The sequence below is a fragment of the Alnus glutinosa genome, chromosome 10 (genome assembly GCF_958979055.1).
Source record: "Alnus glutinosa chromosome 10, dhAlnGlut1.1, whole genome shotgun sequence".
Classification (NCBI taxonomy): domain Eukaryota; kingdom Viridiplantae; phylum Streptophyta; class Magnoliopsida; order Fagales; family Betulaceae; genus Alnus; species Alnus glutinosa.
The window spans coordinates 24,095,211-24,383,568 of record NC_084895.1 but is presented as its reverse complement, the minus strand read 5'-3'; the positions used below and the strand labels follow the sequence as shown (position 1 = coordinate 24,383,568).

The 288,358-nt window shown below is 35.3% G+C and overlaps 19 protein-coding genes, 1 long non-coding RNA gene and 2 pseudogenes across 27 annotated transcripts; 12 read left to right on the top strand and 10 right to left on the bottom strand.

Annotated features, from left to right (window-relative positions):
- Nucleotides 1-25,285: 25,285 nt before the first annotated feature.
- On the top strand, nt 25,286-26,358 carry LOC133880513 (cytosolic sulfotransferase 15-like; annotated as a pseudogene).
- A 7,771-nt stretch (nt 26,359-34,129) lies between these two features.
- LOC133879231 (uncharacterized) lies at nt 34,130-36,505 on the top strand. The gene is made up of 5 exons (XM_062317762.1): nt 34,130-34,636; nt 34,778-35,069; nt 35,424-35,564; nt 36,058-36,064; nt 36,235-36,505. Exons 1-5 carry the CDS (start codon nt 34,130-34,132, stop codon nt 36,503-36,505), a joined length of 1,218 nt encoding a protein of 405 aa, XP_062173746.1.
- A 3,872-nt stretch (nt 36,506-40,377) lies between these two features.
- LOC133879414 (uncharacterized) lies at nt 40,378-43,232 on the bottom strand. Of its 3 annotated transcripts, none has more exons than XM_062317978.1 (3): nt 42,794-43,232; nt 42,016-42,051; nt 40,378-40,812 (listed from the first exon to the last, which is right to left on the bottom strand). In XM_062317978.1, exons 1-3 carry the CDS (start codon nt 43,089-43,091, stop codon nt 40,772-40,774), a joined length of 375 nt encoding a protein of 124 aa, XP_062173962.1. In that variant the 5' UTR covers nt 43,092-43,232; the 3' UTR covers nt 40,378-40,771. The 3 variants fall into 3 exon arrangements, with proteins under 3 accessions (XP_062173962.1, XP_062173964.1, XP_062173963.1); XM_062317980.1 differs by lacking the exon at nt 40,378-40,812 and adding an exon at nt 41,326-41,511; XM_062317979.1 differs by lacking the exon at nt 40,378-40,812 and adding an exon at nt 41,607-41,650.
- Nucleotides 43,233-51,495: 8,263 nt separating this feature from the next.
- LOC133880013 (cytosolic sulfotransferase 15-like) lies at nt 51,496-52,747 on the top strand. Its single transcript, XM_062318868.1, has one exon. It carries the CDS (start codon nt 51,496-51,498, stop codon nt 52,579-52,581), a length of 1,086 nt encoding a protein of 361 aa, XP_062174852.1. The 3' UTR covers nt 52,582-52,747.
- Nucleotides 52,748-56,881: 4,134 nt separating this feature from the next.
- LOC133880191 (cytosolic sulfotransferase 15-like) lies at nt 56,882-58,140 on the top strand. The gene has a single exon (XM_062319090.1). It carries the CDS (start codon nt 56,914-56,916, stop codon nt 57,949-57,951), a length of 1,038 nt encoding a protein of 345 aa, XP_062175074.1. The 5' UTR covers nt 56,882-56,913; the 3' UTR covers nt 57,952-58,140.
- Nucleotides 58,141-59,953: 1,813 nt separating this feature from the next.
- Nucleotides 59,954-61,624, bottom strand: LOC133880693 (uncharacterized). The gene is made up of 3 exons (XR_009902365.1): nt 61,454-61,624; nt 61,275-61,359; nt 59,954-60,797 (listed from the first exon to the last, which is right to left on the bottom strand). It is a non-coding gene; the product is annotated as an uncharacterized LOC133880693 (long non-coding RNA).
- A 182-nt stretch (nt 61,625-61,806) lies between these two features.
- On the bottom strand, nt 61,807-82,709 carry LOC133879230 (uncharacterized). Its single transcript, XM_062317761.1, has 9 exons — nt 82,599-82,709; nt 79,090-79,188; nt 76,932-77,075; nt 74,396-75,313; nt 71,427-72,396; nt 70,990-71,285; nt 66,844-66,950; nt 64,723-64,873; nt 61,807-61,983 (listed from the first exon to the last, which is right to left on the bottom strand). Exons 1-9 carry the CDS (start codon nt 82,638-82,640, stop codon nt 61,807-61,809), a joined length of 2,904 nt encoding a protein of 967 aa, XP_062173745.1. The 5' UTR covers nt 82,641-82,709.
- A 1,295-nt stretch (nt 82,710-84,004) lies between these two features.
- LOC133880044 (DNA-directed RNA polymerase III subunit 2) lies at nt 84,005-133,833 on the bottom strand. The gene is made up of 38 exons (XM_062318909.1): nt 133,676-133,833; nt 133,457-133,562; nt 132,884-133,005; nt 132,456-132,548; nt 125,162-125,234; nt 124,998-125,088; nt 124,832-124,884; nt 124,029-124,093; nt 118,967-119,072; nt 118,715-118,825; nt 114,181-114,240; nt 112,880-112,918; nt 112,573-112,623; nt 112,376-112,474; nt 111,999-112,058; nt 111,792-111,884; nt 108,167-108,268; nt 106,989-107,099; nt 106,717-106,833; nt 106,260-106,376; nt 106,102-106,182; nt 104,996-105,100; nt 104,839-104,919; nt 104,621-104,752; nt 104,428-104,472; nt 103,380-103,457; nt 103,173-103,312; nt 102,945-103,035; nt 94,840-94,964; nt 94,622-94,757; nt 94,401-94,531; nt 93,455-93,580; nt 93,313-93,368; nt 92,672-92,742; nt 91,659-91,743; nt 91,470-91,573; nt 87,513-87,641; nt 84,005-84,460 (listed from the first exon to the last, which is right to left on the bottom strand). The coding sequence occupies exons 1-38, from the start codon at nt 133,723-133,725 to the stop codon at nt 84,410-84,412; spliced, it is 3,486 nt and encodes a 1,161-aa protein (XP_062174893.1). The 5' UTR covers nt 133,726-133,833; the 3' UTR covers nt 84,005-84,409.
- A 644-nt stretch (nt 133,834-134,477) lies between these two features.
- Nucleotides 134,478-137,997, top strand: LOC133879310 (uncharacterized). Its single transcript, XM_062317839.1, has one exon. It carries the CDS (start codon nt 134,646-134,648, stop codon nt 137,610-137,612), a length of 2,967 nt encoding a protein of 988 aa, XP_062173823.1. The 5' UTR covers nt 134,478-134,645; the 3' UTR covers nt 137,613-137,997.
- A 2,493-nt stretch (nt 137,998-140,490) lies between these two features.
- On the top strand, nt 140,491-143,510 carry LOC133880352 (annexin D8). The gene is made up of 6 exons (XM_062319307.1): nt 140,491-140,856; nt 141,497-141,642; nt 141,788-142,006; nt 142,430-142,642; nt 143,033-143,122; nt 143,198-143,510. Exons 1-6 carry the CDS (start codon nt 140,784-140,786, stop codon nt 143,402-143,404), a joined length of 948 nt encoding a protein of 315 aa, XP_062175291.1. The 5' UTR covers nt 140,491-140,783; the 3' UTR covers nt 143,405-143,510.
- Nucleotides 143,511-146,707: 3,197 nt separating this feature from the next.
- Nucleotides 146,708-154,586, bottom strand: LOC133880745 (probable choline kinase 2). 2 transcript variants are annotated; one of them, XM_062319736.1, is made up of 8 exons: nt 154,400-154,586; nt 152,727-153,163; nt 149,927-150,048; nt 149,570-149,765; nt 148,303-148,420; nt 148,145-148,192; nt 147,708-147,808; nt 146,708-147,170 (listed from the first exon to the last, which is right to left on the bottom strand). In XM_062319736.1, exons 1-8 carry the CDS (start codon nt 154,554-154,556, stop codon nt 147,030-147,032), a joined length of 1,320 nt encoding a protein of 439 aa, XP_062175720.1. In that variant the 5' UTR covers nt 154,557-154,586; the 3' UTR covers nt 146,708-147,029. The 2 variants fall into 2 exon arrangements, with proteins under 2 accessions (XP_062175720.1, XP_062175721.1); XM_062319737.1 differs by having other exon boundaries at nt 152,727-153,158; nt 154,400-154,530.
- Nucleotides 154,587-156,559: 1,973 nt separating this feature from the next.
- On the bottom strand, nt 156,560-160,830 carry LOC133879921 (protein MAINTENANCE OF PSII UNDER HIGH LIGHT 1). The gene is made up of 3 exons (XM_062318735.1): nt 160,439-160,830; nt 158,633-158,767; nt 156,560-157,189 (listed from the first exon to the last, which is right to left on the bottom strand). Exons 1-3 carry the CDS (start codon nt 160,619-160,621, stop codon nt 156,809-156,811), a joined length of 699 nt encoding a protein of 232 aa, XP_062174719.1. The 5' UTR covers nt 160,622-160,830; the 3' UTR covers nt 156,560-156,808.
- Nucleotides 160,831-162,822: 1,992 nt separating this feature from the next.
- On the top strand, nt 162,823-163,433 carry LOC133878870 (putative RING-H2 finger protein ATL69). Its single transcript, XM_062317424.1, has one exon. The coding sequence runs from the start codon at nt 162,860-162,862 to the stop codon at nt 163,403-163,405; it is 546 nt and encodes a 181-aa protein (XP_062173408.1). The 5' UTR covers nt 162,823-162,859; the 3' UTR covers nt 163,406-163,433.
- A 17,263-nt stretch (nt 163,434-180,696) lies between these two features.
- On the bottom strand, nt 180,697-182,486 carry LOC133880629 (carboxylesterase 15-like). Its single transcript, XM_062319611.1, has 2 exons — nt 181,981-182,486; nt 180,697-181,440 (listed from the first exon to the last, which is right to left on the bottom strand). Exons 1-2 carry the CDS (start codon nt 182,423-182,425, stop codon nt 180,878-180,880), a joined length of 1,008 nt encoding a protein of 335 aa, XP_062175595.1. The 5' UTR covers nt 182,426-182,486; the 3' UTR covers nt 180,697-180,877.
- Nucleotides 182,487-183,341: 855 nt separating this feature from the next.
- On the bottom strand, nt 183,342-195,096 carry LOC133879229 (uncharacterized; annotated as a pseudogene).
- A 31,198-nt stretch (nt 195,097-226,294) lies between these two features.
- Nucleotides 226,295-228,789, top strand: LOC133879867 (WAT1-related protein At5g07050). Its single transcript, XM_062318663.1, has 7 exons — nt 226,295-226,607; nt 226,745-226,807; nt 227,029-227,145; nt 227,251-227,503; nt 227,727-227,888; nt 228,000-228,151; nt 228,280-228,789. The coding sequence occupies exons 1-7, from the start codon at nt 226,405-226,407 to the stop codon at nt 228,512-228,514; spliced, it is 1,185 nt and encodes a 394-aa protein (XP_062174647.1). The 5' UTR covers nt 226,295-226,404; the 3' UTR covers nt 228,515-228,789.
- A 12,920-nt stretch (nt 228,790-241,709) lies between these two features.
- LOC133879856 (65-kDa microtubule-associated protein 5) lies at nt 241,710-251,813 on the bottom strand. Of its 4 annotated transcripts, none has more exons than XM_062318643.1 (11): nt 251,625-251,813; nt 249,398-249,601; nt 248,938-249,180; nt 248,621-248,836; nt 248,352-248,507; nt 248,100-248,259; nt 247,208-247,359; nt 245,147-245,234; nt 243,233-243,306; nt 243,078-243,152; nt 241,710-242,174 (listed from the first exon to the last, which is right to left on the bottom strand). In XM_062318643.1, the coding sequence occupies exons 1-11, from the start codon at nt 251,691-251,693 to the stop codon at nt 241,911-241,913; spliced, it is 1,701 nt and encodes a 566-aa protein (XP_062174627.1). In that variant the 5' UTR covers nt 251,694-251,813; the 3' UTR covers nt 241,710-241,910. The 4 variants fall into 4 exon arrangements, with proteins under 4 accessions (XP_062174627.1, XP_062174628.1, XP_062174631.1 ...); XM_062318644.1 differs by having other exon boundaries at nt 248,938-249,175; nt 251,625-251,765; XM_062318647.1 differs by lacking the exon at nt 251,625-251,813 and adding an exon at nt 249,705-249,719 and having other exon boundaries at nt 248,938-249,175.
- Nucleotides 251,814-255,252: 3,439 nt separating this feature from the next.
- LOC133879591 (cytochrome P450 71A14-like) lies at nt 255,253-263,748 on the top strand. 2 transcript variants are annotated; one of them, XM_062318212.1, is made up of 7 exons: nt 255,253-255,643; nt 257,243-257,442; nt 258,459-259,103; nt 259,837-259,987; nt 261,859-262,029; nt 262,520-262,662; nt 263,186-263,748. In XM_062318212.1, exons 1-7 carry the CDS (start codon nt 255,346-255,348, stop codon nt 263,291-263,293), a joined length of 1,716 nt encoding a protein of 571 aa, XP_062174196.1. In that variant the 5' UTR covers nt 255,253-255,345; the 3' UTR covers nt 263,294-263,748. The 2 variants fall into 2 exon arrangements, with proteins under 2 accessions (XP_062174196.1, XP_062174195.1); XM_062318211.1 differs by having other exon boundaries at nt 255,254-255,643; nt 262,493-262,662.
- A 2,221-nt stretch (nt 263,749-265,969) lies between these two features.
- Nucleotides 265,970-268,925, top strand: LOC133878785 (cysteine proteinase inhibitor 12). Its single transcript, XM_062317317.1, has 4 exons — nt 265,970-266,164; nt 267,196-267,418; nt 268,106-268,251; nt 268,624-268,925. The coding sequence occupies exons 1-4, from the start codon at nt 266,057-266,059 to the stop codon at nt 268,759-268,761; spliced, it is 615 nt and encodes a 204-aa protein (XP_062173301.1). The 5' UTR covers nt 265,970-266,056; the 3' UTR covers nt 268,762-268,925.
- Nucleotides 268,926-269,756: 831 nt separating this feature from the next.
- Nucleotides 269,757-275,343, bottom strand: LOC133880260 (uncharacterized). The gene is made up of 6 exons (XM_062319176.1): nt 275,060-275,343; nt 273,060-273,132; nt 272,869-272,962; nt 271,295-271,417; nt 271,145-271,202; nt 269,757-270,628 (listed from the first exon to the last, which is right to left on the bottom strand). The coding sequence occupies exons 1-6, from the start codon at nt 275,090-275,092 to the stop codon at nt 270,131-270,133; spliced, it is 879 nt and encodes a 292-aa protein (XP_062175160.1). The 5' UTR covers nt 275,093-275,343; the 3' UTR covers nt 269,757-270,130.
- A 3,353-nt stretch (nt 275,344-278,696) lies between these two features.
- LOC133880319 (L10-interacting MYB domain-containing protein-like) lies at nt 278,697-282,679 on the top strand. The gene is made up of 3 exons (XM_062319267.1): nt 278,697-278,803; nt 281,349-281,704; nt 281,877-282,679. Exons 2-3 carry the CDS (start codon nt 281,351-281,353, stop codon nt 282,441-282,443), a joined length of 921 nt encoding a protein of 306 aa, XP_062175251.1. The 5' UTR covers nt 278,697-278,803; nt 281,349-281,350; the 3' UTR covers nt 282,444-282,679.
- A 3,321-nt stretch (nt 282,680-286,000) lies between these two features.
- Nucleotides 286,001-287,621, top strand: LOC133879228 (zinc finger protein 8-like). The gene is made up of 2 exons (XM_062317760.1): nt 286,001-286,271; nt 287,020-287,621. The coding sequence occupies exons 1-2, from the start codon at nt 286,001-286,003 to the stop codon at nt 287,619-287,621; spliced, it is 873 nt and encodes a 290-aa protein (XP_062173744.1).
- The last annotated feature ends 737 nt before the right edge of the window (nt 287,622-288,358 follow it).

The following is a 288,358-nucleotide window of genomic DNA, read 5'->3' as shown; positions in this document are numbered from 1 at the left end:
AAATGGTATTGAAAGATTAGAATTAAGATACAAGATTTTGAGTTATCTGTAGTTGTATTAATTGATACAGGTGCAGATCTGAACTATATACAGGAAGGACTAGTTTCTACGAAGTATTACAGTAAGTCAAAAGAAACTTTGCGTTCTACTAATGGTAGCGAGATGCAAATTACTTTTGAAATAAGTAAAGCCCATGTATGTCCAGACAATGTTTGCTTCAAAACATCATTTATCTTGGTTAAGAATATTACTGATAAAGTCATACTAGGTCTACCTTTCATTATTCTGTTGTACCCTTTTACAACAGATGCCATGTTCCATCAGATCCTGAGAGCAGATTATGATCTATCAAGTCTTTTGGGTCCAAATCTGTTTTAATCCACCATCTTCCATTGCTGTAGCGGTAATTGCTGCTTTCTATATTCTTCATGCTTACGAGACTTCTTATGCTTCTTTGATGGTGCTACCGAAGGCAGACCATACTGCTCACAGAAATTACCCATTTCATACTTAGACTTTTTCTTATCCTTATTGACTTGGTTTGATATTTTCATATCAATACACATCTTAAGACCTTCTTTTTTTGGATAGTACTTATGATATTCCCGTAAGTGAGATTATCATACTCTATCACATTGTTCTCATTAACTACGACTTGTTTGATCTTATGGGTAAAGAGGTGAGGCAGACCGTTTATGAACTTTTCTTTCCAAAACGGTTGGTTGCTATCATCTCTTAGCATGACTCTAAAGAGGAATACATCTTTGTACCATCTAAAGTCACTTAGAGTTGGACATCTTAGGTTGCTTAGCTGGTCATGGACTCTAGACGTAAGATGACTTAGTGTGCCAATAAAATGTTCTACAATTGTATAAAACAAAGTATTGACATCATCAGAATCTCCTAATCCAACTTTCTCATTGAATATAGGAATTCCTTCCTCATTGGTTTTCACAGCACTTCTTATGCTGGCTTTGGACTCATCTGTGAGATGCTTTTCCCACCAGGTTTGGAGGGTTCCTGTGAAACCCGAGACCAAGAGATCAAGAACCTCTGGTTGACTTAGGCCATGGTTCATAGCATAGCTGTTGGAGACCATGGTCATATGGGTTAACTTATCCAGAATTTGCTGTTCTGCTAAACCATCGACATTCTACTCGTATAATTTATCAGCAGAGACTGCAAATTGGCTTTGGAAATTTCTTTCCTCAAATTGGATGTCCGGAGGGGTTGGCCTAGGATACCAATTCTTGGTGAGACTCATTGGAGGAAACTTAGGCTTGTGAATCCTATTCAGTTCTAAGGCTGAAAGGGCTTTTTTGACTTTTCTAATATTTTCATCAGAATCAGATTCTGAAGAGAATTCTGTGTCAGATGAATTCTCAGAAGACTCAGGAATATTAGCAACAGACACGGTATTGGATGGACCGGGCTAATCTTATTTGGCCTTAACCAATTCCTTAAGCATTTCCTCAATTTTCTCAACAGACTTATTCTTACTAACCTTTAGGAAATGGGCAAAAAAATGGACAGTTATTGGCAGTTGTTCTTCTATACACTTAAGGCTCCTGAACTACCAATCATTTTCATAAAATCCTCACAAATTGACAGATGTAACACTTGGATACAATAAACTACTATTTTGTGTAAAAAAAGGCCACTCCATTAGGGTTGACCGTTAGAATGGATGGAAAAACAAAATCTGACCGAAATCTTCTGAAAATACCCTTACGTTGACCTTAAAATAAAAAATCTACTGAAAATTTGATATTAAAAAACTGGTCAAAGTGAGACTATTTTCAGAAGATTTTGATCAAATTTAGTTTTTTCCATTCATTCTAGACACTATTTGTTCTCTCTTGCTTTCTTCTTCTGCCCCTACCTCATTTTCAAGTGATCATGAAGCCACTCTCACGGCTATTACAGGCTTTGTGTCTCTTTTTCATCTGCTACTTTTGTATATTGCAACAACAAGAGTGTTATTCAGATTAATTGTCCATTGCCTGTCATCTTCTTTTGGGCTCATTAGAACTTCATTCCATTACGTCCCATGATCAACTCGCATAGATCAACCTCTTCACAAAATCTCATCCTCCTTGGTGGTCTTGCGATCTTGTCTCCAAACTCAAGTTTGTCTCCGCACTCCACCTTGAGTTTCAGGGTGGCTGTTAGATTATATGCCGTGTATGTCTCACATTAGTTATATATGTATGCATGTATCTGTATTTTGGCCTATATATATATAGGCTCATTCTGTATAGTATTTAAAGTGATTCAAGATACAACCTTAATTTTCAACTACTTATTTTAGATTAAATAAAAATGTGTAATTTGGAAATTAAACTTACACATTTTCACTTGAAAGATAATACAATAAATAATGTCCCTTTAAAAAGCTTTATTTTCAACCAATGATGCGTATTACATATGTAACGAACCAAAGAAAAATACTAGCCACATCTGCACTATCACTCCAAAAGGACTAGTCAATTTGAAGCTTCCTTAAAATCCATTATAAAGCCCAGTTTCACCTAGTAACTAGGCAATGTGGGACTTACCACTCATGAATATCTATATAAACTACTCACTTTATGTAAACTATTCATCTCTTCCCAATATAGGACCGGGGTGTTACAAACTCCCTCCATTAAACCCTTGACGTCCTCGTCAGGGCCATGTTATGCGGTGCTTTAGTACTACATGACTTGGCGTTATTAGGTGGCTTTGATACCAATTTATAACGACCCAAGGAAAAGCGCTAGCCACATCTGCGCTATCACCCCAAAATGACTAGTCAATTTGAAGCTTCCTTAGAATCCATTATAAAGCCCAGTTTCACCTAGTAACTAGGCAATGTGGGACTTAGCACCCATGAATATCTATATAACTACTCACTCTATGTGAACTATTCATCTCTTCATCTCTTCCCAATATGGGACTGGGGTGTTACAATATATGTGCATTTTATCCCTAGGCAATTCATCTCCAATTGAATTTGCTCATGTTGCTTCTCATTCACATGCAGTCTATATTTTGCCATGCCATTTAAATTCAATTATAAATTTAGTGGTAAATTAAGTACCAAATAAGCATCGCTGTATTTCTATTACATATATTTTGATAATGGCTTCAGGAGCATCCAATAATTAAGTTGTTGTTGGCACTTGGCTGCGACAATTAATTGCAGTGGATACGTTAACAATGAAGCTTGTCAATTCTTTAAAGGCATGTATGTGATACGGAGACGATTTTTATTATAACCTAGACACTAGCTTATAACCCGCTCGATGAGCAGGATTATTAGTATTCAAATATTTTATTTTACTTTTACTCATTTAACTAATTGCTACCAATATATATATAAAAATTGTTTATAAGATCGTTGTGAACAACAATTTTTTACTCAATAGTATAATCGCACGTACTAAATAAATTTAAACATTAATTAAGTTTAATCCATATAAATTGGAACATGTTAAATAATTGTTCCCATAGATGTAGTTTAAAATGAAATGAACTATGTTGGTGTACAAACATAAAAAAACTATAAAAACCAATCATAATACATTATAAAACCTTGAAAGCTAATGACGGTCATCAATTAAGAATGCAAACAATGTGCATTACCAAAAAAAAAAAAAAAAAAAAACTTCATACCTTGTAACAACAATGATAAGAATCTCTCTCTCTCTCTCTCTCTCTCTCTCTCTCCATCATATGTCTGAATTCAATGTAAAATTTACAAAAGGAAAAATAAACCATTTGAATAAAAAAATAAAGAATAGAAACGATTGTACAAAAAAAGAATAGAAACAGTTTTGAGACACCAAATAAATAATTGAGCATTGAACTTCATCTGAGTCTGTTATATTCATATCAAAAGAGATGAATTACATCTATACAAAGTGAATCGCTTTCTTTTATTGATGATCGTTGAAGAAGAACCTAAGTCTATTTTTGAGTAGAAGGAAGATACAAACCTCCATCTGTCCAACCATAATCAAGTAAATGAAACCAAAAGTAGCAAAGTACAACATATCAATAAGTAGAACACTGCAGAATAACATAAGTCTGATCTATGAATTATCCTAACAGCATTTGCTGATCGACAAATCTAAAAGAAATAAACTTCAAGTGCAATTTACTTATATAAACGCAATCACTACCATCTAAAGCACTAGTTTTCAAATTTAACAATTTATTTTGTTGAGGTAATTCAAAGTAGAGGTTTGAGGCAAATAAAATTACCAACAAAAGCATATATGTATACAAATACAATAGATCTAATTAATAAAATAATATAAATGGTTAATAAATAGGAATATAAACAACCCTTGAACTTTGGGGCTATCTACACTGAATGCTATGTATCTACATAGTCTAATATGACTTACACAAATTTAATGTTTAGCAACATTAATCATAAATATGTGAAGTAATTTAATATGTCAAGGTATTTTTTTATGGTTCCAATTTTTGTCAAAAAGATCAAAATTTACAAATAAAATTAATATTTCACAACAAACCCAACAATACACAATCTAATACATGAGAGAAGTTTATTTATAGAAAAATAAACTACAATCTTATAATTCCAAGCAATATGAGTAATTTCAAACCATTTGGGCAATACGAAGCATATTGCTCACATCAATATTAAAACAACCCCAATTCATAATGTAGAAACCAAAAAGTTTTCACAACATACACATATATACACAATACATTTTCCTAATTTCTGACATATTTGAAATCAAACATCATAAACATACTATTCAAAAATTGCTTTCTTTCTCTTTCCTTTATGAGCAACCGAACAAACAAAAAATGATTACTTTCTTTATTCAAATATATTGACAAATCATATAACTACTATATCAAACGCACAAAAAAAAGGACCTAAAAACCTTAATTTTCTTAATATACCCTCCAATTCCTCACCAACCAAACAAAACCCAAATTTTCACTCACCGGAAACATAGCCTTCCAAAGACGCACATGCAACTGATAGTGTTGAGCTCAGTGACATGTACATGAATGAATTATGAACCTTCTTGAAATCAATTATCCAACAAATCATTCATTGGCTCATGTCATACTAAATTGCATGTAAAGCTGTAAACTAATGCATAATTGTCTCTTAACAACTATCAAATCCAAGGTAACAGAGAATATATGACGATCTTTCTCACCAACTAAAAGTTTAGAAGAACTTAGTGCAACACACCAAACATTGGTATACATGGTGATGACTCTGAGAAGCATATGAGATTGTCAGCAAAGCAAGTGCTAAAGCCAGGTAAAACAGAAATTGAGCCTTTTTTTGTCTTATTAAAATAACAATTGACACTGTTATCATAAGAAGCTTGACAAAAAGAATCTTAAATTTTCACCCACATCCATAACTATTAGTGGTTGGCAACATGGGCGCCATGTGACACGAATTTATCAGTTCAAAATCCTCTCTAGTTTGGAAAAGAGAAGTGGCCATAAGGAGTAATCAAAGAAAATGAGAAATAACCTAGGTATTGAATCAACTGAAACTATTTATTGTCTATCAATCAAATACAGCAATAAAGCATCACTATTGCCATAAATTCTTAGTCGACACAAATTAATGCTTACCAATGACTTGATCAAAACATATATATTAGAGTAACCAAAATTTTCTAAAGGACTTGACAGCTAACCAAGAGCTTGAATCACAAAAAATCTGTTACTGTTATCTCCAACATTTGTGTGGTTCAACATGGCATCAAATATGTCATCACCTTGCATCATAAAAAGCCACTGTCTGTCCGAATTCAGAACCCTACAAAGCAAAAAAGAAGACCCGAACAAATTCTACCGATATTGATTACATTCTACTGTACGAAAATTCCACTCATTTAGTACGTGCTACTACAGTAACTGTTACACTCACCAGTTGTAAAACATGGTAGTGAGCCTTTATGTGATCTTGAAGCCATTGATCTAGTACCGTTGCACCCTTTTTGGTTGTGGTTACGATCTTCTCCTTCTCACTTTCATTTTCTTTTTCATTAGCTGACACCACAACATACCAATAAACGCCCCAACTCAATCAGAACCCCAAAAGGGAAGGAGGAATTACAGGAGTCCCCATTTCCAGGGGTGGAACTCGAATCCATCACCTTTTTTTCGCCGACGACAGCCTATTGTTTTGTAAAGCTAACCCTAGAGAGTGGAGACATATTGAAGAAATTCTGGAGCTCTACGAACGGGCTTCAGGGCAGAAAATCAACAGGGAGAAAACGTCAATATTTTTCAGCAAAAATACTTCTCCAGGGGCCAAAAAGGAGATTCTGTCAAGGGTAGGTGCTGGCCACGTACAAAATTTTGAGCGGTATCTAGGACTTCCGGCTTTAATTGGACGTTCTAGGATCTCTTCCTTCAACCATATCAAGGGAAGGATCTGGGCTAAATTGAATGGGTGGAAGGAAAAATTTCTCACGCATGCAGGGAAGGAGATTTTGCTGAAGGCTGTGATTCAAGCGATTCCGACGTACACGATGAGCGTCTTTTGCCTTCCAAAAACTCTAACCAAAGAGATCAATTCTATAATGGGGAAATTTTGGTGGAGTTTCAAGGAGAATTTCAACAAAATTGCATGGATGTCATGGAAAAGGATGGGCCGAAGCAAGGACATTGGGGACTTGGGCTACAGAGATCTTGAATGCTTCAATAGGGCTATGCTAGAAAAGCAATGCTGGAGGCTGCTGAAATGGCCTGACTCCTTGGTTGCTCGTGTATTGAGGGAGAAATACTACCCGGGTATGGACTTTTTGGAATCCAATTTAGGGAAGAAGCCATCCTATGCCTGGAGGAGCATTTGGCAAGCTAAAGGCCTTCTTCAAGAAGGTCTCATATGGAGGGTGGGGAATGGCTCTAGGAGTGAATTGTGGAATGACAAATGGATTCCAGCTATCCCTCATAAAATCCTCGATCCCGTGCGGATTATTTCAAGGGATGCAAGGGTAGCTGAAATCATCAATCGAGAAGCCAACTGGTGGGACATTCCCCTAATTGATCAAATCTTCTCGGAGGAAACGGTGGAGCAAATTTGCAGTATCCCTATTAACCCTCGGTCTCAGGAGGACAAGTTGATTTGGGCAGGGACCAAAAATGGTAGGTTCTCGGTTCGTAGTGCCTATCATCTCGAAGTGGAGAGAAGAAATATGGGAAATTGGAGTACTTCCTCGGTGCAATCTGCTATTCCTATCTGGCGTCGCCTATGGAACCTAAAGCTTCCCCGCTACATTCTAATTTTCCTATGGAGAGCATGCAACGATATTCTTCCGACAAAAATTAATCTTTGCAAGAGAAAGATAGTTACTGACCAGCTTTGCCCGATGTGCAACTCTGAGGCAGAATCCAACAGGCATGTCCTCTGGAGGTGCGACTCTGCCAAGGTGGTGTGGGGCTGCTGCAGGGGTCCCATTCAAAAGACCTCGGTGGAGGTGGAGGAGTTTTTCGACATCTTCGCTTTTCTCTGCGATAGACTAGAGGATAAGGATCTGGAATTGTTTGCCTCTATCGCTAACAAAGTCTGGGCCCGCCGCAATAGGGTGGTTTTTGGGGGCGCAGTGTTGCCCCCTTCCATCTTGATTCGAGAAGCCACCAAGATTGTCAAGGAATTTAGGAAGTCCCGAGAAGCCTGATAAGCGTCGAATGTTGCACATTCAAGCCCCTTAACTTATATATGTTAATTCCTTAGCATTGTTATTTGTTTGATTTTGTGTTGTTTTAATGTTTTCAGGTTTTAAATAAAGACAATTAATTCCATTGATTTTTGGCTTAAAGCACACTTTGAGAAGACTTGGAAGATATGTTTAAGCTTAACCAATCATAATAGAATACCTATATGATGTGGTTAGGTTTAATCAAATCAAGTGAAGGATTAAATCGGAATTTCTCCATTAAGAGTCAAAATCGGATTGGATTCAAATTTGGATTCTGCATATGTCTCAGTGTTTGAATCATAACTTTTGCGTCAAATATCAGATTGTAATAAAATTGGTGGCATTGGAAAGCTAATAAAATATCAACAAATATGTCAGAAATAGATTTTCCTAAATTCGGACGTTTACTATGCTAAAATCGCCTCGCAATAAAATACCGCAATTCTGGCCGAATTTGGAATCCTTTTCCTACTTGGATTAAAGTTTCAATCTCCTACTTGAACAAGAAGACTCAAGAGACGATTTTTCTGAAATTCTAAGGGCTTCTAGGACTTGTGTGCTCCCTATAAATAGACCCCTAAGCTTCAAGAGAATATGTGCTTGGTGCTTGAGCTTGTGCTTAGATTTAGACAGAAAATTCTTCTTGGAGACCTAACAAGTTGAAGAGGAGAATACCATGGCAGGAGGCCATCCCAGCACCATGATGAGCGGTTAAATTCCAAGTAACAATGGTTTAATTGTATTTTAGTTTGGGATTTTCTCTATGCATGATGGTTGTATAACTATGAGAATTGATCTTAATTTTATATTCAATCATTATGAATTTCTTATCTTGTCTTAGAAAGTCTTTTATATTGATTGAACTCAATCCTTCATATTTTCTGTGATTATGTGAATGATTGTTATACAACGGTTTTAATTGATATATAATCAAGAGGATTAGATAGACCATGCCTAGGGAAGACGGATTGTACTACACTCTAGTTTAGTGTAATTTAGGTAGACAGTCCGTGCCAACCGAAGATGGGTTATACTATTCCATTGATTATGTGTATCCTATTAAAGACGTAGCTAGTCCATGCCTAGGGAAGACGGGTCGTACCGCATCTTAGTGGTTAGGTGGACGGTCCGTGCCAACCGAAGATGGATTATACTTATTCTTTAGAGGTAATTTCTTGACTACTCGAGTGAGACGAGCCCTATATCATGCATAGTATGAATTTCCCTTGTTAATTTATGATTGACCATTGTTATGCGGTGAGTTGTGAAATCAATTCCCTATTCTTTATCTCATCCCTACTATCTTTACTTTTATGTATTTCTTTTTATAAAACAAAAACCAAATCACACATCTTTTTAATTAAGTTATATTTAATCTCGATAAGCTTGATAATAATACCTACGCAGTCCTTGAGGTTCGACACCCTCAACATAGCCCTATCCTATAAGGATTCGTACTATTGCGAGTGGTAATTTTATTATTGATATATTTTGGTAAACAAAAGACCACATCAAAGCCACTTCAGCTTTAGGGCCAGGGGGGCAGATAACGCATGATAGATGGTTGAGACCGGCGGTAAACAGCATCAAATTCAACTGGGATGCCGCGCTGGATGGCCGGAAGAAAATTATGGGCATGGGTATTGTTGCAAGGGACTACCATGGGGACGTGAAGGCTGCCATGTGCGACGTCATCCCCTATATTAGGGATCCATCTGTAGCAAAAGCCATAGCGGCCCGTCGAGCTGTGCAATTCGCCCATAACATGGGAGTCCAATCGATTGAGCTGGAGGGCGACTCCAGTGAGATCATCTTGGCTTTGGGGAGCTCTGCGGAGGCCGATTCCAGTGTCGGGAATTTGGTCCTCAAAGCTAGGCAGATGCTGGAGACTTTCCCCTCTTGGAGAGTCTCTCACGTGAGGCGAAATGGGAATAGGGATGCACATTTACTGGCAAAATTTGCTATCTCTTAGCAGTCCCAACATGTGTGGTTTAATTTGTGCCCCAGTTGGTTGGTGAACGTTGTAAATGCGGACTTTGCTTACTGGAATCATCAGTTTCCTCTCAAAAAAAAAAAAAAAAGTCAGAAGTTTTGTTTTTATTGAAACACATAAATGCAAAGTTCTATGGGTTCAATAAACAGTTCAGCCTTTCAAAATAATTGGTTCATACCACGTGTATAAAATTTAGTCTCTCTCCAGAAGAGAACTCAACTTTTATATATATATATATATATATATATATATATATATATATATATATATATATATATATATATATATATATATATATATAAGATAAGATAAGATTCCTTACAACTTAACGTAACAGCTTATGTAAAACTTACTACATCAGCTATTTACATTGGAGTTCTTTACAAACCCAGGGTTGCCCCACCCACCAAGGATGGAGTACTTTATTAGAAATTTTTATCGAAGGGGTCAAAGCATGAATGGGAAATATATTAAGATTAAAGATTAAATTAATATATATATAAAATAAAATTAGTATCCATTCTATGTTAACAAAAAATAAACAAAAGAAAAGAAATAATTTTTTTTTTCTTAATATATTTCAATTTTCAACTCAAACACCAATCAAAATGGAACCGGCGTTCTTTTAGATCTCGAATTCATTTATGATTATTGAATCTTACTAAATTTCGTGGCAATTTTTCTTTCGATGTACAACATCAAAGAATTGGTCAGAAACTCATCTTCAATTTTGTTGCGAAGCCTAGTTTTGACAATGTTCATTAGGATTGAAAAGACGGACGGTTCATAACCACTCCAAATATAAGTTGAATGAGATCGAACTTGCCGTGGAAAGATTTAAAGAAATGGCAAACTTCTTCAAGCTTGAAGAAATGTTGAAGTTTACATCAATTTTAGTTTCACAACGAATCAAAATATTCTTAACAAAGAATCTGCTACTGATCATAGACTGTTGTTTAGATATATCAAATGGAAGACAATGGAGTTAAGACTTTCTTTCTTTGAATCCACTTGAGTGGAAATGAAAGTGGAAGTGGATAGGTTAATGTTTGTGTTGGGTTTGAGTGATTGAATTTTTATTTATATGTTGAATGTGGGTGTATGGACTATGGATATGATTGTCTTCAATTGATTGTGAATTTTCATTTATATGCTAAAGTAATTAAGCTACTTATTTATGATTAAGCTACTTGTAAAGATATTTGTAATCTTTCTAGCAAACTATTGAAGACTTGAATCCAGGGATATTTAGTTAGCTTTAATTATGTTATTTTTTCTGTATATAGGTTACTATTGGCTATTTAGTAACATGACCTTTTCAGGCCAAAAGAGCTCTGAAAAAGCGCCAAAAAAAAAAAAAAGAATGAAAAGAAACAGTCGAATAAGACCATAAGTTTATTGGGGCTAAATAAGTACGGAACAGTACACCTTAATCGAGCCAAAAAAAGAAAAAAAAATGAAAAAAAAAAAGAGGTGTGATAAGTGCGTAGGCTTATTTGGCCTGATAAGTATTAACGAGTGCACTTTTTCAGGTAAAAAAAAAAAAAGGTCCTTAAAAGGCGAAAAAAAAAGGGACAAAAAACATATAAAGAGCCCAAAAATAGGCTCAACACTCAAAATAGGCTAAAAAAGCGTAACTTTTAAAAAGCAATTATTGGTTTTATAATCGCTAACCGCCTACGGCAGTGCGGAGGCGATTAACAAATTTCATTAACGGCTGTAGGTGGTTATGGTTAGAGGTTTGAGACGATAATCGCTAACTGTAATTGCATTTTCACCCTTAGTATTCATGGATGAAAATGTTTGTTATGTAGTTGCGGTAGAAATACAGGTGGGCATAGGGCGGTTATCCACCCTTTTTGCCCCCACCCTACGGGTTGCATCTTTTGGACTCGTAAACCACAATTTTTAAAGGATGGAGGGTACGTACGGGGCAGGGGTGCAGGTTTTTATGGGGTGGGGCAGGTCCTGCAGAAGACCAACGCTCTGATGGAAGAATAGGTAGTGATGGTGAACTTGTGGTCACTCTGGTAATCCTTGTACAGAAGATCTAAACCCAAACAAAATATAACCAAAACAAAATTTAAAACCTCAAATTAAACCACAAAACCCTAACATTACATATACACACAAATGATTCACAGTTGAATACCTCTGGCTTTCTTCTTGATGTTAGAGTACAGGCGAAGATGGAAGAATTGAAAAAGAAGAAGAAGCGAAGACGGAAGATCGGCGCAAGGGGAGGGGAGATTGTGATTCTGTGAAGAGAGGAGAGCTGGAGAAAAATGAAGAGAAAAAGAAGGGCTGCGGCGCTAGGAATATTCTGGTCTCTGGAAGAAAAGAAATGAAAAAATGAAGGGGGGTGCTGTGGCACTAGGGCTAAGTATAAGGAGGCAGGGTTTTTTTTTTCTAGTTTTTTATTTCTTTAGGTGGGGCAGGGCGGGTCCCCGATTTTTTTCAAAACCCCAACCTGCAAAATGCACCGCATGCATGGGTTGAAGGAAAATGAACCGGGAACCGAAGGTAAAATGCGGATTGCATAAAGCATTGGGGTGAGCTGGTTTCGTCAAGTCAGTGCAGGTTCATCGGGTCCTGCACACCCCTAGGTAGGAACATGAAGAGTAAGCCTACATTACTGTATTAAAAAAATAAATTCTTTTACATTGATTTTGGAGGCTATTGCTCAATCCTAATTTTTTTTTAATGACAAATTTAGGTTGTTGTTCATGATAAATTTGGGTTGTTTAAAGTTTAGGTTTTTCTTATAATAGGGCCAAGATCCTAGTTTTTTTTTTTTTTTTTTTTGGGGGGGGGGGGCATGCACTAAGTTTAATTATTTTGGTCCAAACATGTTAAATTAACTATCTATATACTATAATAATAATATAAAAAATGGGGGTAATTACCTTTTTCCCCCATCAACTACCAGCCATTGTCAACATGCCCCCATCAACTGACACATCGACCAAAAGAGAGCATCCAACTACCAACTTTACATATTTTGCCCCCTTCCGTCAGTTTAATTCGTAAAAAGACTTAAATACCCTAACTCAAATTCAAAAAAGATATAAATACCCTCAACTTTTTTAAACATATTAATTTTATTTTTTTTTTATTAATTACTGTTGAAGGGCATTTTGGTCTTTAAACCAAAATTAACGCCCAAAAATGGAATATTCCGTCCAAGTTAACGGGATTCCCTGACAGAGTGGGGCAAAGTATGTAAAGTTGGTAGTTGGATGCTCTCTTTTGGTCAAAGTGTCAGTTCATGGGGGCATGTTGACAATGGCTAGTAGTTGATGGGGGAAAAAAGTAATTACCCCTAAAAAATTCAAAAGAGGGGGAGGGAGGAGTCTAATATTGGCCTCCCCGTCTGTGGCACCCACCAATAGCCGGGGTGGTGTCACCCCATCCTCCCACTAGGGGATAGCTCTGTATAGATCGGCCGCCTGCCGCCCACCGTCTGTCACCGCTCGGACACCGAGTCACCATCGACATCTAGCGGCCGGTAGGCGGTACAGATTTCACCTATCGAAGCCGGTTCGGCCTGTAGGCAAAATTAGTTCCATGAAATCAGTTTTTGCATCGATTGAACCGACAATCTTATATCCTTATAATAATAATAATAATAATAATAATAATAATAATAATAATAATAATAATAAACGACACAGTTTTTGTGTTTACAAAAAGTAAAAACACACCTTCTTTGTTCTTCCATCCTATATATTCATCATACAGAAGAAGAAAAAAAAAAAAAAAAAAAACCTAATATAACTGAAACTTTCAAAAACAAGTCTTCTCCATTCTTCCATTCTCTCTTGCCATTGCCATCGTCAAACTCTGAAACTCATTCTCTCTTAATCTCTTGCCGAGCCGTTGAAGGGTAAACTAAACAAAAGCCTTTTAGTTGTATTTGGTTATTGAAGTTTATTAAGTTAACTATGCAGCTTTTTAAGACTGACACGTTATAGATTAATACATCTTAGGTGTAGGCTCAAGCTTTGAAAACACGACTAACACGCCATTGTGATATGTAAGAACACGTCTTAGTCTAGGGCTTGAGAACACGTTTTAGTCTAGGGCTTGACTTGAGATTGAGAACACGATTGACATGCCATTGGACTTTGAAGCTGTGCGGTGTGGGCATCAACTCAATCACTGGACGTGTGCAACTGTGCAAGGCTTAAAGTATTTCCACTTTCCACGAGCTATGCAGCGTGCAAGTCTTAAAGTAACTAAAACGGCTACAGATATTTTACAAATGTAATTATACTTCCTATCTAAAAAGAAAAAATCTAGTTACACTTCCTTTCCCTTTTTCTTGAGGAACCAAAAGCGTCCCCCTTCTTTTTTAAAAGGAAACTGGACTTTTATATATTCATTGAGGTAAACTTATCATTCCAGAGACTTCCTGATAAGAACTCAGGCCACGTGTCAACCCAAACCTGGTTGAGAAATTGAGAACCAACCATTCGGTCAATTAAGGACATAAGCAACTTGATTTCCTTGTCCACGCACAAAACCCACCTCCCTGTAGCCAGCTTGCCACTTTCCAATTTCGATGCATCTTTCATCTTCTGCTACAATGAAGCTAAGGAAAGGCTCAAAGGCCTGTGGTCACCTGGGAAGGATGAGAAGCTTCTCAAGCATATTACTAAATATGGTCATGGGTGTTAGAGCTCTGTATCTAAGCAAGCTGGCAATTTGTTTTCTTGCCCTTTAAACTAACAAGTCTTTCTGCATTGTTCAGAAGAAATGGTGAAATTCTAATGGTCCATCTCCATATGATGAATTGGTAGGTCTGCAAAGGTGTGGAAACACTGGGAAGAGCGGCAGATTGAGGTGGATCAACTACTTGAGGTCTGATTTGAAGAGAGAACCTTATCAACCAGCCATCTTCTTCTTATTCTTCTTCTTTCTTTTAATCTAATCTAGATGTATATGGTTTAAGATTATGTTTCACATTATCTGAATGTCTAACCTCCCTCTAACCGATTGCCGACCGTTACTGTCACCGGTTTAACTGGTGACGGTAACGGTCGAAATATGAGATATCAGAAAGAAGTCGGTGAAATTACCGACTTCACTGACAAAGTCAGGGCGGTAGGCGGCAAAACCCCTACCGTCCCTGATTCCTCCGATACCCACCCTTACTGGGGGATGACGTGTGACCCACCCACACTTTTAATCACTAATACTTACCATTTTGGTTTGTAGACCAGTATTAATAAGATTGATGTGAGCATTAATATTCATATATTCACATATAAAGACATGTAATTCACACTGCTTAACCTTATTCTTTAAGGATATAAATTAGTATTCTTAGTTGAAGGGTTAAATATACTTTAACCCCTCAACTAACTTTCATTTTTATTAAAACTTTATGAACTGATAGTTGTGACACTTAGATACGTCAAACTATCATTTTGTTGTAATTAAGTCTTTCTATTAGTGTTGACCGTTTGTTTGGATGAAAAAGTCATATTTAACCAATGTTTCCCAAAATGCCCTCGTTTTGAAACTTAGAAAATTAAATTTACCCCTTATAATTATTAATCAACAAAAAAGATTAAGGGATAATTACACTTAACCCCCCTGATTTATCCACGATGTGGCGATTTACCCCCCAATGTACCAAAATTGGTACATGACTCTCCCGAACTTGCCAACGTGTGACAAAATTGACCTTTCATCCAATTGTCCGTCCATTTGGACGGAAAGTCGATCACGTGCAAGTCACGTGACCGTTGGAGACGGATTGCCTCCCCAAAATACCCCCGCCTCATCTAGTGTGTGCCTGCCTTAGACATTAGATAGTTTGTGCGTGAGGTCCCCACTTCCATTTAGCACTTTCGAGGTCCCCACTTCCACTTAGCACTGCTACTTTTGAAGGTTCTACACGAAGACTGACCCACCCACACCTCGTCTCCAAAATCCACACCGAATTTGAAGGATTCTGAACCTCTCAACTCTAAAAGGAGTTCATAATCGTTGTTAAAGAAAGGTTAGTGCTTTTTTAATGGAGAAAGATTTTTTTATGTGTAGGCGATTTGGGGGTTTTTGTTAAATCTAGGGTTTCGGATTTGGGGGTTTTTGTTAATTTAAGGTTGTCAGCTTTGGGGTTTTTGTTAATGTTGTTTGTTTAGTCTCATTTTTAATGTAGAAATTGACTACGATTTGGGTTTAAAAAAATGTTAGGGTTTGTCGGGATTTGGGGGTTTCGGTCCATGTGTTTTATAATCATTCATGGTGATTGGAAGAAGTTTGCTTTGCACGTGGTCCCAATTTGTATCCTTTTTGGCTTTGTTTGTGGTCTGCCGAAAACCTGATTGGTTTGTTAAAGTGCATTGGGTTTGGTTTGTTTACTTTATATGCGTTAGGTCAATGTGGTTTGTTTTGTTTACTACTTTATATGCAGTGGGCTCCGATTACAATTGATTTTGGAGCATTATTGGGTCCTTATTTAATATGTCTTCTGCATTGGTTAATGTCTGTGTACCTATCAAAAAAAAATTGGTTAATATGTCTATGCATTGGGCCCTCATGTTTTTGAGTTGTGCTTTGCATATTAGTTGCAGTGCCTTATTATAGTGGTCCCCTTGTTTCATGCATGATATATTTTTTTGTTTGCATTTGTAGAATGAAGCTGGTCTTTGAGATAAACTATAGGGGTAGGTTTGACAGAAAATATAGATGTATTTATGTGGGGGTCAAGTGGATGTTCATCCGGATAACGTTAATCTTGATAATGTGTCATTTATCCTAATAAAGTCTATTGTGGGACAATATGGGTATAGTCCAGGTGATTTGATTTACTTTAGGGACCCTACCAAAGACCTAGTGGATGGTCTACAACTAGTACCCTCAGATTATGATGTAGCTTATATGGTTGCCAAACATGTGGATACTCCTATTGTAGTCCTTTATATTGTTTCTTTCCAAAATGGTAGAGGTGGGGATGGGGACGATTGGGAAAATGATGAAGAGGGAAAATTTAGAGGTAGGGTTGATTTAAATGATCCATGGTGGGATGATAAAATCAGTGATGATGACGATGTTTTTGAAGAAGATTATCTGGTGGATAATGCTGGCCCCTCAACAATGCCAGAAACTGATGAAGTTGTGGAGGGTGATGGGGATAGGGATGGGGATGGGGATGGTGATGATGGTATTGAGGTTGAGGGTGGGGGTGAGAGTGGGGGTACTTTGGGTGATGGTGATGGCCAAAATGGGCAATCTGGTATAAAAATGTCATCATTTGAGGATGTTGAGATTGGTAGAAGTGACATCCTATTGTCACCACCTGTAAATAATGAAGAAGATGGTGGGATTTCATCTCACCCTGCTGTGGAGTTCCATGAAGTTGACATGGTCAATCCAAACCTGAAGCTTAGAATGAAGTTCGCTAACATTCAACTATTTAGAGAAGTTGTTAAGCAATACAATGTGAGAAGGGGAAAGGACATAAGGTTTGAGAAAAATGAAAGAGCCAAGTGTGAAGCAGTGTGTAGAGATCCAAGTTGTAGTTATAGAGTGTATGGTAGACAGATGGCGACTAAGGCATCATTCGAAATAAGGTCCTTAAGACCTAAACAATCTTATACTCGAGTATACAAAAGCTCAATTGTCAATTCGAGGTGGATAGCAGATAAACTTTATGAAAAGTTTAAGGTTCAACCAGACATGCCACTATGAGTAATACAAGATGAAGTCAAGAGGAAATGGAATGTTGAAGTCAGCAAAAGTCAAATGTATAAGGGTAGGAAAAAGGCAGAAAAGAAGATATACGGTGGTCTGGGTGAACAGTATGGCAAGTTGTGGGATTACTATGAGACTTTAAGGCGTACTAACCCAAGTAGCTGTATAATGATGAAGGTTGAAAGACCAAACCCTAATTTGTCTGCCAAGTTTCAAAGACTCTACTTGTCCCTTGCAACCATGAAGAAAGGGTTCTTGGAAGGTTGTACGCCTGTCATAGGCTTAGATGGGTGCTTTCTTAAAGGACTCTACAAGGGAATACTATTGGCTACGATTGGTTGAGATGCCAACAACAACATATACCCAATTGCAATCGCCGTTGTAGAATCTAAGACAAAAGACAGTTGGACTTGGTTCTTGGAGTGCCTTGTTTCAGATCTTGGTCATCATGAGAGGCACACTGCTCCTACATTCATTTATGATCGGCAAAAGGTTAGTTATAATACTTGTATAATTTTACATATCTATGTAAGGCATTTATAAGCCAACTTTCAAGATAAAGGATTTCGGAGGGTGGCCTTGAAGGAATTGTTGTGGAGGCAACATCGTCTTATACTGAGGTCGACTTCAAATTTCAGATGGAATAAATTAAGAAAGTCAGTCTTGATGCCTTTGACTACCTAGACAAGACTGACCCCAGCGGATGGTCAAGAGCATGGTTCAGTGACTATCCTAAATGCGACCTCCTTGTCAACAATATATGTGAGTGTTTCAACTCATACATCCTGAAGGCACGTGACAAGCCAATTCTAACAATGCTTGAGATGATTAGGAAGCAACTCATGAGAATGTAACAACTTAAAAGAGATGGCATCAACAAATTGAAGGGCAAGTTATGCCCTGGAATTGTTGAGAAGCTTGAGGCCATTGGTGAGGATGCATCGAAATTCCTATCCCGTTTTGCTAGTGATGGCATATTTGAAGTAGAGCAGGAAAGAAGGGAATATGCTGTGGATTTGAGGAGGAAGACATGTGGTTGCAGAAAGTGGGAGGTGACTGGGATCCCATGTGCACATGCACATTCTGCCATAACATTTCATGGGCATAAATCGGAGGATTATGTAGATCTATGTTATAGCATTGAGATGTACAAGAAGGCTTATGCTCCCATCATATATCCAATGCCTAGTGAGGAACAATGGGTAAAGACCGCGCATGATGTTTTGGATCCTCCTAGATAGAGATCGATGCCAGGCAGACCTCGAAAGGCTACAGTAAGAGGTCCTGATGAGTCGAGAGTTCCTCAGAATCCTTATAGAATGAGAAAGTTTGGATTGAAGGGTAGATGTGGGCTTTGCAAGCTGGTTGGACACAACAGCAAGACCTATTCAAAGAAGGAGTATGCTTCTAATTATAGGCAGCCCTCGACAGAAGTTGGTTTGCCTACTCCACCCCCAGCTAGTTTGCCCACTCCACCCCCAACAAGTGTAAGTTTCACTAACCAATATAATTGTATAATATTAACAAGTGCTATTTATTTGGGTATTGTATTATTTAATGTGTTATTAATGTTGCCCTTCAGACCCAAAGTGTTGGATGCAGCAGTAGTACAAGGGGAGTTGCACAACCAGCCTTTAGACCCAAAGAGTTGGATGTAGCAATAGTACAATGGGAGGTGCACAACCATCCCCCAATAGTCGAAAGAGAGGAGCACAACTAAACCCCAACAGTCGAAAGGGAGGTGCACAACCAGCCCTAAAAATAGTAGGCAATTCATTACAAGCAAAAAATTTAGGTTAATTACTTACTTGGGGATGATACTGATTAATCAGCAACCCACTGCCTCACCTATTGCAACAGTTGAGAGAAATTTGGTACTTATCTTACTTTAGTTTAGTCCTTAAAATGCATCGTATTGTTTATTTATCAATCTCTCATATTTGAAACTTATGGCAGGAAAATCATGTTGAACTTAGACCACCGCTAGCACCTAGACCACCTCCACCTACTGCAACAGTTGAGAGAGAATTGGTACTTATCTATTTTAAGTTTAGTTTTTAAAATGCATCATATTGTTTATTTATCAATCTCTCAAAGTTTAAACTTATGGCAGGAAAATCCTATTGGACTTAGAGTGCCCAGCTGGAACAGGCAACCGCCAGCACCCAAATCACGCATACTAGTTAGAAGAGTGTCTAATCGAATCAGGGTCATAGGGCGGAGTATTCCAATTGAAAAGGCTCCACCTGTTTTGATTGACCTCACAGCTAGGCCTAGTACTGATGGAGGAGGGAGAGTATTTGTGTTAACCCCAAGAACCCCACAAGTTGCAAAACATGGTGCGGCGACAATATCCTCAACACCGGTGAAAGGAAAAAGGATTGCCCATACCATTGAAAAAGGATTACAAATTATTGAGTCAAAGCCGAAAAGGAAAAGACCAGAATTGAAGCATTGAAGTTTCTGATATTGGTCATGTTTTTGTTTTTTGGAATATAATAGTATTTTGTATATAGGAAAGGGTTGGACATGTAGTTTATGTAAGTTGGACACTTTTGGTTTGGCTTATGAAAATTGGACAGGTTTGGTTTATGGTGTAGTAAATGCATGGTTTTCGTATGTTTGGACAGATTTGGTTTATGAATGCATGGTTTGGTATGTTTGGACAGATTTGGTTTATGGTGTAGTAAATGCATGGTTTTGGTATGTTTGGACAGATTTGGGTTATGAATGCATGATTTTGGTAGATGGGTTTGGACAAATTTTAGAGTGAATGCATGGTTTTGGTATGCATAGTATTGGTAAATGCATGGTTTTGGTAAATGGGTTTGGACAGGTTTGGTTTGTGGTGTGGTAATTATGCTTAACTCAAAATTAGAGTGGACATGCTTGGCTACAATATCATACAACCGAACTCAAATAGGTTCAACACACAGACATTTTTCATTTCCAAAAACATCATCCATTATGTACCAATTATGGTCTACATAAAGTAACATTCAACACCACCCTAAACAAAATCACCATAAACACATACAATTATTGGATGGTGTGTACAAAACAAAATCACCATAAACATCACCATAAACACATCACCCTAAACCCTGCCCAAAACAACATCACCCTAAACCCTAAACAACATCACCCTAAATCTTCATGGTAACAACATACAATCATGTTTGCAATTGAATACACCCTTCGATTCTGATCCAACCATAATCAGATACACAATCATCAATATCCATGTACATATAATTATTGTCTTATAAATCTTCTTCATTGTTTGGTAATTGATCCCCTGAATCTCAATTTCTGTACGAAGGGCGGCATTTTCAATCTCCATATTTGCCCTCGGTTTTTCAACTTCAGCTTCAACTATAAGTCGGCATCGTTCGGCTTCTTCTATCCCCATATTCGCCTTCAACTTTGCAACTTCAGTTTCGACCATTGTACGACATCGTTCAGCTTCTTCAATCAAACTTACATGCCATTCACGCAAACGACCTACCAACCTCTCTCCATGTGAACACATTTTGGGATCAACCCATTGCCAAAAACCACAAGCTCGGTTTATCTATAAAACGATAACAAAAAAATAAACAAACAGAAACAAAAGTTATTTCTGGCTTATGTTATTTGAAAATTAATCGTCATAGGTTCTTTATGCACTTTTCCATAAAACTCATTGATCTTCAGAAAATTATCAAGGGATAATACATGCTCCAAAAAAAAAAAAAACTACAATAGTTTCCATAAATAAATCCTGTAAAAATGTACATTGTATCTCTTAGCACAATAACATTTTCAACTAAAAATTTGAAACGTTACTGCCAAATAAAAATCAACTTAATTAAGTTTCATGGGCACCCCAAATCTGAAGAACAGATTTTGAAGTTGATTTTTTGGGAAGTTCGTATTAGAATGTCTGGCTCAAGCAAATTTAAGAAAACTTGGGAGAATATTAGAATTTGTCAAATCTGGAATTTAGCTTGTTACGTTCTGTATTAGTTCCAGATTTGTTTCTTTGTTGTTTCTAGTTTGTTGTTTCTTTTGCTTTGTTGGTTTTTGTTGCTATTGTGATATAGCTGGCTCTGGTTGTATTGTTGTTTCTTTGCTCACTTTTTTGGTGATTCATAGTTGTTATTAATATTGCTTGCTTATTCGTCAAAAAAAAAAAAATCAACCCAATCCATTTTTTTTTTATTTTTATATAAGTACAGTAAAATGAAGAATTGAACTAAGCAGCATTGCTCTTCTTAAAAATTGTTGTAGATTTTCGGTTAACAGATATGCGACATACCCAGCTGAAAATACACTTAAAAGTCTAAACCCTAAATTACCTTGTAATTCTGGCATTTTAGAAACCTTCTACAGAAAATATTTTTCGGTGTAGGAGGTTAACCTACAAGCCAGACGCTCGCAATAACAGATCGGCTTTACTGCAGAAGTTGCCCCACTCCTTGTCGACTCCGACTCTGTAGAAACAGTGCCTGATGGTTGCATCTTCAGGAAATTGTGCGAAACTGGTTAGAAATGTCGAAAATCGGAAGGCCACCCCTAGCATGATGGGATGGTTTGGCCACCATTTGTGTTTGAAGCTTTTTTTTTTTTTTTTTTTCTAATATTGGAAAAAATACAATTTAACCTTCCAAACTATTACCCTCTATTCAGATGGCCCACCAAACTATCAAAGCTTGAACTCTGACCCTCCATACTACTAAAATCTATGAAAAATGCTCATTTTGGTGAAATATTCTCATAATACCAATGCCACATGTCATTTTTCTATTAAAAAAAATTCAAAAAAAAATTCAAAATATTTTAAAAAATTAGAAAAAAAAATTAATTAATTTTTTTTAAAAAAAAAAAAAAAAAATTAGTCATCATGGCATAGCAAACGGACGGTGATCGGAGGGGTGTCGAGAAGATCGGGTTGCGGTTGGGAAATAACGCCACCACAAACACCCATCTTTTTTGAAAAAAAAATACATAAATACAAAAAAATAAAATAATAATAAAATAAAATAAAATAAAATTTTAGTTTTTTTAAAAAAAAATTTTGAATTTTTTTGAATTTTTATAATCTTATTATTTTTTTTAATTGAAAAATGACACGTGTCATGGGTATTATAGGGATATTTCGCCAAAATAGACATTTTGCAAAGGTTTTGGTAGTATAGGGGGCAAAATGCAAGTCTTAGTAGTTTAAGGGATCATCAAGAGAAAAAAATAATAGTTTGGAGGGCTAAATTGTATTTTTTTTCCATTATTATTTTATTGTTTTGGTTTTTTTTAAAAAAAATGAAAGGTGTTATCGAAAGGCTAATATAAAAGTGGTCATGTGTCTTTAAGTGCATTAAATTGATAATTTGATGAGTTTAAGTGTCACACTTGTTAATTCGTGAAATTTTATAATAATGACTACTAGTTTAAAGGGATAAAGTATATTTAACCCTTGAGATTTTATAGGGTTTAGACCCATGATGTCACAGAAAGCTACCATAAAATTAAGGGTAAATGTCTCATAAATCTTTGAGTCAATGAACGATTTGATCACTCTATAATTTTTTAAAAATCAACTTTCAATCTTTAAGTTTTTCACGAATTTGAAAAAAATGGTCAATCCGTGAGTTTTTGGTCCAATTTTTTTATATCTGTTAGTGCCATGTCAGCCTTTTTGCTACCTCACTTTAAAATAATATCTTTTTAATAGTTTATAAATTGAAATCTAAAAACCAAATTTTAAAACCAAATTTTAAAATCTACAAAATAACAGCCACCGAAGAGCATTCACACCCAAAAGGTGGTTTCCATTAACACTTTCACTTATTGTTTGTCTGTTCAATCTGTCGGCAACGATCACAGTGTGTGTGTGTGTCCACTTGTATCTTTGACGGCCTGTCGATGCTGAATGACAAGACAGACTTTAATACCGAAAATCACATGCCAACGTCAACCAACATGTTTTCCTAGTAACTGATGATAAGGTTGTCCATCAATTTTTTATCCACAACATGTTGAAGAGCTCACATCAATTTTATCTAATCTGCCAAGAAAGAATCAAAATTTATTTGGATACGTGAGTCTCGTATAGCCTTTTACATATAATGTGCTGTTAAATTGTTAGTAATTTATACAATAAATTACTGAAGATCTCAATCCGTAGGTTTCAAGACCTGTCAACCTTAAAATTCATAAACAAAATGTAAATACTTTGAAATTTAACATGTTATATGAATTACCACATAACAGTTCACATTTTATTTGCATTACTCCTCAACTACTAAAATGTGAACCGTCATGTGGTAATTTATATAATATTTATCAACATTTATAAATTAATGTGACAGTCCTCATCAATCACTACTTATCCCCCCTAAAAAAAAAAAAAAACACATTTTAAGCTGTTTTGTTTGTTACTCTCAACCTTGATGTGGTTGTGATTCAGCCCTCTAACACCCATTAAATTAATTAATTAAATTTTATTATTTTCTATCAATTGAAAGACTAATTAATTGCGGCCCCCTTAAATTAGATGGAGGATTCATAAAAATACATTAATGATATGTTTTTTTATAATCTACATTTATATTATACAAAGTTTTTCCAAAGCATGTGATTTGCAGTTTGATACAAAAATAAATAATCACAGATACACTCAACCAAATAAAAGTCTAAAAGTCACCCGCCCATTGGATGGAAAGCTATTTTATAACTAAGTGTCCATTGCATGGCAAAAAATCAAGAAATATTATCTAGGGACCACCCCAATCAATCTAAGCATAAAAAAGGACACAAAACCTGTAAAAAAAAAGTATGACATCCATAACTCAACACGTATTAGTCGTCTTTGGATGAAGCACGCCTTTGAATGGGATAGGATTATATGAATTTGAATCTAATTATTTGTTCGAATGAGTAGATGGACAGTTCAAAATTTATTTAATTTGGACAAAAAAAACTTATATAAACTCTCTTACATTATCAATTTAAATAACTACAAGTTAAAACTCTAGTCTAATTAATTTTTTTTTTCTAGTTGTTTATTTTTCCTATCAACTTACCAACCAAGGCATGCAATTTCATAAATGAAAATCTCTTCTTATATGACATTCAAAGTAAAGACATGTTGATCTGCATGTCTTTAGATTAGCAAATACTCTTTTTTCTCTCAACATGTTGCTCTTTACTCTATCTCTTTGAGACTTTTAAAGTTGACTTTCAATTTGTTTGAGTCCCCAATCTTTTTGTTGATATATATATATATATATATATATATTCTCGAAGTTAGAAGGCTGATTCACGTCGTTTCACTGTCCGTTAGTCTCTCGAAGCCTAATTGCGTTTCAAAACGTCATCATACACGGTCACAATAGTTGTACAATATTGCTTCTTTTTATTAGAATGGACACGTCGTCGTTTCACCCTAGTCCCTAGCTAGAAGTATATATGGGACCTGAACTTGTGAAACCAATACTACATGCTAGCTACAGCCATCAAACTACAATGTTGACTCAAAATAAATAAATAAATTCGAGTAGTAAAAGAATTACAACAATCATGACAGACGTGAAGGTACAAAAATCTACATCATGACAGTTCTAAACCTTGTATAATGGAAGGAACTAGCCTCGGTCTAAAGGCATTTTTCTCAAGGAAAGTAGTGTGGGGGCAAAGGAATTCAATTAGTCGATTTTGAGAAAGGAAATGCAACTCTAGGCAGACGTGAAGAACTAGGAAACCCAAGCTAAAATCCAATTGCACTTGTAGCCCTCAATTGATTTTGTGATAAACGTGCTTAACAGTTAACAATTAACATGCACAAATAGCAAATATTTCCAACTATACAGACGTAGTCTTTGTGAGCTAATTTTCGTGACAATTTCTATCGACAGTACTGCTTCAATGGTTACCACTCATTACACAAAAAACCCATCACGGGATGGAGAAGCAGCAGCAGCAGAAGGAGGAGAAGAAGATCAAAAACTAAGCCAAGAATGCAAGGAACTTCTTCTTTCTCTTCCCAAAGAGAGAGGATGCAGAACCCCTCATATCTACAAGTTCCAAGGGTTTTGGTGCCAGCCAACGGAGATTCAAGCCATAATCTCCTTCCATAGGCACTTCCAAGCAAGTGACACGGACGTGGTGTTGGCCACCATACCAAAATCAGGCACCACATGGTTGAACGCCTTGGCTTTTGCTGTTGTGAATCGCAAGCGTTTTGCTGTCATGTCAAACAGCCATCCTTTGCTTGCATCCAACCCCCATGATCTTGTACCTTTCTTTGAGTACAAGCTCTATGCCAATGGCCAGCAGCTTCCTGATCTTTCAAACCATCCTCAGCCTAGACTTTTTGGCACCCATGTTCCATGTTCTTCATAATTACCTAATTCCATCAAGAAATCTGATTTCAGGGTTGTTTATATTTGCAGAAACCCACTTGATACTTTCATCTCCTCCTGGCATTACATGAACAAACTTAGGCCAGGATCTCAAGCGCCAATGTTGCTAGATGAAGCCATTGAAATGTACTGCAAGGGGATTATAGGGTTTGGACCCTTTTGGGAGCATATGTTGGGGTACTGGAAGGAGAGCATAGAGAAGCCTCACAAGGTGTTGTTCTTGAAGTATAAGGACATGAAAGAAGACATCACTTCTCAGTTGAAAATTTTAGCAGAGTTTCTGAGATTCCCATTTTCTTTGGAGGAGGAGAGAAGTGGTGTCATTGAAAAGATTGCAGAACTGTGCAGTTTTGAGAATCTGAAGGAGTTGGAGGTAAATAAATCTGGCAAGTCGATTAAGAACTTTGAAAACAAATATTTGTTTAGGAAGGGTGAGGTGGGAGACTGGGTGAACTATCTGTCACCTACTATGGTGGAGAAATTAACCAAACTCATGGAGGAGAGGTTAGGTGCTTCTGGTTTGTCATTCAAAGTGTTCTCTTAGGACAAGCAATAAATGTCTTCAGCCTTGGTTACTGGAACTTTGCATGAATGTATAAAGCCCAAAATGTTACTATTATAAGATCCTTAATTTTAGTTTAATCCATATAAATTAAAACACGTTCAAATCTTTATTCTTATACGAGTAGTTTAAAACGAAAACAAGTATGTAAAAAAAAAAAAAAACTTCAATTTACCCCCATGAAGTTGTCACCAATTTGCAATTCTACCACAAATGTTTCAATTTTGTTAATTGCACCCCATTAAGTTTCAAAAATTTTCAATTTAGAGAATTCGTCCAAATTAACCGTCTGAATTAACGAAATTTGCCTCACGTGCCTGTTAGTGATGTAAACGGTTGAGAATGCCCTTACTTCTCAACTGATGAAGAAAAGCCGTGCACGTGTGTCTTTTACACTTGTGATGGAGATCAAGGCACCGCTTTGAAGGATCTCGTTCAAGTACCAATTGGGCCGGTTACGAGAGCACGAGCAAAGAAGTTCAAGGATGTGCTCAACGGACTCATCCAAGAGTTATGGGCTCAAGCAAATTCGGGGAGGCCCATTGAACATGATCCACGTGGGCAACAAAGAATTGTCACCTTGATTCAAGTTCTAGAAGGATCCGGTCAAGGCTAAGAACTGCTGAGATTGTTCGTTAATTTAGAAGGATCGGATTGCAAGTCTTATTTTCTTTACCTACCTAAGATCTTTATTTATTTTCTTTCCTTGCTAGGAATTGATTTGGACTTTATTTTCTTTCCTTGCTAGGAATTGATTTGTTTACTTATTAGGATTAGAACTACTTTTTCCGCAAGTAATTTTCTTGTATAAATAGGTGTACCTACCATGTAATCGAGGAGACATTGATGATTCATAAAACTTGTGAGGTTTTATTCTCTTTGGTTCTTTGAAGAACTACTCGAACTTATCGGGATTTCCCGTGGCGTTCATCTCAACTTATCAAACGGAATTTCCACCACCGTTTGTGGCGTCTTCCTTATACCGAGGTTCTTGTTTGTCATAAACAACGGGTCGAGGTTTTTTTCCATTCGAATCTGTCCTTAGAACGGTCTTGGGTTCCCTTTCGTTGTTGGGTCTCGTTATTCTTGACGGGGTTCACATCATTTGGTATCAGAGCTCAGTTTCTAGTTCAGGTTTGCATATCCCTTCACATCACTATTTTGAAATTTTATTTCATTATTCTTAAAAGCCAATTGCTAATCATAAAAAAAAAAAAACAAAAACAAAATCGTGTCAAAATTCAGATTTGTGATTTTCGCGAATCTTTGCTTTAATTTTTCAGATTTGAAATTTTCAGATTTGAATTCCATTCTTAATTGATTACGCGAATCTTTGCTTTAATTTTTCAGATTTGAAATTTTCAGATTTGAATTCCATTCTTAATTGATTTGAATCTTTGCTTTAATTTTCAGATCAATAATTTCAAGATTTGGATTTTCTTTCCATATCTGCAACTTCCATCTTTGAATTACATGTCGCTTTCAATTGTCCTTTGTATAGTTTCATGTGCTTGTTGAAATCTGATCAATCGTTTTTGGCAATTACAATTATTATTGCTGCTTGTGACTAGAAAAAAAAAAAAAAAAAAAAAAAAAGTCCAAAAAAAAAAAAAATTCATTATTCTGTGCTTCCAAAATTCCAAACTGTCATATTCCTTCTATTTCTAATCTGAAAATTTTCATATTCCTTGTGTTCAAATCTGAAATTCCTTGAGTAGTTCTGGGTGAATTGTTGCTGGAAATTTTGAGTTGTTTGTTTAGTTTCAAAAGAACTAAGAGAGAATTATCGAGTGGAAAAAGGCAAGAGTGGTGAGAACATCAGAGGGTAAAAGCCATATTATTTTGAGTGAAACACAAGTGGAGAGTGATCCACCTTCTTGAGTGTAAACACGTAAAAGAGTGATTCGTGAGGATCTTTTTTTCTTTCTAACCTTTGTTTTGCAGCAATCATGTCTCACGATAGTGGTAAGAGCATTGTCGAAGGTGATACAAAATTGGCCGATCCGAAAATGTTTATGGAGGCCATGATGAGTGAGATGAGGCGAGTGATGAAGATGGAGATGGAGCAGGTTCACGAACGGATAGATCAGATGGAGAATAGACGTGAGGAGCAACCACAAAACGGTCGTAATTTTCGTAGAAGGGAAAGAGTTCCACCGAGGGAGGAGGATGAAGAGCGTTATGGGTCTGGTTTTGATGAAGAAGAAGATCGGGGTTCCATTGTTAACAATAAGAGACCTGGAGGAAGATTTAGAGAAGCTAGGAATCGTGAAGATAACAACTTGGGTGGTATTAAGATGAAGATTCCGTCCTTTCAAGGTAGATCTGATCCTGAGGCATATCTTGAATGGGACAAGAAGATGGAGTTCGTGTTTGATTGTCACAACTACTCCGAGACAAAGAAGGTAAAATTAGCTGTGATTGAATTTTCTGAATATGCTATTACTTGGTGGGATCAGCTTGTGATAAACAGGAGGCGGAATAGAGAACGCCCAATAGACACATGGGAGGAGATGAAAGTAGTGATGAGAAAACGGTTCGTTCCAAGTTACTACTACCGAGAGTTGTACAAAAGGCTACAAGGTCTTAGATAAGGGAGTCGAAGCGTAGAGGATTACTACAAGGAGATGGAGATTGCTATGATCCGCGCTAATGTAGAGGAAGATCGGGAGGCTACAATGGCTAGATTTTTACTTGGCTTAAACCGGGAGATCCATGATAAGGTAGAGATGCAGCATTATGTGGAATTGGAAGATATGGTGCATATGGCTATCAAAGTGGAACAACAACTCAAGAGAGGGAGTGGGACACGTGCAGGCCATAACTCTAGTTCTACCTCTTGGAAATTGAGTCAAGCCAAGCCGCTGGACAAGTCACAAACGCCCAAACCCGAGCCCAAGTCCGTGACCACCAGCCACGTTCCTCAAGGTAAAACCGAAGCCTCTACCTCTAGGAATCGTGATATTAAGTGTTTTAGATGTCAAGGCAGGGGCCACATAGCAAGTCAATGTCCAAACAAGCAAGCCATGGTGTTGCAAGCCAATGGAGAAATTGTGACCGATAATGAAGATTCCGACACCGACAACATGCTGCCATTGGAGGATGTTTCCGATGAGGAATATTTAGCCCCTGACGCATTGACATTGGTGGCGAGAAGAGCATTAAGCTTGCAAGCAAAAGGAGTTGATGAAGTACAGCGGGAGAACATCTTTCACACAAGGTGCTACGTTAAAGACAAGGTATGTAGTGTGATTATTGATGGTGGTAGTTGTACTAATGTTGCAAGCACAATTATGGTGGAGAAATTGGGATTGCCCATGATAAAACATCCTAGACCGTACAAGTTGCAATGGCTAAATGATAGTGGTGAGATAAGGGTGAACAAGCAAGTGTTAGTTGCATTTCGAATCGATAAATACGAAGATGAAGTGTTGTGTGATGTAGCACCGATGCAGGCAGGACACTTATTGCTAGGGCGTCCATGGCAGTTCGATAGGCAAGTGAAGCATGATGGCTTTACGAACAAGTACTCTTTTGTACTTAATCAACGATCAATCACTCTTGTACCATTGACACCGCAGCAAGTATACGAGGATCAAGTGAGATTACAAAAGGAGAGTGATCAAAAGAAAAAGAGTGAAAAACAGAGAGAGGCCGAGAAAAATGAGAGAGAGAAAGAAAATCAAAGTTCGGCCCTTGAGAGAAAATCAGAGAGAAAACAAAAGAATTTTTATGCAAAAGTGAGTGAGATCAAGCGGGCAATGTTTTCAAAACAGCCGATGATTGTACTTTTGTACAAAGAGGCACTTTTAAACAATAACGAACTTAACCTTGCTTTGCCTAGTTCTATTGTTTCTCTTTTGCAGGAGTACGAGGATGTCTTCCCCGGGAAACACCACATGGGTTACCTCCAATCCGAGGGATTGAACAACAAATTGATTTAGTTCCCGGTGCAACCATCCCAAACCAACCAGCTTATAGGAGCAATCCTGAGGAGACAAAGGAGCTTCAACGACAGGTAAGTGAATTGTTGGAGAAAGGGCACGTGAGGGAGAGCATGAGCCCATGTGCGGTTCCGGTCTTACTTGTACCTAAGAAGGATGGGACGTGGAGAATGTGCGTTGATTGCCGAGCCATCAACAACATAACGGTAAAGTATCGTCATCCTATCCCACGCTTAGATGATATGTTAGATGAGCTGCATGGTTCTTGCATATTTTCTAAGATTGATTTAAAAAGTGGTTATCATCAAAATAGGATAAAAGAAGGAGATGAATGGAAAACTGCCTTTAAAACAAAATATGGTTTGTATGAATGGTTAGTTATGCCTTTTGGTTTGACTAATGCTCCGAGCACCTTTATGAGACTTATGAACCATGTTTTGCGTGCATTTATAGGCAGATTTGTTGTTGTCTATTTTGATGATATACTCATTTATAGCAAAAACATAGACGATCATGTAGTACATTTGAAATCCGTTTTAGATGTGCTAAGGAAAGAAAAGTTGTTTGCTAATTTAAAGAAGTGCACTTTTTACACACATAAGCTTGTATTTTTGGGATTTGTTGTTAGTGCACAAGGTATACAGGTTGATGAGGAGAAGGTACGTGCAATCCAAGATTGGCCGAGCCCCACAAGTGTAGGTAATGTTCGTAGTTTTCATGGACTTACTAGTTTCTACTGGCGGTTCGTGAAGGACTTCAGTAGCTTAGCCGCACCGCTTACCGAAGTGATCAAGAAGAACGTTGGATTTCGGTGGGGAGAAGAACAAGAGAAAGCAAGACTCAACATTGAGCGAAGAACGGAACAATATGCCACACAAGCCAACAAGGGACGTCGCAACCTGGTTTTTGAACCCGGAGATTGGGTTTGGCTACATATGAGAAAAGAAAGATTCCCGGTGAAAAGACGTTCCAAATTGCTCCCAAGAGGAGATGGCCCTTTTCAAGTCCTCAAGCGTATCAATGACCACGCTTACAAGCTAGATTTACCTGGTGAGTACAATGTCAGTACCACTTTTAATGTTACTGATTTGAGTCCTTTTGATGTAGGTGATGATTTGAGGGCAAATTCTTTTCAAGAGGAGGGGAATGATGGAGATCAAGGCACCGCTTTGAAGGATCTCGTTCAAGTACCAATTGGGCCGGTTACGAGAGCACGAGCAAAGAAGTTCAAGGATGTGCTCAACGGACTCATCCAAGAGTTATGGGCTCAAGCAAATTCGGGGAGGCCCATTGAGCATGATCCACGTGGGCAACAAAGAATTGTCACCTTGATTCAAGTTCTAGAAGGATCCAGTCAAGGCTAAGAACTGCTGAGATTGTTCGTTAATTTAGAAGGATCGGATTGCAAGTCTTATTTTCTTTACCTACCTAAAATCTTTATTTATTTTCTTTCCTTGCTAGGAATTGATTTGGACTTTATTTTCTTTCCTTGCTAGGAATTGATTTGTTTACTTATTAGGATTAGAACTACTTTCTCCGAAAGTAATTTTCTTGTATAAATAGGTGTACCTACCATGTAATCGAGGAGACATTGATGATTCATAAAACTTGTGAGGTTTTATTCTCTTTGGTTCTTTGAAGAACTACTCGAACTTATCGGGATTTCCTGTGGCGTTCATCTCGACTTATCAAACGGAATTTCCACCACCGTTTGTGGCGTCTTCCTTATACCGAGGTTCTTGTTTGTCATAAACAACGGGTCGAGGTTTTTTTCCATTCGAATCTGTCCTTAGAACGGTCTTGGGTTCCCTTTCGTTGTTGGGTCTCGTTATTCTTGACGGGGTTCACATCAACTTGTATGAAAAAAGATGAACAAAAGCCATCATTTTTAAAAGTTAGAGCCGAAAAGCACAGACCCGTTCGTCATCTTCTTTAGGGTTTATACACACCCTATCCATGTTCCTTTCGGCCTTCGTGATTTCACCTTCCTGTGTGGGTTTTCTTCAACTAGCAAAACGAAAATTGACACTGTTGGTGAAAGTTTCGTGATTAAATCGAAGTGGTGTTTTTTTTCAAGGTATGTTAAAAAGACTCATCTTTTCAAATTAGGGTTTTGTGCAATTTGAGATTCCATCGTATTTTGTTATGGAATATCAAATTCCTTTCGAAGTTAGTTTATTATGCCTTTCTTTTAGCTGCAGATTTTGCTTTCAACGATTGGGTGTGTCTTTTTCAAGCTCAAAAGTTGGTTTCACTTATTGGGTCCGTGGGTCCGTGTGTTTTGTTTAGGGTTTATACAGTTGCTAATTTCTATGGTGTTGGGTCCATGTGCTTTGCCTTTACTGGGTCCGTGTGTTTGGTTTTTGTTAGACATGTGCTGCTCTGTGTTTTGCTTTGGTTGGTTACATGTGGATGTAAAAACCGTAGGTCGTCCCCATAGGATTTTATATGCATATATATTGGTTGATGTTATCAAGACTCCTGTTTTAGAATTTTGTTTTGGCTGCTTCAAAATTAAAGTGCTTTGTGTTTTGTTGGTTGGTGACATGTGGGTGTAAAAACTGTAGGTGGTCCCCAAAGGATTTGATATGCATATATATATTGGTTGATGTTATCAAGAGTCCTATTTCAGACTTTTGTTTTGGCTGCTTCAAAATATGATGCTTTGTGTTTTGTTGATTGGTGACATGTGGGTGTAAAAACCATAGGTGGTCCCCAAAGGATTTGATATGCATATATATATTGGTTGATGTTATCAAGACTTTTCCCTTTTATTTAATTCCACTATATATGTGACTTATTGTGTTTTATATCATTGACCTCATAGGATGGAAAGTAGTGAACTGGTGATTGAAGTTCATTATAGGGGTAGGTTCGACCAGAGGTTTGGTTGTGCGTATGTATGTGGTGAAGTTGAAGGGCATCACGAGAAGGTTGACCTTGATAAATTATCATATTTTGAAATTGAAAGTATATGTAAGAAATATGGGTATAGGTCAGGGGATTTAATGTATTTTAAAGATCCTAGGAAGAGTCTTGTTAATGGCTTGTATTTAATTACTTCAGACCATGAAGTGCTTTCACTGTTTGCTTGCCATACTGGGCATGTAATATTGGAATTATACACTGTGTCTTTTGGGAATGAAGAGGGTGATGAAGAGGATGATGAATACGTAGGGAGGGTTAATTTTGATGATCCTTGGTGGGCAGATAAGCTAAGTAATGATGAAGACTTATTTGATGTTGATGTTGTTGTGGGTGTTGGACCCTTTAATGTACCAACCTGATAATCCTAGGGTTGAGAGTAGTGAAAAGAGTAGTAAAGAAGGTAGTGATAATGATAGTGAAGATGATGGGACTACACTGAAGCTAGCCAAATGACATATGAAGATGTTGATGATGACTATAACTTTGATATGGGTATAAGTGACATTCTTGTCTCACTAGTACCTAGTGATGAAGAATGTGAAATAACCTCTGCTCTAGGGCCTGAGTTCCATTCAGTTGACATGGGAGATCCAGTTTTGGAACTAGAGATGAAATTCTCAGATATACGGACATTCAGGGAGGCTGTTAGGATGTTCAATCTTAAAAGGGGGAAGGACATCACATTTAAAAGGAATGAGAGACAAAATTGTATAGTTGTGTGTAAGGAACCAAATTGTAATTATAGGGGATATGCCAGAAAGCTGCCTGATGAAGAGACATTTTAGATAAGGTCTATGCAAAGTGAACATCTGGGTTGCAGGCAATTTAAGAACTCAATTGTGACATCCACCTGGATTGCTGACAAACTCATAGACAAGTTTAGAGTTTAGCCCAACATGCCTTTGGGTGCGATTCAGAATGAAGTGAAAGAAAGGTGGAGGGTGGATGTAAATTCAAGCATGATGTATAGGGCAAGAACAAAGGCTAATAGACAGATTTTTGGAAAGCATGAGCTTCAATACGTGAAGTTGTGGGACTATTGTGAGACATTGAGATCAACCAACCCGGGAAGTTGTGTTGTGCTGAAAGTGGATAGGCCAGTGCCTGAGGTCAATCCAAAGTTTTTAAGAATGTATTGTTCCCTGGCTACCATGAAGAAAGGCTTTCTTGAAGGATGTAGACCTGTTATAGGGGTGGATGGGTGCTTCCTTAAAGGACCATTTAAGGGGCAACTCCTAGCTGTGGTTGGACGAGATGGCAATGATAATATGAATCCAATTGCCTATGTTGTAGTCGAAGCTGAGACCAAGGACAATTGGATATGGTTTCTGGAAACCTTAGTGTCCAATCTTGGACACCATGAGCGGCATAGCAGGCCAACATTTATTTCAGATCGACAGAAGGTAAGTTATGGTACATGATTACACTCCAGTCATTTTTTATTTACTTGCACTTCATCCCTTTTTTATTTACTTACACTTTATTCATTTTTTATTTACAATGTTGTACAATCTTAATGTAATATATTGTTATAATTTTTGTAGGGGCTAATGCTAGCATTTGAGGAGGTCATTCCAAATGTAGACCATAGGATTTGTGTCAGGGACTTGTATGCCAACTTCAGGGACATCAGGGGGCATCAAGGAATGGCCTTGAAGGAGAAGTTATGGGCAGCAACTTCTACATACATTGAAGGGGATTTTATGAGTGTAATGGATGAGCTGAAGAATATGAACAGTGATGCCTCTGAGTACTTGCACAAAATTGACCCAAGTGCATGGTCCAGAGCATGGTTTACTGAGGATATAAAGTCTGACCTTTTGCAGAACAACATTTGTGAGTGTTTTAACTCTTACATTTTAAAGGCTCGTGATAAGCCTATCTTGACCATCTTGGAGATGATAAGGAGAAAATTGATGCGGAGATATCAAGCCAAGAGGGAGGGCATTTAAAAGCTGACTGGAAAGATAACTCCTAAAATTGCAAAGAAGTTGGAGGCATTAGGGTATGAATCAATGGACTGTGTTGCCCTATATGCTGGTGATGACATGTTTGAAGTGAGTGGTCCAACTGGCAAATAATTTGTAGTGAACATGAGGAGAAGAACATGTGGCTGTAGGGTTTGGCAAATGACTGGAATCCCATGTGTGCATGCATGTGCTGCTATATGACATAGTTGTAAGAATGCAGCAGATTATATTGATGACTTCTATTCTTTGGAGATGTACAAGAAAGCATACGAGCCAGTTTTATATCCAATGCCCAGTGAGGAGCAACGGATAAAAACCCATCATGACATGTTGGAACCCCCAGTGGCTAGAGCGACCCCAGGTAGACCAAAGAAGTTAAGAAAAATGGAAGTTAATGAAAGTAGAGATCTGCAAAATAAATTCAGAATTATGAAGTTTGGAGCAAGGATGACATGTTCCAACTGCAAGGGAAAAGGGCACAATAAAAGGGCATGTCCAATGAATATGAGTCAATTAAGTCAAGAGTCACCTACCCCACCTCCAGCAAGTGTGAGTTTTGCTATTGGTCTTATTATCCTTGTTATTGTGTAGTACATGCAAACTGATTGGCTCACACCTTTTGCTATTTACTCTATGCAGACACAAAGTACTAGCTCCAGCATTCGTACACATCCCAAAATCAGAGGTGGTGCCAGTCTAAAGCTACTAGCATTATTATTATCATTGATTTCTGTGGTTTTTTTTTTTGGTTTTTTCCTTTGTTTATTGTGTTTAAATAAATGCTATTGAGTTTTGTTATTGGTCTTATTATCCTTGTTGTTATTGTGACACCTTTTGCTATTTATTCTGTGCAGACACAAAGTACTAGCTCAGCATGCGTACATATCACAAAACCAGAGGTGGTGCCAGTCTAAAGGAACTAGCATTGTTATTATCATTGATTTCTGTGGTGTTTTTTTTTTTTTTTTTTAGTTTTTTCCTTTGTATATTATGCTTACATAAATGCTATTGTGTTTTGTTATTGGTGTAAGGGTGCAAGAACAAATCCGATCTCAACACTTGCAATTCGTTCAAGGCCGACAGTCCGAAAGGGTCAAGAGTATTTTTTGGATTAATGCATCCAAACCCACCATACATATTGATCTAATTGAGAGTGGGTTAGATAGTGGGGCAGCAACAATAGGAGGTGCAGCAACCCGAGGTGGACATGCAGTCAGAGGTAGGGCAGTAACAAGAGGAGGTGCAGCAACCCGAGGTGGACATGCATTCAGAGGTGGTGGAACTAGTGGGGTAGCATCATGAGGTGGTGCAAATCCAACAGCTGATTCGGCAACCAAAGGCAAACGTGTAGTTGTAACTATTGAAAAAGCAATTCAAATTGCTGAAGAGAAAAGGAAGAGAAGAAAGCCAGATTGGAAGATAAAATTTCATAGACAGTCCTTTGAAAGTTTTTTTTATGAACAACACTTTAAATGTTTGTCATGTATTTGATACACATCTACTATGCAATTAGTCTTTTGTTTAATGCACATGTCATGTAGTTGAATTTGGTCTAGTGTGCAGTTGTTCTTTTGTTTAATGCACATGTCAGGTAGTTGAATTTGTTTTTGAACTTTAAATGTAGTTGGAATGTTGGTCTTTTGACATGCAGATGCAGTTAGATTGTTTTTTGCACTTTAAATGTAATTGGAATGTTGGCGATTTTGACATGCACTTGGAATGTACAGCCATTTATGCACGCAGTTTGTGTAACACATATCATTTATGTGCCCAATTTGTGTGCTTTGAAAGTGACATGCTTGGAACGTTTGGCTTGGAATGATTTGTGGTTAAATGTATTTGTGCATTTTAGGTTTAATAGAGCACAATTGGATTTCTTTCAAAATAATTCAGTTGACAGACAGCACATCACAAAACAACTTGACACATCACTTCAAAAATTTATGAGTGTTTGATACCACAACATGTTCCAACTTAATACACCACAACACAAAACAACTTTAAACAAAAAACATGCACTGATCCACGCTTGCATCCATCATGGCAACCTCAAACGACCAATTATACTACCCTGCTAGTTTTGGGCTGCATATCCGAAGAAAAAGCACAGTGCAAACATAATCCATGAACACACAAGCATTGTATGGTAATTCTTCTTCATTGCTCCATGTTTATATCCAAAATTTCAGTCTTCACAACCTCAACTTTTTTCTCCATTTCGGCCTTCACCTTCCCAACTTCTACTTCAACCATGCCTTCTCATTGTTTAACTTGTGCCACCAAACCTTCATGTCACTCAAACAATCGATCGACAACTCTCTTATTATGTTCACACATTTTGGGATCAACCCACTCAAAGAAACCACAATCCCTATTAATCTGCCAAAAAACAACACAAATCAAATTTCAAAAGTTGACATACTAGGTCCATCTACATATCAAGGTTCAATATTTCAGTACAAGTGAAATAGAATTGGGATGACAAAGCCAATACTATTGCAGTATCAAAAACCCAAATCACATTCTTTAATTATTTCTACAAACACTTTAAAAATTTCAGCAGAGACAAAACCCTAAAATTTTAAAAATTGTAACAAAATCCGAAGTTATTAACTCAGTTTTATAAACCCTAAACAAAATCATACTATAAGGCTGGAAAAAACACACAAAAAACCCTACAATTTTTTGATCACCCAAATGTATAATGAAACCCTAAAATTGAAGAGAATAATTAGCACTTGCCTTACAATTTTCACAACCCATAAACCTTCTTCTAAAATTTTTTTCTGAAGTGTGCCATTTTCAAGTTCATAGGCCGCTCGCAGAAGCATATTCGTTGCCGTGAAAACAATGCAACAATTTGGGTGGACTCCGAGCTTGCATCTATCCTCTCCTTCGAATCCCCATTGGGGTTGGTTGTTGGGTCGCTGGACGAGCCCTGCTTCAAGCCATCCACCGTCTCCTTCAACTAGCTGCGGGCGAAACCCTACCCTTTTCCCCGATTTTTTCCCTTCTTCTTTTCTTTTCTCTCCTCTCTTAATCTCTCAGGAAATTTGAACCAGTATGAAATAAGGGCACGAGCGGGGTTGGGTTTCTATAGGTATTTGAGAAAAAAGAACTGCTAAAAAAATGAGGGCATTCTCGTCCGTTTACATCACTAACAGGCACGTGAACGGCACGTGAGGCAAATTTTGTTAATTTAGACGGTCGATTTGGACGGATTCCCTAAATTGAAAATTTTTGAAACTTAATGGTGTGCAATTAACAAAATGAAAACATTGTGGTAGAATTGCAAATTGGTGACAACTTCATGGGGGTAAATTGAAGTTTTCCTAAAAACAAAATAACAAGAAGAAAACTTGGAAATTAAATGTTCTTCTAAGATACGTTAGTGATTCACTTTCCTTAATTATGATGAATGGGTATGTACAGGGTTACAACAATCACTTCTCTAGGATACAAGTGCCAAGTGCGCCATCAAGGCACTGCTAGCACCCTGCAGTCCACTGCGCACGCGCATGCGTCTGATGCCTCACTCCGTATTAGAGCATATATACAAGTACATACACTCAAACATTGATTGCTTTAAAGCAATAGTTGGGCCTTATAAGTGCTTGCTTTAATTTATCTTTTTCTCATGCGGGACTCTCTTCTTTCAAAGCTCTTTAAACACCTTCCATTTCAAAATATTCCCAAATATGTATATGGGTTAAATACACTTAAGGCTTCTGAACTACCAATCATTTTAAAAAATCCCTACAAATTGACAAGTGTGACACTTGGATACATCAAACTACTATCTTGTGTAAAAAAGGCCACTCCATTAGGGTTGATCGTTAGAATGGATGGAAAAACCAAATTTGATCAAAATCATCCTAAATACCCTTACGTTGACCTTAAAAAAAAACTGGTCAAAGTGAGAGTATTTTTGGAAGATTTTGATTAAATTTAGTTTTTCCATCCATTCTAGACGTTCACCATTCGTGCTCTCCTACTTTATTCTTCTATTCCTACCTCATTTTGGGGTGAGGCCACTCTCACAACTGTTACAAGATATGTGTGCCTGTATGTCTCTCTTTCCTCTGCTACGTACTTCTGTATATTGCAACAACAAAAGTGTTATTCAGATTAATTGTCCATAGGCCATAACAACGTTTTTCATGTATGAACCAAAAATATTGAGATTGATTCTCATTTTGTCTGTCATCTTCTTTATGGCTCACTACAACTTCATTCCATTACATCCCATGATCAGCGCATACCTCTTCACAAATTCTCATCCTCTATGGTGATCTTGCGATCTTGTCTCCAAACTCAATTTGGTCTCTCGCACTCCACCTTGAGTTTGAGGAGGGTTGTTATTTTATATGTCGTGTATGTCTCACATCAGTTATATACGTATGTACGCATCTGTATTTTGTCCTGTATATATAGGCTCATTCTGTAAAATATTGAAAGTGATTCAATATGCAACCTTATTTTTAACAACTTCAATTGAGTTTAAATAAAAAAGTGGAATTTGGAAACTTACACATTTGATCACTTGAAAGAAAATACAATAAATAACGTCTCTTTAAAAGGTTTAATTTTCAACAAATGATACGTATTATGTACATTTTATCTCTAGGCAACTCATCTCCAATTGAATTTGCTCATGTTTCTTCTCATTCACAGTCTATATTTTGCCATGCCATTTAAATTCAATATAAATTTTGTGGTAAATTAAGTACCAAATAAGCATCATATCGTTTTATTTCAAATATCGCATTCACTCATTTTCTGATCAACTCTTAATTATTTTGATAATGGCTTCAGGAGCATCCAATAAGTTGTGGTTGGCACTTGGTAGCGATAATTAATTGCAGTGAATATGTTAACAATTAATGAAGCCTGCCAATTCTTTAAAGGCATGTCTATGATACCGAGACGATTTTTATTATAAATTCCTTACATATTAACGTAACAGTTTACCTAAAACTTGCCACATCAGCTAGCTATTCACATGGAAGTTCTTTACAAATCCAAGGTTGCCCCACCCACTAGGGACGGAGTTAGAAATTTTTATCGGAATGAGCCAAAGCATGAATGAGAAATATATTAAGATTAAAGATTCAATTAATATATAAAAAATAAAACTAGTATCCATTATGTGTTAACAAAAAATAAACAAAAGAAAAGAAAGAAAATAGGGGAAACTTCACAAAAGGGTATCAAACTATCGCGCTTTTTCAATTAAGGGTACCGATGTAGCAAAACGTTCAATTGAGTGTATGCATTTATCAAAACCGTGCAATGTAGTGTATTTCGTCAGGCTCCGCTGTTAATCCTTGACGAAACCTCCATCACATGCTATCACACCCCCATTTTGGGATATAAGGGGAAACGTGAGTTTGAGTGCTAAAACCATTTAAAAGGAAGCGTACATTTACAACATATGGATTGTAACTTCTTATTATATTATTCCTGTCTGATAATAAATCTTTACAACGCCATGAATTTCAATAAGAGACATACTATACAAAGTAAAGGTTTGGTCGATCCACAATGAACTATTGCTTTTAGCGAGGTCTACGCCATTACAAAGAAATGACTCAATCTTACTGTGTTATCTGAAAAGATTTGGGGAAATAAGGGGTGAGTTTGACAAGTCAGTAAGGAAATCACAACAATAAAAGTGAAATTTTCTTTTTCAGGAATTTTAAATAAAATTCAAATAAGGGGTAATTACCTTTTTCCCCCATGAACTACCAAAAAATGCGCAATGCCCCCATGAACTACCAACTTGACCAAAATAGAGCATTCAACTACCAAAGACAACCATTTTCCCCCCTTCCGTCAGTCAAAGGGGTTAAAACAAACGGTCAACGGGTCATGTGCCGTTTTATATGGGGGCATGTTGGAAGATGATGGTAGTTCATGGGGGGAAAAGAGGAAGATGGTGGTAGTTCATAGGGGGAAAAGAGGAAGAAAATGAGGGTAAAACGGCGTGTGACTGACGGAAGGGGGGAAAATGGTTATCTTTGGTAGTTGAATGCTCTATTTTGGTCGAGTTGGTAGTTCATGGGGGCATCGCGCATTTTTTGGTAGTTCATGGGGGGAAAAGGTAATTACCCCTTCAAATAATTTAGCAGATAAAGAAACAGTTAAATAACATGCAAATAGATCAAATGCAACATGGTGCTTGAATCATTTATACATTGTGTCAGTTTTACCCTCCACCGGCCCACCTCTACAATTTAACCATGTGCGGTACACGTTATGTTTGGCACATCCAAAATGACCGATCCCGAAGGACCTAATCGCTCATCCTGTCGTCACAGAGAAGAGCCGACGGATTAGGAACTTCCCTAGGTGAAGCCCTTCCGACCGATAGCCCACACTTTTGATGTGGTTGCCACGCTACCCAAATGGATCCGGATCAAAACACGATGTAACCGTGGGGTAAAACTTTGTGGAATATATGCACATATAATTACGATAATATCATCATTATCCGCTCACAATGAGCACATGCAACATATACAATATGATGTACAAATACAACTATACAGAATCTCATGAAATCATCATATCTCATATACATTTTGAGAACCATAGTTCCATTATCTTAATTCACAATTCATACTTTGAAAGCTATAATCATATAATCACATGATTTCCCAATCACATTTGATAATAAGAGTAATATCATGACAGAATTTAAAGTGATAATCAATATAGAAAAATGAAGGAGTTTTAGGAAAATCCCCAACTTTTTCTTTTGAAAAGTTTTATTAAAATTTTGCCAAGGTTTTTAAGTTGTTTTCCCTTACCTGAACTAGCCGTTAGCATCGGAGTCGAGCTTTTACCTAAATAAAACATAAGGGTAAACTTAGTGGAGCGTTCTGAAATTTAAGTTCTAAGACTTAAATTAGACTATCTTATATGTATATTCTATATACAAAATCTCTATCCAATTTACAGCATAATTTATATTCATAAATCAACATCACTACTTTAATAGACCAAATCCTCAACCCTTAGAAATTTCAACAAAAACACCGCCAACACCCATAGCCAAAAAAATCAACTAAAACTATTTTACCCACTAACTCACCAAATTCCTCAAACGACATCAAATCCATAATATACCCAATCCAAAACCCTCACTCCAAAATTATTCCAGAATCCTTTTAAACACTAAAATCATAATAATCCTTTACAATAAAATTTGTCAACAAAACCACTGCTAGTAAATTATCCACAATTTTAATCCACAATTAACAATCTAAAATACCCAAAATCATCCAACTCACTGCCAAAACAGGAGATCCAACATCTCTTTGCATAACCAAGTCTCAAACACAAAACACACAGCCGGACAAGAACCCCAAAACACCCAATATCAAAATACCCATCAACAATATCATAGCCACTATACATAAATTCAAACACTACACACGGTTATTACCCACATACACTGCCGAAACCCATTTCAAAACGGGAAAGAAAAACAACCAAAATACCCAATCCAAAGTAATTTAGAACTAAATCATTGGTAATCACAATAAATCAATATACTAATTTCCTCCTAAAAATTACAAGATTTACCGAAAATTTCACCGGAATTCGTCCTTCCGTCGAACCCACCGAAAAATCTTGCTAGAAATCGCCAGTGGAAGCCACCGGATCTCTCTCTCGGTTCGGTCTGGGCAATGGGTCTCACGATCACAGGTCCAAGCTCCTGGTTTCTACTGGAGTCGACCCACCGGTAGCACCGGCCGGAACTCGAGTCACCGGCGTCCATCCATGGAGGATCGGCCTCCCCTGGGTCATGGGCTCGTCGGTTCTCTTCCCCCCTCCGGCTACCTCTCTCTCGATCTCTTGGTCTCTCTCTGACTCTTGGCATCTCTCTCTCCCGTCGATCTCTCTTTGCCTCCCGATCTCTCTCTCTCTGTGTGCATCTCTCTCCCTGTCAGCATCTCTCTCTCTCCCTCAGCCTCTCGCTCACTCTCTGTTTCTCCCTCTCCGTGTGTCTGCGTGCTTAGGAAGCATAGGGAAGAAAGAAGAAGAAAGAAAGAGTAACGAAGAAGGAAGAAGAAAGAAGACCAAGAAAAAGAGAGAAAAGAAGAAAATTATAAAAGAATAAATCAACTTGCCGTGCAAGTTCTTCTTTTTTTTCTTTTTTTTTCCTCTTTTTTTTTTTTTTTTTTTTTTTTTTTTTTAATTTCTACTTGTTTAATAAGTTAACTAAACTTACTTAATAAGTTTTATTATTATTATTATAAATATTATTAATATTTTGTGTCTAATAAAAATCTGGGATATTACACATGCGACCCACGTGATTTTTTAAGCAAATCTTCCCTTTATGCCCCTCTATTAAGAAAAATACATTCATTTAAATCTATTAAAAAAAATATATTCATTAATCTATTAAAAACTGATCAGAAAAAAAAAAAAAAAAAAAAAAAAAAAAAAAAAAAACTGATTAGGGATTTTGCCGTCAAAATCTTTGTTAGGAATAGAGGGAGAGATTTTTGCCATCTTCATGGAGTAGACCGTGATCGTGATTTTTGCAGTGCATATCTCTAGGTTTTTGTTTTGGGCCGTTTAGGGATTAGGGATTTTGCTGTTTAGGAATTGGGTAGTGGTTTATTAGGGATTTTCGATTTCCGTTGTTCAACAGGGAAATATTCTTCCAATTCTTAATTTTCGTTGTATATACTCTATTAATTTCGTTAAGTTTTTATGATTCAGAACTTTATCTTTATTGTTCTGATGCCAAGGAAAGAATTAGAGAAAAAATACAACACAACAAGGGGATTCGATCGGGGATTCGAAACCCACCCTATTCTGCCATTGAACCAAAACACCAAAATCGGAAAAGCCCACCACATTTTTCCTCCTTCCAAATCCTTGAACCCGTTTTCTAATTTTCCGTTCTGACCCTAGTTAACGAAGCAAACCAAATCACGTCTAACCAGATTATATTGTGCCCACGCGGCCGTGTGCTGCTGCTACCCATGCGAGCTCGTGAACTTGCTGTACCTGGAGAGAGATTTTTGGGTCTAGCATCTTGGACGGTTGGGTTTGGTATTGGGGTTGAGCCAGCAAGGAAGGTGGAAGGTGACCTCAATGAAGAGGAACTCACGTCGGTGTCCCAGGCTCGGATCGAGACGGAAGGGAAAGTGGCGAGGTGTTATCGCCGAAGAAGGCGGTGTCTGGGGTGTTTTGGGGCTATTAATACGACGTCATCTGGAGCATTTTATAAGTTTTGTCCTTTATGTGTATTTTAGCATTTTCTTAAGGGGCATAACAGGAAGAACGCCCTTAAAAATCATGTGGAAGTCACGTGACTCCACTTCCGTCAGGATTTAACACCGAATCTTGACGGAATACCCTTCATTGCACGGTTTTGATTAATGCATACACTCAATTGAACGTTTTGTTACATCAGTACCCTTAATTGAAAAAACGCGATAGTTTGATACTCTTTTGTGAAGTTTCCCCAAGAAAATATTTTTTTTCTTAATATATTTCAATTTTCAACTCAAATACCTATTAAAATGAAACTCGACATTCTTTTATATCTCGAAATAATTTATGATTGAATCTTACTAAATTTTACGGCAATTTTTTTTTCGATGTTCAATATTAAAAAATTAGTCAGAAACTCATCTTTAATTTTGTTACGAAGCCTAGTTTTGATAGTGTTCATTAGGGCTAAAAAGACATACGGTTAATAACCACCCCAAATATCGGAAAGATTTAAAGAAGTGGCAAACTTCTTCAAGCTTAAAGAAATGTGGAAGTTTACATCAATTTTAGTTTCCCAATGAATCAAAATATTCTTAATAAAGAATCTGCTGCTCATAGACTGTTGTTTAGATTCAAATGGAAGACAATGGAGTTAATTAAGACTTTCTTTCTTTGAATCCACTTGAGTGGAAATGAAAGTGAAAGTGCATAGGTTAATGTTTGTGTTAAGTTTGAGTGATTGAATTTTTATTAATATGCTAAATGTGGGTGTATGAATTATGGATATGATTGTCTTCGATCGACTTTGAATTTTCATTTATATGCTTAAGTAATTAAGCTACTTGTAAAGATATTTGTAATCTTCCTGACAAACTGTTGAAGACTTGAAGTCAGAGATATTTAGTTAGCTTTAATTATGTTATATTTTCTGGATACAGGTTATTATTGGCTCTTTAGAAAGATGACCTTTTCAGGCCAAAAATGCACAGGAAAAAAAAAAAAAAAAAAAAGAAAAAAGAAAAAAGAAAAAAAAAAATGATAACCCCGATAAGTACATAAGCTTATTGGGGCCTGAGAAGCATTAACGATTGCACTTTTTCAGGTAAAAATAAGTCTGTAAAATGCCCCAAAAAAAACATATAAAGAGCCCAACACTCAAAATAGGATAAAAAAATGCCCAACTTTTAAAAAACGGTTATGGGTTTTATAACCGCTAACCGCCTACGGCGCTGTAGAGGTGGTCATCAAATTTCACTAAATGCCTTAGGCGGTTATGGTTAGAGGTTTGAGGTGATAACCGCTAACTGTAACAGCATTTTCACTCTTAATATTCATAAATGAAAATGTTTGTTCTGTTGTTGAGGTAGAAACATGAAGAGTTAGCCTACATTATTGTATTAAAAAAAAAAAAAAAATTTACATTGCTTTTGGAGGCTATTGCTCATGCCTTATTTTATTAATGACAGATTTGGGTTGTTTAAGGTTTAGGTATAAAACGATTTTTCTTATAATAGGGCCAAGGTCCTCGTTTTTTTTTTTTTTTTGGCCGAGACTTGGTTCAATTATTTTAGTCTAAATATATAAAATTATCTATTTAATAATAAAAAAAATTCAAAAGAGGGAGAGGGTGGAGGCTAATACTAGTGAGTAATTCTACATGTACATTAAAAGTCCATCAAGTGTCCATCAAAAAATGAGGTGGCTTTTAAAATCACCATTTGATCAAAATCAATCACATGCCCAATGTTAATTTTAAAAGCCATCTCATTTTTTGATAAACACTTAATGTGCATGTAAAATTACTCGCCACTAGCCCTTCCTTATGTGGCACCCACCAATAGCGGGGATGGGGTCATCCCATCCTTTACTGGGGGATGGCTTGTGACCCACCCACGCTTTTAATCACTAATACTTGCCATTTTGGTTTGTGGAGACCAGTACTAATAAGATTGATGTGAGCAATATTCATATATTCACATAAAGATATGTAATTCACACTGCTTAACCTTATTCTTTAAGGATTTAAATTAGTATTCTAAGTTGAAGGGTTAAATATATTTTAACCATCTCAACTAACAGTCATTTTTAATAAAGCCTTATGAATTGGCAGCTGTGGCACTTGCGTACATTAAACTATCATTTTGTTGTAATTAAGCCTCTTCGTTAGTGTTGACCGTCTGTTTGGATAAAAAAGTCATATTTGACCAAAATTTTCCTAAATACCCTCATCTCGAAACTTAGAAAATTAAATTTACCCCTTATAATTATTAATCAACAAAAAAGATTATTACCTTTTTTTTCCAAAAAAAAAAAAAAAATGAAAGGAGCCACATGGCCGCACCCCACCCCCCCCAGTGGGTTGAGGGTGGTTACATCCAACCACCTTTGTGGCCAGCTGGGCACCCCCCCCAATATGCTAGGGATGGCCAGTCGAGTCAGCCACTCTTTACATACCAAGTTTTTTTTTTTTTTTTTTTTTTTTTTGGGTACTGAATTATTATTTTGGTTTTTTTTTTTTTTTAAAAAAAAAAAAATGAAAGGTATTACCCGAAGACTAATAGAAAAGTGGTCATGTGTGTGACATGTAACCAATTTTTCATCCAAATAGACGACAACCTTTAACGGAGTATCTTTAAGTGCAACATATTGATAATTTGATGTGTTTTTTTAAATGTCACACTTGTTAATTAGTGAAATTTTATAAAAACGACTATTAGTTAAAAATGATAAAATATATTTGACCCTTGAGATTTTATAAGTTTAGAGCCAGGATGTCACAAAAAGCTACCTTAAAAATAAGGGTAAATGCCTCGTAAATTTTCGAGTTAACACGCGATTTGAAATCACTCCATCACTTTTTAAAAATCAACTTTCACTCCTTAAATTTTTCGTAAATTTTTTTTACAAAAAATAGTTCATCCGTGAGTTTTCGGTCCAATTTTTTGACATCCATTGATGCCACGTCAACCATTTTGTCACATTACCTTAAAATAATATACTTTTAGTAATTTATAAATTAAATCTAAAAGCCAAATTTTAAAAATTTTAAAATTTAAAAAATAATAGCCACCCAAAGAGAATTCCCACCCAAATGGTGGTTTGCACTAACACATTCACATATGCTTCACCAAATCTTGTATTGGTGGTATGCCTGTTTGTGTGTATCTTTTCTATCTGTCGGCAACAATCACAGTGTGTGTGTGTGAGGGTGCGCTTGTATCTTTGACGGCCTGTCGATGCTGAGTGACAAGACAGACTTTAATACCCTAAATCACATGCCAACGTCAAGCAACATGTTTTCCTCGTGACTTTTATTGGCAACTATCACAATGCAACTGATGATAAGGTTGTCCATCAATTTTTTGTCCACAACATGTTGAAGAATAAAAATTTATTCGGACACGTGGGCCTTGTATGACATTTTATATACAATGTATTTTGAAATTGCTAGCAATTTATATAATAAATTATTGAAAATTTCAATCCGTACGTTTCAAGACCTGTCAACCCTAAAATCTGAAAACAAATTAAATGTAAATACTCTGGGATTTAACGTGTAATATAAATTACCACACGACGGTTCACAATTAAGTAGTTAGGGAATAATGCTATTAAAATGTGAACTGTCATGTGGTAATTCATATAACATTTATCAACGCTTCATATATCATATATATATATATATATATATATATATATAAAAGCCGAGTTTTTCCTTAGAATGACATAGAATAGTGACACGTGGCATGAACCCATACTTTTAGTGACTGAACCGGTCATTTAAATACTGAACCGGTCTTTTAAATAAAATTGAACCGGTCTATTTAATCTCTCTCTCTCTCTCTCTCTCTCTCTATTAATGATACAAATAGTCTCTCTCTCAATTAATGATATAAGTATGACCTTTTGGTATTTTTATATATTTGGTTGAAATCTAAATATAACCGGCCTATTTAATCTCTATCTCTCTCTATTAATGATACAAGTAGCATCTCTCTCTCAATTAATGATATAAGTATGACTCTTTGGTATTTTTATATTTTTGGTTGAAATCTAAATATGTTTCCATTTTGTTTGTGAATGTTTATGAGATTTTTTTTTTTGTTCATTTGTTTTTTTGAATGTTCAGAATTATATAGGATTGAAATATAATAGGTATCACACCAACATTAAAAAAAATTCCTACTAATTTTCTATTTTATATTTTGATAATCAAAATCGTGGCTTTCTTCTTGCTATTTTTCTTCTTCATACTTATTTTCATTCTAAACTACACCTATGAGAACAAATATTTTAACATGTTTTAATTTATATGAATTAAACTAAAAATAAGGGTCTTATGTATTAATTCATTTAAATGTTTTATATACCATATATATATAAAAGCCGAGTTCCAACTTAGAGTTGGTCTAGAATTAGGACACGTGACATGAATCCATACTTTTTAAATATTGAACCGGCCATTTGAGTAAAAAACTGGTAATTTAAGTAAAACTAAACCGATCTGTGTATTTCAAGTAAAATAAATTGTGCATTTAATATCACTAATTAACTATCTTATATTGAATAAAAAATGAATAGAAACGTCAATTTTTTTTGTCATTAAATCCTCACTAATTTCTACCTATTTCTCTTCCTTTAAGTAAAATCTTTTACTCTAACACCGCTTCCCCTCCCACTAAATGTCCGTTACAAACTAAACCTCAAAGAGTCAAATGTCAGTTTTTTTTTTCTTTGGGACATGTCAAAAGTCACTCCAATATCTCTCACTTTCTCAAATAAATATATGGAGAAGTAATGGTTTGTGGCTATGCAAAACTGCAATGTTGTTTACATTACCAGAGAGTGATGCTCAAAGCAAAGAGAGCGAAGTTTTTGCTATTGTTGGAACCTTTTTGTTTGTAATATTGCTATAGCTTTTTTTTTTTTTTTTTTTAATTTGCCTTTCAAGTTTGTCAAGGTTGTGTTCAATAGAATTGTAAATAATATGTTTGTATTTATTTTATGTGCTTCTGTTTTTCTGATTTGATTTTCTATTTTTATTATTGCATTGATAATTTATATTTTTTTATTTTTTTTTATTTTTGTTGTTTTGAGTACGCAGTATGATAATTTTTTAATTTACGTTGTTCACTGATTTTTTTTTTTTCTGTATAATGCACATTGTTAACGTGCTTAATTGATAGACAATATTGATTTTCAAGGTTTCATATGAACTGGAAAAGTATATGCAAAAGAAAACTCTAATTTATTCTTTATTTTTTTTATGTAATTAATATATTATTTTTCATTCAAATTGCTTATTTTATCTTTTGTAAATTTTACACTAAATTCAAGAAAATGATGGTGAGAGAGAGTTTCCTATGGTTTTTTTTGTACGGGGTATGATGATTTTTTAGCGTATTATATTTATTGAGTAGTTTTTTATTACTTTGTGTAATACAAAAAAGATAATACTATTATATGGACAGAAATTTCCTACAAACCGGTTTGTAGGAAATTTCTTACAATCCACATATAAGATTGACATGTGTCATTTAGCATGTGAGAATCATATGTTATTTAAATAGCATGTACGAACATAGCGTTAATAAAAAAACATGTGCTTCTCACATGTTTAAAGGATACGTGTCTTTTTTAATTGTGAGTCGTAGAAAATTTCCTATAAACTAGCTTATAAGAAATTTTTGTCCCTATTATATTATATTAGTGTTTTTCAATTTTCAATTTTTATCTATATTTTCTATGCTTCTCTTCTTCCATTTTTTTATTATATTATGAAACTAAATAATAAGGAAGAATCCCATGCATAGCACGGGTTACAAGCTAGTATAAATTAATGTGGCAGTCTACATCAGTCACTAAAATGTAAACTACCACACATCAATTCATGTGATACTAATTATTATAAAATGTGATCTGTCCCAACTATTTTTCCTTTGGGGTTGTTTTTGTTCTTTCTTTTGGTAATGAAATCACTACTTACCCAAACCAAACCCCCCCCCCCCCCCCCCCCAAAAAAAAAAAAAACACATTTTAAGCTGTTTTGCTTGTTACTCTCAACCTTGATGTGGTTGTGATTCAGCACTCTAACATGCACCCATTAAATTAATTAATTAAATTGTATTACTTTCTATTAATTGAAAGACTAATTAATTGCAGCCCCTTAAATTAGATGGAGGATTCATATTCTACATTTACACCATACAAAGTTTTTCCAAGCATGTGATTTTGCTGTTTGATACATAAATAAATAAATAATTACGGTCCACTCAACCAAACAAAAGCCTAAAAGTCACCTACCCAGGCTACCCATCGGACGGAAAGTTATTATATACCCATGTGTCCATTGCGTAGCAAAAAAAATAAACATTAACTATCTAAGGACCACCCGGCCCCCAATAAATCTAAGCATAAAAAAGGGACACAAACCCCCAAAAAAATGTATGACATCGATGACAACTCGCCACACTATCTAGTGAGGATCACTTAAAATAGGAAAATGATAAAACCACAACTCCATCACAACTCCTTCACAATCCTCGCTTACAATGGTGTGGGGCTCATACACCATTATAAATGGAGTTGTGATGGAGTTGTGCAAATGGGTTATGAGCCAATTATGTCCCCTTAAAATATTATCTAACTTAACCATCGACGTTTCCCACCTGCCACCGGACATACACCACTTTTAGCCATATTCTCTTTCTTTTGCTGGGCACTGGTGGTCCAGTCGGACGGTACAAAAATCTACATCATGACAGTTCAAAACCTTGTATAATTAATGAAAGGAACTAGCCTTGGTCTAAAGGCATTTTTATCATGGAAAGCAGTGTGGGGACAAAGGAATTCAATTAGTCTATTTTGAGAAAGGAAATGCCGGCCACTCTAGGCAGACGTGAAGAACTAGGAAACCCAAGCTAAATTAATCCAGTTGCACTTGTAGCCCATAATTGTTTTTTGTGATAAACGTGCTAAACAGTTAACAATTAAAATGCACAAATAGCAACTTTTTGCAACTATAAAGACGTAGTCTTTGTGAGCTAATTTTCATGCCAATTTCAATCGACAGTACTGCTTCAATGGTTACCACTCACTACACAAAAAACCCATCACGGGATGGAGAAGCAGCAGCAGCAGGAGGAGGAGGAGGAGGAGGAGGAGAAGAAGATCAAAAACTAAGCCAAGAATGCAAGGAACTTCTTCTTTCTGATCTTCCCAAAGAGAGAGGATGGAGAACCCCTCATATCTACAAGTTCCAAGGGTTTTGGTGCCAGCCAACGGAGATCCAAGCCATAATCTCCTTCCAAAGGCACTTCCAAGCAAGTGACACTGACTTGGTATTGGCCACCATACCAAAATCAGGCACCACATGGTTGAAAGCCTTGGCTTTTGCTGTTGTGAATCGCAAGCGTTTTGCTGTCATGTCAAACAGCCATCCTTTGCTTGCATCCAACCCCCACGATCTTGTACCTTTCTTTGAGTACAAGCTCTATGCCAATGGCCAGCAGCTTCCTGATCTTTCAAACCTTCCTCAGCCTAGACTTTTTGGCACCCATGTTCCGTTTTCTTCATTACCTAATTCCATTAAGAAATCTGATTGCAGGGTTGTTTATATTTGCAGAAACCCACTTGACACTTTTATCTCCTCCTGGCATTACTCGAACAAACTTAGGCCAGGATCTCAAGCCCCAATGTTGCTAGATGAAGCCTTTGAAATGTACTGCAAGGGGATTATAGGGTTTGGACCCTTTTGGGAGCATATGTTGGGGTACTGGAAGGAGAGCATAGAGAAGCCTCACAAGGTGTTGTTCTTGAAGTATGAGGACATGAAAGAAGACATCATTTCTCAGTTGAAAATTTTAGCAGAGTTTCTGGGGTTCCCATTTTCTTTGGAGGAGGAGAGAAGTGGTGTCATTGAAAAGATTGCAGAACTGTGCAGTTTTGAGAATCTGAAGGAGTTGGAGGTAAATAAATCTGGCAAGTCGATTAAGAACTTCGAAAACAAATATTTGTTTAGGAAGGGTGAGGTGGGAGACTGGGTGAACTATCTGTCACCTACTATGGTGGAGAAATTAACCAAACTCATGGAGGAGAAGTTAGGTGCTTCTGGTTTGTCATTCAAAGTGTTCTCTTAGGACAAGCTTGCAGCAATAAATGTCTTCAGCTTTGGCTATTTGTGTGGTCATATATACTGGCCCATGACCCACGCTGTACGCTGCATTTTTCTTTGTAATTTAAAAGAGGTGCGTAAAAAATTTACGCTTCTTCTAATAAAAAGATATTCTAAAGATTATGCACGTACCAACCAGGAATTTACTAAGTGACACAATCGCAGAGAACTTTGCATAAATGTATAAAGCACAAAAAGTTACTGTCATAAGATGCTTAATTTTAGTTTAATCCATATAAATTAAAACATGTTCAAACCTTTATTCCTATATGCGTAGTTTAAAACGAAAATAGGTATAAAAGAAAAAAAAAAATAGCAAAAAGAAAACCTGAAAATTAAATACTCTTTTAAGATACGTTAGTGATTCCCTTTTCTTAATTATGATGAATGGGTATGTACAGGGTTACAACAATCACTTTTCTAGGATACAAGTGTCAAGTGCGCAGTCAAGGCGCTACTAGCACCCTGCAACCCACTGCGCACGTGCATGCATCTTATGCCTCATGCCGTATTAGAGCATACATACATGTGCAAACACTCAAACATTGATTGCTTTAAAGCAATAGTTGGGCCTTATAAGTGCTTACTTTAATTTATCTTTTTCTCATGCGGGACTCTCTTCTTTCAAAGCTCTTTAAACACCTTCCATTTCAAAATATTCCCAAATATGTATACGGGTTAAATACACTTAAGGCTTCTGAACTACCCATCGTTTTAAAAAATCCCTACAAATTAATAAGTGTGACACTTGAATACATCAAACTACTATCATGTGTCAAAAAGGCCCTTCTATTAGGGTTGATCATTAGAATGGATGGAAAAATCAAATTTGATCAAAATCATCTGAAAATACCCTTACGTTGACCTTAAAAAAAACTGGTCAAAGTGAGAGTATTTTCGGAAGATTTTGATCAAATTTAGTTTTTCCATCCATTATATTCTAGACGTTTGCCATTTGTGCTCTCCTACTTTATTCTTTTGTTCCTACCCCATTTTGGGGTGAAGTCACTCTCACGGCAGTTACAAGATATGTGTGTCTCATTTTCCTCTGCTATGTACTTTTGTATACTGCAACAACAAGAGTGTTATTCAGATTAATTGTCCATAGGCCATAACAACGTTTTTCATGAAGAAGAGGTGAAGACGGAAGATTGGCGCAAGGGGAGGGGAGGCTGTGATTATGTAAAGAGAGGAGAACTGGAGAAAAATGAAGAGAAGAAGAAGGGCTGTGGTGCTAGGAAGATTTTGGTCTCTAGAAGAAGAGAAACGAAAAAATGAAGGGTGGGGGGGTGCTGCCCTAGGAGGTTATTGCTCATGCCTATATTTTTTTTTTTTTTTTAATAACAGATTTAGGTTGTTCATGATAAATTTGGGTTGTTTAAGGTTTAGGTATAAAATGACTTTTCTTATGATAGGGCCAAGATCCTAGTTTTTTGTTTTTTTTTGGGTATGGACTAAGTTCAATTATTTTGGTCGAAATATATAAAATTAATTATTTATATACTATAATAATAATAATAATAATAAAATTTCAAAAGAGGGGGAGGGTGGAGGCTAATACTGGCCCTCCTCTTCTGTGGCACCCACCAATAGCCGGGGTGGTGTCACCCCATTCTCCCACTGGGGGATGACGTGTGACCCACCCACGCTTTTAATCACTAATACTTAATTGCCATTTTGGTTTGTAGACTAATATTAATAAGATTGATGTGAGCATTAATAATATTCATATATTCACATATAAAGATATGTAATTCACACTGCTAAACCTTTTTCTTTAAGGATATAAATTAGTATTCTAAGTACGTTGAAGGGTTAATATTACTTTAGGCCCCTCAACTAACAGTCATTTTTAATAAAATTTCATGAACTGACAGCTGTGACACTTAGACACATCAAACTATTATTTTTGTTGTAATTAAGCCTTGCTATTAGTGTTGACCGTATATTTGGATGAAAAAGTCATATTTGACCAAAGTTTTCCGAAACTTATAAAATCAAATTTACCCCTTATAATTATTAATCGACAAAAAATATTAAATTTTTTTTTAAAGAAAAAGAATGGGAATGAGCCATCCCAGCCACAATGGGTTGTTAGCGGCCACCCCTAGTGGGTTGAGGGCGGTTACATCCAATCTCTATAGCTAGGTGCCCACCCCCATAGGTTAGGGGTGGCCAGCGAGTCACTAGCATGATGGGATGGTTCGGCCACTCTTTGCGTTTCAATTTTTTTTTAATTATTATTTTATTGTTTTGGTTTTTTAAAAAAATGAAGGTATTATCTGAAGGTTGATAGAGAGGTGGTTACGTGTATGACAGGTGACCAATTTTTCATCCAAATAGAGAACAACCTTAAATGGAGTGTATTTAAGTGCAATAAATTAATAATTTGATGAGTTTAAGCGTCACATTTGTTAATTCGTGAAATTTTATAAAAAAAATGACTATTAGTTGAAAGGGATAAAGTATATTTAACCCTTGAAATTTTATAGGGTTTAGAGTCAGGATGTCACAGAAAGCTACTTTAAAAATTAGGGTAAATGTCTCATGTATAATCTCCGAGTCAACGCGCAATTTGAAATCACTCCATCACTTTTTAAAAATCAACTTTCACTCCTCAAGTTTTTTCGCGAATTTGAAAAAAATGGTCCATCCGTGAGTTTTTCGGTCCAATTTTTTAACATCCGTTAGTACTAAGTCAGCCTTTTTGCCACCTTACTTTAAAATAATATATTTTTAATAGTTTATAAATTAAAATCTAAAAACCAAATTTTAAAAATTTTAAAATCTAAAAAAAAAAAAAAATTGAAAAATTGAAAAATCTAAAAACAAAATTTTAAAAATTTAAAAATCTAAAAAATAACAGCCACCCAAAAGGTGGTTTGCACCAACACATTCGCATGCATATGCTTCACCAAATCTTGTATTGGTGGTATGGCTGTTTGTGTGTGTCTTTTCTATATATCTGTCGGCAACGATCACAGTGAGTGAGTGTGTGAGTGTGCGCTTGTATCTTTGACGGCCCGTCGATGCTAGCTGAGTGACAACGTCAACCAACATGTTTTCCTCGTGACTTTTATGGGCTACTATCACAACGTAACTGATGATAAGGTTGTCCATCCATTTTTAAGCTGTTTTATTTGTTACTCTCAACCTTGGTGTGGTTGTGATTCAGCCCTCTAACACCCATTAAATTAATTACTTAAATTTTATTATTTTCTATCAATTGAAAGACTAATTAATTAGGGCCCCTTAAATTAGATGGAGGATTCATAAAAAAAACATTGATGATGATATGTTTTTTATAACCTACATTTACATTATACAAAGTTTTTCCAAGCATGTGATTTTGCAGTTTGATACAGAAATAAATAACCACGGGGCCGGTCCACTCAACCAAACAAAAGCCTAAAAGTCACCCGTCCATCGGACGGAAAGCTATTACATAACTATGTGTCCATGGCGTGGCAAAAAATAAAGAAATATTATCTAAGGATCACCCCCAATAAATCTAAGCATAAAAAAGGGACACAAAGCCCGAAAAAAGGTATGACATCCATACCCTTCCCGTTTAGTAATTCCTTTCCCCTCCTCTCCCCTCTCTTTATGAGAGAATTTTTTTGTTGAGTGAAAGTAAAAAGTGATTGATGTGATATAAAGTAGAAATAATTTATATGAAAAAGTAGAAAAAAATTTGTATTGTAGTGAGTTTTTTTATTTAAATAATAATAAAAAATTGTTGATGTGATATAAAAAGTAAAAAAAATTAACAATGTTTTGAGTTGATGTTTTTTGAAAGGGATGAAAATAAGGGGAAGGGGGAGGGGAGGGGGTTATTAAACGGGGCTATCCTATTCGGGATAACTTAGAATATTATCTGACTTAATTATCGAAGATTCCCATCCGCCACCAAACGTACACCACTTTTAACCATATTCTCTTTCTTTTGCTGGCACCGATGGTCCAGTCGGATGGTACAAAAATCTACATCATGACAGTTCAAAACCTTGTATAATGAAAGGAACTAGCCTTGGTCCAAAGGCATTTTTCTCATGGAAAGTAGTGTGGGGGCAAAGGAATTCAATTAGTCTATTTTGAGAAAGGAAATGCAACTCTAGGCAGACGTGAAGAACTAGGAAACCCAATCTAAAATCCAATTGCACTTGTAGCCCTCAATTGTTTTTGTGATAAACGTGCTTAACAATTAACATGCAGAAATAGCAAATATTTCCTACTATAAAGACGTAGTCTTTGTGAGCTAATTTTCGTGCCAATTTCTATCGACAGTACTGCTTCGATGGTTACCACTCATTACACAAAAAACCCATCACGGGATGGAGAAGCAGCAGCAGCAGAAGGAGGAGAAGAAGATCAAAAACTAAGCCAAGAATGCAAGGAACTTCTTCTTTCTCTTCCCAAAGAGAGAGGATGCAGAACCCCTCATATCTACAAGTTCCAAGGGTTTTGGTGCCAGCCAACGGAGATCCAAGCCATAATCTCCTTCCAAAGGCACTTCCAAGCAAGTGACACTGACGTGGTGTTGGCCACCATACCAAAATCAGGCACGACATGGTTGAAAGCCTTGGCTTTTGCTGTTGTGAATCGCAAGCGTTTTGCTGTCATGTCAAACAGCCATCCTTTGCTTGCATTCAACCCCCACGATCTTGTACCTTTCTTTGAGTACAAGCTCTATGCCAATGGCCAGCAGCTTCCTGATCTTTCAAACCTTCCTCAGCCTAGACTTTTTGGCACCCATGTTCCGTTTTCTTCATTACCTAATTCCATCAAGAAATCTGATTGCAGGGTTGTTTATATTTGCAGAAACCCACTTGACACTTTCATCTCCTCTTGGCATTACATGAACAAACTTAGGCCAGGATCTCAAGCCCCAATGTTGCTAGATGAAGCCTTTGAAATGTACTGCAAGGGGATTATAGGGTTTGGACCCTTTTGGGAGCATATGTTGGGGTACTGGAAGGAGAGCATAGAGAAGCCTCACAAGGTGTTGTTCTTGAAGTATGAGGACATGAAAGAAGACATCACTTCTCAGTTGAAAATATTAGCAGAGTTTCTGGGGTTCCCATTTTCTTTGGAGGAGGAGAGAAGTGGTGTCATTGAAAAGATTGCAAAGCTGTGCAGCTTTGAGAATCTGAAGGAATTGGACGTGAATAAATCTGGCAAGTCGATTAAGAACTTTGAAAACAAAGATTTGTTTAGGAAGGGTGAGGTGGGAGACTGGGTGAACTATCTATCACCTACTATGGTGAAGCAACTAACCAAACTCATGGAGGAGAAGTTAGGTGCTGCTGGCTTGTCATTCAAAGTGTTCTCTTAGGACAAGCAATAAATGTCCTCACCTTATGCTATAATTGCATGGTTATGGGTATGGATAGATCTGGTGAAGAGATCATTCGAATAAATGTTTCAGTTCAGACAATGTATTGTTAAATTTCTTGTTTTTCAATGAAAGCATTTCAGTTCTAGACAACTGAAATAAAAAGATTTGATGTTTGTTTTCCGCACTTATATTTGTTTTTAGACCGAGTAATGATACTCTTCACACTCATTTCACGTTGAATAACATTATGTATTTTAAGTATCTTCTCATTTCAACTACTTAAGGAAAAAAAAAAAACCCGACATGTGTTAGCTTGTGTAAAATGAGTGTTAAGAATAGAATCACTCTTCTAGACCGGTTGGATTGTCAAAGGAGTTGCCAAAAGCCAAATCATAATTAATTGGAACTTCCTCTCCTACCTTCACTAACTTAAGCATCGGAGGTGGCTCTACCCAAAGCTAGCTCAATACATTTTGAGGCCTAAAGGCAACAAGTTTAAGTAATATATTTTCCTTATATTTAAATATTAATTAAATTTTCTCTTATTCTCTCTCTCTTCTTCTTTCTTTCTTTTTTTTTTTTCTGAACTTTTTTATATCTAGATAAATCATGCATATCTTCTAGTAGACATCTAAAATTTAAAGTATTTACAAATTAAAGAAACACGATTTGTAATAATAACAAAATTATATTTTAAAATTTAAAAATAGAACAATAAAACCTGATTTGTCAAAGGAATTATTTCAAATTCACTTTATGATAGGATTATCTAACACTTTCAACCTGCACAAAGAAAAACAAATAAGTTTAAATTTATTATTTTTAATTGTAAAAATATTTTATGAATAATAATAATAATAATGTAAGTGATTTATTGAGTATTTGGTAACTAATATTTTTCTCTCTCTTTTTTTTTTTTTTTATTTTATTTTATTTTTTTTTAAATCACTAATCAGCTGTGGAATGATTTTAATGGCTTGAAGAGTGAGTTGTTGGAAAATGATGAAATTAGAGTAAAAGACAAAAAATTGAATTTGAATAAGACTTAGAATAGAGAAATATAGAAAAAATGGATACTTATAAAGGGATGAGTTTGTAATTGATTAAAATATTTTAGGCTTTCCATCTTAGCATTTATTTATTTTGAACATCGAACTCCGTCTTTGTGTAGCATAATTTTCAATATTTTGAATGTTGGAATTTTCTACATGTGGGTTGTATGAAATTTTCTACAAACCGATATTATGTTTGTGCGTGGACATGTGTAACATAATTAACATTGAATGTTGAAGCAATCCATATCTCATGCAAATGATCAAGTTGGCAGTTAATTTATAGTTGTCCCTTGTAGGAGTGAAAATGCGGGCGGATGTATAAATAACTGTCCGCGTCTGTTATTCCTACCTAACCGCTATCCGTACATGCGGTTAGCAAAAATCAAAATCCGCATATGTAGATGCAGATAATGATTTTACCACATCTGCATTCACTATATATAATTAAATTCACAAAAACGTCATTTTAAATTTCGTTAGTTTAGGATCTTTAGATTCTGTTATGTTTTTAATTCTTTTTTTTCTTTTTCTTTTTTCACTATCATCTCAAAGTCGTACCTCATTACATTTATATTTTTCTTTTTTTTGGTAATCCAAATCTCAATTACTCTATGAGATAAGGACCCTCTATGAATGATAAATTAAAGCTTGCATATAGTAATAACTAGATTATTTAATCTTGCATATAGATTTATATAGTAATTCAAAACGCCCATTACCTCATATGCGAATAGCGAAAAATAACTGCACGGATGTGAATAGTAATCATATAATGCGAATGCGTATATCTAAAAGTAATAACCGCATTCACATTCGCATTTTCACCCCGGTCCCTTGTAAATTCTGATTGGTATATATGTTGCTCAATGCTCTCATAACAATGCCAAAAAAACTCTACCCATACCATAAGAATGGATTGCGTAATTGGAAATTATTATTAGGACAAAGATTCCCTCTATAAAAATGACTGTCCATTTTTTTTTCTTTTAAGTAAATTGGGAAAGGTTTATAGGACTCAAAACACCGAAAATGGGTGGACTCCCTAACAACATACCCAAAACGAAAATTACAGAGCAAATAATAAATAATACAAACAATAAGAAATGAGTCAAAAAATGACCCAGTCCGTTGGAGGATGGGTTCTATTTAAGAATGTCTTTGATATTATTTGTTTCTCTTATTTAATCCTATCAATTTTTTAAGCCTAATTTTGGAATGTTGGATAATCAAAGTTTTTAAGAGAATGGAATGATATTAATGCCTTTTTTTAATTACTGATTTAATATAATTAGGGTCCTTAATTAAAGAACATTGACTGTAATTAGGGCTTTGTATATATATATATATATATATATACTGAAGATATTCTTAATTGATGTTCATTAATTGGGGCCTTCGGCCTAATGGTGGTGCAGGCCCCGGCACCAAGCTAAACGGGCCTCTCTAAGGAGAACAAAAACGACCTTAACAGGAAGCCGATCAGCACCTGATCCACCCTTTTAAGCCATACCTTGAAACGTGAGGAAGAGATGAAAGAGATTATGCTCCACGGCTATTAGCATTAGAAACTGGAGTAATGTGTACGTGATCCGGAGGTAGATTCTCCGAAAACTAGAGCCTCGACTATTACGGGATCCAGTCGGCCGGAGGACTCCCTGCTGTTCTTGAGCGCAAGCAGGCTGCAGGCTGCCAGAGAAGTTGGAGCAAGCCTGGCTTCAACCTAAGTTGATGTCACTCATAGAGATCAAATCTTTGAATGGTTTTTGTCAGCTTAAGCTTTCAAGCATCCTGGAAAAAGAAAAGATGCAAAGTTCCTTGGTACCCTCAAAGCACAAAAATATACAAGGCTACAAAAAAAAGTTGCACGCCTATCATGAACAACACCAATAAGCCAAAAAAAAAAAAAAAGAGACAAAATTTATGCTAGTCATTAAGGAAAGTAGTATCTATTCCAATTTGGAACAAGATTTAGAGACTGGCATGAAACAGCAGGGTTGCCTGCCCTGGGCTTGCTTGGACCCATCTCGTTGTCAATGTTTTTCAACACTAAAGAGCTGTGAGAAACAGAGAAGTTGCATACAAGCCCCTTCATCTAAACTAATAAAAAGGTGTTTTTATAATCCTTAGTTCAGAAACCTATTTTGTCTCTACAAGCTTTTATTATTTGGATATTTTTATTCTTTTCAGTTGCATATAATATTTTGCTTTTTGAAGGTTACCAAGCCCTGTCTTTAGGCCCATAATTGTCATTCAATCAGTACTTACCTATACTTTTTTCTTCAATGGGGGGACATAGCATAGGAAGAGAAGCATGGCATTTGTCTTTATATTTTCCAATGTTAACCAACACCTGGAACAAATGTCAAATGCAACAATAAATAAATAATGAGGTTCACATTTAACTAAAAGTACAGACCAAACAATACCAATCCGCTGAAGAATACCTTTGCACTTATATTGTACGCTCCTATGTGAGAAGCAAATTTCATATTTCTTCACTCCACTCCATGGAAATTGGACCCTGTGGAATATTGTTTGTTGGCAAAGGCGAGGAATGGTTTTTCTCTATGAAAGGAAAGAGCTCTCCTGAATGTAAGCTCTTAATGATCCAGCTAGCTGGCTGCAACAAAATATGATCAAGAAGGCTTAAAAGTTGACAATTATATGAAGAAGCAGAATACTTGAGCATCTTCTTGTGCAAGCACACCAGAAATATATCTTATCCTTTTCCTAGATGCTGCAAACTTTGGGGGGATGACATAATTGCCCATCCGCCCGTCAGCCATTCAATTCAATTTCAAAGAGTAAAAGAAGTACTCGCCATTATGGGTATTTCCCGCTCCGAGACACAATGTTTCAAGTGACGTGATACCCTACTCTCGTCCTCGGCAACAATAGCACCAATATAAATCTTTTTATTGTCGAAATTCTGAACTAACCACTGAAGGGTTTTAAAAACCTTCCCACCTCCATGCTGCAAAACCCAGAAACGGAAGAACACACTGACTTAGACTACAATCAACTTCTCAGAAGGAAGAAACCAGAAACCAGATAGAAGAGGAAGAATAATCTGGAATCAAGCAAGAAATAAAGCATGTCATAGAATGGTCATAATGAAGTTATGACCCATGCAACTAACCAACTATATGTTGAAACAGCCACATAGGTGTCACTCCAGTCTGTTAACCGCATGGGAGTTGCTTACCAAATGTACATTTCAGTGATTAAGGTGCAGTTGGGGCATCCACCTATGACATTCATTTTTGGGAAGAGGGGAACCTGGTCTGGCTAACTATTTTGAAGTTTTGATGTAGCAGGCATAGACCATGAAATGTACACCATCTCCCCTTTAGAGCTCGTTGGACCAGATCAAATTCTTTTTTTGCCCCATTTCAGTTTGTTCCATAATCAAATTGCTTTCTTTTAATCCTCAAAATTAATCACCGGGACTGGATTCTTTACCAGAATTCTATGAGCACAGATTCTCTCTCTTAAAAATTCGAAAACTTAAATGTAGACCATTTGTTATCACATTAAAAATCTATAAATATGGATATAGACCATCATTTACCACATTAAACTTTAGTTGTAAGATACAAAGTAAATATGTTCATGAATATCTCAAGATTTAAGATAAAATCAATCAAGATAAAGATCACAAGCTGCTAAAACTCCATTTTAGTTAATACTTGGGTCAATGGATCTCAAGACAGGATATATCAGTGCTAGTTATTGATTTCTGGTGTTCTTTATAAACTATTCTGGGCAATCCAAAGATACCAAGGGAACTGTAATCCATTATTTAAAATGACATAGTTTGCAGGATTGCAATTCCCTTCAAAATGCATGATTGCATGAGATTCACCAAATCTTGCGTTTAAACAATCACTTGTGAATTTTTGTCCTTCAAGGAGCCAAAATTCAACCCAAGTACAGATGAAAAAAGACTGGGTTCAACTTAGATTGAATATAGGATGCTTCATATAGGCCACAGGTGGATCAAATAGCCTAATTATGCATAATTAAAATATATCAAAAAATTAATAAATCCATGGATATGGAATCACAAGATTTTAATTCCATTCTATATTCAAAATCAGAGAATATTAAATTCCTGTGGCAGGAAGACAAGAAGTGCGAAGTCATGTAGTCAGTGGAGCCTTGGTTAACTGGATGTAGGAAGGGAGCACAAACTATGCCTTTATTTAATTTTATACACATTATAGTTTGGCTTGGTCAAGGTTACCGCAACAATCTAAAACTTAGTGACCCAAAACTTAGGTGGTGTGATCCAAAATGAAGTGATTTAGAAAATTCTTTACTCCATTATCTAGAACAATGTGAAATATAACAAATCATGATGAGTTATAACTTCAAGGTTTATGTCAAACAGATACATGTAGTGTTATGTTCTTCGGTGGTGATTTCAATATAAAAGGCTTCCAAAAGAACAAAAGAAAAAATAACAATTTTTAGTCATCTTTTCATAGAAGCAAGGAAATTAATCCTGCATAACTAACTAATCATGTCTGAAGCAATTTAAATAAGCTTATTCCATTATACAGTGGCCTGGTAAATGGCATCATCTCAGTAACAATTCCATATGGTAAATAGAACAGATACTTCTATGGAGGAGCAGTGTCTGTGTCATGCCTGTTTAGACACCGACACTCAACCACACTCCTTGGAGGCATGTCTAACACTTCAATAGGATGACCATAGTTTCAAAATATACATTTAATTTTGACACATGTTGGAATTGTTCTTTCATTTAGCAATAAAACACTATGATAATGAAGAGGGAAAAACCACATTGATGGTTTATAAACAATGAAACACCTTGATATTTCTAACACAGATCAACTAGGATATGATATGGATATATGCAAGAGGTTAGAAATGCATATGTGAATGAGCATAGAAATTTTGCAACATAACGTGATATAGATGGAATAAAATATGGTATGTAGGGAAATGAATGGTAGAAGTTTGGAGGACCACGAGAGGACTTTGGAAGAGATTAAGTCTTTATTTTTCAATACATTGTCTCTTTGAACAGCTGCTTTTGTTTCTTCTTTGGTGATTAATTATCATGTTTTTCTTGTTCTTTTTACCCCTACTAGTTAGGTGGCTTCTCTTGTATACTTCCTGTGTACATGGGAGCGCCTTACGATTTTAATGATATATTGATTATATATATATATATATAAAGATAGAATAAAATATGGTTTCCTTTATGTTACAGAGTAAAATAAGTGAGGTATATCCCCCCATGTTTACATTCTGTCAAGTCTACTGAGAGAGAGAGAGAAGAAGAAAAAAAAAAAAAAAAACCACTTATAAGTTATATGTTCAGAAAATGTTGGAAACTCTTTGCTTCTAGATCAAACATATCCTACCAACATATTTCTTATACTCTTTAGGTCTAGCATCCAAACACACTCACTACAAAACTACAGAGGTTTCTGAAGTACAAATTCATACTTCATAATTTAAATAATGATCCTTGTAGAGTTTATCAGGTCGGTTAAAGCAATTCCACTCAATTGCCAGCCCCAATTATGAAAATTAACAGTACAGTTTTGCAATCATGCTGGAGCTACATGACCGAGAAAAGATGGCTAGAAAGAGGCCAATTAGTCTAATATAGTAAAGGAGATATAAGATGGAGTCTTCAACTTTGTTATACCAATTAAAGTGAACTGATCCTTACCTTGATTATTTTTGCATATTTGGTGCAGAAACTATGCTTTCCATGAAGCATGATCCCTACTTTCTCAAAGATATATTTATTGTTATTAAGACGAACTAGCTTTCCAATTCTGGTATGCATTGCATCATCTTGCTTTGATAGAATCCTGTATCTAACAGAAAGATAATTTGGAATTATAAATCAATAGAGAAGCAGATTCAACATTAAAAAAAGTGCCAGAAAACATTCACCTGCTAATAAAGGAAATAAGGTCACCACATCAATTTTTTTAAATCTCCATTAATTCACAATAAAGGCTATAACATCTGTTAAAGTAGTTATCCCAAACCGTAGGCAGATAGGAAAGCATGGATTCAATAATTTAATTTAACATTTTAACACTTTCCTTCACATATAAGCTCAAACTCTCCCTCAACAAGTGAGACTCAACACGTGAAATATTTAATTAAAATATGAGGTAAATGTAGAGTCGAGGTTCAAACTCAAGATCTTTCCTATTATATCATATTAAATCACAAATTATCCCCAAAGCTTAAATTGATAGGAGATAGTAGATTTAATAATTACATTAATATTCTTTCTTGATAAGTAATCGAAATTTTATTAAAATTGAAAGGGCTCAACCCAAGTACACAGGAATCATTTAAATTAATATTCTAATAACATTAAATAGAATTTGCATTGAAAAATGGGTTAACTCTTTTATGTTGAGAAAAAAAAAAAATTGTCATTTTCAGTTATCCTAAGTAAAGGTCTTGTGCAAAAAAGCAGTGAAGTAAAAGATAGTCAACTGTTTCACCACCCATCTTACACAAACAAGGCCAATCTACAATTATCTCCTTTCTCTCTAAAAGATCCTCTTCTGCTAGGATCTTTCAGATGAAGTTGGCACCTACCATCAGTGGCTAAGTGCTTAATAAGACAACCATTCTGAGTCGAAGGGGACACAGGTTGGCCAACTAACTAATAAGCAATAAGCATAATTGATAGTAGTGCCCCTTTATCAAGATCAAGCTTATTTAATAAGACTGACCTTCTAGTCCTGAGCCAGGACTTGCCCTTCCAAAAGTGGGTAGTTTTGCAGAGGTATTCCAATATCCGATCCTTCCTGGCTTAGGTATTCAACGCATATCCTTTCGATGTGGACTCAAGGAAAGCGCACTCCTATCCCTTGATAGCTCACCTGAGTGGCTTGTGCGAGTAAAAGTTCATATTTTTTGTTCTTCTAATAGAGTCGTTAGTTTTGAAGCTTTGGAAAGTCTTTCAAATGCATCTTTGTTTGGTATTCTAGCACTCAGAAGGGCACTTTAGCACGCTAAATAGTTTTCCATGGAAAACAGGAAACCAAAAGACCCTTTGAGTGGCTCATAATAGGAATAAAACACTGAATGTATCACTCTCACAAATACTTGGCTCAATTTTCCCAAGGGGCTATAAATGCATTCTTAACCACTTCAAAAAAAGAACAAGTCGGAAATGTGTGTTTAAGCAGGATTCTTCGCACATCATGCTAAAAACAAGCTTGACTGCTGTCACTAAAATTTGACCTCGCAAAGCTTGAAAATAATCTCTCGCATCAACACAATATATTCTTTCATAAATTCATTTCATGAGTACCACTCATATTGGCGCATAAATTTGATATATTATCTTTCTCATATTTCCCCTCATCCATCCAAACAACTTCATACGGAGTAAGCTTAATTATTTTAACATGTCTAGAACTACAACCAAAGCAGCAAATTGGAGTAATCCTTCCCGCTACTTCAGAAATAAATACTATCTGCTACACTTCTAGCATGATTGAAGAATTTCTGCCCTCACTGGAGGTGAAATCATCAACACATCTAATGGGAACACCTTCATCTGCCCAAGCCTAGTAAAATAGAAGTAAAATAATCCGAGCCTTATTCTTCAGTCCTCAACCTTTATTGGCATCGGATAAATTTTTAAAATCATAATAGTTCAATAATAAGCTAGTCAACTTCAAGATTAAAGTTCAAGCTCTGATTATGCTGGCAGTCATTAAGACATTTAAACATTATACCCAACACAAAGCAGGAGTATAGGACCAAATAATTCCAAAGCGAAGATGCAAGTCAGAAATGGAGCATAACTTACTTCTCAGGTGGTATGATGGAACCTGCTGCAATTGAATCAGTAAGCCAATCAACTTTCAGTATTAAAGCATTCACTGCACACCCATACAAGAACTTGGAAGTTTCTAACTGAGACAGAAAAAAGAAAACTATCAAAAAGTGCAACACCAAATTCCCAACAATTAAGAAACCTAGCAGTGTGAAAGATAACAAAATAAAATACTTTATTTAATATGTAAAACAAAGTGCCACAGATTAAACCTTCATAAACTTCTGAAAACATTTGTTCTTTTGGATTAAGAAGGCTTTCACCTTAAAATAAAATTTAAGAGCTCATATGACTATGACTCTTATGAATCATTCTAATGTTTGAGTTCCTTAAGCCCAGAAAAGTAGAAACTGCATGAGATGCTAAGAACTAATACTTGGACACTCAAACACTTGTAGTAGTTACCCGAGGAATATAAAAGTAACCACTAATAAAGGAAGATTATACTTGTATGTACGTCAAGAACAATTGATCAATAATATCATACATATTTCTGTTCTTTAATCACTTTTTTGGCCAGACAGCCCAGACCCAGAACCATCACCCCCCCTCCTCCCCGAACCCCCAACCAATGGAGAGAAAAAAAAAAAAGAAAAAAAAAGAGAGAGAACCTTGATTCCAAAGATGTCTAAGGATCTGCAATAGGTAATCGCATTTAGTTAATTGTTGCTATTAAGACCATCAAAAGACTTCCCAATCTTGTCATCGCAAGTTATAACACCAATAACTTTAACCTACAGAAATGGGCACCCCTATTTTGCTGGAATCCAATTCACATGTTTCTGTCCACAGTTAAATCATATGTAAGTTCACTGGAGGTAATTATTTTGAATACCTCATCACCATGTTTAACTATTGACTTCATGTTTGAGTTCCACAGCAAACAAGTAGCACTTAGCATTTCATGAACTCATCTTATATTGTCCTTGCAAGTTCTTCATAATGATCATACCATTCTTGGAATTGTAACTAGTCTAAACTAGATTGTCTCCTCTACCAAATTGCTCAATATATAGCATACGCTAACTATATATTATAGAATGAAAACCTTCTAAAATCATTATATCTTATCACAAGTTTTCCTCTCAACTAAACAACGCTCCACAGCAAAGGCGCCAGGTAGTCTGCTGGAACTCTAGGAAGTCAAATCAATAACCCAGGATTGATTAAAAGGCTTCATCAGGACTGGTACGGTTTACAGGTAGGAAATCTAGCCATTACCACCAGAAATTTAATAAAAAAAAAATCCGGATCTATCAATGTAATCAGTTAATCAAGTATGACCACAATCACACCAGCTACAAATAAACAATTCTTGTATGAAACAAAATATCTAGCAGAAGAGAAGGATAGCCACATGTCCTGGAAATCACTAAAGGAGGCTATAAGATACCAGACACCCATAATGGACAATACCTGATACCATCTAGTAATCACCTACACATTGCATTTGAGAAATATCAAAATTAGACATAAGGTCTCACCAATAGTTACACAAGTTAAACCAAAAGCAAGCTTGATAAACAATTATTGTACAAACAAAAGATCCAGCATAACTAGTATTCCTCAATCATTTTTTTTTTTTTTTTTGATAAGTAATTGTAATTATATTAAAAAGCGCAGAGGGGCGCAACCCTTATACACGGGAAGTATACAAGAGAACCCCTAAAAGGGACGAACAGAAATTAAATTTAAAAATTCTACAAAAGTAAAAGAACTCGAACTATAATGGGGCGCTATCCAAAAAAATAAAGTATTGAGCCACCGCTTCCGTAGCTCCACCATGGGTGTCTCTACATCTTCAAACAGTCGAGCATTCCGTTCCCTCCAAATACACCACAGCAAGCACACAGGAGCTAACCGCCAAACCTTTATAGCATGACCATCCTCAAGCGCCCCCCCCCCCCCCCCCCCCCCCCAACTATTCAGCAACTCCAACACCGTACGAGGCATAACCCACTCAACCCCGAATAGCATAAAGACGTAGCTCCAAAGAGCCCGGGCGAACTCACAGTGGAGCAATAGGTGATCAATAGACTCCCCGCTCTTCTTGCATAAACAACACCACTCAATTACTATCACCTTCCTCTTACGCAAGTTATCATGCGTCAGAATTTTGCCCAAAGCAGCTGACCAAACGAAGAAGGCCACCCTTGTTGGAGCCTTAACACGCCAAATATTCTTCCAAGGGAAACACTGAACCAATGGGCCATTCTTCCTAATTAACTCTTTGTAGAAGGAACTCACCTCAAATACACCTTTTTTAGAGGGATTCCACACTAACCTGTCATCCTCCCCATGTCGATTCGAAGTGGAGTATAGACGATCGAAGAAGGAAATGACCATATCCAACTCCCAATCCTGAATTTGTCGTGTGAAGAGAACATTCCACTGAATAACACCATTATGAACCACCAAGTTATCTTCCACCATCGCATCTTTAAACCTTGCAATTCTAAAGAGAGCAGGAAAGCATTGCTTCAAGGATCTATCCCCACACCACAAATCTTGCCAAAAACTAATGTTAGAACCATTCCCCACTTCAAATCGAATAAAATTTCGAAAATCATCCCACCCCCTCCTTATATGCTTCCAAACACCTACTCCAAAAGAACCCAAAGCCTCTTTCGAACACCACCCCCCATTTAGACTATCAAATTTGGCATGAATCACCAAACGCCATAAAGCCTCTCTCTCCCTACCATACCTCCATAACCACTTACCCAAGAGAGCTCGATTGAATAGAATGAAATTGTGAACTCCCAACCCACCTGCATGCAAGGGTGAACAAATTTTGTTCCAATTTACTAGATGAAATTTGGTTTCTTCACCCATGCCACCCCAAAGAAAATCCTTTCTAATTTTATCAAGACGATTAGCCACCCTCACTGGAATAGGAAACAAAGATAGGTAATAAGTCGGAATATTGGAGAGCGTACTATTGATAAGAGTCAACCGGGCACCCTTTGACAGATACATCCGTTTCCAACCCGCTAACCTCCTTTCCATTTTCTCAATAACTACATTCCAAAAAGCGGTGGACTTATAAGAAGCACCCAACGGCAAGCCCAAGTAAGTCATAGGCAAAGAAGCAACCCGACATCCAAGAAGATTCGCCAGCCTTTCGACATTCTCTACTCCACCAATAGGAACAATTTCTGACTTTCCTAAATTGATTCTCAAGCCAGAAGCTGCCTCAAAACATAAGAAAATACATCTCAGATGTCAAATCTGTTCTTCTTGAGCGCCACAAAAGATCAAAGTGTCATCCGCAAACAGCAGGTGATTCACAACTAAAGCCTCAGAATCCCTTGACCCCACTGAGAAACCTGTCAAATTACCCTGATTCAATGCAGCAGTCAGCATCCGACTCAATGCCTCCATAACAACCACAAACAACAGAGGAGAAAGAGGATCTCCTTGTCGCAACCCACGAGAACTACTGAAAAAACCGGCTGGGGTTCCATTTACAAGAATAGAAAATCTCACCGTAGAAATACAAAGCCTTAAGTCATAAGATATCACAAAAGCAGTCTATAAGATACAAGACAGCCATATCAAAGATACTAAATTCCATATACTTTTCACCCACCTATTACATATAAGAAATAACTAAGTTAAACTTCGGAAAAACTAAGCTAAATTACAAATGCCATAGAAAAATTTGTTAGAAAACATCAAACTCTTAGCAATGATATTTATCTAAAATTTCCATAGGAGATACACAAAGATGACAATGAAAGTAGACATAGATAGCAAATTAGAATGGATAACAATTATTTTTGGTGTTTATAACATATGGTAGCAATCAAGTAATGACATGACCAACTACATGAGTTGCAGTAAAATTTTCAATATTTATATATTTGAAACAGATGTGTCAGTCTGGGTTGTCCACCTCCACCACAATAAAAAATAAATAAATAAAACTAAGAAAGAGGAACAAAATAACTGATTGCTTCTAAGGACCAAAGAAGAAAAAGGTTCACACCAAGTCAATAGAGTGCAGAGAGGACCAGCTTTAGGAGCACCAACTCAAAGATATAACGAATCTCAAAGGGGGAGGGGGAACAAAATTAATAAATAAAGAAGAAAATGTCTTAATCATAAAAAGCAAACCTTTTTTAGACAAAGAATAACAGGAAAGTGCCGGCAAATAGATCTTGAACTTCTCTTTCCCCTTGACTTTGGAGGGGAAGGGATATCCCAGAGAACCATGCCGCCATATTTACATATTAGTCCTTCAATTTCCTTTCCCTTCTCACTAGAAAAACCTGTAACAAGGAATTCTATACCTTGAAAAATCAATCTCTTCCCAACCTTAATGCAAGAATTTGTGAGACAGCTTTTCATGCCATAAGCTATGGACCATGGTTTGGACAATTTTCGCCTTTTACTAGCTCTAACAGTTGAACCTACATACATTTGAACAACAAAACAAAAAGATTAGGTGATGGGACACACTAATTTCCACATAAAGAACAAAAGAATCAGGTTTGGGAAAAATGGAGATATAAATTGAAGGATGCATTAGACAATCAGTGTTCAAGTCTTACAGTTTTGGTGTAAAGTTTGTCGCTTACGAACATTCTTTGTCCACTGGAGCAGGTCCTCTGCTTTAGAGAAACGAACTCGCTTTCTTACAGAAGCATTCTTGTCATGGGAATTATAGCATTCAGATTGTATATTTTGACGACTTTTGCATTGTTGATGCTTAACAATGGATCCTGGTAGTGTACCATGCTTGGGACATGACCTTTCGTTTAGAACAAGAGGTGAAGTCCTCTGCTCCAATGGCTGAACCAAGAGCTCACCACATTCTCCTTCAATTTCATCATAGTTTCTCTTCTGATTTGCCACTTCTGCAACTGAACTCCTGTTCATAGTAGTTTTATGATTATCCTCATTATTTCTACCAGCTGCATACTTGGAAACAGACCTTAAACATAGCAACTTAGTAGAACCCCATGACTGGTTAAAGTAATGGCAACCCTCTTCCAAAAGGGGGGCGTGGTTGGGCAAAAGCATGCTATAAGTCTTAAGCGAGGTCAACTGCCTTCTAGCTGATACCCCAGAACTTTCCACATGAACTGTGTACATAGCTTGCTCATCCCCATGTTCAAGTTCAATATTTTGATCTAGTGTCCTTTGCAAACTCTCTACCCCAAGTTCTGGTGCAGGTCTAAAGCATTTTTCCCCATCATTCTGATTCTGAGCTAGTGTTGAACCGGCATTTTCGGTAGAAATACTGCACGGGACAACAGAACAAAGAGGATCAACATAAGAGAGGCTTGAAGATCTAACCACATCTTGAGAAAGCAATATCCCTTCACGAGCTTTGTCATGTAGACCTTCAAAGGGTATGCTTGGCTGTGAACCCAACTTAGACTGGGATTTATGTTTCTGCACAAAAGAGTTCCCGTCTGGGGCAATATCCGCTGATTCTGAGAGAAAGCTTGTCTCAAGAAAACACTTGGGGAAACTCTTATCATTATTCTGCTTCAAGAGTGCAGAGGTATCTACTTCCTACCAAGAGGGAGATGGAATGAGGGAAAAACACCAAGGACAAGAAAACAAAGCTATCAGATTGATGAATTCAAGTCATATACTTGTCTTTACAGAAATATGGATCAATAAATACTGATTCAAACAAGCTGCACAGAAAAATAAGTAATATATGGGGTTTGAAATGCCACCATTTATGACTCATGTGGTGCATCCAGAGAACAAAAATGAGACCAAGATTTTAGCCACTAAGTTGAAGAAGCTGCTATCAGGATTTCCCCTATGACCAGATAACAGGATCTATTAGAAGTTCTTTTCATTTGTTCTAGGAACTTCTGACTTATTAGTATTTAGGAGCTAGCTTTGTTTTTCGATTTCAGGAGTTTATCTTCTATATTTCCTATAGAATATATTGCAACTTTTTCTTTTCTTTTTTCGGGTTTCAAATAAATCTATTACATATCAGAGCATTAGATATAATACATATATATATACACACATACATGTGTGTGTGTGTGGGGGGGGGGGGGGGGGGGGGGGGGGTGTAGAAATGACATTTCCAGCTACAATGTGAAGTGGGTAAAATATTAGGTTTTGGCAATCTGCAAAAATTGAGAAGACATTCAAATTCCCATTATTCACGTAATTCAGTGGGAAGGCTAGACCACACCTTTGAGAAGATTTGATGCCTGAGTGTTTATTAGATTTATATAACAAAAATCAGCCTTTAGCTTAAACAGGGTTCGACCTAAATACACCAGTTACCTTTCTAAACTTCATAGTGTGCACATACAATTTAAAAGAAATGATGATTATGCTGGCTAAAAGAAAATGAGGGGATATATTTAAGGAAATTATTTAGATATTTTTCTTAAGTATTTTAGATATAATAATAACAGCAGTCTACAGGGCATCCTGGGATTTGTTCTCTTATACATCATGAAGCCTACTAGTTATAGTCAACGCATACCATAAGCAACAAAATTACGCAAATATGTGGAATACAGTTGGAGGGATACGTAGAGGAGAGAGATGAAGTGGAACGGGCACACACCTTCACAGTCTCACTACCTAACCAGGACCTTATGGGCCTCTCTGGAAATAAATAAGTTAGCCTATCTTCTCCTTCCACAGTAAATGAAAAAAGGAAAAGAGAAAATCATATGTAATCATGCATCACTGAAGATAGAAAAAAAGGAGGCACATGGAAGGAGAACAGTAAACTCACTGGAATTCCCTGAGTTCAAAGCATGTGGGGAAGAGATTAGATTGGTTTGAGGTTGACGTGAAGTTATATCCATCATAGCAATGCCAACTGCCTGGACACCATAACTATCTATTTCAAAGCAATGCACCATGATAGGAAATCCTAGACATAGTACGACCTAGGGTTTCATCTTTTCTACATTCAACTGATAAAGGGAATGATGTGGGACAAGTCACAAAACATAACAAAGCAAAATTAGGGCAAAGTGAGGAGAAAGAAGCTAGAATGAGAGAAGTCAGGAAAGAGAAGGGGAAAGAAAGAGAAAGAGGGAAGAAGCTATGGGGAAGGGAGAGGAGAGAGAGAATCAATTTCTCATAATTTGATTCTATCAAGGTCTGGCTGCATTGGAATACAAAAGAAACTTAAATAGATTTACGAATAAACCCTAGGGCAACGTCCATTTATTGACTTATCCAAAATGATCTAGGGCAACACCCATTTTTTGAATTGCTTAAAATCATCTAGGACAATCACCTATTTATTGAATTACCAAAAACAACACCATTGACTCTTAAAAATTAAATATAACATACAATTAAATACTAATAACTCAATTAACTAATAGAACCTAAATAAAAGTAGATGGACCCAATTAACTCTTGTATCGCCTCTTGCATTAGGGAAAGACAGCTCAAATCCCCAAACTATTTGGGATTGGAGAAAAATATTAGCATATGTTCCCTTTGTTTTTCTTTTTGGGAGGGGCCAAGCTTCGTAAGCATGGGGGAGGGCAGAAGGTGAAAATCTCCTTACCTGTGCCATAGATAAACCATCTGAATTTTCTTGGACCGACTGATGCAACATGGAATCTGCGTATCTGGCCAATTTTGAGTTATTTGAAACCAGAACAGGATCATGAGAAAGTTTCTTCTGACTCTCACAATCAAGAGATTCTAAAGGAAAGTCCTTTATTAACCCCATATCCATGTCCACATTGTCTTCTAAATGTTTTTGTGCAGGACTATCATCAAAATTTACTTGTCGAGACCTGACATCTAAACAATTCATTCTATTATCACATCTATAATGATCATCAGATAGAGGAGTCTCTTTGATATGAGACATAGCTGAATCACAAGTACACTGATGATCAGGGACACTGTAAGATAACCCAACATCTTCATATGCATCTGCCATAGCAACATCATCAAAGTCAGAAAGAGAATCACAGTTGTCAGTATCCTCGGTTGGGCAATGGAAGGCATCTTCCAAAATCTCCAACCGTGCTTTCTTCACCTGAAGGGCAACTTCAAGTACCAATTCTGTTGACAATGCTTCTGTAGTTGATCCACTCTTCACTAATTCGTGTATAACCAATGCTTCAGATGCTGTGATAGATAGTTCGACTGCTTCATTGACATCAGCACCTTTGAGGAACCTGAAACTGAATTTCTCTCCATAATGCCTCTCAGAGTCCTTGTCATTGGGGGGAGATGTTGGAGAAACATTCACCACAGTTCTTTGAATGGAACTAGGAGGCAACAAATTTCGCCCACCAGCACCACAATGCAATATGGAATGAGTCTTCTCCCCAGAACCAACAGAGTATTCAACTAGTTGCGTTGACAGAACTTTATTAGATTGAAGCAGCTTTTTTGATGTATCCAACTGTTGAGTTGGGCTGTACTGTGAGTCACCATACGAGGAAAGATGTAGATGGAAGTGAAGAACCTATTGATGGAAGATATATAGATTAATCCAAGTTCTGACTAAATAACCCCAACAAGATAATGAATATTTTCTAAGAGTTTTACTGAAAATGTCACTGTAGTTAGGTGCTTCCTGTTGTATACTGGTTGTGTACTTAGGGGCACATTATGCTTTCCATAAAATTTTTCTTTACTTACAAATAAATATATATATATATATATATATATATATATATATATATATATATATATAGAGAGAGAGAGAGAGAGAGAGAGAGAGAGAGTTTTACTGAAAAGGGATGTAAACACTTTATATTTTTATAATTAATCGAATTATCATTAAGAGCATAAGGCGCCCTTAAATACACAGAGAGTATACAAGAGAAGCCACCTAAGTAATAAGGGGAAAAAAAAAAAAAAAAAAGTCAGACGTTCAGAGATACAAAGTGTTGAAGAAAAAATATATCAACTCCTACAAAGTCTTTTTGTGGTCCTCAAAATACCTATCATTTCTTTCCCTCTAAAGACACCACAAAAGGCACAAATGCACCATGTTCCAAATAGCAGCACTCCTAGTGTTACCTGCAGTCCACCAACAAGCAAACAAATCGACTAGCCGTCTAACCCAAAACAACCCGAATCGATTGAAGAAAACATTCCATATGGTACAAGCAACCTCACAATGAAGGAGAAGATGGTCCACATAATCCCCATTCTTTTTGCACATACACACCAATCAACCACGATGATGTGGAGGTTGTCTATGGTAAGGATCTTCCCTAGTGCCGCCAACCACACAAAAAAAGGCACCCTCAAATGGGCCTTAGTCCTCTAAACACTTTTCCAATGGAACCAGAAGCCATCATGAGAATGCATGACCCTGTAGAAGGATCTAACACCAAATAACCCTCTTTTAGAAGAAATCCACCACAACCTGTCTTCCACTTCCCTTCTCATTCTATCTAAATACAACAATTTGTAGAACGAGGCAGAGACATTCACCTCCCAATCCTGAGCTGCTCTAGCAAAGTTCACATTCCACCAAATGGCACCTCCAGAAAATGCATGAGCGCCCCAATAGTAGCATCCTTTGCATGAGCAATACTAAATAAATAGGAAATGCCTCTTTAAGGGCTATATCCCCACACCAACGATCATGCCAAAAACTAATTTTGTAACCATCACCCACATCAAATTTGGTGTGACTACAGAACTTCCCCCAGCCCCTCCCTAATGTTTTTCCATAAACCCACCCTTTAAGCACCACTAGGCTCACTAAAATACCCCCCTCACCATAAACTTCCATATTTAGCGACTACCTCTCTCCACCAAGCCTCTCTCTCAAGCCCATATCACCCCAAACATTTAACCAAGAGAGCAAGGTTGAACCTCAAAAGGTTCCTAATCCCCGACCCTCCCTTAGAAATTGGTGTACACACCTTCGGCCAACTTATCAAAAGATATTTGAATTCTTCGCCTATCCCACCCCATAAGAAATCACGTTGAATCTTCCATATTTAGGAAATAACACTTCTTTTTGCAGTTCAAAATTAGAGGGGAATACCAAACTTGCAAATTCATTAAGAAAAATAGTCTATAAAATTAATATTGCTTTTCGGCCAGTATGGTTAAGAACTTACATTTCCAGGAGACGAAGATGAACTAATTGGTGAATTGTCTTCCCCGGATAAGAATAAATGACAGTTGTTAACTCTACGTTCTTCCCTTGATAAAAGATTTGCATCTTTATTTTCATTGGGATTGCCTTCAAATGATGCCAAATCCTATCCATTTCAACGAAGAAGATATATCAGTAAACATTTTAAAGAATTAAAATCTTCAAGTGTTCATAGCACCAATGGTCAAGCATAGCATAAGTTTTCTTTTTTCTTTTTTTCTCAATTGTTATTTGACCTTTATCAAAATCTACACCATCACAAGTTGAGAAAAATTCATTACAACATACTAAGAAATTGAAGACTAATAATTGCCAATATGTAGGCCAGAAAGAAGTAATTACATTCCAATTCAGCTGTTTATGGAGTCTAATTTTATTCATAGCTAGACTATGTTTCTACTTCTAAGTTAACCGTGATGGTTAAGAAAGATCTCATGTGATGATTGCAACCTAATAACATAAGGATGGGCAAAGGACTCATAGCTCAGTGATGATAACTCTAGAATGAAAAGAGTGGGTTAAGCTTAACAAAGAAAAAAGTCCAAATTGATTAGGAATTTCCTATTATAAGATGATTGCAAGAGATTTTGGATCATCAGTTTATCATGGATTAATCTGTTATTGTTGACCTATCAATTAATAGAAGTATCATCCCCATTCTTCCATGTGCAAGCTGAATTCACTGAACATAGAATATTGAATAAAAATGACCAGCAAAATGAAAAGGAATTTTGAGAAAGCGGAATAGAAGCTAGCACCATATTTTTTAGTTATTGAAGATAACATCATCTTTTCAATTTCATTTAGTGAGGTAGAAGAAGAAGAAAATAGTAATGATGAAGCTGATGATGATGTGAGAAAGTACGTTACAAGTTGAGTGCACGATACTGTACTATTCATCACAGGCACTCTGAAGTAATTTCATTAGAACTTAGAGCAAGTAGCGTGAATTAGTGCAGCTAATTAGATTCTAAGAAAGTTCTTATATAGCCTCACAAATTATAGCCAGCCATAATTGATGATTAAATCATAATTCATCAGGTCCTCTTAACTCGTGATTCACACTGTGGTTCATTATCACTTATAAAGTGTGAATCTTCACGACAATACCATACTTTGTCTCCTTAGTCTTCTTCTCCAGCATGTGTTATATGTGGTACTTTGTGGACAGGTTCCAAAAGAAAACAAAATATCCTCCTGACATCAAGAGAACTTTTGCTCTAGTTTTTCTTTTACCGGGCACAGTTCTAGATTTTTGTTGTAAAGCTTTGCCAAAGTTTCATTTCTCAGACTCTATATGTTAGTCTCAGCTTTCTAATGTAAACATTAGTTTTTGTCTTAAATTTTTTAAATAAAATAACTTTATTGGATATAGGAGTGAGCTCAAAATACACAGGGAGTGTATTAGAGCTACTCCTAAAGAATTACAATCTCAATTCAGAAGATCTAAAAGGAGGTGTAATGTAAACTGTCGAAAGCACTCATCCAATTCATCATAGCTTAAGTGTTTTTACTTTTGCAGATTTTTTAAATTTATTTTCTTTTCGCTCCTTTTAGGGGTACGCTTGTATACTTTCTGTGTATTAAGGTTGTGCCCCTCTGCACTTTTTTAATGAATTGACATTACTTATCAAAAATTATACAAAGATCTCAAAAATGAATACTTGATTGCAAGCCAAGGACACTCAACACCTTCAAAAGTCCTATATTCCTCTCTTTGCAAATTATCTACATTATACTCAAGGGAACAACATTCCCAATATTTATACTCTTATGATGACCAAACATACCTCACCAACAGCATTGCAGTTTCTTTTTTTCTTTTTTTTCTTTTTAATGAATAACAGCATTGCAAATTTTACCACCAGTTAGATCTCAATGTATTAACTTTCTTCTGATGGTAATTTGTTGCAGTCGTCCATTCAGTAGCTTTGGGTGATGGACTTCTAATCATGAACTATTTTTAAGAAGAACATGTATCTGAATAGTGTGGAAGACTACAGGTTTTAAGTTTTAACTTTTGCACTTAATCAGTCGAGAAAATCTTCTGTGTTTTCTGTATGGAATAGAAGCTGAACGGTAAACGAAAAATAAAGAATTGTAAACAAATCCTTCCAAACCTTAAATGCTAGCTCAGAAGGGGTTTGAGATTTCTTTATGTGCTCATCGAATGGTTCTGCTTGATGTTGCTGAAGCCAACCAGGAAGCCAAGCTAAATCCTGCAATTAGTAAATTTTCAAACAACACCATTGATTGACAGTTATAGCTTGCTAGCAAAAATTTTAAAAGCAAACACTTAGAAAACAGAATGATAAACTAGTTGCTTTTATTGTACACTTGGTCCTTTCCTCTCAAATTCCCGCACAAGTAATTAAAATATTTTTTAACTCCATTTCTTTTTCTTAATTTGTCTGTGAAAACTCCTTTAATGAGAAAAATAACAAAAATACACAAATTCAGAAAAGTTAGAAAATTGTGAGATATTATATGCCGCTGTCTATTTTTTTTTTTTTTTTTTGATAAGTAATTGTAATTATATAAATATAAAAAGCGCAGAGGGGCGCAACCCTTATACACGGGAAGTATACAAGAGAACCCCTAAAAAGGACGAACAGAAATTAACTTTAAAAATTCTACAAAAGTAAAAGAACTCGAACTATAATGGGGCGCTATCCAATAAAATAAAGTAATGAGCCACCGCTTCCGTAGCTCCACCATGGATGTCTCCACATCTTCAAACAGTCGAGTGTTCCGTTCCTTCCAAATACACCACAGCATGCACACAGGAGCTAACCGCCAAGCCTTTACAGCATGACCAACCTCAATCATCCCCCCCCAACTATTCAGCAACTCTTTAATATGCCGCTGTCTATTTATAAAGTGATTTGACCAAGATATTCTTTAGTTCTTCAATTGAAATCTCTCGATCTTCAAAACACCTTGCATTCCGCTCTCTCTATATACACCACATTAAGCACAAAGGGGACATCCTCCAAGTGTCTAAAGCGGAACAACTTCCCAACTAGCCTCTCCAACAAGCCAACAATTCTATCACTCTTCTAGGCATAACCCATTCTACTCCGAAAAGGCGAAAAATCAAAGTCCATAATTCTCTTGCCACTTGACAATGGAGAAGAAGATGATCTATGGATTCCCTGCTTCTTTTACACATATAACACCAGCCCAACACTATGACTTTCCTCTTCTTCAGGTTATCCAAAGGCAGAATCTTCACAAGAGCTGTTGTCCACACATAGAAACACACTCTCGATGAAACCTTGACTCTCCAAATACTCTTGAAAGGAATTGATGAACTAGCCGGAATGGATAACATTTGATAAAAACAACTTTACTTTGAAATTCCACCACTTGGATGGCATCCACCAAATACTATCCCTACCACCTTGTCTCACTCTGAAAGAGTACCATACATTAAAAACGCAATCACAAAGTCTACCTTCCAATCCTGCACAGGTTTGATAAAAGATAAATTCCACTAAAGATGTCCATTAGAAAGCTGCAAATGATCTGCCACCCACGCCTCCTCACAACAAGCAATACTAAATTCCGGAAAAGATTCCTTCAGTAGCTGATTCCCATAACATATATTTTTTTTTTATAAGTAACGAAAAAAAAAAGAAAAAAAAGTCATGCCACCATAAATTATGCCAAAAACTATTCTTGGTTCTATCTCCCACTTCATATCTAAAAAATATCGAAAAAAAACTCCCCACCCCCTCCTTATATGTTTCCACACTCCAACTTCAAAAGGTCCTACCACCTCCTAAGAACACCAACCTCCGCCCATACCGTCATTATTTGCTTCCACCACTGATCTCAACAAGGCTTCTCTATCCGTAGCATAACATCATAACCATTTACCCAAAAGAACTTGGTTAAACTTGGTCAGATTTCTAACCCCCAAACCACATGTTTGCTTCAGAGAACAAATCTTCGACCAATTTGCTAAATAAAACTTAAACTTCTCATTTATACCTCCCCATAAAATATCTTGCTGAAGTTTTTGCAAGTTTTTTAGCCACATCAATCAGAATGGGAAATAGGAGCAAATAATACATAGGCAAATTGGACAATGTACTTTTAATCAAGATCAACCTTCCTCCCTTCGACAAATACAACCTCTTCCAACTAGCCATACGCCTTTCCATTTTTTCCTACAAATGCCACCCTATATAGAGAGGTAGATTTATATGATGCTCCTAAAGGAAGACCCAAATACTTCATTAGTAGCATAGCTACCCTACATCTAAAGATTTTAGGAAAATTTTCTGCATCAACCACTTCACCTACTGGAAAAATCACAGATTTAGATAAATTAATCTTCAACCCAACATCGTTTCGAAACATAAAAAGAGAACACAAATTATTGTGTTGCCTCACGAAAGATCAAAGTTTCATCAACAAACAAGAGATGAGACACTACAATTTCTTCACTATTCTTCAACCCCACCAAAAAACCTGATATAGCCCTCTATCCACTGTGGCTGACATCATCTTACTTAGAGCCTCCATAACAACCACAAATAAAAGAGAAGATAACGGATCCCCCTATCTTAAACCACAAGAACTACTAAAGAAACCAAAGAGAACACTGTCAACTAGAGCAGAGAAACACATCGTAGATATACAATGTGCTAACCAAGCTCGCCATTTCTCCCCAAAACCACTTCTCTTCAATAAATACAACAAAAACTTCCCATTCACATGCTCGCAGGCCTTCTCTAATTCCAATTCACAACAAGCCATGGATCCCTGGTCGAATTCGACTATCAATACATTTATTAGCAACCAAAACTGAGTTCAATATTTGTCTCCCCCTAATAAACACATTATGCGAACTTAAGATGAACTTCTCCAACACCTTAGTACTTGATTTCCCTCTTATGGAAGCAAATTTCATAAAACGCCTAAACAGATTGTCAATAAGTTTTGGAATCACAAAACTAGTGCAGTGAGATTTTTACAGAGGACATGGCAGTGAAAGACCTTATTTGCTTAAATTCGAACTCTACACTACTCAACTCCTAGATGGGTTTCCTTTTTAAAAATTGGCAGATGAAATGATGTCTTTGTCAAGTGGTAAGCATACAGATACTGTCATAGAATTTCAACAGACAGCCCATAGTTAGCAAGACCACAAGAGCAGGAAAATTCTCAAAGAAAAGATAAAACACCAAAGAGAAAGCACCACAAACCCACTCATCAAATGTAAAACCAAATACCCATTCATGAAACCTTGAATTCCATAAAATCAGCATCCTTTCTGGTTCTGAGAGAACAATAATTTATTTGGACAGCTAGACCAAATACTCGAGCTAGGCGCTATGTCCAGAATAACTAAATCATTCGCAATTCATAACTTTACTTACAATTAAACCAAACCCAGTTCAGTTTGCTTGCAGAGAAACACGAAGGAGAAGGGAAAAAAAAAAAAAAAAAAAAAAAAAATTTGAGTAAAACTCATTTACTTCACATTTCAATCTACTTTTCTCGACTGAAAAAAATTAAAGAAAAAAGAAATCTACTTTTCTCGGCAACCAACCAGATCGATGGTAGTGTTGATGTTATTAGCATTGAAATAGAAGGAGGGGGAGAAGAATTCGATTACCTCGGAGAACTGAGGAGGACGAAACCCTAGGCTGCACCCCATTGGATCGGATGAAAAAGGAGGGAGAGTCCGCGCTGGAGCGCCAAACAGGGCCTTATTCACTAGGTGGAATTGGTAGTGAGCGGAGATTTTGGCGCCAAAAGATAATTAGGAAAAACTTAATAATATTATTTATAAACTTAAAAAACTCTCATTTTAATATATCAAACTTTAAAAAGTTTGCAATATCACCCATCTATTAAATTTTTCTATTAAATCCTGATATATATAACGCCAAAATAATTTTATTTACAAAATAAAAATGCTCCCAAGCTGACCCATGCCCTTTTTTTTTTATTCTGACTTTGTAAATACATGAGCATAAGGGACATTTCAGCTATACCCTACTTGACTTAATCCTAAACTCTAACGATAAGGGTGACATTGCAAATTTTTAAAAGTTTTTAAAATTTGATACAATTAAATTTAGAGTTTTTAAAATTTAGGGAATGATTGGAAAAGCGCAAAAAATTTAGGGATTTAAGTGATATTTCTCCCAAATAATAGTTACCTACCCCATGACTTGTCAGTGATATACTATCATGAGTTTAAAACCAATATATATATATATATATATATATACTGGGAAAAAAATAAAATAAAATTTAACCCTTAGATTTTTATGGGATTTCAATTTGGTTAGGTTTTTTATTTCAACAATTATGACCTTATGTTTTCCTCCTATTTCATATATATATATATATATATATATCATTTTGTTAACATATTGTTTAATTAATTAGCAATAAATTTTTGAGTTAAAAATTGTATGTGAAAGGTTGTCTTACTTTGGGTAGATAGATCTCGCATCCCCTTTCTTTTGTTTGGTTGTTAGGTTGCCAATTGTTCTTTCTAATTTAGGGCTTGGTCTGCAATTTACGAGCATTGTTGGAAAGGAGTGTGTTGATTAGTAAAGGCCCAAATGCTTCTTCTTCTTCTTCTTTTTTGTTGTTGTAAATACAAATGCTAGTCTAGAATCAGTTTGAACTTGGATTGGAATCTCATGTTATTAGACTGTCCGAAATTTGAAATGAAATTTGTACATGAAAGGTTGTAGGGCCACCAACTCTGGATAGATAGATCTCACATCTTAAACTGTCCCAAACAGGTGAACTGCACAACCGCTTTCTTTCGTTGAATATAAATAAAGTTAGAAGTTATTCTTTTATCAAAAAATGTTTAAGGCAGGCCAAATGTGGCATACGAAATGAAATTAAAGTTATTATGTTTGATCTAGTTAAATAAGACCCAAATTATTGCTATAAATAATGTTATTTAGTAAATTGTTATACGACTTGATGTGATAGTGCAAATTAAACTTCGTAAAAAAAAAAAAAAAAAAAAAAAAAAAAAAAAAAAAAAAAAAAAAAAAAGAAGCTAATTTTTCACTACCACATCATCTTAATTATAAGATAGTCGTATATCGGTCTACTAAATATTTGCTATTTGTGGAGCTTGCCTTAACACTTGGAATGCTTTCTTACGACCATATTACAACTAAAAACATGTAAGGCAGAAATTTAACACTAGAAGTCTAGAACCAACTGGAATATTCACATACATAGACATAACCAGTAAATATCTATGAAGGAGGCTTCCACTTTTGCCCTACATCGATGACATGATGTTGCCTTTGAAGAGTAAACTTTTGCTGAACATTACTACATCCCTCTAACATGATCTCCATGAAGCGGATCAATTCAGCTGGATATTAGTAGCCTCAAGTAGGAAATGTGTAGCATAAAAAACCCGAATTTGGAACATCCTTCAACTCATGCCTCTTCTAGCTTTAAGCGGGGAACAATATTCATTGATTGGAGTTCCTGAAAGAATGCCATTGAACCATGGAAATGTCACCAATAGAGCTAGAAGTTAAATAAAATATCACAAAAGTAGACAGAAGAAAAAAGGCTTTTATTGCTGGAAATACCTATCTTCTCTAAAACTGAAGGGTTAACAGGAAAAAGCCATACATACAGCACTAGATATCCCTATAACCTTGGCAACTTGCAAATTTGTGTCTGCATCTTTTACATTTACAGTAACTAAACTTTACTGACCGATAGTCACTTTATGGAGAACTTGTTCTTCTCTCCATTATTTTCCTTATTATCTTTGAAGGAAACTGCAGGTGAGTTTCCCGTAGCCTAAAACAGTACAGAACAAAAGAAAAACAGAAGGGAAGAAGAAAGAAACAAGGTGAGGATGGGCTTGGGAGGGCTACCATTATGTGTTTGGTTACGGGAGATGAGTGACTAAACCACCTTGCTCTTCTACAACTTATATCTAAGACAAACCAAACACCCATGGAGGCTCCCCAAAAAATCGTTTCACCCACCTTTGCTTCCTTTCTCATGACCAATAAAACAAGAGATTGGAGACATGCTAGTGGCAACAGCTCCGGATGGCCACAGAGAGGGTGTTGTAAGTTGATTGGAGATGGGTGATAAATGGTCTCAGGAGGTTTTGTAGCAATCATGGCTTGGGTTTGAAGTGGTCGCGGGCTTGATGGTAGCTGTGAAGCATTTTTAATGTCAGCAAGGGAGCTCTGAATCATGACATGTCGATTGACAATATTGGGCTTTGGTCAGAATGCTAGAGAGCGGTGGCGGTGGCAAAAATGGATGTCCAGTTGGAGCAATGATTTGTTTGAGCTTGAAAGCAGTGAAGGCTGTAGCACGACTGTTGGTATTAAATGAAGTTTTCTGGTGTTTAGTCAAGATCGCATATCTATCTATATTCTCTATCAACCGAGAGGAAGAAAACAACCTAGAACTGTATAAATGTTGTCAACATATTATGTGCAAATCCCAGTACTACACAGAGAACAAGCACGGATGCAAAATTTAATATAGTGTAATCGCAAAACTATATAAAAGAAAAAGAAAAGGATGAAAAGAAAATTTTAATATAGTGCAATCATAATGGAGAAAGAAAAGGATGACAAGCATCCAACCCAAGCTTTATGTTAATCTGTTGGCGTAATGCCTTCTAGTGTGTCATTCAGAGTGTTCAGATTTTTTTTGGTTCTCCTAGCCTTTGCAAACACCCAAGCAGTTGCGGAGCCAGAAATTTAAGGTTGTACAAGGCATGGTGCCTAATGTAACTAATATGATTTAGTGATAAAATAATTGTTTTCTTAATATATTATGCTTTTTTTCTTCTTCCTCAAGAAACACTAGGAGCGGAGGTGAATGGTGCCTAATGTATTTAGTCTCAATCTTATCTATCAAAAATGCAAGAAAGAAAAATTATGTTGAAAACAAGAGAGCTGAGCAGTTATGAAAAGATGAGACGTGAAAGGATTAATCAACCTGAGACAGCTCAATGAGCAAAGCTGACCGAGTCTCATAGCAGTCACCAACTAAGACAGCGTGAGCTTCAAAGAATTAGGCCCCAAATTGCCTACAGAATTTTCAAAGAAATGCCAAATCTAACAATAACTTATTAGAAATGCTACATAAATTCTCAAGTTTACTCTCTCAAATGTTTATTTTCTGACGTGGCAGTGAAAATCACTATCGATGAAAAATGGATTACTATTGGATTTTGGATCCAATATGTCATGTCAAGAGTAGCATTTTGGAGTGTAAATTTGAGAGTTTGTATATCATTCCTAGTCACTTATTCTCTTCGAATTTTTTTTTTTTTTTTTTTCTGAGCAAACAATTAAAGGATTGGGTGGATTGTATTAATGCTTAGACACCTAACCACCACAAATTTCGTGACGCACCATCATCGTCACATCTACATAGATACATCAAGCCACCAACAATTCTTGCTTTGCTTGTCCATCCATCAATCGCTAAGAGTTTAAGAAAAGAAAAAATAAAATGAAATCCCTTTTGTGGTCCAAACAGTAAAGGGATTGCATAAGAGTAAAATCTTATGTTCATTTTTGTTTGGTGAAAGAGGCCAGCATTGCTAATCTCCCCCGGAGGCACACCAAGGCGTAATTGTGTTCTGAGAAGCACCCAAATGGGGTTCAGCCAATGCTGTTGATTGTTGAGAGAACTCCCTTTATATTTCTTCTCTGAATGCGGGCTAATCGGCAAATCTCTCTTTCTATTTCTCTCAGGGTGAAAGCTTTAATGTCGAATGATTAATTAGGAAGTAGTGAGTGAAGTGGAAGTGAAGAAGAAGAAGAAATGCGGAAAATAGGAAGAAAAAATAAGGAGGAAGAGGAGGCTAGGAGGAGGAGTAGGGCTTAAGGCTTTTAAAAAAAAAATACTACCTGTAACAAAAAAAAAAAAAAAAAATCAGAATTTTCGAAGGGGCGGGCGCCCCCCCCCCCCCTTTTTCTCCGCCACTGCACCCAAGGCCAGTGCCTTTAGGGCTTTCAACAGTTCTCTGATTTCTACCAGATGTTAAACATTGCATACATGAAGTGCATGCCTCACAACTGAGATGAAAAACGACATGAAATGAGTGCCTTCGACAATGCCTCACTTACGCATCATGGCAAGCCTTTTAAACAAGTTCAAGGGTTCGATGATTTCCTTGTCTTATTGGAAGCCTTAACACAGAATGGGCAAATTCTAAAAATAGAGAGAAGAGCAGTAATTCTCCAATTAATGCTCCATATCGTTTCCACTGACCACACTGAAGCAATATGATTGAGCACACACAAGGCTTCGTATGCACATTTGAGTTACCACAAATAACTGTTCTCAATTATTGCCGGTTGAGATCTCCAACAAATCCAAAAAGAAAGGTGAGATCTCAACCACTCTTACTTAAGACATCAACAAAAAATATCAGTGCAAACTACTAACATCTAATTCACACTTAGCCAACCACTAGAACTTAATGAAAGACATTCTTCAATAGAAACATATGTGAGCTATAACCAATCAATAAAATGTGAAGTCATACCTGGAGTAAGAGCTTGCATGCATATGGCAGCTTCATAGTAGAAATATTATTCCCATTTTTACAGGATGAACAAATTCCAGTTTTCAGCTTATGGTTGTAATATCCTAACAAACCACATTGTCTGCAAACCTGTACCAAAAGGCAAACGTTGTCAGCTATATCAGACTACTAAAAGAACCAAATATTAAACACAAAAAAAAAAAAAAAAGTTCTTTGGTTACTATCACCTGATAAGTGTTGAAAATGAATTGCCTTTTAAAGATTCAAGTAGTTTTTTTATTTATACTGTACTGACTATTGGCAGCTAAATAGCAGTTGCTGCAACAGCAATAGTGAAGTCCTAAAAGTCCAAATCAACCTTTAGAAATTAAAGATAACGGCCTCGACAGAAAAACGGCATTGGGCTTTTAAACAAGTCTTGAAAGGCTCAAAGACATCCAGTTTGCAGTTAATGCATAGGCTTGGTCCCAAGCCCATAGCTAGAGGTTTTCCAGAAACAAAGAAAGTTCATCTGGGAACCCACAAGTTCCAGATATGTTCTAGAAGTTGATAGATAAAGAGTAGTATGTTCTTGAACTTCTAAAAGGCATAAAACTTAAAAAGGATGGTTTAGATAAAACTAATCAACTTCTGGAAAAAGCTATATAGATAGAAAAGAAAGACGAAGAGAGAAAAAGAATCAGATCACTATAACAGAATCTAGTTGACTGGAGAAAAGATTGATTTCTGATCAACCTCCACCAGCTTTTGCCCTAGACCAGAAATCAAGAAAAGTCTGAGAGAAAGAAAAGGCTGAAATTATGCTGGGATTTCGTCAGAAAACACTGCTCTTACTGGGAGAGTTCAGTGCGGAAACAGTGTTGAAGTTCTGCAGAAATAAAGAGAGAAACCTGAGAAAAGAAACAAAAAGCATTTCTTTTTTTGTTAAGTAAGAGAGGTTTTATTAAAAAACGCAAAGCGCAATCAAGTACACAGGGGGTATACAAGAAAGGCAATTAAGAAGAAGAAGAAAACAAAACAAGGAAATCGTTATAGCTAATCACTAGAGGTGCGAGATACGCAGCCGTCCAAGAGTACAAAGAATGAAGAAAAAAGGAAATGAGCTCCTCTATTTCTGCTGGCCTTTTCTTTTTATTTTTCTTTTTGATAAATAATCGAGATATCATTAAAAGTGTAAGGCGCCCCATGTACACAGTTACAGAGGAAGTATACAAGAGAGGCGAAAAGAACAAGAAAATCATGATAACTAATCACCAAAGGATAAATATAAGCAGCTGTCCAAAGATATAAAGTGTTGAAAAATAAAGACTTAATCTCTCCAAAGTCATTACATGGTTCTCAAAACTCATATTGTTTCTTTCCCTCCATAACCACAAAAGGCATGAGGGCACTGTCTTCCACACAGTAGCGCTCCGAGTGCTGCCGGCAATCCAAAAGAAAACAATTTCTGCTGGCCTTTTCTAAAAAGATTTGAGAAGGAAAGTGTCGAAGTCTTGCTAAACCCTAGAAGGTCTAAGAGCAAAAAGAAGATTTCAAGCATATATTATCAATGGCAAGCTGCAGGTAGATTTGGCAGACGCTCAAAAAAAGCTCCAGAGGCATATTGAGGAGAGAAAAGAAGAAAACTTTCCTTTATGTTATTCTACGTTTTTGTTATTGTGTTCATAAAATTTTCCTTTTCTTAATTCGTAGGATCTATGATCCATATGAATGTATCAAAATCAATAGAGCAGAAATTTCACTGATACTATATATTAAGATCTTATTCTTGTATTGCATTTTCTTTCACAATTGGAGGTTGCTGTTATGTGTAATTAACAATGAAGACTAAGGAGATCCCCGTCTATTCTTGTAAATGGAACCCCATCGGGTTTTTTTAGTAGCTCTCGTGGTTTGCGACAAGGAGATCCTCTTTCTCCTTTGTTGTTTGTGGTGGTTATGGAGGCTTTGAGTCGGATGCTGACTGCCGCATTGGAGCAGGGTAATTTGACAGGGTTCTAAGTGGGTTCCAAGGATTCCAAGGCCCTAGTTGTAAATCACCTGCTGTTTGCTGATGACACATTGATCTTTTGTGGTGCTCAAGAAGAACAAATTTGACATCTGAGATGTATCTTCTTAGGCTTTGAGGCAGCTTCTGGTTTGAGAATTAATTTAGGAAAATCAAAAATTGTTCCAATTGGTGGAGTAGAGGATGTCGAAAGGTTGGCTAATCTTCTTGGATGTCGGGTTGCTTCTTTGCCTATGACTTACTTGGGTTTGCCGTTGGGTGCTTCTTACAAGTCCACCTCTATTTGGAATGGTGTTATTGAAAAAATGGAAAGGAGGTTGGCGGGTTGGAAGCGGATGTATTTGTCGAAGGGTGCCCGGTTGACTCTTATTAATAGTACGCTCTCCAACATCCCCACATATTACTTATCTTTGTTTCCTATTCCAGTAAGGGTGGCTAATTGTCTTGATAAAATTCAAAAGGATTTTCTTTGGGGTGGCATTGGTGACGAGACCAAATTTCATCTACTGAATTGGAACAAGATTTGTACACTGTTGCATGCCGGTGGGTTGGGAGTTCACAATTTCATCCAGTTCAATCAAGCACTCTTGGGTAAGTGGTTGTGGAGATATGGTAGGGAGAGAGAAGCTTTATGGCGTTTGGTGATTGATGCCAAATTTGAGAGTTTAAAGGGTGGGTGGTGCTCGAAAGAGGTATCAGGTTCTTTTGGAGTGGGTGTATGGAAACATATAAGGAGAGGGTGGGAGAAATTTCGCAACTTTGTTCGTTTTGAAGTGGGGAATGGATCAAATATTAGTTTTTGGCAAGATTGGTGGTGTGGGGATAGATCCTTGAAGCAATGCTTTCCAGATCTTTTTAGTATAGTAAGGAACAAAGATGCAATGGTGGCGGATAGTTTGGTGGTTCATAATGGTGTAATTCAGTGGAATGTTCTCTTCACACGACAAATCCAGGATTGGGAGATGGATATGGTCTTTTCTTTCTTCGATCGACTATACTCCACTTCGGCTCAACATGGAGAGGGTGACAGGTTAGTGTGGAATCCCTCTAAAAAATGTGTATTTGAGGTGAGATCCTTCTACAAAGAGCTTATTAGGAAAGATGGCCCATGTGTTCCATATTTTCCTTTGAAGAATATTTGGCGTGTTAAGGCTCCAACAAGGGTGGCTTTCTTCGTATGGTCAGCTGTTTTGGGCAAAATATTGACGCATGATAACTTGCGTAAGAGGAATGTTATAGTAATTGAGTGGTGTTGTTTATGTAAGAAGAGTGGGGAGTCTATTGATCACTTGTTGCTTCATTGTGAGGTCGCCCGGGATCTTTGGAGCTACGTTCTTATTTTAATTGGGGTTGAGTGGGTTATGCCACGAACTGTGTTGGAGTTGTTGAATAGTTGGGCGGCGGCGATTGGGTGTGGTCATGCTAAAGAGGCTTGGCGGTTAGCTCCTCTGTGCTTGTTGTGGTGTATTTGGAGGGAGCGGAATGCTCGACTGTTTGATGATGTAGAGACATCTATGGTGGAGCTATGGAAGCGGTTGCTCAATACATTATATTTTTTGATAGCGCCCCCATTATAGTTTGAGTGTTTTTACTTATGTAGACTTTTTTAATTTATTCTCTGTTCGTCCCTTTTAGGGGTTCTCTTGTATACTTCCCGTGTATAAGGGTTGCGCTTCTTTGCGCTTTTTAATAAATTGCAATTACTTATCAAAAAAAAAAAAACAATGAAGACTATGCTTGATTGGAAGTAGGATCCAACATTCAAAGTTTTTTTAAAAATAAAAAAATAAAAAAAATTGGTTGTATAAATATTAAGCCTCAAACATATATGGCTCAAATTTGGATCATCACTAACTCCCACCAAAAGCAGGGAGTAGGGGGGAAAGAACAAACAGTGGTACATACTCAGCAAACATTTACCATGGAGTAGCATAAGCATGAGCTCATACCTGAACCTCAAAAGGATCACTAGAGATCATCAGGCGCTCAAAAATTAACATACTAGCGCCATAAGCAATCAAACAATCACGTTCCATTTCTCCTACCCGTAGTCCTGGGAAATGAATGGTCAGAAGAAAATTAGAACTCCATAAGGTAAATTTACTTCAGATATATGTCAAGGAATGAGAATTAAGAACCTCCATTTCGAGCTCTCCCTTCTGTTGGCTGTCTTGTTAGCAATGTACGGGGCCCACTACCTCGAGCGTGCATTTTATCTATGACCTGGTCATCATGAAAGTATTCATTATCAAAGAAATGGATGTCTAAAATAGATAGTTACAAGCTAAATCGATGAGGCATGGTTTATGTAAATAAGCGAAAAAAAAAATAAAAAAATTCGAGGGCTTATTATGTGGAACTACAACCAAGTAAATGCATTTCTATCACACAGTCATTTGTTGAAAGGAAAAAGCTATCAGTAAAAGAGTAATAAACTAATCTGAATCCAACAAAGAAATCACTAATCATTGGGGAAGAATGACTTCCAGATGGATGGGTAGGTATTACTTCACCAAATCTGGGCAGTTTACCTCTAAAAAAGAGAATAGTGAATGATTGAATTTTAAATTGTAAGATCTTATAATTTCTGCCATTTTTTGAAGAAGATACTAATCATGCTTTGGCCTGCACTGAATGCTGGGCCATTTGTTTTTGAAGACAACAAAAAGAAAACACTAACTAGTACAGATAGGTCAACCGTTTAGTGCAAGAGTTCATTTGATTAAATGGGATGAGGAGTACATTAGGGTGATTGAATGTTATATGGGTAATTTAAATGTCCATAAATTTGTCCTTACAAGAAGAAGTATGACACATGGCTGCTTTTGACAGTTAGAAAGAGGAACAAGTTGATCCCATGTATAAACTCTCTCAAGTTAGGTTGCCAAAAGGACACGTGATACTTTCTCTTTTAGGATGTTGGGGAGTGTTGGGTGGGGAAGAGCGAGAGGAAGACTAGTCTAACTCTATTTTGAAAGTAAAAAAAATGGCATACAAGCATGTGTTGAAATCTTAGATCAAGTACTTGTTGCATCAAGGGAATGTCAAAACTAAAGCCTCAAGCAGATAAATAATCTCTCTCAGGGAGAAGGGAGGAGGGGAGGTTGAATTTTGAATTTTGATACATACTAAAATAAGCACAGGGTCTCACCATATGTTTTAATTTCTGGTAGTAAATTGGCCCCATGAAAATATATGCTTGTAATGGGCAACCTGTGATACCTGGATAACAAAAAAATGTCATAATGTTTTTCTTTATATGCAAGCGCGAGTGCACAAACACAAACACAATTTTAATTCCATTCCAAGCCATATTCTGTGTTACTGAGCCCTTAGGAACAAGCCAATTAGGCAAAAAAAGTTATTATTTTACAAGACGTGACAAAACTTGTGAAACTTATGAAAAAATAATGACTCGCTTTTTTACTGGCAGAAAAAAATTGTCCAACATTTATTGTGGGATAACATTCAAGATGCGGAAATATTTGAATTGCATAAACAGTCAAAATACATTTACAATTTGAATGACATTATTTAATTATTCTTGTTATTAGAACATCCTATTAATATTAGTGATAGTAACTTCTGCATCAATGATAGAAGTTCCGAGTCAAATTTAAATTGAAAACACGTTTTCCTTCCCCCTAGGGTTTAAAGATTCTGAACACAACCAAGCTTGATGAGAAGAATTACAATGAATGGTTGCAATAGGATGCCCAAATGACCATATATTTCAGATATAGTAATTTTCTTTTTTTGTGGTGGGTGGGGGGGGCGGCGTGAGAGAAAAACCTGAATAAAGGAAGTCTTTGCCATTGTAGCTAAAGCCTTTGTCCACAAGAACTTCACTGTCACAGAGAAAAAAAGAAAGGTCAACAAAATGAGAGCAGGAAAAATATATAGAAGGATGTCATACTGAAGATGAAGAAAGCACCTTATAGCTTCAACCGTATCTGCATGACCACTTGGTTCCCCAAAGGCACTGCCATAATGAAACCTACCACATGAAACTCCTGCCTTACCCCCAAGAAGCTCTATCATCTTGCCTACAGTCATTCGACTGATGATAACAGAATATCAAAACATTAATTTACATTTTGAGAGTTTGCTCTCAATTAGAGATTAAAAATATAAATTGCATATCAAACAATTGGAGAAAACAACAGCAAGTAAGAAGCATAATAGCAGAATGTCATAATCCTTTGGGCCATAGTTCATCCTCACAACACATCCTTATCTGCTTCAATAATTCCCAGAGCTGCTGCAAGTAGAAAGTTTTTTTTTTTTTTTTAAAAAAAAAAACATACTGTTTTTTTAGGGCAGCAAAAAGTAATCTCTTTCAAAAGCAAAGACATTTTGTTAACTTATATCTCGGCACGTCACACCCACATTCATTCACATAAACAGTCAAAAGGATAAACACACAGGAGAAAGAAGCCAAGAAAGTCTGACCCAACTATCACAAATATCATGTAATTTGAACTTGTAGTTTTTAAGTGTGTTACTCCAACAAAATCAAACTTTTGAATTCAGTTTCTAAAAGGATGACTTTGACGCAGGACAGAATATTTGCTCATCAAGTTTTTATCTTCTGTTTCACAATGAACCACTAATGACATTATTTTTTTCAAAAAAAAAAAAAAAAAGACTCCAAAATCGAGGATGAGAAATCTTGGCCCAGGAAAGAGGATTAAAAAAAGAAGATAAACATAGTCACATGCAGCCGCCTATTTCTTTATCTTGCTTTCATGAAATTGAAATCTCAAGCTCAATTACATCTGGTAAAACTAATTGGAGTTCAGCCGAATCCTTTGCACATCAATAAGATCAATCCATTAATATGATCTCTTATAAAAACTAGTTGAACCAAAATATATTACCTAGGAAACCCATGAGGATTCATAATCAAATCAGGGCAAATGCCACGTTCTGAAAATGGGAAGTCTTCCTGCTGGATAATGGTGCCACAAACACCTTTCTGCCCATGTCTGCTACTAAATTTGTCACCAACCTGAAGGGACAATATACATAAGAAAAAAAATCAAACTAAAATATCTTATGACCATAGCATCCATAACAAGTCGAGATTAGAGACCTTTACCTCTGGCCTACGTGTATGCCGAATTGAGACTTTGATACTTAAATTATTATTTTTATCATTAAAAAGAGCCACTCGATCCACAACGCCAGACTCCCCTTCAGTACCCTTATATTTTTGTGCACTGGACCTATAATCTCTGGATTTAAAAACAAGGGGTTAGCAATCTTGATGTTAACAGAGATGTATCAAGAGTTTTCTCCAGAAAGAGAATAACTAACCTATCTAGTAATCCTGCTGGAGATACCATTGGCCCCCTTGTATCGACTGGGGACTGTTTATTTATATATATGTCACCTCTCCTAATAATTTCCCCTGGTGCAGCAATCCCATCATCATCCAGTATCTACATGTGTGAAAACAAATTAATAAAAGTGATATTTTCGTAATTCTGGATTTAGATTGTTTGATTTCATAATTAGAACTTGTTTGGTTATGCATCTAGCTTATTTTATTCTTGTTAAGGCTTAGTTTGAGTTTCCACTTATTATTAGGAATCTTTTCCTTTTCAAACTAAGAGCTTTTAGCTTTTCCATATTATGTTAGAACTATACTACCATCAAGAAGTCTTGTGGTCTAGCAACACTTGGCACAACTTGACTGACAAAAGCTTCTTCAATTTTTCTTACTTTTTTAAATGAAGATACTTCATTGATATTCTTTCAAGTGAGACTGCATTCTTTTATTTTTTTGTACGCCACAACCAGACCTTGCTCACCCACCATCATACCTTTTTTATTATTAGGGAGAACTTCACTTATAACCCCTGAACTTTCACCCCTTTTGAAAAAATGTACCTAAACTTTAAAACATCTCATTTTAGGGTATCCATTTTTCAGAAAGTTTCAATTTCAGTCTTCTGTTCGAATTTTCTGTTAAATCCTGTCATAATTCCTAAAACAACCCACTTTTTTTTAGGAAAAAAATTGCTAGGATTTAGGTGTTGGTCAGAATTCAACGGAATTTGCAAAAATACTTATGCCTTATAAAATATAAGGATTTGTGTTTGTGCTGCCTTACCAAATGTTGGTAGAGGCTGTTTGTATATATAGAGAAACTAGAACATAGTTACATGAGTTTAGGAGACTACAATTCTGATAGGAATGAAACACTACAATCTAATCTGAGTATTTGAATTCAAAATATTATCTTATCACTAGTTCCTATAATCTAGGTTTTATCTTCATCTTGAGAGCGCATAGAATTAGGAACTTTATCTCGAGAAGACATATCTAGCTGAGGGGTAGATATGTCTTTAACATGCCCCTGCAATCTTAACGGTATAGGGAGAACGTTGAGATTGGTACGAAGGAAAGCAAAACGGGCGGAGGAGAGAGGCTTGGTGAGAACATCCGCTAGTTGATCCTTGCTGGAGATGAATTGAATGCGGATGGTCTTCTTAGCAACCATGTCTCGAACAAAATGAAAGTCAATTTCGACATGTTTTGTTCGTGCATGGAAAACTGGATTTGAAGATAGGTAAGTAGCTCCGATGTTGTCACACCATAGTGTAGGAGGACGTGTAAAGCTGAGCCCAAGTTCAGAACATAGAGACATAATCCAGGAGAGTTCAGCTGCAGTGTTTGCTAGGGATTTGTATTCGGCCTCGGTGCTGGAGCGTGCAACAGTGTGTTGCTTTCGACAGCTCCATGAAATAAGATTTTTTCCAAGGAAAATACAATATCCACCCGTAGAGCGACGATCATCTTGGTCTCCAGCCCAATCTGCGTCGGAGTAGGCCTCAATGGAGGCTGTTGGGGCACGGTAGAAGTGAAGACCATACTGAACTGTTTCCTTGAGATACCTTAAGAGTCTCTTTACAGCCTGCCAGTGTAGATCCGTAGGATTATGCATGAATTGAGCAAGTTTGTTCACATAGAATGAGATGTCCGGTCTTGTGATGCAGAGGTATTGCAATGCACCTACTGTGCTGCGGAATAAAGTTGGATCAGAGAATAAATCACCTTCAAAAGCCGAGAGGTGAGTAGAAGATGCCATTGGACAGTTGATCGGTTTGGCCTCAATCATTTTGGTCCTTTTGAGAATGTCCAAAATGTACCGATGCTGAGACAGGATAAAACCAGTGGAGCTTGGAAGAACTTCAATTCCTAGGAAAAAATGGAGTTTCCCGAGGTCTTTGACAGCAAATTCCTGTTTCAATGTCTGTAAAAGTGTAGAAACTGCAGATGGTTTAGATGATGTGATTAGAATGTCATCTACATAAATGAGTACTAGAGTAGTGTAAGCAGCCGACTTATAGATGAAGAGAGATGTGTCTGATTTGGATCCATGAAAACCAAGCTCCAATAGTTTACCACTAAGTCTGGAGAACCAAGCTCTTGGGGCTTGTTTGAGGCCATATAAAGCCTTTGTGAGTTTACAAACATGATCTGGAAACTGAGGATGAGGAAAACCGGGAGGCTGAGACATTTATACCACTTCAGAAATATTCCCATGAAGGAATGCATTTTGTATGTCAATTTGATGAATCGGCCAGCCATTGGACAGAGCAATTGATAGAACAATGCGTACCGTAGTAGGTTTGATCACAGGGCTGTAGGTTTCACCATAGTCAATGCCCGGTTGTTGATGAAATCCCTTAGCAACTAGCCTTGCTTTGTACCTTTCAATCGATCCATCAGCCTTCCGCTTTATCCGAAAAACCCATTTGCAGCCAATTATATTAGAAGCTAATTCAGGAGGAACCAGGGTCCAAGTCTGGTTCTGTAGTAAAGCATCAAATTCGGTGTTCATGGCAGCTCTCCAATTTTTATCCTTCACAGCTGTAGAGTGACAAGTAGGCTCAATCTCAACAGTAGAGGACTCGGCAAGCAGGGCTCTCGGGAGGGGGTACCGAACTCGACCATCTGTAAACTCTCTAGGCTTGGAGATGTTATTTCTAGCACGAGTAACCATGGGATGTGAAGAAGTAGGTGGAACTAAAGGAGGAGTTGAAGAAGCTGAAAAATCAGCTGGAAGTGGGGAATCAGCAGAGCTGGAAGATGCTGAAGAGAGGGAATGCAGTGATGGAGAGTGCAGAGAGGGAGAGGAAATTGGAGAGGAGGGCTCTAGGACTGGTTGTGGGAGCTGTGTTGCTGACTGTGGTAGGAGAATGGGCAGGGAGAGCTGGTGCCGAGTATTGCAAGAGTTTGACTCAAGGGAGGATGAGGGAGGAGTATATGGAAAAGTAGATTCATTGAAAATAACATCTCTTGAGATGTAGAGGCGATTTGTGGGCAAGTGGAGGCATTTGTAGCCTTTGTGAAGAGGACTATAGCCGAGGAATAAACAAGGGACAGAACGTGGCTGAAACTTGTTTGAATTATATGGACGTAAGTTGGGCCAACATAGACAACCAAAGGTGCGTAAGAAGGGATAATCCGGAGAACATTTGAAAAGTGTTTCAAATGGAGAATGATTTTGTAGAACTGTGGTAGGCATGCGATTGATTAGATAGCATGCAGTGGAAAAAGCATCATCCCAAAATTTGAAGGGTAAATGAGCATGAGAGAGTAGTGCTAGACCGGTTTCGACAATATGTCGATGTTTTCGTTCGATAGCACCATTTTGTTGGTGAGTATGTGGGCAAGACACACGATGCTGAATGCCAAGTTGCTTGAGTAGGTTATTGACAGGACGGTATTCACCACCCCAGTCGGATTGAATTGCTTTTATTTTGGTCATAAAGAACCGTTCAACATATAATTTAAAAGTGCAGAAAACTGAAAGAACATCACTCTTTAAGGATATTGGATAAAGCCAAGTATATTTGCTATAAGCATCAAGAAAGGAAACATAATACTTAGCACCAGACCTAGAGCTAACTGGGGCTGGTCCCCATACATCAATATAGATTAAATCAAGAGGACAATTTGCAGAACCGGAAGCTGAAGAAAAAGGGAGTTGCTTGCTTTTTGCACCAAGGCAGGCAGTGCAAACAGTGGAGTCATTTGGAGAAGCAACTGGAAGCTGAAAACGAGAAAGGACATGGCGGACAACCTTCAAGGTGGGATGGCCCAGCCGTGAGTGCCATTGAAAAGCAGAAACACGTTCACCCACCATGGCATGACGGGGATGTTTATTTGTGGGAAAAAATTGATAGAGTCCATGTTTATTCGGCCCGTGGAGGAGTTGTTTCCCCGTGCGACGGTCCTTTAAGAAAAAATGGGAAGGATGGAATTCAAAGAATGTATTAGTATCTTTGGTGAATTTCTGAACAGAGATGAGGTTCTTGGAAATTTGAGGAACATGCAGAATATCAAGGAGATCAAAATGAGAACTAGGAGTAGAGAGTCGAGTTGTACCAATGTGTTTGATTGAGAGCCCCTTACCGTTGCCAATACGGATTTGATCTGAGCCCAAGTAGTCTTCAGCCTTGATATTTAAATTGGCGAGATCAGATGTCAGATGGTGTGTAGCGCCAGAATCTGGGTACCAGTTCTGATCAGTGCTGCTGGATGGGGCAGAGAGATAGGCCTGAGCCTGAGAAGGCTGTTCTCGAGTGTATGCCTCATTGAACCTATTGTAACAATCCAAGGCAATGTGACCATAGCGGTTGCATACCTGACATAATGGTCGGTTGGAGGAGGATCCACGGCCAGATGAGGGTCCTCGGCCTCTGCCACGAAATGGCCTGGAAGTGCCAGAGAAGCCACGGCCAGAAGAATGATTACCGCGGGAACCACGCATGCCACGGTTTGAGTGTGGAGAAGAGTTGCCCCGGGAGGCAAAGTTTGCACCAGCAACAGAGAGATCAATAGAGGCTTGATGCTTCTCTAAGCGCATCTCATGAGAGAGGAGATGGCCGTAGATTTCATCCACAGAGAGTGGTTCGGCTCTGGTTGTAACAGAGGTTACAAACGGATCAAAGTCAGAGCCGAGTCCAGCTAGAAGGAAGGACACCTTCTCAAAGTCATTGAGAGGTTGACCTACGACAACAAGAGCATCACACAACGTCTGAAATGTGTGGAAGTAGTCAGCGATGGAGGAAGATCCTTTCTTAAGAGTCGCCAATTGATAATGCACCTGCATGGTGCGTGCCTTTGTCTGAGACGTAAAGAGGGTCTCCAAGGTCGTCCATGCTTCGCGGGAGGTGGCACAGCGAGTAACATGGGTCAGCATTTTTTCCGAAAGAGCTGAGTTAATAGCTCCGAGCAGCAGTTGATCTTGCATGCTCCAATGGAGGAAGGCCGGATTGGGAGACGTGGTTGAGACACCATCTTTGGTGGATGTCACAGTGGGAGGAGGGCAGGGTGTGGAACCATCAACATAACCAAATATGTTGCCGCCTTTGAGGTGTGGAACGATCTGAGGCAGCCAGACCGGATAGTTATCATTGGTGAGTTTGATAGGATTAAAATTGGTGAAGGTCACCAACGAAGGTGGTTGTGGAGGTGGGTTAGAGGCAGACATGACCGAAACTTGGGAAGGGAAAAAAAAAGAGAGGACGTGAGTCACTGTTGTGGCTCTGATACCATATAAAATATAAGGATTTGTGTTTGTGCTGCCTTACCAAATGTTGGTAGAGGCTGTTTGTATATATAGAGAAACTAGAACATAGTTACATGAGTTTAGGAGACTACAATTCTGATAGGAATGAAACACTACAATCTAATCTGAGTATTTGAATTCAAAATATTATCTTATCACTAGTTCCTATAATCTAGGTTTTATCTTCATCTTGAGAGCGCATAGAATTAGGAACTTTATCTCGAGAAGACATATCTAGCTGAGGGGTAGATATGTCTTTAACATGCCTAAATCTTTGAAAATTTTTATAAACTTTTTTTAAAAAAATAAACACATGGGTATTTTGGGAATTTTGATAGGATTTAACATAAAATTCTAACGAAGGACTGAGATTAAAACTTTTTGAAAAATGGATACCCTAAATTGAGACGTTTTAAAGTTTAGGTACTTTCTTTCAAAAATGGTGAAAGTTCAGGGGTTATAAATGAAGTTTTCCCTTATTATTATTATTATAAGTAATTCAATCTTATTAGAAAGTGCAGAGAGACGCAACTTAAGTACACGGGAAGCACACATGAGAGATACGCAACTAGGGAGAACAAGAAAACACAAATCCAAAAACACTAGGAAACATTGACTAGCCCACCATCGATTAGCATTTCGAATCTCCAAATCATACCTTTACTATTCTTGGTACTGTTTACAGTTACTGCTGCCAGCAACTTGGTGGCAGCTTTATTTATTTCTTTTCTTGTGTTATTTCAACTTGAAACCCTCGATAATCCTTCAACTATCCCTCCTAACCATAAAACTTTAATATCTTGAAACTTTAGCCCGTCTATTTTGATGAAAGAAACCCCGATTCCCGAATTGAAGGGCCATCTTTCATCACAAAAACTTAGAATCGGATTCTAGTGTCAGAAGGCCTGAATCACATTCTTATTTTATAGACGTTACTAGGATAATTAGAATAACAGCACCATACAGGACATACTTCACTTGTTATAGGTACAATTATCTAATAGATGTCGTTCACTAATTTTTTACTTTCTTGTTCGTTTCTTTCCTCTGATTAGGGACACTTTTGTATACTTCATGTGTACTAGGGTTGCGCCCCTCTGCGCTTTTTATTGAATTCTTACTCATCAAAACAAAATATTATCTAATAGATTTTTTTTTATTATTAGAAATCGAAATATGATTAAAAGCACAAAGCACCACCTAGGTACACGGAAAGTATACAAAAGAAATGCCTATCTAGGATTATCTGATAGATAAAGACTAGTTTATATCTTCAGCCAGGCTTTGTTAGGCAAATGGTTGTGGCGTTATGGAATTGAGAAGGAAGCTTGGTGGAGAAGTGCGGTAGACTCCAAGTTTGGCAGTTTATGGGGAGGTTGGTGCTCCTTAAAGCCTCCAGGTGCCTTTGGAGTTGGGTTGTGGAAGAACATCATGAAAGGGTGGGAGAAATTCTTAGGCCTTTCTAGAATTGAGGTGGGGGATGGGGGGCTAGGACCAAATTTTGGTATGATATGTGGTGTGGGGATTTAGTTCTTAAGGAAGCTTTTCCTATTTAATTTGGGATTGCTCATGCGAAGGATCAGTGGCGGACCTTGGCTTGTAAAAATGGAGGGGCCAAATTGAAAAGAAAAAAAATTGAGGGGGCAAAACCAAAAAATTGAAAAATTAAGGGGTAAAATTTTTAATTTTTTTTTTTTTTTTGGAAAAATATTTTTTTTAGGGAAAAATTTTGGGGCTTGGGGGGGCCAGGGCCCCCCCTAGCCTCCATGTAGGACCGCCACTGCGAAGGATGCTTCTGTTGCAGATAATTTGGAGCTCTTGGGTGATTCTAATCAGTGGAGCATGAGCTTTTCTAGAAAAGCGCATGACTGGAAAGTATATGTTGTTGCTTCTTTTTTCCAGGTGTTGATGTCAGAAGAGATAGAGAAGATAGGTTGTGGTGGGTCTCCTCCAAAAAAGGCTTGTTCACGGTCCGGTCTTTCTTTAGCTCTCTGGCTTGCTCTTTGGGGAGTCACTTTTCTTGAAAGAGTGTGTGGCGGACTCAGGCTCCTTCGCAGGTGGCTTTTTTGCGTGGTTGGCAGCTCTAGGTAAGATCCTTACAATGGAAAACCTCAAGAAAATGCATGTTATTTTGGTGGATAGATGTTGCATGTGCAAGCGTAACAGAGAATCGGTGGATCATCTTCTTCTTCACTGCGATGCGGCTTACGCTCTGTGGAGTGCTCTCTTTACTCATTTTGGTTTGTCTTGGGTTATGCCTAGGAGAGTCTTTGACTTGTTTGCTTGTTGGTGGACGTCTAGAAGGCCGAAGAGTGCTGCGATTTGGAAGATGGTGCCGACATGCATTATTTGGTGTGTTTAGAAGGAAATAAATATTAAGTGTTTTGAAGATTTGGAGAGGTCCTTGGAAGATAGTTTAGCTTCTTTTTTTCATACTTTGTATATTTGGACGGAGGCTTTTGTGTCTCCTTTATCACTTAGTTTTGGCAATTTTCTTGTTCGTTTTTCAATTTCTAGTTAGATGATTTCTCTTGTCTACTTCTGGTGTACTTAGGAGCGCCTTACACTTTTAATAAGACCAGTTTATTACTTATCAAAAAAAGTTTATATCTTCAGCCTAAAAACCAGCCAATTCATATAGTTTCTTTCCGTATTTATTCAAATTTCTTATAAGAAACATGGGAATAGATATACTTCCACTATAGGAAAGAGTACCGTCAACTGATGCCAACTTTAAAGAACATTTTTTTTTCTCAGTGGAGAACAATTAAGATTCAAACTATGCAAATCACACTGTAGTAGCAAAAACAGTTATACTTGTATCAATATGAATTACCTGCATCTTTCCTGCATTATCTCCCTCTCTATTGGGCCTAATAATCCTGTCCTCTGTGTTATTTTCATACCTCTGTCTCAAGGCAGAATACCTGTTTGTCAGAGAGAATCTCAGATGAGAGACCATAGTTATTTTAATGACTTGTGCAACTGAAGACATCAAGCATTTTGACATTGTAATGTGCAATAATGACAAGAAATGAAACCACTAAGGGGGAGAAATACATACCTTTTCATAACAATACAACGACCAAATCCACGATCTAAAGATGACTTGTTCATGACAATTGCATCCTCTATGTCATAGCCACTATAGCTCATCACAGCGACAGTGGCATTCTGCCCCGCTCCAAGCTTATCATATCCAACCTGAAAGAAAGGTAATTGGTTCACAGCCCATAATTGCCCGCAACACTCCAAAATAATGCATACCAACCAGCTCAATTGTTTTTGTTGTCAACAGAGGTCGTTGAGGATACACCAGTAGGTAAAGTAGTGTGTCCATCCGACATAACTACAAATCAAGAGATAGGGCTGTGTTAGCTTTACACACAACAGATTCATTACTATTAAAATTAAAATTTGTGAGCAATTATGCATGATCTACCTACACAAGAAAAAAAGGCCAAAACCAAAAACAAAGACTAGACTTTTTGGGAAGGGGCAAAGGTGTTTTGACTTGTCAACAAGGACAACACAAAGAAACAAATGTATCTGCTTTTGCCTAACAAATCATCTTGGAACAAATGTTTTACAAATTTACAACTTGAACCCAGAAAAGACCATTGGAAGGAATCAGTCATTGAAAGGGAAAATGAATAAAGAAGATCCATCACACAACGTCAACTGCAATACTTGTGACCGCCCTCAAAACTTTCATCTTTTAATTTTGGCTTCAAGTGAAGCAATTTTTAGTAGTTTTGAAATCAAAATGGTTATTCACCAAAAGCTATACACAAAAATTTTGCTGTTTTTTTTTTTTTTTTTTAGGATAAAAAACTCATTTCACTGATAAGCACTTGGGGGCGCAACATTGACGATTCTTGATTGATAGGTTGGTGGAACAATTCATGGTATCACATTGTACATCATAGCAACTTTTTAGGAACAACATGAATTTCTGTGTGCAATTCGAGCGTCAAAACTTACTCATTTAACTGAAAACCTAATTGATATTATCTTCAGTAAATCCATATACATGAATCTATATTTATATATGTACATGTATTTGCAGGCACTGTATACATATTGGCAAGCATTGAGACCAATTTATTTTGTGATTGGAATAGATCTAACATGACTGAAAAAGTATCAAAGCAGTATCCAACAGAACAACAAAGCTATCAGTAATTTCTTTATGAACAGAAGAAGCCTTACTTTCTAAAATTCAAAACCAACAACATGCTAAAAGGCAAAAGAAGGAACACTTGCACTCCGGCCAAAAAAAAATATGAAAAATTGACAGTATTAAATAAATCACTTGCCTGGTTATATGCAATATTTCCCATGGCTTGCTTCCCCATTGCACACTATCAAGATAAAGCACGTTATTTGAGTACATAAGTGTGAAATTTTCAGTTCATTGACATGCAAAATTTAAGATATCAATTATAGAAATGATGTATAGATTAAAAAATTAAAAATAAATAAATAAATAAAAAGGAAAAGAAAAAACACCTGATAAGTATTTCTAGGTGACTGATTATGATGAGGATATGGAATGAGCCCAGCGATAACACCTAAGATTGTCAAAGGCTCTATTTCAATATGTGTTGTTTCTAGTGTAGCCTCTCCCTCGTATAAAGCAATCTATGAAGCAAATAATAAACAATAAGAGGCATTGTCTATCAAGAATAGCAACACAGCAGCAAAGGAGTTTATTCGGAGTAACAAACCAAAGCATTGTTTTCCTCATTAACATCAAGATACTCAATCAACCCATCTCGTAAAAAATCATCAAACGTGCGGACTCCATCCTTCACAGAACAAAAAATTAAATCAGTTTCAAAATAACCATTTTTATTTAGGACAAGAGGCAGAAATTAGACTTACCATTAACTCCTTCATATGATGTTCTTTGATCCTTGATATGCCTTTGTCAGCAATAACAAGTGGACGACAAACTCGACCTCCATCAGAAGCAATATAAACACAATGCTGAAAAACATTTTTTTTTCCTCAAAGTGAGCTGTGCACTTATGATTATATATACTGGAAAACATTGCATGTTTTAGAGGGAAATAATAAATTACATAGATCGCTCCATTCACAATTAACAAATTGACCTAACTGATTATTAAAACCCAATCAAGACACAGATCAAAGTGAAAACAGCAAAATGAAACAAGATTATGACAGAACCAAAACATTCCTTCATTAGAGTGTCATCATATTCACTGTTTACACAATAAATTGAGAAAAAAAAGCTTCCAAGAATGCTAGATTTTCTGGAACAGATAATCAGTTACAGTAGTTTTGTTTTTACTTGACACTTTTCTTCTTGGGAACCAAAGTTTGTGGAGCAAGTGGTTATGAATTTGGGCTTGTTAGGCAAACTTCTCCATAACTCTTTTCACTTCTCAAACACTGAAAAATCTTCTCAAAACCAGTTAACCAAACGGATTTCTAGATGTGGCTCCCACCACAAACACATTTTTCAAAACAAACTACAAAATTCTTCTCAAAATTCAAAAAAAACTTATTAAAAAAAAAAAAAGAAGAAAAAAAAAACATATTTTTTTAAAAAAATAAATAACTTAATATCGTTAAAAAAAATTTGGTGGTGCTACTGCTGCTGCCCGGTGGTGGCGGCACTGCAACCATTGTGGCAGCACTACTTCTATTTGTTTTTTTTTTCATTTTTCTTTTAATTCATAAAAATATTTTTCAATTTTTAATTTTTACAAAACACTTCCAAAATTTTACCAAACCAATTTTCAAATTTTCTCAAATGTAGCACTCACCAAATCAATTCTCAATTTTTACCTTTTTCAAAACCCAAAACACTTCTCAAACCAAACAGGCCCAAAGCTTTTTACTCCCCCTCAAACACATGAATAACATATGCTTCTGTGATAAAAATATAAAAGAAATCACATAATACAACATAATCACACAACTTGGAAGAAGAATATAATGGCAGTTTCAAAAGAATTTACCTGCTTCTCATTGACAAACACACTTACAAACTCCCCAATTTTTCCAGCTCTCCGTAACTTTCTCATAGCAGAAGCAAATCTCTAAAAAAGAAATAAAAAATTAGAAGTAAGAAAGAAAAGTACTTATAAAGCTTCACCTCAAGGGAATACTGGTATACCTGTGGCCTCCGATGCTTGCCAAGGATCAGCCCATTAAATATAACTAGAAAGGAATTTTGTGTGTGAAGCTCTTCCCCAGATAGTAGTTCCAAGTCTTCAACGCCCAAACAGTAGCACTATCACAGCCAGTAATTAAGAATAAAATGGATATGCAACACAGACAAAAGGAGAAGTGTCTTTGAATATCTTCATATCAGATATATATATATATATAGTACATCAATGAAGCTGTGTGTGTGTGTGTGTGATATATGATATATATATATATATCATATAGTACATATCATATAGTACTATGCTAGAGATCATCACAGAAGCATCACAAATATTAAGGTAATATGGATAATATGACTGAAATACACAAAAACAACTAATAACAGCATAAGAGTCTCCCTAAAACTCGTGTTCACATTCCCCCATCTAAAGCCTATTAAACTTTTAGTAATTGAAACATACCAGAGAAATTAATGGGCCTTCCTCTTCATCAGTTGTAACATGAGTCATTAGTGCCAAGTTTTTTACCAGACCACAAGCTTCACCTTCTGGAGTATCACATGGGCAAAGCATTCCCCACTGTATCAAAAAAGACATAGCACAACACAAAATATTTGATTAAATAAATCAGTAAAAAAAATCTAAACAATTTAAGATGCAAAAGCGTATGCTAGCACACAACAATAATTTAGTCGTGAAAGCTTTTAAAGGCAGTGCAGACACTTCAAGCTTACCTGGCTAGGTTGCAAAGCTCGAGGTCCACTTACTTTCCTCGACTTCTCAAATTGGGGTGAGATTCTTGTCATGTGCCCCAAAGTCCCTATATAGGATAACCTAGATAGAGGCTGTCAATAGAGAATTTTCTATCAGTTCGTACAATTCGAATAATTTTTTTGATAGCCTATGAAAAACAAATACAAATAAAATTCGGTATGGATATAGCAAAATAGCTTCACAAAAATTTAGGAAAGGTTGTGGCAGGAAAAAGTTAATAACTGAATGTATATACATAACCAAAGTAATTCTTGACTAAGACATATATTAAGAAACACTACAAGCTTCAAAACATATAAAATACCAATCAGAAATTGCATTCAGGAGTAATGCCTATATTATCCCTCTTTCTAAATTTACTAAGATGCTCTCTTTGGTTGCCAAGGAACAACAACATAAAACCAAAGTTTCTGGTATCTTGACATGTCAATTGAACATAAACAAAGATTTTTTTCTTTTTATTTTCAACCGAACAAAACTTAAACTGAAAGAGAACAAACGAAAAAAAGATTAAGAAGACAGGAGAAGGGAATCTAAATCCATCAGCAACCAAATGGAGCTTGAAAAATAAAGTTAAGGAAATCTGACCCTTGGCAACCGCATGGCTTGAATGATTAAAAATTTGACAGTATTAATCTTGCTGATTTCTATTCTTGCTCTAGTCAGACACTCTCTTCCTTTTTCTTCTTCAATTTGAGCCCTAACATCTCTAGTTGAGAGGAAGAGAGAGAGAGAATCCAAGAACAGAGAGGAAGTAAGAGATGCAAGAAGAAATCAAAAGAGAGGAAATAGGGCATCAACCCAAGATCCTCCCTTTTAATTACCCACTTATTTTGACTAGTAAACATTTAAAATTAGCATCGTTACGCCCATTGAAAAATAAAGTACAAAGTCTGAACTCCAGACACGTACATCCACCATATCCAGGACATACCTACCATATTCGCTATATATCTGAGAACAATCTTACATTATTTAATGATTCAAAGATATTTGATATGTATCCCAAGCATAAATGTGTCATATACGATAAAGCACCGCCGTGCGAAAGGTGGTTTTTGAAGTATCAGAGCTTGATAGGAGGATGAAGGCATAAAAGCAAAATGAATACAAATGCAAATGATAGGATATAAACAACCTGTGTCATGCCCTTCCTCTCCATCCTGAACCGTTTGACATTGAAGTTACCAGTAGAAAGTGTCCTTTCTAGGCCAGCAGAAATACTGTCTCCAAGTATATACTACAAAACAAATCACAAAAAGAAAATGAAAAATTATCCCAAGAAGAATTCAGAAACTATTGGCATAAGATGGAAGGATAAAAACTGAGATCTCAATTCCAATTAGAAATAAGATAACCAACATCCAGTGAAGATGCAATTAGCATTTTAACAAAACTAAGATGGGACCAAAAGTTGAAATCAGGAACTGCTGTTAGATTATATAAATGTCACAGACATAACATTTCTCAGTAACGATGCAACCTGGTATTTTTTTTTATTAAATAATCGAGATATCATTAAAATTGTAAGGCACTCTCAGGTACACAAGAAGTATACTAAGAAAACACATAACTAGAAGGAGAAAAAAGAACAAGGAAATCATGATAACTAATTACCAAAGGATAAACAAAAGCTGCTATCAAAAAATACAAAGTATAGAAAAATAACGATAGTCTCAACCACATTTCTCTTTTACAGTCCTCAAAACTTGTGTCATTCATTTCCCTCTAGCAGTCCACCAACACGATGGGGACAAAATGTGGATGGAACGCGAATTCGAGGAAGATGAAATTCGGGGGGTAATATGGATTTTCAAAGGCGATAAGGCCCCTGGGCCTAATGGATTTACTATGGCATTTTTTCAACAGTGTTGGGAGGTCTTAAAGGCTGATATTATTGCGGTGTTAATAGAATTTCATAACAATGGAAATTTTGAGAAGAGTCTAAATGCTACTTTTGTTTCGCTAATTCCAAAGAAAGTCGGAGCGGTGGAAATTAAGGATTTTCGACCTATAAGTTTAATAGGTGGAATGTACAAAATCATTTCAAAGGTTTTGACAAACAGGTTGAAGTCAGTGTTGGGGAAGATTGTTTCTCATTCTCAATCTGCATTTATCAAGGGGAGACAAATCCTGGACTCTACATTGGTGGCTAATGAATGTGTGGATAGCCGGCTTCGATCTGGAACACCGGGTATTATTTGTAAATTGGATTTGGAAAAGGCATATGATCAAGTAAATTGGGAGTTTCTGCTTTATTTATTGGAGAGATGTGGTTTTGGGGAGAGATGGCGAGGCTGGATCGCTCATTGTATTTCAACTGTTTGTTTCTCTATCATTATCAATGGGTCGCCTTCAGGGTTTTTTAGTAGTTCACGAGGTCTACGACAAGGGGATCCTTTGTCTCCGCTTTTGTTTGTGTTGGTGATGGAGGCCTTAAGTTGGATGTTATCTGCAACGGTGGAAAGTGGGCGACTCTCTAGGTTCTCAGTGGGATCGAGATCTCAGGAAGCTATGATGGTGTCTCATTTATTATTTGCATATGATACATTGATCTTTTGTGACCTTAATGTTGAACAATTCCGAGATCTGAGATGTTTGCTACTATGTTTTGAAGCGGTTTCAGGGCTGAAAATCAACTTGTCTAAATCCAAGATTGTTCCTGTAATTGAGGTAGGGGATGTGGGGGAGTTGGCTAGCATTCTTGGGTGCGGTGTGGCTTCACTTCCTCTAAAGTATTTGGGTCTTCCATTATGTGCTAAGTATAAAGATTCTAATATTTGGAATAGCATTATCTAAGGGTGGGAGGTTAACATTAATTAATAATACTCTTTCGAATTTTCCTACATATTTTTTTGTCTCTCTTCCCTATTCCAGTGGGAGTGGCTAATTGTTTACTCGACCTGTACATGATTCGGAGGTGGAAGTGGTTACTAGATTTTTGAGATGTGTATTCTCTTAAAGTCAGGTGTACAGGAGATGATAAAATTTGTTGGATTCTAGCACGAAGAAATTCATTTGAAGTGAAGTCTTACTATAAGGTATTACTTAGTCCTATACAATCTTCTTTTATGAGGAAGAGTATTTAGAAAGTTAAGGTTCCCCCGAGAGTGGCTTTTTTTTGTGTGGACAGCGACTTTAGGGAAAATTCTAACTTTGGATAATTTACGAAATATGAATATTATTATGATGGAGTAGTGCTATACGTATAAGACTTGTGGAGAGCCCATCGATCATTTGTTCCTGCATTGTATGATTACTACAGAATTGTGGAGTACGATCTTGTAACTGTCTGGTGTTGTGTGGGTAATGCTGCAATTGGTGAAAGAGATGTCGGGGAGTTGGAGGGGGCAAAAGGGCAATCAGACGTTGATGCCAATTTGGCAAATGGCTCTGTTGTGTTTGATGTGATGTCTATGGAGGGAACGGAATGCACGCAGTTTTGAAGATCATGAGACTGGTTTGATTAATTTGAAGAAGTTGGTGATCCAAACTTTGTTTATGTGGAGAGTGAAGATACAGTCGATGTCCGAGTGTTTTTATTCTGATTTTCTAGATATGTGCTCTCTTTTCTCTTTGAATGAGGGGTATCATGTATACATCTAGTAAAGATCTTTCCTAGGGCTACAGACCAAACAAAAAAAGTCGTCCTTAAAGGAACCTTAGTGCACCAAACACTCTTATCCAAGGGAAACGAAAGCCATCATTGCGAACCAAAGACTGTAGAAGGACCCCCGGCAAGTTCCTTAACATTCTTTGATCTCGGTGAGTGCTAGGAAGGACCATCAACGAAGTCTGGCTTCCCCATCAATGTAAACATCTCCTCAACGAGGATTGGGTCCCGATGAGAAAGACCATCGACGTTGATCTCACCTGAAGGATCACTATACCACACCAAGTTGCCCTCCCCACATGGTAGTGGCCATTTGCAAGACTCCAGAACAGCCTTGCTTGGGCGACCCTCTAAATGACCACGGGTGGTGGGAAACCCGAGCTCTTCTTCACGCCTAAGCCCAATAAATTAGTTTTGGATTTATACTCATTGCTCTTGGTGATTGAGGCGGGCCCATCAAGGCCTTCCCCTTAAGGTCACGACCCGCATGGGCTACACGAGGCTTGGACGGGGCTGCTTTAGCAACAGGCTTCAACTTAGTAGCAACATAGCCGTGACCCAAGTCCAGCCAATCTAAACATCTAGCCACATTCTTAAAATTCACTTCAACGTCTCTATGAGAATGCACAGTTCGAGGCCTTCACCAGAAGTATATCTCTTAATCTCGGACAAGCTTTAGCAGCTGAAAACGTGGGACTACCTCCAGACCCAAACACTCCAAGCTGGCAATCAGTGTCTATCCCTTCAAGGCAAACATTTTGGAATTCCCAGGGACCTCTTCCCGATGTCCCCTCAGGACATACATTTTGGATTTCAACACCTCAGTGTACGGTCTCTTCAAGACATACATGTAAGAAGTACATGCTTTTAAAAAAACACATCTCACATGCAAGCGAAACTCTTAAAAAAGCATGTAAGAAGTACATGCTATTAAAAGAACATATGTTTCTCACATGCAAGTGACACATCACTTTTAGAAACTAGTTTGTAGTAAATTTCCTACAAAGAAATTTCTCTCCATGAAGTTTTAGCCTCCTGGAGGTCTTATAGCCTTGCCAGCTACACTTGAATTCGAAAATCCATGTATTTCAAAACAACTTGTCAAAGAAACAAAAACTTCTATCTCAATAAAATAATTTCCAGAACTTACTTGCAAAGTGTCAAATCGGCTAGACCTGCTAAGCCTCGCCAGGTTCATGTCCATCCTCTTCTTAGCTCCTTCAATCATCGACTTGAACAAATCCTACAATATATAAAAGACCAAGGGAAAAAAAGATCTGAGAGAAAATTAATAAAAGATCACAAAGTGTGTGTCTGTCATATTTCCAGCTAGGAGTACGAATCTGAATAATGGTACCTCAAAGAGCAGAGAAATTAACTGGCCAGACAACTCCAACCGCTTGTTTCCCACATAATCCTACAAAAGGAAAGATAATCTGTTTAGGATGTACTCAAACACCTACACGCTATTCATAGATATATTAGCATTACATTCTATCCCAAACAAGCAGTGACCAGAGGCGTGAGAAGCGCCATTGATGTTTCTGATCATCCTAAAAACAATTTAATATCATTAATTTTACACTTAAAAATATATTCTTTTAAAAATCTACTCAGACCACTGATCCACTGGTTGAACTGGTAATACTGAAAAGTTACAAGTCTGATAACGACGCTTATCACCTAAGGGACCAAAAAAAAAGGTTCACTTAGTTTTGGAATGGAATGGATTACCTTGTCATCCATTGCATCCTTATTCAGAATTGCATCTATCATGCGTCTTAACATTACCGCAACATATATACATTTTGCCCGAAAATTATCCTGACGCACCTAGAAAGAAAACAAAACAAAAATAATAAAAAAATATATACATAAAGCAAAAGAAAGAGAGAAGAAAAGGTGTAACCAAAAAAAAAACACACACTTACTGGAACATTAGCGAGAAATATATATCGAAGGATCGATAAACCTTTACCTTCCTATAAAAAAAAAAAATCAAGAGTAATTGGAGTTATAATTATCAAAGTGAAAAGAAAAATGGCTGCAGTTGAAAAGAAATCTATCATACACACAAATACATACATATACATATACATATATACATACATACATGTGTGTGTGTGTGTGTGTGTGTTTGTTTGTTCATATGTGCATTCTATTATACGTAGCTATACAGACATACACCAAGAAAAGTGCATAGTACACACACATACACACATATATAAGAGAGAATACCTTTTCTGATGAAGCACCGGAATACGTGGACTTCTTCACCTGCAAAAAGAAGATTATTTGGACATTAAGAAATGCATTACAACCATTGATCACAATAAGATAAAAAAAATAAAAATAAACCCATTTTTACTATAGTAGTTTCCTAGATACTCAGAAAATTTTAAAGACACTGATGCTAGTTCATTTTGAAAAGGTTGATAACTCAGAAACACACAGCAAATTCAAATGGATTTGGGACAAGAAAGAAGTACCCCGACAATTTTTATAAAGTTCTCATCAATCTAACCCCGGGTAATAATTAAAATGGTAACGTTAAAATATTTGTGTTTGTTGTGATGTGTCAAATAAACATAGCCACCGGCTCATCTTGCGCGAACACGTCCCTAGAACATCCAAATTTGGAAAGTTATGCACTTCATGATCGACAAGTCTAGAGAGTGTTAAACATTGCCTCGTGTAATTGAACTTTCTAGAATTAGGCTAGTCTAAAAAAGAATGAATTCAGTGCAGGAGTGCCCATGGTACTTAGCAACGAAGAATCAAAATTACATCAGGACCTTGAGACAAAATCTGAAAAGCAGCAGTTTTAACAAGACTGCATGGTAGATTGTTTCAAAACCACATTCAAATATTTTCTAGATTCCACTATAGGCCCCAAAAGCATGAATTTGTCTCATTGAAAATATATATTAAAAAAAAATTAAAAATAGTGATTGCCACTTAGAAAGCAATGAATATGTAGAAAGATGAGAATTAGAGGCCCTTTCATTCCCCCACGTGAAGCTCAGCTATTAAGTTAAAATGGCACAGGTGAGCATTTGACTTTGTTGACAGCGTGTGAATTTTCCTTGCAATTCATCTATAAAATGTGCATATCGGATTCTCAAAATTCCTCACTAGACCTGAAGCTCCAATAAACCTAACCAGATGTCCAACCACCAGGAAAAAGTAAAAAAAGACAAGAATCTGGCCAAAACTTTCAACCATTGAGGAGTCTAAATTGCCACAGACCAGGCAATTTTTATTGTCAAATTAATATCTTAGAATTCGCAATGAGAACCATGAGAAGCTTCTTTTTCCAGAAAGGAAGATCAGGGATCAAACAACAGGAAAAATGGTACGAACAATAGCATGTCAAATTATGATATAAGAACAGTGTTGGGTCCAAATAATGCAATAATGAACTCTAGAATAATAAAATTATGTTTTAACATCTGCAGTCCACTTTAAGTTATAAAAATCAAGGACTAAACTGCCACAATCTTGAAGTAAATTGCACTGAATATAAAGCAGTAACTTACCCATGACTCAATTAGCTCTAAGGCTTGCTGTTTTGTGTATACACCATGCTTTGCACATTCCTAATAGTTGTGCAACATACTCAAAAGTTGAGATTAACAAGGAAAATTAAACGAATTAAAAAGAAGAGGTCTGCAGGCTCGACATACAGAAACAACAAGGTCAGAAACAAATATTGCAATGCCAACTCTCAACATATACATCAGAAATTAATCAACTGCCAAAACATTTTACAGTAACTCATAGAAAAAGTAGATATCTCATTTTCAATATCAGTTATACAGATTTAAAAATAAAAAATAAAAAATCTCTTGTTTACTTTTTGGATACATGCCATGACAAACTTGCCATCCTAAACTTTGTTGGGCACTGAGGCATCTTTATTTGATAAATAAAAACTAAAGAAGAATATATATATATATACACACCTAAAAGATTGAAGGGTGGTTAATAATATTCCATCCCATTAAATCTTGTGGATAGTAGATCCATGAAACGATAGAAACAAAAATGCAAACTGCTCGTATTCCTTCCCACAAAGGTATATAGCATAATCTGACCATGTCACTGCAGCTATGTACAAAGGAGAATATTAAGAAAAAGAGATTTCTGAGGATCTACCCTACCCACCTTGAGGTCCAAAGACATCCTAACTCTACTATAGGTGCTAAAGAGAAGAAGAAGCGACCCCCCCCCCCCCCCCCCCCCCAAAAAAAAAAAAAGGAAAAAAAAAAAAAAGGAACAAAACCTACAGTGCAATTGAAATATGGTGAGGTTGCATTGTGTCTCCCGGATGGGGATTCTCCTTCCCCTTTTGGTATCTATTCCCCTGTCGTGTTGGGAGATTCCAGGTTCTCAGATTGGGCTCTGTATTGAGTTAAGGATATATGTCATGTGGTGGGGATCTCGTGTGTGGGTCAGGAGAAGACTTTGGCTCTCTTGACAGCCATCGAAAAGGAAGATCGTCGGGAGGAAGTGGATTCACTCTCTAGCTCCAAAGGCTACATGAAGCTAAAGAACTTAGAATGCACCATTAACTATGATGCTAAAGGAGTGTCTTCTAGTCGTGGAAAGAGCAAGGCTCACGCCTTTTAGCGTTGAGCGCTTTGTGTGGCCTTTAGGTGGTGTTTGGTGGGTTGGGTTTGAGGGCTACATGTGGGGTAGGGGCGCCTTGAGGTTTTGCTCGTTTTAGTTTGGTGTTTCTTGTTGTATACTTCCTATATACGTAGGGGAGTCTTTCGCTTTTTATAAAACTTTCGTATACTTATCAACAACAAAAAAAATCCCAATCCATCTTGGGGGGCCAAATACCTCCTATATATACTATAGGTAGGCTTGGCAAAACGGATTGACAAGTCAACCCGTCGGATTGGAGTGTCAATGCGTTAGGCTAATCTAATAAAAAAAATGTATCATAAACATGTCGTAAACATGTCATAAACGGGTTGACGGTTCATAAACGTGTCATAAACAGATTGGTGGGTCATAAACGGATTATAGCCTAAACCCAAACCCTATATATTCGTGTCGTGTTCATGTCGGATTCGCGGGTCGTGTCAAAATTGCCAACCCTAACTATAGGTGCCAAAGAAGAATGAAAAGAAGCCAAAGAGAAAGACAAAAAGAAACATAACCTCCGGTACAACGGAAGTAATAAAATCACATTGAGATCCTACCTGCACGACTTTGTGCTAATGTCCTTCCAAACAAAGACCAACTTAAATACCAAACATCCCAAACCTTTAAAAAAAACAAGTATCAAAGTATCCATACAATTATAATTGTCTAATATGTAGGATCTATTTTGTTAAATATCATGTTGGCTTTGCAGATCTTCAAGAATGTCTAACAAGGTGTTCGTGGGTCGCGATAGTAGCTCGCGTAGGGGCGTCTACAGGTGGGTCTTGTGATTGTGTGGCTCCTTTCCGTCGAAAATGTGATCGTCCTCTGGGTCTGCCGCTTGGGTTCCGGGTGTTTTTTGAGATGGAGATTAGTTTTACCGTGGAGTCGAAGACATTTGTCTTCTCGGTTCTGGATGGGGCGTCGACGATGAGGGTGGGGGAGAAGAGAAAAAGTTTCTCCGGCGTAATTTTCATCAGTCCCTCGTGCTCTGAGTGGTTGGCTTCGACGTTGGAGTCACTTGTGGGTTTTCCGGAAGATCAAGCTTTCATCAAATCTTTCAGGGAAGGTTCGAGAGTTCTGATGGCTCGGAGAGGGTGTAACCAAGCCGGCCGTTTCTTAGAGGCAGCTTCTTTCCGGATGGGTGGTCGGAAAGGGTTTATCCTGATTCCTGAGGGACGTGGAGGGTAGGGATGGATCAAATTCTCCGACGAGCTGAGGAAGTCCGCTGTTTTTTTCTCTGCTTCTGTGGGCGGGGGGACTGGGTCCTTGCATGAACTGGTGGAAAATAAGGGGAAGGAAGTTGAGGTTTGGCCGGGTTTGGTTCCCTTTTCGAAGGGGCCCTCCTTTGTGGAGGTGTTGAAGGCAGACTCGGTCGATGTCGTGAAGAAGGGACCTATCATGGGGGGTAATTTTTCCGGGAGTAAGGTCGTGCCAGTGGTTCACTGTGAGCTTGATTTTCTTCCGGCGGCGAGGGTGTTAGATGCAGATCTGAGGACAGCGTTGGACTGTTCTACTTTGGAGCCGTTCGATCCTTTGGGTAAGGAACAGCATCGCCGTCCGCTGGGTAAGTCTTATCGTCCACGTGCGAGTTTGAAATTTGAAATTTCAAAGTTGCGCACGTGGAGTAAGCAGGTCATAGGGTTCAACATGGATTTGGGCCGGGCTATTAACAAGCTACTGGGTCGTCTTGCAAGGAATGGACTGAGTCGGAAAGGTTTGCGCTTAGGATGCTTCATGCCGAAACCTAGTTCTTCACGGTCGTCGTTGCCGGAGACGACTTCGGTGGATTCTTCTGGGCTGTGCAATCTCGTTTCGACGGAGTTGGTGGTTCCCAGTGGGGACCTTTTGAGCGGAGACTGTTCTGGGGGTGGGTCGTCTAAGGTTGAGTCGGCTACTGCGTTCGTCTTTCCACTGCCGAGTGCGGATTTGCCGTCGCCGGCGACCTTAGCTGTTCCTCCGGCGTCGTCTGGGTCTTTGAGTGGTGAAAAGCTCTCTGGTTTTCCTTCTCTCTCAGGAGCCACTGAGCTGGGGAAGAAGCTTCGATCTTCCTCCTCCCCCTTCTTGCTAAGCAGTCCTTTTAAGTATTACTACAGGAGGGCTAGGGAGATCAGGGCAGGGCAGAATGTGGTATGGAATGATGGGTTGTTAGCTGACTCGTTGGTAGCCTCAAAGCTGTCCGCAGATCCTATTCCTTTTAAGGAAACGGGTGGAGAGTCTCATGCGATAAAGAAGATCCAGACCCCAGCTAATCAGGGGCTTTTTAGGAAGGGTTTCCTCAATCTCCCCCCGATTGTTTCTGTCCCTCACGTTTTGCGGCGTGAGGTTAAGGACGTTGGGGCGGTTGGTCCTTCCTCTCCTCTGAGTGGCTGCATCTTTCCATGTTCCATTGAGGGAAATGGTTTCTCCCAATCTCAGAGTTGGCCCATCGATTTTGATCATAACGGGGAGATTGTAGTTTGGGAGGAGGAGGAAGAAGATTATTGGGATGGTTTGCCCTTGGATTGGGCACTGGAAGGGGCTTTTGGGGAGGAGGCCTTGGCAATTAGGGATGCCATGGAAGAAGAGTTTCAGCGGGAGAAAATGATTGCGCGCCAAAAGTCTAAAGGAAAAAGGGAGCTTCTAAACCTACATAGTTCCATTAATTATGGTGATGCGAAAGATCACTCTAGGAGGAGAAAAGGAAAGGCACACTTGTAGTAGGTTTGTGTGCTGTGGTGGGTGGTGGGCTGCCTTGTTCTTTGTTGGGTTTGTTCTTTGGTGGGGGGTGGATTGTTTTGGTTCTTGTTGGTTTTTATGGGCTTTTGTGGGTTAGCTTTGGTTTCTCCTTGTATACTGCCTGTGTACCTAGGGGCGCCTTACGCTTTCATTAATAAAGTCTTTCTTACTTATCAAAAAAAAAAAAAAAGAATGTCTAACATCAGCTGTCAGCAATCTGACTGGACCAACTAAACTTCATGGGTTAACAAGGATCGGCAATGTGATCCAGCTAGGCGACAAAGAGTAAAGAAGCAAATGAATGCAATACTTGCAACGTGCCTCAAATCTAAGATGCGACATATTTTAATGAAAAATTGAAACCAAGTCTTTAAACAATCAAACACTGGACTATCCCACATAACCCAAAAATCTAGTGTATACTAGACTCCGGTGGTAATGGGTTCCATTTTAGATTAAATAGAATTGCAGACCTCTTTTACATTTCATGAATTATTAGAACCCATTAAGTAATCAAGATATGCAATAGAAACTTCATTGCAACAGAACGAATCACGAAAGCAGTTCTCACTGCCAAATCCCAAACAGTTCGGACATGATCATATTTTTTACGATTGTCAGTTAAATTTCTTGGAGAATATCTGAAATTTGCAACAAATAAATTTATTGCAGATTTTAAATCCTTCACCATATGCTTACCTCAATAGATGGCAAAAGTAGGACACTATATCGAGGATCTCTTCCAACCATCTGTACAACTTCTTGATCACTCTCCATTCCCATAGCCTTCATGACTACCATTATAGGAACCTGCAGATAATTTTGAATAATTTTAAATTACCAAAGCCTAATCTTATAACAACAATGAAAAAAAGAGAGAAGCAAAAAGCCAAAAACTAACTTAGATTGGAGAGGGGTGAAAAGAAAAGAAAAAAATGGTCACATGAATACCTTTTTTGTAAACTGGTTTAGATGCAAATACATCTTCCCTTTTTCCATCAAAATAACTGTTTTGCTCTTTAGTTCCTGAGTACTGCTTGTCACTGATGCATTTACGCTGAACCAACAAAGAAAGCCATAAATACATATTAAATTATTATAATGTACCAAAACCATAGTTAGCAAGAATACAAAGGGTTAGCTATACTAGCCAAAGAAGACATTATCCTTAAATAGTACAGTAAAATATAGAGCTAGTATAACAAAATAACAACAAAACAAAGATCCTTTACAGTCAAACCAGTTGAAAAGGCATTGCAACTCTTCCGCATAAGTACATTCATAGGGTCAGCTATACTAGCCAAAGAAGACATTATCCTTAACTAGTACAGTAAAATATAGAGCTAGTATAACAAAATAACAACAAAACAAAGATCCTTAACAGTCAAACCAGTTGAAAAGGCATTCTTACTCTTCCATATAAGTACATTCATAGGAGTCCATTGCAGATGCCCAAACTGTCTCAACAGTCGTTTTCTCCTCAATTGTTGATACCCCCACCATGTAATCAATAACATCATTCTTTATCCTATTGTTCCTATGTTGAGGTAATTCGCCTTAGAAACCTACGTCCACTATTACAATGCCCAATAGGGCTACATTTTGATCTTATTGGCTTAATTATATTATACTGTGATAAGGCCCATTTATAATTTAATAGAGCCTTGTTAGTACAACGTGTAGTACAATTATAAATAATAAAAAATATGTACTCTCATGTGATACAAGAAAATATGGCAAGAGATCCTCTGGATTTGACCCTCTCCCTCAAACTCAAGGGAAGCTTGGTCGGAAGAAAAAATTATTGGGAACATTTTTCTTCTTCGATGGCAGTGTGTGAACGACAGTAGGTAACGCATGACGTGCTGCACAAGCAGATCTCCTAGGGGCACTTGAGTGCATATTTAGTGTCAGAATAATTTCACATTTGCTTGCAAAATCATTAGGCATTGTTTTTTGAGAAATGCTAGGCATCCAAACACTTGTTTCCAGAATTTGGTTCCAAACTGATGTGTCACAATCCTATGAGATTGTGGCACATTTCCCAAAATGATAGATCTCATGAGATTGTGACACATTAGTTTGGAACTAAATTCTGGAAACAAATGTTTGGATGCCTAGCATTCCTCTTGTTTTTTAGCCGAGAAAACAACTAGAAGGTACCTGATTTCAAAAAGAAACATGTGGAGGCAATTTTCTTTTTTTCATTTTTTTTTTTTTTGATAAGTAAGATAATTCAATAGAAGCGCAATGGGCGCAACCCAAGTAAACAAGTATAAAAGAGAAAAACAACCAGTAAGTCAAGAAAGAGGAAAGAGAGCACAAAAATCTACAAAATGGGAGATATTGAGATGGGCGTTAAAAGAGATCCACGCAGAGAAAGATTTAAGAAAATAAAGTTGTAGATCTGAACTCGTCTTCCCGAAATCCTCGTAACTTTGAGCATTCGTTTCTCTCTAACTGCACCAAATTAAAAAGAAAAAAAAAAAAAAAAAAAAAAAAAAAAAAAAAAAAGAGATTACATTCCAAACAATATTAATATCATTACGATTGACTTCCTTTCCAGCAACCCCTTCTAAGCATAACTCACTCTACTCCAAAAATCCGAAAAAACATATTCCAAAAATCTCTGACAAGATCGCAATGAAGAAGAAGATGATCTGGAGTTTCTCCACTCTTTTTATACATAGAACATCAATCGATCACTATGATGTGATGCTTGCAAAGGTTATCCAAGGTGAGGATTTTCCCTAGAGACATTGTTCAACCGAAAAAAGCCATCCTCAGAGGGACCTTAGTCCTCTAAATGCTCTTCCAAGGAAAGAAGTCAACATTGGGAAGGAGAACTTTGTAAAAAAAAATTACCTATTACCTCAAAAGATAGCCATTTTGAAGAAATCCAACATAGCTTATTATCACCTCCCCGACCCATCCTGATAGAATACAACACCTTGAAAGAAAAAAAGGAGACAGAGTTCACCTCCGAATCATGCACCGATTTGATGAAATTAATGTCACAACTATGGGCGATCATTAAGGTCAGCCACCAAAACATCCCTATTCCTTGCAAAGCAAAATAACTCCCAAAAAGTGACCTTCAAAGGACGATCCCTACACCAAATATCATGCCAAACCCTAGTTCAAGAGCCATCACCCATCTCAACTCTAACTAAACTAGAAAAAGCATCCCAATCCCACCTAATGTATTTCCAAAGATTCACTCCATAAGGCCCAAAGATAACGTTAGTGCACCAATCACCCGTCAAATTACCACATCTTATATCCACTACCCGACGCGAAAAAGCCTCTCTCCACAGCACACCTCCGTAACCACTTTCCCAATAAAGCCTGATTGAAAGCAAGCAAACTCCTGATCCCCAACCCTCCAAGATAAAGAGGAGTACAAACCTTATTAAAATAACTAAATGGAATTTAGACTTGCTGTCCAAACCAACCCACAATAAATCCTTCTGCAATTTTCTAACCGATTAGCAACACCAACCGAGATAGGGAAGAGGGAGAGGAAATAGGTGGGAAGGTTGGACAACGTGCTCTTAATCAACGTTACTCAACCACCCTTAGATAAGTAGAGTCTTTTCCACCCAGCTAATCTTCTTTCCAATTTCTCAATGATTGTATCTCATATAGATTAAGCCTTAAACTGCGCACCCAAGGGAAGAGCCAAATACTTTGTGGGCAAAGAGGGAAACCCTGCAACCCATAATACAAGACAAACCATAAACCATTCACGTTCGGCACATTACCAGCAAGAACCAACTCAGGTTTAGCCAAATTGATCTTCAACCCTATATTAGCTTCAAAACATAGAAGAACACATATCTAAGATAACGGAAATAATCTGGTGCAGTCCCATGGAATTTGAGGGTATCATCAACAAAAAAGAGAAAAGAGACAGATAAAGAATTAGGAGATGACCCTATGTTTTGGAGAAAGAATTAGGAGATGCTAATGTGGTCATAAGCCTTCTCTAAGTCAAATCCATCAACTTATCTTCAAAACCTGGACAAGACATTCTTACAACTTTACAAAAACCTCTAATTCTCTCAATCACTCATTCTATAGACATAGGGTCATCTCCTAATTCTTTCTCCAAAACTGCCAACAGTTGTACATCCAGCATCTCACTTCCCCCAAAAAAACTCCTAAGTCGAATTCGCACATTAGGGAAAGGCAAGGCTCACATGCTGTAGCGTTGAGTGATCCATATGGGTTTTAGGTTTGAGAGCTTTAGGTCCTTGAGGGTTTGTTGGGTTTCTTTTTGTGGGTTATTTTGGTTGTTCCTGTGTATTTAGGTGCGCCTTATGCTTTTTTTAGTAAAAAATTTTCTTACTTACCAAAAAAAAAAAAAAAAAGGTTTACTTACCAATGGACTCTCCAAAGGTCTTACACATATAGCACCACTCTATCATAATAATGTTTCTCTTTCGTAAATTGTCCAAAGTTAGGATTTTCCCTAAAGTCGTCATCCACACAAAGAAAGCCACTCTCGGGAGAACCTTAGCTTTCCATATTCTTTTTCACGGAAATGAAGACTGTATAGGACTAAGTAAGACCTTATAGTAAGACTTTACCTCAAAGGATTTCTTTCGCGCCGAAATCCAACACATTTTATCCTCTCCCTCGCTTCTAACTTTAAGAGAGTACAACATCTCAAAAAATCTACTAACATCTTCCACCTCCTAATCATGAACAGGTTGAGTAAACAAAATATTCCACAGAATTGCGCCATTTTGTCTCTGCATACTCTCCCTCCACCCATGCATCCTTGCTACTAGCAATAAGAAACAGATCCAGAAAAATAGTCTTCCGAGGTACCTCCCCACACCACACATCATGCCAAAAGAATGAAATGAAACAAGAATGGCAAGAAGTTCATGTGACCACTTCAATTCAAAGAATGAAGTAGTTTAGAAACTAGTTATCAAGTAACTAGATTTGAATCTCCGCTTAGCAAATATAGAAGCAATTATCTGCCATACATTCCCTCTTCTTCAACTCCTTCAACAAGTTTTATAGTTCTTGGCTCTTCCATATTTTTTTTTTTAATCAAATTGTTTGTGTAGAGTGAGTTATGCCGAGACGGGTCATTGATTTGTTGAAAACAGCTGGGGCGGTCAGGTCGGGTGCAGTCCAGTTAAGGAAGTATGGAGGCTAGCTCCAATGTGTTTACTGTGGTGTCTTTGGGGTGAGATGAATGCTCAGAACTTTGGAGACATAAAGACATCGATGACAGAGTTGTGGAAGATTGTGTTTAACACGTTACATAATTGGATAGCTGCACATCATAGCTTGCTTGTTTCTATTGTTGCAGATTTTTTGACTTTTTGTTCTTCTTTTTATTTGTATTAAGGGTTCTCATGAAAACCCCTTGTATTCTAGGGTTGCGCCCCTCTGCGCTTTATTTATGATATGAAATTACTTATAAAAATAAATAAAATAAAATAAACCTCTTGTTATCCAAACAAGAGAGTAGAATCTTCTGGCCTGTCACTTCCCCATGCCCAACTTGCTAAAATGAGATGCACTGCCATTATAGAATTACTAGAATTCTTTTAAACTATGCCATCAGCATCTCACCTAGGCGCATGAATTACTCAGTTTACGGTGATGCAATTGTCAGAACTATCCACCTAGCCCTAACAGATGCCCTCCACTTATGACTCATTTAAAAATAAATAAAAAAATTAATTTCATATCTTGAATTAGACACTCTAAAGTACAAACTAAACTCCCTTAGAGATAGCTGGAGTTCTCTAGATATTGATGGTAGATGACCCTAAAAAAATTCTCAGCAATGATGCTTGACACCAACTATTGCCATTGCTGTGGCACCCACCCATTGTATGAACATTTATCATTAAAAGGACTCCCCACCAAAGATCACTTGATTTGCACCAAAAAAATCATAAGATGTACAATCATTAAAAGAAAGAGGAATACAAAGAGAATTGGAAAATACCAAGTCATATAAAAAGCAAAAAGAACTACTCACTTCCCCTTCTTGTCAGTATCAATAATAATCCTATTCTTCGATAGTTGTTCTTGTATCAACAACACCTGGAAATGGTCGGTGGTGTCATAATATGCTAATAACTAGAAACTACTAAGAAAGAAAGGTGAAACAGAATAAGGTTCAGTTAAAATTGCATAATAAATTGTATACTCCGTGTGTACTAGGGGCGTCTTTCGCTGTTTTTTTAATAAAATTGCAATTACTTATCAAAAAAAAAATTGCATAATAAAATTAAAAATTAACTGTGATGACTTATAACACAGGATAATTTGACTTCACAAAGTTCAAAAAATGAGATAAATGGAAATAGCAAGAATGCAAATTCTAAGATGCTCAAACATGTATATGAGTACCATACTATCGGATCAAGATTTTCAAGTGCTATGCAGTAAGCTTGTATTTGTAGAAATATACCAAGTCTGGTTCCTCTGAATACATATCACATTTAGTCAATAAAACAATACACTTTACCATGACAAAATGAAAAAAAAAAAAAAAAAAAAAAAAAAAATGCCACACGGATATTAAGAAAATAGTCCGACAATTTAACAAACAAATATGTTAGCAATAAGAAGGATCAGAATGACTTTTTTAAAGTGATTCTGCCCAAATTATATGTGAACAGAGATGGATCTAGCCCCATTTCATCTAAGAGGTCAAGTTGATAAACACTAGGTTGATACAATGATTCAAACAACCAATTTTCAACTTTTCTCTTCATAATATTTTTTATATTTTCCCCGTTATTAGAAAGCACTGTAATATGAGAGTCAGAATAACACCTTCTCTGTCCCTTTGATAACAAAATATCCTCCAGGATCAAGGGGACACTCACCTGCAGTCAGCAGTGACATAACAATTATATATACGTAACACAATAACATAGAAGTAGGAGCACAAAAGCAGGGGCAAGAAAGAGCCTGGTATTTGAATCTTGTGCAAACAAACCAAGTTTTGCAAGTTCAGCTTCATCTTTTTCATGTAAGACACAGCAGCAACTCCTTAACATAATAGGCATTCTTCCAATAATAACATCATCCTGCAAGAAAAAACTTCACATAATATCCAAATACGTCTCACAAAATTCAACTTACAGTCGTCTCTAGAAGTACCTTTTCCCGTGTAATCTTTTGGGTATGACTTCCTTGCATGTACTTTACTTTGACATAAATGGGAGCAGAATACCTTGAATTTGTACAATATCATCGTAACACAATTCAAAATATTAGCCATCAGTTTCCAAATAGTTGTGTGAATTACATTAGATATGGGTCCAAGCCGCGATATATGTAATATTTATAGTACATATTGCCCCACATGCAAACACATACATGATGCATATAAAAAATAAATAAAAAATAAAAAGAAAGGAAAGGAAAAGAAGAGAAGAAAAAAAAACAGCATCTAGCAACCAACATCTCGACGGATGACACACACTGTATAGACTGAAAGGACATCTCAGGTATTACTGATGCAGATTGGGCAGGTTCTCCTTCAGATAGACGGTCTACTACAGGATACTGCACATTCATGGGCGGTAATCTTGTAACTTATAAGAGTAAGAAACAGACCGTGGTTGCGCGATCTAGTGCTGAAGCAGGGAGTACAAGGCAATGGCTCATACTACTAGTGAGTTGACATGGTTACAACATTTTCTTCAAGAGATTGGGTTTTCATCTCCTACTCCGATCCTATTGCTTTATGATAACCAGAGCCGCTTTATATATTGCATCTAACCTAGTTTTTCATGAAAGGACCAAATATATTGAGGTTGATTGTCATTTTATCCGAGACAAAATACTCGATGGAAATATATCAACAGAAGTTGTGATGTCTAGAGACCAGTTAGTTTATATGTTTACAAAATCTTTATGTCGTAATCGGTTAGAATTTATTTGTTCCAAGGTGGATTTTTTTTTTTTTTTTTTGATAAGTATATTCAAAAGGCGCAGAGGGGCGCAACCCATAGTACACAAGACGTATACATGAAGCCCTTAATTCAAAGAAAAAAGAGAGCACATATATATAAATTCAAAATAAGAACACTCATGCATAAACTGAAGTTTCTCTCTCCACTTAAACAACGTTTGTAGCATCATCTTCTTCAAGTTCATCAAATCAGTCTCACAATCTTCAAAACAGTGTGCATTTCATTCCCTCTATACACACCACATCAAACACAAGGGAGCCATACGCCAAATCAGTATCAACGTCCGATTGCCCTCTTGCCTCCTCCAACTCCCCTACATATCTTTCACCGCGGCATTACTCACTCCACCCCAAACATTTGTAGTATTGTCCTCCACAATTCTGTAGTAACCATACAATGCAGAAACAAATGGTCAATGGACTCTCCAGAAATCTTACACATATAACACCACTCCATCATAACAATGTTTCTCTTTCGTAAATTATCCAAAGTTGAGATTTTCCCTAAAGTCACCGTCCACACAAAGAATACCACTCTCGGGAAGACCTTAACCTTCCAAATACTTTTCCACGGAAATGAAGACTGAATAGGACTAGATAAAACCTTATAGTAAGACTTTACCTCAAATGATTTCTTTCGCGCTGGAATCCAACACATTTTATCTTGTCCCTCACTTCTAACTTTAAGAGTGTACAACATCTCAAAAAATCTACTAACCGCTTCCACCTCTCAATCATGAACCGGGCGAGTAAACAAAATATTTCACAGAATTGTGCCATTTTGTCTCTGCATATTCTCCTCCACCCATGCATCCTTGCCACTAGCAATGAGAAACAGCTCTGGAAAAAGAGTCTTCAAAGGAATCTCCCCACACCACACATCATGCCAAAACAGGACTTTCGAACCATTCTCGATCTCATATCTCACATGAACTGCAAAAGCATCCCATCCCCTCCTAATACACTTCCAAACTCCAACCTCAAAAGAACCCCCAACCTCCTTAGAGCACCAACCACCCTTCATACTTTCATATTTGAAATCCACCACCTTTCTCCAAAGAGCATCCCTTTCCAAAGCATATCTCAAAAACCATTTACCCATCAAAGCTCTATTGAACAGAACCATATTTCTCACTCCTAGTCCCCCCGAAACCTTTGAAGAACAAATCATATGCCAATTTTTATTTTTATTTTTTTGATAAGTAAGAAAAGTTTTATTAGAAAAAGCGTAAGGTGCCCCTAAGTACACAGGGAGTATACACAAGAAGAACCAAAGCCAACTCACAAAAAGCACCCAACAAAACCCTAAAGCTCATAAGTAGCACCCAAGAACAGCTCACAAAAGAACCCAACAAAACCCACAAGGAGGTAAGCCCTAAAACTCGAAAACCTCTAAACCCACGAGGGCACAAAATCCTATTACATGAGAGCCTTGCCTTTCCCGCGCCTACAGGGAGCGCTTGCATCACCGTAATTAATGGAACTTTTCAAATTCAAAAGCACCCTCTTTCCTTTGGTCTTTTGGCGTGCTATCATCTTGTCGCAATGGAATTCATCTTCCATGGCATCAAGGATCGCCAAGGACTCCTCGCCATGAACCTAGTCCAACATCCAGTCTAAGGGCAACCCATCCCAAAAATCATCATCCTTCTCCCAAACAACTAACTCCCCATTAAGATCAAACCTGACAAGCCATTCCTGAGATTGAGAAAAACCATTGCCCTCTACGGATGAAGGAATGATGTGACAACCCAGGGGGGAGTGAAGCCTTATCATCCCAACATCCTTGGCCTCCCGAGACGCGGTAGGGGTTATCGCAGCCGGGCGAGGGTTGAGGAACCCCTTTCGAAGGAAACCCTTCTTCGCAAAACCTGTAGGATTCTTCACCGGAGGCACTGCAACTACTTCCTTTATAGCAGAACAAATAGGCGTCTTCGAAGCAGCCAAGGAATCTGCTAACAGCCTCTCATTCCATTTCACTGAGTGACCTCCCTTGAGATCCCTAGCCTTCCGGTAATATGCCAATTAAATTTAAATTCATCTCCAATACCACCCCAAAGGAAGTCTCTCTGAAGTTTTCCAAATGATTTGCGACTCCCACTGGAATAGGGAAGAGAGACAGAAAATACGTAGGTAAACTTGAAAGAGTACTATTAATCAAAGTTAACCTCCCACCCATAGGTAAACACAACCTCTTCCAGCCCACTAATCTAGCTTCCATCTTCTCAATAATGCTATTCCACATATGAGTGTCTTGATACTTAGCACCCAACGGAAGACCCAAATACTTTAAAGGAAGCGAGGCCACACCGCACCCAAGAATACTAGCCAACTCCTCCACATCCCCTACCTCACCTACCGGAACAATCTCAGATTTAGACAAATTTATTCTCAAACCCGAGGCTGCTTCAAAACATAGTAGCAAACACCTCAAGTCTCAGATCTAGTCAGCAATAGGATCACAAAAAATCAACGTATCATCTGCAAATAATAGATGAGATACCATCATAGCATCTTGCGTACTCAATCCCACTGAGAACCCCGATAGTCGCCCACTGTCCACCGTCGCATATATCATCCGATTGAAAGCCTCCATCACCAACACAAACAGAAGCGGAGACAAAGGATCCCCTTGTCAAAGACCCCGTGAGCTACGAAAAAACCCTGAAGGCGTCCCATTGATATTTATGGAAAAACAAACAGTATAAATACAATGAGCAATCCAGCCACGCCATCTCTCCCCAAAACCACATATCTTCAATAAATAAAGCAGAAATTCAAACTTTCATGATCATAAGCCTTCTCCAAGTCCAACTTACATATAATGCCCGGAGTTCCAGATCGAATCCTGCTATCCACACATTCATTGGCCACCAAAACAGAATCCAGTATTTGCCTCCCCTTGATAAAAGCAGTCTGAGTATGGGAAACAACCTTCCCCAACACTGACTTCAACCTATTTGCCAGGACCTTTGAGATGATTTTGTACATTCCAACTATTAAACTGATAGGTCGAAAATCCTTAATATCCACCGCTCCGGCTTTCTTTGGGATCAGCGACACAAAAGTAGCGTTAAGGCTCTTCTCGAACTTTCCACTGGTTTGAAACTCCTTTAACACCGCAATAATATTAGTCTTCAAGATCTCCCCATTGAAAGTCTCATTGGAGCTTCTCAATGCGATGAGCCACACTAGGAGGGATGGGAAAGAGGGATAAAAAGTACGTAGGTAGGTAGGTTGGAAAGTGTGCTCTTAATAAGGATGACTCTGCCACCTTTGGAAAGATAAATCCCTTTCCAATTGGCCAACCGACGCTGCATCTTTTCCACAATGACATCCCAAATAGACTTTGCCTTGTAAGAAGCCCCTAGCGGAATACCAAGATACTTCAGGGGCAGAGAGGAAGTCCCACAACCCAAGATGCCAGCCAACTCACCCATGTTGTCCACATTACCCATAGGAACCAAAACAGACTTAGTCAGATTAACCTTTAAACCAGAAACAGCTTCGAAAAATAAGAGTAGAACTCAGAGAAAGCGAAGATGATTAGGGTTGGCCCCACAAAAAAAAAAAAAAAACAAAGTATCATCTGCGAACAACAAGTGTGAGATATTTACGGTTGGAGGCCTAGAACCCACAAAGAAGCCTAAGAGAAAACCTCTATCAACAATAGCAGTGATCATTTTGATCAGAGCCTCCATGACTATAACAAAAAGAAAAGGAGATAGTGTGAGGTATATTGTTACATTTCTCTGAATGCCTATATATAATAATATGTGTGAGGTAGGCTAAACATCAATGTAAGCCTCCTCTTTTCTTTCATGCAAATCCTACAACACATTCAATAAAAGGGGTCTACTTATCTTCAAATATAGAAGCTCTTCACTAACAATAACTAAAAAATATAGTAACTACCTAGCAACTTTATGATTCACATTCCTTTCTCTATAGCTCAAATTAATTGACACAAGAAAAAACCAAACATGTTAACTATGTGGACATAGTTTACTAGACTAATAAGAACAAGCAACTGTAAAGGGTTAAGTGCCTAAGACCGTCCACCAAGCATGAGAGATTTTGGGACAAGCTTCACAGTTACAACATGTTTGGAATTGCGTTAAGGAGCTTAAAAAGTGCTTTTAATACTTAAAAATTTGTGCCAAGCAAAAATGAGTGTGCTTGGTAAAAAACTTAAAAAGGGCACTTTTTTACTTTTTTTGCTCTAAAAAGCCCAAAACTATGTTTTGGGGAAAGCTTGAAAATAAGGCTTTTTCTATAAAAAAAAAAAAAAAAAAAAAAAAAAAAAAAAAAAAAAAACTATTTAGAATTTTTTTTTTTTTTTTTTTTTGGTAAGTAAGAAAGACATCATTAAAAAACGCAAAGCACAGTCAAGTACACAAAGAGTACACAAGAGTAGCGTCTAAGACGGAGAAGAAAAAAGAACAAGAAAATCATGAAAGCAAATCACTAAGGGAGCTAGGAACGCAGTAGCCCAAGTGTACAAAGAATAAAAAAAAGAAAGTTATGAGCTCCTCAAACATCCTTTATTTGTCCTCAAAGTTTCTATCATTTTGTTCCCGCCACAAGCACCACATAAGGCAAGAAGGAATCATCTTCCACACAACAGCACTCCGAGAACAGCCACTCGGCCACCAACAAGTGAATAAATCTACCACCCGAAGAGGCATAACCCAAGACAAGCTGAAGCGGCTAAAGATAGCATTCCATAAGACACGGACAACCTCGCAGTGGAGAAGAAGGTGGTCCACAGTTTCCCCATTCATCTTGCACATACAACACCTATCAATCACAATGACATGCCTCTTTCTAAGATTATCCAAGGTTAGCATCTTCCCTAGCGCTACCGACCAAGTAAAAAAAGCCACTTTCAAGGGAACCTTGGTCCGCCAAATACTTCTCCAGTGGAAAGGATCTTCCTCTTTGCAAGGACCTTATAGAAAGAATAGACCACAAACTTCCCTTTGTGAGAAGGAGTCCACCAAAGCTTGTCGTCCCCTACACTTCTCACTCTAATGGAATACAACAAGGTGAAGAAGGAAGCCAAGACATCCACCTCCCAGTCATGGGCCGCTCGAATAAAGCCGACATCCCACTTAAGGGAACCACTCTCCGAAGCCATGTGGGCTACAACAAGCGCATCCTTATCACGAGCAATGCCATATAAAACCGAGAAAGCTTCCTTGAGGGTCATTTCTCCACACCACACATCATGCCAAAATCTGATCTTAGACCCATGACCTAAAATAAATCCGGTATGACTACGAAACAAACTCCACCCCTTCCTAATGTACTTTTATCTATTTAGACTTTTCCAATAGATAAAAGCTATATTTCCCAACGTAATCTCAAATAGACTCTTACCACCTAGATAATCAAGCACTCAAGCTACATGTGTTTCCCACCACAGCAAAACTAGTCAAGCTATAACAAACATCAACACTTTGTTGGTGGAGCTGGACTCAATTATGATATAATTTGTTATATGAATAGTATTACTAAAAGGTTCTAGAGTGATACAAAACCAGAGTACACGAGGTAAACACCATTTCAAACCCCTCAAAGAAAATAAAATAAAAATAACAATATGAAAAGAAACCAAATTGTATAGTACATCAAATTCTTTTGAACACAACATTTATCCAAAAGGACAAGAACTTTATAAAGGACTGGGTATTTTCCTGCTTTTATAATTTATCCTCTTCTCTTTGCATAAAGAAGCAGGGGTATTTATATTTAAAAAAAAAAATCCTCTACTCATTTTTTCATTTCTTTCTTTTTTAAAACTCTTTTCTAATTCCTTTATCCAATTAAGTAACAAGACAAAGATTCATCTCCATACCAAGTTTGATTCCTTCCCCACAAAGTTTTAGTTTTAGTAACTTCTAAATCCACAAACAAGAAATTAGTGGCAGCTTCCACGCTCCAACTCCTGAACAGGTTGTGCATGTCTTATGTTTAGACACGTATGCTTCCTCCAATACAAAATTCATGCAAAAATGTCACAGGGTGCATGTGAAATGGCTTTCATTTGCCTATCAAGCAATCAAAAATATGCAACAATGATGAATTGTTGGGGCTACGAGTTAGTTTTATTGAGCTTTATAGTATAACCCTTCATTATCAACAACATGCCTTTGTAAGTTACTGAAGAACGACAATCTTTGATGTAGTTAGGTTAGGACACCAGGAAGCAGATTCATAAAGCGTGAAACCAAAAACAAAATATGGAATAAATCAATTCATAAAGATCATTTATATGTTGTGCTCAAAATCGTTTCTATCATCTTAGAAAGACAAGCCAGCATTCCCTTGTTACATTCTATCTTTCAAATTCAGCACCAAAGCACTTACAAATCAATCAAAATAACACCCTTATGGACTAATAGCACTCCCATGAATTGCAGGGTAAATGAGATCTAAAACACATAAGATATGCATGTCACGAATGTAGCTTACGTAATATCGGATAACCGGCACTTTTGAGGAGAAATTTCTTCACTGATACCATCCCTTGGCATTGAGGGTTTATCAATTCTGACATCTGTAAACCTTCATAACAAGCACAGGGAAAAGAGATCTCTCGGTCAAAGGAAATGAAACCACTAAAAAGCCTTTAAAACATGAATCTTAACACGTCATTTCAAGCACAATCTCTTACAATGATTCATCGATAGAATCAGGCAAAAGAATTGGAAGTCATTACATCAAGTATCATGGAACACTAACAAATGTCATTTAGCAACGTGGACATAAATCCTATACCATCCTATTTTTTTCCTCTCAACAGCCTCAATTTAGATAATTGATCTCTAACCACAAAATGCAACATAAACCACAACAAAGCCAATTAATTTTAACGCAAAAGCCAAGAATGGATAACTTACTCGAGAAAAATACTCGGGTCGACGCCTGATACTATGCGATTATTAGCACGAACAATCTTCTTGATCCCGATATTCACAAAGTAATTAAACGAATCCAAATGTTGCTTCACCAGCCCTCTCACCTACAATTCCAAATAATCATTACAATGATTATGCAAGCATACACTCTTTTATACACATATATAGACACATATGTATACATACAGCCTTACACACACATATATACATTACATAAATTTGCACAGAAAAAGATACGTACTCTAGCCGGAGAGTACACGCACTCGTATACACATACACATAGTTACGTACATATAAACATATACATATACACCTTTTTATACCTATATACCTGGACATAGAAACCCACCTAGATACATAGAGTCTTACACATAAATATGTATTTTTTTCAACAAGTAATTCAATATATTTGTATTTATATCTGCACAGACAAAGATACATACTATCACATAAATATGTATCAATAAGTAATTCAATATATTTGTATCTATATCTGTACAGACAAAGATACATACTATCATGGGAGAGTACAAACGCATAAACACATACACACACCTTTAGAAACTCTGGAACAAGCTGGAATTTGTCGACGGCGGATTTTATAGGGGCAGCAAGGAACTGCTTGTCGATGCCGGGATAATCAGGCAGCTGCTTCCCATCACTGATCCATTTTTTTTTCCGTCAGGAAAAATAACAAACATATAATAGAGTGCGAATCAAAAACTGAAACAAGTGAAAAACATTGAAGAAAGAACAAAACGAAAATGGGCGTACTCTTTGTTTTTCTTTGTGGGCTCTTCTAAGGAGTCCTGCTTGAGACCCATAGTGGATGATTTGATTGATTGCTCACTTTCTTTGCTCTGTAAAAAGAAGTAGCTCTCAGAATTTGGCTGTAAACGACTGAGTACGTAACGTTGCGCTCGTCTGTGTTTAAAAACCCTTCTTAAACCCTCAATCTGCTATTTATTTGGCGGTGATATAATAAAAAAATTTAGTTTTTTTTTTTTTTTTGGAAAAATATTATAATAAGATTCGGGATAGAAGATTTGTCGGCCCAAATATTAAAGTGACATGTGTCATTTAATAATGTGAGAAGCACACATATTTATTTTTATTAATGCTAGTAAAAAAGCATGCGAGAAACACATGTTATTTTCTAAATATACTATTAAAACAACGTGTGCTTCTCCCATGCCAAAATGGGGGTGGCCAAGGAGGTGGCTCAGCCACCCCTCTTTTTTTTTATTTTCTTTTTTTAGTTTTTTTTTTAATTTTTTTAATTTTAATCCGTTTTTTAAATTTTTAATTTTTTTTATGTGGTGCCACGTGTTAACCTCGGCGGTTGACACGTGGCGAGAAGTTGAAATTCCCACGAGAAATCTGACAGGTACTACCTAGGGTTTTTTTCTTCCAAATTCAGGTACTACCTGTGATTCGAAATAAAACTGAGGTACTAAATTTAAAAACACGTAAAATTCAAGTACATTTGGGGTATTTAACCCTAAAAATAAATAAATAAAAATGAAAGCATGAACAATATTGCGTCTCGCTCTCTAAGGTAAACTCGGCCACAAGGAAGTCGGTCAAGCTTCCTTTCAGTCCCACTCTGAAGCTTTCCACTAATCTCCAAAACCCTGCTGTTTCTCCAACGGGTAAATTTCAATAACCCTCTCAATCTCAATCGCTTTCACATACACTTATTACTCTTATTTTAGTTATTGCATTAGATGAACCTGTCTAGATCATGGCCTCAAAACTTATACAAATCGCTTCCTATGAAGCAAAGAACCAAACGGAACTCTCTCTAAGGCAAGCCTTTGAGCTTCTGGAACCCAAACTAAGACCCCCATTTGCCTTAACAATCCCAGACCAAGAGGAGTATGCTCAGCTCAACAAGGCCATTCTTTACGGGGTTTTATGCGAACCCCATTTCTCCAAAACCCATATTAAGCACTTACATGCTATTGTCTCTGATGGGTATGGCTTATTTGTACGTTTGCTTGTCAAGGTTGTTCATGAATTGTATGCAAAGATCGTCGAATCTGCTAGAAAACAGTTGGTTTGGGTTGCTAAGGAGATGATTGATGTTTCGGCAGTAGGGGTTGATGGCCTGTTGGTGTGTCTATTGAGGCAAATTGTTGGTGGGGATTTTTATGAGGGGAATTTGTGGTTGTGTTTTGAGTTGGTGAGTGTCTTTTTGGCAAAATGGGATTGCTTGTTAGAAGAGGAACCGTTGGTTTTGACGAGTGCTTTGTACACGTATCTTCGGTTATTGGCTGATCATTGTAGGTTAGTGAATAGTGCGAACTTAGAGGCATTGAAGAGGTTGGAGATTGAGTTTTGTGTCAAAGTATTGAGGGAGCAGTTTCATTTGTGTTTGAGAATTGGGAGGGATTTTATTAGAGTTTTACAAGATTTGGTTCATGTGCCTGAGTTTAGAGCTATATGGAAAGATTTAGTATTGAATCCGAGTGAGTTTAAGACTCCAGGATTTTCTGATATTTCGCAGTTTTATTGCACGAGGACATCGAGTCGATATGCTTTACTTAGGATTACTCCAGAAATGGAGACCCAATTGCGGTTTTTACTCACACATGTAAAATTGGGGAGTCAGAAGCGTCACCAGGATTGGTTTGCTAAGAAGTTTCTACATGGGCTGGAGAGAGAGACTATCGTGAGTGACATTGTTCGGTTTATATGTTGTGCTCACCACCCAACTAATGAAATTATTCAGTCAGATGTTGTTCCAAGATGGGCTCTCATTGGTTGGCTTTTGAGCCTTTGTAGGAAGAATCACGTTGGAGCCAATGCCAAGCTCGCTCTATTTTATGATTGGCTTTTCTTTGATGAAAGAGTAGATAATATTATGAACATTGAGCCTGCAATGTTATTAATGGTTTACTCCATTCCCAGATACATTGACATGACTCACACCCTTCTCGAATTTTTGTTCCTTCTTATGGATAACTATGATGTGCAGCGTAATGATATCATAGTTAGGGGGGTGTCATCAGCTTTCAGTGTACTTCTTAGGAAAGGAGTGATTCAGTCAATGGATGTTTTGACTTCTTGTGATGCACTTTCTCTTTTTCTGAGAGAGAGGCTTGAAAGGGTCCTTCCAGGTATGAAAATGGGAGTTCCTAAAGAGCAGCAGTCACCCAATTTTCCTGCTCACTTTTTAACATCTGTGAGCTTGCCATACTCGTCTTGTATGGAAACTCCAGTACCATCAGTAAAAGGGCAACTTACATGCGTCCAGGGAGATGGGTTTGCCACTAAACAGTCTAAACCTGTTGATTCTTCTGTTCCATCAGTGGTGACTAGCGAACACAAAGTTGTTTCTGTTGAGAATTTAATTACAAAATTAAGAGAAAAGATGAAGAACTCATACGTGATGGGCCTTCAGGCTTTGGATGACTTATTATATGTATTTGTGAATCTTAATAATGCCGAAACAATGAGTGTTACAATTTGCCCGGAAGCTTTGTCCTCAGCAATTTCAAAGGAATTTGAGTTGAATGGGTATAAACTATTTACTTCTCTTCCATTTCTTCCAGATAAGCTTGACTGTGATGATGAAATAGGGTCTGCCACAGCATTGATTATTCGTTCCTCTATCTTTTCTCAGCCCAAGATGCACGGCATGCTTCTATCCTGGTCAAAGAATGGTTTTTCTGTGGGAGTACGGTTACTATCTTATGCATCAAGACTAGCTTACGAGGCATCCATGGCGGATTGTATAGGAGATACAATGGTTGATAAAGATTCTGCTCAAAGAAGTGATTTAAGTTTGCCTTTTCTGATATTTCATGTTGATGGTTATATTTCTTTTCTGAATGGAGAAAAGGAGAATTCTCTTACAACTCTTGCTTCAACTTCAAAGATAGACAATAAGTTAGTCTCAATGTTGGTAGATAGTGCATTTGCTGCTTACAGAGTTTTCCTTATGCATTCAAGGACTATCTTACATAAAGATGCTGATACATCTCTGACAAAGCTCCTCATTTCTGACTTAATATCTTGTACTGAATGGAGGAGGAAAAGATTGAAATTTTTATTCTGCAGTGTCTTTCGTCATCTTTCTGATTTATCCATCGGTAAGGAAGACATCATCAGGTTACTTGTCAGTCGGTTGGATCACGCCGATCTAGTTGATATACAGTTTGAAATTGGCTTGAAAAAATATTCTGTATTTGGTGAGAACACTGAAACCATTTTCCACTTAATTGAGAGCTCTCTCAAGTGGGGCTGTCTGGAACAACATAAGTTGTGGGGGTTGATTAGATCAGAGCTTGCAGTTTCCAATGTGCAACTGGAGAAGGTGATTTTGGGATTTTTCTGCACTGGTGAACTAGATGCAAAAAGAAATGCCATTGCAGTTGAAGGCCTTCTGACATTGTGTAGTTGTCGTGCACCCACACCTGAGCTTGTTGGGGCAATCATGTTATTACCTAATAATGTGTTCCAGGACTTTGCTGCTACTGTTCTGGCAACATGGGTCGTGTCTAATGCCTCAATGTTATCTGATAGCTTAGCTAATTTTTCAGAGAAACTTGATAACAAGACTGAGGATTCTGGTTTTCTCAATTCAGCTGGGATTATGATAAACCATTCTGCCGTTTTATGGTTATTCAATTATTTTAGTGCACAAGGGATGAATGGCTCCAATATCTTGAGAAATTTCTCCCTAGATATTCCAGGCAAAAAGTAATGCGGTGGTTCTGATGAATATTAGACAATGCCTTTTTTTTTTTTTATGAAAAGGTAAGCTGTAGAGCGTACTGTCTATCTGATTTTTGGATCTCAGTTCTAATGAAAACCTGTGTACTCAGATGGGAAGCTCCTCTTGAGGGATAGTGGCAAGTAAATACTGATCCTTCTTGTTGCAGAAGTTAGCCAATTTTGGCTGGCTTCTACAAATGTTCCCTGTAGTATTCTTGTTCATGAGCTCCAAGCTACATTGGAAGGCCTTTGCCTTGAACTGGAAAGAATAATAATGCTGCAATGAGCAGAGTTCCTGTGGGCTCAATAAATGCTTTTTCTCAGGGAATTAAAGCTATACTTAGCAGATTCTGCAGCTGGCAAGGAGCTTTGAGGTTTGTTTCTTTGTCTATTCCTGATAGGGCTATGGATTTGTTGGTTAGGTACTTCAATAAAGATTTTTAATTATACCAAGGTTTAAATTTTTATTTTTATTTTTAAGGTTTTGAGCTTCTGCAATAAAATTTCACCCTTTGCCAAAAGGTTTGGACAAAAACAACAGGGTTTAAGAAATCTATAGCCAATTTTGATGATTATCTGTGTGTTGCTAATCTAATGATATTAATCATGGAAATCATTTTTGGTTTTTAAAGCTGTTACTTTTCATTTTTCAAGTTTCATTGACTCTATATAATTGAGAATCCATGTTTGACTTGATCTACAAAGTATAACTGTTTTATTCAACAAATTCCACCATTTTGCTTATGCTCAAGGTCTTTTTGTTTTAGATGAGAAGATTCATCATATCTTGCTAAAGTTTCGTATTCGATATGATCTTGCAGAAAACAGTATGACAGCAATATCCCATTTTCTTTTTGAGATTTCATTTCAAGCCAATTGCAGCATGGGGGCTAGTCTGTTTTTAGATAAGGTAATTTGCTTCAGATATCTCCTTGTCACCAGGTGTTATATTTTAGTTTTATTCTTTGATGATGTGTGCAATTGTGAGATATATATGCACAATAAATAACCACTTTATGCAGCGTTTCTGCCCTTCAGCTTTTCCCTGCATGTGTTCCATTTGATCTAAATTGTGTTTCTTATAAAGGTTATATTACTGCAATATATAGGCCAGTTGAAAAGTTTGTATCTAGGCCTTATAAATAACTGCAGTGGCCATCTTTTATGGAATGTTTCCTCAGTTTGCTTTACAGGAAGGTAATTATTCAAATGGTAAATGTGTTCATGTTGACTTAATGAATCTTATGAATCAAGCACGCTGAAGAAGGATGAAGAGTTAGACTTAATTGTTGTATTGAATCAAAGTCAAGTTTTTAGTTCAAGTCTTTAAAGCTTGCTTATTTTATTTTATTTTTTTAAAAAAAACACCATTCTCTTGATTTATGCCATATTTGAAGTGCAACCCGATCCCTGCTGCCCCGATATGTTTAGTTGTGAATGATAACAGCGAACCGGTCTAACTTTTTGTTTCTTTTATGCACCTTTTGAGTTATTTGCCATCTCCTTTCTGGTACAGAACTTAGCTGTTGGGTTGAAATGTTTAATTGTATTGATCCTTCCAATTTCAATCCATTTCAGAATTTCAAAACTCCCAATTCCAAAAGTGTGTTGAATGGCATCCTGATATTGTTTCTCATTTGACAGTGGAACCTTTCATTGATGGCAAAGCTGTTCTTCATGACAGAAAATACCATTTGTAATGAGAGATAAATAACATACAAAGCAAAGAGATGCTCAATGCCTAACTGATATCCGAAGCTCTGTGCCTAACATGGCAGACATACCACATGATAGCAGACTACAAAGTTAGTGACACATGATGATGGTGCATTGACTTTCATGTTACATGGGGGATGGTGACAAAATTCCTTGCTGATCTGGATGCTCCGTGCCTAAAGGAAATCTTCAAAGAGTAATGCTATATACCACATATTTATCCTACTATGTTGACGTGACAGCGTCTAATAGTCATTGGATATATTTTTTTTTTTTTAACAATAGCTGATCTAAGGTCTACAATACCCTACCACGTCAGCATAGTGAGATACTTCTGGGATATTGGTGCCTTACACTGGTGGTGAGTCCTCCTATTATACCATGGAAATGCTAACAATGCCAGGCTGAATATGGATTGCCAGGACAACCACATTTACTAGCAGGAAATCTGAAAGAATGCCAACTGCTGGAAGAGATAAGACTAAGCTATTTGAGCTGAATGCTGATTTTTGTTCGATTGATGATTGGCTTGCTGTCCTGAATCATAAATAAATGAACAAAAATTCCTGTGTTTAAAGCTGTCATTCTGCCAAGTATAAGAGCAAATTGATTCCAACTTCTAATATAGTTTGGTTGAAACCTTTTTGATATGATTGTAATCAAATCATTCTGATTACATATCATCTCCAATCTTTTAGGAAATCAGATTTTATTAATAAAATCTGATATGATATCATAATCTGATTTGATTTGATTGTAATAAAATTTGATTTGATTTGATTGTAATCAAATATTATCATATTTGTAATATAAATCAATCAAGCAATAAGAGCAAGAATGTAGCCTCATTGAGTTATTCTCTAGTGATAGATGTAAGTGTCTAACATTAAACCACCATACTTTGTCTCTATTTTTTATTTTATTTTATTTTATTTCCTTTAATTTTATTTATCATTATGAATTTTCTTCAAGAGGAATGCTAGAGCATCTCCTTGTGTTCTCTTGGTGTTCTTCTGGAATGGCATAGATGTAATTTTTTTTATTAAAAAATTGCATCTGTGCCATCCAAAATGACATAGATGTAATTTTTTAATTACATCTAGGAGAACACCAGGAGAACACTGGGAGATGTTCTAGCATTTCTCTTTCTTCAATGCTAATCTAAAAACACGTGTAACTGAAAAGGAAAAAGAAACAGAAAATATATTAGCTTGTGTTTGTTTAGAATGAAAAGAGAACGAAGAACAGGGGGGGGTTAGAAAGTGGCAAAGTGCCATGTTTGTAACTCACATGCAAATCTATGTTATTAATTACTACAGGCCATTCCCGTTTTGTGAATAAAATATATTGAGATTATTAATTTTGAAACGGCTGCTGTAAATGTTTGGCCACTATAAAATGAAGAAAAAAAACCCAACAGTCCAAAACTTGAGAGAGGCAAACAATGGCCACCCTAATTGCTCCTAAGCACTTTTCTCCGGTTGAAGATGCAGAGAACATCAAGAAGGCTTGTCAAGGTTTTTTTTTTTTTTTTTTGTGGTCTTGTCAAGAGTTTTTATTAGTTCTTACGTTATGAGAATGCTACATATGCTACTGATCTGAGATGTTGGTAATATGGTTAAAAAGTTCCATTAAATTTCATTTGTTGTTTCTGACTTTGTTTATTACTTATTTCTTGAAATTAATCATAGTCAGGAGGGGATATTTACGGCAGATATATAGATATAAAAAAGCAGTGCATACTTTAGGACAAAGTTTTTCTCCCCATTGGATTGGAGGAATTTCTTTCGATCCAGCCTTTTAAATTAACATCTGTCTGTAAAGCACATGATTCTTACACGTATTTTTAAGATGCCTGAAAGAATGCAGATCGGAATGCATTCTTTCAAGCATCTTAAAAATATATGTGATTTGTTAATCCTATTAAAAATATATGTGAGAATCACATGCTTTAATTCTTTAAATCTAGTTCGAACGAAAACTTTATCCTTTTACAAAACCAAAAGTGTATTTGAAGTCGATTCATGGCTCCTCTTTTGGCTATAGTATGATAAAAAAAGATGATATTACTATAACCTTTCATGCATTCATTCCTCTTCAAAAGTATAAATTTGTCAAAAGCCAATGCCTATACTAATCATTTGGGTATTGTTTCAGGATGGGGAACAGACGAGAGGGCTATAATTTCCATACTAGGACACAGAAATGCAATTCAGAGGAATCTCATAAGGCTAGCTTATGAAGAAATTTATCAAGAAGATCTCATCAAGCAACTTAAATCTGAACTTTCTGGGGACTTTGAGGTTCATATATATTTAGCAATTAACATGTCTACATTCATTTATCCTTGATTTATATTTGTTTCATATCTATGATAACATGTAATTACCATTTGCATTTGCTTTTTCCATGATGAAATTTTTGACAATCAAAATACTGACATGGTAGAGAGCTATATGCCACTGGACTCTGGACCCTTCTGATCGAGATGGTGTTTTAGCTAATGCTGCACTGAAGAAGGCCACACCCGATTACCGGGTAATTATCGAAATTGCATGCATCAGATCTCCAGAAGAGCTCTTGGCGGTGAGACGCGCTTATCGGCATCGCTACAAGCACTCTCTTGAAGAAGATGTGGCCTCTCACATGATGGGTTACATCAGGAAAGTATGTTGCAAGATCCTAATCTCTGTCTACAAATTTGTTGTTGCTACTTTTTAGCACACTAACCTTCAACTGTTTGATACATTCATACTTATAGACTGGAGTACTTAACATTATGATCCTGAAAAACTAACAAACTGTTTCTAGTGGAGTAGCAACCATTGATCTTACTTAGCAAAGGGAAAAAGAAAGAATAACAGTCATTATTCAGTACCAAAAGGCCTCTAGTACATATTGATCAGTAGAATCATACCCAAAAAAAAAAAAAAAAAAAAAATCAAATTTCAAGCCATGCGTTGGGAGGGTTCAGTGTTTTTGTGGCACAAAAAGTAGACAGAAAAAAAAATGCAGAGAAGAAACTATATTGTCAAGAACAGTGGCCCTTTATGTCTGTGAGAAGCTCATGGTTTGTGGGATTTGATGCAGCTTCTTGTTGCATTAGTAAGCGCCTACAGGTATGACGGGGATGAGTTTGATGCGCAAATGGCGCATTCAGAAGTGGATATTCTTCACGAGAAAATCCAGGAAAAGGCTTTTAACCATGAAGAGTTGATCAGAATTCTTAGCACAAGGAGCAAGGCACAGCTCAAGGCAACTTTCAACCACTACAGGGATATTCATGGCACATCCATTACCAAGGTATGGAGAGTTCATTCATAACAAGAGAGAATTATTGGCTAAGTAGGAAAAAATTTCAATCAAGGATCAAAAAATAACATTAAAAGAAGGTGAAAAAACAAATTAGTGACTCAAACTAAGTTATGAGATGAATCAACTGCTCCAAAAATGGAGTCAACTACCAAAAGCACCTCCCCCTTAGAATCCTTGAAAATTCAGATTCTTGAATAGTTGAATACCTTATGCTGTATGTGTATAAGGCTCTTAAGTTATTTTATATCGTGATGTTGCATTTGAAAATAGGGTTCATCGTGAATTGACCTTTTGCTATCAACAAAGTTTTCCTTCAAACTGGATTGGTCCATTATCAGAGCACGTGACTGCTATTGATGATTGAAATTTTGTTTTTAGGGTTTGTCGGGTGATCCAGCCGATGACTATCTAGCTGCATTGCGCACAACTATCCGATGTATTAGAGACCCTAGAAAGTACTATGCAAAGGTAATATACATATTGTAATGTGATTAATTTGCTTGAGAATATGCTTATAAAACTAAATTGGATTGTTTGGATTAGGTCTTGCGCAATGCAATCAACACGGTGGGAACCGATGAGGACGCTCTCAGCCGTGTGATCATCACACGTGCAGAAAAGGATTTGAAGGATATCAAGGAGCTCTACTTCAAGAGGAACAACATTGCTTTGGATGATGCCATAGCTAGGGATACATCAGGAGACTACGAGGCATTTCTTCTTGCCATATTGGGGAGAGATGAGCTTTAGAGAAATAAATCCTTGGCTTTTAGAGAAATGATGTTTATGCTTTAGAGGGAATCAAAACATTAATAATGTATTCTACTTTATTTAGATAATAAAATTGATTCTTTTTTATTGACTTAAATTTGGAAAAACTGTGATTTAACGTTAAGATCTTGAATTCGAATCTTGATTCTACAACATTTGAAATATGACGTATCATATCTTTTCTATTTAATAACATTCAATTCTAATATAAATGGTGATAATAATAAATTAAGCAAAAATTCAGAATATTTTTAAGTGATCAATATTAAGATGAAAAAAAAAAAAAAAAAACCAACTATGAAATTTGAAAATTAAAAATAATAGAATTTTAATACGTCAAAATTTATCAAATTTGCTAACTCAATATTTATCATATATGATAGTAATAAATTAAAAAATAATTAAAAATATTTTTAAACTGATCAATATTAAGGTGATGAAATCCTAACTATCTAATTTTTTTAAAAAAATAGTAACTCAAAAAAAAAAAAATAGTCACTAAATCTTAACTTTTTTTTTTTTCTTTCCCTTTTTCAAATTGTTTAAGAGAAATGTTCTCTACTTCGATCTATTTAACTGACATGTGTTTAAAATGCATATAATTTTCCCATACAATTTATTTATCTTGTTAAAAAGCTCATTAGCACATAATTTAAGTGTGATATAGAGATGGGCCCATCATTGAAGCCCAACAACAGCCCATGCCTTCTTTTTTCACTATTTAGGTAATGCTATATGTTCTTATAGTATTTTTCTTGTATTTCACAAAATTGATGAGATTTTTAAAATTATCGTTGAATTTGTACTAAATTACTATTAAATTTTGATTCAATAATAATTTTAAAAACAACATTGAACAAAAAAGAGACAAACCAAAAAAAGAGACAAACCAAAAAAACATGCAGCACTACTTGATCACGTGAATGTTGAAATTTTCATTGCCTAACAGGATCAAGATCCCCTATAACTTTAAAGAAATCGTAAATTCTCAAATTATGAAATTTAGGCCATTTCTAAACATTAAAATGCTTAGAAAATGCCACCTATTAAAAAATGAGGCATGTTAAAGTTAAGAATCGAGTATATATTTTCATCAGGTTCTTGATATTCATGTTGTAAAAAAGTTTTGAGTAAAAAAATGTCTTTTGGTTTTCTGAAGAAGAAGCACCTCTACAAAAGTTGCTTCTCTGCAGAAGTGTAGAAGAAGCATTTTTGGAGAAAAAAAAATCTTACTAGTTATCTCAATAATATAAAAAGTGACGTTTTTCAAGCGTTTCGATGCCTAGAAAAAGCATAAATTCTGTAATTTGAGAATTTGAAATTGTAAGAAATCCTGATCTCGTTATAAACAAGCCCTCATACGAGGGATCAGGATCGTCTACAATTATTTACCCGAATTATAGTATCACATCAATTACTTCTTTCTACTATTCAAACAAAAATTTTACTACAAAAAAACAAACCAAACATACCCTAACCTATTAACTTATCCCAATATCCGGGGCAAATCAAAGTTGTGCAGGGGACATAAGAGATGTCTCCAACAAACACAGCCTCTTATAACAAGGTCCGTGTTACTCAGCCAGAAAGCTTAAGTGGTACATTCGAAAAAGTTAGGCCGTTGGTTTCTCTCTGCTGAAAAGAGAGAAACTCTCGAGAAGCTTACTCCAGAGGGGGAGAGACCTTTGTTTTATAGTGTTGGAGGACGTTTTTTTTTTTTTTTTTTTTACTCCTAGCCCTTCTGGCTATGGAGGTTTTTTGTTCTCTCCTGGTTGATCCAGGGGAGTTTTGTTCTCCCTGGCTTTGTCTCCAATGGAGCTGATCTTCTCCTAGTCCTCTGGGACTATGGAGCTTTCTTTGGTTCTTGTTTTTCTTTGTTTCTTCTTGTTTGTTGTTTGGCAGAAAAGCTCATCGCGAGTTGTCTTTTGGGGAAGATTCCTTCTTGTGTCTCCGGCGTTCCTAGTCAGATCTACGTCTTGTTGCCGGGTTCTATACGACATGCGCCCCTCCACTGGTTTCCCAGTCTTCTTCCGGTTCAGTCGCCGCCTTCCTCGGCCGTGTTGGTCCTCCATGCTCGGCGCGTGGCTTGCACGCGTCTGGGAGGTTTCCTCCTTGGGCCGCGCGTGTGGGCCACGTTCCGCTTTTCAGGCTGCGTTCGGTGCTGTCCTGTGTTCGCTGGTGGTCGGTTTGAGTAGGGATATTTTCGGGGATGGCGCGTGGCCTCCACACTCCGTCTCTCCGGCGACGGAATTCCTCCCCGACGGTGGCTCTGTTTGTCTTGAGTGTTTTCTGTGCTGATTGTATATTCCCTAGTTGTCTGTGTGTTTCACAGTGTCTTTGCAGTGCACAAATATTTTCTGAATTTATTTGTAGTGTGGAGCTTTAAGAGATATTCATGTAATATTTGTATATTGTTGTAGACAACTACTTTGTCAGATTTGTTTCTGACTTTGGATGTAGGGGTGTCTTGTACCTCTCATTCTATCTCTGTAATGCCTCATGGCTTTCAGATTTGTAAGGAGCACATGCTTCTTTATTCAAAAAAAAAAAAAAAACTCAAGTGGTACTATATGAGGTCACAAGTAACTGAACATAAAGGAAGATATTGGTAGATTGCTGAACAGAGGGAGGGGAGATATCACTAAAAAAAATCCAAATGATCTAATAAGATACACTAAGGAACCGGTTTCTAGTTCTTCAAAATTTGATCCAATTATGGAGACCACTATCAAAAGTTCAGAATTCCAAAGAGAATCTGCTGCAATTTTCATCCAATCTGGCCTATACTTAAGGATGTTTCATCAGTAGAGGAAAGCCTCCTAAAGCAGCCGGATTGATCTGGAGCACCCTTTCAACATCAAGAACAGTATTAGAGATCAACAATCCCTAAAGTTCACTCCCTACAATTTTCCTGTGTCCAAGTTTTGCAAGAACTTAGATTTATTGCGACTCGATTGAACATAATGCAGGCCACTCCAACCTAAGCAAAAAGTGACATAGCCCCAAGCTCTGAAGATAGAGAGATCGAGGAATAGGATGGGTGATCTACTTGTTGGATAGGGCTACCAGTCGGGAGTACCACTAACTAGGAATGTGTCAATGTTGACGACTACCATAATTTGACCTCCCCAAGTTGCAGCCAAGCCCCATAAGAGGCAAAAGTGGAGAGGACCCGAAGTAATAGATTGTCCAAACTACCAGAGGATTCATAATAGAAGTAAACCAAGGTATACAACTTCCGACAGCAAGGAAAGGAAAATAAATGAAAAACAAACTCCTGAGTACTGCTGAACTGCCTCCACATTTATGAGGTAAAATATATAATTTTTTTCATTGCAATAAGATACAAAATTACATGTTCTAAACAATAAAAGCAATGAAACAAATTGGAATAGTATATCTTGTCCAACATACATATGAGAATATGTGAACAACTAAAATTCCTTCAAAGCATATCCTAGTTTGTAAAGGATACCAGAAAATTCCTCGACAACCATATTTTAGCATTCATACATTGAGACCCTGGAACATAATGAAATCCGATAGGTTCCTGTATGTAACTACGTATATACAGAGAAGCAATAAAGAGAGAGCATCTCAAGAACTAGATAGCACGGTTACCATCAGTCGCACTATCAGGGGAAGCACCAACAGAGCCCAATAGAGTAGGCTTCCTTGACCAGTATTGTTGAAACCTCTGCCTTGCATATTCTATGTAGTCAAAATCAATTTCATTCACATGTTCCTGAACAAGATACCAGAAGATAAAGTTAAAAAGTTACAAAAACTGAATACATGAAAAATTATTCCCTAGCATTTTCCCGTAAGGTACCTAAACATGTGAGAAGTAAAGTAGGTACAATCATTTACTAGGAATGAGGTCAAGATCACCTTGGTTGAACTAAAAATCAGATATAAAAGTTAACACACGACCCAAAATAGCTTCTACCGTAAGCATTATATTGATGGGTCACAATGGTACTCAGAAAGTTATGTGAGGCTAGAATGCCTATAATGTGTTAGAAACTAAAAAAAAAAAATGGAAATAAATGAAAACTTTAAGAGAAGAACACAAATGTTGTAACGGTTCCAAAGAAGATATTATTATATAAAAATAATTTTAAGAAATAATCTGTACAGATATCTAAGCAGTAGAACAACTATCTATTCAGCAGCCACAAGAGCCAATTCCTGGTAACAATGGCTCCGTCATCCATTCAAAAGTGATTTTAAGAGTGTTCAAATTCTAATCATGAAGCTAAGATGAGAAAGTTAGACGTACCGATATTATTCCCCATAATCCCCAAAACAGATGGTTTGCAAGAGTATACTTCTCAACATCTTGAAGTAACTGCTCCACTTCAACATTGCTAGGCTCATTACCTGCATTTTCAAATGAATCAATTCAGACAGCAGTGCAAGCAAAAGCTAATTTCTCAGGCGATGTATAATTCTAGCCACTAACACATGTGGATAGATTGTTCAACAATTATGTTATTTATGAAACAGATAAAATATGAGAATTAAAACGTAAATTGCAACAAGCTTTCTCATTTGACAAAAAATGAACACTAATTGCAGTTTTTAAGAGTTAAAACAGCGATTGCTCTTGTGAAAATTCATGGCTAAAACTATATCAATACAAATAGAAACCAAAACAGAAAGAAGAGTATCGTCCTTTTGACAAAACTAAGAAATGAAGCATACAGGTTTTACTACCTGAAGAACTCAAATATATACGCACAAATCTTTGACGCTCCTCCAAACCTGGTGTAAGCCGCAAGGAAAGAGAAATCCTTTTCAGAGGGAATAAAGCAAAGAAAGACATGGAAGAAGAAGAAGTGAAAAGAATAAATGAATTGCAACAAGCCACACACCAGGATATTTACTGAAATCCAGGATATGGGGCGTTTCCGTATGATAGTCAGCAGCCATCTCACAAAAATGATTTGCTATGTCAAATGCAACAGGGTTGTAACTTGCATACTCATAATCCTGGTACGGAGGGTAGAATTCGAATTAATGACAGCTGACTATATCACAATAAATTCTTTAACCATTCAGAGGAGAAAAAGGTAATTATGTGAAAAAGTTTAATCCATATTTAACTAAAAGCCATCATCCAAATATAAAGATGACAGAACATTCATTTTCTTTTTTTGTCCAAACATCATTCTAAAATTCCTACAAAACAAACCAAGTGGATAGATGCAAGCGTAGGAGCTGCATGCAAATTTACGGCTTTAGTCCACAGAAATGCATGGTCAGGCATGACAAGCTTCCATTATCAAGATTTTATATTTGATTAACATTAATCAAAAGCAGACCACAGCTTCACCGATTTTGGTTTTCATTTTTGACTTTTAGTTTGTAGAATTGAAATTAAACAGAAGTGAGGGAGAAACAAAAAAAAAAGGAACGTAGAATGCAAGGAGACTGAAGAGCTACCGCCCAACCAAAAACAAGAGGCAAAAAATCTATCAGCTGGTAACCCAGAAAAGTCATAACTGTAGCATCAGAGTTCAATATGATTTAATCTAGCCAAGGTTTTTTATATAGGGTTTCTATGCAAGGATAAATCTTCGACAACAAATGAACTAATGGACCTTCCTATGGACTTGAGTCAAGTGGCAGTCCAAGTACAAATAAAAAAGGAAATTACTAAAAATCTTAGTTCTTGAACAAAATAATCCAATGATACAGCAGAAGCTGCCATCTGCTAGCAAATTTACCTTATACATTCATCTTCGTCTGAACCGAGACTATGGAAAATCCACAAGACCACTAGCTAACCCACCATTGACCTATAAGCATTTCAACCAGGAGAGTCACGACTCCACTTGGATGCCATGAAAACTTGGTTGAATGCAACAGAGGAAAACAGACACTAAACTTATACATCGTACAGGCAACATATCGCTAGACCAATTAATATTTAAGTGCACAAGGATAAATGCTCCAACAAAATTGCAATGCATCAAGAATATCCAATCTTTTATGTATTCCATTCCATTGGGCAGGTGAAATAATTATACATCTTACTCTTGACAATACAAGATTTATGAGAATATTCAAAACATGGGTTGTCACTCAGAGATTGCGGTTCCGCTATTATTTAGATAACGAGCAGAAAGAGGAACTTACAATGATGGTTATGGAATTGGTCTTTTCATCGATCATTATATTACCATATTGCAAATCATTGTGGCAAAATACTATATGTTGATGAGCCTGTGAAAGCTCCTTTTCCAATATAGAGATGTCCTCTTCTATAGTATCTAAGCAAAAGGCTTTAGCTTCTTCAGGGGAAGCCAAACTCTTGGCTGCATGTAGCCACTTTCTGCATTGTGAAAAAAAATAAAAAATAAAAAAATTATTGCATCTAGAGTTGAATTTGAGAACAATGTGGGTGCAAAAAAAACCTCACTTTGGTTGAGATACATGCAACTGAATCTCTAGTTGTCAGAGAAAAGAAAATTCTGTATTAGGTGGCAGACATACCGTAATCTCTCCCACAGGCGAACATTCTTTGGACCAGGCATTTCAAGATCATGAAACTCCTTCATTTTAGACGCTATAAGAGCAGATGTTTTTGGATCACGCAGATCAGATGCTGATAGTGTCTGAAATCACAAATGGAGAAGACAAATAATATAAATATGTGGAAGGGATGTGAATAATTCAATTTGTAGAGAGAAGAAAGCAACCTGTTTCTTATTGACTTACATTTTTTTTTATAAAGGATAGGTGAACCACCAAAAACCATACTTTCACCAGAAAGGGACAAAAGGATGCAGGAACAATTAAAGAAGTTGAATTTGATCTAAGCAACACTCTAAGAAAAATGATTGAGCAAACTTGCCATAATTTTTTTTTTTTTGATAAATAATTCACAAATTGATGTTATAATTGGCTTGATTTCTGTAGTGCTCGTTCTTCTCAACTGCGTTATTTGTGGAGTCTCTTCCTTCTGCTTGAAGCTGCTTCAGGCTTGAAGGATAATTTAGCAAAGTCAAATTTAATTCCTATGGGGAATGTAGATCAAGAGGGAAGGTTAGCCGACATACTAGGGTGTGGGGTTGCCTCTTTGCCGTTGAAGTATCTTGGTCTTCCTTTGGGGGCTCCTATAAGTCCACTCATATTTGGGACGGCGTAATCGAGAAGATAGAGCATCGACTAGTCAGTTGAAAAAGGTTATACCTCTCCAAGGGTGGTAGAGCCACCCTTATTAAGAGTACCCTCGTAGAGCCACCCTTATTAAGAGTACCCTCGCCAATTTACCTACGTATTATTGTCTCTGTTCCCTATCCCAGGGAGTGTTGCTCCTTGCATTGAGAAGTTACAACGGGATTTTCTTTGGGGTAGGATTGGGGAAGAGTTCAAATACCACTTGGTGAGTTGGTCGAAGGTTTGTATCCCAATTTCAGAAAGGGGGCCTGGGTATTAGGAACTTGGAGATGTTCAACCATGCTTTGTTAGGCAAATGGTTGTAGCGGTTTGGGATTGAGAGACATGCTTGGTGGAGAGTTGTGGTGGACTCTAAGTTTGGCAGTTTGTGGGGCAAGTGGTGCTCCCTTGAGCCTGTAAGTGCCTTTGGAGTGGGGTTGTGGAAGAACATCAGGAAATGATGGGAGGCTTTATCTGGTTTTGCTAATTTGAGGTGGGGGATGGGGGATGGGGTTAGGACAAAAATTTAGCATGATTTGTAGTGCGGGGATACGGTTTTGAATGAAGCTTTTCCTGATCCCATTGGTATTACTTGTGTGAAGGATGCCTCAGTTGTGGATAGTATGGAGATTTTGGGCGGTTCTACTTAGTGGAACATGAGCTTTGTTAGAGAAGCGCATGATTGGGAAGTGGATGTCTTTGCTTCCTTCTTCCAAGTGTCACACTCAGCCATTGTGAGAAGAGATCGTGCAGATAGGCTTTGGTGGATCTCTTCCAAGAAAGGATTGTTCAAGGTCAAGTCATTCTTCAGCTCCTTGGCCAGCTCTGAAGGTAGACACTTCCCTTGGAAGAATGTGTGGCGGACTCAGGCTCCTTCGAAGGCGGCTTTTTTTTTCGTGGTCGGCAGCTCTAAGTAAGATCCTTACTATAGATAATCTCAAGAAGATGCATATCATCATTGTGGACAGATGTCGCTTGTTGCAAGAAAGATGGGGAATAAGTGGACCACCTTCTTCTTCAATGCGATGTGGCTTCCGCTCAGTGGAATACCATTTTTACTCATTTTGGTATGTCTTGATTTATGCATAGAAGAGTTATCGACTTGTTTGCCTGTTGGTGGAAGGCCGATAAGTGCAGCAATTTGGAAGATGGTGCCAATCTGCATTTTTTTGTGTGTTTTGAAGGAAAGAAATCTTAGGTGTTTTGATGATTTTGAGAGTTCCATGAAGAATAGCTTCGTTTTTTCATACCCTGTATCTTTGGACGGTGGTTTTTTTGTCCCCACTATTGATTAGTTTTGCCGATTGCCTTGACCTTTTTCTATTTCTAGTTAGGTGTTTCATTTTGCATACTCTCAGTGTACTTAAGGGCGCCTTACATTTTCAATAAGACTAAATTTACTTTAAAAAAAAAAAAAAAAAAATTGGCTTGATAACTTGAAAAAGATATGTATAAGGTTTTGAACGAAATTTGTACACGTTGATTGCATAAATAAAACTATAAAAGCAAATACTAAAGTGAAGTATCATACTATTCCAGTTCAAGGAAAATACTCAAATGAATAAAATATCAGACTTATCTCAAAAAAATAAAAAAACCATATCAACTATTTTGATTTCAGCTTTATGAAGAAACCCATATTATGAAAAGAACACTAACGCAAATAATGGTATGAAATGTCCAGATGTTGGAACAAAAACCAGTACCCAACAGGCATAAATGACGTGGTGTTTTACACACACAGAAAACAAAGCATGTTCACAGCAGGCACATTATTTGTAAGATCATAGGAGACTTCAATCCCTCGGCATCTCTGCTCCTCTTATTTATTCTTGCATGGATATTGAAAATTCAGATCTTAAATCTTAATTACAACAACAACTGAATTGTTGTCACATATATATTTTTATATATTATTCTTTTTCTTTTTCTAAACAACATTATAGTAGATCAATAGGAGCATCACAACTTCTGAACCAAATTTCAAATTAACAATTTATAATGGCCATTTGATATAACAAGAGCCTCTACATCATTTAGTTAAGAAATAAAAAGGACCACTGCAGATCTCCAATGCATTTCCAGGACTATCAGAATTGAGAAAAATGTGAAGAAAAATAGAACATCAAAATACCCGTGCATTGATGAACTCTTCAATTCTCCCATTTGAAAACCGCCCTAGAAGACGAGGTCCCTGCCCATGCTTTGAGATGAACTCAAATGTCCGAATCTCATCATCCCGGTCAAAGAACACTTCCACACCCTGACCATAGATCCTAACTAGAACTTTTCTAGAGACGTCCTTTGTCTCTGTCGGCCACTTTATTTGGAAAACCTGATTGGTCATTGCACCTTTAAGAGAAAAAACCTGTAATTCACTTGTGTCAACCACATCCCCCCATTTGGCAGCCAATGATTTTAATATCTCCTTTGCTTCTCCTGGTAAACGATCCTCTTTGTTTTTTAAGGGCTTTTCTACAGCTCCCATAATGAAAGACCACCGATTCCCAAACAATATTGCTTCAGACAGTTTTGGGCAAATCAAACTTCTAAATGTGGAAACAACCTGATCTGCCAAAAAATTAAAAAATAATTAAAAAAAAAAAAAACCATCCAACTTCCTCAAAGATAAAGTTCATATTGAAAGATCCCCACCCCTCTCAATGCACAGACAGAGTTTACAACTACATACACACACAGCCTCTTTCAACCCTAGTCCATTTCTAAACCCAGGATCTTTGTTGATTATATAAATTTTTTTTTTTTTCACCGAAGTTATAGAAAAAAAACAGAAGACAAAAATTTGAATTCACAGGTTGACAACGACTCAAAACAATTCCCAAATGGCCAAATCAATAAATACTTAGCAAATCCAACATGACCCTTACACCTGAGTATTCAAATGGTCACCAACCAGACATTGATAACACACCCAAAAGGCAAGAGAAAATATTATATCATGAACCGATCGATAATAGCAAGTAAAAAATGATATTACATAACTCTATATGCAACCAAAAGAATCATATTATCTAATCTACATAACTGTATATGCAACCAAACGCAAAATCAACTAAATTCCAAAAATGCAAAAATTAAAAAAAACAAACCAAACAGAAATTGCCCAAACAACCTTAGCATTCAAATTTAAAATAAGAAATAAAAACCCACTACAGCTTCCTTATATCCAATTCACAGTCACCATAGAACTGCATGCAAGCAAAAGCAACATCAATAAAACCCAAATGTAAACAAAAAAATTTACAAACCAAACAGAAATTTCCAAAACCACCTTATATCAAAACAAGAAAACAAGTTTTTTTTTTTTTTTTTTTTTAAAAAATACACTTTATCTTCCTTAATTTAATTTACTTTCTCTGTTTCTTTGTTGGGTTCTCTTTGATTGATGAGAGAACACAGTAGAAAGCAAACAATTCCACAATTGCCAGCCCAAGCAACCACTACATAGATTCCATTCCAATCAAAACGTAAATACGATTCCAACCTGTCAATCCCATGCAAAACGTAACCAAGAAACAAAAAACCATTTACTTTTTACGAGTTCAAAGATTTTCTGAGCAACCAAACGAGGCCAACAACATTTCCAAGAAACACCGAAACAGAAAAATTGCTGAAAACACAGTAGAAAGCAAAAAATTCCACAATTTCCTGCATGCAAAACGTAACCAATGAACTAAAAACCATTTACTTTTTACAAGTTCAAAGATTTTCTGAGCAACCCAAACGGGGCCACCAACATTTCCAAGAAACACCGACACAGAAAAACGACGCCGGATCGATACGCACCTTGAAGAGAAGAGTGGTTCCGCAGGAAGGAGAACCGTTCCGGAACTGGAGAGGGCGGGGAGTAATTGATGAACGCGGGAGCGTTTGGTTTATAATTGGGATTTGCGAATGTTCTGTTGGCGTCGATTTTGAGGGGTTGGTTATTCGTGAGAGTCATTATGTTGAGCTGGAAAGAGAATTGGACAGAGAGTCAGGGAGATACCACGTCCAAGGCTCTGTTTGTTTCGCGGGATTAACGATTTCGACATTTTACGGATTTTTCTTCTTTTTTAGATAAAAAAAGTTTTTGTAAGTTAGAAAATATTTTAGGTAGAAACAAATAACTACCCGTTCAATTTTTTTATTTAAAAAAAAAAAAAAAAACTTATTATTAATAAAATAATAAATTATTATTTTGATATGTGGCAAAAATACTGACTTAGCATTAACTGACATTTTTAAATTGAACATAAAATTTATGGAATAACCTAATTAAAATCTCATGTTAGTCTTTAAAATTTTGCGATTAAAAAAAAAATCCTTAATTGCAATTTGAAAATGTCATGTTCTACGTTTTTAAATGCAATATTTTAAAAACGCAAATTTCAAACAATTCATTTTTTTTCGATTTGGTTTAAAATCGCACTTTTTGTCTACGAAATTAAAATTCCAAACGCATTCTAATATGTGGCAAAAATACAAAATTGGCATTAACAAACGCTTTTAATTTGAACAGAAAATATACGGAATGACCTAATTAAAAAAAAAAAAAAAAAAAAAAAGATTTTAATTTTAAGATTTAAAAATCAAGAGAATGAATTGTTAAAACGCCTTTACTCATTGATTTGTTTTATATTTAACCTTTTTAAAATGCATATGAGACTCTATTAAAAGTGTACATAAGAATGGCATGTTTTGAAAAATAATAGATATAAATTTAGGTTTGAAGGAAAATTTGTGCAATAAATAAAAAAAAAATAAAAAAATAAAAAAAAAATAAAAAAATAAAAAAAATCTCCTTTTATACTTCTCCTTTTGTAAGTATGAGTAGATTAGTGATGGAGCCTGGAGGGACGTTTGTCTTGGTGGTTGTTAAATTGTTAATCATGAAGCTTTAATCTTGATTTCTTATGTTTAGAACCAATCTTATCATCCAGACTAGGGAAACTGTTTGATGAAGCTCTTGTAGATATTTATGCTTTTAGAGAGTACATATCATTATTATTTATTAACCCTTGTCTTTACAATAAATTGCACATAGTTGGTAATGCTGGCTAAGGAATATTTACTTGGAAGGATAAAAAATAAAATAAAATAAAATAAAATAAAATAAAAAATAAAAAAAAAAGAAAAGGAAAAAAAAGGAATATGATGGTGTAATAAAATTAAAAATATTTTTAAACTAATCAATATTAAGGAGAAATTGGAAGGGCCTTTTAAGGTGAAGAAAGAGGGAAGGATGAGCTTGTGTTTGGTTGATGAATTACTAATAGCCACAAAATCTCTGGGTGAATTCCGAGGATAGACTATTGGTGATGTAAAAAAACTTACGGCATATCTTCGTCTGTAGTTTTTCAATGGTTTAGATTTAATTTCACTCACTCTCTCTTTTTCATGAAAAAGTTGGAATTAAATCTGTTCTGTTAAAAAAACTACAGAAGATGTACTCCACTAGTTTTGTGATATATGATGGCCTTTTTGATGTAGCTTTCTGTTTTGCTAATAATCCATAACTTTAGTGAATGTTCCATTCTGCACCAATAAAATAGCATTTTGTGAAAGTTCTCTCTTTGGATCTACTGATTTGGAGGATGTGAATGCAGCTTCATGAACTGAATATATGTCTTTGGGTTGACTCAGAGACAATTTTAATTTGTGATGTTTAAGCTATTTTGAAGGGGATGCAAGAAAAGCAAAACCACTTGTGAAAATGGAGCCTAATCTAATCACTACATAGTATTTGATTTACTTATATGTAGTTCCCCTTGTTGATAGTGTCACTCTCTGCTTTATCCTTTGTTTATTATGAACATTGAACTTTATTATGAACTATAGCTAACATGAAAGAGATCATTTTCCTAAAGAAAGACTCTTCTCATGGCCTCAAACCCTCCCAAAAATAAAAGGATAGAAATCAACTTCTATAGGTAGACTTTTGTTATGATTCAGAACCCTAGTAAATGCTACATTACTTGAAGCATCCATTCAATAGTACCTCAAAAACTGTGACAAGGAAAATTTTCAAACATATAACACATGTAACATGATCTTTGGCACAAACAAAACTGTATTTCTAATCATGTTCCCGATCAATGCGATACACATCTCCGTAAGGTTGCAGAGCATACATCTTTATCTTAAATTAGATACATTCATAATATGAAGAAAAAACTCCAGTAAGATTTTACAGTTCAAGAAACCATACCAACTTCAATTCCCTGAAAGAAAAAAACTTTCCAAACTTGAAGTGGAGGGCTCCGGTTGAACTTGGGATTTGACCTGAATCTGGGGTACCTCTGCAGCAGAGTTATCTGCCGGAACAGACGACGGTGATTCAGTTTCGCTTGGCACTGAGGCTTCGATAATTTCTTGTGGTTTAAACTTGTTGACATAGTAACTAAGGGATGGCCCAGAATATTCTACTGTCTGCACTTGAGGTGGGTTTTTAGAAACTTGGAGGACTACTGATGAAGCTGCAGCAACAAAGATGAGGCCAAGGCCAGCAGCGATTGCTGCTATGTTCTCTGCTCCACTAGAGGAAGAACCCGCAGTTCCAGAGCTTATCGCACTTTCTGCCACATAAACTGCAGGCTGGAAGGTTTAAGAAGACATGAGATGGAACAAATTACAACATTGAAGAATTAAGAGAGGAGCAGGTAAGAAGGCTAAAGATGCAAGAAAGCAATAATGATCCCAAGAACAGTTGCTGTTGCATCAATTTTATTCAAACGTTTCAAGGTAAAGTGACACAGACAAAGGAAATATCCTGTGTAGTCCACACTGTTACATCCTGTCATTTCAATATGCCCAAAAAAGGTCTACCGGCCAAAAATAACCTTAAATTACAAAACTATCTTAGTTTGCAGATAAAAGCTAAATTTATGTCACAAAGTAGAAAAATTTACTTGAAATAAACCCTACTTAGCATGGAAGTCCTAAAATTCTCGTCTTTGGAATACCCATTCCCTTCTGCATGGACCTTGTCTGTAGATTATGTGAGGATGTAATTGCTATTTCACACCAACTGTTAACAACCATATATTTCTTATTTGCATTCTTTCGACCACAAGGGTAAAAGTATCCAAGGGAGGGGGAAACAAGAAAACCAAAAGGTACATATTAGAAAGGGTAGAAAGAGAGAAAAAATACATTATCTTCCATACAAACATTAAAGATGTTACTCCAATCTCAGTTGCATCTTAATGTGTGTCAACTAATTAATTAACCGGAAATAGAGTTAAAAAGTTAGGTTAAATTTTATTGCACATCCAAATAAAAGAAACATAGGTTATTTTGCGGAGAGGGAGAGAGTATTAAGCAAGCAGGTCACATCAGGCATATGCCTCATAAATCAAGATGTTAAAAGGTGAACACAGGATTGAAAAAGTGCAATGTTCGCTCTACCTCGCCCTGTGAAAGTAACCTAATGAGAATTCTGCTGAATTTTTATATCCCAAGATAGAACTGCCATGCACTAATGCAAGCCTCAGAAAAAAAAAAAAAATTATAATGATGGCAGTGGAAAGAGAGGAGGTTTGGCATTTTCACGAAGAAAAACTTAGCCAAGCCAATAATATATCAGTTTTAAGCAATGTTCATGCATGCGGAATTGATAGATATGAGTGGCAGAAAAATTCTCGCAGATTTTTAACAATTCTTTCCCTAACATGTTGATGACAATATCTTGATGAAATTAAATGTAAATATATCAAGTCATCTGAATTTCCTGAAAAGAAGAAGAGGACAACTGTGTGAGAGTTATGTTTGCTGATTAACATTGATTTCTTTGCTAAGACTATCATATCTTGATTCTGATTGATTGCAAAATCTAGTGGTTCGTCTTCTCAAATATAAGATCTAGATAAATATATGTACACAAAGTTTTATTCTTGATGATCACTTTTCATAATATTATCCTTCTTTACATGTTATTTTGTCCTTTTGAACAACAAAAAAACTCTTGAACATTGATTTTTTTTTTTTTATTCAAAGTCCATCACAGTGAGAAAGTAGAAAGAATTCAAAATCACCAACCTCAACTGAGTAAATGTTTGTTTGCCCAGCTGTGTCCTTCTCAACATAGCCTGTCCAACCCTGCTTGCGAGGTGGAAATGTTCCAACCACTTTGGTCTTCTCGCCAGCTAACCACTCCATGCTGACCTTCCCAACCTAATTTTCCCAAAAGCACAACATTAGATTTACTATATTGAAAGCAGATAAATACCCAATTGTTCCTGATGAGCTTTTGCAATATCCTGGAAATCAATTGCCCTTGCTTTTGGGTGAAAAAATAAATTGCACAAGTGATAAAGTAGCAAAGTGATATTGGAAAATAAACAAGCTCTTTTATCACACAATATAAACATATGAATAATAAGTTTTAGATGAAAACCCATATCACATTGAGACTCAAAAACAAAGTAAATCTTGAATCTGACAGGAAATGCTTCATAGAGTCCATGGTATCAAATTTTATAGGGAAATGAGGCTACCACCTCACTTAAGTACTGATATTAATCCTGATTACCACCTTTTTAAGCTATGAAAGTAAACATCTTGAGAAGTTTTCATGTAAGGCCTTCATTTACATGTTGACACACCACCTTAACTTGAAAAGTTTAAGTATGTTAGTTGGACATGATCATGCAAATCAACCCCTACTTTTTGTCACTATTTTCCATGTGTGACGACAAAAACAAAGGTCATTAGACAAATGGCTTCTTCGTACTAGACACACATATTTCTATGTCATACCTTCCCCACCCTGCCCCAACCAACCAACATATAAACTTCTGGAAACAATAGAGCATAAACAAAAATTTAGAACATGCTAAGAAACCCTAGATTTATATTTCCTTAATAAGCTGTATCAGCATATTTTGATTCTATTTTCCTAATGGGCTAAGGTAAACTCTAGATTTTCTTACCTAAATAAGTCCTACTTTATTCTATAAAGCAAGTGTAGATGTGATATGGCAATTCAGTGAAGAAGAAACATAATTTTGCCAAAAGCAATTGAAAGCCGATCCCTCAAAGTGATCAATTGGAGGTTTGATCCCCTCGAAGCAATCGATTTATCCCTTTTTTCCTTTTATTTTCTGATTTTCAATGGATAAAAACCCTTGGGTTCCTATCATTAGGTATCAGAGGAACATCTATAAAAAATTTCACCCATCATACCATCGTTATTATTTTATGATAATACAGAAGGAAACTTTTAGTCTGAACATGACAACAAAAATCTTAAATTGTTTACACAAAATACCTAAGTTTGTATCAAGCAACAAAAGCTAGCTATATATATATATATATATATCCCCGGTTATGGTTGGGAAAGGCATGGCATATTACAATAATGGTTTGTTTCTATACAATATTTCCATCTTTTTCACCAAGAAGGGAAACAAAATCTCATGCCAACTAATTCCAAAACCCTGAATTCTAATTGGGTTAGTAAAAAGCCCTTTACCAGAATGAAATCAATCAAATGAAACACAACAAGCCTTAAACTTGACAACCCGTTAAGTAAATGGAATACAAAGCCAAATTTTCCCTATACGGACCAATGAATCCTATGAGGACTTCATGGAAACCCAATTCAGTGAGGAGCTGCGGAAACAGAGCAAAGGCCAGAAGATAAAACAACTCTTATAGAACATTTCAAGAAAAATTTTGGATTTTAAGCATGGCAAGCTCATCAATTGCAATAAAGTATAAGTCACTTTTTTTGGACCCCACTATTTAAAATTTCCAATTTTTTTCCGCAATATTTTCTTTGCCACCAAACAGTGCAAATAAACTAGAAAAAGATAACAAGAAATGAAGGAAGAAACTGATCACCTCCTTATCAGGAGCACACTCTTCAACATTGCAATCAGTCTCTTCAGAGGAAGCCTTGATAGTGAACACGCTGGAAGTTCGTACTTTACTCACACACTGGTACCTGTTGTTGAAGAACCTTTGCGTTGGGAAATTGCAGGTGTTGGCTGCAGCTATCACTGCTTGTGAGGCACAGGCCGCCATTGTTGAAAGCAAGATTTTTATATATAAATCAGCTCAGAAACACTTCTGACCTCGTATTCGTATATATTACTTGGAAAAGTCTGCAACTTTCTTTGATATTCTTTCTGGGGTTGTAGGATTTTGCTGGGAATCGAGAGGGAGAGAGAGAGAGAGAGAGAGAGAGGGAGAGATTTTTTGTGAGTTGGATGGGTCTTTTGTGGTGGAGTTTGAGAGGTGTTACGTGTAATCTTAACATGCATGCTTTGGGCCGGGCTAAGGCTGTTTTTCTGTAGGTACTAAAAAATCTTGGGTGGTGTTTCTTTCTATAGGAATACACAAGGCAAGGAAAATGAGATTTGGATTTAGCAATTTTTTTTATTTTTTTATTTTTATTTTTATTTTTTGGGATAGTAAACATGAGAGAGTTGTTACGGGTTTCACTTATTCTAATAGGTGAGCGGACTGTTTAAGATATGTTCCGGTAAGTGAGTCTCACAGAAACTCTCTCACATTTGCTAACCGAATCGCTAATAATCCAAACAACAAAATTGCTAAAAATCTCTCTATCCAAAAAAATGGGCGGCAATTTAGGATCGAGATCTCTTAGAATTGGTGTTCAAATTGTACACAAAATGTAGGTTGTTCCTAGATTTTGCGCTATCTAGGGTAGATAGGTCCTGTAACCCCTTTTTCTATGGGGTTGTTCAAATTACATGCAATTCAAATAAACAAATTGCAGCGGATCCTTGCCCGTCAATTAAAGCTAAGTTATAAAATTCTCTCTTTCTCCCTACAAATGACTTGAGAGAGAGTTAGCTCTCTCTGTAAATTTGATGGGTCCCTAATGGATTCCTGAAAAAAGAAGGATTAAAAAAGGAAAAGAGGGCAAAGATATTATGGATACAGTTCTTATCACACTCATTCTTTATAATTGAATTGAATATACCAAAAAATACGAACCTACCAAATCACTATTTAAAGCATTAAAAAACAATTTTCAAATAAAAAAAAAGTAATTAGTAAAAATTAATCATTTGGGTGAATCAGAATTCATCTAGAAAATTTTGTTTAGTCACACCCAATCATATATGAGAAAGATATTTTGTTTATTTTTGTTACATGTTCATTTCCAACCCCGCTTATAAGCTAAGTACCTTTATATTTGAAAAATGGTTGGTTTCATTCTCTTGTTCATCTTCATACGAGAGACGTACAAATTTACCATTACTCTTTCTTTACGCCCAAACCCTAAACCCCACCATAAGAATTTGTGTTACCACAAGTTTCCAAATGTTTGCCTATGAGTTGCTATCATCAAAGGAGTGTTGAGTTTTAGCCTTTTACGCCTACAATTGCTTATAATACATTTATACAAAACAAAAGTTTGCATTATTTTCAATTCTTACCAAATCTTTTACTAAGAGATATGTATTAAGATGATGTAGAACTCATTCATTGGTACTCGTAGCATTTCTTTTTATTAATTATTTTAATCATCTCTAATGAATAAACTCCACGTCATCTTGGTAAAAAATTTAGTACTCCTAACATTTCTCAAAGCTTAATAGAATTCACGTATCATTTTTCAGAATGAACATAGAGTATACCTAAATTAATTAATATTATAAAATAGAAAGATAAAGTAGCATTAGCTTGAGCTTGTTGCCGCTCAAACATTTTTATAAGAGCATGTGTTTTTTACGTGCATTTTGAATATATATCAATTTAATTGGAAGAAATTATTCAAACCCAAATTAAAGGAAAATTATGTTTAAGAAATATTGGATCTATTTGTTTTTTTTTTTTTAAAAATAATAATAAATCTTTATTAATTTCTTACTCTATATCCTTTTGGGGAAGGCCGAGATCCCTAGACAATGGCCCCGAAATTTAGGTACTAAACAATGAATATATTCATTCTAATAAAACAATGGGTCAGGTCAGAATAATATTAATCAAAATGACCTTTATTGAATAAATATAATCAACAAAATGGACCCTCAAGACCACTTTTCCATGCAGGCCTCCACTTTCTACCCTTTCTCGGATACCAATCACATGGGCATTAATGTCATTTCGAATGCCGTTGAACATTAACTTCAAAGTCACAAAAGCTATTTAATATTTCCCGCTTACCCCGGCCTGCCTTAGCCCCACCTCTTCCTTTTAGCCTTATAAATCTATCCACTACTTCTATGTTCCCACCTTCAAACACTTCTTGCATATTTGGCCTCATTTCTTCCTTCTCTGATCTCTCTAATGTCTGCCGCCGATCCACCGGTGATGACGACTGGTGTCGGCCTCGGTTACGGCATTGCTATTGCCGTTAGCATCCTCGTACTCATCTCCACTATCATGTTTGCTTCCTACGCTTGCGTTAGAGTTAAAGCTAACGGTCGTAGTGATAGTGGTGGTAGTAATAGCAATAACAACGATAACGGAGTTGAGACGTCCAATCACGAGTCTACCTTGAGAACGTCAGCGGAGGCGGTGGTGGTGATGGTGATGGGCCTAGATGGGTCCATCATAGAATCTTACCCGAAGATGGTGCTCGGTGAGAGTCGAAGACTACCAAAGCCCAACAACGGCCCATGCTCCATTTGCTTGTCCGACTATCGGCCCAAGGATAATATACGGTGCATTCCAGATTGCGATCACTGCTTCCATGCAGATTGCATTGATGAATGGCTCCGAATGAGCGCCACGTGTCCTTTGTGTAGGAATTCTCCTGCTCCCTCGGCGAGTCCTACGCCTGTTGCTACTCCTTTGTCAGAATTGGCTCCGCTGGCCTTCAACGCCAGGTGATTTTGTTTTTTTATTCTTTATTTTTTATTTTTATATTTATTTCTCAAACTAATACAAAGCATAGAGGAACTTTTTTTTTTTTTTTTTGTGATAGAGGTTTTATTTATTTATTTTCTTTTTCTTTTTAGTTTTTTAATCAATACAAAGCATGTTGGAACATATGATTATATTACGTATATATTCAATTTGGGTTTAATTTTAATTGGAATTGGACCCGTTAAAATTAAGACATAGGTCTCTAATGTTTTGTTACGAGACACATTTTATTTCCAACAAGATTGAAACTTAAATCTAAGCTAACCCTTCTAAAAAGAAATTAGATTTCAAAATTAGTGGACATGAAACCATACAAGCATGAGGTCATTTGGGTTTTTCGAGTTAGATTTAGCTTAGATTCTGTAAAAAAAAATATATATATATATATATTAAATATCATGTTTATTGTCAAAAAAAAAAAAAAAAAATTATTATTATTATTATTTTTTTATATTTTTTTCCCGATAGTGTCGGTTACCAATGGGTTACATAATGAGGTTATTAAGGAAGGGTGATGGGGTTAGGTGTTTCAAATTTCAAATCCCAATGCATATAAATAGACAATCTTTATTTAAAAATATATTTGCCATTAATGCATATTTATTTTCTTCAACAATAATAATAATATGATAGAAACTCAAAGCTCTTTGAGCCTCACAAAAAGAAAAGAAAAATATTTGTGGGGTTCCCTTAGATTAATGCGGTTGGAGTAAATGGGGCACGGATTTCCTGCTCTGCAGCAGCCCATTTATTATCTCATCCTACCTCTATCTGCCCTTCATTTCTGCTGTCTCCTTCTAGAGATGGTAGTTGGCCTCCTTTCATTGGCCAATAAGATTACTTGAGGGGTACAATTGTCTAAAATATTAAAATAATAATTTTATCCTTTTGTAAAACAAAGAATCAACTCCTATCAATTTCAAATGAAATGGAGTGAATATTTTCATTGGCCATTCATATATTGAATTCATGTTTGAGTTTGATTGAATATTTTATAGGACAAAGTTTTGTTTCAAACCGGATCGATGGTTGAAGAAGTATGGGAGAATGCGTGTGATCTGTTAATCTTATAAAAATTGTGTGTTTGAAGAAAATGGCTACTATCGACATAATGTTTGGTTAAAGAGAAAGAAGAAAATTCTCTAGACGAGTCGAGGAAAGAGAGTTATCCTCACCTGGTCGTTGGATAAAAGAAAAACCGAAAATATAATACATAAATGTGCTGATAGGCGGAAACAGAATCGGAATTTGTCATCGAGAGAGCCAAAGTATGAATGAAAAGACAATACTAATTTTGATAGGATTCCAATTTAGTTTTTAAGGCTACCAATGCATATGTATTTTACTTGATAAAAAAAAATTAAAGGAAACAAATTTAACGAGTAGCCTCATGCACATAAAGTTGTTGTGATCCTTGCTAGTATTTTGGAGTGAAAACAATTCTTTGAAGCTATTTGGATCGATTATCTTTCAAAATGGGATTTTTTTTTTTAAAAAAAAAAAATTGTATTTTAAAAACAAAAGGTATTAATAATGAAGACATAAATTAACTACAAATGATTTGGTTAATTATACTATTATTCATGATAGTAGCTATAATAAACGTGATATTTCAATCAAGAGTAGGGCTAGGAAATTTTAGCATTGGAGGGTGAAGGAAACTATGGTTGAGCAGGAACAAGATGGAGTAAAAGAGTTATGAAGAAAAAGTCAGGTAGGTCACATAATTTAACACAATTGCTATCCAAAGATTCACAAATGGAGCCAAAATTTGATTTAATTTTCCCTAGAAATTAGTTCATCTAGCCCGTGGGTGGTCGTCGGTCTCTAGGCACATAGGAGTAGTTCGTTCGACCACCCATAGCGGTAACGTGGCTGATGTTGAGTTATTGTCACGTGAATTGCCGAGTTAGTTTAGTAACTCTAGTGTTTGGTGTGGTAAGACAATTGTCCGTTTGTAAGGATTATAGTAAAATTTGTAGAAACACTAGCATTTTCCTATATTTATTGTTGACAAAATTGCTCAAGTTTATGGACTTTGAACACATATCTATTTTTGTTTAATTTCCTTACTCCATTTAGATTGCTTGTTTGTATAAGTGAGGTGGAGCTACATGTGTGCTTGAGGCAATAACTCCCTCAAGTATTTTAATTTTTTTTTTAAATATATTTTTTTGCATGAGATAGACCCTTTAAAAGAAATTTACCCCCAAAAATTATTCTTTTAGGCTCCTCCCTACTTAAAATTATAATTCCGCCCTCATTATAAGTAACATAAATGCAAAGTATACCAGCTCTATATTGCAAAGATTACCACGTACGGCATGTGATCATTTCCATTTCAAGTGAAAATAAAGATAAGTAATTTTATAGCCAAAATTTTATTTTATAGATCTAACGATTTACTTGAGGCCACATGATGAATATGTTGCCACTTCATTTAAAATTTTAAATGATGTGGCATTATGTAAATAATTAAATACAACAAAATAAATTTTTGACCTTGAAATGTAGAGGATCCTTATCCACCATGCATGTATGGAGAAATTACACTTACCCCCATCGAACAACCACTCTACTTACTATGTTATTTGTAATGTTTTAATTTTTACACTGTTCCTTAAATTTACTATATCTCCCTTCTGTTAAGATTTTTTATTAAATCTTAACGAAATGAGATATAATGTTCATTTCACGAGACTCAAAGTGACAAAAATAATCTTACATAATATATATACATATATAAAAAGGACCCACAAGCAGGCCATGGGTCACTCAAGACCCATGGTCACGGCTATACCCAGAGCTAGCCATGGGTCACGAGTGAAAGAGTTATTTTTTTGGGAGAACTTTACTTATAATTACTGATATTTCATCACTTAAGTGAATCAAACTTTAAAAAGTATCAATTTAGGATATCCATCTTTCAATTTAAACTATTCGTTAGAATTTTTTGTTAAATCATGTCAAAATTTTCGAAACACTCATCATTTTTTTTAAGAAAGAAAATAACAAAAATTGCTAGGATTTAGGTATTGGTTAGAATTTAACGGAATTTGCAAGAATAACCATGCCTGAATCTTTGAAAAAAATTTTAATTTTTAATTTTTTTTTAAAAAAAAATGATATTTTGAAAATTTTTATAGGATTTAACAGAAATTTTTTACAGACGGTTGAAATTGAAAAAAAAAAAAAAAATGAAAGATGGATATCCTAAAATCTAAACTGACATTTTTTAAAGTTTAGGTACATTTTTTCAAAAAATGATGAAAGATCAAAAGTTATAAGTGAAGTTGGTTTTTTTTAAAAAAAATAAAAAATAAAAAATCAAGGGTATAATTGAATTTTAAAATTTTATGGAGTATAATGAATAGTTTGCATCTCTTGTCGTTTGACTTAAAGGAATTTTCTAACAAAGGGAGACATTGAATCTCAATGGTAGATTGATGGGGGATGTTACAAAAATTGAAAGATTGAAGAGGACATTACAAAATAAATGGTACATTGAGGGAAGTAACAATGCAAACAAAAATGCTAAAAAGCATACCCCTAGCTCACTGGGTTAACATGCCGGTGCCTATTATAACACCCTAGTAATAATAATTATTAAAACATTTTTAAGATGAGATAATAGGTTATTAAAAAAAAGGGGGCAGTACAGATGGACGTGTAAAATTTTTTTTTCTTAGCATGAGATTTTTCTGATTTATTTATGGCTGTCCGTGAATGCCGGGATCTGCAAGTTCTTTTTTGTTAAGCCTTATCTTCCAAGACACGTACGCAACTCTATCCATATTAAATACCCTTGAGTTTTATTTCTTCTACTTCATCACCTCTTCACTGAACTGAGAAAGCTTGCAAAACCCAGAACAAAACCAGCAGGTATTACTTTGAGTTCTACTGCATTTGGTTTTGTTTTCTAGTTCTTTAATATTCTTGGCATATGTATATTATTTCTTTTTTTTTAATCTTTATTTTCTTTCCTTTCTCTTCCTTCAATAACGTGCGTGTCCCTGCAGACAGCACCTTATTTTGTTTTTTTTTTTCATTCTTCTTGTCCTTCTTCTATTCTCCTTCCTTCTCTGTTTATTTCTTCTTGTCTTTTTTTTCTAACACAATCAGAGAGGGAGACGAGAGTGGAGATGAGGGAGATTTGGGCGTTGGCCGAGAGAGAGAGAGGGGAGGAAGGTAGAAGACCCAGTCGGTGGGTTGGCCACCGGACTGGGCGGTCGGCGCCGCTGGGCCGGAAGGCCGCGGCCCTGCGTCGGCAACGTCACAGGAGAACTTTCCGGTGATGTTTTCCGGTACCTATACCATAGAAAACCCATTTTCTCCATGGGTAAGTGAAATCCTAGTACTTTACATTTTTGGGTTGATTTTGGTTTGATTTTGGGAGTATATTTCTTGGGTAAACCGGTTGAGTTGTGGGATTCTTAGTTCAAGAAAAATTCTGGTTTGGTTTGAGCTGGGGTGGGTGTGCCGTGAAGTGGATGTGATGATTTGGTGGTTTTTGATGATTGTTATCTTGGTTGGCTTTGTGGGTTCGGCCGGTTGGTTGGAGAGGGCAGTGGGTTCGTTTGTGATTTTCTATTTCAGTTGAAGGGCTGGCCGAGTGTGTTGGGATGTTGATGATTTTGGCAGATATTGTGTGTGCAGTGTTTCAACTGAATGGGTGTTTTGTTTTGTGGTTCCTTGAGCTATTCGGCCCCTGAGTTTTGGTGAAGGAATCTGGCCAGTTGTTTCCTGTTTTGGAATTTGTCATTTTGGCCGGTTCAGTGTTATTGCCTTTGAAGTCTTTAGGTTCCAAATAATATTGTTTTAGAGTTTTGCTGTGTTAACCGGATTAAGTTATTGGATTTTCCCTGTGGTTTTGGTTCTTGGTGTATTTTGTTTAGGTTGGTATTAGTTAACTCTGTGTTTGGTGTGTTTTTGGGTAGACCCGTGAGTTTGGGGTTGAAATTGTAGAGTTTTGAGATTTAAGTCTTATTAGTTAATTTATCTATAGGTTTGGTATTTTTTTTTTCTGTTTTAATTATGGGATTATTTTTTGTTAATTAGATAGAATAATTTTTTTTGATAAGGTATAAATAAAATGATAGTGTAAATATTAGCTCTAATTTAGATTTTTTAAGGTTTATAATTTATTGTTATAACGGCTATCTAAACTACAGAATATCCTCTAAAATTTACCCTTGTGTTTTATTTAGGTAAAAGCTCAATCTTGTCGTTAAGAGCAAATCCAGGTAAGGGGATACAACACCTAAAAAAAATCCCCCAACAAGATTTTACTATAAATCTTTTGAAAAAGTGTTGGGGAATTTTACAAAGCGTTGCTCATGTGAAATTTTAAATGCCAAGCTGTTATTTCTCATATGTTTTTATTCATGCAATTTTATGCATTTTTATAATTATGATTAAGAGCATTTAGTTATGGATTATACATACTTACAGCTATGAGAAAGAGCAGTTCGAAGATTTGATTATAGAGTATTCTAAAGTTTATGATTTACATAGTTTTGAATGAAAAAAAAAAAAAGGGATTTAAAGTTTAAAGTCTGCACATGACTATAGTTATAAAAAACGGCTCTTACAGTTTTAAAGTATAGTATACAGTTATAGTAGAGCCTACAGTATTACAGAAAACGTTCATGTACAGTAATTGTTTAAATTCTGAGGCACTACTACAGTTAAGATCGGTACCATACAGGGTAGGAAGGCAAGCATACCAAAATACGGTGTGTGCTACCGGCTGGGGTTGGCCTTCACCTAGGGAAGATCCCCAACCCGACGACTCTTCTCTGTGACGACAGGCTGAGTCTATAGGTCTTTTGGACAAAGCCAACGTGCACCGCTCACGGGAACTGGCGGTGTAGAGTCTATAAAGGGTTAAACCATAGTTAAAGGATAAAAGAGAAAATAAAAAGAATTGATTTGATTATTCATGCCATTATTCATGTTTCTTGTTCATCTATTTTTAAGTTCTGTTAATTATACTTATAAATTCTGTCTTAATTGCTCATTTTGATATTTTTGTCATTATGCATAATTAATGATTTTATAGTATGTTTTATTTTCCTAGTGTTGATATTTCCTTACTGAGTTGTCGAACTCACCCCTTTCCCTTATAACCATTTTCAGATGAAGGTGTATATCATAGTCTTGAGGGGAGGAGTGCCTGTAGGACTCCTGGTAGTCAGTGACCCCCAGATCTGGCCCCATCCGTGGGCAACTCGGACTTACTGTACAGTGGACTAAAAGAAGATGTAGATATTTGTAAATAGTAGCAGTTATAGTACCTGGGGACTCCTTCGTGGACATAGACTGTAGAGCTGATAGATCATGATAGTACAGTTATATTTTGTTGATGGAAACTGTACTCATTTCAGTCTTTTAAATTATGTGGTGGTTTTTCTAGCAATGTTGATTGCTAGCTTTTGCTTTACTACTTCACTTTTGAGCTGTAAATAACCTCGAGCCCCAGTGTAAAATTTTGATACTGCTATCATAGTTGGTATAAATAGTAATACTACTTGTGTTTTGAAACTCTCTGTCTTTATTTACTTATTTATTTATCTTTTAGTTCGCGTTTCCCTTATTTTCCTAAACGGGGGCGTGACACCTATCAATTAATTTTTTATGAATAATGATTCAATGCCATCCAAATATACAACTTTTTACCACCTTGCCTATGTGGCAAGGTGGTCCCCCACCACGTCAACCCAATAAAATAAGAATGTGATGGAAGTGTGGCTTTCAGTATTACTCCAACGCAAAACACGTAACACGTAAATGGATTAACTAGCGGATAGAGATTCCCATCAATTTTACTATGAGAGAGCTCTCACGAGACTCATCTGTCCGAGCAAATCTTGAGTAGCCCGCCTGTTTATTTGAATAGATGAATTTCATTTCATATAAAACATGCTTATTGTTGGAGATCCGAATCCTAAGCAGCTCTATATTTAAGAATAGCTTGTGGCTCAGTCTCATTTGGGCTAGATGTATTTTCCTTTGACTTATGGGAAGAATGCAAAGGCTAGCATGTAGCTCCGGCCCATTTGGGCATTTGGGCTAGATGCGTGTACCTATGACCTATGTTTCAGCTCATGGACACGTTATTATATTTAGGAAAAATTGTCATTATAACTTCCATCTTTCATCACTTTTACAATTAAGTACTTAAATTTTTAAAAGTGTCAATTTAAAGTATCTATTTTTCAATTTTTTATTTTTTTTTTAAATTTCAACTCTCCGTTAGAATTTTCCGTTAAATTCTATTAAAATTTCCTAAATACCCTTGTTTTTTTTTTAAAAAAAAAAAATCATTAATTTTTTCAAAGATTCATGTATGAACATTTTAAAAAATTCCACTAAATCTTATCAAAATTTTCAAAATACCCTTATATATATATTTTTTTCATAATTTTTTCAAAGATTCAGGTATAGATATTTTAAAAAATTCTGTTAAATTTTAACTAACACCTAAATCCCTGCAATTTTTTTTTTCCTAAAAAATGAGGGGTATTTTGGAAAATTTTACAGGATTTAACAGAAAATTCTAGCGAATGGTTGAAATAAAAAAAGAAAGAAAAAGATAGAAAGCCTAAAAATAAAACTTTTTAAAGTTTGAGTACTTAATTGTAAAAGTGATGAAAGATTAGGGGTTATAAGTAAAGTTTTTCCTTATATTTAATAATGAAAATTTTATAATACACATAATTGTTCTTAAGCGTATTACGATTTTTATTATAAGTCCCTTATAAATTAATATGGTAATTTACATCGCATTTATCATGTCAGCCATTAAAATGTAGACTATCACATGACACGTACTACACCAGCTACTAAAATGTGAATTGCCATATGATAATTCACGTGAAATTCATTTTCATAAAATATGGATTATCACCAAAGTTTGTAAAGAAATTATAATAAAAACTGTAATACCCCCAAGTATTTTTCAAAACCAAATTTTACAAGCTCGATGTAGTACCCCATTTTCTCTTCCAGGCAAGAATTGGCTGGATGAGTACCTTTGTGAGTCCTGCTTATGACCCATTCTCTTCTATTCAGCTCTGATAGGGCTGTTTCTTTCCCTTACCCAAATCCATTGGTTTGCTTAAAAAAAAGAAATTGGGGTTTGTCCCACATTGACCAAAAAGCAAGAGTAAAAAAGAAAAAAGAACACATGCTTGTTCAAGCACATGAGAATGACCCTTAAAAGCTAAACAAATGAAAATGCTTGGATTTTTCCAAAATGGGTGTTCACACACATCTAACTAACAAGTAGTAATTAAGTTGAAATATTTAATATTAATTCGTGGTAATAACAAAATTTCTCGATTATTCTATGGAATACTAGAAGACATAATGGTCTTCAACAAGAAGTTGAGAATAAATATATATATTGAATATATATGAAAATGTTAAAGAAATCTTTGACTACTGAAAACATTTTTATAAAGACCCACAACTATCTGTTCAAGAAATATATTAAATAATTAACAAGATAAGAACAACTTATATTGAATATGAAGATCTTCACCATGACCATCGATTACATGGGTACTATTCTATGTGGTTGTTAATTAGAGATAACTTCCAATTGACTCAAGGAATAAGAAGACCAATAAAAAAAAAAAGGTATTAGAAGACCTTGACTTGCATACTTTAATCTTATTAAAGATTGGATATGATTTGGAAAGACAAAGCATAATAGCATATAATAATCACTTTCACACCTAGTTCGCTCGAGCTTCTCAACAAACATTTTTGTACGGACAAAGTTTTTCTTTAAATTTTTTTGTAACAGTTTATTAAAGTGATGTGTGTTTAAAATACACGTGATTCTCACATGTATTTTTCAATTAGTTATTAGTATATGCTTATATGTATTTCAATAGAATTAATTAAATTTCAATTATCCGCACAAGAACATAGAAATGATGATATTTTCACGAGGAATTTTGTATTAATAAAATATTTTAATAAAGAGTTGTTCGATAATATATGGGTTGTAATTAAGCTAGTTTACTAAGAAAAATGAAAACAAATTGGAAAGAGAGTGACTTTTAAATACACTTTCGGACTGTGAAAGCTAAAGTGATGAGTTGAAGGGTTGGAATTGAGGTAACTTCAAATTCATACAATGAATAATTACACTATTGATATTTAGGGTTAACCTAAATTACGAATCACTCTTTATGGTACAAAAAGTTTATGAAGGGTTTTGTGGTAAACTATAATTACAAATCACTCCCTGAACCCGTTTTCTGTCCACTAAGTTAACAGAGTCCGTTAGTGGATTACAATACGAATGATATTTAGAGGTTGTCTCACTATTTATATGACGTGGCAAACAAACGGGTTATTTTAATTTGGTGGACGGAAAATGGGTTTAGGAAGTGATTTGTAATTATAGTTTACCACAATGACCCTCCATGAACTTTTTGTACCACATGAAGTTATTTGTAATTTAGGCCAACTCCAAAAATCAGTGGTGCAATTATCCCTTCATATAATAATAGGAGTCGGATTATGATAAGAGGTGGAGTTAGAATGCTAACTCATTAGGATTATATTAGTTAATATTAGGATTAAAGTTTATTTGAATTTGAATATTAGAACTTTAAGTGTTATCACTTTAAGCTTTATCTATTTGTATTTCTACTTAAATGCCATTTGGTTGTTAATAAGGATTATTGACAATTGATATAGACTTTTGTCTTGTAAATAATTTTTAATTTTATTTGGATTCACTTGTGGTTTGTCTCCTGCCCTAATCCGAGTTCATGATTAATACAATTTTCTTTTTATTTTCACATTCTTCCGTTGTTCATCGATTTCCTCATAAAGTACCCATCATAAAATGTAAATGCCATCCATAAGTTTTAATTTGAGTCGTTGATTTAAATGAACGGTCCAGAACGCAACAACACACATAAAAGAGAAATAATATGGTTTAATTGGAATACAGCCTGGTACCCGTCATTATCCTCAAAGGAGAAAGAAGGTTTTATATGGACCTTCTTTTTATCTTCTTCTTCTTTTTTTTGTTTTCCTTTTTCTTTTCTTTTTTTCTTTTTTTTTTTTTTTAATCCTCTTTTGATAATAACTTAAATGTGCTATTTTTTTTTAAAATAATAATAATAATAAATAAGATAAAAGTAAGCATTATCATGGCTTAGTTGTACCAATTCTTACATTCTATACTTAATTGTGAAATTTTGGCTTAATTATTAGGGATAAATACCCCATTGGTACCTGAGTTTTACGTGTTTTTAAATTTAGTACCTCAGTTTTGTTTAGTATCATAGGTGGTACCTGAATTAAGGATAAAAACCCATTTGGTACCTCTGTTAGATTTTCCGTCCAAATTTTAACGCCTCGCCACGTGTCAACCGCTGAGGTTGACACGTGGCACTACATAAAAAAAAATTAAAAATTAAAAATTAAAATCTTTAGAAAATGATTAAAAATAATAAAATTTTAAAAAAGAAAATTAAAAAAAGAAAAAAGAAGAGGGGTGGCTGAGCCACCCCCTTGGCCGGTCTGGCCGGTCTGGGGTGGCCGAACCACCCCATAGGGGGTGGTTCGGCCACCCCACAGTTGAAAAAAAAAAAAAAAAAAAAAAAAAAAATTTTTTTGAAGGGTTTTGGCCCTAGGGGGTGGTTCGGCCACCCCCAAGGGCCAACCCTCAATTTTTTTTTGAAGGGTTTTGGCCCCGGCCGGACTGGGGGTGGCCGAACCACCCCCGTGGCCCTAGGGGGTGGTTCGGCCACCCCCAAGGGCAAACCCTCAATTTTTTTTTGATGGGTTTTGGCCCTAGGGGGTGGCCGAACCACCCCCTAGGGCCACGGGGGTGGTTCGGCCACCCCCTAGGGCCAAAACCCTTCAAAATTTTATTTTATTTTATTTTTTTTTTCAACTGTGGGGTGGCCGAACCACCCCCTATGGGGTGGTTCGGCCACCCCAGACCGGTCAGACCGGCCAAGGGGTGGCTGGGCCACCTCCTTGGCCAAAATGGGGTGACCGGCCACCCCCATGGTGGCCAAGCCACCCCTCTTCTTTTTTCTTTTTTAAAATTTTATTATTTTTAATCATTTTCTAAAGATTTTAATTTTTAATTTTTAATTTTTTTTTATGTAGTGCCACGTGTCAACCTCAGCGGTTGACACGTGGCGAGGCGTTAAAATTTGGACGGAAAATCTAACAGAGGTACCAAATGGGTTTTTACCCTTAATTCAGGTACCACCTATGATACTAAACAAAACTGAGGTACTAAATTTAAAAACACGTAAAACTCAAGTACCAATGGGGTATTTATCCCTAATTATTAATCTTGAGCTTAAAATAATGTATTAATGCAAGAAATCATTTTTTTGTAGGGACTAGCAGAATCTTTGAGTAAGGAGAAATAAAATAATAATAATATTTAAAAAATAAAAAATAAAAAACGTGAAAAGAAAAGCAAAGCAAACAAGAAAAGATCTCTCAATCAGCGGATGCTGCATCAATTGACACGAGTAGCACAAATCAAAGCAGTTACCATCAAGTTTTTAAATTGCTTAACCTACTTTTTTTTATAAAAAAAATAAATAAATAAACAAACAATACAAAATATAAAATACTAACAAAAACGCTCAAAATTATTTTTATTTTTATATTACACTATAACATTTTTTTAGGGATTGTTTGACAAATGTTTTTAAGATGAGAAATGAGAGTTTTGAATTTTTGGTGAGCGAGAAGTGAAAAAAAATATGTTTGCTAATTTGTAGAAAGAAAAAAGAGTGGATTGCCGAACGGGCTCAAAAATTGGGTTTGCTCATGCTTTTTAGATGATTTTTTATTATTATTATTATTTGAAAATATATTCTAAAATGACATAAGGGTGAAAAATGAAAATAGATTTAAATGTTTTGTGAATATTTTGGCAAAGGCCTCTCTTCCTCTCTTTTTTCATTTTTTTTTTTTTTTCACTTTTCTCTTGCACAAAATTTAAACTAGCTACTTTCATCTTTATATCACGTAATTTCTTTTTTAATATTTTTTTGACAATATCACGTAAATTAATTCTTACTACTATTTAAACAAAACAAAAATAAAATAAAAGTGATCCCAAGCAACTCATTTTGATTGAATTATCAAATAATTGTTGTTGATGTGATGTGATTTCTCAACTAGAGCTACTGTCTATTCAAAGCCGACAAACAATCAATTATGGCTTGAAAGTTTATGGAAACTTGAGAGCCAATTTGGTACTCAATTTGGCTCTAGTGTATTGACTAGTGAGGTCGTCAAAGGCAAAAGCTGTTAATTTTGCCTTTTTTTTTTTTTTTTTTTTTTTTTTTTTTTTTTTTTTTTCTACTTTTTTAAAGTAGTCAAAAGCACAACGGAATAAGATCCTCTCCATTTTAAATTTTTTATTGTTAGCTTTTGTGTTGGCTGCATTCTGTTGGACAAAATCACTTTTATGTAATGTTACTGCTTTCACAGGAATACTGCTTTATCCAGAATCTACTCTTCAGCTATATTCCTCGAGAAGATTCTGTGAAGTTTTCAAGGATTTATTTCGGTTCCCTGTCAGCCGTTCGAATGACGTGGTATTCCGTCTGGACGCCCATCAGTGTCGAGAAGGTTCTATCCAGCTTGCATCCGTCCGGACGTTTCAGCAGCACGTCCAAACGCCTCTCGGTACTCGATCAGTTTCAGATTTCTTTCTAAGTTCCAAGAAAGGGAAGATCGATCAACTGTTCGAACGATGTGGTATCCCGTCCGGACGCGCGTTTTCTTAAGGCAAGAATCGCAATTCAAATGTCACCGTCCGGACGTTTGACAGCTGTGGTCCGGACGCGCGTTCGTCAAAGAAGGAAATTGCCGATTCGACTTCAACCGTCCGGACGACTGCCTAAAATGGTCCGGACGCGCGCATTATAAATATGAAAATTGCGTTTTGAAGAATAGCCGTCTGGACGCTCATCCCCCATGATCCGGACGCGTGAAGCCTTATAAGGAAATTACTTACAGCGGACGTGCGACTGTCCGGACGATGTGCCATCCCGTCCAGACAAAGCTCTTAAAAATGAAATATTTTCTCGCAAAATTTTTGGAAAATCTTGTCGCACAGTTGTCCGTCCGGACGGCCCATGTCCACCGTTCAGATGGCGCCCATGTATATTTTGTCTGACACTCATTTGAGCCCCCAGCCTATAAATAGAGGCCCCTGTGCATTGAGAACTGCAAGAATTCGATGTGAATTCCATTAGAGCTCAGAGAAGTCATCAATCCCTCTGAAGCAGTTTTACAAGTGTGCTGTGCTATAAACCGAAGTCTATCTTAGAGGTCGGCTCTAAGATAAAGAATTCCATTGAAGACCCATTCAGGTAGGTGACCTGATTGGGAAGCGTTCGTGTTGGGTTACACGTCAGAGATCAAGGTACAACCACTGTATCGGTACATGTGAGTGTTACTATCTTGTATCTAGCTTTGTCTTCTGAATAGTGGAATTTCTGGGTTTGGCTGTCCCGGAGTGGTTTTTCTCTTGATTGAGTTTTCACTTCGTCAACAAAAATCTGTGTGTCATTTATTTTCCGCTGTACTTTAATTTTTGTTGACACGTATGTACACACTTTATTTTTGAAGTCAATTTCATTTTTCATTTATATATATATATATATATATTTTTTTTCATTTAATTATAAAGTAAGAATATAGTTATTTTTTTCACATTTTCAGTTTAGCGACTAGTGAGGTCGTCAAAGGCAAAAGTTGTTTATATTGCTTTTTTCTTTTTTTCTACTTTTTAAAGTAGTCAAAAGCACAACCTCGAAGAAGAGTGAAAAAAGTGGGATTAAAGGTATGTTTTGCAAATATTTGTACATAACAAAGTAGTGGGTTGTTAATATTGAAATTAGTAAAAAGTGATGATGTGATATAAAGTAAAAAGAATTTGTATAAAAAAGTGAAAAAAATTTATATTGTAGTGATTTTTTTTTTATTTGAATAGTAATAAAAAATTATTGATGTGATATAAAAAGTGAAAAAAGTTGGAAGGCCTTTATGTTGATTGTTATTGGAAAATGTAAAAAAGTGAGAAAAAAATGCATGAACAGTAGCAAAGCACTACTCTGGCTTGGACAGTTGTTCCCAAACATAGCCTAAGATTTACTGCATACAAAAAAACATTTTAACTAATATCTTAATACTCTTTTTTAGGGTTTAGGGTTTAGGGTTTACGTGTTGTCAAACTTTTCCTGAATAATTAATTAAATGGAAGGTGAATGACATATTTAACGTTCGAACTCAAGACTATTACTTTAATACCATGTTAAATCATCACTTATCAAAAAATTAAAACTGATAAAAAATAAAAAATTTAATTATTTAATTAATATGATAATTTGTTGACCTGTTTTGGGGTGGTCTCCCATCTCGATAACGAGTTGGAGGAGGTCAGACTACCCTTAAAACATGCTTTTAGGGGTGATTCGATCACCTTTAGCGTTTTTTATGAGTATTCGACCACTTCCAAGAAAATGGTTGGCCATCCCAAAATAAATTGGGGGGTGCCAGACCACTCTTAAAACATGCTTTTAGGGGTGACTAGACCATCCCAAAACACTTACATATACTCTCATTCGTACACTTCGAAATGTATTCTATTTGACGTTGCAATAAAAATTATTATTAAATTCAAAATTCAATAATGATACATCCAAATTTTTAATAGTGATTCTTAATATCACATTAGAGAGTGTAAGAATAAGAATATGTTAAACATTTCTCTTTTTGACTATCCAAATTTATTCAAAAATTTTTATATATATAAGAGTAAAATTGAAATTTTAACGTTGGAAAAACTACCTTATTTTTAATCATTGGACTCTGGCCCTTCAAATTACCAAAAAGTTTCAAAAAGACCTATTTTGTCGAAATATGCCTATAATACCCCTGTCACGTGTCATTTTTCAATTAAAAAATAATCAAATTAAATTTAAAATTAAAAAGAAAATTACAATTTAGCCCCCAAAACTACTAGCCGTTTTGAAAGTAGCAACCAAATTACCAAAAAGTTTTTTTTTTTTTTTTAAAAAATACAAACCTATTTTGTCGAAATATGCTTATAATACCCTTGACACGTATCATTTTTCAATTAAAAACTAAAAAAAAAAATATGAGTGTGGCCGGACACCCTCATTTTGGCCAAGGGAGTGGCTCATGACCCTTGGGGGTTGGGGGTGGTTTGGCCACCCCCAAGGGCCAAAAAGAAAAAAAAAAAATACAAAAAAAAAAAAGGTTAGGGTTTGGCCTTGGGGGTGGTTGAACTAACAGCCAAGGCAAATGAGAGTGGTTCGGCCACCCACAAGGGCCAAAAAAAAAAAAAAAAAGGTTAGGGTTTGACTTGGGAGTGGCCGAACTACCCCCATGACCCGTAGGAGTGGTTCAGCCACCCCAAACTGGGGTGGGTTTGGCCAACCCTAAGGGCTAAAAAAGAAAAGAAAATAAAAGGAAAAACAAAAAAGGGTTAGGGTTTGGCCATGACCTCGGCCACCCCCAGATCGGCCGGTTTGAGGTGGCCGAACCTACACCTAAGGGTCAAAAAGAAAAAAAAAAAGAAAGAAAAAAAAAGGTTAGGGTTCCAGGCACCCCAAGGACCAAAAAGAAATTTTTTTTTTAAAAAAATTGCCATGGGAGTGGTTCGGCCACCCCTAGAGCGGCTGTTTTGGGATGGTTGAACCCACCCCTAAGCCAAACGGGGGTGGATTCAGCCACCCCTCAAAACCGGCTTTTGGGGTGGCTCGGCCACCTTCTTGGCAAAAATGGAGGTGGCCGGTATATATATTTTTTAATTTTTTTTTTTTAGTTTTGTAAATTTTAGTTTTTATTTTTTAATTGAAAAATGACACGTGGCAGGAGAATTATAGACATATTTCGACAAAAAAAATATTTTTAAAACTTTTTGGTAGTTTGAGGGGCCAGAGTTCAAGGTTTGGTAGTTTTGGGAGCTACTTTTAAAACGGCCGATAGTTTGAAGGCACTGAACTGTAATTTTTCTTTTTTCTTAAAAAAAAAAAGTTAATTAAAATTTATTATATTTTAATTGAAAAATGACACATGATAGGGTTATTATAGGCATATTTTTAACAAAATTTATATTCTTGAAACTCTTTGATAGTTTGAAATGCCAAATTAAAATTCGAGTGTCGATAATTTAAAAGACTACTTTTAAAATGGCTTGTAATTGTAATTTGAAGAGTTAAATTATAATTTTCCCATTATTTATTGAAGTCGGCATGATACGATCGATGCTCACGTGAAAACTGAAAAACATGTTCAGAGTCCAACGGCCATACTGTTTTGTCCCATTTGGTTTAAACGCCTTTCTCATGTTTTTTTAAGGCTATTTCTAAAACGGCAATTGTTGTTAAATTCTCAATGATATATGATCACGTGAAAACTGAAAAACATGTTCCCAGTCCTATGGCCTACTGTTTTGTCCCATTTGGTTTAAAGGCCTTTCTCTTCTTCTTCTTCTTCTTCTTTTTTTTTTTTTTTATTATTATTTTTTTATTATTATTTTTTTTAATTTTTTAATTTTTAACTATATAATGCTTTAAATATCACCATGTTTGTTAAAAATTTTATTTTCTATTTTTTGAATAAATATATTAATAAAGTACTCAAAATACAAAATATATTGTCACCTGCACGCGACATTAAAAACAAATTTCAAACCGAAAATAAAAAATACCCCGAAATACATTAACAAACTTATGTTATATAAAGATATTTATGGGTGTTAAATCTCAAATTACCTAACTACTAAATGAAACTACGCTTTATAAAGAATATAAGATTGATGTGTTACAAACTCCCATTTTAAAACTCCTGACGTCCTCGTCATGTAGCGCTCTAGTACCACATGACCTATCGTTAATATGTGATTCTGATACCATTTGTAACGATCCAGGAAAAAACGTTAGTCAGATCTGTATTATCACCCCAAAATGACTAGTCAACTTAGAATTTTCCTAAAATTTCTTATAAAGTCCAGTTTCACCTAATAACTAGGCATTGTGGGACTTAGTATCTATGAGTATCTTTATAAACCACTCACTCTATGTGAACTATTCATTTCTTCCTAATATAAGATCGTGGTGTTACAACCGTAGATATTGAATTCACAAACGTTATGGAATATTATGATTCTAACGGTTAAAAGTTTAACCAAATCGGTATCCATCGAGCACAAATTGGTTGCAATATGCACCGATTTCACAATAACCACTTAAACAATTATACAGAAACATGCATACACAGCAAACAAAAATCAAACCAAAAGCAAAACTTTCTCTCACACGTGCAAACTAGTGAGACAAGAAAGGTACACAACATAATATTAGAACATTTATTGCTTAATCAAATGCAAGTGATTTAGTGGTTATTGATGAATTCTTTGATCCCTGCAATAAGATTTTCCGTTTGGGCAGCCGTATTTGGGTCCATATCCACTGCAATTTTGTTAAGATAGAAGCTGTGACTCATTCCATGGCTAATAAACAGCTCCACATCCTTGTTAGCCTTCTTCATGGCCTGGTAGTACTCCATCTCAGTGTCTATGACCAAGTCAGTCTCTGCTAGGCAGAGTAGGAATGGCGGCAGGTTAAGCTTCTCCAATGGCGGCGCTGCCGACCCCATTGGACAGGTTATCGGGTGGTCTTTGGTGCAGCCCTTCGGCAACGAAAAGCTCAGAAACTTGTCCAACATGTCTAGCGTTAGGAAAGGAGATTGCGGTTGCTCAAGCTCGGACTTGCTCCTCTCTGACCGCACAAATCCTGGGTGGATCGGAATCCCTCCGGCTAGTCTTAACGGGCTCAAATCCATCTTCCCTGCTCTTGCAGCCACTTCATGGACAAGGTTCCCTCCGGAGCTATCTCCGATAAGGAAAACACGATTGAAGTCCGCACTCTCCTTGAGCCATGGCTCATGTGATTCACCTGTTAAATGATTAAATTTTACTTTTTTCTGTTAGTTTACTTTTAGGATAAAAGATGATTTAACATGATATCAAAAAAATAAGAAGTCCTAAATTTGAACCCTAATCCCGCAGTTTACTTCACATTTCAATTTAAATATTTAACTTCTATGCATGCATGGGGCCTTGCTTATTAAGGAAGATGTTGAATTCACACATGATGAGGAGTGTTAAAATATCTGATTAAATAATTAAATTTACTTTTTGTTCTTAGTTTAAGTTGGTCCAAGTTTGAATCCACATATATATATATATATATATATATATATACATATATAAAAGGAGGAGCTTTAAAATATTTAATTTAATATTTTTTTATTAATTTATACTTTTAAAATAAGTAATAATTTAACAAACTCACATTGAATTGGCACTTATCAAAGAGAGTTTGAATCTACATGTACATGAAAAAGAGTATTAAAATATTTAATTAAAATAATTAAATTTACTTTTTCTTTTCGACTTAATCTTTTAAGAAAAATTGTGATTTAAAGAGATTCACCTTGAGCCAGCGAGCGAAGCCAGAGGAGTGTCGAGTAGCTATCGTCGACGGCAGCCGGGAGACGGTGCTCGGGGGCCCGGCGTAAGAACGCCGAGACACAAACCACTCCGGCTGAACGTGCAAGGCGAGTGTAGACGTGGTAGTACATGTACCAGTCAGCTTCGCTAATGCAAAACCCACCTCCATGGAAGTGAAGAAGGATTGGAAGCTTATCGTTTTCGCCAAGCTTTTTCTCCGGTAGATAAATCCGAGCCTTAAGACCAGACATTTCATTGATGACAACGTCTTTCACGGCTACTCCGTCGACGAATTCTTCATGGGGAGGGACTGGGTCGGCCATGAACTTGACCTCAGGCGGTCCGGTCCAAGTCCTGTCCACTGAGCCATCATCGTAGACTCGCAACCAACCCGACACCTCGTCAACGACCTTCCTCTCACGGACCATGGTTAGTAAACACTGGGTTAATTATATATCCTTTTGCTTTTCTTGGGTTTGAGACTAAAAGGCATGAGCATTGCTCCCTTTATATAGTGATCATGTATAGAGGTTTAATTGCTTTATGTGGGACAACAGGAAATTTCAGGGTCATTTACTCTTTAAACAAATTATTGGTTGGTTCACAGGGTCATTGTTTTCGTTTGTCGATAGAGTGGGTTGACGTGAACGTTTAATTCGAAAACATAGTGAAATATAATGTTCCGTTCTTTTGTTTGTTTTTTCGTTTTTTAGAGTGGCTGACGTGATAAATTATTTTAAATACGCCAAATCAATTAGTGTGAAATGAATGTAATAAATTGAAATAAAGAGTAACCGCTATGCTTTCTTTGATAGTTTGTTTTTGAATAAATTTATTCTTTACATCGGTTGACGTGACATGAGTTGAATGACCACGTAAAAAAAAAAAAAAATTCTACCTCCATTCAGCTCATGACACATCAACGGTATAAATTAAGTGGGTGTGATAAATGTGACAAAGATCCTTTTCGTTTCAAATGAAATAGATAATATTATCCATTTTATTGTCAGGATTTTTAAAGGTACATAAAGTCGATGTTGATATGTCAACTTTTAAAAAATTTAAATGTTGTGACATTATATAGACCGTTAGATACACAAACTTTAAATCACGACAACATTTGAAGCGGAGATAATTATTGTCCAATAAAATAGGTGTGAAGTACTGTACCACTACTCTTTTCTTTTATAATAATATATACGTGCCCACAAGACCTAATGTTACATATGAAATGATAAATTTATCATATTTTTTTTTTAATATCTCACTGGACGTTTCACTTGAATTAGTTGAATATATATGGATAGACTATTATCATTAATATTTATTTTTTTGAGGAAGTGATCATGAATTTAGAGCTCCAGATATATTTCTCTGTCATAAAAGAAAAAAAAAAAATTGAATTATTCAAATAATCATCCTTTTGCACATAATTTGTACCAGAGAACTGTCTCCGTATAAGAGATCGATCTGGTAAATTCATTATTGAATATATGAAACTGCACGTGAATTTAAAAATTTATATAAAAAAAAAAAATTGCAATAAAATGACAGTAAACACGTGTCATTCAAACATATCTTTGTCGGTCTAACCACCGTGAAGTACCATTAAAATTGGGATCAGGATCCCCTCAAATTCTTTGCCCGAATTTGATAAAATTCGGGCAAGTAGTTGTGAGTAAGCATTTATGGGATCCACCTGACCGGATAAGCAGTTGGGCAGCCCAACTTTTATTTGGTCTGGTGGATCCTATAAATGCTCACTCACAACTATTTGCCTCAATTCTATCAAATTCGAAGAAAAAATTTGGGGGAATCTTAATTCTTTAAATTGTATGGAAGATGAGGCGAATGTGGGAGGAAAGTGACAAACTCAGTCAATTCAACAGTACCATAGAAACAGGAGACCCAAGCTGCTTCAATTATGAGAGTGAGGTTCATCTCGTCTTTCAAGTCAATCAAAGAATATATATATATATATAGATGGAGACATTCAGACAAAATAATAGACTAAAAAGATGGTGGGGGATGGGGTATCCTTAGCCGGCGGGGTTGTTGGTGATAAGTAATTGTCTACCAATTTCACTTCAATTATTAATTGCTAGATTTTTCAAGAAAGATATTTGGGGTAATATAGGTGATTTGTTTGGATTTGTAATTTTAAAAAATGCGATTTAAAAAATATATGATTCGAAAAAATTAGTTTTAAAAACACAATTAAGCGTTTGGTTAAATTGCAGTTCGGCCTTTAAAATTAGATGTTAAATTTTAAAATCCCACGTTTTCAAAAAACCGCCCTCTACTTACAATTTGGAAAAGCAAATTTTTTGCGTTTTTCAAATCTCAACCTTTTAAAAACATAATTTTTAAACGATTCATTTTTTGAGGTTTAGTTTAAAATTGCACTTTTTGTCTATGGAATCGCAATCTCAAATGCATCCTTACTACGATATCCTTACAATGAGATTGTACGGAGATGGATTTAGGTCCCATAGATTCAATAGTTGTGACACCCCTATCCCACATTGGGAAGGTGAGGAGTAGCCCACATAGAGTGTAGTTTCTAAAGATAGTCATGAGTGCTAAGTCCTACATTGCTTAGATATTAAGTGAAACTGTGATTTATAAGGGATTATAGAGAAGCTTCAAATTGACTAGTCATTTTGAGGCGATACCGTAGATGTAGCTAACGCTTTTTTCTGAATCGTTACAATAGTGAATTTACACATCTCTTGAATCGAAATGGACAATAGATGACATTTCTTTTGGTGAAATGATTAAGAATGTATAGTTGACAAGTCAGCCTGTAGTAGTCCTAGTTGCAGTCGATTTATGAATGTGTTTAATGGGTGTGCGATGTAATAAGTAGGGTTAATATGACATATTTATTGTGTTAACCAAAAAAAAATGCAAGAAAGCAAAATTCTTCACCAAAAAAATAAAAATAAAAATAAATAAAAAAATAAAATTGAAATAGAAATAGGTACATTGACTCCTTGTAGCATTAAGTCATGGAAAGTGACTGGCTTCTCGTTTGTTGGCAAGAAAATTCAAATAAAAAATTCAAGAGTTGTTATTGGAAATTCGTGGAAGGTAAGTAGAAGGTGCAAACTAGTGAAGTCTTAGAAGACTAGAAGTAGTTGCATGCACTTTGACTGACCTCCGTTTGGCTTACTTTATGTAATATTTTGTATAAAATATAAAATATAAAATATATTAAACAATATTATACAATTTTTATTTATAGAGACACTAGAAATAGTTAGCAAGTAAATATTTCTAAAACACGTAAGGAAATAAATAAACTCTGCAAGAAAATGGAAATCAAATCGATATATTTTACAATCAAACCTAAATGAGAAATATATATATATATATTCTTAACAATTTTTATTTATTTTTTTGTATCTTTTGAAAATATCCTGAATTATAAATATTTATTTATCGATTTGTTTGAAGAGGAATTGAAAATTAAGTCGAAGGTGAATATGAGAGGAGAAGACGACGGTATTAGAGGCGATGGGCAGGGGATCGGAGCACACCTCGCCGTGTAAGTTACGGACACACAGGCTTAAGCATGGACTTTTTCCGAGCACAAGTAACAGAAATGATGACAAGAATAATATTAGGAGAAAATACAATTTAGCCTTTCAAACTATCATCATTTTTCTTGACGGCTCTCTAAACTATCAATGTTTACACTTTGACCTCCAAACTATTAAAACCTTTGAAAAATACCCATTTTGAGAAAATATTAACATAATATCTCTGCCATGTGCCATTTTTCAATTAAAAAAATTTCAAAAAATTATTAAAAAAAATTAAAAAAAAAAATTAAAGAAGTTGTACGTCCTCCAATCGATCACAATATTTTCTTAAAAATAAAAAATAAAATTTTAATTTTTAATTTTTAATTGAAAAATGACACGTAGTATGGGTGTTATGGAGATATTTCGTCAAAATATGCATTTTTCAAAAGTTTTGATAGTTTGGAAGGGCAGAATATAAGCCTTGATAGTTTGAAATACCATCCGAAAAAATTGTGATAATTTGGGGGCTAAATTATATTTTTCCTACAATATTATTGCTATGTCCTTCTTTATATATATATGAGACTGAAATTCATTTTGGTACAATTTTGACTTGTTCAAGGACTTCATTCTTTGTCAATGTAGCAAGTCTGTATATTCTGTGATATGTATTTATTACTTTGAGAAATGTTAGAGTTCTCAACATTTTTTTTTTTAGAATTTGGTTTTAACGGGATGTGTTACAATCCTATAATATTGTGGCATACTTTCCAAAATGATAGATCTCATGAGATTGTGACACATCAAATTGGAACCAAATTCTGAAAAAAAAAAAAAAAAAAAAAAAAAAGTGTTTGGATGTCTAGCATTCCTCTATTACTATTCACTTGTTGAAGGACTTCTTGTCTTGTCTTTTTCCGCCAAGCTTTTCTCAATGCGACTGAGGTCCCGTTTGGTAATCATTGTTGAGAATAATTTTTTTTTAGGAAAATTTACTAGCCCCCTAAATTATCATTTGTTTTACAAATAACTTCTTGAACTATGAACGTTTGGTTTTAAAAAATGTATATTTTGTCTAAATATGCTTATAATACACATGTTACGTGGCATTTTTTAATTAAAAAAAAATAAACTAAAAAACTAAGAAACTAAAAAACTTAAAAATAAAAACAACTAAAGATTTATTTCTTCTTATTATTATTATTATTTAAAAAAAAAATGGGTGTTTGGGAGTGGCCTGCGAGCCACCCTAGAGATGGTTGGTGCGACCTCTGGGGTGGTGTTATTTCCCACTCGTGACCTAATCTTTTCAACACCCCTCTTGTTACCGTCCGTTTGCACGCCGTGATGACCAATTTTATATATAGCTCGGGTGGGCGAGCTCCAGTACACAATCATCACCTGGCCGGGCTCAAGCTCGCTCCGCTCTGGAAAATATCATCAACCTGAGAGAAAAACTTGTGATCATTGAGCTCTAGGTAGCTATTAGACAACGTTTTGAATGCCAAAAAATCACAAAGAAAAAAATGGACATGAACATGACGTACAAGCTTACGGCCGTTGATTTCTTTGTTAGAAACTGATCAAAGTCTTCCACAACGATGACAGACTTGCTCGTCGTTTGTAACAAATCAAAATTTAGATCGAAATCATTCAGAACCTTCGAAATATCAATATCATAGACATTGTAGGATAAGAAATCAGCTATGGCCGCCATGAAGCTAGACTACTTCCCAGTCCCGGACGGGCCGTACAAGAGAAAGCTCTGATTCCAAACGTGGCCTAGCCGATGATAGAGCTGTTTGGCTTTGAGGAAGGATTTGAGGTCGAATTTCACATTTTTTTTTTGAGATCGTCTTCCATGGCGATCGTTTCAAAGGTCGAAGGGTGCGTGAAGGGAACAGATCTCCACCATACGTTACCACCACCGCGGCGATGAAGAAGTTGATCATGACGATCTTCGTCTGGGTTTTTGATATTCACGTAGCTTCAAGTCCTGCTACTTTCTCTGCTCGATTTCATCGGCCACCGTGTGGATGTGTTGGAGATACGGCTTGAGGATTCTGTGCTTGTCGGCCTGGCGGACCTTCAACACGAAGCTTCTACAACCGTTTTGTTCGATGTTGTCGCCGTTGGTCCAGGTTACTATGGCACCGAGATAGTTGTCCTCGACTGACTGGTTGGGGTCGAGGCAGAAAACGATGTCATTCGGCTTCGATCTTTCCAGTGACGAGGTTCGTGAAGTCGGAATCTTCGAGGGTGACAAGGAAATTTTTTGCCTTTAAAATTGTATGTTAGCTTTTAAAATCCCGCGTTTTCAAAAAATTACTATTTACCTGTGATTTTTTGTGTTTTTCAAATATCAACTTTTTAAAAACGTAATTATCAAACGATTTATTTTTTTAGATTTGATTTAAAATCGTATTTTTTATCTATAAAATCGCAATCACAAATGCACTCTTACTACGATCTCCTTACAACCTCATTGTAAGGATATGGATTTGGGTCCCATAGATTCAATAGTTGCAACACTCTTATCCCACATTGGGAATGTGAGGAGTAGCCCACATAGAGTGTGTGGTTTCTAAAGATAGTCATGAGTGCTAAGTCCCACGTTACTTAGTTACTAAGTGAAATTGGATTTTATAATGGATTTTAGAGAAGCTCCAAATTGACTAGTCATTTTTAGGACTGTGCAAAACCTGCATCCCCTGCCCCGTAAAACCTCGATTTTTTTTTTTTTTTTTGTGGGTACGAGTTAAAAAATTGTATACCCGTGCAGGGGGGCGGGTTGCGGGTTCGGGTTTTTAGAAACCTCGTGGACCTGCCCCGCCTCACACCACAAGAAGGGAAAAAAAGAAAGGAAACCCTATGTCCTTTTAGTAACCCTAGTGCGCCACACACCATCATTTTTTCATATTCTCTAGAGTCTTCTAGCGACGCACACCTCTTCTCTTCTACTCTTTTCTTCATTTTCTCCTCTTCACAGACTTCACTCCAGCCTCCCCTTGCATGCGCTGATCTTCATCTTCTTCAATCTTCACTAAAACCCTAACTGAGTCACACCCTCCCTGCAAAGAATATATATATATATATATATATAGATGGAGACATTCAGACAAAATAATAGACTAAAAAGATGGTGGGGGGTGGGGTATCCTTAGCCGGCGGGGTTGTTGGTGATAAGTAATTGTCTACCAATTTCACTTCAATTATTAATTGCTAGATTTTTCAAGAAAGATATATTTGGGGTAATATAGGTGATTTGTTTGGGTTTTTAATTTTAAAAAATGAGATTTAAAAAATATACGATTTGGAAAAATTAGTTTTAAAAATACAGTTAAGCGTTTAGTTAAATTGCAGTTCGGCCTTTAAAATTGGATGTTAACTTTTAAAATCTCACGTTTTCAAAAAACCGCCCTCTACTTGCAATTTGGAAAAGCAAATTTTTTGCGTTTTTCAAATCTCAACTTTTTAAAAACGCAATTTTTAAATGATTCATTTTCTTAGATTTAGTTTAAAATTGTACTTTTTGTCTATCGAATTACAATCTCAAATGCACCCTTACTACGATATCCTTACAATGAGATTGTACGGAGATGGATTTAGGTCCCATAGATTCAATAGTTGTGATACCCCTATCCGACATTGGGAAGGTGAGGAGTAGCCCACATAGAGTGTGGTTTCTAAAAATAGTCATGAGTGCTAAGTCCTACATTGCTTAGATACTAAGTGAAACTGTGATTTATAAGGGATTATAGGGAAGCTTCAAATTGACTAGTCATTTTGAGGCGATACCGTAGATGTAGCTAACACTTTTTTCTGAATCGTTACAATAGTGAATTTGCATATCCCTTGAATCGAAATGGACAATAGATGACATTTCTTTTGGTGAAATGATTAAAAATGTATAGTTGACAATGCAGCCTGTAGTAGTCCTAGTTGCAGTCGATTTATGAATGTGTTTAATGGGTGTGCGATGTAATAAGTAGTGTTAATATGACATATTTATTGTGTTAACCAAAAAAAAATGCAAGAAAGCAAAATTCTTCACCAAAAAAAAATAATAATAAATAAATAAATAAAATTGAAATAGAAATAGGTACATTGACTCCTTGTAGCATTAAGTCATGGAAAGTGACTGGCTTCTCGTTTGTTGGCAAGAAAATTCAAATAAAAAATTCAAGAGTTGTTATTGGAAATTCGTGGAAGGTAAGTAGAAGGTGCAAACTAGTGAAGTCTTAGAAGACTAGAAGTAGTTGCATGCAATTTGACTGACCTCCGTTTGGCTTACTTTATGTAATATTTTGTATAAGATATAAAATATATTAAACAATATTATACAATTTTTATTTATAGAGAGACTAGAAATAGTTAGCAAGTAAATATTTCTAAAACACCTAAGGAAATAAATAAACTCAGCAAGAAAATGGAAATCAAATCGATATATTTTACAATCAAACCTAAATGAGAAATATATATATATATTCTTAACAATTTTTATTTATTTTTTTGTATCTTTTGAAAATATCCTGAATTATAAATATTTATTTATCGATTTGTTTGAAGAGGAATTGAAAATTAAGTTGAAGGTGAATATGAGAGGAGGAGATGACGGTATTAGAGGTGATGGGAAGGGGATCGGAGCACACCTCGCCGTGTAAGTTACGGACACACAGGCTTAAGCATGGACTTTTTCCGTGCACAAGTAACAGAAATGATGACAAGAATAATATTAGGAGAAAATACAATTTAGCCTTTCAAACTATCGTCATTTCTCTTGACGGCTCTCTAAACTATCAATGTTTGCACTTTGACCCCCAAACTATTAAAACCTTTGAAAAATAGCCATTTTGAGAAAATATTCACACAATATCTCTGCCATGTGCCATTTTTCAATTAAAAAAATTTCAAAAAATTATTAAAAAAAAAAAAATTAAAGAAGCTGTACATCCTCCGGTCGATCGCAATATTTTTTTAAAAATAAAAAATAAAATTTTAATTTTTAATTTTTAATTGAAAAATGACACGTAGTATGAGTATTATGGAGATATTTCGTCAAAATAGGCATTTTTCAAAAGTTTTGATAGTTTGGAAGGGCAAAATATAAGCCTTGATAGTTTAAAATACCATCCGAAAAAATTGTAATAATTTGGGGGCTAAATTATATTTTTCCTACAATATTATTGCTATGTCCTTCTTTATATATATATGAGACTGAAATTCATTTTGGTACAATTTTGACTTGTTCAAGGACTTCATTCTTTGTCAATGTAGCAAGTCTATATATTCTGTAACATGTATTTATTACTTTGAGAAATGTTAGAGATCTCAACATTTGTTTTTTAGAATTTGTTTCCAACTTGATGTGTCACAATCCTATGAGATTATGGCACACTTTCCAAAATGATAGATGGTAGCGCGCTAAGCGGCTACGTGGATTTTAAATTTATAAGTTTACCACTCGCAATAGTACGTATCGATTGTACTATAGTAAGGGTAATCGAACCACAGAGATTATTGGTTGTTTTGCGTAACAGGATATCTAACGGAACGTATCTAACTTAACTTAAGAGTAAAAATAAAAGTAAATGTTGTAGAATTGAAGCTACAACAATAAGGTGAAGGAAAGCGGAAATTGAAAACAAACTAAGAGAAAACTTAGGGTGTTGATCTTATCCAATCCTCAACCAATGAAATGCTTAAAGTCTATATGGACCTTCCTAACATGCTTGATATGAGCGCGTAATGGGCGTCAACCATTACGACGACCTCGACACGAAAATACTTTCGTTAAGACGTAGTTATAAAGCACCTAGTTTTACATTAATCTGCTCCATGTAAAGATTAAACTATAATTGAAAAACATTTACTTTACCAAAGGTGTGAAGTGACTAATGCTCCCTAACTTACTACTCTAAAACACATCTCAATAAGCATACAAGATATACGAAAACCCCAACTAGGCCACAATGATAAGGTATCTAGTTTCATACCAATCTATTCCATGTAAAGATTAAACTACAATGGAAAGACATTCTATACTACCAAAGGTATGAAATGATCGGTGTTCCCAAGCATACCCTATAAGGTGACTCTAATAGGTAGTCATACATTAAGTCATATAGAACCATTGCAAAAGACATCATTCTTATTTCTAAGAATGTTGGTTTTACTCAAGAAATCTAAGAAAACTCATAGATAAGTTTAACTCTTTTCCATGAATAAATAGATTGGAATTTTGATATCAAAACCTTTTAGCATAGGTTTTGATATCCTCTAGCCCTCAATAATCATCAAACACATCTAGAAAATCCTAAGAACCTCAAGAACACTACATAGGTTTTTGGATTGGATTTTGATCAAACCCTAAGAACTAATTTAGCTAGACATGAATTGAATCTAACCTAAGCATGAATTTAAAGGAAAGCAGTAAAGAAACAAGAAAGAAATGAATAAAAAACAACTATATTGAAATTATGAAATTCGGATTACAAAAAGGAAGAAAAACCTAAGCTAGAACATGAAGAACAAAGAGGAAAAAGAAGAAGAAATTGCTCTCTGGAATTAAGCTCAGAAAACGTGCATCAAAGTAAACTAAAACATGAGAAATTAAAGTGATACACCTGAGAAAATCCGAACAAACCCCAAAAGATGCATGTTCTAACCTAAAACCCTCATCTCATATATATAGAGAATTAGATTTACAAAAGACCATCAAGAGTTAATTCTAGCCGCACAAACAGAACTGGTCGGCGTCCATTTCTGTCCATTAAACTCAACTTTCAATTTGGATCGCACAAAGATTTGGAAATATCTTGACCTTCTGGAAGACGCGAAGTCGATCGATCTACTTTTATTTCGATCGATCCAATTTTCGATCGATCTACTTTAAAGTCGATTGATCCAATTGCCTTAACCAATTCTTCAGCTCCCAGGAACAATCTCAAACTCTGAAAATGACTACAATACCCTTGATGTATTTCCAAGTCTAATTCAAGTGTTTTGAATTAGATTTCAATTAAGACCTGAAAATAAGACAAAACATAAAAACTACAACAACACATTATATATACAACAAGAACTAGGTCAAACAAATGCAAATTAAGGGGTCTTGAATCGAATAATTCAAGACTTATCAATAGATCTCATGAGATTGTGACACATCAGATTGGAACCAAATTCTGAAAAAAAAAAAAAAAGAAAAAAAAAGAAAAAGAAAAAGAAAAAAGAAGTATTTGGATGTCTAGCATTCTTTTATTACTATTCACTTGTTGAAGGACTTCTTGTCTTGTCTTTTTCCGCCAAGCTTTTCTCAATGCGACTGAGGTCCCGTTTGGTAATCATTGTTGAGAATAATTTTTTTTAAGAAAATTTACAATTTAACCCCTTAAATTATCATTTGTTTTACAAATAACTTCTTGAACTGTGAACGTTTGGATTCTGACCTCCAAATTACTTAAAAGTTTTTAAAAAATGTATATTTTGTCTAAATATGCCTATAATACACATGTTACGTGGCATTTTTTAATTAAAAAAAAATAAACTAAAAAACTAAGAAACTAAAAAACTTAAAAATAAAAACAACTAAAGATTTATTTCTTATTTATTTATTTTATTATTATTATTATTTAAAAAAAGGGGTGTTTGGGAGTGGCCTGCGAGCCACCCTAGAGGTGGTCGGTGCCACCTCTGGGGTGGTGTTATTTCCCACTCGTGACCTAATCTTTTCAACACCCCTCTTGTTACCGTCCGTTTGCACGTCGTGATGACCAATTTTATATATAGCTCGGGTAGGCAAGCTCCAGTACGCAATCATCACCTGGCCGGGCTCAAGCTCGCCCCGCTCTGGAAAATATCATCAACCTGAGAGAAAAGCTTGTGATCATTGAGCTCTAGGTAGCTATTGGACAACGTTTTGAATGCCAACAAATCACAAAGAAAAAAATGGACATGAACATGACGTACAAGCTTACGGCCGTTGATTTCTTTGTTAGAAACTGATCAAAGTCTTCCACAACAATGATAGACTTGCTCGTCGTTTGTAACAAATCAAAATTTAGATCGAAATCATTCAGAACCTTCGAAATATCAATATCATAGACATTGTAGGATAAGAAATCAGCTATGGCCGCCATGAAGCTAGACTACTTCCCAATCCCGGACAGGCCGTACAAGAGAAAGCTCTGATTCCAAACGTGGCCTAGCCGATGATAAAGCTGTTTGGCTTTGAGGAAGGATTTGAGGTCGAATTTCACATTTTTTTTTTGAGATCGTCTTCCATGGCGATCGTTTCAAAGGTCGAAGGGTGTGTGAAGGGAACAGATCTCCACCATACGTTACCACTACCGCAGCGATGAAGAAGTTGATCATGACGATCTTTGTCTGGGTTTTTGATATTCACGTAGCTTCAAGTCCCGCTACTTTCTCTGCTCGATTTCATCGGCCACCGTGTGGATGTGTTGGAGATACGGCTTGAGGATTCTGTGCTTGTCGGCTTGGCGGACCTTCAACACAAAGCTTCTGCAACCATTTTGTTCGATGTTGTCGCCGTTGGTCCAGGTTACTATGGCACCAAGATAGTTGTCCTCGATTGACTGGTTGGGGTCGAGGCAGAAAACGATGTCATTCGGCTTCGATCTTTCCAGTGACGAGGTTCGTGAAGTCGGAATCTTCGAGGGTGACAAGGAAATTTTTTGCCTTTAAAATTGTATGTTAGCTTTTAAAATCCCTCGTTTTCAAAAAACTACTATTTACCTGTGATTTTTTGCGTTTTTCAAATATTAACTTTTTAAAAACGCAATTCTCAAACGATTTATTTTTTTAGATTTGATTTAAAATCGTACTTTTTATCTATAAAATCGCAATCACAAATGCACTCTTACTACGATCTCCTTAAAACCTCATTGTAAGGATATGGATTTGGGTCCCATAGATTCAATAGTTGCAACACTCTTATCCCACATTGGGAATGTGAGGAGTAGCCCACATAGAGTGTGTGGTTTCTAAAGATAATCATGAGTGCTAAGTCCCACGTTACTTAGTTACTAAGTGAAATTGGATTTTATAATGGATTTTAGAGAAGCTCCAAATTGACTAGTCATTTTTAGGACTGTGCAAAACCTGCATCCCCCGCCCCGTAAAACCTCGATTTTTTTTTTTTTTTTTTTTTGTGGGTACGAGTTAAAAAATTGTATACCCGTGCAGGGGGCGGGTTGCGGGTTCGGGTTTTTAGAAACCTCGTGGACCTGCCCCGCCTCGCACCATAGGAAGGAAAAAAAAGAAAGGAAACCCTATGTTCTTTTAGTAACCCTAGTGCGCCACACACCATCATTTTTTCATATTCTCTAGAGTCTTCTAGCGACGTACACCTCTTCTCTTCTACTCTTTTCTTCATTTTCTCCTCTTCACAGACTTCACTCCAGCCTCCCCTTGCATGCGCTGATCTTCATCTTCTTCAATCTTCACTAAAACCCTAACTGAGTCACACCCTCCCTGCGAAGTGCCGAGTGTGAACTGCGAACCCCCGAGTCCGGATTCCCTCCTTCCTCAGTCCCTTCTTTCTTCATTTTGGTAATTTATAGGGTTTAAACTCTTCCACATTTGTTGTATTTTCTGGTGGTAAATTGTTTTGCAATTTTACTGGTGGTTCATTCACTTCATTGTTTGGGTTTGCAGGTATTTTTAGAGAATCAGAACTTCACGAAATCACCCGCCCTAACTCGTTGAACCCGCACCCTATCCCAGCACGAACCCACCTCGCAACGGATTGCCCTTTTTTAATGCGGACTGTGGGTGAAAAATTCTTAACCTGCAAGGGTGCTGAGCGGGTATAAAAAAGGGCAAAAATCTGCACAGCCCCATGCCTGCTATTTGTCATTTTGGGGCGATAGCGCAGAAGTAGCTAGCATATTTTCCTGAGTTGTTACAATAATGGATTTAGACGTATCTTGAACCGAAATGAACAAGAGATGTATAAGATAATAAAACTAAACACTTCTCTTGGTGAAATGATTAAGAATGTATAATTGACAAGTTAGCCGTTAAATTTTACTTCATATGACTTGTCTAATTGTGGATTATCATGTCTGTTTGTAGGGATATTGTAATTATTAAAGTTGTAGTACTTCAAGTTGCAATCGATCTATGAATGTGTTTAAATGGGTGTGTGATGTATTAAGTAGTATTAATATGGCATATTTATTGTGTTAAAAAAAAAAAAAAAAAGAAAAGAAGAAGAGGCAAGAAAGCAAAATTCTTCACCAAAAAAAAATTGAAATAGAAATAGGTACATTGATTCCTTGCAGCATTAAGTCATGGAAAGTGGCTGGCTTCTCGTTTGTTGGAAAAAAAATTCAAGAGTTATATATAAATATATATAAATTCATGGAAGGTAAGTAGAAGGTGCAAACTAGCGAAGACTTAGAAGACTAGAAGTAGTTGCATGACTGACCTCTGTTTGGCTTACTTTATGTAATATTTTGTATAAAATATAAAATATATATATATATATATATATATATATATATATATAAAAAGAATTGAGAGGACTCCGCTACATCTTTTTTTTTTTTTTTTTTTGAACGGAAATGATAATCTATCATTGATATGGTGAACAGCCCAAGGCTTACAACTTGAAAATAAGGGACAAGCCCCCCATTCTCTAAGCCAGCAAAATCTGGCTTAATAAACAGCTGCCTAAGCAGAAATACAATTTTAACAAGAAAGCATATGAGCCTCTTTACATTAACGCTCATTTTCTAAATAAAAGAGACCAGATCTAGCAATTAGCCAACAAATATTCTTGTAAAAATTGAACCCAACACAATTAAACTGTGACCCAAGAAAAGAGAAAAAACACATGACACTGAAGCAGAGACCACCCAAAAAACAAGCTGTCGGCAGTGGAGGAAAAGGGCCAAGAAGCCAAACGTTGGCGCGTGGGGGACACGCGCCAACACCGGCGCCACCCAGACGGAGGACCGAAGCCGGACAACCGAAACCCGCCGAGATCGGCCAGAAAAATAGAATATTATAGTATATTAAACAATATTATACAACTGTTGTATATTTAATGATTGATTTAAAAAAAAAATTATTAGAATTGTATAAAAATTGTAAATGTATCATATATCTTTATTTATAGATAGACTATAAATACTTAGCAAGTAAACTCTAAAACACATAAGATAAGGAATAAACTCTATGACAAAATAGAATAAAGAAAAATATAAAATGGAAATCAGATCGCTAGATTTGTTTACAATTAAACCAAAATAAGAAATATTCTTTATATATATATATATAGTTTTCATCTTCTGCCCATCTTCTATATAAGAAATGAACAAATTCACCATTAAATATGTGAGAGATTCAATGATAAATTTACAAAATGAGAAATGATTGTTGTACAACTCTAACAATTTTTTTTTCTTAAAAATTAATCATTGAATTTGTTTTCTTACATGCGAGTCCTAAATATTTAATGATTTACTCTTAAAAAAAAAGTTTTAGAATTGTAAAAAAATTATAAATGTATTCATATCTCTTACAAAATAGATGAGTAAAATGAGATTTGTTATGCATCAATTGGGTGTACATAATTTGGTGGACACCCAGTATATTTGACAGCAAAGAACCCACATGCGACGTGGTCCATGCATATGATATGGGTTGGCTGTACAGTTTTGACTTGTTTAAGGACTTCTTTCCTTGTCAATGTATCAAGGAAGGGGTATTCAACGGAAGGACAGTGTAACTCGGAAGATTACGAGGTGGGGTTGTCTTTAAACGCTGAAAATGAAGATCAAGAAGATGCCCAGCCAAAGAAAAGAGGTCGGCAGGTTAGTTCTCTCACTGATCTGGAGCATATTGAAGAGGCGGAGGCTGTCATACAGCCCCGCCTTCAACCATGAATTGCCTAAGTTGGAACTGCCGGGGGCTTGGGAACCTCCGGACAGTTCAAACCCTCAGGCGAATAGTGAGGGAAAAGAAACCCGTTTTGGTTTTCTTAATGGAAACCAAGCTTAGGCAAAATAGAAGCTCTTTTTTGAAGACAAAACTGGGGTTTGAAAACATTTTTACAGTGGATTGTGTAGGCCGTAGTGGGGGATTAATTTTGTTGTGGAAGGTGGACGTTAAGGTTGAAATTCAGAATTATAGTAGGAGACACATAAATGCAATCATTAAAGACCCTAATTCAGGATTGTTATGGAAATTTACTGGGTTTTATGGGCACCCAGATGTTAACAAGCGCTCTGAATCCTGGTCTCTTTTAAGACGTCTGACAGATTTTACCCCTAAACCTTGGATGTGTATTGGGGACTTCAATGCTATTACTTCTTCGAGAGAAAAATCAGTCCCTTTTACTCGAACCCCAGCTCATGTTTTTGACTTTCAGCAGGCTCTTGCAGATTGTGGTTTGGTAGACTTAGGGTTTATTGGCCCTAAATATACTTGGACAAATGGTAGAAGAGGTAGCGAGATGATTAGGGAAAGATTAGACCGAGTAGTGGCTAATGATGAATGGAGAAATCTCTTTAAAGCCTCTGAAGTCAGCGTTCTTGCTAGATCCAGCTCAGATCATCACCCGGTTTTGCTATCCTGCCTCAATAATAAAGATGTGAAGTGGAAGAAAAGCAAGTCCTTTAGATATGAGGCGAGTTGGGCTAGAAGGAAAGATCTTGAGGAGTTAATCAAGAAAGCTTGGAGTGACAGTTCTCAGCAGGGGAGTCAATGGTGTAAGGTGCATGGTGGTTTAAGGAAATGTCAAGAATATTTGCAGCAGTGGGTGAGAAAAGAGGATAATAAGGTGGAAGATAAAATCCGAGAGGTCTCTCAGAGGTTACATTTTGTACAAATGGCAGAGGCCGAGGTTAATGTTGAAGAGGAGAGCAACCTACAATCTGAGCTTTACTCTCTGTTGGAGCAGGAGGAACTTAAATGGAAACAAAGGGCAAGAGAGGATTGGCTTAAGCTTGGGGACCGTAATACGAAGTTTTTCCATGCTTGTGCGAATCATAAAAATCGAAAAAAGCTAATCTCCAAAATTGTGGATAAGGATGGCAGACTCTGTTCTACCCAAGAGGAGATTGAGGAAGCTTTCAATGTTTCTTTTAAGGATCTATTTACTGCTGGAGCAAATTTGAAGATTGACCAATGTGTGGAAGCTATTGAAAGGAAGGTGTCTCCCCAGATGAATGAGATTTTAATGGCTGATTTGAATTTGGAAGATATTTCCCAAGCCTTGAGTCAAATGGCCCCCCTTAAAGCTCCTGGACCTGATGGCTTCCCTGCTGTTTTTTTCCAGCAAAACTGGTCTATTGTTCAAAAAGAGGTCAGTGCAGCTATCTTGCATTTTTTCAATACTGGCATTCTGGATGTTACCATTAACAAGACGTATATGTCCCTTATCCTTAAGACTCCTTCTCCTGTTAAAGTTACTGATTATAGACCTATTAGCCTATGCAATGTCATTTATAAAATTATTTCAAAGGTTTTGGCTAATATACTTAAATCTGTGATGCCTCATATTATTTCTTCTTCCCAAAGTGCATTCATCCCAGGTAGATTAATTTCTGATAATGTTTTAGCTGCATATGAGACTATGCATTCTATGCAAACATGTATGTGGAGTAAGACTGGCTTCATGGGTTTTAAATTGGACATGTCTAAAGCATATGATAGGGTAGAATGGAGTTTCTTAGAGGCTGTGATGTTGAAAATGGGATTTGATGATAAGTGGGTTAGGCTTATAATGGCCTGTGTGACTTCTGTTCAGTATGCTATTATTGTGAATGGTAACCCAGGGAACTTTTTTAAACCCTCTAGAGGGCTTCGCCAGGGTGATCCTTTGTCACCCTACCTGTTTTTGTTGTGTGCGAAAGTGTTGAGTTCTTTACTATTTCAGGCTGAAAGGAAGGGTGTTATTTCTGGTGTCCCTACCTCTCCCAAAGGTCCTAGAATAAGTCATCTATTTTTTGCAGATGATAGCTTGGTCTTTTGTAAGGCTAATTTGGTGGAATGGAGGAGAGTTTTGAGGATTTTGGAGATTTATGAAGCAGGGTCTGGCCAGAAGGTTAATCTGATGAAAACTTCTGTCTATTTTAGTAGAAATACTAGTAAAGAGAGAAGAGTTGAGATTCTAAAACTTTCGGGTCTGACTGAGGCTAATCGTTTTGACTCTTATTTGGGTTTACCTGCTTTGGTTGGAAGGTCCAAGATGAAAGCTTTTAACAGTATAAAGGAGAAAGTAGGGAAAAAACTTGCCAATTGGAAGTTTAAATTTCTTACACAAGCTGGCAAAGAAACACTGTTGAAGGCAGTAATTCAAGCAATCCCCACTTATTGTATGAGTATTTTTCTGTTGCCAGTCACTCTTTGTAAGGATCTTAACAAAATGATGCAGCAATTTTGGTGGAAATGTATGTCTAAATCATCTGGGATTCATTGGATGTCTTGGGAAAAGATGGGTAGATCGAAAAGGAATGGAGGTATGGGGTTTAGGGACCTAAATTGTTTTAATAAGGCCCTCTTAGCTAAGCAGGGTTGGAGGCTTTGCCAAAATCCTTCTTCCCTTTTGGGTAGCATAATGAAGGCCAAATATTTTCCTAATTCATCCTTTTTGGAAGCTTCCCTTGGGAAACGTCCTTCATATGCCTGGAGAAGCATCTTTGTAGCTAGAAATCTCTTGAAGCATGGTCTTCTTTGGAGAATTGGAAATGGTGCTTCTGTTAAAATTTGGGGGGATAGATGGATCCCCACACCCATTTCCTATTCAGTTCAATCCACCCCAGTGCCGCAGCTTGCTAGTAGCCGAGTGGAAGAACTTATTGATAAAGATTCAAAATGGTGGAATGTGCCTTTGATTCAGGACACTTTTAATCCTGAAGAAGCTAGGGTGATAACTTCAATTCCTCTGAGCCCTAACCTACCTCCGGATCGACTTATTTGGTTAGGTACTAATAATGGAATTTTTTCTGTTAGAAGTGCTTACCATCTAGGTTTGGAAATCTTGGAGAGGGATAGAGGTCAATCTTCAAAGGCTGAGCAGATCTCTATGACTTGGAGTTCTCTTTGGAATCTTCCAATCCCAAATTCTGTTAAGGTTTTTATGTGGCGTGCGTGTAATGACATCCTTCCTACTAGATTGAATCTCCTCAAATGGAGAGTGATTGACGATGGAAGATGTCCCTGGTGTAATTTAGAGGAGGAGTCCACAGCCCATGCAATCTGGTTTTGTCCAGCTGCAAAAGATGTGTGGAATGCTGACCTTTCAATTTTTCATAAATGTGCTTTTGTTGATCAATCTTTTTTGGATATTTTTCAGCAAGGTTTAAATCGTTTTGACAGGTTTGAGATGGCTCTTTTTGCTATTATTGCTAAGAAAATATGGATGAGGAGGAATTCTTTGATTTTTGAAGGCATCTCTGTACACCCAAATAAGGTTTATGAAGAGGCTGTCAGATTAATTGATGACTATAAAAGGTGTCTTAAAGGTGATGAAATGAAATCCAAGCCTACATATGAAAATGCTCCTGTACTGTCATGTTGGAAGCCTCCTCCGGTGGGAATCTTTAAGGTAAACTTTGATGCAGCCATCAATAGTAAAGCTGGTTATGTTGGGGTGGGATTGGTTGTTAGGGACTTTTTGGGTCATGTAAAGGCAGCTAAGCGTATTTCCTTTCCAATTCTAACTGATGCCTACAATGCTGAACTTATGGCAGCTTCTCAAGCTGTTATTTTCTGCAACCAAGCTGGTTTTATAAATGTAATTTTTGAGGGTGATGCACTAAAAGTCATAAATGATGTTAACTCTTCCCCCCCTTATCTTTCTCGAAGTGGACATTTGTTAGAAGGAATCAAGTAAGAGGCTGGAAAATTAGTTTCCTATTCCTTTGTTCATGTGAAGAGAACTTGTAATGAAGCAGCTCATAACCTTGCTAAATCAGGAACAGCTTCTCTTTGTAATGATTCTTGGTTTGATCAAGTTCCAGCTTGTATTATTCATGTTGTTGCTAGGGAACAAAGAGTCCCTAGATCCTGAAAAACTTTGTATTTTGGGATCAGTTTTCTCAATGAAGAAGTTATTATGAGTTTTGTTCAAAAAAAAAAAAAAAAAAAGTTTGTATATTACTTAGAGATGCCTTATTCTTACATTACATTATTCTATATCAATCTTACACTAAGACATATTAGATGTGAGACTCATGTATGTGAGACCTACATATATAGGATCCAGATGTATGAGTCTCACACCCTATGTGTCTTGATGTATGATTGATGTAGGGTAATGTGATGTAGAAAAATCATTTCCCTATTCTGTAACATGTGTTTATTACTTTTCACTTGTTGAAGGACTTCTTGCCTTGTCTTTTTCCGTCACGCTTTTCTAAATTTGATTGGACAAATAATTATAGGAGATCTTATCCGAATCGGAAAAATGAAATGATTTTTGGATGTATCATTTATTGTCATGGTGGACAGATAGGACAATGGACCCCGTCTTATCATCACAATGTAAAACTGGTATTTTGACTGGTCTGCCATGGAGAGTGATGAAAATCAACGGCATACATATTTTTTTTTTTATTTCTTATTGTGTCAGACTGTAATTAGTACTAATACGGCAACTAATTCAGTCAATTTTTTTTTTTTTAACGGCATAAGCTTTTATTTATTTATTTATTTATTTTTTATTTCAATGAGTGTTTAATCACTTTTCATAACCTAGAATTATTTGTCAAAACTTCAAATCATAATAACTAATTTTATATTTATCCAAATAAAATAAAAAATAAAAACCTTAAATTCCTATGCCCTAAAAGACAAATACAAATTGGGCCCTTGATCTTTACTTCTTATAAAACTGGGAATAGTAGTATTGAGCCTTTTAAGTTTTCGAGTTGCCCCAATTCCAAGAACAAACTGATAACAGAAACAAGCCAACAGTAATTAATTAGAAGCTTTTATTAGGTATAATTTCTTACAAACTCATGTATTAATAAAAAATTAGCAAAATGGTTAAGAGTGTATAATCGATAAGTTAGCCATTAAATAATTACATTGAGTCCTTGCAACATTGGCCATGAAAAATTGATTTTTAAAAACGCAGTTAAACGTTTGGTTAAATCGTAGTTCAACCTTTAAAATCAGATGTTAGCTTTTAAAATTTCGTGTTTTCAAAAAACCACCATTTACCTGCAATTTGAAAAATCAATTTTTTTTTTTTTTTTTTTGGTGTGTTTTTTAAATATCAACTTTTTTTAAAATGCAATTCCAAAACGATTCATTTTTTGCGATTTGATTTAAAATCACACTTTTTGTTTACGAAATCACAATCACAAACGCACCCTTACTACGATCTCCTTACAATGAGATTGTACGGAAATGAATTTAGATCCCATAAATTCAATAGTTGTAACACCCCTATCCTACATTGGGAACTCATTGCTTAGTTAGTAGGTGAAATTGAGGTTTATAAGGGATTCTAGCAAAGCTCCAAATTTACTAGTCATTTTGTGGCGATAGCAGAAATGTAGCTAGTGCTTTTTTCTGGGTCGTTACAATAGTGGATTTACATGAATCTTGAACCGAAATGGACAATAAATGTAAAAAATAATGAAACTAAACATTTTTTTTAGTGAAATGCTTAAGAATGTATAGTTGACAAATCAGCCGTTAAATTTTACTTCATATTAATTGTCTAATTGTGGATTATTATGTTTGTTTGTAAGGATATTGTAATTATAAAAGCTGTTGTACTCCTAGCTGCAATCGATTTATGAATGTGTTTAATAGGTGTGTGATGTAATAAGTAGTATTAATATGACATTTATTGCGTTTAAAAAAAAAAATGCAAGAAAGCAAAATTCTTCACCAAAAAAATTCAAATAGAAATAGGTGCATTGACTGCTGCACAAAAAAAATTCAAGAGTATATATATATATATATATAGTAAGTCAGCAATAATTTTGAGTCTTCTGAGCAACGTTTGTCTTTTGCATTGGCTGATACAGTAAAGCTAATAATCATTCATAAAGTCTTCTTGCATTAAAGTCTTCATTTTGTCTTTTGCATCGACTAGTAGCTGATAATTCATAAAGTCTTCATATCTTCATAAATGCTTTCTTGTCATCATTAAGTCTGTTGTCTGTCATAATGCATCTTCACAAAGCCTTCATGCAATAATATGCTTCTTCAAAAAGTCTTGTCATTATTAAGTCTATCATAATGCATCTTCATATAATACCTCTTAATACAATTCTTTCTGTTAATCGTCACTATAATAATCATCATATAAATCATAATCATGATCAGTGAAAATAGGTTGCCATTCATCTTCTGGATAATCACATATAAATGTATCATGCCCCCATTCATTACAGTATGTACAATATTCTAATCGTTTTGTACCATATAATTCTAATGCAATGCTCTTATCTATTATATCTATAAGACTCATGTCTGACTGATTCCCCCATCTCTCGTTCAGGTAAATATATTTGTTTTGATGAAGAGGTTTTTCTCAAATTCCTAAATCAAAAATATCTTCTCCAAAAATAATAATTCTATCATTCTTAGCTAAGACTTTTCTAACTGGAGATAATTCTTTGACAGCATTTATCATAGCTTTTTTCTTAAAAATTCTCCATAAGTTCATAATTCCTAATGGAACATGTAATTTTAGGTGGTCAATCCGAACTGCTAGCGTTGGTTTAGCGTGAGTCCGTTGGTCAGCCCGGTTGCCAGGAGAGCGTTTAGGGTGGTCCCGACAGTGGTCCTAATAGAGTTTGAAACTGATTACTGAGAATTTAGAGTGTTAAAACAAATTATAGATTCGTTCTTTAGGAGCTCTTCCTCTAGATCTCGTATACTTTCTTCTTCTGATAGTAGTGACAATGTCGTAAATAATGAAGAAATTTGTATTATGGATCAAGAATTAAATCTTCAAAAATAGAAGTTACCTTCTGTCCCTACAAAAAATATTTATAAGTAATCAACCTTTTCAAATCTATCTTTTCTATCAGATTATACAATCAAAACTGTAGAAAGAACAGTTTTTTTGAATAAGGAATATGAAACTATTAAATTATTTTCAAAAGATAGTATTGAAAAGCATAAGGAAAAATATTCTTTTATACATATAGGATTAGTCCAAGTAGCTGTTAAACCATTAACAAGACAAGGATTAAATAATAGTGTATTATTATGTTTAAGAGATGGTAGACATTTAAGATTTAAAGACTCATTATTAGAATCAATAAAATCATCTTTATATGAAGGCCATGTATATGTTAATTGTTACCCGAATTTTTCATTATCATTGTTCGACCCTATTCTTTTACATGCCTTAGAATTAAATGTTAAAACTGATGGTTATAATATGATGAAAAATGTTTTACCTTTGAGTATTGTATATAGAATTTATTATAAGCTTACAAAAACAACTTTAGAACCTCAAGCATTATTAGAAAGTTCAAAAGGTCAAACTTTATTATTACAATGTAATACACAAAATTCTACAATTTGTATACCAAAACAAATTTGTTGGGATGATATAGTTTTACCAAATAAGTGGACTTTAGAAAATTTAGTTCCATTACCAAAAATAGAGAATAATGTTACAGATTTGGATTATGTTACTCAAACAAGAGATGGTACCATAGGATTAAATTTCCAGCCTTATAGAAAATCAAAATCATGCTCAAGAGCTTCTGGCTCAAGAGTTCCAACTTCGTATAATGAAATAATAGATAAACCTGTTTCTCCTCCTAGGTATAATTTAAGTCAATTAGAAACAAATCTACAAGGAATTAACAAAGGAAAATTTGTAGATACTTCTTTTTATTCTATAGCCTCAGCAGCCAGTATTAGTGAAATGAATAATCCAAACTCTCCAACTCAATCTCAAATGGAAGATCCACAAATCATGGTGATAATTAGAGATTATGAAATAAATAGAAATTATGAGATAAATAAGGAAAAATTAAGAAAAGACTTTATGTCTCTTGAATATGATGATAAGAGAACATGGTTTTTTAATAAATTTTCACAAATAGAACAAAACCATATAAGAACTAGATGGTATAATCATATGAATGAAACAAGAACAGACATATATTTCTTTCCTTGGTTTGAACATAATTATGCAAAAATTAACATTAGCAAAGTTAATACAATCAGTAGATCTAAGAATAATTGGATGAAATTACAAACTAATGAAGTTGTTTATGAAGAATATTCCCCTTATGAATCTATTACCCTTTCACACAGAGGATCACAAATAGTTGCTTCTCCTCTTAAAAAAGCAAGTCTTAGTGATGATAATAAAAATATGGATAATATTATACAACAGAATAATTTTACAAACACATATATAAAAGTTCTTGGCGAAAAATTAGAAAGAATTGAAAATCAGATAAATCCATTAACAATAAAAAATCAAGAAAAAGAAATTGAAAGACCTTTATTTATACCTTATGAAACCCCTCCAAATTTACAATTTTCTTTAAAAAATAATAATACAGAATTATTAGAAGAAATTTCTAAAAGACTAAATACTTTAAAAATAAAGAATCATGTATCAACCTCAAATCATAATAAATAAATTTTAACTATAAAAAATTCACATAAAGAAACAAAAAATAATGATACTGAATCTTACATCGATGAATTACAATCTCAATTCAAAAATTTAAATCTAAATAAAATGACTTCAGGATATTATAATGGTCCAGGAAGAATGCCTATAAATAATTACAAAGAAAAATACGCAATGCATACTTCTGTAGCTCGTAATTGGTATCCTAAACCCACACCTCCAGATATACAATTTGAAGAAAGAGAATTAGGAATAAGAGCTGCTTACACAGCTGATGCTTTGTATGAATAGAATATAGATGGTTTATCATAATATGAAATTTTGAATGTTTTACATGAAATGATGATGGTAGCAAATGTTTATAAAGGTGCTAATAGATCAGATCATCAAGTAGCAAGTAGTTTAATAACAGGATTTACAAGTCAATTAAAAGGATGGTGGGATAATACATTAACAGAAGAACAAATATCATATTTAAAAACATCTTATAAAACTGATGTTGCTGGGAATTTTATAACAAATGAGCATAATCAACCTATAGAAGATGCTGTTAATACTTTAATATTTGCCAGTACAAAACATTTCGTAGGAGATCCTTCAGTATATAGAGAAAATATTTATGATAGTTTAGAACATTTAAAATGCCCTATTTTAACAGATTTTAGATGGTATAAGGGTGTCTTTATTTCAAGAGTATTAATCAGAACGGATAATAGAGCCCCCTATTGGAAAGAAAAATTTATAGGAGGATTACCCAAATATTTTGCTCATAAGGTTAGAGAAAAATTGAATAATGATGGTCACAATGATTATACAAGTCTTACGTATGGAGAAATTATTAATGCAATAAAACATATAGAATTGAATTTGTGTAATGATTTAAGACTAACAAATCAATTAAAAAATGATATGAAATATGCCAAACAATAATTAGGATATTTTTGTGAACAATATGGTTCTCCCCCTTTGATAGCACCATCCACTAAACATAAGCATAAAAAATTTAGTAATAAGAAAATAAAATCATATAAGCCCTATAAGAAATATTATGAATAAAAAAACTTTAAAAGTTTTCAACCAAATAAATTTAAGCATAATAAAAAACAACATGTATGTTATAAATGTGGTCAAACTGGTAATTATAAAAATAATTGCAAAGTAAAAAATAAAATAAAATAACTTAATATTAATGATAAATTTAAATTTAAATTTCAACTCTTAAATGAATTATCTGAATTTGGTACAGAATCTGAAGAATTATTACAAATTGATGATAATAATATTACATCTCAAGATGATGAATATTTTGATAATGAAATAGGATTTTGCTTCTGTAAAAATAAGAATATGTGTACCTGTAGAAAAGATATAAATACTTTAACAAGAGAAGAAAGAATAATATTAGAACTAATAGATCAAATTGAAGATCTAGAAACAAAAATAAAGTATTTATCATGGAAGGTAACTAGAAGGTGCAGACTAGTGAAGTCTTAGAAGTAGTTGCATGCATGTCAAAAAAACAAAAAAGAAAAAAGAAAAAAGAAGTAGTTGCATGACTGACCTCCGTTTGGCTTACTTTATATAATATTTTGTATAAAATATAAAATACAAGAAAAAAAGAATTGAGAGAACGAAAGGGTTACATCTTGTATTAAAGTATATTAAACAATATTACACGCTTTTATTTATGAGATATGATATATTTACAACTTCTATACAATTGTTGTATATTCAATGGTTGATTTAAAAAAAAAAAAAAATTATTGAAATTGTACAAAAATTGTATAGAAATTGTAAATGTATATATAGAGAGATTATAGATTATTAGCAAGTAAACTCTAAAACACATAATGAAAGGAATAAACCCCGCGAGAAAATAGAATAAAGAAAAATAGAAAAGGGAAATCAAATCGCTAGATTTGTTTACAAGTAAACTCAAATAAGAAATATTCTTTTATATATATATATATATAGTTTTCATCTTCTACCGATCTTCTATACAAGAAATGAGCAAATTCACCATTAAATATGTGAGAGATTCAATGATAAACTTACAAAAGGAGAAATTATTGTTGTACAACTCTTGACACAACTCTAATATAATTCCAACAATTTTTTTATTTTTATTTTTTTCAAACTAACTATTGGATCTATTTTCTTAAATGTGAGTCCTAAATATTTAATGGTTAATCTTAAAAAAAGTTGTTAGAGTTGTACAAAAGTTATAAATGTATTATATCTCTTTAAAAAAAAAAAATTAGTAAAATGAGATATGTTATACATCAATTGGGTGTACATAATTTGGTGTACACCCAATATATTTGACAACTAGAAACTCACATAATTTGGTCTCCTATGGAGAGTGATGAAATCAACGGCACACATAATTTTTTTATTTTTTATTTTTTATTGCGTCGCATTTAATTAGTACTAATACGACATCGAATTCTGTCAATTTTTTTTTTAACGGCATAAGCTGCTTTTTTTTTTTCTTTTTTTTTTAATGAGTGTTTAATCACTTTTCAAAACTTAGAGAATTATTTGTCAAAACTTCAAATTATAATAACTAATTTTATATTTATCAAAAAAAAAATAATAATAATAAAAACTTAAATTTCTATGCCCTAAAAGACAAATACAAATTGGGCTTTGACCTTTGCTTCTTATAAAACTCGGAATAGAAGTGTTAAGCCTTAAGTTTTCGAGTTGCCCCAATTCCAAGCACAACTAGATAACCAAACCAACCCAACGCTAATTAATTGGAGATACTACGAGCACGTTTGGATGTTCAATTTTTTTGTATTTTATTTTATTATATTTAAAATTATGAATATTGAAAAATTTTAAATTTTAAAATTATATTTAGATGGTTTAAAAAATTTAAAACAAAATTTGAAAAATGATTTATTTATTTATTATAAAACTAAAAAACAGATTTTTTTTTTTTTTTTTTTTAAAAAAAAAAAAAAAAACAAAATTGGAGTGATTTTCGAACCATCCCCGAATCTAATGGTGGTTTGCCGCTCTTTAGCCACCCCCAAATCGGATGAGGCGATAATCGGTTGGGGGTGGCTTGGCTAATCCTGAAATTAATGGGGGGTGGGTGGCAGAGCCACCCCCGGCCACCACCCAGACGCTCAGGGGTGGCTCGACCACCCCTGGATTTTTTTTTTTTTTTATTTATTATTATTTGATTATGTTTTAGTTGGGTTAAAAATGGGTTGAACAGCAAGTCGGGTAAAGCCAGAATACAATTTTAATTTTAAAAACTCACCCAAACAGCATTTTCATAATAAAATATAATACAATATAATTAAACACCCAAACATATCCTATAGCTTTTACTACATATAATTTTTTTACAAACTCATGTAACAGTAAAAAATTGACGAAATGATTAAGAGTGTATAATTGACAAGTCAGTCAGTAAATAATTAAATTAATAAGTTAATTTTTTTAATTAATCATTTCACTAATTATGAATTGTCACATCAATTTATAAAAAGAGTATAATAAAAGCTGTAGCAGCAATACAACTCCTAGCTGCACTCGCGCGATTAATTAAAAAAAAAAATGGCATATTGTTTGTGTTAACAAAAAATGCAAGAAAGCAAAATTCTTCAAAAATAAAATTTAGCAAGGAACCCACATGTGATGTGGTCCATAGATATGATATGGGTACAATTTTGACTTGTTTAAGGGCTACTTTCCTTGTCAATGTAGCAAGTCTGTATATTCTGTAACATGTGTTTGTTACATTTCACTTGTTCAATGACTTCCTGCCTTGTCTTTTTCTGCCACGCTTTTCTCAATTTGATTCGGACAAATAATTATAGACGATCTCATCCGAATAAAACAAAAAAAAAAAAAATTGATTTTTGCATGTATCATTTATTGTCATGGTGGGCAGACAGGACAATGGACCCATCTTATCACCACAATATAAGACTGGTATTTTGACTGGTCTACCATGGAGAGCGATGAAAATCAACGGCATACATAATTTTGACTTGTAATTAGTACTGGGCTTGTTTGGTAAAGACATGTACAGAACAGAGTAGTGAGTAGTTAATTTTGAAATTAATAAAAAGTGATGATGTGATATAAAGTAAAAATAATTTGTATAGAAAAGTGAAAAAATTTTGTATTGTAGTAGATTTTTTTATTTGAATAGTAATAAAAAAATTATTGATGTGATATAAAAAGTAAAAAAAATGAAAATATTTTGATGTTGATTGTTATTGGAAAATGTAAAAAAAAAAATAAAAAAAAAATAAAAAATTGTGAACAGTAAAGAGCAATACTCTGTTCCGTCCCTGCTGTTTTCAAACAAGGCAATTAATTCTGTAATTTTTTTTTAATGGCGTAAGCTTTTTTTTTTTTTTTTTTTTAAATTTTTATTTTGAGTGTTTGATCACTTTTCAAAACTTATAGAATTATTTGTCAAAATTTCAAATCATAATAACTAAATTTATATTTTTCCAAAAAATAAAAAAATAAAAGCTTAAATTTCTATGCCCTAAAAGACAAATACAAATTGGGCTTTGACCTTTACTTCTCATAAAACTCGGACTAGAAGTATTGAGCCATGAGTTTTCGAGTTGCCCCAATTCCAAGCATAACCTGATAACCGAGCCAACCCAACGGTAATTAATTAAAGTTACTACAGCCCCTTTTACTACGTATAATTTTATTAAAAACTCATGTAACAGTAAAAAATTAGCAAAATGGTTAATATTATTGGATATATATATATATATATATATATATATATATATATATATATATATATATATATAAATTGAACAAAGTTTTACTTCAGACTAGACTGAATTAGAGATTTTTTTATTTTTTTATTTTTATTTAAAAAAAAAAAAACAAAAATAAAAATTTAGTCTATTAAACCAAGTTCATAAAAAGTTAATATCATTTTCACTTGTTTAGCTAAGAGGAGAAAGGAAAAGGAAAATAAAGAAATGAAAGACATCTATCTTGTTGACTTTTATTCTCACAACCACTTTAAATATAAATATCATTCATTATATATATATATATATAATATGTGATAATGAATGATATTTATTATTGAAAATGTCATAAATCTCCCTAGCATTTTATCTTCTTCATCTTCCAATTGGTTGCAATGGTCCAATACTACAATTGTTTTCTCATTCTTTATTTTCTCCACTAATAATCCAAATTAAGTTTAGAGGAAAGATCTTAAGTTTTTTTTTTTTTTTTTTTTTTTTTTTTTTTTTTATATTTTAAAAAAAAAAATCAATTCAAAGGGAGAGGGGAAGAGAGAGATTACATCAATAAAATACAAACAAAGAGGTACTGGACAATCCGACAAAAGCCACAAATCAACCAGAATATAGTGCATTAAAATAAAAAATTATTGAAAATGATAATAACAATAATAATAATAATAATAAGGGATAAATATATTTTAGCCTCCCAAACTACTACCCTTTCTCCGGATGGCCCCCCAAACTACCAATGCTTAGATTCTGGCCTCCCAAATTACCACTTTCTGACTTTTTGGCCCCATCCGTCCATTTATGCCGTCAATTCTAAACAGAAATCCGAAAATACCCCTCCTATACTTTGAAATTCCCACGGTTAAGGGAGGGGTATTTTCGGGTTTTTGACCAATTTCTGTTAGAATTGACGGCATAAATAGACGGATGAAGTCAAAAAATCAGAAAGTGGTAGTTTGAGGGGTCAGAATCTAAGCATTGGTAATTTGGGGAGTCATCTAAAAAAATGGTGGTAATTTAGGGGGGTAAAATATATTTAACCCTAATAATAATAATAATAATAACTTATATTCCTTTACCTCAAAGAGACAAGTGCAAATTGGGCATTGACGTACAAATACTTCTTGTAAAACTCGAAAAAAAAGCATTGAGCCTTAAGTTTTCGAGCTGCCCAAATTCCAAGCCCAATCTGACAACCAAACAAGACCCAACAGTAATTGCTTTTGACTTTTGGGCCTTGTGTACCTATCTGACCCATGCACTGACCCCATTTCCTACATCTGGTTGGAAATAAACGGTGAAGATTATTTCGAGTGAAAAAAATAGGAAAAGAAAATAAATAAAATTAGCCTGAGCGGTTGCACTAATTTACAATATATAAGCTCTTTATGGTATAAAAATATTTTGAGAGCTCCCGGTAGTATACAAAAATAACAAATAAGTAATTACTATCAACTTCCGTTCAAAATCTTGACGGATTCTATTGACGTGCCATGTCAAATTCATTTATTGAACCACTTGTTTCACCCGGCCATAACCACCCCCACCGCAAAAAACACTACACAAAGTAGACAATATATATCGTTTTCATCTTTATGTTGTAACATTTTTTCAAATAAAAAATAAAAAAGCCCCAAAAAATATTAAAAAAACACATTATAATGTTTGTTTGCGACTATAAAAATGTGAAGCCTAAGTACATGTTTAGTTGCCGCAAATAAAATCTTGACGGTAATTATTATCAATTTCCGTCCAAAATCTTGACGGATTATGTTGATGTGCCATGTCAAATTCATTTATTTAACCACATGTTTCATCCGGCCATAACCACCTCCACGACAGAAAACACTATACAAAGCAAAAAATATCGTTTTCATCTTTATGTCGTAGCATTTTTTCAAATAAAAAAAAAAAAAAATGCCCCCAAAAGATATTAAATTAAAAAATACGTCGTCGTGTTTGTTTGCGACTATAAAAATGAATGATTATGCCTAAGTACATGTTTAGTTGCCGCATATGATATCATGATAAGGTTTATGTTCCTAATTAATTAATTTGTTTAGGTAAACGTCGTACATTTTAAGGCACTTCCACCCAATGGTAAAAATTATCTAATGCTCCCTAGCTATCAATGGAGTTTTTAGTGGATGCATAATCAAAGGCACTAGGAAAAGTGTTTCTTTCTTTCCATAGAATTTCTAGGCAAGCAGGCTAATTGAAAAATGCATGATAATCTTCCACTAATTACATGAGTAAATATATTACTCAAAGTGATCTTGCTCTGTCAACCTGTGGTTAATTTGTGCATCAAATTTTGATTTGTGAAAATAACATCATATAGTATTTGTGTTCAATAAAATAAAATTTAAGGGTTAATTGAGACAGTACGTATTGTCAATTACGGAATAATTGATGTAATTTACTACATAAATTTTGAAACAAATGATAATTTAGCATGTAATTTATCCACCACCATCGTAAACTCGAGCCGGCCATTGCTAATCCTTAGTGATTAATACGAACATCATATTAAAAAGGACGAGTGATTAATGAGAATGCTACCAAAAAAATTTATTGGCGGCGGCTCAAGAAACAAGCTGATGTGCTACAAAGTTAGCCCTAATCGTGGGAGATACCTAAAAAAACATGTCCATTTGATTTAGTTTCATAATGATTACAAACATCTTCTCATCGTTACTCCTAAGATATATGACCAATTGACTATTATGAGCGGATTGAGATTTCATGTTATTAGGTCACTCGAATCTCATAAAAATTCAAACAATCTTTTAAAAATAAAAAATAATAATAATAATAATAATAATAATAATAATAATAATGATGTAGTAAAACATGTATTTGACTACTTTGGCCAGGTTCATTGAATTTGCAAAACATGTATTTGGTCAGTCCTACATACATTCCACAAAACATTAATTAAACAATCTGTCAAGCATATTTAGAACCATAATCATTGATTATTAAATGCTGATGTGTTTGTCTGTTACTAAATGCTATGTATACGAAAAAGTCTTTGTTTTTATTTGAAGAGGCAACGTTAAAGCTTTGGAAAATTTTATAGTAAAAGAAGAATATTACTGTCCTTTACAGAATATACCATATTGTCTTTTAACATCAATTCATAAATAAGGGTAAATCATGCGTTCCACCCATTAAGTGCTATATTTATTTATTTTTATATGTTGCTGTTTTGAAATATATATATATATATATATATATATATATATATATATATATATATATATATATATATTTTATGTAAGAGTATTAATGCGCTAGAAAATTACTTAAATGATTAAATTAATTATTTTTTATGATTAGTTTAAATTTTTGAGATAAATAATATAGTGTCGAAACAAAAATCATAAGTTTAAACATTGTCTCTGTCATTCACTTTAATTCTAACTCAAATAACTATTTTACGTGTTTAGCTTAAGATTTTGAGAAATAGAAATGTGCGTTGGTCTCTACAAATAATAGTGCAAGTATAGTTTTCATAGTAAGAGCCAATCAAAAGACAGTTTTATTTATATAGATTGCATTTGATAGTGCGGTTTTAAACCAAATTATATGAACTTGTACACAAATTTCCTATAAACTGATTTGTAGGAACTTATACAAATCATCATTTAAAAATGACATGTGTTCTTTAAGCTATTAAAAAAAATATATGCAATTGAAAAAACATATACTTCTCACATGCAAGGAACATGTACATGTCTTTGTTATTTGGGGTGTATTGAGTTCTTGAGTTAAGGGGGAGTTAAGGGGGGGGGGGGGGGGATCAAATCAAAGTTAAATATTTGTAATCCATGATGTTATTTGTTGACCTATCTAGCTAGGCAATTGGTCGTCTAATTTGGTTAAAGCTTGTCTGTTTTCTGATGCTATTGCTTTATTCTTTTGCGTGTCTCAGACAATAGGACAATAGGACATGACTTATCTTTTGTAAAAGTGATTCAACATATGAAGCATCAGCCCAGGAAGTACTCTCACAACCCACGACTCCACTACCTTCAAATTAGGCTGAGAACCTAAAATGTCTGAAGTACTAAACACCATGCAGCCCAATTAATCCATCACCATCTGTCTATTGATGTAGAGAGGGAAAATAATTAATCCCGACCAATTTTTGTTGACTGAATTTACTAGTTATTCGTATAGTAAATATGAGAGCATTTTTATAGGATTTACTTATCCGAACAGGTTTCAGGTAGTTCATCTTCCTGCTCGGACAAGCGAGTCTTATAAGGTTATCTAACACTTGCCGTCCAAATAATAATTTGGATAGCAAATTATTGGAAATTCGGATCCAAAGAAAAGGTCTTGAGGGGCTGTTCAAAGTTTTCGCAAGTGGTGCCCATTCATCCTCTAATTAAGTGGGGTTTTTTTTGTGGGAACAAAGCAAGGATTGTCCTATGTATAGCCCTAGTGCGTCGGCAAAAGGAAAATTCAAATAAAGTAAAAGGCTCTAAGTTCGTTTATTTAAGTTAAAAATTGAATCTCAGTAGTTGAAGTCTGTAACTCCGCCCCCGCCCCCGCCTGTAAATTAAGGTTGTGTTATTTAACTCATTAAACGCAAAGATTTACAAGAAATCCAGAACATGCTTAGATAGAAGAGAAGTACTTACAAAAACTTCATTAAATATAATCGGAAGCGAAAAGAATCGCATGAAAACGTTTTCCTCAACAATCATGCATGCATTATGGACTAAGAAAGTGTAACAATTAATATAAAGTATAAAGTTAAATTAATGACTCCAATTATGCAAACCTTCAGATCAGCAACATGAGTTAGTAATACAATAATGGAGATTTGGGGTCCCTTAAATTAGAACTAATTAATCAGAATCCACTAAAAATGTTGGTGCGTTTATTATATTCAATTATGCAAACTGGTCCTAATCCAAATTACAATATCTTCCCTCTCAATTTGCTTACAGGGTTGGAAATTTTGTCTGGATTATATAAAATTAATTATTGAACACTGGTTGTGATGGTGTGTGAATAAAGCATGCAAAGGCAATTGCTTTTTTGTTATTTTTTGCATGAACTGTGAGAAGGGCTAGCTTCGACTTACAGAAAAAGCTGTAAAGGAAAGCTTGGAAAGTGTTGTTGATTTCACGTAAAGATTCATATGTTGGGGGGGGTATGAAAAATGAATCTTTGACTGAAACTTTTTGAGTTTTGAATATGTGATGAATATCTTATAGATTCAATCATAGAAGGCTGTCTGGTCAAATAGAATAGCTAGGGCTTTTTTTTTTCAGAAGTTGAAGCTAATATAATGTGCACTTTGCTTTGCTTTTTTGCTTAAAGGGATTTTCACCAAAGGCATTTGGACCTTTCTTTTTCTCTATATTAAGAGTGAGAAGTTCGTGGAAACAAAAATGGGGGAGATAAAGAAGCTTTTGTAAATTTGGATTTATGGAAGGCTAGAAAGTTTTGAGCATGCATGCATGGATGAGTAAATATTATATATATGGAACTTGTTGGAATATTGGAAAGGCTACGATATATAGCAGAAGACGGGCGGAATCAAGATTCTTTGTGTGGAGAGTCCGAATTAACCTACATAAATGAATAAGCAAATAAATACATGTAGTCTTTCTATGCTTGTGAGCGTATGTTGTATACAAAAGTTACATGTACGTCAAAGTCATAAAGTGAGTACGTATAAGAGTAGAAATCTGTCATATGGGGTTCAGAAAATGTATATTAATTTGAAGGGCTAGAGTATCAAAAGTCATATTTTTTGTAAGCATTTTAAAAAAGTATAGAGTTGTACGTCGAAGATCCCCTGAGATTGGTCCTAGCTAGGTCCTCCCCCTGCTTGATGATTGATGGGAAATTATCACAACTTGCATCCAATTGAATAACAATCACTGGTGGAAGGGATGAAATAAGATAAGATTTGCTAAATGGGAATGTCCTTTAATCTTATGATATTATTATTATTATTATTATTATACTCATATATTTTTCATAGTTCTTGTTGTTGTTGTTGTTGAACATTAATAAAGGAGATATTATTAAATGCATGAGTCCATGCAGGATAGAAAAGAGAAGTACTTGACCATATATATGGTCACTTTGTGATGTCATGTCTAGTGGTTTCATGATCATATATATTGCCAAGAAACTGAAATTAAGTGGGTGATTTTTTGTATATAAATATATGAAGGCCTTTGTTTGGAGATAAATATTATATATTTGATCTAGCTAATTGGAAGAAGGTATTGGAAAGGAGAGAAAGGCTAGGATTCCTTAATTGTCTTTTTTTAATCTCTAGGGTTATATATATAGCACAATATTTAATTAGAAGACAAATGGTTATATATGATCAACAAATCATGGAGTAATTATAAAAAGATCTTCACATTCTAATTAAACTCACTGATCCATTCAATTCAAAGCCTTCTCTCTCTTCAAGAGTAGTAAATTTCCAAATGAAGGGAGTAGCTAGAGGAATTAATTTCACTTAAACAAAGAAGAAAAAGAGAAACTTTTGAAAGTGTATTAGGTCTTTTACACAGTTTTATCTATTAATGCTGAAAGAACTTGTTGTCTTGCTAAGAACATCTGGACTAGAAATAACTCAACTAATTAAGCCTACTGTAATTGTTTCTTCCATTGATCACCTAACGCTGCACATCATATAACAAAATGACTATTTCTAGAAAGAGTAACGCTATTTAGAAAGAAAGTGCAGACTGCTATACGTACGACGTACAGTCTATAACTGTTACGCCATTGAACTGTATGGCAGTTTATTAAATGACATTTCTCCTCTTAAAAAATATCTTTTTATAATTAATTTAGAAAACAGTAGGGTGCTGGTGCTTGAAGAGACGTTTGTTGGTGATGATTGATCAATGATTTTTGAATTCCCAATAGATATTTCAAATTGATTATTGCTTTCCAGCATTGTCTGCATTCTTGGGTGATTCTGGGTGGCCTAGCTTGTACTCCACAAAGATCTCCAGATTCTCTCTCTCTCTCTCTCTCTCTCTCTCTCTCTCTCTCTCTCTCTCTCTCTCTCTCTCTCTCTCTATCTCTCATGTCAGCCCATAATTATCGGTCCTGGTATTACGTGCCAGTCTTATGAATGTTAATGTCGTTTTATGACATCAAGAGTGTGTGTGTATATATATAAAGTGCCATTGCCATGCAGAACTGGATCCTTCAACAAATAAAGCACCTAAATAAAATAGCGAAAACCATATGAGAGAGCTCCTTAGCTTGCTTTATTTCTACTACTTGCTGAGATGAAATTGCTTTTTGCTTCCATTGCCACAGCTAGCTTCATTCCATTTTCATTTTCTCTCCAAAATTTTGCATTTGGAGAAGTTTTTTCACTACCCATTTAGATATATTAAACATTCTAATTATCTGCTGGACTTCATTGGATCATGACTCTTAGCTTCAAGCCTTCAAGAAAAAAGGGAAACCACCTAGGGAAATTATAATTATTTTATATATATATATATAAAAAAAAGAACCCAAGAAAAGATAACTAAAGGCAAAGTTTGTAAAGTAGAAAGAAAAGCAAATTTGAATAGAGTAATGCTGTCATACAACTCTAATCATCACAATTATACAGCAGTTGTGGTATAACAGTTCTTTAATTTACTAATTAAATAGCATATTTTATTATATATTGAAAAAACCCAAACAGAAAAAGGAAAAAGAACAAAGAACAAAGAATAGACAAGGAAGGAACAATAACAGCTTGTTTCTCCCCTTCAATAAAAAACTGCCTCAGAAGTTCCAACACATCCACACCATGTGGGTCGACATCTCCACTTAAGTCCAATCACACATTGTTCATACTGAAAAAAAACGACAACACCCCAGCCCTCTTGCTAGCTGCTATGGCCATCCATCCATATATAGGGTATATATATATACACATATATATACACCATAATTGTCCCACATCAGCCAACTCCTGCCCTCTCTTCAGCCAGCCTCAATCTCTCATTTCCTTTTGATCATTTTCATGAGATATATAGCTAGGAAAAGGAGATCAATCGAGGAGACCACTTTGTATGTGCTTCCTCCATACATGTCTGCTGGGATAATTGCATGCCGGTGACGCTCAAATAATGAAGATGTGGAACACATTAGAAACCACAGCGCAGCCTAAAGAGAGATCGAGATGTGTTCAAATAATGTGATTCGAAATTAGTACTGTTCACGCACCTTCCCATGCTCTACATATATGAAAGCATTTTGGAACTACTTTTTTGGGAGATTGGTGACGATTCATGTTTACATGATTGGGGGGTGATTAGACCCCCATTTTATTTTTGGTGCTCCACTTTGAACCAAGCCTTTTGGAGACCTATTTCTTCTACGCCAGCTTTACCTACCTAGCTAGCTCTTTGATTGTTTATATATATATATATATATATATATATATATGGGAAAAATACAATTTAATTAGCCTCTAAACTACCACATTTTTTGGATGGCTTCCCAAATTATCAAGGCTTGCACTTTGGTCTCCCAAACTATCAAAACCTTTGAAAAAGACATATTTTGGCAAAATATCCCCATAATACCCTTGCCACGTGTCATTTTTCAATTAAACAATTAAAACAATTAAAAAAGATTTTTAAAAAAATTAACTTTCTTTTTAATTTGTTTTTTTTTTTTAATTGAAAAATGACATGTGGCAAGGGTATTATGGGGATATTTGGACAATACTACTACTAGCTACTACTACTTTTCTCTCCTATTTCGTTGGATTCATTGCTGACCTATACATCACCATGATCAAAACATGAAAACCTAGCTACAAGCAAATCATAGAATTACACTTATTTTAAGTCACAATAATATTAATGCTATTTAGGGTACGTTTCGGTCAGCGATTTCAAAAAGTACGATTTTAAAAAACGTAGTTAAACGTTTGCAAATATCGCAGTTTTGTCTACGAAATCATCATCCCAAACACACTTAGTAAACTGTTATAAGACTGTCTTACAATTAGAATATTGGTATGGCAGTGAAAATTAACCCTTGATTTTTTTTTTTTTACAAGTGTTGATTCAATGACTAATTTTTATTGTAACATCATCAAGTTGTATGACAGTCATATATAATAAACCTAAATCACTAATTGATATGCAATTATGCCATAATAATTTCTAAACTCCAAGCCGCCATTAGATGATCTATAAACCCATGTAGTTAGTGAAGCACCTCTCTCTCTCTCTTAATTAATAAGACAAATTCTAGCTAGGTTCCACTTAAAAGGGGATAAGATCCTCTTCATTTCAAGTAAATTAACGGAAATGAACTATTTTATTATTTAGATTAAGCATTACATGATCTAATCATGTATATGTTATCATATGGTGAATATATTGTCATATCATTTAATTTAAAAAAATTAAATGACGTATCACCATGTACACCGTAATTAGAATCTTTTATACTTCTTAGGCTATATGTTGTACGTAGAAATCAAATAAATCATAACCTGTAGTATTTGCAACTTCTATTAATCTAGCATTTATCATCTAAGTATTTACTATATTTACTACCAAAAGTCAACACTAATATTAATGCTCTTTTTTATTAATGTCAAATATTAGCTGCGACATAAAAGGTTGGGCGCTAATGGAGCAGATTCTTGTATACATACCACATCACTATTCTGCTATATATACTAGCGTGTGGCATTGCCAATTCACCATTGAGTTTTTTTCTTTTCTTTTCTTTTTTAATTTTTCAAGGGTTCATCTAAGGGTGAATTTATAGGGTCACGTTAGCATAATAAGATAGTGATGAGACAATAATGTGGTATATATATGGCATTACCCAAGATTAAATAATTAAACAGTAAGAATAAGTACAGTGGGCACACCCTTAACACCTAAACACCAACAGCAATACACATCCATGGGCCTATTGACTAAGAACACGATAAGAGAAGCTTTAAACATTAGCCAATTTAATTAGGTCTAACCAAATACATAATCTAACTATAAACATTATCCATTTCACTGATTTTCCTTTGAAAAATGCACTTGTTTCTTGGTCGTTGTTCAATTACTATATATATTATATTAATACATCTAGCTTAAAAGCGGTCAATTCTAATGGGAAAAAAAAAAGGGTTATCAATATAGGTAATGTTAGAGCTCCTTCTAGTGTCCTTCTATGCTGACATGACACTTGCGTTTTTTTTTTTTTTTTTTAATTAAAAATAGGATATCATGTCAGCAGAAACTCTAGCATTTCTCTATCAATATATAGCTAGGTATAACATTAATTGTCAATCGATGGAGTCGAACACTTTCAACGTAGAATAACATTAGATTATGCACAAAACATTTGTAACTTGTGGCAATTTATTCTTTTTTTTTTTTTTTTATAATAATTTTAGAGTAAAACAGTAAGTTAATCATGGCCCTCACAGGTTAGGGCAAATCCTTTACATTTTTAATGCCAATTTATTCTACTCATTAATAATTTTAAAGTAAAATAATAAGTTATATATAACCAAATATTAGATTTTTTAGCATCATGATTTATAATGCACATAAAATAAAGTAATTTGACTTTGATCAGTCCCTAATTAATTAGGTTAATTAGTTGGCTTGAAGTCAGAGCGGATTCCATCGATCTACAACACAGTCTCATGTTATTAAAGAAAATAAAAGAAAAGAAAGAAAAAATAAAATAAAATAAAAAAAGAAGAAGAAGAAGAAGAAGAAGAAGCATATATATATATCTAAAACAATCGCATGAAAAAACATGCATGCATCCCAAACACGTTTTAATATGAAACCCCATCTTGAACAACGTGATTTCAATTTAAAAACACAATTTCAATTTTTATCTCATTATTATCCCACCTTATTGACGTAGCAATGTAAATTAAAAATTGTAGTTCTTTTTTTTTTTTTTAACAATAGCTTAATTAATAATATAATTAGGGCTACAAAATGAGATAAAAATGTAATTTTTAGTATTATTCTAAAATGGTATTATCTGCAAACAGATTGTAGATAAAGTGCAAACCTTGTGGTCGATCGGTATCGATCATCCAACTTTTGGATCGTCGATGAAAGCTAGCCGTCGACTTCGAGTCAACAAACAAAACAATCTTTTAGTTTTGCTCGCCCTTTTTTTTGCCTCTTTATAGGCCACAAATGTAGGTTTCGCCATGGTGGCTTGGTTCCATTTGTTAGTGGCTGTTAATTAACCACAATTGCATACCATAGGAATGCACTACCTTAAAGTGTATGCAAATGCATTTGTACTATTGCTTAATTAATGCGTGATGTTGTATTGTTATTAAGGATAACTACGACAATTTATTTATTTGTGTTCCTAAGATTTTACTAACCTAGACGTCACTAATTAAAGAATACATACACTACTTCAAAATAAAAACAAACAAAAATAGGTTAAGGAAAAGGATGATGTTTAGGGTAGTACAATTTTTACAGTTTTACTATAATTTTTTTACAAAGTCAGGTGGAAGTCCAGAGGGTTCCAAATGGCACAACACAGGTAAAAAAAAATTAAGTAATAAAATTTGACAAGTAAAGTTAATTGTTTAGTAGTTGCCGTCATGAATATAACGCAAATTGCCATTATCCCACAATTATCCTACCTTACTAATTTGATAGTACTGTCTAGTAGCTCTTGGATCGATCGTTGTTTAAAAAAAAAAAAAACCAAAAACTATATTAGACTGTACCATGTTAGCAAGATGAGATAATTGTGAAATATATAGCGGTGTACGCGGATTCTAGCATTTCTCATTTATAAATAGTATAGTACCATAACTACTCTAGCGTAATGCATGCTAGAAAACATACTTTTATTCTATCACTATATCTTCATGCTGACGTGGTAGTGCCAATTAATTTTTAAATTATTTTTTTTAAAAAAAAAAAAAAAGAAAAGAAATAATGATTCAATAATTGATTATTAATGAAATATTATTATTTTTTTGCACCAAAAAAGAAGAAGAGAAGCATGTCATGATGGGGTCCATTACTTTCAATGACAATGGGCTCTAACTCATAACTCATGAGCAGCTTACCTCATGACTGTCACCACCATGGTGACTCGGATACCCCCAACCATTATGCTGCCACGCGTAACCCATACTCTCTCTCTCTCTCTCTCTCTCTCTCTCTCTCTCTCGTATCACATGAAAAGCATCACATATATTCATGTCAAAGTGGATAATTAGAACTTTCCTAATTTCTATTTCATATATTTTATAATAATTTATATTTATATATACTTCATCAGATTCCACATTAAATGTTAGGCTAAAATAGTTCCCTCCTCCACTTGTACACTGTACCCATTATCAATTTTGAATATTTCAATTTATATATATATATAGTTTGGCCTTTAAAATTGTAAGTTAGCCTTTAAAATTTTGCGTTTTTAAAAAAAACACATCATTACCTGCGATTTGAAAAAGCAATTTTCAAATTGTAATTTTTTAAAAATACAATTTCTAAATGGTTTATTTTCTGCGATTTGGTTTAAAATCTTTTTTTTTTTTTTTTTTTTCTACGAAATCGTAATCCCGAACGCACCCTAATTAGCATTCACATATAGCTTTTAGGGATACAAAGACTTTTTCTACAAGTTTTTTAAATTGATGTAACAATCTATAATTGATAAAATTACTAAGGAATTAAAAATTGACTTATCAATTTAATTAATTAGTGGCTAACTATCAACTATGTATTCTTAAATCTTAATTATTTCATCAATTATAGACTCGCATCAATTTGTATAGAAATTATAATAAAAGTTTGTACTACTCCAAGCTTTCTACATGCAGTAGCTAGGCCAAGTTAGTTTGATCGATCTTGTCATGATCCCATCATAATTCTTTTTATCTGATTGGGTGTAGCTAGTGTCTTTGGTCTCTTTTTTAAGTTACAATTAACATCTATATCTAAAAGTTTGACTCTTATAATTTGAAATTATTAAGGATATTTTGAGTGTTCAAATATTTGAGACTGAAAGCTCAGTTTGCACTTTTAATTATATTAGTTCAGATTAGGCAATAATTTCTTATAATTATTAGGTGATAATGACGACAGATAAAGGTTTTCTTGATATGAATGAAAATTGTAAAAGACCTTACTATAGGAACTAAAGTGCCAAGTTGTGCAGGCATTGAAAACGGGAGGGAGAGATTAATGGAAGCTCTGCATGAGATTGATGAACAAGTTTGAATTGAGGAGTTTCCTAGTTTTATTTAGGACATTGTATCTGCTCATAAACAAATTGTATATATATCATCTTATTGATCATAATGAAAGCTTTGATTTATTTTTATTTTTTGAAAAAAAAAAGTGCCAAGTTGGGGGTGGGGGATAAAAGAAAATTAGGGGTATAAAACTTTTATAATCTATAAAATACATTACATTTTCCTTTTCTTTTGCTAAGAAAAAAAGGTAGTACGAGGCCGGTGGTCGGTGGCACATCTACCCGTCAGACCCAAGACTATTAACAATTCAAGTAGCAAATGTGAGAAAGTCCTTAAGAGGCCTTTCTGTCCAAACAAGTGGGTGGACAACTCAAAATTTTCTTGGACATGTGGCCTTATATTAGCTCTCTCAAATTTATTGTCTGAATTTATAGCAATCCGGACGACAATATTGCTGAGAATTTCTATCCATTAAACACAACTAAAATTTCATGTTAATTGAATTTTATTTACTATCCAATCTACCAACAAATTAAGAGATTGGCTTTTAACCTCCAACCATCTTTACTATTGACAAGCATAACATACATGAAAAATGATAAGCATGAAACTAATGATATATGATCCAAAGAGAGATTTAACAAAATATTAGACAAATAATATTATGGGAGATTTGTTTTAAAATACATAGAAAAAAATATTAGAAAAAAGAGAGAGATTTAACATAATTTTTGTAAATAATAATAATAATCTATATTCGACTAATTATAATTTTTTCAAACATACATCTACTAACAACATGTTCGAAAGTGGCCAGAGCAGCGTGATATATATATATAGTTTGGCATAGGAAGGTGCGGTACGTAAGACCCTAGCTATTTAGCTAAATTTATAATCAGTCTACAACTTTTATGTTTACACGTGTCAATATGTGATTGGAACCACGCCAACTCCCAAAAAAAAAAATCACACCCTCGAATCATATGTCAAAAAAAAAATTCTTGTAGGTTTATGTTGGCTGCTACAATCTAAGTGATTTGGAGAAAGAGAAATACTAGAACCTTTTAGGATATGTCCAAATATTCATAATATAATTTCTGATATCATGTTTTGGGTTAGTGCTATGTATAATACCTTTCATGTTCTAATAAACTCTATCTCAGAAAAATAAGTGGTTTCAAAGATTTTTGGATCTTTCAAAAGAATATTTGGGCCGGTTAATTAATCTTTTTGTGTGAGAAGTTGGTATAATTAAGGAGATTCTTGTAGTACTTCTCCATATCAAATTGGTTTGGTTTTTATTTTTGCTTGTGTGTGTGTATATATATATATATATATATATTAATTGCAATTGGATCAAGTATCACTTACAAATTGACATGACATATTATTTACGTATATTTAATTTATAATGCCATTCACTAAATAATTAAATTTATCTATTAAATTTTTTTTGTTTAATTTTTTTCAACTACGTGACACTCATAGGACCAAACTATCATATGAATTTGTAAGAAAATTGTAGTACTCCAAGCATTTCCTAAAAAAAATGAATTAGTGGTATAAAGTACATAAATAAAACCATTAGTATATAATAGTGGTTCAGTAGCCTCAAAGTAATTTCAACGTGGTTAGACAAGTATTAGGATGAGGTTCGAATCCTCTGACGAAAATCTCCGAACCTAATTAGTATTAGCTACCTTTTGTCCCCTCCTCTCATTTTGAATAGAACTTTTTTCTATAGTACTATTACATATATAACCTTTTTTTCTTTTCTTTTCCTAAAAGAGGAATTGAAAGGTAAGAAGGGGGTGGTACGTGGCATGGCACCTATATACCACCCGTCGGCCCCAAGAATATTAATATATACAACACCTAACTTTAATTTTTTTCAAATGAATAGAATACACAACTTTAATCTATAAAAAATACAGAGAATTTGAATGATATGCTCATATGCACCACAAATATATATATATTATGGCATGCTCACCAATTTTCTTTTTTACATGTGGATATGATCAAATATAAATTTGCTGATACGACTCCAACAAATTACTAGTGGTCAATTTTTTTCCAATAGAATATCATTTTCTGCAAAAGTATGATCATATATATACATTAGATATGAACAGTTCCCTCAACACTAATATAAATATGAGCGAGTGTTTCCATACTTTCTACTAGGAAGAAACACAATATCCTCTTCAGGTGTTCTTCCTCTCTAGTACTCTTCCTTGCTCTTTCTCAGTTGTTGATCATTTCCTTTCTTCTTTCCCAAGCAAAAATGGAGAAGTTCAGATGCTGCAGCAACTTCCTTGAGAGCTCAAAACCCTACTTTGCCATGATCTCTTTGCAGTTCGGCTACGCTGGCATGAATATCATCAGTAAGGTTTCCCTTAACAGAGGGATGAGCCACTATGTGTTGGTGGTTTACCGCCATGCCTTTGCCACCGCTGTCATCGCTCCTTTTGCTTTAGTTCTTGAGAGGTTTGTGTGATAGACAGTCGTATAGTAGTCTAGTAAATAACTTTTTATTATTATGATTATTATTACGACGTTTTAAGATCTGGTTGAAGGAAGCTTTGACAAATTATGACACATGAATGTCCGTTGCAATATTCCAGGAAAAAGCAACCGAGGATTACATTTCCAGTTTTCATGCAGATTTTTGCCCTTGCCCTTCTTGGGTTAGTCCTACCATGCCATGCTCTCTCTCTTTCTCTTTTTTTTTTTTTTTTTTTTTGTTAGCCGGATATCCGGGGCTTTGCTTCGACTACATCTCTGAGACACAGTGCAAATTAGACCCGATGGTCATAAAGCACCAGGGTCAAGTGACTTAACATAACTCGAGCCAACCGCTACATATAATGTCACGACTCTATCTAATAATTCTGATGGTGTTTGATAGGCCGGTGATTGATCAGAACTTCTATTATGCCGGGCTGAAATTCACATCACCAACTTTCTCATGTGCAATAAGCAACATGCTCCCTGCCATGACTTTTGTAATGGCTGTCATATTCCGGTATGCAATATATAGCAACCAAAACCATCATAATTAATTATCAAATTATGTCCCATTTATATGAATTAATTTGGCTAATTAAGTAAACTGATCATGTTTATCAAGGATGGAGAAGATAGACCTGAAGAAAACTCGGTGCCAAGCAAAGATTTTGGGAACTGCAGTGACAGTAGCTGGGGCTATGTTGATGACTCTGTACAAAGGGCCCCTTGTGGAGTTGGTGTGGTCGAAGCACGTCCATTCTGGTAAACCCTATGAGACAACTTCCTCGGGAAGCACTTATGACAAGGACTTCATCAAGGGTACCATGTTCCTTATCATTGCCACCCTTGCCTGGGCTGGTCTTTTTGTTTTACAAGTAAGTGATCATGCAAAAAGGAAGAAGGAAATTATAGAAGCTCTTTCCTGCTTTTAGAAATGCTATAATTTCCTAGACAGCTATACGACTGCCAAACATAATTCTTGCTGATATTCACTGCATGTATGGCAGTTGTATAATAAATCTATTACTCACTTTTTGTTTATTTTAGAGAAAAATTTATAATAGTGTTTTTTTTTTTTTGTGACTTTTTCATGAACAGGCTCATGCGTTGAAGACATACAGGAACCATCAGCTGTCTCTTACATCTCTGGTGTGCTTTGTGGGCACTCTACAGGCCATTGCTGTCACCTTTGTCATGGAACACAAACCCTCTGCATGGAAAATTGGCTTTGACATGAGACTCCTTGCCGCTGCCTATGCTGTAAGATTATGTTTCTGCGTGTGATGATAGCATAGATATGGCCGACGTTTTTTTTACTGATAGTTACGTTGTGTTTGTGAGTGTTAATCTTTTATGAATTCCGCACTGCAGGGAATCGTTACATCAAGCATTTCATACTATGTCCAAGGGCTAGTGATAAAGAAAAAAGGACCTGTCTTTGCAACTGCTTTTAGCCCCTTGATGATGATAATTGTTGCCGTAATGGGCTCCTTCATCCTGGCAGAAAAGATTTTCCTTGGAGGGTAATTTAATAGCTACCCTCTTTTTCAATTCTTGCATGTATGTGCATGTATATATGCATGCATGCATGAGTATATATATAAACCTTATTCTCTCCAATAGTAGCACTCATTATTCTCCTTTTCTGCAGTATTCTTGGTTCTGTCTTGATTGTTGTGGGGCTCTACTCAGTCCTATGGGGAAAGCACAAAGAGAGCAAGGAGAATAAAGAAGAGGAGATACCAGATGCTATAAAGGGTGCTCATCAAGTCAATGGCAATGGAGTTTCAGGAAATGTTGAAGATATTGAAGCTAATGGAAATATTCAAATGGGAAAGGGAGAAGCTGAGAACAAAGGAGCAGCTGCTTTCTCCTGCTGCCATTAATTAATATAATTAGCATCTCTATTTCCAGAACCCCCCATTGAAGCCAGCCAAGAGATCACAAAAGCAATATCACAGGAACGGATGGATGGGGATGGGCTTTTTTGTCTTTGCATCCCCTGTTTTGTCGTCCTTTTTTTTGTTCTTCCTTTCCAAAGTTATAATATAATTGGAGTTTGGGGACTGCTGTTTGTAATATAATTATAATAATATTAATGATAATAATAAACAAAGACTTTGATCTATATAAGAATCCTTCTTGGGTAGTTTCCTCTTTATCTGATCACTGAATAACTTTCGGAATTTTGCTAGCTATGTACGTATATTTTAGCTGCTGACGTCTGATTCAGATTCCACTGACATCGATGGTGCTTGTGGTTGACATATATTCATGATATTGCGGTTTGCTAATGTTGTCAGAATCCTTCTATTTCTGCATCTGATGCATGCCTCCATATTCCTTGGCGGTAGATTCATATATATATATATATATATATATATATATATATATAACAACAAGAACAGAGTGTCAAGATTCTATATATATATATAAATAGACTTATATGTGCTGTATTGGGGTGATGGGGATCGATGAGTAGTTAAATCACCATCGTTGATTCTATTCTGCAGAATAAAGGGCTGTTGATGAGAAGGATACTTTGATAGAGATAAAATAGTGGACATTGCGTATATATATATATATATATATAACAAGTTAATTTGGTTGAAAAATATCAACAATTAATATTATGATACCCCAATTGTAATTAGATTATAATTAAGGACTTTTTGAAGTATTGTGCTGATATGATTAATGTGCCTAGCCTCTAAGTAATACCTGTTATTAAGATTAATTTGAAGCTATTTCTTCATAATATATTTCTAACAATTATCTTATATATATATATATATATATATATATATATATATATAGAGAGAGAGAGAGAGAGAGAGAGAGAGAGAGAGAGAGAGAGAGAGAGAGAGAGAGACACACACACACACACACACACAATCGAGAAAGATTTTAAGGTTCAATCCAAAATCCCATTGGCAGTCTAATAATGAGGAAGGTGGGTGGGTTTGGGATCGGAGCACAGTCTAATCCTTTGCATGTGAGGCAGGACAATCATTCTATTAAGACCTTGAAGCCAAACTTGGATTAATCATTAAACAAATTGACCTCGACTAAAATTTGTCCTACTTGATTTTAGTGTCTCTTGATTACTGCAAACTAATTCCTTATAAACTGAAGTGATGACACTCACAGTGTTAGCGAGTAAAATTTGGATTGCCGCACGGCATTTATCATATTTACAAACTGATGTAACCGTCTATATATATGACACTTATTACATCAGTTATTAAAATTACTTATAGAGTATATAATAATTATTTAAAAAAAAAAAAAAAAATAGAACCTTAAGCAAGTTTGAATTCATGAAAGGGCTCATACTCTCCTACTCACTAAGTAGTATTGCATGCATTCATGCAGGAGACTCTGAGATCGAGAGCCAGAATATGTATGAGTTAGTTTGGTAAACTTTGGATTTCTAGGGCTAGACAATTAATAAAGAGATCCAATCACCTTCATTTTCATATTCTGATGATAACAAAATAAATATATCGTTAAGTATTACATATATATCGATCTGCATTAAGCCGATCGATAGTTGATATCTTGTTCTGTCTGTAATTAAATATGCAAAAGCGAATCATTTTTGGATTGTATTGCACATATATATATATATATATATATATATATATCAGCTGTCACCTCTTCATGAATGGGGTTAGGTAATTGTGTCCTTTTATTTGCATAGTTTAAAATCCAGAAAAGAATATGTTTTTCTTTCAGAAAATAATTAATTTTATCACAAAATGATGTGGAGCATGCATGTGTTATATATATCCTTAAACCCCATATAATATAATCTAGAGTCGAAAAGAAAGAGAAATAGAAAATCAAGACACAGAGATTTAATTACGTGGTTCGAAAATGTGCCTACATCCACAAGAGTGCGGCTATATTTCAATATATGATTTCGAGTTACTTCATAACATACTTATAAGAAAACCTTAATTGTACGTCGCTTCGCTCCGCCACCTGGCCACTATACTGGTATTTTAGTATTACTCTCTATGTTTGAGAGAATATGAGCCACTTGTTCCAACATAATAGATATTTGTGACATGTATTAATTGGATTTCTCCGGCCAATAATGACCCAAGTTGTACGTATTTTGCGTCATATATGTCATAGACACTCGAATAGAATTCTCTCCATTTCAAGTAAAATGGAGACTTTCCATTTTAAATGACATGAAAACATATACTATTAGATCTGAACCGTGAAATGAATCTCCTGTCACGTCAACAGTGTGTGATAAGTATATGAATTAGATGACCTTAATTATGAATCGTCTACTTTCCGACAATTTTTTTTATGATTCAAATTCCAAATTATAAGTTGGTACCATAGGATATGTACTAACAATCTTCTCTTTTTGAAACAAATTAGGAGAATCCAAATAACATGCATGCATATAGAATAGCTTGAAGTGGGCTAGTTGCATTAATTCCTTATTAGAAAAGAATAACGGCAATAGCCATCTTTGAATCTCAACATATTTCACTTTAATTTAGTTGGGCAAAGATCATCGATCTTATTCTCTAGCTCCTTGCACAATTTGAATGACAAGCATCTTAATAATTAATTAATTCTTATGCAAAAAAGGGGGTTAGTTTTGAAGTTCTTGCTTTAATTAATTAATTATTCTTATACAAAAAAAAAAAAAAAAAAAGTCAGTTTTGAAATTCTTGCTTAGGGGTATGAAAGCATAATCTAGTTCATATATATTAAGCAATCTTTGGAATCTCATGCAAATAGTGAAGCTAGCCGCCCATGTAGTCTCTTAATTAATTTTGAATTCATAATCGTGCTTCACATCATTTCTCACAACAGCCCCACAACAAGTTGACGTGGCTGGTAATATTTTATTATTTTTTTACAAAAAGAAAACAAAACAAAACAAAAAAATAATAAAAACAACAACAAAAATATGGGGAATATTACATTTGTTAGTGGTGGCCACAAAGGTTAATGTCGGCTGTCTAATTAATGTTGTCATTTCAGCTATTAATTGTTGAAAAAATGCTTTAGTACGTCATTAAAAATTTTAAAAATAGAGGAAACTTCACTTATTTTCCGATGTTTCCACATTATTGCAATTATTATATTCTTAAAGTTTAAAAAGTTGCAATGTCATATTCTCGTGTTTAAAAATCTTGCAATGTTACTCATTTGTTATGATTTTTTTGTTAAATCCTAATAAAGGACGCCAAAATGCTCCCAAAAAAAAAAAAAATGCTTCACAGCTTACCCACGACCAGCCGTGGGTCAAGCATTTTTTTTGAAAAGAATAAATAAATTATTTAATTAGGGTACCTAATTTTGTATTTTTAAAGTTTTACAGAGATATAAGAGAAATTTCACCTATTAACTATTTGATTTAATCCTAAATCTTAACGGTAAGGATGGCATTGATTCTTCTAATATATTGAAACTAAAAGTATATTCTCAATATATAAGAAGATATTGATGATGATTAAGGAAACTTCTATACATATGAACTCTATATAACATGAAGAATAAGGCATCTCTAGACTTTAATCCAGATTAAGATATATATATAAATTAAATAGATACGAATAATAGAACCTTGATGATGAGTGAAAAAAGAAGGATATCAAGAAACAAACCGGCCAAGGAAAGGGAGTTTCGTTTCACATCTCCTAAAATTTAGAATATATTTATATTATATATTAATATAATACAAATGTAACATTCTCTGACGACTACAAGCACAAAAAATAAAGGTTAATCTAGAAGGACATCCATGACATTAATTAATTAAAGACAATCATCTAATTAAGCATTAGCAAAATGATATCATGAGAATAGCATAATTAATAACAATAGAAATATGGGAAATGCATAATTAAATTAATTAAAAGTTGGAAAATGCATGCTTTTCTCAACAACAACAAAAAAAAATCTCTTATAAATTTCATATGAATGACGAATTCAAGAAATTAAGTCTTTTAATTTATCAAGACACATGTAAATCAATTTACTTAATACTCTTCCCTATCATTATCAATTAGTATATATAGCATTACTTTTTTTATTTGGTCTAGCTAGCTAGCCGGAGGTTCATAGATAGTATTGTTAAATTATACTTATTTCAAAAATCTAAGTTTATAAAAAATGATGAATTTAATTATTTAGTTAATACTTATCAAATGAATAATGCTACCATTTACACTCATTAATTTAATCATCACACTAGTTTTACAACGGTTGATGTAGCTAGAGCCCCTTTTTTTTTTCTTTTTTTAACGAAAGATCTGAGTATTTCATTAATCAAAGATCAAGTGCGAGCATAAAGTTTTTACATCACAAACATATATAAAATTCTATAAAATCATAACCATGATGTAGCATATTTTAAATGTCTTCTTATATCAACTAAAAAGACGATATATTAACCGGTGTGAAATGTGTGCAATACTCTTTCTAAAACCAATGCCTTTAGCATCATCTTTTTGCTTTTTTAGTTATATATATTTATATTGCCCCCCTAGGTTTACATGCCCATGCAAAAATGACATTTTTATTATTATTATTATTATTATTATTATTATTTAACATTATTAGTTAAGAAAGATTCAAAAATAAAATAAAATAATAAAATAGTATACCAACCGAATCTGAAGTAAACAAATCCTTTGTTTCTTCTTCTTCTTCTTTTTTGGTAGGGTCGTCGATCGTCCAAATTCATTGATGAGAGCCATCAGCCAAGTTGGAAACACTAAAGTCACAGCCTAGTGCGGCTCACACTCATCAAATGACAAATAAACAAATGATGACACACATCCAATTGTGATACTCGATTCAGGACACATAAACAGCTTTGAGGGAAACAACTACGTTGGTGCTTTGTTTTTGCGACAACGATTGTCGATCCTCCGCATATTTTTCTTCCCCCACCCCCCCGACCCAAGAGCCGCCTCCGTCCCGACTATCATTTTATACCAAATCGCAGAAAATAGATTGTCTTAGTGGTGATCGATTTAATATGGCCGTGTCAGAGTCAAAGATCTTCTTGTATTTAAACCTTGATTCCGTCATTTACTTTCTGTTTCAATTAAATATTCCACGTGTTTTGCAGACCAAAACGCTTAACTCCGTCTTTAAAAACCGTACTTTTCAAAATCGCAAACCCAAACGGATCTTAAGAGTACGATTTTTGTATCACACGTTTGAGAGTGTGTTTTTTAAAATTAACATGTAAAAATATGTGTTTTGAAATCGCAAACTCATACGAACCCTAAACGGATAATGAGAAAAGCATATAAAAAGGAAAAATACATATTCTTCTTGTATTTGAACCTTGATTCCGTCATTTACTTTCTGTTTCAATTAAATATTCCACGTGTTTTGTAGACCAAAACGCTTAACTCCGTCTTTAAAAACCGTACTTTTCAAAATCGCAAACCCAAACAGATCTTAAGAGTGCGATTTTTGTATCATACGTTTGAGAGTGTGTTTTTCAAAATTAATATGTAAAAATATGTGTTTTGAAATCGCAAACTCATACGAACCCTATACGGATAATGAGAAAAGCATATAAAAAGGAAAAATACATATTCTTCTTGTATTTGAACCTTGATTCCGTCATTTACTTTCTGTTTCAATTAAATATTTTACGTGTTTTGCAAACCAAAACGCTTAACTCCGTCTTTAAAAATCGTACTTTTCGAACTCGTAAACCCAAACGGATTTTAAGAATGCGATTTTTGTATCGTTTGAGAGTGCGTTTTTAAAATTAACATGTAAAAATATGTGTTTTGAAATCGCAAACTCTAATAAACCCTAAACGGATAATGAGAAAAGCATACAGAAAGGAAAAATAGTTTTTTTTTTTAAAAAGGAGGCATATAAAAAATAAAAAAATAAAAACAATGGTAATCTGCATGGATAGCACTAGGGTGAGTTGTGCTTAATCATGGAATATTAATGAATGTCGATTCTCCACATTTGTATTTCCCCCCACTTTGATGCTAATTCTAAGCACTTAATTTGTAGGAGCCACTACAGTTAAAAACATGGAGATCGACACTACCAGTACCCACCCAATCACCCCTGTTCTTTGTTTGGACGTACCATTCCCCATTAATCTATTATTTTAATATTGCTTTCTTTTTAAGAAAAAATAATTATTTAATTTGCAGTTCTTGGTATCCTCTTGTGTTATTCCTAGAAGATACCAATATCATTTCTTCACGGCATATATCACTAATCTAAGCTTTATGTTGGATGTTGATTATATTGATTATATTATTAATTGGTTTTATTTTCCAAGAGGGTGTTGATCTCATGGGAGACAATTTGTAGAGGGAGTAAAAAGGTTGTTTAAAAAACCCACATCCTTTTATAGATGGAATGGCACCTCTTTACAAACACGTGAATCTGGTTACCCAGTAATCTGTGTTAAAGTATATCAGAAGATTAAGAATTCAAGTTACAGTTGAAGACTATCACTTAGCTAGTCATAGTTGAAGATCGACTATGCCCGCAATTGAATTCTAAAACTTAGTCACAAATAATTAGTTGTACAAATAGAAACTTGTATTATTGTAAACATCACTCAAAGAAATAATAGCAAAACGTAATCATAGACCGAACCACGTAATTTTTTGTGTTTATTTATTATTCCGCATTATATTATATTTCACTCTATTCACCATTAACAAGCATTTCTCTAGAAAACTTATCACCAAACGTCGAAAGTTATCATGTGTAAGGATTTGTGTGTGACACGTGTCGTTATATAAATATTGGATCTATCGTGGAGGTACCAACAAAATTCGTCAAGATTTTGGACAGAAGTTGATAATATAGACTTGTTTGTTATTTTTTGCATACAACAGTGAGCTCTTTGAATCAGTGTAATCACATGAACTGATTTTGCATTTTTTTTTACGGATACATTTTCTCTTAATTGTTCTAGAAGGTGAAAAAAAGCTAATGAGGAAAAAGAAATAATTGTAAAACTATAAAATTAACATCTAAGAAGTTCCTGCTCTACATCTATTCTCCATTTAGCTTAATGCATTGTCACCTAAAGTAGGAACTTATACCATCATACATCACTATCAAAAGGTTTGAAATTAATTAAACATCTTAATTAATTAATTAATGTTCTTTCAATTTGCTTGTTTTTTCCTCTTCTTTTTTCAGTTCTTTTTCTTTAACTAAAAATTATAATAATTAAAATATATCTTGCACAGAGATTGATTCGGTTTGGATGCTGATTAATTTCACACACACACACACACACACATATATATATATATATATATATCCAATATTATTATTATAAATCTTTATTATTTGAGAGGAGGGAAAGCAGCCAATACCAATAATACTCAATAGTATATTGAGGTCATGAGGGTGACGAGGCACACTAACTCAAATAATTCCCATACAATATGTTTATTATTATTATTATTATTATTATTTTCTTTAAAAAATTATTTTTTCTTAATTCGTTGACATGCACCATTGGCAGTTAGGCACTACATGGATTAATTATCACTCAAAAGTTACTACTGATAATGACTCAAAAGTTATATGCCAAAACCATGAAATTATGAAATATATAGCTTATTCTAACGTTTTGCACCTCCAATCCTGATCAAGATTTCCTTTCTTTTACCCACTCTTTTGTTTTTTTTGGAAAAAGTCAAACAAAAACAAAAATATCCATGAGAGTTTCTTATAAAAAATAAAAAAAAGTTGGCTTAAAAGCCAGAAGAACCTAAACAAATGAGCGCGCGCCTACAGTGTAACGCTCCAATTGGTAATTAATTTCATGGTTCGTTTCTAAGTCTCATTCCACCCGAAATAAGACTTAGGGACCTCTACTCTTCAAAAAGAGAATATTACGCAACGGAAGCATGACATATTCTATAAACATTAATTACAACCAGAGTATCTAGTAAGAGTTATCACAATAATTGAAATCACATTATACAAATCATCAATATAAAATATCCAAACTTAAATCCTTAATACACAATCAAACCTCAAATTCTAAGCCTACAACATCACCCAAAAGTACTAATTACCATGAGCGATCTTCGAAATCCTTCAATCGGTCCTCAAGTATAACCGGATCAATATCACTACACCAAACGGCCACATCTGCTTCGAGGTTCATCTCAAGTCTAACATCTAAAGGTGGTCCAACTACTAAAAAAAAAAATGTTTCATAGGTCAAACAGATACAAGCATAAGTTCACGATTTAGTGAGTAATAATACATATGTTTTGACAGACTGACATATTATCATTTAGTGAACTCAGTTATTTATAAATCACATGCAGCAATGCAAGGTTACAGTTTATCATTTGATAATGCTATCATGCATACAGTATAGATATAATATATATTGTAATAAGATAATAATGTCATAGCTCAACACCATATGGTGTACCAAGATATTAACACATTCCTAGCAGGATTGGCGCTGTCCCGAGAGACTTGTAATACAATATTGGTGCCCCGCATATTGTACGATACCGTTCATCATTAGCAGCCCGACCGAGTCTGACCTCAAGTGGCTGATGTCACTAATTACGTCTGTCTATAGTGACCATCACTCAAGCATGGTTGCACCGATCTCAAAAACCATTAGATTCAAGACACACACACACACACACAAAAATTTAAAAAAAAAAAAAAAAAAAAAAAAAAAAAAAAAAAAAAATTGACCATAAGGTTAACCTGTATAGTGAGTCCATAATTGTTATCCCGCATGTATCGGTATACCCTGTCATATGATGCAATTTAATCTTCACCGTTTTTCATATACATGCTTTTATAAACTCAGCATTTTTATTATCCTGTCATTAATCACTTATTTTCACAAAATAAAGTTCACAGTAATCAAAAGTATATTTCATGTGAGTTGTTTAAATGCAAGTGTGGTACACAAAATAATCATGTTATGATGAAAAAATATAATAACAAGTATCCATGTGAGTTTTTACTCACTTGTATCGTAAAGCTCTACCGTAAAGTCTACTTGAGGCTCCACAATCTTGAAATCTGAAAATGACCTATCGTCGGTCATAATCCTAAGCCAAACAAGCCCTAAATCCTAAATAAGCTCAAAATAGGTTTTATGCCCATTGGTTGAACTTTCAAGCAAAATGGTCGAACGTTCGGCCTCGACATCGAACGTTCATCCAGTGAAGGGTCGAATGTTCACTGGACAAAAGTTCGATGATGGGGCAGAATCTCACTTCTAAACCTAAAATTCACAAAACCACATCTAAGTCCTAAGGTCTTAACATGATCCCTAACATAGTCATAAGCCTGAATAACACCTTCATGCAGAATTTAGTACATCAAATCTCATCAAAATACTAATCAAACACTAATCTAGTATTAAAACAAAAAACCAACTAAAGATACAAAACCATAAACTAGGACACGAAAATTAACTAAAAAACATAACAACAACTTAAGAAACAAGTTGAGTTAAGAATGTTATCTTATTGAAGAACAAGAACCAAGAGAATTCATTCTTTCTCTCCAAAATACTCTCTCACTCTTACTATAGGATCAAACTGAAGGAAGTGGCGGAAATGAGGTAAAAAGGGCAAGGGTAGGGAGTATTATAGGCTTGGGGCGTCTAAAGATAAGGATGAACTATTTTTACACATAATTGTAGAGCATCGAACATTCAGTCACTTTTGTCGAATGTTCGGTATAAAGTTTTATCCAAAGGTTTTAGATTATATCAAACGTTCGGTGGCCCCTGGTCAAACGTTCGATGTAAGCTGCTGTCTGAATAGTGACATACATCAGATCCTCGAACATTCGTGACGTAAGCTTCAAAAGTTTGGTGTACTATGATATCAAACATTCGGTAACCCTAATCGAATGTTCAGTCAGGATAGAAAATCAAAATTTACCTCTTCATCCAATCCTAATCCCTCATCAACACTGATTAAGGATTACCTAACCCTACTTAATATTCTAGGTATTACATACAAAAAGGCAAAAGAGCAACACAGCTCATAGTCTAGATGGTTTTAATGTTCACTTCTTTAAGAAGTCACATAATATCGTAGGTGAGGATGTCATTGCGACGGTGAGGATGTCCATTCGAGTAGGCTGCTTAGAGAGGTTAAGAGTGCGTTTGGGATTGCGATTTTATTGATAATAAGTGCGATTTTAAACCAAATCGTAGAACATAAATTATTTGAAAACTGCGTTTTTAAAAATTGTGATTTGAAAACGCAGAATTTTAAAGGCTAATTTGCGATTTTAAAAACTAAACTGCGATTTTGCCAAACGCTTCACTGGGTTTTAAAAAAAATCACTTTTTTTCAAATTGAGCATTTTAAAATTGTTGTTTTAAATCGTACTTTTTGAAATCACAAACTCAAACAGACCCTTAAGCTTATTTGATTTTTGTATGTAATTAATCTTTATACTTAATTATCTGCTTCCCCTGTTGTATTTAAGGAAGCTATTAATGGGGTCATTTCAAATCCATAACTTGATGGCAAAAGCTTTTATTTCTCAGTTTAATGAAATTGACATATTTACAACTGACCAATTACTCTTATTGCGCTAGAAAAGACACCACCATGTCAATCGGCCAAGTTAATTGTCCAACTTCCTAATTGTCATCTTTGACATGGTGATATCATGTATTCTAATTCAGGTGTTAACGCCTCCTTTCATGAACTTGACTGTTAAAATACAAATAATCCCCAAAAAAATAAATGAAATAAAAAATCCAAAAAAATAAAAGTTAGAAAAGTGAGAAGGGGGGGGGGGCCGATCCGGGGGCATTTTGGACATTTTTTGTTCATTCCGTTAGGATTTAATAAAAAAATTCTAACAGAGGGGGAGAGGGGTGATTGAAAGGAATTAATACATCGAACACCCACATTGTAAATTTTGATAGTTTGAAAGTAACGTTAAAAATAATAATAATAATAATAATAATAAAAAAAAAAAAAAAAAAGGTGAAGGGTAAGTGAGTAGGACCGGTCATTAATAACCTATTTCTCTTACATTATATCTCAAAGAGTAATACTAGAATTGATGTGACCTTTAAAATTACCATTGAAATTTTGATAACTAATATTGAATTTTGATCTATGTAAACAACAAAAAAAAGTACTGAAAAAGCTAAAGACATCACTTCTGGTCCGGCCGTCCAAAAAATTGCTTCGACCCATAATAAAACAAACCATTCAATTAAGTAATATAAGGTTTTTGAAAGACTTCCTGACGATGGCAAGCTTTTTGTGGTACCCTACCACCAGGATAATTGGAAGCCCTGCTGCCTTTCCGAAAGAGAGATGTCTTCAACCACTTGCCGGCAGCCTTCTGGTAAATGGATCAACTTGGCCCTCAATGCTTCAAAGTTCAAACCCCACTCCAAGTAGGGGATGCATGCTTTCAATCATCAAAAGAGAGGACTAGGATTATTTGCGAAATCTTCCGCTTTTTGTTTGAAAAAGTATCGGACGTAAAAGTGAAAGTAATTTTGAACGTTTGTTAACACTTTTTGTTTTGAAAAGAGAAAAAAACAAAAGAATTAAAGCATTAAAAGGTTTTATCAAACGAGATTTTCAACTTTCTGTTTTACAACTTATAAACTTTAGGGGAAACTTCACTTAATCCTCCTGAATTGTCGTCATTTTTACAATTGCCTCGTGAACTTCAAAAATTCTGAATTTAGTGTATCTATCTTTCGATTTTTTTAATTTTCGTTTGGAATTTCTGTTAAATCCTGTCAAAATACCCATGTTTTTTCAAAGATTCAGGCATAGGTATTTTTCGCAAATTCCGTTAAATCTTTATCAACTCCTAAATCCTTGCAATTTTAATCTTTTTTTTTTTTTTTGCCTAAAGAAAAAAAGGAGAATTTTGAGAATTTTCACAACAGATGGGTGAAATTGAAAATTTGATACACTAAATTGAGAATTTTTAAAGTGAAGAAAAATAATTGCAAATGTGATAGAACTTCTTAAGATAATTAGAAAAAAAGGGTATAAACCCTTCTCTTTTTTTTTTTCTTTTTTTTTTTTTGGTGTGTGTATGTTTACAACTAGTAATTGTGGAGTGTAATGAGGATGGAAAAGTAATAATTATAGGCAGGAAAAGAAGGGAGATGCAACAAAGTGGAACTCCCATTCATGCTCCACAGGATGCATGCACAAAAAGGGTCCAAAAACACATATGGCTGCTTGCTGCTCACAATGGACGACTGACCTCTCAAATTTTGACCAGACACTACACCAAATCATGCACCCAACAATAGGACACGTCCTCTAAAATATGGATGTTTTGTGTTCCCCTCTTTTCTTTCCTTTTCATTTCCTTTACTTTTTGGGAGCTAGAAAGGATAGGGAGATAGTCCAAAAGTGTTAAACGACACAAATGTGGCCGGTGGGAGTGGAGATTACCCCATACAGGAACAAAGGGGTGGCTCCACTCCTGCCAACCTCCCATAATGGTGTGCAGGAAATGAGCTATCCATGCGGAGGTTTGCGACTGTGCGAGGGTCTTCAACCCCACTATTTTGTGCCCCACCGGACCCTCCGAGAAATGGGTCGGGGTGGAGTCATCCTCACCGCCCCTATGTAGGGGCAAAGCCACCCTCCACTCCATTTTTCTCTTTTTTTCCGCCTTTTTTCATATATTTTTTTTTCCATACAATTGCCTACATGACAAGCCAATGTATTTTTAGATGCACGTGTCACGTTTTTATTTGTCTGACTTAACAATATGATAGGCGACGAGTTTTTCACTCTGAGAGATGTATTTGTCACCCGAGAAAAAGTCAAGACTTAAATTGTTAAAATTAAATGCAAAACTCATGGATTTTTAGGACAATTTTCCTAATAATAATCATGAAAATCTCATGCCCAAAAATCAATCTCAAAGCTACTAGCCACCACCCTCGTGATGGCTGGCTTAGCTTGTCTAAAAAAGAAGGAATTTCCTCATAAATTCTTCCCTATTTGATCTAATTCCTACCAAATAATATTAGGTCAACAAAGAACTACCACAAGGCATGAAATTCACAAAGTACATCTTGCATGCGATGCCAAATATGTTGAGTCTTGAAACCAAAAGACATTAACATGTTTTTATTCAGGCTGATCCGAATTTTTACTTCTAAATCATATGGAAAGAGCCATATGCTGGAAACGAGAGAAATGGGAGGAAACAAAAAATGATGATATGCACTATAAAAGAAGAGACTCATTTACAATCAGATCAAAGGGGTGAGAGAGCAGCCTAACTGTCCCGAGAGATTGCATCATCCTTTTGAAGAGCAACGTAGTTTACAGGAATCATGTAATTGGCCCTGCCACTCTCTCTACGCTCCTTTGTGGCTGATACTCCATGGCGGCCTGAAGGAGTCATCAAACGACGACCGGTGGGTGTTCCAACCATGGTGTTAGCGCTGGTGCTTTGGCCCAGCGGCTTCCTTGGTGTGGGCTTTGAACCAAAGCGAGCCTCTTGTTCTGCAGCAAGTTGTTCTTGCAGCCGTTTCTGCTCCTGCAAGACAAACCAGATCAAAGGGGCATATTAAATATTTTTCAACAATGAAATGTGAGGAACATATGCAATGTCAGGGATTGGCATCCTTAATTAACAAGCTGTAATGACGAGTCCCTTCATCTCAACCTCCAATGCATGTTACAACAATTCTTCGAAAAGAAAACAAATCTAACTTCAGTGTTATTAAATTACCACTTATTTTAAAATTAAGTAGATAAGAAATAGTAAATTTGATTGTTTAATTAATATTTTAACATTCCCCTCATATGTGAAGTCAGACAACAAGTGGACTATTTGAAATGAAAGATAAACTGTAGAGTCAAGATTCGAACTCAAGACCTCGGCTCTGATGCCATATTAATTCATCGCTTACCCTAAAAGGTTAAGCTGATAGGTAAGGATAAATTTAATAATTTAATTAATACTTTAACAAGTGTAACAGCACCAAACGTCCATACTCAAATCCATGTAACATAGGTAACACGTTATCTGTCAAATATAGGCCTAACCATTGGATCTACCATAGTGACGTGCCCTTCAATGACAACAATCTGATAGTAAAACCAACATTTTGTATATGTATGCCAGACCTAGCAAATTTGATGGATTCAACTATTGAAGACAAAATTGTCAAATACAAGATGAGTATGTAATTATTGAGAATCTGATTTGCCACATTATTCTGGGAAGTATTACGGGATGACATTTTCCAGATAGTAATCATGTTTCATTAAGGTTACTGGGGAAAAAAAAGTTCAAATACATTGATCAGGTCCATGTAGACAAATGGAAATTATTTAGCAACCTGGACAGCTCATCAGACGATGTGCATCATCATATATATGTCGAGAGAAAGAAGATAAGTGAACATATAAAACATGAGCAATAATATAAGCATACCCGAAATTTACGCTTTTCCTCTTCCTTTTCCTGGCGTAGCACACTATATTCTTCCAAGCTTTGTAAGACAGGAACCTGAAATTGGAAATCATTGCTGGGACTATAACAACTATAAACTCACTTGAGTATTAAACAATTACAAGCTAGTTAAATACCTTGTCATATAAGAAAGGAATTCCTTTCTCCATCTCCCAAGCTTTTACTTTTGCAGTCAAATGCTCGCAAATAGCTAGTCAGCAACGGGAGTCAAATGTTAATGACAGTTCCAATCGTAAAGGATGGATAAACTAATATAAACTCAATGAAGAAATTAAGCAGCAGAAGTGGTCTTCAATTGAAATTTCAGTTCCCAAAATGTTCTCACAAACTCTATAAACCAAGCAATGAAAGCACAGTTGAATATACATAGTAATTATTGTTCCAAATCTGTATGTCGTAACTGTTTATACATACATATATACGTGCAAACATATATATATAAACTTTAACCATCTTGGTTTATATACATTTCATTTTCCAAAATTAAGCATAACAAACATGATACAAATGCTGCTACTTACTGTTGTCACTTGTGAACTTTGCTGTGAGCATTCACCAAGTTACAGTTTTTATAAGCACCATTGGGTCACACTCATGGTTGCAAATATCACATGGGTACACCTTGTTTTAGGTTCCTCAGGGATTCCTGACTGATAAACTGAAGTCAAAATCTACTGTGAGAGAACTCCTTAGTCATCATGTTTGATTATAGAGTTAATCCCACCCCATTAATTCGATCCTAAGTGTCCTACATGGCTTAAGCACAATTTTAACTATATGTATATAAACTCTTGGACACCCACCACTTACAAGTCGGTTTTTAAAAATGAGTTCTACTTAAGGTTTATATCATTTGATATAAGAACCACCACACCATGTTGAGTATGGGATTGGATACAACTCGTCGAGTATGGATCTAAATGGATACAACACCCCACTAATGTTGAGGTGGGTAAATCTTCGAGAGAAGGTGTTTCCGAAGAGGTTGTAAGTTCTCCCAGGGCAGTGTTCGACGCTACGATGTGCTTTCAAATGTTGGGGATTTCCTTTGAGGGGAACGTAAAAGGTCTTTTGGATGTCATGACTCTCAAGTGGTTGAGGGGCAGCGTCTTGAGATCCCAGTCTCCATTCCTAAGGTTGAAGGGATTAGAAAACATCATAACCTTGAATGCGATATCAATTATGATGCTAGGAGTCTTGGTTCTACTCGGAGCAAAAGCAAGAGGGTTGCTGTGATGTAATGTTATAGAAGGTTTTTGGGTTTTTGTTGCGGTGCTTTGGGTTTTCTGCTGTGGTTGGGTCTTTGTGGGTTTTTTTTCTCATTTCTCATCTTTTTTGTTCTCTCTGTTTTTGCGTCCTTTTGTATACTTCTTGTACCCTTAAGGGCGCTCTCATCTTTTATAAAATTTCTCTTATCAAAAAAAATATTAAAATAATAATAAGGACATAATTGTATTTTCATGTCATTTTTGTTATTTATTTAAGAAAAAATGGACAAAGGTCTTAGATTTAAAATTTTCTTAGACCTGGATCTTAAATTTGTTAAATTAGAAACTGGAGTCTAAAAGTCAAAATTGTGTAAAGCACATGGGAGTTCTAAAATATTTTCCCTAATTTTTATGCTTAAAGTCTAATAGGAATTAGTTAGTAAACTTTAGAGATGTCAAACTTTACACAATATTACATATACAATATGGTCATACAGGTACCAAATGGCTATATTAAAGACGCCAAAAGGAACAAATTTTTTTGACATACGTTCAAGTGTGACCACACAACAACAATCAGCATGCTTTGTTACCAACTCGTTGCCAAAAAAAGGAAAATCGGTTTCTCAATATGAACAGAGCAGCCTATTACCTCAAAAGAAGTTGACCTACCAAAACCAATAACAGAGTTGGTATTCCCTTCATATACAGCATAAATTTACAACAAAGTACACTGACCACTGAAGATACAATTATTAATAATTATAAACAATATGTAGCCTACTTATACAAATGAATGATGAGTAGTGATTACAAGCTCACATGGTATTTTGCTGACCAGGTTCCGTGCTTTTTCAGCACGTTTCAAATTTTTGTGTGCTCCTTTTCCAGCACTATACCGATTTTCATCCTGGACAATGAAAAGGAAATGAGTAAATTGATGTAAATGATAAGTCAGCAGTAGTTTTAAAAAAATATATATATCAATTATATGTCACACTATGGAGAGCTCCAAAATGCTGTGATCTAAATCAAAGTCAGTTATGGTTCCTGAATTTAATCTGTGAGAAATAGTGGTTAAGCACATAAAACTTGTTCCCAAAAGCCCTAAATAAACCCAACACATCATGAAATGCAATGGTCATCAAGCTGAAGATGGACTTGAACAGCAAACAAATCATTAGTCCGAAGAACTTCAGAGATTTTTTCAACCAGAAGTTCATTTAAAAGAACTACCAAAAATGTACAAAATCCTGAGAAGATCTAAATTGAGCAGGTCCAGATAAGTAACTCATTGCATTACCTTTTAACAACAGTTAACCATTAACATGGAATAAAAATAAAAGGAAAACAAATTGGAACAATTGCAATAATTTGTATATATTTTACTCATAAAAACCTATAGATCAATAACAGTAGCAGCATCATGACCCTGGAGAAAATGAAATTGGCATTTAATAGAATGACTAGATTTTCAGATATGCACTTGGTCAATTTGACTAAGGTGTGCACTCGGATAGCGGAAAGAGGGTTGGGGGTTAGGAATTTACTTTTCTTCAACCGGGCTCTCTAGGGGAAGTGGTTGTGGTGCTATGCTCATGAGAGAGAGGCTTTATGGAGGGTGGTTGTGGATTTTAAATATGGCAGTGTTTGGGGTGGGTGGTGTTCTAACAAGGTTCATGGGCCGCATGGGATGGGGCTCTGAAAGAATATTAGGAGGGATTGGGAGTTGTCTAGCCACACTAGATTTGAGATGGGGTATGGCTCTAAAATTCGTTTTTGGTATGATGTTTGATGTGGAGCTCAAACTCTTAAGACATCTTTTCCGAACTTGTTTAGCATTGCCCGTTTTAAGGATGCTGATGTGGCGGACCATTTGGAGCTTTTTAGTGCCTCCTGTTAGTGGACTATTAACTTTCTCAGAGCGGCTTATGATTGGGAGATGAATTATTTTACCTCACTCTTCACCTTGTTGTATTCCGTTAGAGTGAGATAGGATTGTGAGGACAGGCTTCGTTGGATTCCTTCCAAAAGAGGGTTGTTTGATGTTAAATCTTACTGTAAGGCTCTTATTCCCCATGATATCACTCTTTTCCTTTGGAGGGGTATTTGGCGGAATAAGGCTCTCTTGAGGTGGCTTTCTTTGTGTGGTCGGCCACCTTAGGAAAAATCCTCACCATGGACAACCTACGGACACAACATTATTGTGGTTGAATGGTATTGCATTGGTAAAAAGAATGGGGAGTTAGTAGACCATTTTCTACTCCATTGTGAGATCATAAGTACTCTTTGGAGAGAAATGATAGACAGGGGACATTTGACCGTCCCCTGTCCAACTTTTAATAATAAAAAAATGTATTATGCATTTTTTTGTATTTATCCTTTATGATTTTTTCATTTTTGTTCTTTTTAAAAATATTTTTTTAATATTAAAAGCTGGACAGGAGACGGTCAAATGTCCCCTGTTTATCATTTCTCCTCTTTGGAATACTATCTTCTACACTGTTGGGCTGGTTTGGGTTATGCCTAGAAGGGTGGTAGATCTCTTTGCCTATTGGAGAGTGACAGTGCCTAGATCTCAGCTTGATCCGCCTTACCTAATGTGGTATCTATGGAGGGAAAGAAACGGTCGTAGTTTTGAGGACCATGAGAGAACCTTAGTGGAATTAAATGATTTATTCTTTAAGACTCTCTTTCTTTGGGTTACTACCTCATATTGTAGTTTTTTGAATTTTCATGTTTTTTAAAATCTCTTCTTTGCTACTTGCTAAGCTTCTCTCTTGTATACTTCCTATGTACTTGGATTGTGCCTTTGCGCTTTTTAATGAATTGCAATTACTTATTAAGAAAAGAAAAGGAAAAAAAAAGAAAAAGATATTTTACCCTTTCATATTCTTCAAGCCACTTCTCCTCCTCAATTGCATATCTCCATTTCTCCACCTTGTCCAAGATATCCTTCCTGCTTAGAGCTTGCTCTTTGGCTTTTGCAATCTGATCATCCATGCTTGAAAGAAGATCAGACAGATCCACATTACCTGTGAAGGCATGTGTGAGCATGTCAATCACATAGCCATTCTAGAACAGTTTGTACATCATAAAACATGCTGTTCTAACGCTGATTTAAGTATAAGGCAAAAAGGAGTCCTCAAACACAGTTCAAATGCACATGCAAGAAGTACAGAAACAACAACAAAAAAATTAACATCAAGCGCAATAAAAGTATGATAAGAGAAGGCTTAAAGAACAAGACCACATCACAATCTAACAGTGAGAAAGCAGATATGAATCTGAACCATCTCTGTCTCACACATATGTTTGAGATTGCTAATTAGAGAAGTTACATTTATCAAAGAAATAGAACTTAAAGACAGGAAACTACAAAAAGAAAGTAAAAAAAAAAAAAAAAAAAAAAAAAGAGTATCGTAAGAAGCTACAGAAGCAATAACAAAAGCATGTATAAAAACTATTCTAACAAAAAAAGGATAAAAAATTCCTCAATCAATATTCTGGAGGAAAGACACATGATTACAGATGCAAATAACACAAGCTGCATTAGATACATACAATATAACAATTTATAAGGAAATTAATATCAAAGAAAAGAATAAGGGCATGATTGCAGAAAGATGGAACATAATCTACAAGCTTGGAAAGTACATCCAGAATCTCAGAAAAGACAAAGCTATGCAATACAGATCTAAAACACGCAAATCAAAGTAATTAAAGTAGTTTCAAGTAAACAAAAAAAAAAATTAAAACAAGAAGAGTCATAAACCAGAATCTACGAGGCTGCCGAGAATCTCTCGTGCTGCATCACTATCTAGATCCATATGAACCCCTTTGTAGATTTCTTCTAGTTCATTTTGCCTCTTAAACACCAACTCTTTCATCTTTCTAGCTTTCAGAGCATTCAATCGCTCAACTTCAACCTTTGTCTGAAACAACAGATACAGCAGCATTAAAGCCATCACATAGCCTCCTCTGAATATAAGCAATTCTAAGAAAAACTAAAGATACTAAGCGTCACCTGTTCAATGACATCTAAAGCAAGGCATCCTTGACTTGACACCTCATCAAGCGAGGAAGAAATTAAGCTAGTTACATGTTCAAATCCCTTTTGCTCATCAACTGGTGTGTCCATGAGATTCCATAGCTCTATTAGTGTCCTCCCAAGACCTTGCAGCTACAGTAAAACAATATTCTTAAGAGAAAGAACGCTTTTGAGCAAACTTCTGAATGTAATACACCACCCTATTCAATTTTCAAGTTCTCTCAAGACACAGGATTTTAAGTCACCTTTTGTAGCCTTTGTTGTTTCTCCTGCTTTAGTGAGTGGACCACACCCGTTAATCGAGCAAGAGTACCATTGCTAATGCTCTTTAATTGACTACCTGAGGGATCACTTAAGCTTGGGTGCACTTCATTTAGTGTCTTAGAAAAATCAATCGACATCACAGCTGACAGCTCATGGACAGTATTAATATGGCTATTGACCTTTTGTAATCGAAAAATCTGCAAATTAAGCAAACCATGGGAGCAAAAACAAGTGAAATCAGACATCCATTACTCGCATGCTACGACTTAAAACTCTGAATCACTATTGCCAAAGGAACCTTTTCATTCTGAAGTTCCTGAAGGTGTGACTTAAGCTCCCCCAACTTCCTCACTGTCAGATCACATTCATTAACTTGTGGATCAGAACTGTTAGATTGGCCATCGCCTGCTATTTCTGCACAGATCTGAACAACCTGTGACTGGATTTCTGAAAATTGCTTAATTCTTTCTTGCTTCTTTGACCTCAACTCTTCCAAAATAGGTTTTATGGCAGATATTTGCTCCTTAAGAGTGCCCCTTCCCTTTCCAAACAGTGAAAAATGGGAACAAACTCAACAAATAACATGCAAGATAATATATCTATTGACCAATTGTATGTGTAGAAAAATTTACAGAAAGCATGCAGGAGATACTAAGGTAGTGATCAATTATCAGCATATGAAAACTCAATAAAGAAATGCATTCTTATGCATATCATTACGAGAAACAAGAACATTAATTATGTAAATAGTATCAAACCCGTGAAAAGGAGGTATGTTCGCCAAGAGCAGAGACGACATTAGCAATTTCAGCCTCAGCCTCGGCCAACAACTGATGCAATTCAGCCTTGAACTTTCTTGTTTTTTCAACCTTCTTTCGGTAAATATCGAGGCACTCTTGCTCGAGTTGTAGAAGCATCCTGTCCCTCTCGCTGTCACTCTCACCAATTTCATCCCATATTATCTAAATGAACAAAGAGCCATGTGTATAAAAGATTATACAAGAAGCCAAATCACCGGATCAGTGTAAATTTTGAGCATTACAAAAACAACTATAATTCGCATACTTAAGGAACTGAACTAATACAACACCATTAAGAGCTTAAAACTGCCCTGCATAAAATTGGGGCCTAAAATAGGAAATGGATGGCCCAAATTTCAGTTCCACAATCTGATTGCTACGTATACTGAGCAAATGACTGGATTATCTCTAAATTTAAGCATTGTAAGAAAACAAGAAAAAAAAAAAAAAAAAAACTATAATTTTTAACACTTGGAGAAATTAACAAATACAACACCTTTAAGGGCCTAAAACTGCCCTGCGTGAAATTGGGCCTAAAATGAGAAATGGAAGCCCCAAATTTCAACTGGACAAAAATTTCCTCCAACCCAGTCTTAATAAATTACCATGTGTCCCTCTAACATGTAAGAGGCACATGCTTTTTTAATATGATTAACATGGTTTCTCCACCGTTAACTCCTTCTCTTCTACCATTTAAAATTCCTTCTCTTGAGTCTATCCTCAAGAAAACTCCCGAAATCAGCCCCATTTTGCTTTTCCAGATTCCGACAACATACAATTTCCCTATAAACACATCACCAAAAATTTCAAAACCCCAAAGGAAAACGAAAAACACAAACTACTAAACATCCAAAAGAGTGAGAGAGAGACTTGCAGGGTAATTGACGAAAGAAAGCAAGTGGAACAGGGAGAGAGAGAGAGAAAAAAAAGGGAACCCTTGTATAATTGTGAGACAGTCCCATTGGTTTGACTTTCGCACTCTAGAGCTAACTGCTTCTCTGTGTGTGTTGTTTTTCTCTCTAGAAAGTGTTGGTTTCTTTTTCGTTTCTGGCTCTAACTGTCACAAGTCTCAGATTAAGCATTCCTTCCACGATATGCAAACGAAAGGAAAGGAAGCATTGAAGTCAGGTAGGCCACAGGAAGAGAGACTTTTTGGCAATCAAATGTAAAGGTATGTGAACTTCTCTGCGATATTGTCTATAGGGAAATTGGTTGTTGTTGGAATCTGGAAAGGCAAAATGGGGCTGATTTTGGGGATTTCATGGGGATGGACTCCTTTGTGTGTTTGAGAGAGAAAGAAGTTTAGAAAGTAGAAGAGGAGTTAACGGACCAGGATTATGTTAATGATATCAAAAAAAATATGCCATTAGAAATTTCCTCCGACCCAGTTTGGTGAAAATTTATGTCCTTTTCAACTCCACAAACTGATTGCTATATATGCCAAGAAATCCGAAATTACATATTAACCCTATAGATTCCAAATCAAGAAGTCAGACTGTAAAAGTACTAGCTTAATGAATTTCAAAGAATTGAAATTTCAACTTATGAAAATCCAAATCTATGCAATTATATGCACAGTTTGCAATTAAACTGACAAATTAATATTCTCCGTCGACATTGAAATCAAAACCACGGACATAAAATATCCAAGAAACAACGAAACAACATGAAAATGGACAATGAACAGCTTCGTTTGGTCACCCAAGAAATCTGGGGATTTTTTGCATTTATGGTTCTCAGAACCTAATAAAGACCAAGAAAATTGAACTCGCTTGACAATTTCTCCACTTAATTTTCTCATTTTTTTGTCATTACACACAAACACCCATAAATTACAGTTTGCTTCAGTTCTCATTTCTCTTATTTTGCTCCGGTTTCTCGGCAGCCAAGCAGAACATGCAGGAAAAAAAACTCACAGTAGAGTTGAAAATCATAACAAAAATAACAACCATAAGCAAATGAAAGACATCTCTTCACTTAATTATATCCTATTTCATAATTACCCCAAAATAACACACAAATACATAAATTAGAGTTTTCTCCAACTCTAACTAATTATCTTTCTTGCCTCCGATTTCTCAGCAGCCAAACAGAACATGCACGAAAAAAATCACAGTAAAATTGAAAAAACCACAAGCAAGTTAAAAACTAATTTGAGAGAGAGAGAGAGAGAGAGAGAGCGGACCTGCAATTCGTGAAGAAGAGAGGCGCAAGTGGTGCGAGTGGGAGAGGGAGTGGGGGGCATATTCGTCATTTTCCACTAGCGCTTGAAGAAGAAGAAGAAGATGAAGATGAAGAAGAAGAAGAAGCGAGAGAGAGAGAGAGAGAGAGAGAGAGAGAGAGCAGAAGAGAGAAGAGCGTTACAGTTGCGTTTTCGATTTGGAAGATCTCTGTGTGTGTAAGAGAGAGAAAGGGAGAATCCCTTTTGAAGTGGCAAGTACGGATTTTTGGGGGTGTTTTTGGCGCCAATATTACTTTTTTTAATTTTTTTTTTTCTTCTTTTTGCTTTAGAATTATTTTTCATTATCTATAATTTCTTAAATTTTAATCATTATTTATTTTAAATTAAATTATTAAAATTTTATTATATCAATATGGATTGAAATCTCGTGCAATGAGTTATTTATTTTAATTCATAATGTGACAATACCGCCAATACATAAGAAAGATAAAAAAAAAACTGTGACTTATACTGCGAGCAAACCACAGGATGTCCGAACTATTTCTTATTATAAAAATTTTGATTTAGACACCCCAAACTAGTTTTTTTGGTGGCCGAACCACCGCTATGGTGGTCCTTCCCTTTTACATGTTGCATTCTAGACCGTCCATTTAAAATAATGGCTTTGATTATAGCTATTGCACATGTATAATGCCCTATGTATTACACAAGATCTCGATTAATTTATATTAACGTGACAAAATCCAAATCATTTAACTTGTAAAATATTGAGAAAAAAAAATTAGAAATTTTATATAATAACATTTCCTATTATCCAAAATAGAATTATGAAGAATTTGTGGATTTTGCCAAATTTTAATAATTTTTTTAATTAAATCATTTGAATTTTCTGTCCTGATTTTATATTCTCCAAACGATCCAAAATTTATTTTCTTCTTTTATTTTATCAAAGTTGCAAAATGTGACTGAGATCCCAGAAAATAAGGAAATAACTTTCCAAAAATGCCACTCGTTATTCCAATTTTTAAGGCACCAATCAGAATTCACTATAGATTTGCATTTGCTTTATTATATTATTTTATGCTATCTCAAGGCATTGATAATTTGATAGCTTATAAGATCACTAATTATAAATGCATAATTGTGTTTGAAAAATAATAATAACAATAAATAAATAAATAAAAACGACTTGAAAACATGAAAAAATTTATTGCATAATAGGTAAGAAGGCGTGTATTTTTAATTTTCTTTTAAATTTTAAACGCTGAACAACGATTTGACCAAATGCTTTAAATACAATTTTTTAAAATCACATATTCATTAATTACATTTTGAAATTACTATTTTTTTAAAAAAATATGTATTTTGAAACCGCTAAACCAACGGAGGCCGAAACTTTTACCATTAATTTTTTTTCATCATTATTATTATTACCACTGGCACCACATTAATAATGATGTTTAATCATTCTAATATAAAATTCGGATAATACATTTGATGGTGTATTATAAAAATTTCACAAACGTCACACTGTATGTTTGACGGATTAGTATCCTCTACAATTATTAATCTAAATTTGAAAGAATTTTGAAAGATGATTATGAGAAACGACTTGTAGGACCCACCTAATGAAATAAAAATTGGATTGTTCAGTAACTTATCTGATCAGGTTGGTCCCATAAGTGATATATCACAATCACGTGCCCAAATTCTCTCAAATTTGGACAAATAATTGTAGAGAATCTTGATCCATGTTTGGCAAGTTCTTTTTAGTTTGTTTGTTTGTCTTTCTTTTTTCTTTTTTTCTTTTTTTATGGGGTAATTACATTTTTCCCCTCATGAACTACCAACTTTTGCCCAAAGCCTCCACAAACTATCAACTCGACCAAAGTAGAGCATTCAACTACCAAAGACAACCATTTTTCCCCATTCCGTCAGTCAAATGGGTTAAAACAAACGGTCAACGGGTCACGTGACCGTCACATGCCGTTTTACCCTCATTTTCTTTATTTTTTTCTCCCATGAACTACCACCATATTCCAACACGCCCCCATGTAAAACGACACATGACCCGTTGACTGTTTCTTTTAACCCCTCTAACTGATGGAAGGGAGAAAATGGTTGTCTATGGTAGTTGAATGCTCTATTTTGGCCGAGTTGGTAGTTCATTGGGGCATCGCGTATTTTTTGGTAGTTCATGAGAGGAAAAGGTAATTACCCATTTTTTTATTGTCTTGCTGGCCTTTTGTGTTGGAGTTATTTAGGATATGTTTGTTAACATGTTTTGAAAGTATATTCTTTACTATTCATTTCAATATATAAAGTTGGCTTATTTAGTAGTTAATTATTTATAATAACATTTAACATGAAGTATACAAAACTTGAATCAAGAGTTGATGAAATGTCAAGAAGTTAAGTCTTATTTCCAATAAATGGCATTTTTTTTTTTGTCCTGTAAATCTTATTTTATTTTATTTTATTTTCTCTTGATTTTTATGTCCATCTAATGAGTATGATTAAGAACTATTATTTGAATATTGATGTTTTTATTTAAAAATATAATAGTTTTAATAGCTTGTAATGCTATAAATTACATTTTTAACATATAATTATCTTACAACGCTGATTCTACCACTTCAATATTGTAGGATAATTATGAAATAAAAATATATTTTTCGCAACATCTACCTGTCGAAGGTTTTTGAGGCTGCATACTTAATACAAAGCATTTTGTATTGAAATTATAGATAAAGTTTTATTCCAAATTAAATTGAAGAAAAATCTTTAAATCTAGTCTATTTAACTTGCATATATTCTTAAATTATATGATTTAATATATATATATATATATATATATATATATATATATATATATAATAGATGTCAATTTAATAAACTAAATTAATTTTTCTTTATACATAATAACAAATATATATATATATATATATATATATATATATATATATATATTTTTTTTTTCCTTGTAAAAAGTACACATAACCTTCTCGAACTATCACTTTATTGTAAACGTCCCCTCAAACTACCAATTGTGTCAATGTCTCTTATAAACTATAAAAAAAAAATGTCAATATTTCTCCTAATGACAAAAATACCCTTCATAAAATTATTAAAATTTTAAAAAATATTATAAGTATATAAAATAACAAAAAGTTATATAAAAAAAATTAATTAATTAATTTTTTTTTAAAAAAATTTCAGTTATTTTTCGTTTTATTTTAAAAAGTCGTTATTTTCTACTTTTTTTTAATATTTTTTTTCCTTTTTTCGTTAATTTCTTTATTATTATTTTTAAATTTTTTTAAATTATTTATTTATTAGTTTTTTTTCCCGAATTTATAAGGACATTTTTATCTTATTAAAAAAATTGAGTGTCATTTTTAATTTTTTATTAATTTTTAACAGAAACATTGATAGTTTTTAGTAATTATAATTAGAATATTGACACAATTATAATTTGAAAAAAACATTGATAATTAAATATTAGTTTGAGAATATACCCGTACTTTTTCTTTATTTTCTTTATTTATTTTTTATCTCCTCTCAGGGCTCACGTACAGGATAGACATGAGGTGGGGTCCTTAAGACGAGAGAAGGAAAACAAATTAAGATACACGCACACCCACACACAAAGCGAAATCCATCCTTCTTTCTTTCAACAGAGACCAAAAAGTCAGCCCTTCTCTCTCATTTCTCCGATGAGAAAATGAAACCATGCGTAGCAGCATCTCCGACTCCGACCACCTCTCTACTCCACTACTTGAGAACCAATTCCGGGGCTTGCGATTCCCGGGAAGTTCAGGAACCCTCGCAATTCCTCGCCGACTTCATCACCAGGGAGTTCAATGCCTTCCTCTGGATATCCCTCATCGCCATCACTGCTCTCCTGCTCCGCAAAGTCCTTAGCCTCTTCACCTTCTGGGCCCAGGCCCGCAACATCCCCGGCCCTCCCTGCCCCTCTTTCTACGGTCACTCCAAGCTCATTACCCGCCAAAATCTCATCGGTCAGTTCGATTCCCTCGGCAATTCATTTATCCTTCAAATTGTTAGTTGTCTCAATCAGTATTTTCTAATACTCCTTTGTCCAGATTTTTCTCAACCTCAGCTCTGATTTGGCTATGGACTTCATGATTGTGGATAGTTTAAGTTAATAAAAAAGTGAGATTTAATTATTTAATTAACATTTTAATAGTCCCAATGTGTGGAACTAAAACCCAGATCACTCGTAGGATATTACGATGCGTTGGAAGTTTAAGCGATAAAAAAGCGTGAATTTAATTGTTTAATTAATATTAAAACATGTTTGATTGGTGCCAAATTTAATAGAAAATTTGGGGAATTTGATATTTGGAACCTTGAGATTATATTGTTATACAAATACTAATTCAAGTAGAGATTTTTAGGTTGAAAACGGAGCAAAAGAAAAAGAGAAAGAAGTTTGTTATAGCCGCCCAAGAAAAGTGATACCTACATCTGCCTTATCAATCCAAAAGGACTAGTTAAGTTGCAATTGGAACTTCCTAGAATCACATGTAAAGCTCAATCTCACCTAGTAAAGAACTAATGTGGGACTTAGTATTATATGCGAGCTATTCATTTTCTCAATATATGATTGATGTATTACATTTTCAGCCTGAATTTTCTCAGGAATTTCAATTACAGTTTGGTTGGCATGAAAGTGAATAGGAAATTATAGCTGTTGTCTGAGATTTGGGAAATCAGAGTTTGAAGCATTGAAATTATTTGTTTGTTTTATGAAAGTCTTAATTCAAGCAGAGAATCTTAGGTCGAAAATGGAGAGAAGGAAAGGGGATTCTGCAACTCAGCGAGTCAGGTGGTTGAATTGGGTTTAGTTGGGAGTAGTTTTGATGGGGTTCAGATAGTGAAAAGATGAGAAGTCAATTTTTTATTCCACTTGTGTTCATGTATTTTCTCGGGAACCAAATAGATAAAGATTTTTTTTGGGTGATGCTTTTCTCTGATCTGTCATTCTTGTGCTTGTTGAATTTCAATATTTTTTTGTTGTGCATTTAAGAAGCTTTTGACCAATCAATTGGTTGAATTTTTTGAGTGCTCTATAATCATTGGCTCTGCAAGAATTTGGAATAAGGCTTGCTTGATAAGGATCATGATGATAACAATGTTCTTCTATATTAAGCATATACATTTTTCATTTATACTATTCTTCTTGTCATCGGAAAAGTAAATACTTCCATCAATTTTGATATCTCTGGTGTTGCGAGTCTGCCTAGTTGCTATTTCTCACACCATGCCAACTATCATCTTCATCACCATTGACAACAATAAAGCAATAATAAATCATTTTCTTTGCTATTCAAAATATCATATTAAACCTTTGCTCTTTGGATTCTTTTCTTTATTAATTAAAATTGTACTCTTTATCATTTGATATTAAAACTACCAATAGGCCATTCGAATTAATGATGAAATCCATTTTTTCTTCCCATATCCAAACACTGAGTATATCTTGGTATACTATCATGCTTCTGGTATTGGATAATTTTAAATTTGCTTCTTTTTTATTTTGTTTTATTTTTGGACGTGAGTAAATGGCATATGTTTCCTGTCCTTTTGGCTTCCAGAACTTCTATCAGTTTCACACAAGAAGTATGGATCAGTTATCAAGCTGTGGTTGGGTCCTACGCAGCTTTTGGTGTCAATAAAGGATCCAGCGCTTATCAAAGAGATGCTTTTAAAGGCTGAGGATAAATTGCCTTTGACAGGGAAGGCATTCCGTATGGCTTTTGGACCATCAAGCCTCTTTGTTTCATCTTTTGACCAGGTATGAGCTTTGGTTTTCATTGCATCTTTCTTCTTCTTCTTCTTCTTTTTTATTTTATTTTTATTTTTTAATATATATATCCTTTTTCCTTCCCATACATACTTTTTAGTGCCTACTTTAGAAGCTGTATGTTGTGTTGACTTAAACCTGGGAAAGACAACGTATGTCAGAACACTTAATATGAATTTTAAACTTTACATTCTACTTGATAGTTTCATGCAATTACCATTAATTAGAAAACAAGGGCAATGAAACTCGGACAAGGATCCTCTCCATTTCTTTGAAATTGAAATTATCCATTTTATGGTCAGAATTTAAAATTGACATATCTAACGGTGTAGATAATCTACATTATTTAAATTTTTAAAAGACGTACCAACATTGAATTTATATACACCATTAAATGCAGAAACTTTAAATCCCGACTATGAAATGGATAGTATCAATTTCATTTGAAATTGAGAGGATCTTATTCCTTCCTTGTTCTTCGGAGCTTGAAAATAAAAGAGGCATGTATTTGCTTATGGAATTATTGCTTCAAAATAGCAGCTCAGCAAAGACATGCAATGAGGGATAAATAAATTTTCAAAAAATCGTATATGTATATATATTAGTTTCTTCTATTTGGGGGTGGAATAATGGTTGTACCCCATCTACTGAAATTTGTTACCAGATGGTGACTGAAGCATGTAACATGCAATACAACCTATCGTACTTTTGACTGAATTCATTAGAATGCCAAATGATGCTTAGCTCATGTTTTTATGGCCAGGTTCTGATATGTTTGTGAGCTTTGGATAGGATCATAGGAGTTTGTCAAATCATCACTTTTTATATCATGATGGCTACTTAAAAAATAAAAAAGGAAGAAGAAGAAGAATAAATCGCTCATTCATTCATTTATTTTTCAATTTGATTATTCTCACTGTCATATGTGACTACATATTCTTCCCTGAACAAAATAGTTCACCTGTATGTACACTCAGGTTTTTTTGATGTTTTGTACATATATGCAGGTGCAAAGGAGAAGGGAATCATTGGCAACAGAATTAAATGGGAGATTCATTGAGAGAGCTACTGTTATTCGTACAAAGGTTGTGGACTGTATCATGGAGAGAATACAAACATTCATGGCAAAAGGCAGAATTGATTGCAAAATGGTTTCTCAACATATGGCTTTTACCTTATTGGGAGCCACACTCTTTGGAGATGCATTCTTGGCTTGGTCCAAGGCAACTATTTATGAGGAGCTTCTCATGATGATTGCTAAAGATGCTTGCTTTTGGGCCTCATATGGTGTTACTCCCTTCTGGAAACGTGGATTTTGGAGGTACCAGCATTTATGCACGAAATTGAAATTCTTAACTCAAGACATTGTTCAACAGTGCCGAAAGAACTGCAGGCTTTTTTGTCAGATGGATGAAAACCTTTATAATGAAATTGCAAACATGGGAAGGGAATCTGCATCTGGTGCACCATCTTGTTGTGGCGTTGAGATGCCAGATAACTTTTCCTTACATGAGGTTAATGGTGATCTTAATGCAAGAGAAGAACCTTGCGGAAATCTCATGGGGGTGATGTTCCATGGATGCCCAACTACAGCAGGTTTGATTGGTAATTTGTTGGAGAGGCTTGTTACACATCCACAAATACAGGATAAGGTAGCTTCCTTTCTTTCCTCTTGTCCTTTCCATTTTTAGGTCATGCTGCTCCAAATTCATTTTGTCAGAACTGATGTCAGATGAGTTAATGTGACTTCTAGAAGCGTTCAATTGGATGCAAATGCAGGCACTTTTAAACTCCAGCACCCACCCCCCCCCCCCCCCCCCCCCCCCTGTTCCTTTTTGTTAGTAAAATTATGAGTTACATGAACCCTTTATTTCTCTCTTGAATATTTTGCAAAAATTGTCTGGATTTATTATATGTGATGCTTATTCAGGAACATGGTGGAGCTTGGTGTGTTCTTGCATGAATACCAAAAAAATTTGTATGTGCATGCATTGTATGTATTATGCATATCATATTTGCATATGTTTTATTGCATGTATTAGATGATAGACTTATCAAAAAAGTGTATTAGATGATAGAATCATTATTGACGATTTGCATTGTTCAGAATCTGTATTAGATATATATCATTGATAAATCCCCCCCCCCCCGGCTCCCTCCTCTTCCCCCCTACTGGCCTCAATTCAAACAGAAATTTCTTATTTGGTGTTTGGAATTTTTTTAGTTAATATATATGGTGTGATCACGGTTAGTATCAAACTATGCATAGATCTCTAGTGTTATTAAATTGATATTCTAATTCTGCTTTTAGTTTCTTTTTGAAAGCTAAAATTTCAGTTGTCATGTTTTTTAGTGACATTCCAATTTATGCTTATCTTTGTGCAGATTTACTCAGAGATAATTATGGTGAGGAATGGGTCAATGAAACAGGACCAACAATGTGTTGATAAGATGCTCTTATTATTAGCAACTGTTTATGAATCTGCCCGTCTTCTGCCAGCAGGGCCTTTGCTACAGAGATGTTCTTTGAAACATGGTAAGGCATGGAGCTTTACATTGCAGGATACCTGTATCTGTCTCTCGCATATGCATTACCTTCTGTGTTGGGATGCATGGAATTTATCTTAGACATCCAACTTCTAAATTTTTTTTTATGTTATACCAGATGAAGTGTACATTAGGATTTGTATTTACAGAGTTATTACAATCTTGCTAAGGATGGTGATGCAGTGAGCTTTTTCTTGTCAAACTTGATCATTATGAAACCTTTACACAGTCCCAATCTACTCAGGATTTTTTGGAATTCATCTTCAAACAATAAATGTTCATTGTGCACATTAGCATATGCATTGTTTGGAGAAAAGGAGGAAATTCATCTTTGAAGCCATAAATGTAGGTGTGTTCACACAGTCATGTTTATTTGCAGTTTTTAGAGAGGGTTGCTTCACTTGCACCAATGCAAATAGTCAAGCAAGAGAAAAGAGTTCATTTGTACTTTGTGTTATCTTTTCTGGTAGTGTATTATTTGGAATAGATTGTGAAGGCAGTCAAGTATATAGCACATGGTTCTGACTCACATGATGTGACACCCCAAAAAGTTAGTCCCACATTGGAAAGATAAATTGCCCACACCTCACATTGAGTGAGCGAATTATAAGGAACTCATAGGTGCTAAATCCTACATTAGTTCCTTACTAGGTGAGTCTCGGCTTTATAAGTGATACTAGGGAGCTCAAATTGCAACTTAACTAATCATTTTGGAGTGATAATGCAAATGTGGCTAGCGTTTTTCTTGAGTCGCTACAACTACAAATAGTGTCAGAGCAACTTAGTAACACCATGTGGTGCTGAAGCACTGCATGACGTGGGCCTTAACGAGGACGTTAAAAATTTGAGTGGGGTGAAATTGTGACACTCCAGAAAGTTAGTCCCACATTGAGAAGATAAATGGTCCACATGGAGTGACTGGATTATAAATGAGCTTATGAGTGCTAAGTTTCACATTGGTTTCTTTATAAGTGAGATTGAACTTAAAAAGTAACTCTAGGGAGCTCAAATTGTAACTTGACTAGTCTTTTTAGAGTGATAGCGTAGATGTAACTAGTGTTTTTATTGGGTTGCTACATATGACTCGCACAAAACAAAGATGAAAGTTGGCATATTTATCTTTGTGGAGGATTGACTTTCATATTGTTTGAAGTTCTTCAAAAAAAATTTAAGAAAAAAATTCCACTTTAGTGAGTGGTCCACAAACCCTTTCATAAAGCATTAAAATACACAATAGATTCCATGGCTACGTAAAATTGCCAATGTTTATAGGATATTCACAATAGTTTGATATTGATCAAAACATTTTTGTCTTTTTTTCCCTCTCTCCTTACACGATATCAACGTTTGTCATTTTTTTGTCCGGGTTTGTGTATGCTGGAAATTCAACTTTTTATGTAAAGTTTCTTTTTGTTTTTTCCTCCTTTTTACAGTAAAAAGGGAGATCTATCATAGACAAAATGGCTTTATATTTGGATATTTGACCTTGGTCATAGTCAAGCATGCAATATAAGAGGATATTGATTAACATGGCGTTTTCAGTGGAAGGTAGACTGGACAAAGGACTTTGTTGGACATTTACAAGCTTTTGTAATAATGATTTATCTAGTTTAGTTTGTCCTATACGTTGAACCCATGGTAGTGGAGCACATTAGATAGAATACTCCTGGGAATACTGATGCTTTATGATAGTCCTTATCTATCTGTGGTGCCTATTCTTAATTGTGTGCCGCGCACTTATTGTACATATTTACTATGACTGATCTTGATTGTTATTTGCTGTTTATTTGTTAATTTATAAATCACTAACTCTTTCTTTTTAATCACCAACTCCTTTTTCCCCCCCTCATACTTCCCAAGACTTTACTCTCGAAACTGGTGTAACCATACCAGCTGGAGCAGTACTGGTTGTGCCTGTCCAGTTAGTACAGATGGATGCTGCTAGTTGGGGGCAAGATGCCAATGAATTCAATCCATATCGTTTTTTGTCGAAGACTGGAAATGGATTGATGCTTAATGCATCAGCTACAGGTTTCGCTCCTGCCTAATTCCAATGTTAATTTATTCATACTTGCACTATATTTTGTCTGCCTATTGTACACTCATTTCAGTATTATTTAGTAATCATGATCCACACTGCCTTGGTCTATGTCTTGTTTCAGCCAATAGTTTAATTTATGTATTTACCTCAATATGTCCTTCCCCCCCCATTTTTGTTCATTTCGAGTAATATCTTCTACTTCACACAATGTAGATGATTTAACTCTACCTTATCCATCAATATGGTTTACTGTTTGTTGAAAGTTTACAGATATATTGCTTGACTGTCATGTGGAATCAAATCTAACTTGCTTCCTTTACTCGCCCTCCTCTACTATACATGAGATTGAGTTGGGGAATTTATGACAATCATGACCTCATTTTAGCATAAATTCAAATCACCAACGTTAACATGATGCAACCATAACAAATATTTGGTAATAACTTTGATCAGGGAATGCTGAAAAACTTGTAAATCCAGGAGAGAGCTCCTTCATCTTAAATGATCCACATGACAATGCAGCATTTCTTCCCTTTGGTTCTGGCACACGGGCCTGTGTTGGTCAGAAATTTGTAATTCAAGGAGTTGCGACATTATTTGCATCGTTGCTTGAACGCTATGAGGTTTGTGCTATGATTTGTTACTTTTTCTTCTCATAATTTCCTCTAGCAGACAAATTTTCAGTGGTTCATTAGAACTTGCTATTTAAATGAGTCATTATCTATTTATCTTTCGTGTCTTCATACAGCTAGAGATGTTAGGATTTAATAGGTAAATGTATTTTTACCTCCCAACGAAATCCAATGTAAAGGCACTATAATTGGAAAGTAAATTTCATTATTGAGCCAGAATAGCCAAGACCAGTGGTAGAATTAGTTGATCAAAGATCCATATTGAGCTAAAACTACATAATAGGGATAGTGTATTGATGCTTATTATAGTTTCACCTCTTATAATCTTCATCATAAACAGAATACTTTATTAGAGGTCTATAATTATATATTGGTGTTGCGAATCCATGAGAAAATAGGGAATAAATTCAGCCATCAAGGTCTATAATGTTTTGTTTGCTAAAAACATGACATGGACATCTGCACTACAGTCTCTATGAAGTCTTATTGTTCTTTATTCGGATCCAAATTACAGATAAGGCTGCAGTCAGGATCTCAGAGTGACTCAAAACCAACGATGAAGAACAGTGTTTCTCAGCTTTTTCCTAGTCCAGAGATAGTTTTCATAAGGAGGACCAGCTGAAAGGAAAGAACCCAAAACCTTGCTCTGTGGACTAGAGTGTTTCTGCATAATCACTTATCAGTCTTTTTTTCCTTTTCTTTTCGAAGTTGATGGGGAAGTGTTTTTCTTTTAGTTACTTTTTTTTTTTTTTTTTGCTCATTTGCTGTCAACTTGGAGGATGTTACATGAGTAGGTTATAGTAACTCATGTTTTTTTCCTCTCCCTCTTTTTAAAATAGCTCAGGTGCTGAATCAGTGCCATGACAAGTAATTTTTCAATTATTATTATTTGTTTTTGAAGCACTCTAGGCCTTTTTTGCTGCAGAGCCTTGTGCTTTTCTTCCCCCCACCTTTGGATGTAAACAAACACTTTTTACTCCAGAAGGGAGTTTATGTTGTATTGTTATACTGACAATATATGTATAAGGATAGTTATATATTGCTTTACCAAATAAAATTTGTATAATATTTTTATAATTGTGGCATTACATGCACCCACCAGTTTGATTCTTCTGTGTGAGTTCTAGATTAACCATGAATCTCAATTAATTTCCTTTTAGGCAATCTACTATTATTTTTGGGTTCCCTTAATGTTACCCACAAAAAATACATATTCAGCTACTACTATGAATTATCCCTCGAATTGTCAAATCATTATTTATCTCAAAAGTTTAAACCGATAAAAAATGACGGAATTAATATTTAAATATTCATTTTTATGTGTGGATTCAAACTTCTCATCAATGAGTGAGGCCTAATGTGTTTAATGGAAATGGGGTAAATTGTAGAATTATGGTTCAAATTCATGACTAATGCTTTGATTTATTTCAAAAGCTTAAATTATTTAAATTAATATTCTAACATAAATTCTGTTAAATATATTGTTGCTTGTTTGATGAAAGTTTAGGGATTACTCTGCTCGTTTACAGGCAACATATGCCACGAATTTATTCTTTCCAGGAATCGACAAAAAGAGGCTTAGTAAATAAATGAACTTGCATAAAAGAGAGTCAAAAAGAAGATGAAGAATTTGATTAATCAAACTTTTACCGACCAAGTACTAATTAGCAAGGAAGAAAGAGTATCATTAACAAAAGAAAAAAAAAATTGTGAAACTGAAACCCCTTTGGCTTTATCAACAATATTCCTCCTCTCCTCTCTTCTCTTTCATCTTGGTCCTTTGCTAATTGTATTTAAGATATTAATTTAGTTTTATCTTCCTTTCGTAGCTGAAATGCTTTGAAAGTGTCTCGTAGTGTCAACTTCCGTTCACATTGTTTAGCTAAATGGGTCACTTTCAATCATGTTTTTTGAAGCATTTCCATATAATTTCTTATTTTCTTTTCTATTACGATAAGAAGCGGGAAAAATCCACCATTATTATCCTTTCTCCCATATTTAATAAAAAAGAAAAAAAGAAACCCCATTGGCTTGTAATTATTATATTCTAAAACCACCCCTAGTCTTCACACTACTTTCCTAAAAGATTATGGTGTTGTTGAGTGCTAATGATGCAGAATATGGAAGGAATATTTTACTCTTTAAATTTATTAATATTTAATTTATATTTTAAGATTTGGGGTTATTTTGTAATCATTATTAGTATTAAATTTATGTCTTAAGAGTTGGTATGCAATAATCGGCTTAGCCCAAAAGTCAGTCGCATTAAGGTTAGGGTTTATTTTCAATGTCTATATGAATTCTCATTGTACTCCTATGGAAACAGATTATGATGAATGAAAAATAGATGTTTTGTTGGAGAGATGCGATTTCTTTTCTCTTTTGATGGTGAGATTCCGCTAAGGTTAGTGAGGCTCTGGTTCAACCTATCGTATTCATTATTTTAGTGAGACTCTGAATTAACGTAAGATTTATCTTTATTTTATGTTGTTCTGTATATATATATAATAAAGAATTCATGCAATAACCCGGTTGAATTTCATGCAATTTTGATAGTCTTATATAAAAAGGGTTGCATAGCTCACCTATTCAAGACAAATTGGTAATTTACCTCAAACTGTCTAGGATAGGAGGATAAATGATTGAGGGGGGACTTTTAACCATCCCCCGTCACCCCCTTTTTAATAAAAAAAAAAATCAATTTTATTAATAAAAATTTCAAAAAAGAAAACAAACAAGAAAAAAAATACACTTTTTTTTGAATAAAAATGAATTTTTTTTATTAAAAATGGGGTGAGGGGGGGACTTTTAACCGTCCCCCCTCAATCATTTCTCGGATAGGAGACTCGTCACTCCCTTTTTGTGGGTCTGATCAAATTATATGCAATTTAGACATATAGTCATGAAAATTTCATTGATATATATCAAGTTATTCATGATAAAAATGGAGTCTAATGGAGCTAATAATCTTTTTTGTTTTTATAATATAATGTATAAATAATCTCCAAATAAAATTTTAATTTATTTATTTCTATCACAATTCATAAAGAATATTTGCAAATTTTTGTAAAGGAAGGAAGACGTGTAGGCTAAGCAAAAGCACCGACTAAGCAAAGCGCATCTTTTAACGGAAAGAACAGATCGTGATAACAGATCGACACGTGTAAGATACGTGTCAAAACTCTAGTACACGAGGCTCCACGAGAGAGAGACAGACAAATAACGGAGAAAACGGAAACGAAGACCAAAACTCCGTTCCGTTTATAGCCTTGAAAATGGTATAAAAAGCCAAACGATGAAACCGCTTCAATTCTCTGCTCTATTACTAGTAGCGATTTCTCTTGCAACTCTCTCTCCGTATTCGGAATCGAAGGGTCTCTGCGAAATGGCCACACTGGGAGGCGTGCACGAATCACAAGGAGGAGCATCTCAGAACAGCGCCGAGATCGAAGGCCTCGCTCGCTTCGCCGTCGAAGAACACAACAAGAAAGAGGTTTTCATTGTGATTTTTCTTGGTTAAAATGAATCGAACTTGAAAAAAAAAAAAAAACAAAGAATCAGGATTTTCAAACTTTAATGCTTTCTTGATTTTTAATCCGTTTACAGTTATCTTAATATTAAGTAAATTTTGAAATATTTTTTTAGTTTTTTCTTAATTCGAGTGTTACATCTGCTTATATGTTAAAACTTGAATAGCTAGGATTTTCAAGAAATCCGCTGACGAATTATCCTGCAAAATATAGTCTCATTTTACGACAATGAATTAAAGAAATATTAAGAACTCTTTAATAATGGTTATGATTACGGTTATCTTAATATTAAGCAAATTTTGAAATATTTTTTAGTTTTTTCTTAATTTAAGTGTTAACATTTGCTTATATGTTAATTACTTGAATAGCTAGGATTTTCAGAAATCCGCTGACGAATTATCCTACAAAATCTAGTCTCATTTCACGACAATGAATTAAAGAAATATTAAGAATTCTTTAATAATGGTTATGATTTTGTGATATCCGCTAGAGTTACCGTTTTGATTTTGATGGTGAGTTTCTTAAATTTTAATCATTATTTTTAATTGAATGCTTCAGATTTTACCGTTTTACCACAATTTACGGATTCTAAAAATCCTGTCAGCATTTTAAAATTAAATGATTCAGATTTTATTGTCTTCGCATTTATTAGCTTAAAAAGATTTTAATTTTAATTTTAATTATGGATCTCACTTTAGCGAAATATAATTCATTGTATTGAATTAGTGTGAGAAATGATGAGAATTTGAAAATAAAATGAAATGAGAAAGATTCATCCAAAAAAAAAAAAAATTGGAATGGAAAAGATTACTATAAACTAAAGAAAATCGAGCTATTTATTTAAAATTTAAGAAACACTGAAGGTTTTGTGGAGTTAGATAAATGCTAAGAGCCTGAGACTATAAAAATATGATCCATTTAATAGGATAAAAATCCTAACCATTAGACTTTCCTAGATTTTTCTAATTTGCTTATATATCTCTCTCTTTTGAAGAATGCATTGCTGGAGTTTGCAAAGGTTGTGAAGGCGCATGAACAGGTGGTTGCCGGTACCTTGCATCATCTTACTATTGAAGCCAGCGACGCGGGTAAGAAGAAGATATATGAAGCAAAGGTTTGGGTGAAGCCATGGTTGAACTTCAAAGAATTGCAGGAGTTCAAGCATGCTGGAGACTCACCACCGGCATTTACCTCTTCAGATCTTGGTGTTAAGAAAGGTGACTAACAAACACTCTTTCATTGACTGCTTCCCAATATGTTCATTTACAACGTCAATGTCGACTTCACAAGATAACTCTTAAAAGTCTTAACTATTATTTTTTTTATTAAATAGTTCTGAGTTTTTTTTTTATCATTTCAGTATTTACCTTCTTAATTTTAAATAGCCCAAGAGGGTTAGCTTAGTTGGCCGGAATCATGCCTCATGAAGCAGATGTCATGTCACTAATTCGAATCTCCATTTTCCCTCTCCTTTGGGGCCAAAATTTTACATAAAAGTTCTATGGACCTGATGGCAAAATCTGAACTTATCTTAATCTCCTGATTGATTGTGTATACTAAGATGATAAAATATGAACTATTTAATTAAGTAGTGGTTAGGATTTTAAGAAGTCTATCATGAAGTTAATTCCTATTATTGTGAGAATAACATGTTTATGCTTTATTATAGAATATGGCGCCTTAAATTGAGTGGTTTGATGGAATTTTTTGATTAGCCAAAATGATGACTACCTAGGATCGGGGATTTTTTGAGGGTGTGTTCTTGTGACCTGATTGTCTTTTGCGATTGAAACTTGATTGGTCATGAAGTTGTGTTAGTCAATGAAACCATATCTTTCCCGTAGTAGCATTTACTGAAACCAACAAAAGCATTATCAGTGATACTTGTCTGTGTTTGTGATCAGATGGGCATGGCCCAGGATGGCAAGCAGTGCCAGCACATGATCCCCAAGTTCAGGATGCGGCAAATCATGCTGTCAAGACCATCCAGCAGAGGTCTAACTCGTTGTTCCCTTATGAACTTCAAGAGGTTGTTCATGCAAAGGCAGAGGTCAGTGCCTCCTCATACCCTCTTTTTGTTCCTAAAGAATAGCTGGGATTTGGGATATGAATTATATTTTGTTATGTTCAGGAACTAACAACATTTTATCAATTTTATCATTAAAAAGCTAAAAAGCAAAGAGCGCAACTCATGTAAAGATACAAGAGAAAAATCTAGTTAAAAGGAAAAAAGTTAAAGAAAAGAAAATCATGAAAACTAATAGTTTATACTAATTTGACCTACATAGTCCCCTACTCATGCTTTGACATGACTCGAAACCAACACAAAATTAGCGGGTGAAGGTTGAAGGGTCTGCCATTTAATTAAATTCTATGCATTTTGAAGCAAGATGCTATTATTAATGAAAGTGTCTGAAAACAGGTGATAGAAGATTTTGCAAAGTTTGACCTGGTTTTGAAGGTCAAGAGGGGAAGCAAAGAAGAGAAGTATAAAGTGGAAGTACACAAGAACAAGGAAGGTAACTTCCATTTGAATCAGACGGAGACACACGAGTGCTGAATTAGTTTACCATTTGTAATCTCATAAAAAAAAAATATAAATATTTTATGGTCTACGTGTTTATATGCTCTCTTTGGGCTCTCGTATATGTATTTCTGCTTATGTGTTGATTTTAAAGCGTGTACGCCTTCTAAAATATCTATATGTATGGCGATATTATTCTCTCTCTCTCTCTCAATCTATACCAACCTTTTTGTTCGTGGACAAGGCTTTTACATGCAAATCTTCTACCAGTTTGTGTTTACCTATTTTTAATTAGGAGGAAGAATCTATAACTCATCTACAACTCTGTTGATCTGATGTCAACAAGTTGTAATAAAAGATGTAGACCAATTGCAAATCTGGTATTACTCTTTTAGGAGACTACGAAATGTAAGTCAATGGTTTTTTTTTTTTTTTTCAAATTTCCTAGTGCATCTATTATAGCACTGTTTGGTTGCTGTATTTGGAAACAGTTTTCAAAACAGCAAATCGCGTTTTAGCACTGTAACGTGTCGTTTGGCAACCCGTTTTAAGATGGAAGAATAAGCGAAAGCAGAAACAGTTACAAAAGAAAACCCGTGGAAAAATGGAATTGAAAACAATTCTCGAAACTATGCACAGTGATGAGCAGCATCATAGTAGCGTTGGTTTGCGGTTCGATTCGTGGGGAAGATGAGGTGAGTTTTTTCAGTTGAGCAGCTTAACAATAACAACAGGCTTTTGCTGATCACTTCAGTTGGCTTGGAAGACATTGGCATTTCACAATCAGATGATGCCTAAATTTCCCTTCCCATCAATATGTCCATCTTCAAACACCTTTTCAAAGAGAAGATTTATCATTTATGAAATGTGCTTCCACCAAAATTGACATAAATCTTGAACCTAGTTTATTAAACTGAGAAAAGAAGCTAACATATTGTTAGTTCCACCTGAACTAGATGGAGTAACTATTGACCGTAATCGAAAGTAACACAAGAAACAAACAGGGGGGGGGGGATATGATACAGAGAAGCTTCTCAAAGGGGGCAATCAATCTACTATACTACCTCTAACAAGGCTGCCATACATTGATTTAAAGAGTGAAAGTGCACAAACTAATGTTTCTTCAGTTGCCAGGGAGCTCTCTACCTTTGGAAATGATAGTTAGCAAGTGGTATGATAGAAACATGTAATGATGGAGACAAACTAAAATAAGAGAAAATTAAAAACCTTCCAGATCTTGTAGAAGAAGAAACTGACTGCATGGGGCATGCTTTCATCTCCAACGACAAGGTCACCTTTTGCACTAATCCATGTTCTTTTTTATTCCTTTGACACACCATGTGCGTAGCGTTAATCTGTTTCTGATTACTAAACACTAAAATAAGGGCTCATTTTTCATGCATGGTTAGTCCTCCTCATCATAATCTTCCTCCTCCTCCTCATCTAACCTTGTGCTGAGGCGTGCAAGCTGAAGGGGGTCAATGGCCATCTTGTCCATGTCGGACAGAGACCAGCCAGGAAGCTCTTCGTGTCGAGTCTCTGTAGTAGGCCCAGCTGAGGAGGCGTGAGCGGCGGCTGCTGCTGCTGCAGCCGCCGCTACTGCGGCCTTTCTGTCCTCATTGTCTTCAACATTGGCATTCAGATCAAAATTTCGACCTGCTGGGTTGGAGCCATCTGTAACTGTGATATTCTCCTTTGACAATTCCTTTGCCTCGGAACTGTTATCCATCAATGTGTCAGGGTTCTGGTTATCTTTGCTGCTGTTCTGAAGCGATGTGCAGGGATCGGATCCAGTCTCAAGACGGGCAGCTTCTCTTTCTGCTGCTCTAGCACCTCGTCCACGGCCTCTTCCTCGACCCCGGCCTCTTCCTCTGCCACTGCTGCCAGCATGACTCATCTCATGCTGCAGGAAACAATTAAAAGTTATAATCCCTTTTTATGGATATCTTTACATTCTATATACACCAAAAGTAATCCAATCTTCCTTCATACCATTTTAGAGGTTCTTTTGCGTGCCAACTTAATTAATGAAAAACTTAAAGAAGATTCCACATCACAAACTTCTCCATCAAATTTTGTAAAAGAGAAAGGACAAAAAAATAAAAATAAAAAATAAAAAACATTATAGCAGGCATTGGAAATCCAACTGATGAATTACAACCAGCCTCACCCTAAAATTGCTGAAGAGAGATTGACGACATAAAAGTGAAATAATCTTAACATGCATTTTCCTTGATTTGAACAAAGCAGTTGGTTTTGGACATCAACAAGAAAAAAATTGAAGGATAAATAATTAAAAGACTTCAAATAAGTCTTAAAAAAGGAAAACATACAAAGTACAAATTCTCTGATATAACAAAAGAAAAGGGATGATTTCGTTATGAATTGGTCCGAGAGCTTTGTAAAAAGTGGTAATTACCATCTTGGTTTTCTTTAACTCCTCATCACTTTCATTGCATTCATCAGCTGAAGCTTTCCTGGCAGAATAAAAAGTCATCGAATATATCTAATTACTTACTATATCAGGATCAATTAGAAGGAAACAAAGAAAAGGCATTGCAATTCTAACCTTCTTTTTGAAATGGCACGATCATCAGAAGCAGCATCAGAATGGCCATGACCATAGTCTGGGACCCGGCTGACCACCTCCCTCAGAAAATCAAACACATTATAGTTATGTACACAATGTTTTCTGCAATTTCAGCACATAAATTAGTTAGATCAAGTTTGATACTTTAAATATCATGAGAAACACAACGTTGCATGTAAGAGGGAACAACAAGACACTACAAACTAAGGAAACAAAAGGCAAGAGAGTTTCCCGTATTATAAATAATGCATGAGAGGAATCAGAATGGAAGACACAACCTGATATTTTCTTATCTTTTTCTTTATTTTCCTTTTTAGGGTTAGGGGAAGTAGTTGTCAGTGAATGACATAAGATATCATGACAAGAGTTCATTTTGTTGAATAAAAAAAAGTTTCATTTTAAGAGGTGTTTCCTGATGGATGTCACTTGGTAGAAAATGTGAATCTTTTTCTTGGGGGAATGGGTTATGACAATGAGATTTTCATTAGCCAAATTAACTCTGAGGTTTTCCTGGAAAAAGAAATTCATTCTTTTTTCCTCATAGCAAAATGGTTATCTGACCCATATTATCCCATAGATGCAAGCATTTTAAATTGGTACAACCCTAGTTAGTTCTCACCAAGTACATGGAGTGTGCTAATAAGAAGGTACCAGATAATCTTTTTAACTTCAAAAAGGTTCTTAGGATGGTAGGAAATATCTAAAGAAATTTTTGGCAAGCATAACGACCAATTAAAACTGTCTGGAAAGCAACTTAGGGGCGCTTTTCGCTTTATTAATAAAGTTTTCTTACTTATCAAAAAAAAGGGATGGACGAAATACAGAGGAAGGAAAAGAGGAGGGACCAAAAAGATCATATCTTCTTTGGTTGAACAAAGGGAGAAAAAGGGGTGCCACTCTTCCCTGATTGGTTGTGGGAGGAAGAGAGAAGCAAAACAAAGACGAGTACATATTGAAAATGACAAGCTTAACAAAGCCCCCCACCCCTGCTCCCTCTCTCTTCCCTTCCTCACACCTATCTTACTGATGTGCTCTCTCCCCTTTTCCTCTTCCCTCCCATCCCTTTCCATCCTTCCAATAATCCCCCCAACAAATGCAGCATATGTAAAATAAATTAATCATCGCAATTCCAACATAGTGATGCTCGTATGCTATTGTTAATGTAGCCCTAAACCTGCATAAGAAATTGGCACAAAGCTCATTGAGAATTGGGTTTTACCATTTAGGAGTCTTAGGAGATGGATCATGATAATGTCAAAATCTTTATTATTTAACCAAGTCATTTTTAAGTTTTAGCAAAAGGAAAAGATATTCCAAAGGAAAACATAGTTAAAACCCACGAAATCATATGCAGTATCACCAATCTCAGTAATCGGAGCAAGTAGATCTATGCATTTTAGGAAGGAAACCCACTTTATAAACCATACTAATCAGTTCATTGAGTGTGAAATTGGATAAGTCTAGCCGCTATATCTAGGATAATTTCTTTAACAAATCAATGCAAATTTAATAGCTAAAAAATAGAGTGGAAACAAACACAATCCTTTACTTACAAGTGCAATGCACTCATAGTCTTCGCTCCTCTCTGCAGGGTGATCTCGTATGTATGGTCACAAAGGTCTTGCAAAAATAATTCCAATGCTTTAGCTGCATAATTATCCAAGAAGATGATAAGCAAGGTTATCAAAGATCATAGGACTCTACAAGAAGAAGCATATTAATCTAGAAAGTCTCAGCTACTCACAAACTAAAACAGGCACTGCCAACGCTATCTTGCCAACATCCTCATCCGCTTGCATTATCTTTTTAATCCGAGCCTGTCAAATTAATGCTTTCTATCAGGTAATGAGATTAGATAATAAAACCACAACAATTAGAAGACGTAACAGAAAAATAAAAATGTCTTTTTTTTAAGAATATAACTTACTGAAAGAAAATGGCAAAGCCCTTGTACGCAAAAAGTATGCAGGAGAGGCAAACACTCTACAAGTGTCTAAAATCTAAAAAGGAGAAAAGATCTAAAAGACTCGAAGACCAGAAAATTAGAAATGTTAAAAATGTTAAACACCTGCTATAATCATCTTTGTCACTTTGGGCTTTGAGCATTATAAGATGACACTCTGGCAAGGCATCATTAAAAGATGTATAGGGGATTTCTCAAATTATAGTATAGCATCTGAGAAAGCTAGGAGACTATCGGCTTTTCTTTTTTCTCATTTCTAAGGCCCATAAAGGCCTTTCCCCCCTGGGGACAGGAATATTATGATTGGGATGACGGACCCAAAGCTGAAAAAAATCCACTTCACAAGAGTCATGTTCAAAATGCTAAGACTTGATGGCAACAATAGGAGGCTAGCCACTTGTCCAAAAAAAAAAATGAGGCTAGCCAAAGAAAAAATAGGAGGAAGCAAAACAAATAGGGGGCCAGAACTAGGTTCTCTGATATACTGTACATTTCTGAAGTGATAAGAATTTTCTTGAAAGATAGACTTTGACAAATTAATACAGGAGACTCCTAGTAATTTTGAGTTTCTATTCCATGCATGTGACTTTTGGTTGGATTGACATCTTAGGGAATGAGTAGGCTCTTTTTTCAGCTAAGAGAGCAGCAGCTACTGGAAAAACAGAACTCTGATATGTTTGGGAAGGAAATCAATATTAAGGAAGCGAGAACATCTGATGTGAGCGGCGGGCCACACTGAAGTTCTTTCTTTAACATTCATTAATTCCCTACAAATAATCTCCAATCTAAACTAACATGTTGGTGCAAGGCACTCGGATCTCCAAATAAGCAACTAAATGTGTACGTGTATCAGATTATAAGTCCCAGGTCAAAGAATAATGTTTCTCCCCAATCAGCTCTCAAACAAGTGAATAACACCAGTAATGGTCTAACAAGTGTGCACAAACATACTACAAACCAAAAGGACACACCCAAGTATATAAGAGAAACACCTAATGAGAAAAAAGAAAAAATCAAGAAATTCATGAAAACAATCATAGGAAGCTATCTACTAATAGAGGGTTTTGAATAAGAAGGCCTTTAATTCCACCATATATTGTAGTCCTGAGGGATATAAACTTTCCTATACAATCCACCATAGCTTCTCACTTCATTTCCCTAACCGCCCTCTTCTCAAACAAAGAAAAAGGAAAGTCCCCAGTCATGGAATTCTCAACCGTAAAAATATGGAAAACAAAATTAATCCCAAATACCTAAACAAAACTAAACCAGATCACATATCTCTATAAGAGCCTCAAAAAAGGACACAACCATAACCTGATTTCAACACCAAATCACATCATCAAATAGAAACCAAACACGAACCAAAGAACAAAAAAAACAACCCAATTCATAATACCACCCAAAATTATATACCCATCAACACTTTTTTGGTTCTTAGTACAACCATAGGAATGCAACAAGAAATTACACAAGTTACAACAAAACAAGATCCAGATGATCAAACAACCCATAAATCCAACAAAAACCGCAACACCCACCAGCTGATTCAAGACCTTTAAACTAAAACCCAACAGTTAAAAAATCCAAAGAAAGCCTAAAATTTAGCACCAAACAACCAAAGAAATTAAATTAATTAATACCAATAACTCAATTCAATCAAAAAAAATCATGACTTCCAGATTTCTTCTCTCTTCTCTTTTCCTCTGTTTTCCAAGCAACCAAGCAGAGTTTAAGAAAATCGAAAAGCGTAGACAGAGAGAGAAGGAGAGAAAACTTACAGCAGGAAACCGAGTATCGAGCTTCTTCCTCATGGTGTCAGATCTAAAGGCATTGAAATAACACCAACGAAAAAAAAAAAAAACAAAACTTTAAAAGAGAATCGAATTTTCAACACGAAATCACAGCTTTACCACCACCATCATCATCATCATCACCGTCTTGTCAGAAAAAATCTACCAAAACCCGTCTCAGATCCGAAAGTTCTTAGATTTTACCCACAAAAATAGAGGGTTTGTTTCAACGGAATATCCGCCCGTACAGGTTTGACAAAGAAAATAAAATTAAAATTAAAAGGTGAAAAAGAAATTACAGTAGAAGAACAGCACTGTCACCAGAAGTTTAAGACAGCCCAATCAGAAGGCATACTATTTGTAAGAGAAAGCCTTCTATAAGTTCTATTGCTTTTGCATACGTGTTTAAGCTGTGGCCATCTCCATCTGGTCATGGATAAGATAAGAGGCCGTTGTTTTTCTCAGATTAAGAAAGAGATTATCCAGTGCAATTATTCTAATTTTGCATGTGTCATTTTAATTATAGAAATTAAAACTAAGAGTTTTTTTTTGTTTTTTTTTAAAAAAAGAGGGCGGCATGTCAGCCACCTCCCTTGGCTGGGATGGCGTGCGAGCCACCCCTATTGGTGGTTGCGGGTGGTTTGAAGGCCACCTCAAAGGAAGCCAGGGCGTGCCACTACCGGCCCATGGGCCACCCCTTTTTTTTCTTTTAAATAATTCTTAGTTTTTTAATTTTTTTAATTTATTATTTTTATATATATTTACATTTTTTATTAAGAGTGACATGTGTCGTTATTTTATTAGCGCTAACGTAGCATACTAATGGAATTCATTAAGTATTTTGACTATAGGGAATGATTTGTTTTTTTGGCATATCCTAAGGATCAATGAGTTCATTTTAATACTGCATTGAGCTAAATGTAAATCAGGTAAACAACATGTACGTATTTTGCATTCTCATTCTGATTATACTTGCCTTGCCTCTTGCTTGTTGCCGCCTCCTCGCTTGAGCTCCTATTCTTCTTTCTTTTTTTTGTTCTTTTTTTTTTTTTTTTTAGGGACAAATCTTTTTTACAAATTTATTCGTAAGAAATTTCTTACAAACTAACCTCTTAAAGTGATATGTGAATGTTTTTAGCATGTGAGAAGCATGTAATTGTTTAAGAATATATGTTTATCACGTGCTTAAATGACACACATCACGTTTGGAGATTATTTGTAGAAAACTTATGTCCTTTTTGTTATTTGTTTTGTTGTGAAGGGTGTCATTACTCCCGCCCCAGTTTGACCACCTTCCTCGTGGTCATCCCATCGCACAAGGTGGCGATACTATGCCATGGACAAATTGGAGTGGTTTGGTCACCTTACATAACGGGACGACGATAAGCAAAGGTGGAACTACCCTTTAGGTTGGGGGCACTATCCTTCCTAAAATTTTAAAAATATTTTTTAAAATTTTTAAATTTTTAATGAGATAACCCTCCCAAACCCCTCTTCCCTTTTTGTCCAGTTTTCCCCCTAACGATGAGGAAGGTAGTGGGATAAGAGTTCGATTGGGTGGTGGAAAGGAGATAGAGAAGCAAAGAGAGAGGCAACAATGGGTGGAGAGGTAGCTGAAAATGGGATGCAAACTCTTGATCCATTTAATGGCTTTTTTGTTCTGTTATTTAATTAATAAAATACGAATTAAGAGAATTACTTTTATTTTTTCAATTATTTCTATATGGCCTAATTTTAATTGGGATATACGGGATTTTACTTATTTGAGCTTGACCGGGCCAGGCGGCTCATTGCGGGTACAAACTAATCTACGAAGCACCTAATCACTCCCGTAATTTAAACCAGGTCCAAAGTCCAAATCCTAATATGGAACGACGTTGTTTTCACATATATCCAGTGGCAGAGGCAACTATAAATGAGTAGGTCATGACATATTTAAACTGAGTAATTTTAGAAGTCCATCTTATGTCCCTCTAAAAATGAAATGGCTTTTAAAATTTCAATTTGATCAAAATTCAATAGTGATTAATCACAAACCTAATAATAATTTTAAAAATCACGTCATTATTGAAATGATACAAGAGAGATACATGAGTAACTTATAACATTACTCATTTAAATTAGTTATTTCCGAGTTGTATTTGAATATTTTTGGCATTATCTCTTATATATGGTAGATATGGAGAAACTGCTGAAGTTAAGAACCAGAATGTATCAATTTTTTTTTTTAAAATAAAATAAAATAAAAAGAAATTGAATTATTACATTAGTTACTAAAATAACATGATAAAATGACACATGCAAAATTAGAATAATTGCACTGTGTCTCCGACAACTAAAGGAAAAAGAAGAGGGAATTGGAAGAGACAATAACCAACCTGTTTTTAAAGGTTGTTGCTTTTCTGCCAAGAGCTTTATGCTTGAATTGATTCTTGTGGAGCGGCGGAGGTCGGATTTAGGATTTGTGGGACCAAATTGAAAAAAATAATTTGAGGAGGCTAAAATTAAAAAAATAGAAAAATGTAGGCCTTGGGGGCCAGGGTAGCTCCGCCCCTACTAGGAGCAGGATGCTTTTGGGTAGATTGTTGAAAAATCATATCCTTAATCATATACAAGATTGCAGTAAAAAATTGTAGTACCCCAAATATTTGTTATACGGTATTAAGAAGGTCTTCATAATATTAACACGAGTTAAATCTACATAGTAAAACTAAAAGTTTGTTTTTTTTTTTTTTTTTGTCTTTTATTATATCTTCTAATAAAAAATTAACAAGTAATCCAAACACAAATACTCGTAAAAGCACAAAAACTATTTTCACGTTCATGTTAACACCTTTTCAAATAAAAAATACCCACAAAACATATTAACAAAAAGAGTATTGTCAAGAATTTCAAATCTAAAATTAATATATATTTAAATTTGAATGAGGAAAACTTGGCCAAAATTTTTAAAAATGCCACCCTTAATTCTAGGGTTTTCAAGTGCAAAAACATTTGGGAAGTTGCATGCAACTTGTCCAAAATAATGTAAAGACAAATCTTAAATAATGCTAAAAATTACATTTTTATCTTATAATGTTAAGGGTCCGTTTGGGTTTGTAATTTCAAAAAGTGCGATTTAAAAAAAGTGATTTAGCCTTTAAAATCGCACTTTAACCTTTAAAATCGCAAATTAGTCTTTAAAATTATGCGTTTTCAAAAAAGTACAATTTTACCTGCGATTTAAAAAAGTAGATTTTCTGCGTTTTCAAATCGCAATTTTTAAAAATGCAGTTTCCAAACGATTTATGTTCTGCGATTTGATTTAAAATCGCACTTATTGCCTACGAAATCGTAATCCCAAACGCATTCTAAGTATTAACTTGTACTCGTTTTGTACACAAGGCTAACATGTACATGTTCTCATGGGGTAGCTCAATAGACTAGGGACCACGCCTCATGAAGTGGAGGTCATTAGTTCGAATCTCCCCTCTCTTGTGTGGACACGTAAAAAAAAAAAAAAAAAAAAAGCTGACAAATATATATATATATATTAAAAAAGGCTGAAAATCAAATGGGGAGGGGAAATTAGGTTATTTTTTCCCTCCCCATTTCGCAGTCCTCAACCCCACTTCCCCCCCCCCCCCCCCCCCTCTCTCTCTCTCTCTCTCTTTCCGGCCGGCCGTCCTTCACCGGTGCCGTCTCCACCGGCCCGCATCTCTCTCTCTCTCTCTCGTTCGTTCTTCACCGGCAGTAAACTCTCTCACTCTCTCTCTCCGGCCGGCCGTTCTTCTTTACCGGCCGGCCGATTATGGGAATTTTTTGGTTGATTTATATTTAATTTTCTGGATGTTGGCCGATTATGGTGTTTTTTTGGGTTGATTATGGCACTCTGCACCTAGTATTTATATAAGTTAGAGGCTCACCAATATTCTCTAGGTTTTACGAGGAACTCCTGTTTATATGGTTATGCTGGATAAAACCTAAAAATAAATTATGAGGACTTTCTTTCCGAGCATTATTTAGTTTTTGAAAACGTGCACTGTTGTGATTTGTGTAATAGTGATGGGCCTCACTGCTACTTGATACTGGTTGCAGTGCATTTATGAAAATAAAGGCACAAGTTGGAACAATCTTGCAAGAATGTGTTCAAGGGCTTGATTGATAAGATCACATAGATCTAGTTAGAGGTGTGCAAACCTTTCCTGATGGTGCCTTATAGAAATCTAACTTGCCCCTGTCTGAAGGTTTGCCATTTTCATTCCAACACCACCCCTCCAAAAGAGGACTAGATATTCCCACTAGTACGCATCCGTCTCCTAAAGATATTGGGACCATAAACCACCAAATGATTATAAGAATACGAACATCATTAATAAACACTTGCAAAAATGGGCAATATGGCAAGCATATGCACACACACACACACACACACACACTCCCCCTTTTGTAAGAAAAACAATAGGCTCCTTTATTTGGCAATTATATCTTTATGTGGTGATAATGGTAAAGTTTTAACTCTATAATTCACAATATTATATAAAATAGCTTCTGCTTCATTTTATTATGATCAATAGATAGAGATGGCCTTTTAAGCCTTTTTGAGTTGAAAATTGCGCTTTTAATAATTTATATCATACTCAAAGATTATATTGTTGCAGTAGAGTAGTTTCAATTATGTAAGTCTGTGTACTGATGTATAAGTTTTCAAGCTATCATCATGGGTGCTAGATAATCTATCATCCGCTTCCAATATCTGGATTCAAAATTAAAAAGGAAAATATTGTGATTTGTGATTTAAACTTATTTTATTCATTTCCAAAATTCTTCCATAATTTAAAACATTTAAACTGCAATTCTTCCTTCTTTTTTTCTGGCCTAATAAAAACCCACAGCTAAGCAAAATTGTAAACCATGATCCAGAAGCTCCCAATAGTAATCCAACTCACAATGCATTTCACATTGCAAGTCTTTGGAATAACATATCAGATTTCAACTAAGCATCTTGGGTCCTATATAATCTACCACTAGCTTCCAATTTTAGGACCATAATCTTCTTTGCAGATTTGGAAGTCAGATTATGTTTTGTGCTTCTACATCATTTTATTCACTTCCCAAATTCTTCTACACTAACAACATCGGTTGAGAAGGTTCTAAGATGAACCAACTTTGCCATTAATTTGTGAAATATAAGGTAACCAGTATTAGTATATAGTTGATGTATGACATAGGGATGTAAATGAGCCGAGCTCGGGTGAGTAGTGCATGTCCAAGCTCGGCTCATTTAAATTTATCATGAGTTCGAGCCGAGTTCGAGCTCTCATTTATCACGAACTCAAGCTCATAACGAGTTTTAAAAATAAAGTTCGGTTCGGCTCGCAAAAAAGAAATACTGATCTTTTGTGGTAAAATGATCTAGTTACCACTATTTCCTAATCTTTATAGTTTACATTACTATGAATTGTACACTTATGAGTTAGAATTTAGGAATTATGTGACATTATATGACTAATATATATACATACACGCTTAATTATATCACATATGAATCTTCATATCATATCAATATGAATTGTTAGATCATATTACATAATTTACATGATTAGATCATACTTAGTCACTAGTCATACAAAATAAGTGTTGTTGTTTTGTTGATATGAATGATGAATCGTATGTTTATTACATAATTTACATTATATAATGAAGAACAGCTGAATATTCTTATGGAAGATGGGTGCTTTCTGTTGTGCCTTGTGCTACATTAAGGGTCCATTGGTGGCAAGCCCAAGCTCAGTGCTTAGGCTGCACAGGTTTTTATCTTTTGCAGCTAGGCGTGCATGTTCTAATTGTAAGGATAGCTAGTCGATGAAGGAAGAGAAATAGATATGTTTGAAAATTCAACCAAGACAGGATTTATGATCATTTTGTGATGCCTTTATTTACTTGTAATTTCAGACGCAGAAACAAATACAGGGTTTAATCTTTGTTAGCTGGGTTTGAGCGTGCTTCTTAATCTATATCAACATTTACCTTCTTTTTTTTTTTTGGGGGGGGGGGGGGAGGGGTGGCACCTCTTTTTGCCTTCATGGTTGCAGTTTACAACAAAAAAATTGATCTTGACATTAAACTATGCCATGTAATAATACATGATCCATGTAGAGTATCTTGGATTAGATCACTGCATTCTCTATTAGTAATCACTTGGATGAGGATGCAGTCAATATCTATCAATCTGTATGTTGAATTCTGCTTTATCATACTGTATAAAATATAGTTATATGTCTTTTACTGATTTAAGGAATGGAGCAATATGACCTGCATGGACAGAGACGGGATATGAAGCACAAAGGAAGGAACGTAGTATGGTCAATTGCAATGGACAAGTGCCTTATTGAATCCCTTGCTATTCAGGCTAAAAACGGCAACAAAATTGACAAATGTTTTAATGAAAATGCTTACACTGCTGCTTGTATTGCCGTGAACTCTCATTTTAACTTAAACTTGAATAATCAAAAAGTTGTTAATCGACTTAAGACAATTAAGAAGAGGTATAAGATAATAAAGGATATGCTAAGTCAAGACGGATTCAGGTGGAATCCTAACGCAAAGATGATTGAGTGTGACAACGATGATCTTTGGAAGAGATACATTGCAGTAAGTTATTCTTTTTTCTTTTCTTTTCTTTTCTTTCTTCTTTTTTTTTTTTTTTTTTAAAAAAAAAGCTTAATCTCGCTCCTCTCTTTTTTCTTTTTATTTTTTGCCCTTTTAAAATGTGTCAGGCTGTTTTTTACAATATGCTTGTTGGGTTTATCATTTCATTGGATAGGCACACCCTGATGCAAGAGGATTTCGAAGCAAACAGATAGAGATGTATGATGAACTAAAAATTGTTTGTGGAAATTATCAAGCCCCTAGTCGTTGGGCTAAGATGAAGGATGGAGGCCATCCAACAGATTCAAGGAATTGTGATGATGACTCTGCTTCATATCTTTCCCCAAGTTCAGAAGACCAAAGCGAGACAGATGGAACAGAGTCGTATTCGGGAACACCAGAGTATGCACAGATGCCAGATGGTACTCAAGATCCTCCCCTGATACCGCCTCTCAGTCAGCTCCCTAAACAGCCTCGTGGGTCAGAGGCTCTCCAGGATGCAATGTTGGCAGTAGCATCAAGCATTCGGCGCTTGGCTGATGCGATGGAGCGAAGCAAATGCTCGATTGATGCCCATGAGCTACTAGAGGCTGTAATGGAGATTGATGGCTTGGAAGAGGCCAAACAGATGTATGCTTTTGAGTATTTGAATGCTGACCCTGTCAAAGCCAGAGCCTTCTTGACATACAATGCTCGAATGAGGAAGATATATTTGTTTCGACAGTTCTGGTGGTGGAAGTGAATGCAGGCAGGGCCTTGTCTCACGGCTTTTTCGGGTATATAGTTTTGATATTGTGGGTGTTTTCTGGATATTTGCACATTATTTGAGCCATCCTTGTTTGGTGTTTTGTTAGGTGAATGTATAGATATTAGATATTCACAGGGTGAATATAACTGGCTTGAAGCTTGGATTGTAAAGACATTTTCTGGCTTCCTTGATGCCTCTTTTGGAAGTGAAGCGAGCAGTAGGTTTAAGAAGTTTTTTTTTTTTTTTTTTTTTTTTTTTTTTTTTTTTTTTTTTTTTTTTTTTTTTTACTTTTACGTCTGTAAGAGGTCAAGTACTAGCTTATACTTTTCTAAACTCCCTGGTGGATTTTTCTCTTTCAGCCTTCAATGGATTTGGGCTGTGCTTTCTTCACATTTGTTATGCTTTTTCGACTTCTTTATGACCATGTCAAGGGATTTGGATTCAGCAATTTGATGTTCGGATAGCTAATAATTTAGATAGTAAATGTAATACAGTCTTTATGAGGTCTATTTGTCCAAATAGGTGAGCGGATAGCTCAAAAATTACTCGGTTAGATGAACTTCATATTAACTCTTTTACATTTGTTGTTCGGATTGCAAATTGTTGGGATCTTTATTCCATGTGAAAGTACTATTTATAACAGAAATTGCACAAACGACCAAATGATAAAAGGAAATTCTTTTGGGTTTGTCTTTAATTGTTAACATAATACTGCTGAGAATACCGTTGGGAGCAAGTCTGTCTCTATGATGGTGTTTATGTTGATCATTTTGCAATGTAGACAGATAAATCACTTTTTATGAAAGCACTTTTGAAGTCAAAAACAATTATGGTCGCAGTTGCATTTATCCTTGCTCTTGGGGCTATAATCTTAGAAGATATTAGATCTATGAAATTATTACGTAGGGGACCTCATGTTATTCGAGATTATGAAAGAGTGATTTATATGGGTAGTATTCTTTATGGAGGCAAGCAAGATTGTATTGATGAAATAAGAATGAGTCCCAATTTGAAAATATATGACTATTGTTAGTCAATGTATATATCTTAGTTAAACATAATTTTTTAGTTGTTTTTTTTTATTATGTTATTTTACATTTATATGTTTATGTTGTGAATAAAAATTGATTTTTATAAGTTAATATGATTGAATGAAAATATAAAAAAATATTTGTGATTTTCCGTACATGCCAAACACCGAAAAATATTCTCCGCAAAAAACATTTATTTGTAATTTCCCTGAAAATATTTTCTGATAGAAAACATTATATGCCGAAACAAACTGAGCATTAATCCGCAAGGAAGAAAGAAAATGAGAGTTTATGAGTCATGATTAAAGATAACCGAAGTAATGTTAAACCTTACGATTCAAGGTATAGATAGATCATAATGATTCTCTTATGATTCAATGTAAGTAATGCATGTATATTTCATAAATATGTAGTTAGAACATGCTTACATTTTGTTTATGGTAAAAAAGTAGGCAATTATGGATTGGGATCCCATACAATCCCCAACGCAAAGTATAAGGAGTAGGAAAAATTGTGAGAGGGGCTCCTTCCTCGACCAGGAAGCAACTTGCTCGGACAGATGAGCTCCGAGTAATTCTACATTTACATTAAGTATCCGTCAAAAATTGAGATAGCTTTTAAAATTACTATTTGATCAATCACACACCTAATAGTAATTTCAAAAGCCACTTTATTTTTTTTATGGACACTTAATATACAAGTATAATTACTCACCCTGATAGAAAAACAGGATTCCAAGGACCCCAATTATAGAAAATCTCGATCCGATAATTACCTTAAACCAAACATGAAATAATTAAGTATTCCTTAACCATAGATGATATCATAGCAAAATTAAAACGTACATGTACAGTAGATCTGGAAATTGCTTAGCTTTTAATGTCTTGCTAAATTTGTGAAGTGTTGAAAGCATAAATCAAGTCTTATCCTAAATGATTTCATATTCATATTCAGATTCTTCTCTGCTTTTAATTATAGTATGAGCAGCTGGATCGGAAGATTGTTGCTAGTAATTTTGCTGGCTGGTTTTAATTCTTAATTAGAAGAGATCGAAGCCTGCATGTACGTAATTGCTGTTATATTTAAGTGCAAATTAAATAACACACTAATTAATGAATATCACAGTGATTAATTTCAAGCTCAATCCTTCAACAAAATGAATATATACCACAGTGATTATATATATATTACCCAATAATTATCATAGTTAATTAACCTAGATAATTTTTATTTTTCAAGATAAGAAAATCTTTAATTATGTTCTCCAAATTAATAACATGACGATTAATAGAGGTTAAACATTATTTTATTTATGGATCCATGCATGTTCAAATTTTTATTTTTATTTAAATTTATTTTACAATGATATTGTTCAAATATTAGTTTGATTAAAAGTTATTGAGTAACGTGCATTAATAAAAAATTTATACCAATTGTAATTTGAAACTGACCATATATATATATATATATATATATATATATATTCACAAAATCTTTTTTCTTTTTTTGTGCATAATAGCCCTTTATTTCCACCACATTTTGGTTTATTAATTAGGAATGCTATCTCATTTTGATTATAAATTTATTTAAGATAATTAATGGCAAAGGTGTTGCAATTTATTTTCAATCACACCAAAAGAAGAGGGAAGAAAATTAAAGCATAAAGTTAAGGGGTGTTCAAGTTTCAAATGAACTATTTCAAAAAGTAAAGTTTATGCCAAAATGAATGTCCAAATAATCTTGACAGTACTCGAACAGATTAGTAATGAGGAAGAAGACTAATGCTATTTAGTAGACTGTGGGATGACGTAGCAATAAAGATCTGATAATTGCTGAGCCAAAAGCTTATTTTCACTGCTACATCACGACAGTACATCTACTAAATAACATTACTCCTAAGTAATACGTCTTTTTTTTTTAATTAAAAAATAAAAAAACTGAAATTGGAACGAACCCGAACCATTTGCTTTACCAACTTTGCTTTCACGTTGAAAACTACATAATATGTAGAAGTGAAAATAAGGACTTAGGGTTTGGAGGCCGATTTTCATTGCTACGTCATGACAGTCGTATTATAGTTTACTAAACAACATTACTCATAAATAAGACATACGTCTTTTTTATTTTTCTTTCTCTTTTTTTAAACTGAAACCGGAACCGAGCCGAACCCTTTGCTTCACCAACTTTGCTTTCCATGTTGAAAACTACATAATAAGTACTCGATGCACTCATTATGGAAGTTTGCCTAATTGAGTAATAGCCTGTTCATCATCTAATAGCCTGTTCATCATCTACTTCAACATATTTTTGGAATAAACTTCGAGACAAAATCTCAGGCCAGCTTAGACATCAGTTCAATCTTTTTGCTAATATAATGCATGTAATAACTGCACAATGTGATTTGTTTCCATTTACGTAAGATATTGCATTAACTCAACCCTAAATAAATATAAAGAACATCGGCCATGATGTCCTTCATCCTCCTCAAAAAATCATCAACATCCTTAATTAATTGTTTCCATGGAAGCACACGGCCGCTCTGAAACATGCCCCTCCGAGGCCTCCGGCATCTCTGCCGCCGCGTCTGAAGGACCTCCTGACCATGAAAGCAAAGAAGGCCACGAGAAGAAGATGATGAAAATGAAAGAAAAGGTTGTTAAAGGGTCGTCAGAAGTAGTAGATGATCAGTCACGGCGTGTCTTGCTCGATTTGAAGCTTTCCAACGATGATTCCAACCGTGCCGGCACATCAAACATGGAGCTCAATCTTTTCAACAACTCCATCAATGCAGGTTCTCTTTAATTTTCTCGATCTTTGATAAATCACTACTTATCTCAATGATTTAAGTTTATAAGAGCGAATAAATTATTTATTTTTTATATTATAACACACACTATTATGTTCGTGTAGGTTCAAACTTTTCTTTAATAAGAAATGCTCAGCACGTAATATATTTTAATTAAAATGAAATTGTAGTCATGGTTTGCACTCATAACCGTTGACTATCAGAGCTGAACTTCCCCTGGGCTGGGGGCACTAGTCTCCCATTTTTTTTAAAAATCCCTCTAGTAGCTAGTTCAACCCTCAAAATTAATTTGTTACTCTAAAAAGATTTTTTTTTTTTGCCCTCCTCATCTCATAAAAAATCGTACTTCTGATTTTTATAATAGGCAAGTGGTATGTTTGGGTTTACGATTTCAAAAGTGCGATTTTAAAATATGAGATTTGGAAACGTGATTTTGAAAAACACAGTTAAGCATTTGGCCTTTAAAATATCATTTTAGCCTTTAAAACTGTGCGCTTTAAAAAAGCACCAGCTTGCCTACGATTTGAAAAAACATTTGTTTGTTTGTTTGTTTTTTTTTTTTTTTTTTTGCATTTTCAAATCACGACTAAATTTTTAAAAACGCGATTCCAAACGATTCATTTTTTGTGATTAAGTTTAAAATCACATTTTTTGTCTACGAAATTGCAATGTCAAATGCACTCTAAATAAGAAATAAATCTAATTATTTAATTATATTATATCATATCAGCAGATAATAACTCTCGTGATCAGAAGAGGTCAGATCAGCCTAGGGTTTTTTCATGCAACTTCTGCAAGAGAGAGTTCTCCACGTCTCAAGCACTTGGGGGGCACCAAAACGCACACAAACAAGAGCGTGCGTTGGCTAAACGACGTCAAGGGATGGATGTGGATGCTTTTCAACACCCAAACTTTCCTTACTATCATCCCTATTCAAGCATCTCCACCCACTCTCTCTACGGATCTTTCAACAGATCTCTTGGGGTTCGGATGGAGTCCATGGTTCACAAGCCTTCGAGCTACCCGTGGCGTTTCGGCGGCCACGGCGGGTGGTCGAGGCAGACGATAATGAGCCCGCAATCGTCGGTCGATAGGCTAAGGTCGGAAAGTTTTCAGGCACATAATATTAGTGGTGTGTTAGGAAGTACTTCTTCAAGATTGATTCAGGAAAGTGGTGCAGTACTTCGAAATCTTGGCGGATCTTCTGCTAAAATCATGGCTGAAATCCGGCCAAGTAGTAGTAGTAGTGATTACCTCCGGCGAGAGGAGCCTCCGGAAAGTGATCATTGTGCCAATGCTCCGGCGGCTGGACTTGATTTGTCATTAAAGCTTTAGAGTAAATTAAAAATAATATTGTGATTGTTAAATTAATTCTTGGGTGTATCTTTGAAGCTTTTCTTTGATTCAATTCAGTATTGAACTTCAGATTATTGTAAATTAATAAAATTGAAGTTATTGATCATACACTCTTTGCTAGCTAATTTCCAATTTTGAAGCTAATACAGCAACCCACGTTTTAGCTAGAAATGCTTTAATGTATATGGAAGACAAAGTCTAGATGGGAGAATATCCTTCCTTCATCCATATCATTGTGCTTGCTCTAAGGTTCTTCTAATTGATATGGAATATAAGATCTTTAATTCTTAAAAAAAAATCTCTCAATATTTAGGGTTTGTACTGATCAGTGCGTGCTCAATTTTAAAAGATACTATAATTAATGTATGTTTGTAAAACTGATTTTTCCATGCATTGATGGTCTAAGATAATATATTATCTCACGATTGATGATCATGGACTGAATTTATTGCAATAATATATAACTTGAATCTTGGTTACGTACGTACCTCAAAGTAAATTAGTCTCTGTCTTCCGACATGTTTTACAGACATATGATTAATAGACTGAATTAGAGAAAAATCTTATGCTGCTTGAAAAGGTTTGAGTTCTTTGGAGCACCAAACGAAAATTTGAGGAAAGAATTGTTTTTTTATTTTTCATATATTTTTTCTTCTTAGTTTTACTTTTAATTTTTAATAAAGTACTTAGTTTGAAAAACAGTGAATCCATAGATG

Coding starts and splice junctions, on each gene's coding strand:
- LOC133880013 (XM_062318868.1), top strand. CDS start 51,496: ATGCCAATTTCAATCGACAGTACTGCTTCAATGGTTACCACTCACTAC.
- LOC133880745 (XM_062319736.1), bottom strand. CDS start 154,556: ATGACTCTCACGAATAACCAACCCCTCAAAATCGACGCCAACAGAACA. Junction 150,049..152,726: donor AAGAGTTCATCAATGCACGG/GTATTTTGATGT, acceptor TTGTGATTTCAG/ACACTATCAGCATCTGATCT. Junction 148,193..148,302: donor GGATTTCAGTAAATATCCTG/GTGTGTGGCTTG, acceptor GGCTTACACCAG/GTTTGGAGGAGCGTCAAAGA.
- LOC133878870 (XM_062317424.1), top strand. CDS start 162,860: ATGTCTGCCGCCGATCCACCGGTGATGACGACTGGTGTCGGCCTCGGT.
- LOC133879310 (XM_062317839.1), top strand. CDS start 134,646: ATGGCCTCAAAACTTATACAAATCGCTTCCTATGAAGCAAAGAACCAA.
- LOC133879591 (XM_062318211.1), top strand. CDS start 255,346: ATGAAACCATGCGTAGCAGCATCTCCGACTCCGACCACCTCTCTACTC. Junction 259,104..259,836: donor ATCCACAAATACAGGATAAG/GTAGCTTCCTTT, acceptor ATCTTTGTGCAG/ATTTACTCAGAGATAATTAT. Junction 262,663..263,185: donor CGTTGCTTGAACGCTATGAG/GTTTGTGCTATG, acceptor TCCAAATTACAG/ATAAGGCTGCAGTCAGGATC.
- LOC133879921 (XM_062318735.1), bottom strand. CDS start 160,621: ATGGCGGCCTGTGCCTCACAAGCAGTGATAGCTGCAGCCAACACCTGC. Junction 158,768..160,438: donor AGTGTGCTCCTGATAAGGAG/GTGATCAGTTTC, acceptor TGGGAAAATTAG/GTTGGGAAGGTCAGCATGGA. Junction 157,190..158,632: donor CAAACATTTACTCAGTTGAG/GTTGGTGATTTT, acceptor TAAACCTTCCAG/CCTGCAGTTTATGTGGCAGA.
- LOC133880260 (XM_062319176.1), bottom strand. CDS start 275,092: ATGAGGAAGAAGCTCGATACTCGGTTTCCTGCT. Junction 272,963..273,059: donor GGCAGTGCCTGTTTTAGTTT/GTGAGTAGCTGA, acceptor ATAATTATGCAG/CTAAAGCATTGGAATTATTT. Junction 271,418..272,868: donor ACTATGAGTGCATTGCACTT/GTAAGTAAAGGA, acceptor CTGAAATTGCAG/AAAACATTGTGTACATAACT.
- LOC133879414 (XM_062317978.1), bottom strand. CDS start 43,091: ATGCCAAGAGTCAGAGAGAGACCAAGAGATCGAGAGAGAGGTAGCCGG. Junction 42,052..42,793: donor GAATTCCGGTGAAATTTTCG/GTAAATCTTGTA, acceptor TGTTTTATTTAG/GTAAAAGCTCGACTCCGATG. Junction 40,813..42,015: donor GATGCTAACGGCTAGTTCAG/GTAAGGGAAAAC, acceptor AAATCTTTTCAG/ATAACACAGTAAGATTGAGT.
- LOC133879856 (XM_062318643.1), bottom strand. CDS start 251,693: ATGACGAATATGCCCCCCACTCCCTCTCCCACTCGCACCACTTGCGCC. Junction 248,508..248,620: donor AACAACAAAGGCTACAAAAG/GTGACTTAAAAT, acceptor GTTTTACTGTAG/CTGCAAGGTCTTGGGAGGAC. Junction 247,360..248,099: donor CGGCAGCCTCGTAGATTCTG/GTTTATGACTCT, acceptor ATGCCTTCACAG/GTAATGTGGATCTGTCTGAT.
- LOC133880319 (XM_062319267.1), top strand. CDS start 281,351: ATGGAGCAATATGACCTGCATGGACAGAGACGGGATATGAAGCACAAA. Junction 281,705..281,876: donor TTTGGAAGAGATACATTGCA/GTAAGTTATTCT, acceptor TTCATTGGATAG/GCACACCCTGATGCAAGAGG.
- LOC133880352 (XM_062319307.1), top strand. CDS start 140,784: ATGGCCACCCTAATTGCTCCTAAGCACTTTTCTCCGGTTGAAGATGCA. Junction 142,007..142,429: donor TGATGGGTTACATCAGGAAA/GTATGTTGCAAG, acceptor GATTTGATGCAG/CTTCTTGTTGCATTAGTAAG. Junction 143,123..143,197: donor CTAGAAAGTACTATGCAAAG/GTAATATACATA, acceptor TGTTTGGATTAG/GTCTTGCGCAATGCAATCAA.
- LOC133880629 (XM_062319611.1), bottom strand. CDS start 182,425: ATGGTCCGTGAGAGGAAGGTCGTTGACGAGGTGTCGGGTTGGTTGCGA. Junction 181,441..181,980: donor GCTTCGCTCGCTGGCTCAAG/GTGAATCTCTTT, acceptor ATCATTTAACAG/GTGAATCACATGAGCCATGG.
- LOC133879228 (XM_062317760.1), top strand. CDS start 286,001: ATGGAAGCACACGGCCGCTCTGAAACATGCCCCTCCGAGGCCTCCGGC. Junction 286,272..287,019: donor CAACAACTCCATCAATGCAG/GTTCTCTTTAAT, acceptor TCATATCAGCAG/ATAATAACTCTCGTGATCAG.
- LOC133880044 (XM_062318909.1), bottom strand. CDS start 133,725: ATGGGTCTCAAGCAGGACTCCTTAGAAGAGCCCACAAAGAAAAACAAA. Junction 112,475..112,572: donor TATTTCTCGCTAATGTTCCA/GTAAGTGTGTGT, acceptor TTTTCTTTCTAG/GTGCGTCAGGATAATTTTCG. Junction 84,461..87,512: donor CATGCAAGCTCTTACTCCAG/GTATGACTTCAC, acceptor GCATTCTTTCAG/GAACTCCAATCAATGAATAT.
- LOC133879867 (XM_062318663.1), top strand. CDS start 226,405: ATGGAGAAGTTCAGATGCTGCAGCAACTTCCTTGAGAGCTCAAAACCC. Junction 226,608..226,744: donor TTTGCTTTAGTTCTTGAGAG/GTTTGTGTGATA, acceptor GCAATATTCCAG/GAAAAAGCAACCGAGGATTA. Junction 226,808..227,028: donor TTTGCCCTTGCCCTTCTTGG/GTTAGTCCTACC, acceptor GGTGTTTGATAG/GCCGGTGATTGATCAGAACT.
- LOC133879231 (XM_062317762.1), top strand. CDS start 34,130: ATGCCTTTGGGTGCGATTCAGAATGAAGTGAAAGAAAGGTGGAGGGTG. Junction 34,637..34,777: donor TTATTTCAGATCGACAGAAG/GTAAGTTATGGT, acceptor TAATTTTTGTAG/GGGCTAATGCTAGCATTTGA. Junction 35,070..35,423: donor CCTTTTGCAGAACAACATTT/GTGAGTGTTTTA, acceptor GTAAGAATGCAG/CAGATTATATTGATGACTTC.
- LOC133879230 (XM_062317761.1), bottom strand. CDS start 82,640: ATGGGGTGCAGCCTAGGGTTTCGTCCTCCTCAGTTCTCCGAG. Junction 66,951..70,989: donor TTATTCTTTGTCTAAAAAAG/GTTTGCTTTTTA, acceptor TTTCTGTCTCAG/TTAGAAACTTCCAAGTTCTT. Junction 64,874..66,843: donor TCCATCATACCACCTGAGAA/GTAAGTTATGCT, acceptor TCTTTCTGTTAG/ATACAGGATTCTATCAAAGC.
- LOC133878785 (XM_062317317.1), top strand. CDS start 266,057: ATGGCCACACTGGGAGGCGTGCACGAATCACAAGGAGGAGCATCTCAG. Junction 266,165..267,195: donor AAGAACACAACAAGAAAGAG/GTTTTCATTGTG, acceptor TCTCTTTTGAAG/AATGCATTGCTGGAGTTTGC. Junction 268,252..268,623: donor TTGTTCATGCAAAGGCAGAG/GTCAGTGCCTCC, acceptor GTCTGAAAACAG/GTGATAGAAGATTTTGCAAA.
- LOC133880191 (XM_062319090.1), top strand. CDS start 56,914: ATGGTTACCACTCATTACACAAAAAACCCATCACGGGATGGAGAAGCA.